This window comes from Chroicocephalus ridibundus, chromosome 4 (assembly GCF_963924245.1).
Source record: "Chroicocephalus ridibundus chromosome 4, bChrRid1.1, whole genome shotgun sequence".
NCBI lineage: Eukaryota > Metazoa > Chordata > Aves > Charadriiformes > Laridae > Chroicocephalus > Chroicocephalus ridibundus.
This window is the reverse complement of record NC_086287.1, coordinates 53471696-53694186: the sequence shown is the minus strand read 5'-3', so window position 1 is coordinate 53694186 and position 222491 is coordinate 53471696. Positions and strand designations below refer to the sequence as shown.

Genomic DNA, 222491 nt, shown 5'->3' with positions numbered 1-222491 from the left:
GTGTCCAGCTTTTCATCGAGCAAAACCCCCAAGTCCTTCTCCTCAGCGCTGCCCTCAACCCCCTGCATTGATGCCAGGGGTTGCCCTGGCCCAGGTGCAGGATCCTGCACTTGGCCTTGTTGAACCTCATGAGGTTCCCACAGACCCACTTCTCCAGCCTGTCCAGGTCCCTCTGGATGGGATCCCGTCCCTCAGGCGTGTCAACCGCACGCTCAGCTTGGTATCATTGGCAAATTTGCTGAGGGTGCACCCGATCCCACTGCCCACGTCATTGATGAAGATATTAAACAGTACTGGTCCCAGTACAGACCCCAAAGGACACCACTTGTCAAATATTATCACACATCTCAACGGACCTGCGATCCAAGCAGAAGAATCGGAAAGCCCTGAGGGTGAGTAAAAGGTGTAGGGGCTGGGTTTATAGTTGCCTTCCCAGTCCCGTTTGCAGATGTCCTTGCAGGCGTTGTGTCATTGTGTGCGTGTGCAGGGGCTGGGTACGCATCCTTTTGCTGTTTTGTCTACAGGTGAAGGTCCTGCTGCAGGTGTGTGAGCCAGCGGGGCACACAGCCGGCCCGTGGCGGTGGCTGCTGCCCCTCTCCAGCCTTCCTCTGATAATAAGAGCCAGCAAGAACTGTTTTTCCAAGTGTGTGTGTTTTTTCTCTAATGAAAAATGGCTTGTTCCAAACAAGAGATTCCCAGGGAAATAGCTGATTGGGGATTGCACGAACACATTCTTTGTTAATTGGTAGTTGCCAAAACCAATCTGTATATTCATGAAGCTGTTTGCTGCATTGCTGACTTTTTCCAGTGAAAAAAACCCAAAACCTGCAGAAAGAAGATAAACAATGACAACATTGGGTTTTTTTTCCATAGGTTTATTTCCTAAGGAAACGACTCTCTGCGATCACACTGCCTGGCTGTGAGCCTCTGTCTGTCAGCTGGCCTCCTCCTAATGCCCCTGACTCTGCCAGCCACGCCATGGGTCTGCGAAAACAGGGGAGAGGCGAGAGATCGTATTAAAAACCCCCAAGAAAAGCATGTGTGGAGCCATTCTGAGGCCGCAGGAAACTCTCATAAGCGAAGAAGATTGTATGTGCCCCGATAGAGGGGACGAGCTGGATGTGCCAGACACCCCGCTGGGTGGCTGCCCTGTGAGGGTTCCCTGGGCTGACCGAAGCCCGAGGTCGCCCTGTGCAGGGCTCGCTCTAATTCAGTGACAAGCCGCCGACGGGCCGTGAGGCACCGATCCATGCAGAGTAGCGCAGACAGCCCAGCTTGGGCTTGTTTTAATCAATGTCTTTTGGAAGGACAAACCCAAAGGCATTCTCTGCTTGCTCTGCTGGTGAAGCCACCCGTGAGCGGTCATTGCTGCTGTGCCGGAGCCCACCGGCATCTGCGCTTGGGTTGAGGGGCTGGGGCCAGGCACGAAAATCTCCTTTACTTTGGGGCATGTCTCATCCTCCACCTGTGCAGCCCCTGGTGCATATGGGGGTTATAAGCGCTTTAAGGTTGGACCTTAATGGATTTAGTGCACAAGGACGTTGACTCTTAGCTTACCCCAGGCTTGCAGCGACGCGCACGATGACTTTCCCCCTTTTATCCCCAACGGTGATGCTCTCCCAAGGGCTGAGGAGCAGGATAGCCCCAGCCTGCAAGGAAAGGGTTTGGGTCTGAGCCAGCAGCAGGGAGCCAGCAGAGATGATGGTGGCATTTCCCAGTGGAAACGTTTCCCCCAGTCAGTCCCTTCTTAATGGTAACTGCTGGGCACCCTGTGCTCCACTGTATTGACAACCAAATGCCTGTATGTGAGCACACTGCATCATTAGCCCGCATATATGCTAAGATATATGCACACATAGAAGTTTAACCAGTGGGTTATATACACACAGAACCGCATGGTGTTGGCAACACAAATTTTGCACCTGCCAGGCACAGTGGGTTCTTTTTGATTTACTCCAAGTCTCTTCGACTTCTGTCTTTTCTAGGTCTGATTTCCTGCAGATTTACCCCATATCTAACACAAGGCTTATTGCCTGCAGAAACCTGCTGAAGGAGACAAAAGAGGGATGCAAAACCAGGCACTGGCTGAACTTTGCAATTAGAGGAGAAGAGAAGCTGCTGGGGAGGGAAGGGGGTGCTGTGACTGCAGAGGGGGCTTTGGGTCAGAGCATCCAAATCTGAACCCAAAGAAAAGATGGTAAACGTTGAGCATCTCTTCCCAGAGTGTTGGGAATGTGCTACGCTCTCTGTCCGTCAAAAGGCTTCTTAGCATCCAGATGGTGGGGCAAAATCTCCCCACGCTCCTTGTAGGAATAGGCTGAGTTACAGTTCTGGTGTCCCTGCTTTTACCATCGATGCAGGAAGAGGAGACACAAACCCTCCTGGCAGATTCGCCATGACGGCTAAGCTGTACCTGCCTGCGTCACCTCTTGGATGCTCCAGCACTGCCTTCGCGTACGGAGCTATGAGGCTTCCCCACAGCATCGAGCCTGGCTCCTGCCTGCAGGGGAAGGGCAGTGGCATGGGTGTGGGAGATGGGGGAGTTCAGTGTGGCTCACAGGCTGGTTAGTCCTTCAGGGGGACACCCCAAGGACAGGTGTGAGACAGCTCCGTGTCTTGGAAGGAGTTGGTGGACCCTGGTGCTACCTTCAGCCAATGCCTACAATTTCATTCCTGGGCTGAAAGGCCACATTCAGCAGAGCCTTGATGTCCAGGCAGGAATATCCATGGGCAGGTGTTGGCAAGTGTATTTTGACCAAATCCATGCCCAGATGAAGTTACTCTGACACTAAAATGTTGCCAGAGACCTAAGCAACTGCTGGCATTGCCCAGCTGCTGATGCAGCTTCAACACAGGGGTCTGTGGAGGGAGACGGATGGAGTTGAACAGCAGTTCTTGAGTGTCCCTTTCCAAAAATATCCCCAGAAAGGTCCTGGGTCTTGCACATTGTACAAGAAGAGAAATGTTAACCTCTGTCTTAAGGTGAGCATTCAGGAGTGGAGGCTTACCCACCCTTCTTGGAGGTTTCTAGAGGCTCCTGGCAAAGTATTTATATCTGTTTGATGGATAATGAAGGCACTAGAGGGAAAGCAATACAAGTTTTGCTACAAATTCGGTGCTCGGGGGCCAAACCTGACTCCTGGGGAAGGATGCCAGGTCCAGCCTAGTGTGACAAGCTCCGTTGCACGAGTCTTTTCAGCTCTTGCTCGCAGGATCCTCATCGTGAAGCCCATGGGTTTGGCAGGAAATAAATCTCCAGTTATGGGTCAGAAAGGGACCTGTGCGGTGCCTGGCAAGGCTGTCCAGGCACTACTACTGGTGGGATGTGAGCAAGCGTCACCCGGACCAGCAGCAGTTCACCCAAGCAAGATAAATTTTCCAAATCTTACATAAAAAAATGACTGGAAGGCTAAACTGCAGTCATTGAAGTTCTTCACTAATGAATTCATTTCATCTGAAGCAGAGGAAATGGAACTGAATGAGAAAAAGGCTGATGTTAACAGAGGTTCACTGCGCTTCAGTTTTAAGCTTTTTTTTTTCTTTAATGGAGAACAAATAGGTAATGTGGTAAAAAAAAAAAAAGGAGAAAAGAAAATCCCAGCAAAAATTGTGACCTTATTCATCTAAAAGGATATTCAGAAATAAATCAAGAATTTCTGCAGGAAAATTAAAACAGCTGCTATTACACGAGCAAAGTCTAGGTGATGAAATCATTTGCCAGCATCAGGCTGTAGTTTGACCTGGGATTTTTCAGTCAAAATATTTAAATCACTGGGTTTAATCATACTTTATATTAGGAAGCTGAAAGTCCTTATTTTAAATAATTGATTGACCAGCTATTTTTTCATTTTTAGCTATTTTCCCAAGGTTCATTCTTACTGGTCAATATGCCCTTTAGAGCTTATTGATTTGCCTCTGGAGATGGTCTGCCCATGGAATTGTGCTTTTTTCTTACCATAACTTATGCGCACTTATTTAAGCAATTTCAGGGCTTCTGATATATTTTCTTCAGATTATTTACATTTTGCATTTTTAATATTAAAAAATAGCAAATAACATCCTTCCAATTCACGGGCTGATTGGTTTTGCATTGCACTCGGGTCTGGTTAAATCTCACTTGGATACAGACTGAAATTCAACTGAAATACCCAGAAATTGGATTTTTATTGTAAGAGCAGAGGTGGGGCCGCTGCAAGCGGGAGCTGTGCAAACATTTGGGACTGGTTTGCGGTGACAAACCCTTACCTGTGGACCCAAGGGGCTGTGAGGTTTTGTTTTGTAAGACTAAATAACACGCAAACAACCTTGGTCCCTGCATCCCGGGGGAGATGGGAGCTGCTGCCACTTTAGCACGGTTGGGCATGAAGAGCTAACTAGAGAGCAGATCGATATTATATTTGAGGTGCAACCGTGGCCAAGGAGACCTACATAAAAAAGACTCTCATCTTGGGATTAAAATGACAAGGAGGGAGGTAGTAAAATGCATCATTGAGTCAGGGCTGGAATGAAAGCTGCGCTGTGCGTTAGTGCTGGGTATGTGAAAGTTATTTATGGGCAAGAGGGTGTCAGGTCTCTGGCTCCTCTGGACCGTGCCTGTAGGTGGATTGCATCAAAAACGGTGGTGGAGGTTTGTCGGGGTGTTTTGTTCTTGCTATAAGTGACAGAAGAGTTTCCAAAACTATAATCTCTTACAGAATCTGGCCAAGGGGGGTGTTGCGCACCCCTTTGTCAGAGACCTGCCCCCGGCTGCGGTGTCTCCTCCCTGATGGCTCTGCCTCCGCTTGCCAGCCCAGGGCCAGCGTTAGCAGTTGGGTCTGCTCACCCCCATCTCATAAGGCCTTCACTGCTGCTAGAGTAGCCATCTGTTTGGCCGCGTCTTTATGGAGGCCGTGTCTTTATGGAAGACACTCTTCTTCATAAGAGACAAGAGAAGCTCTGCTGATGGATTTCTCCCCTGATATCTGGTGCTGCTGAGCATCCCTGTCGGATTGGGAAGCGCCTGTCCCGTCAAGCGCAACAGATCACACAAAGCAGCCCTTGATGGAAATACAGCTGCAGTATTTGACACTGGGCTCAGCAAAGGCTAAATAGGTGCCCAGGGGACCTCGTCCCATGGGTGCTGGGTCCATGCATCTCTGAGCATGGGAAGGCAACGATGTTGGAAGCAGCCAGTAGCTGCTTGCAGTGTCTGTTGCTCACCAAACTACCTGCTCCGTTTTATCAACTGTGTGTCAGTGCAGGACAAAAGCACTTTTTAACCTGCGGTGCCAAAAGTAATTGTTTATAATGTCAAATGAACCCAGAGGATGATATTTAATCTCCTCCACAGGGGGTAATGTACTTAGGTGCTAAATGAGTTCCTGGATGTGGCTGCTTTACAGCTCTAGGGTGCCATTACATGAGAAAAAATTACAGGGCTGACACATCGGTGTGCTTTCATGTCAGATGTTCCGCTATGCTGATGAATGAGCTGTGCTCCCCACGGAACTCCGGAGCGATGCACCGACTACCTGATCTCTGCACAGGGACCGTTGGGCTGAGCTCATGGGGCAGAGCTGCTCCTCCAGGATGGTGGAGACACAGCAGGGGCTGGGGCTGGTCCTGAAGGGTGGGCAACAGAGAGAGGAAAAGGTGCTGGTGTGGCTGTCGGCACAAAGATCAGTGGTGCTGGATCTGCAGGCACAGAGAGAGACGAGCACAAGACAAATTCTGGGAAGTGCGGGCACATGCTGGTGCTATGGAGAGGCTCAGTCTCTGCCGGGGAGTAGGGGACTGAGACAGGAGGACCAGTAACGCAGGAGGCTGGAGGGGACATACAGGATCAGCCCAGGAAGCTGAGGGCACCCAGCATCTCAGCAGCCAACCAAAAGGTGGAAAGATCATGTCAAAAATGATGAACTCCAATGAATACTGTGGCTGGGGGGCAAATGCTCTTTCCATAGGCAGTTGAAAAAGATAAGGAAGCTGATTAAAACCCAACCTCTTGCTTCACCTGAGTGGAAGCAGAAAGCTGGATCCATCTATGGTGATGCCCTGGGAGGAGCATCACCTTCACCATTCCTGTAACCTTCATAAAATCGCCAGTGAAATGTTGGTGAGGCCTTTGAGTGGAGTAAGGCTGTGGGACCTGGCAGTGGCCCTGGTGCCACGTGGATGGAGACTGGCTCATGCGTGGAGACCACATCTTAGTGGCACAGAAGCTGCTGTGTGTCTAACTTCTCCAGATGGTTTGACAAAATAACAACTCTGGGATGTGTAGGGGTGACTTTGCATGTCTAGCTCTAAGTCAAAGGTGACTTTTATAATTTGCAATTGAATTTGTCTTCTGTTAAAAAAAAAAGGCCAATAGATATCACCCAAGTCCATCCTTATTTCCAGCAAAGCAGGGGTGAGGGCAGTGAATTGTTAAGGGCTCAATAGGAGTGGGTGAGCCGGTGAACACATGCTAGAGAAGATATTCCTCTAAAATTGAAACCGAAGAATGTGGTTTAATGGCATTAAAAATAAAAGGCTAATAAAGGGATTTGCCTGCATGCAAGCTGTGCAGCATCTATTAAAAATGAGTATTTAATTGGATATTTGTTTTGCAGTCGGCCTACTGTGTTCAAAAATACATGCTAGTGCCCTGAAACATTTAAATGATCACACCTGGGTGTAGGAAGGAGATGAGGCAGCGGGAACACTAAGCCTAAGGGTTTTTTTCGATGGCAGAGTACAGACTTTGAAGAGACAGGAAACAAGAAAAAACATCTTATTATTTAACAATTACTTATAACAAACCAAAGTGCTCTGAACCAGGCTGGGGCTTACAGTGCTGGGTAACGTCCACAGGCACGCGATGGCTCAGACCACCTAAAGTGTAAAGTGAAATCTTCATACGTGCCATGATTTTGGAAATTTGAATGGGTCAAGCATTATTAGAGCCTGAGAATCTACATAGACACTCTCTTCTAGATACCCAAGTCCGACAGAAATCTGGAGCTAAAAGCTTAAGAGTGAATTGCCTGCGAGCTCCACTGCCTTGGCAAACCTCAAGCCTTTACACTGGTGCTCACAGAACTGCACGTGGGAAAGCCACAGTTTGGGAATTTTCTGCATAAGAGGAACCTCATCTGACACTACGGAAATAAAATGTTAGTGCTCTCTTATGGACTAAACATTTGATCTGAAGAACGGTGAAGCTGGAGGAAGGGCTTGTGCTTGCCCTTGAGGTGGCACTTGTATGGCCACTGCTTGTAAGACAAACTTGAAGCAATATATGTAATTTTGGATGTAGTCAACAGTAAATAAATATCTAAGTCATCCAGAATTGGTACAGTGGAGAAAGGGAGTTGTGCAGTAGACAGCCTAGATTTTACAAGTGAACCTGAGAACTGGAAATACTGCCTGATCCCACTGATTGATTAAAGTCTGCATCCAGCAAAACCCAGGACATTGTAATGGAGCTGGCAGCGCTTTAGGCAGTGAAGGGAACATTTGCGTGACCATGTAACTACAAGGGGCACTACAAGTGTGACACGCATGAAGCCCTAGACAACATAGCAGAGTGCTATTGTGCAACCACGTAAGTGCTTGGTGGAGCTAATGCTAGGGTTGGGTCAAGCCAGCTTGCACCCAAATTAATTTTATTTTGATTTAATAGATGGAAAGGACGTGTCCTTGATAGTACAAGTGCCTGACAGTGAATTGCTCCATGGCTGAGCATCCTGGCAGGTCTTGCGCTTCATGGGAGGAGGGAAAGACATTTCGGGGTGGAGATTTGGCCAAGGGTTGTCTCTGCTGTTAGGACAGCAGCATGGTGTGATGGACCAAGCCCTGGCTGGGATGCTGGTCACTCAAGTTCGCATGCCACAAGGTTGCTGGGTGATCCACTAGCAAGTTAATTTCATCAGCCTTGGTTTCCCCTGTTTAAGAGGGCAAATGGCTCCACTGAAATGCGCATGGCCATCTGCTGATGACAGTCACTGTTGCAGGGACAGGTGTTTTTCCTAAGTGAAAATGCAGTGTCAGAAGACAAAATGGTTTTCTCTGCAGTTTGATTCTTTCTCTCTGATATATTGAAGTGTCCAACGAACAAATTGAGCACAGATTAGTTTTTCTTTTGCCTAAAGCTAATAACCGGCTCATCACGGAGAGCGCGAGGTGCAGAAAGCATCACCTTCAGTCCCACACCTTCCGTACAGCGCTTCCTCCTCTGGAAGGAACTAAAAGAAATAGATGAGACCTGGGCACAGCAGAGCCGGCGATAATTTCTCCAAGTCCCTTTGCCCATCTGGCTCCACTCTGCAGATCATTTAGCGTGAAGAAAGCAATTTTTTTGCCTTTGATACTGAAAGCAGCGAGGAGGGTAATTGGAGCCTGGAAGGTGCGGTAGCTATCAAGCAATCTCAGCCCTCGCAGACCTCTGATGTACTGTAAAACTCAAAGGGGAGTTACAATTACTACCCATTGCCCTGGACAATGATTTATCTTGTAGCCACATGAAAGCAAAATCTCTCTTATCTGTTTTTTACCCCCTCCTGTACCTGATCAGGATGTGTCATATCTCAGATTAAAGTGACTTTCTTTTCGCATGCTGCAAGGAAAACCCGTGTGTGACATTCGATTATTCTGCCCTTTAAAATAATAGCCCTGATGAGAAGGGAGTTGTTGCAGTGCTGGTGTCCTGAGAAATTGGATGCTGAAGTGGAAACCTGGAATGCCTAATAAAGGACCACAAAGCAAACGGTTTAATGGATTTTTTTAAAGCTCCTTTCAAGGGGGGATGATGATTCAGTAGCTGAGGGCTGACCAGGGACACGGGAGATGAAGTTTCGGTTCTTGGTGTTGCTGCAGATGCAATGGGAAAATGAGACGTTCAATAAAGGAGAACAAACTCAGTAGCCTGGGTGGTGGTGGCTTGAGTTGCAGTAAAGCCCTGGGAGCAACCACCCATGGAGAGAGCTGCACGCGTGACAGCTTCATGATCAAATGCTCCTACCTGTGGTGTATGGCATTTGGGACACCAGAGTTCGGGAACTATCACAAGAGCTCAGAGCCCTTCACCATCCCCTCCTGATCCTTACAGCCCAATGTGCGCCCCGATCAGTGACTGGCACTTAAGGTGAGATCTTGGGAGGCCTGATGGATGAAATGAGCCAAATGGGGAGCTTCTGCCTTGGTCTGGGATCGGTTTTATTGTGGCTCAGATGCCTCCTCAAAAAGCTGGCCCCCGAATTGCTGCTTGGGAGCAGGCAGCAGTCCCCACTGCATGTCATCTCTGAGCCATAATAGCGTTAATCCTCTGGAAATAGCTGAGATGTTCTAAACTTGACATTTTCCATTCTTTTCATAAAATATAATAGCACATCACAGGCGTAAGTTGCATGAGAACCCTCCTGGCAAGCGGCAGTTCCACTGATGGGGAGGATCGTGCTTGTGATGTCTCTGTCTGATGCTCCCCTCCAACTCCTCTCTACTAACAGATGCTTTTCAAGGGAAAAAGGGAGGCCATATATAACCCAAACTCCCACCGCTTCAAGGCAAGCAAGACCCCTTTCTTTGCTCAGCAGCGTGTTGGAAGTGCAAGTCACAGACTTACCGAGTCTCACATACGGAGCAAGGAGAGCAGATCTGCCTCTCACTTCTCCACCTGGCTCTTTGGCAGGTCCTGACTGAGCATCCCTGCTCTGTTGCAGATGTGGCCAATCTGGGATCCACCGTGGTGTTGAGGTAGTGGGGAGGTGGTGTCCACAGGACCACTTAATGAAACGGCTTTGGGTGGTATTCTCCAGGATGTCTCATGCGGGAGGAGAAACTGGAGAGGTCTTGGCTGAATTTAGGGGAAAACCATCTAGATCTGGGTGGTTAAATCAGTGGATAAATCCAGCAGAATAAGTGGATGAACTGAACCACAGTTGGCTCAGCTCCACCATTTGGTTGCAGCCCATCAGCTGCCACCCATTTTGGACCCTTTTGCTGGTAACCAGCACCCAACAGGGAGACACCCCTGAAATCGAGTCCTTTGCCCAGCATGTGGAAGCTGAAGTCAGTCGATTGATTTCCATCTGCCCTCAAAAGCCTTCTTGGGCTCACAACTACAGAGAGACAAACTGCTCAGGCCAGCGTCTGCTGCAGCTGTTGGCCTTCCACTGAAGAAAGATGGGAGCTTTGGTCATGTTGATATGTTCAAGTGACAATCATAACAAGAAAGTGATGGTCTCTGCTTGAGAGATGCTTGAAACTGTGGGATGTAGTGGAGGGAAATGTCCCAGGAGAAAGGAAGTGGGTTGTCCCGGTCTGGGCTAGCGCATTGGACATATTAATTAGAAGGTTATGTCCCCCTCTTAGGTAGGAGAAAAAAATGTGAGTTTTTTCTCACAAAAAAATGAGTTTCTTTGAGCAATTTTTGCCTCCAAATAGTTTCATTGAAGAGGGCTGTATGGAAGAACTTTGTTCAGAGACTGGGATAAAAATCCTGTTCCCTTAACTCCTTACATGCATAGATCAACATTGTGTGTCCAGCTGTACCCCACCTCTCCTGTCTCCTGCAACCGCTACTACATGTGCCAGGGCATTTTCTGCTTTTGCCTCAGCCCCCTCCCTACTCCCGGACCCGGATGGTAGATAAACAGATGAGCCCTAAGTTTGGACTTCCCAGTGCTCACCCCGCACCCCTCCCTCCCCAAATTGTCTTTTCTTCTCTACAGTGTGATGCGATGATAGCACACAAGAGACTCAGCTGTGGACCTGGACACCTTTAGTGTTATCGAGGCCACGAGTGCTGGATCCTGGCATGTTTTAGGGCACGGAAAACAGCCCAGTTCTGAATATAGATCAGAAAATGCTGCTGAGGAGCTGGGGGCAGCTTGTCTCGATCAGCGATGCTCTGTTGCTCTCCTGTAGAGGCTCTCATTTGGGATAGGGACACTGCAGTAGGATGTCACCAAATGCTGTTGTGGCTCAGGGCAACCACAGCCCCTGTTCACACTGTCCTTGCAGCACATCTGTCCATTTGTGGTGGCTCTTGGTGAGGCTGGAGCCTGAATCATTACTTTAATGGTTTATTTAAAAGCACTGAGCAAAAAAAAAACAATAAAAAAGAGTGCAATTGCAATAGCCTGCTATTATATAGACATATAGACAAAAATAGGTATATAACTGCCTGTAAAGAACATGGTGTCCACCAGTAGGTTTAAAGTCTATAGATCAAATGCTGCTGTGACCTACTCTGCTCTGACAGCTGAACGTTTCCCTGAGAGCATGCACATTAATTTTTAAAAATAAATATGGTTGTGCCCTCTCTGAAGGCAGCTGGATTTTTGCCATTTGTTTTGACAGAAGTAAGATGTTTGCTGCCCATAACTCCTTGTAGAAAGTGTGTAATCCATGAGGTGCGATGTGGATGGTAGGGGTGATGTGCTGGGCAGAAGTGGGTCTAGCACTGGCCTGAGCCTGAGCCGGAGCTGTGTGTTGCCTGCGGTGTGTGTGGGACAAAGGATAATTTCCACATTAGCTGTTTGTCTCCACGGTCTGTGAATCTGATGCCATTTATCCAGCAGTCCTGGGCTCTCCTCCATAATTCCCAAGTGCTGGGCTGTCACTGGTGTCCCCTCTGACTCCCCTGAGCATCACAGCTGCAGCTGGGGGAGATGCTGACGGCAACCCAGCCAGAAGCAGGCATGAATTTACAGTGGGGCCATCCTCTCCTGCCCATTCCCACCTCCCAAGAGACCACTTGCAGCAGTGGCAGCGCACAGCCTTTTCCCATCCCCTCAGGTGGTTTCCATGTCTGGCTACGAAAAGTCAAATGGACACCAGCTGATGGCTGCTTTGGTACCCTCCAGCACGCATATCTAGCTGCATCTTGGACCCAATCCCGGAGGCATTGTCTTTTAGAAAAAAAAAACAAAAACAACAAACCAAAATTCACCACAACTAAGGCTTCTTGATACTTTCACACCTTATTATCAGCACAGCTTCATCAGCTGTGATGGAGCTGACACAATTCACACTAGCAAAGCTCCAGCTGGGTATTATTGTCCCAGCTGCCTTATGGGCAGGTTGTTGTGCCTTTGTGCCAGTAAGTCCATTACCCTCTGAGCCCTCCCTTTGCTTTCAGCTGGGCTATTTGTGCAGGAAGGTTGTGCCTAGGGTAGGTTAGAGGAGTAGAGATCAGTCCATATACAGGTTTCCTCTACCACGATGGTGAAAGCTTCCTACGGAAAACAGTCTCAACAGGGGTTGGTTATGGAAGAGGATGTTTGCAGAAGGCTTCCTGGCTAACACCACCAGTGCTTGGTTCTTCCATGAAGAAGAGTTATAGCTGAATGCTGCTTTGCAAAAGCCCTGTTGTTGGCAGAGAACACGGAGGTGCTGCATGTTGTGTGTTGTGTGTACAAACACAACGCTCCTCTGGGTCCATTCTGTGGCAGAGGTGGCATCCTGTGGTATCAGGGTGAATGAGGCTGCACTGCCCAACTTGGGCAATAACCACACATGGGTGATGGCCATGCCTTGAGCTATAGTGCAGCTCTGCTGATAAACTCAGGAGAGGATCAACTTCTAATTTAATTTTGAGCTTGTGCTCGCTCCTGTCATGAGCTCAAGTTCTTCCAGCAAACACAAGAGCAAGAAACATCTCCGAGAAGACACTGAAACCAGCTGAAGTTCTCGACTGATCACAGGACTGCAGGAGCCGCTGCTCTCAGGAGCCTCCCAAGTATCAGGAGAGTCACCACGATACCCCGAGCAGCACCTCAGGCTTTCTCTGAAGCCAGTAAGTAGCAATGTTCATGACTTTATTTAGATGTATCTATGAAACACCTTTGTGCCAAAGAGGATTCATGCAGCTTTCCATAACTTTCTGGGAATTTTTGGCCAGCTTCTAGAGGATACGTGGGAGAAATATTGAAGGCAGCAATTGTTGGGCTATGGAAAGACTTTCTGGCTTGGTAGTAAACAACTTTTTTTTAATGAGAAGCTTTCCTCCTTCCTTTGGATTTTCTTTTTAGTATAGGACTGAGAATTTTGCACTGGGCACGTGCAAATTTGCCAGCAATGAACAATGAAAAGAGCCGTAATAAGTGAGAGGGCAAGTAGCTCCTTCTGTATTTACTCCCCAGGCTGCTGGCACTGCTCTGCAGTGAAATGAATAATTCACTGAACATCTAGTCCAGTTCCTAACCTGAGAGGTTGTTGGTGGTAGCTGGTGATATGTTACTGGGGTAGCCGTGGCGTGGCAGCACTGCTAAATATTGCAGAGGGCACTCCATCAATGAAGCTGCAGCTCTGCATCAAAAATTAATATCCTTCTCCTCAGCTGTCAAGATCCATGCATGCATGTGCTGGCACAGTGATTTAATAAAACAGCTAGCTTAACTAGGCGTATTTAGGGGATGATCCAAGGCCTATTTGAATCAGTGTAAGCTCCTCTCTTGCGTGCACACCAATCATCTCTGCTAGCACTTCCAAGTGGCTGTTGGCTCAAGTGTTTATGACCGGCAGTAAGAGGAGGGTCATTTCTAAATTTCTGTAGCTGCGTACAGCGCTCAGTTAATGCAGAATGTCTCACGTGTGAGGCCCAGGGGCTCCTTGGTGATTAAGATACTATTTATATTAAACATTAAAGGCTGCTCTGCTTAAAGATTTTACCTAAGCTGCACTCTGCAGAACAGTCCCAGGTGACAAACTTCTTCACTCGGTGTAAGCAGACTCTGCATTATCAGCCATCCTCTTGCCTTTACTGTTCATGGCAAAAGTGCCGATCCACCCTGCCTGCCCCTTTGAATAAGTGCTGCTTAGGGTGGCAGAAAAACAAAGTTGTTTCCCTGTTTTCTGAAGTTAATAATATCTTTCATAGAGACCTTCCTTGGTTGTGATCAAACCCCTAGTGAACGTCTCCATGCCCATCACTGTGGTGGCCAGCTTGGGATCAAGGAGGGTCTGTCATGCCTGGGAATGCCTCAGTACACCTTGGTCCAGGTTTTATATCATCTGCAGAGCTTACGGGGTCTGGTTTCTCCCAAAGACAGAGGAGCATCTCCAACACTGCCAGTTAAAAAGTCTCCGTTGGAGCAACGCAAATGGACACAATGGACCCTCCACCGCTGTGCGTTTGGATGAGGGAATTATCCAGCTAAGAAACAAGCCATCAGCCAACCTGAGAGAACTGAGTTTGTAGATTTTTTTTTTTTTTTCCCCTTGCCTTGGATCTATTGCTACCTCTTGGATTCAGTGTTGATGGAGATGGCAGGAGGAAAGCAGGGGGAGGTGGGGTGAGAGGAAGATGGGGTTTGATTTTGCTAAGGGATATAAGCTCATGCCCCTTTGAACTGTATAAATGGAGAGAGAAAGTAAAAGGTTTAGCTCAAGCGCTAAGAGTGATCCAACAGGACAGTTCAAGTGAATAAGGACTACTCTGGGCTGTCCTGGAGGATGCTCTGCATTACCTCAGGTGGAGACATGTCCTGTGGATTGTAAACATACTTCTTATTCAAGATCCATACCTTCCCCTATTGCTCTCACCACTAGTCTGTGCAGTGCTCCTGGTGCTGGAAGTACTTGCTGGAGGGTCACCCATAGCAGCCCTTCCCCCTGTGTTCCCTGGTTTGGGGCATGAGCAGCCCCTGGTCTGTGTGGGTGGAATTAAAGTTTTGTTTTGCACAGAGAGCTCAGTCAGCATGTGTGTTTTCCAAGGGCATGGAGACTAGAAACATTTGGCTCTTCTCTCTAGAAAAGCAACTGGTGCACACTTTCTCCCTAAATAAGGATTAATAATAATGGTTAGTGGGCTCTAGAGATTTATTTTGTTTCTGGATGATTGCCGAATAGACCTAGAGAGGAAACTGGGGAGAGGTGGATCTTTGATCAATATTTACAAAGAAAATGCAGTGCTGGAATCAAAACACCTTAAGCAAACACTTTAGCTCCAGCTCCTCAAATTCTCATCACACAGTCCTCAAAGGTTACCCTGTCTGCTCGGTGATTAACAGCTCCTCTCTGTAATTGCCTTGGGTGGAGACTGTCTGAGTTTAAAATGCTCCTACTGTGGGAATTTTCACTTTAGTGCTTTCCCTGATTTATGAATGGAGATGGGTACAAAAAGAAGTCCAACCCATCTCTCTCGGACCGCAGCTGCCTTGCAGGGTTGGTGTGTGGCAGGGGCTCATTCTGGCCCTCGTCAGCCCTGCCCTGGGCATAGTGAGAGGCTGCTGCATCCTTGTCCTCAAAATCCCCTCTCATTCCATGTCTGACAAATCACCGGTCCCTGCGGCGGAGACAGAGCTTGCGGTGAGAACCTGGGAAGCTGCCAGGGAGATGGCAGTGTTGGCCTCGGCATACTAGTCCATAACAAGAGTTGTTGCTTGTCCACCTTTCATGGGAAACAATGATCTGTTTCCAAGAGCTGTATGTGACAGTCCTTGCCCATCCTCGCTGCATCCATCAGCACCAACTTCCATCCAGCTGGAGGTGGCATTCATTTTTGTTGGGCAGGCTGACAGCAACAGCTTTTCAGACAGGGCTTGCACCAAGTGTTTCACTGCCTGGTATCTTAAACAAGTGCTCCTCTGCTTTCAAGTGCATGCGCTTGCTTTCTGCAGTTTTGATGGTCCTGGGTCATAACATGTCTCCCCACCCTTGTATGAATTCCTGGGAACTACAGTTTCTCCAGGTTTCTTTGGGGCAAGGGAGCCAGCAGACACCTGGGCTACACAGCCCAGGAGAGCTTTGGAAGTACAAGGGGATCTTATGAATGGTCACCAGTGTTTCAGTATCTTTTGGAAACTTGAAATTTCCACTTAAAGACACTTCTGACTACCTGGGATAATGTGATCTTGAACAGAAAGATGGAGAGAATTATATTTTCCAGAGTACCTTATTGAAAAAATCAATTTAGCCAGGGCTGTGGACGGTTGGGCTGGCAGGAGTACCAGAGTACTCATGCACCAGCACTCTCGTCAGTGTTGAGCTTCATCCAAGGTGAGAGAACCTCGTGGCTGTGAGGGCAGTTAAATTAGTTGAACTGTATTTTGAGGTTGCCTTGAAGTCGCGGTCGTGGTTGGAGGTGTGTTGGGAGCAGGGTCCTGCTTGCGGGGTCGAGAGAGGGTGTGTTTTTTCTGTCCCCGTGGTGGAGAAGGGAGGCTGTGAAGAGTGACAAGCTGCTGAGTGAATGTGTTGTAATTTCAAATCACCGCTCCAGAGCCTAAATTTGATTATTGTAGTAAGACAGAGCAGGCAGCAATTTTTTACACAGGATTGTTTTCTGTAAGCTGCAACAATATTCTTGATGATTTTTTTTTCTTTAGAATGTTTGGAGACACAGTCTTCTCTTGTGTTGGGATTTTACCATAATAACTTCATCAGGTTTGTAGCATTACTCATGGTTACTTTAGGTTAGCTAAAAGGAGAGTTGGCTGCAGCACTACCAACACGATTCCATTAGGTGTCCAGTCAATTCATAATGGAAAGTAATGTCATTATCCACATTTTTATAGATGGAGAAACAGAGTCACATCTTGGTGAAAATCTTGTGGCAGAGGTGGAAATATTCCACCAAGATCAAGAATATCAAAATGATAGACTGGTGTGAAGTAGTATTTCTGTATTGAAATTCAAGGAGCCATAGCAGTTAAAATCAGTCAAAGAACAGCTTTATTCCTACAGTAACTGGAACAGACATAAAATTGCAAACAGGTTTTTAGAAACATTGTCCGGGGGTGGTTACGTGCTGTGATGATTGATGGATTGAATTCTTAATACTCCCTTTGGGTTTACTATAAGCTGCTCACACTTATTATAGATCTACTATATTTAATTTTGTTACTGAGTTAATTGTATTTTCCCTAAAAGCTCCAGCAGCCTGCTGTGTATTACTGTGTCTTTGCCAATGAACTGCTCCACTTATTGGCTAATAACTGACTGTAAGAATTTTCTTTATTAATGCAGTCTCCTTAAATGTTTCTGATAACATGGTCCACATAAGTATTCTTCTGGCTTCTCTTTCAGTTTGCTTTACTCTGAGCATAGCAATATTTTGAGTTACTTAAAGGTTTAGTGCCCCTTCGTCATATTTACTATCTGTATCTGAACTGTAAATATAAAAATTACTAGTTTGCGAAAGCCACTGTAATTGCTCCCAAATCTCCCTCAGTGCAAGTGAATCTTGAAACAAAGGCTTAGACAGATTGGCTTTGTTGAACTGTGCTCTGTAGTGTAATAAGTGTGAGACTTCTTTAATTTTATTTTTTGTAATTTTTATTTTTAGGCCTCTATCAGACTGTCAGCAATGCTTTTTTCGACGTTTCAGATTGTCTAAGCATTTTATTCACAACCTCAATGTACAGTTTATACTGATCGCTCCTGATACGTACTGTGTGTTGTTCGTGGACGTAGTTTGATATGATGAAGGTGTAGCTACTCTGCTCCCTGGCACCGCAAAGAATGCCCAATTGCTGGGTAAGAAGGGAGTGTTGGGGTCCCATTTGAGGGGTCCCGCCTGTTGCCTTAAGTACCTCATTCGACTATGACTAATGGATTTGGTGCAGGTTCATTTCCTTGTGCTAGTAGAAATTTTTATGTTGATTGCAGAGAGACTCACAAACTCCCTCCCTGCACTTTGCTATAATATAGCTCTTTCTTTTCTTATTAGTCATGTTTTCCATCATTCTCCAAACGGTGCTGGGATGTTTTCTTTCATTTAAGCGCTAAATTCTTTAACTCTGCACAGACAGCTTCTGTGGTGGGTTTCATTTGGCAGAGTCACTGCTGGGGAGGCAAGAGGAGCAATAAACTAGTGCTGGCCACCCTCTATATGGAATTACTCTTCCCTTCTCTTAAAATAAGTGGTTGTCATTTTTATGTCTATTCACAAACAATTTCTAGATAAAGTCTTATTGTAGTTCAGATCAGAAACACACCAAGATTGGGATCCAGTAAACATTTACTTATTTGTACATTAGAACTCCAAGAGAAGAGACTGGCCAAGAGTCATGTCACTGTCCTGGTGGTCAGGATGCTCTGCTTTGGACTCAGGAGATGGAAGCTTAAGTCTCCACGTCACATCAGGGAGATGATTTCCATGTCCAAGCCGAATTAACTATCCTCTTCCCTAATTTTGGTATGGAGTTTATTCTCTGTTGGGAGCAACAGATTTATCCCAGGCAACGAAAGGTCATGTCTTAATATCCTACATGGATTGTGGTTTGTCTTTGACTGGACCAGTTGCTTAATCCTGTTAATTCAGCCTCTTCTTTCCCTTTTCTGACTGGTGGAAGTCCTTTGATCTGTCCATACATGATGTGTACTGCAAAAGCATTAAGTGAAGCTTGCTCAGATCATGGATGCAGCCTTATGATATTAGGCTAATCAGGGTGGGCAAAGCACTGAACTAATGTCTCTGTCCTGCTTCCAAGACCCAACCTCGCTCAGTCTCTGCACAGCCTCACACGCACATCTGGTTCTGAGCATCCTGTCTCTCAGCATCAGTTCTCCCTATGCACTGTGTGGTGACCCTTGGAGCTCTGCACCATAAGGAGGATTTTGTGTGGTGGCAGCATGGCTAGGAGTGAGGTACTGATGAGTCTTTGAGGATCCAGCCCCCATGCTCAGTCCAGGGAGCTGCTGGAGCAGAGGCAAGGCTCACTGGCTGTTTGTAGCAAAGAAAACTGTCTGGTTGTGTCACGTTCTCTGGCACGATCCTGTGATCTTCCCTCTTCTTGTCACGCCACCTTTCAGGTAAGAAGCGCGGCCTCAGATCTGTGCCTTGCTGTCTGAACATCGCCTGATGCAGACAAAACAGAGAGCAGCTACTGCCGGCAGCATGACAAGGAAGCTTTGATCACTCAGACAAAATCAGGGTTAAAATGGAGCTCAAAGGCCCCTTCTCCGCCCCTTGCGCAGAGGTACTGTCTCCACCAGGGCTGTGTCTGTCTAATAGTTGAGGCTGTTGTGCCTTTGGCTGCTGGTTTTGATCGCCTTATGCTGCCGTTCGTCCACCGCTAGCGAGGCACATCCTGTGGCCAGCAGACCGGAACTGACAGTCTCTGGCTGCTGATGTTCACGCTGCTTTGTGGATCGGCTGCTGGGAGCCTCGGTGGTGGTTGGCACAAGCAAACTTCTTCTTGGGCAGTACGAAACGTCAGCTAGACAAGGATCCTCACTGGAGCTGGCCTGGAGATCCAGTGGTCTTTCCTGCCTTTGCATCCCTTGTTCATGTAGCATCACCCTTTGCTGCCCAGGCTGCTGGAGTAGAAATCTTACTCCTTGTAGATCTGAAATGAAAACCTATAGTGAATAGAAATCATTCTCTGCCCATGCTGCTGGCAATCTCTGCCTTCTAATGGCCCAAACTAAGTACTTCTGAGTAGAGTGTCTGTCTCCCTTTATTGTAGGATTGAGCTCTGAATGGAGGGTTCAACAATTATGGGATATGTCTAGTTAAAAAATATTGGACATGTTTACAGAGGAAGTCTTCTATTTTTTTTTTTTTAAAGGTAGCTAGCAGTGATACTCTGTACTTGTATCACCTGTAACACATTGGGGATCAGGCTGGAGGGAGTATTTGCCTACAAGGAAAGCTGATTAACCCTTGCGGTGCCATGCTTCAGACCATTTGAAAGGATCTGCAGACCTACAAGCTATTTATGCAGAAGAATACACTTTTAAGGGATTTTATTAAACTAAGGCTTTTTTTTCCCTATGGTGGGAGTAACTGTCTGTTTGGAGAAGTCACTTTGGTGTTCCCCATCAGGAGAGACCTCAGGGAGACAGGGTATCATCCGAAGAACATGCATGAGCTCTGGCAGCCTCTGAGGCTGAAGGTGGAAATGGCTGGGAGAAGTTCTCTGGCCTCTGCCATGCACTGTAACTGCGTCTTTGTTTTTCAGCAGAGGAAGCCTGAGGCAAGAGGAGTTGAAATTTGGCCTAAAGTCACGCTGGCAGGTGGATGTTTCCCCTGAGTCGCAAGCTGTGGAAATTACTGTGTTGCTTTCAGAGATTTTTTTGTTTGGAAAGCCTTTTTTTGTTTAATCTTCCTTCGAGTGCCTGTTAGGATAGGATCTTAAAAGGCAAGCATCTATTAAGGGTGTCATCAAAGCTCCTTCTCTTCAGGGTGGTAGAAATGCAGAGCAAGTGCAAATGGTAAATAAAGGCTCTTTATACACTAATGAGGTGGTAAAATGTTAGGTGACATTCAAAGGTAGTAAAGTATGGAGGAATATATTGTTACAAAACATTTGTCAGGACGAGCTCTAAGTTAGCTGCTACCATCCAGAAAAGAGATCTTCAAACTGTGGCAACTTCTTTGAAAACCCTTTCGGACTCAGCAGTGCTCAAAAGGGAAAACAGCATGGGGAGGATTATTAGGCAGGAATAACTAACAAATCAGAAATTATCAGTTGGCTCTTTCTGCAGATCCACAGTGTGTCTGCAGTTACATTGCCTGTGGTGCTGCTCCCCCAGCTCAAAGAGGACAGGCAGAGCTAGAGAAAGGCACGGTGAAGGATGTCAGAGGTGGCCAAAGATATGGAACAACTTCCGTATGAGGAAAAGTGAAATAAATAAGACTCTTCAGCTTGGAACAGAGATTAACAGGGAGAGAATAAGATGGAGGCTTGTGAAAGCAGAAGTAGCATGGAGAAGATTTAAGGGAGCAGTTGAACATTGTTTCTCATGATGAAGAGACTAACAAGTGGTCAAGTGGGAGACTTTTAAGTAAGAAAACAAATTTCCTTTCACGATATACATTTTAATGTAAGGAACTTGTTGAGGAGTTCTTAAGAGATGAATTTTTTTATAGAAAAGCCTACAGAGGTTCAAAAAAGCCAGGGAAGAAAAGCCCTTTCAGATGCATCTCAGCAATCCCAGGGAAAAATGGCCACCTGTCTGAGGCATTTGGACTAAGACAGGACAAAGCACCCTCTGGAACTGGTTAACTTTCTCCGTTGATTACAGGAGGAATGTAAAGGTTCTGTTTAGGCTAGATGTGTATGTTTTGGACAGCTAAAGGAAGGTGTGATAATTCTTCTCACCCTCTCTGACAAGTTCTCCTTGGAACTGACTTGCACAAGACCTGTAGGAAGCGAAGTTCTTTCAGGTACAAGGTGATGAGCCCAACTTGTGATCAAGTCAGCAAAAAGCTGACTTCTCTGGCTCAATGCTGGAAAAGCACAGGGACAGCAGTTGGTGTCCTGAAAAGAGGCAGACCCAGAAGGGAATGGAGCAAAACAGGGTGGCTCAGGGTGGAGAAGGGGCAGGAGAAGAGACTGTCCAGACCTTTGGTACACAACTGGCAAGACCTCAGCACACAACCAGCATCAATCACGGCTTAAGCTGAAAGGGAACCATAAGTGCTGAAAGCCATGAGTGTTCCCTGCGCTGCGATAACAATTCTGCGTATTACAGATTCAACTGGGTTTGGCTTGATGGTTCTGTAATCTCTTAAATTGAATTTTTGAGGCTATTTTCCAAAGTGGTTGCTTCTGTTGGTGCCTTGTTTGTTTGGGTTTGTTTTGGTTTGTGGTTTTTTTTTTTTAACAGTCATGATGTGTCTTCGTCTGTAGCATATCACTTTGCCTCTGGTTTTCCTCCTGTATCTCACCAAGCAATGCTGTTGCAGAGCGAATGCTCTCTCAGGTGAACAGGACAGTACGCGCACTAAGCAGCGGGCTGCAATTCTGGTAAGGACATTGAGACTTGCTCCAAGAAAAAAAACTTTCTTAGTGTTTCATTACCAAGCATGCCATGGCAAAGCAACCAAAGAACGAGGAGGACTGATGGGCAAGTTTCTTACCCCACGTTTTCCCATGTGGTTAGTGATTATCAGTGATGTATTTAGTGAGGTCCACTCAGATGTGCGCTGGGCCTGATTTGGAGGTGTATTGAGCTCTCCAAGCTACAAGTGAAGCCACTGGGAGCTGTGCTTTGGACATATAAAGTGCTAAAATGCAGTTAAATATCTGGAAAAAAGGTGCCTTTGTTTCTGCACCTACTTCCCTGCGTGTAAAATGAGGGCAGTGAGGCATTTGACATTAGCCATGTGTTGTGAAGATGAAGGCAAAAAAGTTACTTTTGCACTTTGCAAAACTCCCAGTTTCTCCTGTGATGAGTGTCCCAGAAAAGTCCCACAGGGAATTATTCATGCTCTATTCAGTGCAGAGGTTTGGTGCTGTGCAGAAAATAGGGGCTCAGCTCTCAGACTAATGACTGTGGAAAAATAGTGACTTGGTGTCTTGTCCCCACTGTGCCAGCACCTCCAGGTGGTAAGAGACTTGCAGGAAAAAAAACATGCAGTCATTTCATGGAATATGGGCTTGAGTCCAGGGGGATAAGTAAAGCTAGCTCTGAGGTTGTGCTACATATTAAGCCCTAGAGAGGGGAGCAGGGATGTGTGTGGCAGGAAGAATGGGAATGGCTTGTTCTCCAAGCCAAGGGGTAAGGAGAGGATGAGGAGGAAGAGCCATCCTTTGAACTAGGCATAAATAATAAGCTTTCGGAAGTGGGGCAGCTGTACGGGGAAGGGGGGCTTGCCAGAACCATTTCATAACAGCCAGTTTGGTATGGGGCATGATTTTAACAGGCGGTTAAAACCCATCCAGAACAGTCCCAATGGCACAGACAACCTTTAGTCTGGCATTTCCGAACTTTTTAGTGCTTGACTTTGTAGCATTAACGTTAATGGTCTCTGCTTTCCCTGTAATAAATTGAGAGGTAGCAACAGAAGTTTCAGATACACATGACATCTCCTTGAAATGGAAACATATGATTTATACCACAGTCAAGTAGCTAGCACGGAGGTAATCTATTATAAACAAAAGAAAATGACCGGAAGGCCTTATTCTTCACACCAAATGCTTGGAAATTGTTATTACTGCTCTAAAACTCAATAGCACAATAGTCACAGCCCTGGGATTAGTAAATTTACTTATTTTAGAGGTTGTCCTAGAAAATACGTCAGTTCCATGTTACACTTCAAACAGAAACCTGGCTGTGACGGGAGGTTTCCTGCCCTGTAGCGTGACTTCTGACAAATACCATTGGGCTATCATATATTAAAAAATATAAAATAAAAAGCCCTTCTTCTACACAGCTAGTGCTCTGTGGCACCCTTTCAAGTAGATCTCAGTGCCATCCCAAGTACCATTTTTATCATTGAAAACTGATGCTGCCAGCAGTGTTTGATATGAATTGAGCATTTCTTCTTTTTGAGGAAAGAAAAATACTGGGTTCTCTTAAAGTGAAAGATTCGAGTAGTGCAAGAGGGAGCAGCAGAAAGTTGATCACCACCAGATATTGAAAACATTGTTCATGGCAAGTTGTGGTACTTTGGAAAACCAGAAAAAAATACTACAATTTAAAAAGAATATATTTAGCTAAAGACATTGACAGCTGGCTCTGTTTCTGATGAAAGATTTAATAATTTATGTGATGAATAACAAATAGTTTTGATCTTACCTGGGTCAGTATTTCAATATGAGAGCTTGTTCTGGATGCAGAATATGTTGGTCTCTGCTGATATTTGACAAGCCCCGTTAGATACACAAGCCAAACACTGATCATGTAAACACTGAAGACCATATAGACTGTATTGAAATTACTTCAATGCGATATGTGGGATTGGTAAAGGAAGAACCATATTGCCATTTTCCTTCTGGCCCTATAGGTCACATTCAATTACATCTTGCATAATAAAAAAGAAGTAACTAGAATTAGAACGGGGTATTGTGATAAAGAGGACAAAGGAAATTATTTTTTAATAACACAGCATGTAGGATTGATTCCCTGGTGCTCTGGGGTTGGATGGACTCTCTGTTGTGGGAATCTTTTTAGGTACAGAGATACTACAGGTAGAGCTGGTTGTCCAACCCAGGAGGAAGACTTGGCTGCAATAACCTCTAGAGATGATGTTTCAGGTGCAGCTTTCCATGGTTTTATAACCCCTGGGGCTCCTGAGGATGGGAGTAATCCTCTGGCACACTGGTATCTGGAGATGCACATCTGGTGCAGGTCTCTGGAGAAGTCATCCCCGTTTGTGTTTAGTGGTAACAGGCAACATAACATACCTCACTTTCTACCTGATTGTAAACAGATGTGTGGCATTTGTAAAACATGGGATAAGTGCCTTATTATAAATAAGAATATCAGACTGAAAAGATTGTCAGTGCTTGTTAGCAGTCTGGAAAGCTCCTTAAACACAATGTCAATAAGAAGGAGAGAACGAGATGTGTACATTGGGATCCTACCTCTAATGGCTGAAGCATTAAAATGGAACAAGCAGCAGGGTAGGTGATTTTGAAGGAAGAGATGTACGTGTAAACTTTGAAATGCTTATGGAAACAGCAAAACATACCAGCAGAAAAGTTTGGGTAGCAGCAGGTCTCTCTATGGGCACAAAAATAAATCTCCAAATAGCAGAGCTCAAGCAGAAAGTTCAGAGGCAGCCATAAAACAGGCAGTGCCACCTGGGAACAACCTGGATTCAATTAGAAAACTGTTTGCGAAAGAGATTTGCTGTCCCTCCCAAGCTTTCTCCTTGGATGTAGTGCTTGATCTCCAAAGAGGAGAGCCGGGTCAGGTGTTGGAAAACAGAGGACTTGAACAGCTTTGCCTTTGATACAAAGTGATGGCTGAAAAATTGTACCAGTAGAGGGAGTGGGACACCAGGTTTCTTTTTCCTACATGTGTATCTAATCCGAGGAGACTCCGGAGAGAAAGCAGATGTTAAAAACCAGACTTCGCCCACTGATCCTTTAGGGAAAGTGTTAGTTAATGTAAGTTTTCTCCCATGGCTATGAAGCAGCTGCAGAGGCAGAAAAATAAAGTCTCCGAATATGCATTGCAGCAAATATGGAAAAAGCTCACAATGTTTTTAGGGTACTGGCCAGACCCTTCCAGGTTTCCTTTATGTCCTGTCACGAGAGATCCTAAATTTGTGGCATATGACAGGAACAGGAGTGAGTGCTCTGGGTAATGGGGCCGCAATATGCGATGAGACCTGGATAGGAGGCTGGGTCAAGTTCATTGTGTTCTTTGGGGGAAGGTGACTGGGCTCCTTTGGCAGGCTCTTTGGATGTGATGTGGTGCTGCTGCAGGGACTACATATGCAGCACCAGCAGCAGATCACAAGTCCTATGTGTCCACTTGTGGGGCAGAAGAGAGTTCACAGTGCTGGGCTACAAACGTGGCAGGTAGGAGCCGAAAGAGCAGTGTGTGTGGAGCTCCAGCCAGATCTTTCGTATGATAAAGGTGCAAAAACATGACAAGCATGACTGAAGGAAATCCAGGGAATCTGAATTCGTTAGGTCCTTCTGGAGAGGGATCAGGGATGTCAATGCTGCTTGGCGATATGACAAAATCAGCATGCTGAGACTGGGCAGCGAAGAACAATTGCAATCTGTTTGACTTAGCCTAGCATGGTAAACAGATGGAAAGAAAAGGATAAAGATCAAACTCGCCTTCACAGACAGTTCACGCCATAAAAACCTCATTCCCAAAAGCAAAAAGGCTCAGCTTGCAGTGGTACTCCTCCAAAGGGTGATGTACCCAGCCTCCTGAGGCTAGCAGGGAAAGCAGAGCATAGCTAAAGGTACTGTCCCGAGCCTGGGAGGCTTCGCTTTCTCCACGTAATTTATCTTTCTGATGGGCCAGCATGTTTTCAAGGGAGATATGGAAACACACACGCGCACTTACTCGCTAATCTGAGTGCTTGCTGTTGGCCTCTGTTGAGTTGTGCTGCCCTATACCCTCCCAGGTGCAATTCAGGTAATTCAGAGCATGCAGTCAGCAAATCCATCAGCCCTGGGACAATGCGACAGCCTGCTCTTCTGCCTCCTGGAGGTATACGTGACTCAGGATGAAACATGCCTTTAGAAGCATCAGGATGACTTTTTTTTTTTTCCCCCTCAAGTCAAGTCACACAATTATTTAGTGGTGAATCCAAGGGCTTGATTCACGCAAAACTTCAGAGCCATTTAGGATGTGCTATGAAAAACTTCATGGCTTCTAGCTGCCAGTGCAGAAACATACCACCTCCTTAGACCCTCTGCTATACCTGCCAGTGCTCTGCAGATTTCTCAGATGCCCCATGGCATCTTAAAGGACACCAGATGTTATTGATGCTCAGGTTAATGAACTGAGCCCTGACTCACCTTAAGAAGTGGAGAGGACTCACATTAAGAAGCCTTCTGGAGTGAAAGTGTAACCTGATAAGGAGCCTGGGCACAAAGGGTCCTTGGCAAGTAGCTGTGAGCTCTTCTCTAGAGAGCTGGGACTGGAGAGTCCTAGGGGCACACACACGGTTGTATCGTCCATCTGCCCATTCCTGAGCAGGAGGTGATCAGTGAGGCCACTCTACTCTTGAGGCACCAGGTACAGATTCAGTCTAGGACAACAGAAGGAGCTGATCCTCCATCCTTCTATAGCATATAGATCTGAAGGACCTGTGAAGGCCAGGGGACAAGACTAATGTTATTGTTGAGGTGAAGTCACACTGCTTGTTTTAATCTCCCTGCTTTTGGGATTGAGTCCAGAGAGGAGATCACTTTCTCCAGCAGCACAAGATATGTCAAAAGGAAGGAGGTTAGAGGAGGAGATATTTCTTTTCGGCTTAACTGGCAAGAGTGCAGAGTAGCCTAAAGGAATTGATTTGATGTAGGCAGGGAGAAGTGTGGGAAGGAAAAGCTGAGGACAGACAGGAGAGCTGTTGCTCAGGTAATACCTTATGTATCACTGGGAGTTTTAAGGGGTTATAGAACTGATCTGAAGACACCAAAATCTTTACAGATAATCAGGCCTCATTCCATCAGCATCTTTTCTGTGCATACAGAGAGCAAATCTCTGCCACAAGGAGGTAGTAGAATTTTTTGAGTTTTTCACGCCACTTCTCATGCACTTTTACCTCCTGAAAACACCGTCTGGGAAACTTCATAGGTGCAGATGTATTGAAAGAGTCAGGACTTTGTTGTCCACAAGAAAGCTACTTTAGAAAACTGCCCGGTGTTGCAGATTTCTTGTGTGTATTACACAGTGTTGCTCATTGTGGGTCCTGCTGTGCTTCCTGCTGATGTCAAAAGCAGTGGAAATACTGGCATATACGATGGCGGGGCAGAGGAGGTTTATGACACTGCATCATGAGCTCAGTATTGTCCTGGCCACCAGCCATCCAAACACTTCCATGTCAGTGCATCAGCCTGTTGGCTTTTGAGTTACACCAGCTTCCAAATCCAGGGACAAGGGAGAAGAACACAAAATCTTACCAGATGCTCAAGAAATCAGTGCTGATTCCCAACTCTCAGTGTAGAGCTCCAATTCCTCCTTGCCTCCCAAATGCTGAAGACTGCTCAGAGATCAAATCTTGGTTTGAATGGGAATGGCAGGTGTTAGCAGGAAAGTTGCTCCTTGGAAATGCCATCATAGATTTATTCTAAAAAGTACCTTGTCTCCTGTACAAATAAAGATTTCCTTTCTCCATCCCTACCACCGCGGTCAGACTGGAATCTGAAGGTCCAGCCAGGCTTTGTCCACCCCAATTCTCACTGCTCCCAAGAAAGGTCTTCTGCTGGTCTACGCGGTCATGGCTCTACTGAAAACAGCATGAGAACCTAGTTGTGGCCATTCATCAATTGAAGACTTTGCTGATGAAGTGGGAGTTGAAAAAGTAGAGCAATGGGTATAAACCAGTCCATCAGCTGCTGTAAATGAGCATAACTCTAGCCGTCAAAGAAGGAAGGCAAAAGGCATGGTCTGTACTTTGCAAAAACAGGTCTCAGCCCATCTTAAGTGACAGAGAACACAGTAGCCATGTGCTACTTGCACTTGTATGGACTTTTCTAACCATCTTTTTTTTTTTTTTTTTTTGCCATTGAGAATGAGCAGAGGTCCCTTGGATGACCCTTAGGGAGCAAACACCTGCAACAACCGGTTGCAATTTGGACAGAGGCTTTTCTCTGTTTCCCCTCTCTTTGAAACAGGCATCAATAAATTGGCAGTGCTACTGCTAAATAAATGTTTCCAGGAAATGTTTGAGAGCATGGGCTCAGAGGAATAACTACCTCCCTTTGCTATTTGGAAACAAAAATGATGTGTGCCCTGAAAGCTCCTTTTTTGCTAGCTTTAGTTAGAATAAATGTACAGAGCTGGGGGCTTGCATTTTTACACATCTTGGGGGCAAATGCTAACTACCCCTCCATCTCCCTAGTGCCTGAAGTGGATCAGAGCACGCACGTATTTGTACAAATTGCTTTGTAGCATGGGGACTGTTTAAAGCTGCGCTGCTGTCTGGACTAGAGGTGCACAGTGAGAAAAAGTGCGCACAAATAATTCCTTCAGGCTCCTCTCACCCCCTGTCCTGCTGCAGGCTCGTAGCGCGGGTGAGCTCTAAGGGCTGTTCCCCTTCCAGGAGTGAAAACCACAGCTTGGTTTGGGATCAGGAAGGCATTTTTTTGTAGCTCAGATGGTCACTGTTCCAGCCTCCGCATAGACACATTTCACTTGCTGGCGTCCTTCTCTTTCAAAATTTCTTTCTTTCTACCTTTTCTTCCCCATTCATTCACATTTCTCTTCCTTGTTCTTCAACTTTCCTTTTGTTATTTTTCTGGCAGCTTTCTCCCCCATCCGTAATACCATCTTTGTGTCTTAGTTTCAGAAACAATTAGTTGTTTCTTGTTCTGTCTCCCTTCAGTGAAATCAACTGGCATTAAAAAAAGCTGCCTAGCTCATTGCCAAATCAAAACCTTTTAATATCTGGTGATGCTCTGAAATATTTTGGAACTGGACTTCAAATTGTGTTCCAAGCTGGAATCTCCCCAGTTTTCAAACAGAGGGGAAAAGCTCTTAAAACCAAGCTGCCGGCTTCAGGCATCTTTACACTAAATGGTTTCCTATTGTCATTGAGTCCTTTTTGACCTTGATGTCAATGGAGAGACTAGTCCATCCTTCATCCCTGGTGTGTGTGAGGCAAAGTGCGCAGGAACTGGCTATGCTCCAGTGACTTCCATGGGTACCACCAAAGAGGACAATTAGAAGAACTTTAAATGCTGCAGACTTTCTTTTCCATATCTATGGGTCCAGCTTCTTCATGTTCATGCTCGTTTTACACCAGCATGAGTTGTCTGAGAGCTGGGCCCATACCATGCAAAATAATTTTATCCAAATGACATGAGAGAAGTTCTATTTGCAGCGCCTTTTTAAAAGATTCTTGCTAAGTTGCAGTCCAAGTGACACACTCCTGTTAAAAAAACCAAATAGTATATTGAAATGAAAACAGTTAATTTGGAATGATCAACTTGTAATTAATTTTTCACTTAAAAGAGTCACTTGGCATTAAACATTCCTCGCTGTGGCAGGTTTTTTTTCTTTTTTCACATGTTCACAGGCTCAAAAGTAAGCTGCGTTCAGAAAGAAACAGGCACAGACAGACCAAAGCTGCCTTTTTTTTTTTTTTTTTTTTTTTCTTTTAACAGCTCACTACTGATAACAGTTTAGGTCAGAACCTCCTCAAAGAGATGAGGTGGCAGGATTGGCAGTAACTGCCAAGGATCTCTGCTCCTGGACAGAGATCACCCCTTGCTCTTGTCTCAGGTGGACTAGGGAGGCACATGGAGGAGGATGAAGTAGTGAAGGAGCAGGACAGGGAACTGGCACGGGAAACAGGAGAACTGGGTTGTAATCCTCTAAGCTTGTGGTGTATCTGCTTTGGGATCTCAGGCAATCACTTCAGCTCTAAGCATTTTCATTCTTCCTCTTGCCCTGTATCTTTCTGTAAAACCCTCGGGCCGTTTGTCAAACATGGGGACCTATTGAGTTAGCAGCGTTTGGTCTTTAGGGTGCCTTGAAACATAAATAAGGAACTGAAAAAGAAGAAGTCATGCCTCTTACCTCATGGAGAAAGAATCAGGGCCGATGTGGTGAGAAACAGGCAGGTAAGGAAAGGTCTGTTCTTCAGTGTCTACTCATGTGAGGATACTCGCCGGTTCATGACAGCACCATCCAGTGGGATTTGAAAGGCAGCTGTGAAATACACCCAGACTCTTGTTCATTTCTATTTGAGGCTGTCTGGGAAAGCTGTGAGCAGCAAAAAAAGACACTGGGACTGTCTGTCTGCAGAATCAGCAAGATGATCAGGAGACATTTACGTTGTTCTCTCACTCTGGAAGTTATTTTTGACAACATATGGCCTGGAGTTAAACATGTTTGTTTTTTTAAAAAACTGTGGCCAAATTCTGTGGCCATTAAAGGTGTGAGTCTCTTTCTTTCCCTAAAGAAAGATACCCATTTGTAGAGTCTGGGGGAAATTCAACTTTTACAACAAGCTCCAGGTTAAATGGATGCTTTTGAAGCTCTTTTCTGGATCAACCCTTAGATTTTTAGTCACAGAGTGGTAAATATACAAATTTATCTGCAAAATCACTTTAGCATATTTATGCAACCAGTGACTTTGATGGGCCTCTTAACTTAAAAAGAGGAAACAAATAAGTCCCTATGTGCCCCTAATCACGTAACTGTCTTTTTCTTGGTAATAAATGATAGTTCATACATCTTACTCAGCTAGGCTTCCTCTGCACTCCTTTAACCATAACTTCCAAAAAGCCTAATCGCAGAAAAAGCAATCTGCTTGATTTTTTTCTGAAAAGAAAAATTGTCAGCATAGTAAGAATTCAGCAACAATACGAAGCTGCAATTCATTAGAAGCTTTCAAAGAGACAGAGGGTAGCACTGTGCATCTATTGCACAGAGTGATGTTGGAAGGGAACCACAGTCAGGAGCAATTTCAAGAATGGCTTTGCTTATATTATTATCTCGTGATGTTTAAACATGCACAGCATGTCCTTGAAAGCCTAGGGATAAAAGGAAGAGAGGAGATGAAAAATTAAGCTAGAACTAAGGTGTTTGGAAAGAATTTGAAGCTTAGCGTTGTTTCTGGGCATATTAGTTTAACCTTCAAATGAACCAGTCATTTCTTTCCTTCTCTGCAAAGTAACACTTTTAAGTCCCGAAATTTGACTTTGAAGCCGAGATCAATGCTGGTAATGTTCTCATAACACCAACTCCCACTGGAGGTGAAATTGGGAAGTGGGGGACTTGTGGTGTATTCAGAGATTCCACACAACACACCAGGCAAGTGATTTTTGCATCAACTGTGCTTCCCTAACTAGGACAGAGAATTTTAATCTTGCAGAAGGGGTTGGAGCCTTACCAGCTCCTACTGACCCAGCACCTCTCAAAGCCAACTAATACGTGGTCTGGCTCTCAGCCACTTCTGTCCCATGGTCTGTGAGATCCTGGAGGGGTGCAGGCTGTTTATAGCACTCCACAGATCAGAAGTAAAGAGAAAATGTCTGCTGTCAGTCGGTGTAAATTCACCATGCAGGAGTATGCGCTTCTGTTGGACAAATATATAAAAAAAAAATCTATAAATTGAAAAACATGAAAAGTCACAAATCTTGTTTCGTAGCTAGCCTAAAAGGGGATGAAGAAGTTGTGAAATGAGCTATGCCTTGAATTCCTGAGTTCTAGGTGGTTGATTTATCACTGGTTTGTAACTACCATTAGTGTTACCTAGCAGTGTGGCAGGAGACAAGAAATCAAGATCAAAAGAGTATTTAATATCTTAAGTGCATTTATTATATCTGCATTCACACACATGAAAACGTTGATCTTCAAAGCACCATACAAACACTAACCAGCTAATGATTCCCCACGCAAAGCCACAGCAATGGCTATTTTTAATACATCTGTTATTTGTTTGTGCTCATAAAAGGCTGTTTTGTGCCATCAGCTGATTTAGCCAAGTGCGGAAGGGAGAAGAATGAATGTGAACAGAGGAGGAAGCAAAGGAAATGAAATGCCTCGACCAGATTCCCCCGTGCACCAGTTAATGGCACTGGCTAGACCGAAAAGGAGTAGGTGACAATAAGGTATGACAGAGCCACAAAACAATGAAAGGGCTGGGAAAGAAGTGAGTTGATCACTAGGTAGAAACACAGCTTGGAGGAAAAAAGGCTAATGATCTCAGTCTAGCAGACAGAAGCATAACAAGGACCAGCAGCAGGAAAAGTCAAGGAATTCAAAGCCTGATTGTTACCAATGAGTTACAAAGCTAAACAGTGAATTTCTCACCTCTTTTTTTCACATGCAGGCAAGGATTTAGATGACATACTATGGATAGATCCTAGAGCGGGTGTCCAACCTGCCTGGGTGGCAGAGGGCAGTTATCCCTTCTCTTCCTCTGAGGTTTCCCGGAGCACTGGACGGCACAGCTGCCAGCGCTGAGGTGATGTGCCTCGGAGTGACACACAGAGAGCGCCACGGGCTCCTCTGGAGGGACATTCCCGCCTCAGAGTCCTCTGAGGCCAAATTTGGCCTCTATCCTTTCTCTGTGGCAGCCCCTGAGGGGACAGGTCTGTGGTTCGCAGGTACAACTTCAGGAGTTCAAGGCCAGGCTGGACGGGGCTTTGAGCAACCTGTTCTAGTGGGAGGTGTCCCTGCCCAGGGCAGGGGGTGTTGGAACGAGATGATCTTCCAGGTCCCTTCCGACCCCAACCATTCTGTGGTTCTACGACACCTCCCTCGCCCTGGTCAAGCCCCCAGTGCGTGTGGAAGCGCTGACTGTCGCACAAGCCAGAGTAATCCCCTCAACTCTACACACAACCCCGTCCCTTGGGGCGGTCACCACCGTGGGGAGGATTTGAGGGGGACAGTACGAGGGTGACACCGGACCTGCCGCGCTTAGATGAGACCCTTCAGCCCGCCGGGGCGCGGGGCCGGCCCTCACCGCCTCTTCCCGCCTCAGGTGCGGCCCACGGGGGCCAACCCGCTCTCCCCATCTCCTCTTGCCTTTTGAATGAGGGTCCAGCCCGCCATCCCCAGCCTTTAAATAACGATTTTAAGTGCCACCCCCACTTCCATCGTCCCCCTCCCCGCCGCCTCCCGCCCGGGGCTGGGCGGGGAGCGGGGGGGAGAGGCCGGGCTGGGCGCCGGCCGCCGCCGCGCTGCGGAGCCCGTCCTGCACCAGGCGGCGGAGTCAGAGCGAGCGCCCCAGAGCCACCGCCAGCTGCGGCGGCCGTGCCCGCACCGCCTTCCTCCTCCTCATCATCCCTCCTTCTCCTGCTCCTGCCAGCCCGGCTCGGCTCGGCTCCCTCCGGCTCGGCGTCCCGCCCGGCCGCCCCGCGCCCGGCTCCCGCCCTCTATGGATGGGAAGGCAGCACCCAACGGCGTGGCCACCATCGAGGACAGGATCTTGCGGATCACGGGCTACTATGGATACTACCCGGGCTACTCCAGCCAGAAAAGTAAGGCGTCTCTCCCGGCCCTTGGAGTGTGTGTGTGTGTGTGTGTGGGAGGTGGGGGCAGAGCCCTCAGGGGGCCCATGCCCCCGCCCCCCCTCCCCCCAAATGCCCTCCCCCCCCCCGGGGGGTGCGTGTGGGGGGCTGAGGGCGGCTGGCTGCCCCCTGAGGAGAGTCCCGGGGGCCAGGGAAGCCCTTGGTTCGGTGGCCGGGGCGGGGATGGGCGAGTGGCCTGGGGAAGCCATTGGCTCGGTAGCCGGCGGGGGGTGTGTGGTGTGGGCGAGTGGAGGAACGTGGCCGCAGAGGCGGCGGGGGGTGGGGGGGCGGACACGGTGTTTCGCCGCTCAACTTCGGCCCCCGCCGCGGCTCCATCCTGCAGCCAGCGCTCGGCGAAGGGTGCGGGGACCCTTTCACTGTCGTTTTTGAGGTTTATTTGTTTTTATTTCCATTTCCTTCCCCCCACCTCGCCCCGCGGCGTGGGGAGGGGGATGCTCACCGGGTGCTCCGCGCCGCCCCGGGAAAGTTTCGGTCCCGGCGGGTCGCCCCCTGGGGCGGCCGCCTCGGCGGGAGGCTCCTGGGCCATTCATCTTCCTCCACAAAACTAATCAGATTTTTCCAGAAAAATGGGGAGTCACCGAGGGGTATTCCTTCATGCCATTTTAGTACGAGACACTTGTGGTTTAGGGGTTTGCTGCTGGTTTGGATGTGGGTTTTTTATTATTTTTTTTTCATTTTTTTTCTTCCTTAAAAGAAGCAGCTGAAATTAAAGCAGTTGGTCCTCGGCGAAATTCACTATTTCTGCTTCTTTTGAAGTTTTTAATTAGGAGCAGCGGGTTTCCAGCAGCTGGGAGAACGGTAGCGGGTTCCTCTGAAATTGTGGCTGTCCCAGTGCTCTGTAGAGCTATTTAATGGGGAAAGTTGGGCTAATGAAAGAAATGATTCATTTTTACCACCGAGGAAATGGATGCATTAGGGTTTTATTGTCTAATAGTTACTTTGCAGTTTGCAAAAGCTACGAGATGCCACAGTTTAAAAAAACAAAAGGGGGGGGGTGGAGGCAAAGGGGGGGGAAGGGAAAGGCAAAACCACACAACCTTTAGGTGAGCATTAAGAAGCAGACTTTCTTCCGTGTTTTTAAACTCCCCTTGGTATCAAAGGAGGTGAACTGCTTTCCAGAGCAGACAGTGCAGTGCTGTCCAGCTCTAATACAGCAATAAACCAAAACACAATTAATAAACTACTAATATCAGATAAGCATGTCTGGGAGCTTTTTTGTGACAGAGGGAGGAAAGCCATCCATTGAAACCACTTAAAAAAAAAAAAAAATTCCTTTGTATAATGATCAGCTGAAAAAGCAAATGGTCAAGCCCAGTGGTTTTATTCTGCTGTTACTGGTAGGGTGCTAACAGCGTGGCAGGTGTTATGCTCATTTGGTGAGGTCAGTTGGTTTGTCTGTAGTCAGAGGAGTTGGGAAGAAGCTGGAAGCAATCTGGAGGAACGGGTGCATGACAGTCTAGGGGCTATTTAAGTCTGAGCCAGGTGGGACCTGTGTCCCAAATTCTGCAGTGGCTCCAGAGGATCTCTACAGCGTGATTTGCCAGAGAAGGCTGAGGATACTGGCTCAATACTTTGCCGCGAGCTTGCTTCAGTGGCAGAATGCAATTTTTCAGTCTGCAGCAACCCTCCCACTCTCTATCGAAATGCAGACCTGAGTTCAGTGTTGGCAATGCAAGTGGCTTTGCGCGGGTGCATCAGGGAGGCCAGGAGAGGACTGCCCGGACAAAGAACAGCCTTCTTAGTCCGGGACCAGGTTCTGCAGGTGCTACAGATTGCATCTGCTTAAAATTAGGTAAAGCATGCTGGGAGAGGCCAAGGCTTTCAAAAGTGATGACTCTTGGGATTTTATTGCAAATCTCCTAGGATTTTGTACCTTTGATGACTGGGTGCTGAGGCAAAACAAAAGTGGTTAGTATCTCAGGTTTTGCTGTTTGAAGAAAATATGCAAAATTTGTGGTCATCACACTTAAAGAAGAAAACTCGAAGTGCATAAATCAGAGGTATACCAATATTTAAATGCCCTTGGGTAAATGAAAAGCCTATACCCCTTCTAAGCTATGAATGCATTTTAAAGCAGTCTTATAAGTTTTGGAACCGTCATCATAATTTTTAGAATGCTTTCACTTGGCTGATGACTACCTTATCCTCGTGGCTGTGTGTTTTGGGTTTATGAAGTGCTTTAACGTGTTAGGATTTTCATGAAGATGTTCTGCCCGTACCTGGGGGAAAAAGTAGGCATCCTTTGAGGATGTTGAACGTACAGCCTCTTGACACTGACGCAGTGAGAATCACTCTTGGAGGTCCTGGCTTGGTGTTCTGACTCCGTTCCTATGTCTAGGCTGAAGTGTCACTTTCAAGTGTTGCTTTGAAATGCTGTTGATGGTTCTCTTGGCTAATTGTTCAGTACAGCTACAGCACTGTCAAAATGTAAACACTCAAGGTGGGAAGTTTGTACAACTATTTTTTAAATACTTGGTATCTCAGTTTAATTTGGTGAGGTCATGATTTTTGTCACCGCTATCCATATACTGTCTTAGTGCAACTGAGCAAGCCGGTGCCTTTTGCTGCAGAGCAGCGTGCTGGTGGCATGCGATGTGCTCAGAATTTCAGCTGGGTTGTGTCCCTACCCTCCCCAGTGGCAGAATGAGCCATTGTCCTGTCTTGTGCCTGAACCCGTGGCATGTATAATCATCTGCTTACGCTGTCACCTTGCTCCTGCCTGGGTCTGAAGGGTGCCCAAGGAAAAAGGCAACTTGAGGATGAGCTGTTGTCCCCAGGATGACTTTGTGCTCTCTGCTTCTTCAGTACCCCTTGCGTCTGATCAGAGAGCTGGCCAGGCACCATGTGGGGATGTTGTTTGGAAGATGACAGCCTGCTGGTAGTCACCACCTTCCTTGAGGCTCCTCTTTGTCCCCAGCCTGCTGTGCCCAGCTGTGGACAGGGAGATTTCTCTTGATGAGGAAATGTGAAGGCAGGGGGTGGGTGGCTGCTGTTCTGCTTGCTACTGGGGGAGTCCTGGAAAATGACCAAAAAGGCCCAAGGCTCTGTGAATTGTGCTGGTGATTTATATCCCTCCCTCAGTGGATTGGCATGTTCAATAGGACATCATGCCTAGGTTTCTGTACGTGAAGGCTAAAGACTTCATGATGAAATCTAATGTCAGAGGAAGGTAGTATTCAAGAGTGGTTATTACAAAGAACTGCATTTTTTTCTAGTGACTTTTTCTTCATCTCTATATTTGTGTGCACTAACCTACTTCAGACTTGGGAGTGTGCATATGATGATTCTTTTGTTAATTTTAGTCAGGCACTTTTATCATTTTATTTATCCTTAAAAAAAGCTGTTAGAGAAAGAAAATACTTTTTTTATTTCTCCAAGTGATCTGATTAAGCAGAAGCATATATTTTGGTCTCGTATTTGCATCCATGTATATTGCAAAAAAACCCTGCGATATCCTGCATAATAAATCACAGGAACTGGAGGAAGATATGACTTCCCTCCCCCACTCCCCCCACACCCCTAGACCTGTTCTCAGATGAAAAGGATTCTCCTGATCCCAGTCATCCTCTACCTTTGGATGCATGGCTTGCTCCCTCAATTCCTGAATTTAAAATGTACAGAGTATATATGAGGTCTCTGGCTTTTGTGGGAAGGAAGGAGGGGGAATTTCTTCAAAGTTACTCTGTGATTTCCCAGGGCATGGTGCTGGTGTAGATCTGATGCTCCAGCCCTTGACCTGGGGCTGCAGATGGTGTTCCCATGTTTGTGACCCCTTGGCTTCACGTTTTCATCTATGCGTTTTCATTTGGTCTGATCCAGCTTTTCCATCTACGCAAACAGTGGAAAACCCTGTTCCCTCTCCTGATCTTTGCCATAACTTCTCATTCTTCTCTGACTTTTTTGCTGGTGATACAGTCGTGTTTAGTGTCTCCAGTCTTAAAGAGTCTGTATGGGTTTTGTTTTTTGTTTTTTTTTTTTTTTTCTTTCTTTCTTTCTTTTTTGACTCTTTCCAACTGCCACCCCATCTGCCTTTCATCTCAGTACTGAAAGCTTTTTTTACTTTCACACTGCAAAGTTCCTCTCTGTCAAGTCTGTCCTGACACCTTTTCTCTGCCTTCCACTGAATTAAAACTGTTCCAGCTGTTTCTGATCTCTAATCTTCATCAGCTTCACCAAGTCAAGCAGTTTCTGCCTGTGTAATGTCTGGTTGGCTGGAGCTCTTTTCACCATCTACAAAGTTTTATGTCTTGTCCTGGCCCTCAGCATCACAGATCTGTGTCTTTGTAATGCTGTTTTCTCAGGCACAGATGAACCCAAGATAACTGTGCTGAAAATGCAGTGGCTGCACTTGTTTTCCTAGCTCTTCAACATGGGCCGTCACCTTTTCTTTTTCATCATGCATGGAGACCTTCTCTTAATATGTAAAGCTTATTTCTACCCTTCTGGCGTGTCTCATTCAGATGTGGAGGGTTTCATTCCCACCGCAGAAAGCTGTGAATGACAACCTTTGTAGACTTCTAAACATTTGTACTGTGTCCCACGCTGCTTCAAGCTCCCCTTCTCCTCTCCTCCAGACCTGCCTTGAAACCCTGGAGCTGCGTAAGCTCCTAGAAGCAGAGGGTGGTGTCTCGTGTCTCTGCACCAGTGGGGCCATCAGCTGTGATACTTGGCACACGGTGGGATACTGGGCGACCGCCCCTCTGGTGCAGCTGCATGGTCAGACCTGTCTGCTGGGGAGCTGGAAAGCCCTTACAGCAGTGTGACCTTAGTGATGAAATGCTGAACCTGTCCTTAATGTTCGCACAGTCGCTGTAGATAATAAGCTTTGTGTTTTTTCTCTTCCCCAGAACAGCTCAAGCGAGGTTTTGTGGTTTAATTTGGTGAGTTAAGCCTCAAGTTAGCAATGAACTTAAGCATGTGCTTAAGTCTGAACTTGCACTAAGCCACTGGGCTTTGACAATGTGTTTAAAGTTAAGTCCATGCTTAATTGCTTTGCTTAATAAGCCTGGGATTACAGGCAATGCTGAGCCAGCATCAGTGGCTTGGCAGTTCGGCTCTCTGAGCAGAGTAAAAGGTTGTGGAGGGGAAATCTAACTCTGAAACACCGGAGGGAATTTTCTTCTGGTTATTGCAGCAGCTGTGCCAGTAGCTCTGCTGCAGTACGAATCACATGGCGAACGCAGATCGTCTCCGTGCTCACTGAACACCCAGCCCTCCTGGTGGCTTGTCACTTCCAGCGAGAGGAGCAAAGTCTCAGTCTCTTTGCTGGAGGCACCCAGCTGCTTCTTCAGTGGTTCACAGAGCCCTCGGCTTCTCTGCCCAGAGCACACACTACAGGGGAGACTGGGAAAGGAGCAGTCAAGGAGAGGTGCTTTGAAATTTTTGGTGGATGAAGCTGGTTTCATTGAGCTGTGTTTGAGGTGATGGTGGCTGAATCGGCCTCTGTGTGAGCTGAAGTCTTGGGGCTGCTTCAGCTTGTACCCGTTGTGGCCGCTGCCCCTGTGCTACCCAATAGTGTTTGGGTTGCAAGGACTCCAGGTGCAGGCCTGGGCTGGAATCAGCTTTATTGCAAAGCCCTCCCTTTCCCTACTGGACAGGGATTTTCCATAGGAGAGTTATTCCTGACCCTTCTTTTAGGGAGGGTGTGCTGCAGCAATGGCTGGATTGCAAACTGTAGATTTAACAGTCTTTTCCCCCACCAGCTCTTGGGGCACAAGTGGATACCACAGCATAGGATGCAGTCCTGTTGTAGTTGCTTCTCCTCACAAGCTTGTCTCTCTGTTCAGGCAAAAAAAATAAATAAATGTATGGCTGTGTATCAGCACTGGTAGCAATAACTTATGAAGTAATTTCTTTCAGCAAAACAGATTTTATAAAAACTCCTTTGCCCACTAATTTTGGCAAGATTGGGTATGTATTCTTTAATGCAGTAGGGCCAGGCTTTGTGCAGATTTCTGTTTGTGCTGGAAGGGACAGTATGGCAGCTGGAGTGTGGAGTCCCCTTCACTTGGGGACTCAAAGCACTTTGGAGGGTGAGGGGTCTCCTTAGATGGCAGGAGAGGGAACTGGGTCAGTCCTTGGCCTTTCCTCAGGGACTGATTTGGTCTCTTTGGGTCAAATCCCTGGGGAGCTGAGCCATGAAACTGTGGTACCTGAGTGTGCCATGGCATATGGGCACAGTTCTGAACAACTGTGGGCAGGAGGGATGAACATAAATCATCAAGGACACCATGGGGAGCAGGGTGATGGGGAGCATACCCTTGCAAGAAGGGATTGACAGAGCTTGGCTCATGTAGACCAGCCAAGATGGGTACATGGCTGCTGCTCCAGATACATCTTGGGAGGATGAAGAGGGAGATGTAGGAAAGAAGAGTTATTTAAGCCAAAACGGCATGTTGGCACACAGACAAATGGGTATGAACAGGCCATGAATAAATTAAGGTTGGAAATTAGCAGAAGGCTGAAATTAATGGCCAAAAAGTCTCTCCCAGTTTTATGTATCTAAATAAGAATTATTTCCCAAGCTTTAAAGATGCCTTGTAAAGATGTTTGCCAAGATGTTGAGAAAAATTACTCCTATTTGGCAGGGGGAAATTGAGACAGTGAGGTGGGGGGGAGGGATGTTAATTTTCCAGAGATAGTGCAGAACAAGCCATAATGTTTGGTGGAGTAATCTCTTTCTCTGCTGGTGACTGCACAGCATGTCTTGCGCTGAACCTGTCCTGTGCTAAGGTTGTTGGAGGTGCTTTCAATAACTTGGTGGCTTTCTACATGTGCTTTCAGTTCTGCTTTCTTGTGCTCTTTTTCTCCCGCCCTTCTTGCAGAAAGGCTTCCTCACTTTCCAGGCAATGGTTGGGATGTGTCTTGTCCTCCCGGGTGGCTCGGCTCTCCGGCTGCCTGCTGCTTCGCCTCACTTGCTCCGACTCACCTGAGGTGGCCTTGAGCTCACTCATCTTGGTGTCATCATGGCAGCACGGAGCTGCATGCCACCTTCTCCTCTTGTTTTACTTAAGAGACCTGCTGCTGCATGTAGCTCATTAAGAAATGACCTGGGTAAGCCATGAGCTCCCGGTGCCCACAGAAGAGTTATCCCTCATTTTGACTGCCCTTCCAGCACTCTTTCCCTTACGCTGTCGTCTTCATCCACGCGGGCAGGCAGCTGCATATCTGGTCTTGGTTAAATGTTGTAAAATAATATTCCAAAGTGACAGATGGTTCTGAGCAAACTTTTATCCTTCCAATTCCTTTTTTTATTAGTGGTTTTAAAAGTTTGCGATTATTTCTTCTGCACATTTGGAAATTGATTGGCCTTTGCTTGGCTACCTGCATGGGAATTCACCTGTGAAAGTGAATTTGCAGCTTGCTGTTTGTTCAACAACTGGTGTCAGGAATTTTTCACACAAACTTGCTGCTGGATGATCGCAGTAATGAATAATGAAAATGCCTGCAAAAAAAGTCACTGTCTCATTGTGGCAAAGGTGCAAATAGGGTGGGGGTGGTGGAAAGTGAAGTACTTAACTGGCTGGTTAAATTATTCACCAAAAGTAAGTGGACCAGCACTACTTAGTGAGACTGAAAATCTTTTTTCTTGCATTAAGGTGCAGTGGGGCTCCCAGTTGGCCCTAGGAATTTGGGCTGGCCCTCCGCAGAATGGCAGATTTCACTGCAGGAAGATGGAATTTGTAATATTATGCCTAGCTAATACCCAGAGTATGGCTTCCACAGCGATGGCAGAGCTGTAAGTGAGAGCATCCCAGGCACTTGGAGTGGCAACAGTGAATTTATTCAAACACATGCACTGTGTGTTCAAGACACAGCCTCTCAGTGTATCTGCCACAGAAAGAAGACATTTTTGTTATTACTTTAAAACCATATGGATTCTTACTAGACTTCCCCTGCAAATACTCTTGGTAAAATGGATTTGCTCTTTCCTGCATTCGGCTGGGCTGACCTGGATGAGGGGTGGCAGGGCAAGGGAGTGAGAAAGGTGTTTCTGCTGTCCTTTTGTAGAGGCAAAGAAGAGGAAACTGATTTGCTCCTGTTCTGGTTTCCTTATTAGCTAAGGCAGGGGAGCAGGATTCAGATCTAGGGTGGAACATGGTGTTTCCTGATGTTTCTTCCAATCTTAAAGCTGTTCTTGTCTCAAAGCTGTCCAGTCTATTTGTCTGATGCAAGAAGAGCTCCCATGTCTGCTTTGAGTATCATTTAAGTTTACAGTTACGTTTTTGGGAAGGAGGAAGGGAGCGGCAAGCACGAGCATGCTGTTCATGGGTCAATGTGACTCCACCAAACCCACTGCTAGACCACTCAGACCTGGTAGAGATCTCTCCATCCAGAGTGAGAAAGAAACTGTAGCTTGGTGCCAACCTGGTGACTATTCCAGTTTTATTTCTTCTGTTTCGGGCATTTTGGGCTTGCATTGTGACTGGGAAGTGGCTGTTTGTGGCACTGAAGCAGTACTGCTTGAGCAATTGCCTGCTGAAGCAGTATACAGTACAGCTCTCTCTCTTCCTGCAGAGGCTTAGTGTTCTGGGGGATGTTTTTGATGAGGGCTAACACACACCTGTATTATTAATGGGATAGCTGGAGATGCTGTGCACCTCGCTAAAGAATAGTTTCCTATCGGAGACTGATTTTTCATATGATTCATAGGAACACAACTGTGTGAGTCCATTCTAGCTAATGGGCATCATATACCTGAATGTCTAAGGACAATATTGAAACCACATGCTGCTGTGCCCATGTGAGGTAAGCGTGAAACAGGGCTGGAACACGTTCTTTATCATAGGGCTCTGAGACAGAAACGCGATTGCATTAGTTTGCACAGTGCAATTTATATTTGGCATCTTGAAGTAAGGTGGAATAGTTGTTACAGTGCAGTTGATAGTGCAGTAGTTATGTCCCTTTTCTTTTATACGTCTAAATCCTGGGACTTCTTAATCCTTTCTTAGACAAAGCTTGCCATGTGGAGTTTGCAGCCCTGGAATTGTGTGGGTGCAGATTGGGGTTTTTCTCTGCAGTGCCAGAAATAACCTGTTGTGTGATACGTTACAGGGGCTAGAATTTGTAGCAGCTTGTGTGCAAGTGGGATGATTCGCAGTGCTCCAGCAGAGGAAATCCTTCGATGCTGACAGCATGCATGGTAGGAAGGTGGACTCTTCTTGGTGTTTCTTTACTGCAATTTGGACTTCTACCTGAGGAGGATTGGTTCTACATGTGAGAAAGCACTTAATTCTCAGTACTCAGTGAGGCTGCTAACACAAAGAGTGGGTGGAAAATGATTGAACTTAGTATTTACTGGGAAGATGGAAAAGAAGAACACATCTGATGAAATTTCCTAATTTTCTGTCAATTACTGCTTCTTTCCAGGGTGGGAAAGTGGGGGGAAAAATTGAGGAATTAGATAAGAAGAAAACTTTAAATGTTTTGAGAACATTTCTTCTGAGGAAAAAAAATTCAGACTGGTGAAGTGTCTCGAATATCACTAAAAAAATGACACTTTTCACATGCACTGAAGAAAGAACCTTGAAAGAAGGAACAAAAGACATTTTTCAGCTGAAAAACATAGTTTAGCTGTTGTTGGTGTTCTCAGCCATATGTGTCCTTTCGAGGTGATTCATCCAGTACAAGGCCTGCCTTCTGTCGTTCTTGGGGGACCCTTTGGCAATGGGCATGGGTTTATCTGTTGTTGCACGCCGCAAAGCTTGATGCTTGCAGGGAGCATTGGACTGACATCAGTGTGCAGTTAAGTGCACAACTGTGGTCTGACCTAGTGTCTTCACGGAGGCATGGGTCCAGGAATATGCCATCTGCTCTCAGATGCAGCCCTCACTGGTTGTTAGGAGGGCTGACTTTTGAGGCTGAGGTTCTACTTCACCTGTAGATGCACTGCGGCAGGCGAAAGCAGTGAAGAAGCTGCTTAGCTGGGTTTTCCGATGCATCCTGTTTGTTTCCACACATTCAGTGGTGGAAAGGAGGTTAATTTGATCAAATTAGAGCAACTCTATTTCTAGCTAGGGTCTGTGCGGTGTCTTTGTGCACATCTGCTTTGAAGTGAATTCAGGGCAACTGTTTTGAGCATCCTCCTGAAGACAGGCATCCTCGGCTATGGGCTTAGAGAAGTCAGCTAGAAGGAATGATATCTGTACGTGGGCAGACTCTTGTGAACTCGCTTAAACTTAGGTATTCACACTGTGCACAGATGCAGCAGTAGCTCTTCTGAGAGCCAAAGTTTCTAAGGCGGACACCTGGAAATACCACTCTGGTGAGTGTGTATCTGTCAGTTAGCTGCAGTGCTCTCAAATTTTGTGTGCATAACTTTTAGAGGCACTTCTTTGAAAATGTGCCTCTTAATTATTATTGGTGTAAAACATTTATACAGTGTAGTGAAGTTTCATAGCATTTTGTGGAGATAAGATATTCCTTACAGTTTACTACTTTAAGGAGGCAAACAAAATGGGAGCTCTTGTATTTATCCTGTGTAGGGGAATGGAGGGTAGAAGAAATCCAGCACTAGCACTGTGCACTTCATTAACAGATGTTGGTTTTGGTCTTTTATTTTAGCTGGGGTCTCAAGACTTGCCATACAAATAATAGTAAGGGACAGACAGACCTCAGTTGCCTGGGTTCAGATTTACTTTAATTCCACAGTTGCTCGCAGATGTGGGATGTTCACAACTGAGGATGTTTTTGACTTAGTTGTGTGCAAAAGTTGAGTTCCTTCTTTAGGATTTTCTGATGAACACAGCTCTGGAGAACAGCATCAAGATTCCGATCATTTCCTCTGCTTTTGTTTTTTTTTCCCCATACGGTGAAGTGGTCCTAATGATGTGTTACCTGGCAAAAGATCACCTTAGAGAAGGACAATCCTCTGGTGGTTTAATGACTGTTGGCTTTCATATCCTCCCTGTGGGTGATGGCTGGTGTGTAGCTGGGTAAAACAAGTCATCCCGTTTTGTTCATGTTGCCCAAGTTTTTCTGTTTCTCTACTTGGGACTGTGGACAGGTATTGTAGTTTAGAGCAGCCTGAATTGCCAGATATCCTTTATGCACATGAAGAGAAGATTCATAGGTCTTCACGTGAGGGTTACGGTCGTTATCTCCTGTCACATTCAGGTATTCAGAAGCAGGTCTCTCTGGAAGCCAGCTGGAATAACACAGTGCAGTTTGAAGCGGGTATGTAGATGCTGGATCTTCTGCTGCATTTCCCTGTGTATTTCAGTGGCTTAAGCCATTCTCCTTGGTCCTGACTTCCCCTTGTCATCCTGTCAGCCTCCCTTCTCTGCCTGTGTCTGTGGCATCGGTCTGGGCTTGTTGAATGGAAGGTCTGAAAGGAAATATATTTGGTGCTTTGGATGTGCAGAGCCTTTTTTTTTTTTTTTTTTTAATAGACTATGAACAAAAATTGTGTCTGTGTATTCCCAAACTGAAGAATATGTGGTTGCTGTTCCCAGCCTCCCTCTGAGAGCAGGCTTTGACATCATTCATACTCTATAATTTATGGTATTTTTGTAGCAGTCTGTTAAGGTCTGGAAGAGAGTAAAAGGGATGATTTAGAAAGGAAAGAATAGCCCTGTGCTTTGTGGTAGGTCTGTGGGTGAGCAGATTCCTGCTCTTTGGAGTTGCTACTGGGTCTCTCTTTTATCATGGAGTCTTTTTTTTTAAAGATGATGATGTTTTGCCTAATGTAAGCACTTGCTCCTTGTCAAACACATCCTCATGTGCCCTGTTAGGGTTTTGCACCTCATTCCTGGGTGTTTTAAAAGCAGATTACAGAACGTCTTGTAACTCATCATCTGTTGATTTTTTTAACCTGGTTTCTTAAGGAAACAAGGCTTATGTGAACATCATAGCTCTGTCCCTACTCCCTCCCCCTGTAACTTTTGAATCTATTGGCTGAATCCAAGCAAACTTATCAAGGAGTCAGCGTGAAAGGCATGGAGCCCTGCTGGACCTTATAAAAACAGGTGTCCAGCTAGAAGAAGGGGGCCCTCTTTGTTCTCCTGCAGTGGGAAAGGTGTAGAATTAGCTCACTCCTGAAGATGAGATGTCCTGCATAAAATATTCGGGGTCTTATCAAAGATGCATCTAGCTAACATCCAGCTTCAGACAGTGGTCAGCAGGAGATGTGCAGAAAAGAGTATAATGCAGGTTCCTGGTGTGCTTCCATCCTTCGTTGATCTGTGCTTTGGGAAGTTCTTGGGGTATGTATATTTTAGTAGCTTTTAATGGATATTTCTTCCATGAATTTGTCTAATTGCTTTTCAGACACCAGAGAATCTGGCCAGAAGATGCAATTCTGTAGGAAAGTGGCTTTGTCCATTTTGCTGCCATAGATTTGCTTGTCTCTGTTGCTGCTAGTTCTTTGGATATGGTTCTTCAGCTGAGGAACAAGGGTAACTCCCATGAAGTTTTGAAATCAGTCCCCCACCCCCGCAATGTACGTGGAGACAGAGGAGGAGGAAAAAACCAAAGCATTGGCCTGTTCGGTGTGAATAAGCATCCTGTGAAAGCTAACACATCTTTTATTTCATAATTCCTTGCAGCACACAGATAAGATACTAGCCTGGGAGGAGGGACATTAGCTTTATACTGTTTGGCTACTTCTTCAGGCTGCACTGGTGTGCCAGGAGTATCACAGAGTACACCTGCCTTTGTTTGGGACTTTGAGAGGGTGTAGTAAAAACAATAAAATGTTTCTACAGGACAGTTTCAGGTTTTGGTCTGAGAGTCAATGAATAAAAGATTAATTTCCAGAACCACAGCTATTGGTAAAGGTCTGTAGAACATCGCAGACCATGGTTGTGAGCCCTTTGCAGCTTTAAAAAATGGAGAGGATGTAGTTGTTTTATTATGGCTACAGAAAATGTTATAAAATATTCATGATGATCATGTCTTCTTATTTGAAATAATAAATCCAAGGTTAATTTTGTACTTGCAGAAAACTGGTGGCTGACTACTGGGTCTCTATTTCTTTGCTGATGTAATGTAGAGATAATACTTAATATTTTATCTACTTTGCAAGGATGTTATTAGGCTCACAAATATGTCATGGCACCCAGAGAAGGAAAAGTAAGCTTCCCTCTCTCTTGCAAGTTAGTGAGAGAGAGGATACTGCAGTCATTTCAGACATCTTGGCTCCTTAAGAGCCCAGGGAAAGAAAACGTTGCTGCACAAGAGGACTCATATAAACATAAAAGTTTGTCTGTTAGCAAATTTAATACTCAGTGTAACTATTAGCTTTAAAAAAGGCAATAAAGAAATGCCACAAGTTCTGTTAGTTTATTTTAAATGTTAAGTTCCTAGAAATTATCTTTGTCACCCGTGCCATCCATTGCATTGCCAGTTATGACATTTCTGACCTGTGTTGAAAATTAGAATTTGACTTTGTGGTGACCGCACTGAACAAGGAAAAATGCCCCAGGGTTTTATTAATAGGATTTAAAGCAACCTTCCTGTGGTTGCATTTTATTATTCTGTTGTATGTGTTTTTTTGTTATTTATTTTTTTTCCCGAAGAAAAGAATGCTAGTTTTAAATATTGCCGTGTAGCGACATGAAGCCTTTTTAGTCACTGCTGCTGCACAAAGTATTGTAAAGTCTGACATCCCTTTGAAGAACTGTTCTTAGCCACTGCTGCTATTTTTATTTTTGAGTTGTTCTCCGCTAGAATTTTTTTTTTATTTTGTCCTTGCGTGCCCTGAATTTTTGAAACACTTTCAGATCAGCTTACAAGAAATCAGTTGAGCACTTTCCTCCTTCTGTTGTTGCCCCATTCTTATTAACTTTTAGCGGCCTGTGCTTAGAAAATCTCATTGAAGGATAGGTTTTTGTTTTTGTTTTTCTTTTTCCCTTGAACGCAAAACATAGTCTTTAGAGAAATATCTGCCAGAAGCACTGACCTACAAAATCTATTAGGCTCTCCCCACTGGTGTGAAACTCATTTATGTAATGCTGCTGGATTGGAGGACTCAGCTCTGCTTTGGAGGTAAAATACAAAGTTCAGTCTTGCTTTCATAAGCGTAAGTGTAAAGAAGTGGCTGATAATGAGGTAGTGTTTGCAAACCTACGGAAGGTAGTTTATGAAGATGTCTCCTGTTTTTACCTTACAGGTTTGCAGAGATTCCTTGAGGGCAGAGAGCATTTCATCAGGTTTAATGTAGATGTGCTGGCAGCCAGGTACTCCCTGCTGGCTCTTGACCTGTGGGAGCGTGGTAGGAGAAACCAGGCTGAGAGCCCACCTAAGAGAGCTCTGAGAAGAGAGATGCTGAAAGTTATCAGCGAAACTATAGTTATCCCATTGCTGTGCTGTTTAAACACAAACTGTGTAACGGGGGCAGTTGGGGGCTACATGCGTGGAATTTTCACTGTGCTGCTCGCAGTCCTTGGAGTGATGGGAGAGGGCTGGGTTGGGATGTGTGATGGTGGGAACTGGGATGGGACTGTTGCAGCTGGACGGCAAATTACAGCTGACTTTCTCTGCTCCGGCAGAGGCTGCAGACAAGCCTAGATAGCTTGAGAAAAGGATAATCCCAAGGCATTTTTTTAAAATCAGTTCAGCATCCTTCATTTTCCTCTGCTAAGATTAGATACTGGAGCAGAGTCTGTGGTGGAGTCCTAGGGGTCCTGTGATGGCTGGAGAGCTACAGCACTGGCAATTAATGAATTTGCTTTGTTGGCAGAGCCAAAGGCTCTAGAGCGATTGGCTTTATCTTCTTGCCATGTACATTTAGTCTTTGGGTAGACCTGAACTTGCTCTGCTGATGTTGTGAGCCATGAATGTCGCGCAACTCCCAGTTAGAAACTGTGGTGCCGTGGCAGTTCTGTGCTGTGCCAGCTCTAATAAGCCCCGTTGTGTGTGGTGGGCTCAGAATGGGACCGCAACTTGCTGATGTCTACCTGTAAAAGACTATGGGGATGTAGGCAAAATTTAAGTACTGCTCTGAGAGTGTATGATACAGAAAGAAGAGTTTAAGGAGCAGATGAGTCAGCATTTACTGGTTTCTTCGTTGAATTTTGTAGATGTGTCCTTTTTACTAGCCGGAAGGAAAAAGTTGTAGGTTAATTGTGATCATATGTAACTTGTCAGTTGTAGTGTGGCAGAGAGGGGTGTCGAGAACAAGGGAAGTCATTTGCAGGGCATGTCCGAGAGAGAAATGTTTCTTCCCTCCATTTCTGAACAGAGTAATAATTCAGTCTAAGGACAGTCAGGTTGATTAGTCTTATTACAAAGACAGAAATATAAACATGTGATTGGAAGCACATCACTAGATGACTGTTTAGATTTTTAAAAATTATTTTGTGGTCTCTTGATTATTACAGACATAATTAGCAACTTACATATTCTTTATAAATGTGCCCTTAATGTGAAGTGTAGCTCAGTATCAGAAGCTTAGCTCTTTGCCCTCTGAAAGATCTTCCAGTGGTGGAGATGCAAAGGCATCTGTCTGCTACATCACAGCATAAAAGTGCACGAAGGAGGGGAAATAAACTGTTGTGTGTTTGCAGTGGATTAGATGAGAAGGGCAGATTTGAACTTGTGCTTGGCATTAATGTGTGAGATGAGCAGAGAAGAAAGTTGTGAGTTTTCCTTTCAGTCAATTTTGGGGATTTTGACCGTGATGACAGTTTGCTCAAACTTTATGCCCTGTTGGATGAGTGAAGTTAACGCACAGCAGTGCCTATAATCTTTACTACATAAGGTTATGAGGTGGCTAATACCATATTCAGCTGCTTTTCAATGCTTGGTTTGAGTGAGCAAGGAGCTGCTGAGAGCTGGATTAATTGGGAATGCAGCCTTTGGTGCAAACCTGGACCAAGGCTGACCTTGGCCTCTCTGGATTGGTGGAAGGATGCCTTAATCCTTCTGCCACAGCACCTATTCTTACAGCTGTGCATGCCCCCATTGGATTTTTGGGGAAAAGTTTTCTAGTTCCCTTTGATTTATTTGAAAGTCATCACCTTCATCTTTTTGAAGAGAGATCTGAAAGCTGTGAATCCCTTCAGTGCCATCCCCCAGGGAGCGCTGGCATTTCTGAAGTGGGCTGGGGGATGTGTCCCAGACACATTAATAAAGCTCCACATCATGAACTATCGGAAGGAGCTAACAGAATATATTATGCCTGCTCTTTCTCTGACCTTCCATAATTGCCTCTGATTATTCTATTACAGCAGAACATTTTAAAGTAATTGTGGAGATAGGATGCAAGTGTAAAACCATAAAGGTGGTCCTAAAACTTTACAAAATCATGGACAGGCATCCAAATTGTGAGTCAGGCTGCTACGATCTTCATTCTCAAGTGGGATGTTACCCAGGCTGAATAATTTGTTCTTCAAATGAAGTTACATGGTGAAGACTGGCAGAACCTGACATGGTCTTTGATACTTTTGCCATTGATCCAGATTCCAGAGTCAGGGGCAGGTTTTGACCGATTACAATGTTTGGGGTTTGGCAATTTTTAAAGATTTTTTTTTTTTGGTGAGCTTTGAGGGTTGAGCAGCGGTCATCTAATAAGAGGATCACAGAACTGTAAGAGGTATGGAGAAATAACTCATGTCTCAATGGGCAGGGTCACCTATATCGTTCTTAATGGATAATTGTATAATCCATTCTTAAAACACCAATGGTGGAGGTTGCCCATCCTTCCAGGCAGTCTGTTCTAGGGCTTCACTTGCTGTTATTCCTCATGGCTAAATCTTTCCTGGTGTAGTTCAGACCCAACACTTGTCCTAGTCACCTTGTGACTAGTCTCTTCCTCTGCAGCAATATCCTATAGATCTCAGGACCGTTTTTCTTGTTTTCATTCATCTTTACTAAACACACAAAATTCTTCCACACATTCTGTATAGTTGACTTTCTAGAAACTTGCCCATCTTCTTTCTCTTTGGGACTCTATCCAGTGAGCCTGCACCTTTCTTAAAATCCGGTTCCTCAAACTGGACACAGGTCTTCAGTTGGGGTCTTGCCAGTGCAGCCTTGCAGAGAAGAATTATTCCACGTCCTTAGAGTACAAGGGATTATTCATCTCACTTCTGTGTCTGATTTTTTGGCAACAGTATAACGAGTGACGCAGCTTCAGCTTGGAATTTCCTCTAAGCTCCCAGTCCTCTTCTAGAAAACTACAGCTATTCCCTGGACTGTGTCTGTACAGTTGATTCTCCACTTAGGTGGGAATAACCTTTCATTTTTGCAAAGAATTCTTTTTCCAGGAGACTTCTCCAGGTTATTAAAATCATTCTAGTTCTTCCTCCAATGTACTTGCAGTCTTCCTGTTTAATATAATTTTAGACATAATGATTAAGTTCCGTATTATGAAAATAACAAATGTTAAAAGGACCTTCGCTTAGCATCCTTCTGTTTGACAGTGAGCCACTGATAGCAACCCCAGGTTTGGCTCTTGAGCACTTTTCCACCCAGTGAAGTCGTTTCCCTGTCTTGTGCTGGGCAGTATCGGCAGCTGTACTGGCGTCAAGATCCTGTCCTTCGCTACTCACAAACGCGTTATTCTGTCATAGAAAGAAATGACATTAATCTGATGGGATTTAGTCTTGATGAACCTCTGACTGTCATTTTCCGGGTTTTCTTACGTGTAGCCTCTTCGATTATTTGATCTGGTATTTTTATGGGAATGGAGGACACAGGCTGCCTATTATATCCAGCTGCTAATATTTCTTTTTTACTCATGTTTGTGCTTTTCCACTCTTTAAGAATTTCTTTTGCCTACTGAGAGCTGTCAAAGGTCCTTGCAACATTTCTAAACTAAGTTCCCAGAACTGAGGCCAGTGCTTTTTTTTTCTGGATATACCAGACCAAATAGTTGATATGAAATGCATCCCTCTAAATACCGAAGTTCCAGGCAGACCTTGGTTCAGTGCCACCTCATTACTCTTCAGAATTTACTGTTCCACAGAACAGTGCCTGCTGAGGCATGTTTAAGATACAGTATTTTATTACTCTATTAAGAACTTAAAATTTATATGTTAAGATGAAATTCTAATTTTCCCCTATGTTTATGAGATGATCAAGGCCAGAGCTGGGCAAACAACGAGGCAAAATTTTTGGCAAAGTTATCAACGACTTTGAAATGAACTTTGTAACTTACCTTGTGATCTTTCTCTCTAGTATTTTGCCAGCATTTTGCAAGTGAAGTCATCGCAGTATATTGTTCACAGATGGTGACATCGTTAGATGTGGTATATGACAAGCAAAGATTCAGGTACTGTTTAGAGTTAGATTTAAGTGCTTTGCAGACATCACCCTGACCTTTGCGCAGGTGAAAAATTCACCTACATAACAAATTGAAGGAGGCCAAATGAATAGTGAAGCTGAAACTGATTAAATACCAGAAGAAATGTGTTTAATGGTCCGAATAACCTAATATGTCATAGGAGTGTTTAGGAGATTGTTTGAGATTATCCAATCTGGGACACCTAACCTACTGCCTTTTGACCTGTGGCCTTGGGAAGAATATCCATTAAAATAATAAATGGGTCCATTGGCCAAACATCTCCCACTTCATCACTGCATGAAAAGGCTGTTGAGTTGGACCAAGAGTTGCAGCTGTATCCATGGGGAAGCCTGAAGGATAAAGGGGCTGGAATTCAAAACTAACATCTAGCCCATGGCTGAAAAATCTGAATAATCTTTAAGTAGGCTGTAAAGGACTTCTTCTGAACAGGGAGCAGTGATTGGGGTAAGGTTAGAGCAGGCTGCACAGTGTATAGTTGTTCGAGCCTTGGGTAGGAGAATCTCCTTTCCAGCCCTAGCTCACTAGAAGTGGTCTCTGGTAGGAAGTGTCTCCCTACAGCCACCCAGGGAAAGGGCACAACAAGCTAAACTCTTCATCACTTGCCACATAGCAAGCCCTAGCTGGATAGGTTGTGATTACATTGGTTTCTGGAAATTCCTGACAATAATTTTTTGAGCTCGTAAACATCACCGTGTCTCTTGTTAGTGTGACTCTCACTAATATTTAAAAGATTATTTTTTTTTTCCTAGTGCATTGTGTGTCTCCTGTGAAGAGTTGTACTCCTGGTGGCCTAACTTTGGTTTAAGCATCAAAGTCCTCATACAACTTTAAGGGGGATGACAACTCATCTGTCTTAAAACTACTGTTCCTGTCTCTTTGGAGACTGTAGCAGTGTGTGGTGTATGTGACAGTTTTTGTTCAAAATGTCAGCCTTCTTTAAAATAATTTTAAAAGCTAGAAAGCTGTCTTTTTAGAGCTAAGAGCTTGGTGTAGTTGCGAGGCTCCTGGAACTGGCATCTGAGAAAGACTTCTGTACAGCTGGACTCTTAATCCAGCGTGGCAGATCACAAAATCTTCCATGCTTCCACCAGAAGTCCATTTACCATGGGATCCTCATGTGGCAGAGCCAGGAGGAGGTGCTGTAGGAAAAGAAACAGGACATGAATAAAGTGACCATTCTCTGTCATCCCCTCCCAACATTGAGCCATCAGTCACTTTCAGAACCAAAACTTTGAACTTTTTTGCTCTTGGCCCCTATGGCAACCTCTGGCAATGAGTGCACCAATCTCATTTTGCATTGTGTGGGGAACCTGCCTTAAGTCAGCTGCCCACTGACTGTCTTCTCCAGAACCATGGAGTTTTCGCGTTAGCTTGAGGCCTGAAGCTTGAATTTTACATGTCGGTGACAAACCCTTTGTGACCTTCCTGTTGGCCGGAGCTGGTGGTCACAGAGCTTTCATGGAATGGAGAAGCTAATGAAAAACAATCTTGCCCTCTGTTAGATGACTAGAGAGAGGTATTGATTTGCTGGCAGAGTTGTTTGTGGGTTGGTTATTCAGTTGTAATTAGGGTTCTAGAGCTGGAGTCCTGACTTGGGCAAAACCATTGCAATTAATGGGAATGTTGCCTTGAGTCAGGGCTGCAGAAGTCAGCCCTTGGTCTTGTTTTCCCGTTACAGCATTTTGATTCTCATTTAAATCTGCTTGCAAATAGACTGTACTTACTGGTGCATAAAGTGAGTTAATTTTGATGTCGGCTTGTACTGATTTGCAGGTACTCATCTATCAGCACTATGCCTGTAATTGTTTCTTTTGCCTTCTTCAGTGATAATTTCTGCAGATCCTAACTTGCAAACTGGGGGAGCAGATCACTTGGGATATGTTGGGGTTTTGTTTGTTGCTTTGTGGAGTATGTTTGTTTGAGTTTTTTGTAGAAAAGCAAACATCTGACTAATAATCTTAAATGCTATATATGCTTTCAAAGTGAAAGCAGCACTGTTAATTTAGTGATCACAGGAAGACAGGGCTGTTGTGTGAAATTGGAGAAGATTGTATCGTTGTTGTTTTCTTTTATCTGGAAAAGCAAGAAAGCCTACTCTATTAGTTTTTTCTAGAGCAGCAATATGTTCTTATCTTAAACATGCCATGTAACATTAATAATTAATCACAAGGATTAAAAATAGAAATAAATATAGGGTAGTAATCTTGCATCTAGATGAATCCTCTCACTGTTTAAAAAAAAATACGGCATTATACCAGTATATACCTTGTGTGAGTGAGATCAAAATTAGATCACTGAATATTTAGGTGTTCTGTCTGTGTTTGACAATTCTTACGTTTTGGTGCTGTTCAGAAGACTGCTGGAGTCTATTTATAGCACAGATTTTGAGCGTCTGACACATAAGCTCCTGTGGACAGTCAGGGTAGTTTTTAAATGCAGAATACACAGAGTTTGCTCAAGTTGAAAATGCTTTTTTAATACTTCCTTCTTAAGCTGTCACCTTCCCCTCCAAGATATGAAATGTGGCCATTTGTGAGCTTGGGTTCAGTCTCAACTAACTGCTTAGGAATAACTCCTTTACAGCACAGGTGTTTATTTCAGGTCTACACTGATGTAACCAGGATCGGGGTCCTGCCCAGCCCCTTGGGTGCCCAAATACTACAGCAACAGAGAGCAGTTTTAGAGCACTTCGCGGTAACTTGGAATTGAAATTGCCTTTGGACAAAAGTATAGTCTGGTATCCGTACAGTCTTGTTTTTTCTTTTGTTACTGTTCTGTTTAAGAAGAGCATAATCAAATCAAATTGGTGTGTTTGTTTGCTGGGAGGGTTTTGAGTGACTCAAATGTAACACAGAAGTTAGACTACTTCTTGCAATTCTTTTGGACTTACAGATGAACCTCCTGGAGGGGCTGTAAGAAAATACTGTGCACTCTTCCACCTCTGTAGATGGCTATTAATGATTTTACTCCACTCATTAATCTGCCATACATTGAAGAAAACATGATAAATAGATAAATATATAAAATATCTATATTTTCTCCTCTGTGGGATTTCCCTGCTAGTCCGTCAAGGTCTAGTTTTCCCAAATCTAATGCATCTGAACTTCCAACTGTGTCTGGTTGGAAGGCATGCGGGAGAAGAGGTTTTGGTAGCCCCTGAAATGAACAAGTAGTGGAGCCTCCTAGATGTCACTGATCCTCTGAGATCTCTGAATTTTTGTGAGGGCAGCTGTACCTTGGAACACTTCTCAAGGAATTATCTTCTCTCTAGTATTTTGGCTCCAGAGGTCATCTTCCTGTGTGTGCTTTGTGGTCTGCTGAGATGAAACATGAAAGCAAAAGTTTCAAATACCTTTATTGTAAACTCTGATCAGCCTTTACCACTTTTGATGCTTACCTGCTGCAGGTATCCATCAGAGAAAAGCAATCCTACCAGGACTGGAAATTTCCTGGCAGAAATTCAAGCTGAGAAGGACTTCCAAAGTCACTGGGTTTCACCCAGCAGTATCACAGGCAACCATGTTTATGTAATTCTTCCTTTGGAGGCATTCTGCTCGCTGTGAATCATGAGTTTTGGTTGTCTGCTACCACCAGTAGCATCCGTAGATTTCAGGGACATTTGAAACAGGGAGCTGCTTGTCTGGTCAGACTCTCTCAACTGAGTTTGCCTGGCAGCTGGATCAGCTGGCTCTGTGTATGTGTTTCGAAAGCTGTGTGACTGACATGTTTTTAAGGCCAGAAGGGACAGTTAAGGTTGCCTGATCTGACCTCCTTTTTTTTTTTATTACATTATATACATTATTATATAGTCTAACATTTAATATATAACCCAAGACATATATGTAATATAATATTAATGCATGTGTCTTAAAACCTTGGTATATCAGTCAGTTAACTTTTCTTTTAAGCTATGAGAAAGCCTTGGAGAGCCAGTGTGTTCTCTGGCTGTAGCTGGACACAGAGTCTCTGGATCTTTGCAAGGCAACATGAAGATTTATGCCTCAAGCTTGCTGTGAACTCAGGACACCGTGCTTAGCTCCCGGCCTCCTGTGTTTGGACACAGATTGATCAGTTCCTGCTTAGGGGAAGGTCATTTCAAGCTCAAAGCGAATATTTATAGATATCAATCAATGAAAAAGGGTGTGCAATTATTTTTAGTCATGTAAGCACATGCAAACTGTTTTATAGTGTACAGGCTTTCTAGCACCTTATCCTTGGTGTGTGTTCTAGCTCAAACTCATGTCAGTGGAGCTTGCCCGTAAGTTACCTGCTTTTAGCAATTAGATTTGACCATAATTATGTGTTCTATTTGGTGGGCTGTAGCTCTCAATGAAGTTTTGATTTTTCATATTCTAGAAATAAAAAGGGACCATCCTTGATCAGGAAATCTGGTTACCTTTATCAGTGTAATTCAAGAATAACAGGAAGATCTTTCCACCTGTTTTACCCCAGCGGAAACCCACAGACTTTACTGGAATTGTTGGGAGATTTATCCTGGTGCAATTGAGAAAATCTGGCCTCTGTGTGTTTGTTTTTTTCCTGAACACACCTTATGTGTTTAAGTCAATTCATCATATCCAGAGCATGAAATCATTAAAACAGATAGAAATGCAAAATCCTAGAAAACCATGCAGGTTGGTTGATTTTCATTTGTAATTTCTTTGATCTTGACCAATACAAGTTCTTCTGTCATCCTCAGTTACTTCAGCTTTTCTTGCCCTTAATCCTCTCTAGTGTTTGTAGGAGGGATGTTTGTGTATGTGTGGTGCTGGATGCTCAGCAGGTGTGGAACTGAACTCAGAATCGTGATGGACAGCTGGCCATGGGAATGTAAAATCTGTCTATTGGGTTTTTATTCTAATGTCTGATCACAATGAAAGAAAAAAAAAAAGACAACAAAACTGAGGAGGATTTCTGAAGTTTTTCTCTGGCTGTTCTCTCTTTGATCAGTATAAAACCAGGCTTGTAGGAGAATTTCATCATGTATTTTTGCCTGTTTTTCATACTGCATCACACATCCATCCAGGATAACAATAATGTAAGGATAACTCCAAGTATCCAACTGTTTGTTTGTAGTAGAAATTATTGTGAAATACTAAATTAATTAGTTCTTAATGTGGATGAGACTGATTTGTATAAACACTTGGAATGAAAGGACAGAATGATGACAAAAAAATTAAATTATTATAATAAAATTAAAAAATAAGACTAAAAATGCTTTATAATTTGCAACACAGCAAGCTTTGTCTGGCAATGCTAATTTGAATTGTTTAGGAGTTTTTATAAAGAGGACTGCCTTTACTTCATGCTGTCTGATAAGAAGTTTTGGTCTTTTATATGTTTCAACTTGTATGTTTGCCAAGCACTCTTACTACTTCAATCAATTTAAATTTGCAAGACTGATGATCCTGACTGAAGCCATTGGCACATCATGTGATCCTGGAAGCTAAAAATACCATTCTCTATGGGGCTTACTTATTTCATGCTTCAAAGCCTAAGAAATGTTCGTTTTAAGAGAAGAAAAGAAGAAAAAGGGAAGTTTGCACTTTGTGCGATACCAATAACTTTTTGAAGGAAAAATACCTGGTGCGTTTCATGGAGTTTTGGGAATGTTTTGTTGTTGCAGTAATGAATTGTTATTTGTTTTATAGAAGTGCCTGAAGACGTCAGTTGGAATCAGGGGCTCATCCTGCCACACACACACAGAGTGGGAGACTTGCATCTCCTTATGAAAGAACATCCCATCTATTGGGGCACCAGAGGGTGAGACTAGGAAGGAGGATGGGGCACAGTCACAAACCTGTCGTCAGCTTAATCCATGCTGCCAAACCTTGAATCTTCGTTAACTAGATGGTGTTCCCCTGACCCAGGTGTGATGGCTGAAAGATAGCTGCGAGAATTGCACTGAGTCTGCCCTGAACTGTGACTTTTCATTTTTGAGGATTAGGGTTGGGGTTACCCATGCGTGTGTGCAGGTGAATAGTAGTGGGATGCTTCAATTTTGACTGATGAAGTCTTTTGCCGCAGTGGCTCTGTGCTTGCCTTCCTGATCGTGATACATAACGCTACCGAGAACCTGAAAATCTGCCCTTTGTTGCTCAGCACTCATTCAAAGCTAAAGAACCTGAAGAAACTCAGCGCTTCGCGACCTTGTTCTCTCTGACCGGCGTTGCATTGGAATTAACCTTTACAGCCGCTACAAACTACAGTCTTGTCTTTTGAGAACCTCTAAAATTGTCTCTTGCGTCTTACTGCCCCAGCTGGAGGTGAAAGTAACAGTGAACCCTAGTAGCCGGTTTGAAAGGGTGTTGGAAAGGTGATAGAGGCAAACTAAACTCTTCACCATAATACAAACGATACGATAAGGGACAATGTCTTCCCAGTTGCAGCTTGGGAGGTTCATTTTGGGGATTGTCACTAGAGGGTAGTGCCCTACTGGTGGGCTTTCCCAGGGAATGGCAGAAACTCCATCAAGATGCAGCTTGATAAAGCCATGGCTGACCTGATCTCATATTGGTACCACTTTGAGTAGGAGGTTGGTGGGAAGGGACCTTTGAATGTCTCCAACATTTCTATGTCTGTGTTGCTGAGCAGCTGCTTCATATAAATAACTGATTAACGGGCAGTGTTTAATTAGTGCCTAGCACTGTAGGTTTCCAGCAGTATCACTGCTGTTGTTGAAAGACAGTGTGTTTGTCTTGTGTGTGTGTGGTTTTTTTCTAATTTTCACCTGCTTCTTTCCGCAAAGGGAATTGGGCAGCAAGGCAAAAGAAATGCTACTGTATCAAAATTATATTCTGTAGTCTTAGCTTTTAGCTTTGCACCTGACTTTGTGGGAGCATGTACTTGTATCCAGAATAGCAGGATTCAGAATGAAGCACTTTTTCCTCTGTTTCTCCTTCAAGTTTGGAGAGCTGAGCTTGACTACATTCTTCATACTTGGAGTACTTTTTTTACTTGTTTTAGTCCTTATTCCACAAGTATTTGTGCCCCATCCCGAGACCAGAAGTTTGAGGTATGATGGGCTGTCTTCAGCGCCTTAGATCTAACATTTCAGGGTTGTGTGATGTGGGAAAGGCGGTGTGATAGAAGCACTGCTTTTGATTTGCTTGTATGCCTTAACAGTGCTAAATGCCCATGGGTATTAAATTGGAGCTCCATACTAGTGTCATAAAGTCTGTAGTCCTTGGTGGGAAGAGTTGCCAGCTTGCTGTTGTATCTGCCCTCTGCTGTGACTGAAGCAGTATGTAAAACCTGGACTTTTTTGCCCCTCACAACCAACCACAAGAAACTTTTTGTAGCGTCTGATGGGCATTTCCATTTTGTCATTCCGGGCTGTTTTGCGACACCGAAGTGTTAACTTAGTTCTGATAGAGCCAGGAGAATTTAAAGATGATGCGATAAAGATGAGAAAGTCAGAGGTAAAGTCTGATGTAAGGATCTAGAGGGTTACTTAGAGAATTACCTTGTATAGTGAAGCATTTGACTCAGCATGATTGTCCTGGCAGGGACTTAATATAATTTGCAAGTGGTAAGAGTCCTCTAATGGGATGAACAAACACTCGAAGGAAGAACAAATTAAAATTTGCACTTCAGGCATGAGCAGGTGTTCTCAGTCCTGCTCCCTTTTCTTTTAGAGGCTTCTCTGTGCAAACAGCATCTCAGGGTTGCTGGAAAATCTGGAGATAGTTTGCTCTTTGTATGTAAATGTATTCTTTTCCTACAAACAGCATGACAATGAAAAAGGAAAAAGTAATTTTTTTAGATGGCCTGCGGAAAATCTTCCTTGCAAAGTCTAATAAGGATCAAATTAGAGCAAATAAGATTTGATTAGCTCCAGAAAGGCCAACTTCATAGGACTAATATCCCTGTTTTGGTTTGTTTTTTTTTTTTTTTCCCTTGAACTACTTAGTCATCAGCCAACGGTAGGATTGCTTTCATCTGCTGGAGGCAGGAAACAAATAAACTGATGTACTGAGCAATATACCGTCATCATTCCTTCAAACTCCTCTCTTTGGTGTGGAGCAAAAGAAGTTAAAACCTTCTAACATTTGTTTAGGTATGGCCCTTGGTGATGAAGAGTCTCACTACGATAGGCGCAAACTGTGCTAATTGAATCAAACATCCATCCTCCAGTGAAGCTTGTTCGCTTCCCATCTAACCACTTGTCAAGTCTGTACTTTTAAGCTAAATATAAGTCTGAGCGTGCTCAAGAGACCATGTCTGCTGCCACTACGGGTAATGTGCAAGGTGGCGTGAGGAGGCAGCTATTGTGTGATCTCCAGTGGTGGAACTGGAATGTACCTTGTTTGGGTGCATCCTTCAAGGCCAGTGTTCTTTAAGTTGACCACCAGTTGTTCCAGGAATCCTAGGATAACTCCTAGGAAGGGTTTTAGATCAGCTGAAGAAAGAACTATGAGCACTTGGAAACTTCCACAGCAAGAGATTGTGCTTTTAGAGTTAGAGATGTGTGTGGTGTTGTGTGGGTTATTTTTTGTTTGTTTATTACTTTAAAAATTTGTTGGGTACCTTTGATAATTATCTGTCTCTTGGAAATCCTGTGTAGGATGAAACTGGACAAAGGTGAGTACATGGATTTTTAACTATTTTTGCTCAGCTCTTTGGCAGAGCTTTGGCTTAGTTTATCAGTAAAAGAAGATTTTCCTGTCTTCCTGTATTCTATTATTATTTTGTCTGTAAGAAGTCTTTGATGGAGAGAGGGAGGTATTGAGTGAAAGCAAGCCATTCCTAATTCTAGCAGCAGAGCCGGCTCCTTCCTCTATAACCGAGACACAGCAACTGGATAAGAGAACTTGATATAAATACAGGGGCTGATTTAACATTCTGGCAATTTGAAGCAGACAAAGTTCATATTAAATGTACTTTGTCCCCTAAAAGATCAGCTTGGTGAGACATGCCCTTCAGGGATAAGTTCCTCTAATCATAAATAAAACATGCACTTTCCAAGGAAGGCAGAGGAAGGAAACAGAACTGAAAGATTCGGCAGTAAATTAAGACTATTGCTTTAGTTTTCTGTGGTGCTTTTCTCCTTAACAGTATTGCTGTCAATTTTGATTGATGCAGGTAAAGGTTCTGTTTTGATCTCCTCCCAACTAACTTCCTTGAATTTTCCTTTATACTGGTATGAAATGATTTGGAGTATATTAAGAAGATTTTTTTTTTTTCTCTTTCACCTGCTAGTATTTAATGACACTTTTGTAAGGGTGCAAGAAAGAAAATTCAAATTTGGGATCAGATTGTCTGCTAGTTATGGTAACTTCTGTTGCACCATATTACTGCAGGTTCTGGATTTCTGGCTCTCAGGCATCTTTATTATAGAGTAAAAAATACGTGAAGCAGGGATCAATGCCTTACACAATCAATCAGTCTTCCTCGGTGAGGTTCTTATGCTTTTGCTGGAATGCTAACAAAATATTTGTTTATCAAAGATGAAGTCTTGCTTTCTTTAGGAAGATTCTTTAACTGCTGGATGCAGATAATCTCCAGTAGACTGTAGACCAGGTGCTAAGATCAATACAAACCTTTGTGATTTGCCCAGCTAAGCTGGTAAAAACCAGGCACATTTTCTAGAAAATAACTGAATTTGGAGGAGTTACTCTTGCCTTGCAATTAAATGAAATAAAATGCATTATAAAAGCATTGCTGTTGCTTGGGTGGGAACTTCATGGCTGTGTTCTGAAGAGGCTGACTCAGAACTGCAGTAACGTACGCTGATCCAAGGACAACACCTCCCTCAATGAGTTTGGTTTGGTATTGAGCATTTGAGAAATGGAAAAAAGAGACCAGCAGCGGTGATCAGTGGTTATAAATACTCCCTTGTGGTGTGGAATTTATTTCAGAGAGACTGCTTTCCTGAGACCTGTGGCACTGTTCTGCCTGACTGGTGATAACCAGCTGCTTCCTCTGATGTGGCCAGATGTCCACTCAGCAGATGATGCTTGTCATGAGGATCTGCACTGATTTTCAGGATGGTAGGAATGTTTTGGCTGGTGGTGCTTTGAAGTGAAGACCAGCGTAACTTTTTGCTTCCGTGTTCGCCTTTCTGTTGATAATACAAATCTGAGCTAGTTATTGCCGTGGTGTATGGCACAACATCTGAACTTCACACCTGGATGATAGGAACATGCTTCTGGTGGGTAGCAGTTGTGCAGGTAAAAAAAGCAAGTTCCCCTTACTCTGTTCCATGGAGTCTGGCAGAATTTGCCTATCGGTGCCAGCAGAGGATTGCTCCCAAGACCTCAGTCCTCAAACTGCATAGGCATTCAAGTTGATGGGAACTTCCCAGTCTGTGCTTCTCATTTTTTGGACCTCTTCTTTCCAAGGAAATATACAGCAGCATCAAGACTTTTGCAGAGTTGCATGTCTAAATCATAGATGCCTTGTGAAATGGATTGCTTAATGGAATGAACACTGCTATAATCCTAAGTAATCACCAATATGCTGGCATCTCAGGGGAGGGAAAAAAAAGAATCCGTGAAATCATTTTTTTATTAAAACAGTAATGAAGTAGATTGCCTGGTGTGTGCATCGCTGGATTAGTCACATTGGGTTGGAGCAGAAGCCATTATTTTTGACTGAACTGTTTTCATTTTAACGAACAGCAACATTATATCCATGTTTGATTATTTGGAGGTGTAGTAATGGGGCAGGTGGGAGCACAATCCTTGTTTTACTTGTAAGAAGGTTGTTGGTTTTTTTTTTCTGATACTTTATATCTCCGTCTTGTTGACACAACACAATAGCACAATAATCCAAGGTCTTCATGGAACATTTAGTAATTTTGATCCTTAGATAATTCCACTAAATGTTTTGCTGAAGCATGGATAATTTTGCAGGGGGTAACAGTGTCTTCTGGTGATCCATTCAGCAGGCTTTGCTCTGGTCCTGCCACTGTATGACTTGTAGTTTCCTGGTTTTGATTGATAGTAAAATAAATGCATTTTGCCTGGGATACTATTTATTGCATGATGAGGCTGCTGCCTTCAGTGGAGTGTGGGGTGTGCTGGTTTTAATGGACTGAAGGACTCTGGTGCACTCGGAAATGTCTCAGGTGACTTTAGGACCTTTCCCATGCTCACCAGCATAGTTGAGTCATTTGTACCTTTTATCTTCTGTGCCAGCTCAGTCTCTGGTACACTTTCCTGCAGTGGTTACTCCTGTCCAGGTAACTCCTGTCCCAGGAAAACCTTGGGGTTTTCCTAGAGCAAGTCAGAGCATCTCGACTTGAGGCTGACACCAACTTTTTAGCCCTTACCTACCCCTGCATTGAGGAGAGAAGAGCACAGGGTCCAGACAGCAACTTGCACAATTCAAATCATAGAATAGTTTAGGTTGGAAGAGACCTTAAAGATCATCTAATTCCAACCTCCCTGCCCTGGGCAGGGACATGTCCCACTAGACCAGATTGCTCAAAGCCCCGTCCAGCCTGGCTTTAAACACCTCCAGGGATGGGGCAGGTGAGAGCGTAATCACCAAGGTTCTGCCTGTGGGAGGGGTTTGGCGTTTGCTGCCTTAGTTATCTAAATACTACAACAGAGTCATCCCAAGGGAATTTAGAAACGATTGTGCTCTTGCTAGGCTGCTTATTCCTAAACCAGAATTCTTCTGCTGATCTTGTGAATGAAATAATTCAGTTCCAGGTTTTGGATCTTTTGCTGTGTTTGGAAGACTTGGCACATCAGCCACAGGATTACAGCTCCTGTTGTTGCTGTGCAGAATAAGTATATTCCCATTGTATCACATTAGGGCAGGTAGAGAGTGGGGAAGAGGAGTCAGAGAGCTAAGGCAGTCTAAACTCAACTTCCCAATTTACTTTATTCTGCTGTCACATTGCTGAAGTATCCTCATTCTGCTCGTGTGACTCTTGCTCAGTAGGATTAGCAGGGAAGAGTTAAGGTTATGCTACGGCACAAAACTGCACATCCATCACAAGTTTGGATTTGCAGTCTTACTCAGAAGTTTCTGTGCTTTCTTTGTAGCTCATCCTAAAATGAATGAATGCATAGTTTCAAGTTTCACCTGAAACTGAAGAATGTGTTCTATTTAGATTAGTTGATCGTAGGGATCACATCGTACTTTTAGGTGGCAAAAACGTTAAAACTTGACTGTCCTCTACTTAAACTTTGATTTGTTTTTTTTTTTTGCCTGAGTGCTCACATAAGAAAGACCACACAGCCTGAGCCAAGTGCAAATTATTACTTTTTTTTTTTTTCTTTTGTTATTGGTGCGCTTTCCTTAGTGCAATAGCAATCAGAAGCTGGCTCTACTTGTTTGTTATCCATCACTATTTAGAGGCATTGGTTTGCCACTGGAAGGTGTCCATATTCTTGACTGAATGCTACTACTTTGCCTCCCTTTCCAGCCTGTATCGGGCATGCTTTTTATCGATTTGTTCTGGGCAGCAAGCAATGCAGTGTGAAGAGCAGCCAACTGAGGCAGGAGAGATCTTGGGTATAAGCAGTAGCTTTATCACATAACACCCAGCTGGGAATTTTCCAGCTGACAGATGCCAGAAGATGGCAATTTGTTAGAGGGATGGCATTCTTCTGGGAATGCTTCATCTGAACTGACAAATGAGGAACAGCTTTCAGGTCAAAGAAGAAATTCTGATCAAAAGGAATAACCAGTACCCTAGCGCTAGGACTGTGCTGCTGGAGCATGAGGCTCCAAAACTCGCCATTTTCAGGAGTTTTCAACAAGGATATATGCAAAATCCTACCTCTGCAATGGAGCAGCCTGCTGCGTTGGTGCAGGCTGGGTCGATAGTAGCTCATCAGGGCAGGACCTGGGGTTCCTGGGGGGCAACACATTGAACATGAGTCAGTATATGCTGTTGTGGTGTTGAAAGCTAAAAGCATACTGGGCGGCTTCTGCTAGAGTGCCACCAGCAAGCTGAGGGAAGTGATTAATTCCTTCATCTTGGTACTGGTGGGGACGCATATGGACTGCTCTGTTCTGCACCCTCCACACCCTGGTTTGAGAGAGGTTGGAGATTGCCAGATGGGAGAAAATGCAGTGAAGGCCACCAAGGTCGTCAGGGGGCCAGGGCACAACGTGTGGTTGTGGTCTCCAGTTAGTTAAAGGTGTGCTGTATAGAAGATAGAGTCAGACTCTTTTCAAAGCTGCACAGAAGGACAGTAGGTAATAACGGATGTGTGTTGCTACAAGGAAAATTCAACTGGATGTCAAGGGTGGGGGGAAATCCACCATGAGAGCAAGTAAGCGCTGAAATAGGGGTCAGTTGGGGAATCTCCATCCTTGGACACATTCAAAACTTGACTGCGTGAGACCCTGGGCAACCTGACCCAACTGTGATGTGAGGTCCTGGCCTGAGCAGAAGGTTGGGCAAGCACATGGAGGTCCCCTCCAGACTCAGTTACTCTGTCATTGTAATTTAAATATTGGTCTTCCAAGTCCTCCTGAGGGCTTGTGGGGGGAGCAGGGGGAGCCTGCTTTTTTACTCTAGTGACCAAACAGACTGTCGAGGAAGAGATGAGGCCCTTCTCTGGGCTGCTGGAGTGCAGGACAGGCTCCTTGCTTCCAAAAACCAGGGCTCCTCTCCCTGTTTTGTCATGATAAATGTTGTAGGCTCTCACCTTTCTCTCTGTGAGAAAAAGCCTTAATATGAAAATCTTAAGGTCTGTTTTCTGGGCAGCTTTTGTGTTTCCAGGATGCCCTGTAGACTCTGACATCAGCCTTGTCTATGGAGGAGAGGAGAGACCTGGGTAGTAGGTAGGGAAGGGTGATGAACTGATAACCGTGGGCCCTATGCGTGCAGATGGCCTGTGCCCAGAGGAAAAATGTGGCTGTGATTCCTCGCCTGCTGAACCACATACTCTCTGTGCCATGCAGTCATCACCTGGACAGCTTGTAGGGGAAGGGAGAAACGTCATCATAAAGATGTATGCTGCTCTGAGACATTCTGCAAGTCAATGTGAATAAACATGGTGCTCACGCTGGGCCTGAAGTTGGAAGAAGTCTTTCCACCAAGTGTTTCGATGTGCAAAAGTATAGTCATCTGGAGGAAATGGAGTGTACGTCCCAGCTTGGCAGCCTTTGCAAGGCTTGTCTTCAGCAAAAGCTGTGATCTTTCGCTTGTTCAGCAAGTGAGAATCACATCCCAGCTTTTGGGGAGTAAAATTTAAACTGTTTGGGTCAGTCGTCTAGAGCTGGTATCATAATTTCTGTGTCATGTCAAGGTCACTCCAGTGCCTTTCTGAAAGCAGATGGGCGTTGACCTCTGTGATCACAAGTATGTGATATGTCCTCAAAGGTGGAAAGCAATGGGTTTTGTTCAGTACAGGACAGAGAGGGCTGGGGTCATATATGATGCCTGTCTTCAAAACGTTAAAAGGAAGGGAATGAGCTGTTCTCCATGGTCCTTGAAGGCAAGGACAAGGAGGTATTTGGGTTGAGACTGCAACAAGAGATGTTTAGCTTACACTCCAGGAAGGATGGGGCAGTGCTCAGAGGTGCAAGGATGGATCTCCGAGTGGTGGTTTTCCAGACCAGTCTAGGCAAACCTCTGTTTGGTTATGTCTTTGACCTGGAGAGGATAAAGTGGGACCCAACCACCTTCCTATACATGCTTTGGTTGTTTTACATATGTTGGAGCAGAATACGTTGACAGCAGTGACTGCTCTGCTACTACTACACATTGGTAGTCTTCCCTAAAATCCATGGAGCGGATTTACCTGCTTGAAGGAATCCTTGTTTCGGAGGCCTAAAGAAGTTAGAGAGGGATGTCTGAGTGCTCTTGCCTTCATGGCATGAAGGACAAGGTGGTAGTGAGCAGGAGGCAGGGCCACAACCACCCCTTCTGTATCATCCCTTCTCCAGGTTTGCAGCCGTCCAGGTGAAGACAGCATGGCTCCTGCTGTCCTCCAGAAAGCCTGTGTTGGGCACACGGCCACCCATCACAAGACAGCTTGACAGCTCCTGAGGCTGTGTGGTTGTGAAAAATGTGGACGGCAGAACAAGCTGTTCTGCTTCGGGTCTCTGAAGTGGATTTGTGATGTCGGCACAAAAGCCAGCTCTGTCCTGAAATCAATCTGCCGCTTCACAGAAAGTGAAGGTGCCAGGGCTGCTTTCTGCCATAGGGATGTTCAAGATGGGGGCGTTCACTGTCTGCCCTGGGCAGAGGTTGATCCAGGTCACCTTTGTAGCTAGAAGGTATTGTCCCTTCTCCTGCTGATGGACTCCAGTTGCAGTGTTCCTTCAATAATTTTGGTTTCCTGTCTGAGGAGTTTCCTTTCTAATAATTTTTTTCCCTACAGTGTTTGTGCCACCTCCTCTGCCTGACGCGTTTTGGGGTAAAGTCAGGAGAAGCTTTTTTTTCCTGTTTCTGTTGCTGTCCATGCTGGTACTGTAAGGAGCCCAAGGGATGAGAGAAAATGAGATAGCATATAAAAAACGCACCTTTATGTAATGTATCTCACTTTCCCATTCTGGGTGGAGATCACTAGTGTGCCTGATTTGAGGGGGAGAGGTTATCTATGTTCTGCTCACTGATGCTCTCTTCCCTTTCCCTTTACTCTGTATTTTCAGCACATTCCCAATAGAGTGATGCTGATTTGTCTTGTGGCACTCAGCACCACTTTACTGCAGTCATCTAACATGTAAATCCCACAAATGAAACATGTCAGCAGGAAGCAAAACCAGCCAATACTTTCGTTTGGAAACTGTGCTGTTTTCTTCCTTTAACCCCCAAGACTTAACCTGCTTAACCAACCTGATCTCTTTCTATGACCATGTGACCTGCCTTCTGGACACGGGGAAGGCTGTGGATGTTGTCTATCTGGACTTTGGTAAGGCCTTTGACACCGTCTCCCACAGCATTCTCCTGGAGAAGCTGGCGAGTCATGGCATAGACAAGGGTACTCTTCACTGGGTAAAAGACTGGCTGGATGGCCGTGCCCAGAGAGTTGTGATTAATGGGGTGAAATCCTCTTGGCGGCTGGTCACCAGTGGTGTCCCTCAGGGCTCAGTTTTGGGGCCAGTTTTGTTTAATATCTTTATCAATGATCTGGATTGAGTGCACCCTCAGTAAGTTTGCAGACGACACCAAACTAGGTGGGAGTGTTGATCTGCTTGAGGGTAGGAAGGCCCTACGGAGGGACCTGGACAGGCTGGATCGATGGGCCAAGGCCAATTGTATGAAGTTTAATAAGGCCAAGTGCCGGGTCCTGCATTTCGGTCACAACAACCCCAAGCAACGCTACAGGCTTGGGGAAGAGTGGCTGGAAAGCTGCCCAGCAGAAAAGGACTTTGCAAGCCCAGTTCAACTTGGGTTAGAAAGGCATGCAGTGAAAATTCATAAAGAATGCAGCCCTTTGGGGCAAGTTATAAATTAATGTCTTACAAATTCCTGCCTTAACTGTGAAATCAGTGCGGTTGTTCCATAATTTAAAGGTAATAAAATTAAGTAGGTTTATAAAGATGCATCTGTGTAGTACAGACCTTGCTTACAGTGTAGCAGGCAATGGAGGGTCTTTGTGGAGCCTCTTTGGCTCCGAATTCACCGTTAGCATACATCATATATGAAGGAACATGACAATTTCTCTGGTCATTCAATCCTTCCAGCCCAGCCTTGTGTGTCTGAAAGTGGCTGCGATTGGATTCATCAAAGCAGCATGCAAGGAATGCCATGATAATTGCTACCTCAAAGGAAGGAGGTTTCTCTCAGCCTCCCCTGCTGGTTAGGGGCTGGTTTGCATTATGGTGCATCAGCCTCTACAAGGAACCCCATGTATTTACACCATCTTTGATCTCTCACATTGATCTCAGTTTAAATCAGCACTGTTTGGAAGGAAGAGGCTTCCTTTAAAAAAAAAAAAAAATTAAAAAAAATTATGCTCTTTGACTTTGAGTTGTTTGGTGATGGGGGCATAGACTAACAGGCCAAAAAAAAAAAAAAAAAGTTGTAGTAGTAGTAGACTTGACAAATCAGTTTGTCAGCATGTGGAGTGGCTTTATGGCTCCGAATAAGGAAAGGCAGCTCTCTGAATCGCTGTCAGGTTGCTGGAATAGAGTACCTACTTAGGTGGGCAAAATAGCTCATTGTAATGCTTGAATAGACTGTTATTTAAAGGCTTGTGAGTCTCGTTCTATATACGGCAACATTTCAAGGGGTAAAAAGACTACATTTATATTGCTATTTTATTAAAACTTATGCTGGCGCAGCAGTACTGGAGCTCCAGTGGAAGCTGAGTTGGCTCTTTCATTCAAAGTCATGATTCTGCCTGCTCATAACTTAGTAAAAAAATTACCTGTGGAGATGAGGTTTCTTGTTCCTGATCTCAGCCTGCCAGGGTGTTTGTTCTTTTTAAATGCTTCATAACCACTCTCTGCTGTTGTGGGTTTTTAAGTGATGGTGCTGGAAGAAGGTGTTTTCCTGGCTAGGCTTCCCTTAACATTTAGGGTTTGATGCTTTATTATTTTTATTATTTTACTCAGCTAATTCTCTGCTATGACAGAGACTGGGGACGTGGCTTCAACTCTTCCTGTAGGAAAGAGGGGAGCTCCTGGACCACTCTTCATCCTCAGTTAATTAGCTCCCCCCTTGTAGATCTAATGGGGAAAGGCTGAAGTCATCTCTGTTAGCACTTGGGCCCATGGCAGTCACTTGTCCCTTTGCCTTTGTGCTGGCGTCCCCTGCAATGTGCAAGGCTCATACCAAAATAGGAGTTTGTTTCTCATTTGTCCCATGCTGCTAATAAAAAGCAAAAATAATAATAATAAAAAGCCATATAGTTGGAAATAAAGATGACCTCTTTTTACTTAAACACGATGGAGTCCAGATTGAATTGCACCTGATGCGTGCTTGTTTGCCATTAATGATCTCTGTTCTTGTAGCCTCTTTGCTCAGGGGATGGTGTATTTTGAGTTTATTGTTGCAAGTGCCTCATTGAGGAACTTTTGTTACAGTATTTTGGCTATATTGTTTTGTTAGCTGGGAAGAAATTTCTGGTGTTTTGGGTTTTGTCTGGGTTTTTTTTTGGGGAGGCAAGGGGGGCACGGGGAGAAGGAGAGTGTTCCCCTTGAGAACTTATTTCTATTTTTCCTTGTTCTTATCTGTTCAGACAAACTGAGCCCCACACCCATTCGCTGAGATGCCTTCTTTGTACATGCTGGGGTGGTCTGTACACAGCAGCCTTGGCCCAGGCGACGTCAGGTGTCCTCAGAGACAGGAGCCAGCTGTCTCCACCGTTCTTTTGATGTTGGAGCCTGGCAAATCCCTGGTAGGGTGGCTTTGAACCCCCATTGAAATTCTGGCCCAGTGACACTTTGAAAACTCTGCCACAAGCGTTTGTGTGTGGAAATGCTGTAGCCTTGGAGGCTTCCTGACTTCTGGTCCCAGAGCAAAGTTGTTCCACCAGAGGATCTGGTAAAGAGATGTCCATCATGGCTGTTGATGCTTCAGCAGAAGTTGCTTTCCTGTCCCATGACTTCCCCATCCTTGTCCTATATAATATTCCTTGCCAGACAGTTGCACCCTGCCTTCTTGAAGGCCCTCTTGTAGTTCCATCTGTGTAAATCCTCCTCTGTTTTGCATCTTAAAGTCCCCTTTACAGCCATGTGTGCCTGATGTGCTTCACCTCAGAAGTGAGACATGGGTGAGCAATCCACAAATCTGAAGTTCCTCAGGAGCCTGAAGGATGATGTCCTTTGCATCGGAGGAGTGGACCAGCTGCTGGTCAGTGGTGGATGGGACATAGGACTTGCATGGGGTGCAGATATCTTGGAAGCTCTTGAAAGATGAAGTCAGGAAAAGAGATGCTTCAGTTCTGCTTTTCTTTAGGAGCTATAATGTAGCTGTCCTCATTTCTTTTTTTTTGCTTGTGACTTTGTCATCCCGGTTACGGTCAAAAAGAGAAACTAAAATGAGCAACTTGTTCTCTTTTTTTCTTTTTTTTTTTTTTTTTCCCTCCATAGTTGATAAACTTATCAACAGGATTGTGACCCGTGACTAGTTGTCTGGCTTCTTTCACTTGTTCTGTTCTTGCTTAATGAGCAGAGAGTCTCTTTCAGGGTGCTTTTATGACACTGATTGCTTAGCTGGAAGCAGGTTGGTGGGGCTGGTGCATCGTGCTCACAGCACTTTTGTGTCTGTGCTTTTGCCTGTATTGCTGCAGTGTTGTCATGCTCTACAGTGTTTGTTTTTTATTATTTGATTAAGAATGTGTCAAAGCGGTTATGTTTGGATTTTCTGTCTTGTCTGAGTTGTTCATGCGAGGTCTCATTTAGTTTTTGATGGTGCTATTGTAGCAGTGGACTCTGTTCCCTTCCCACCTCCATTATTCAGTTTATTCTGAGCTTGCAGATGATTTCACTGAGGGCAGAGTTTAGGTCTCTGTTCCAATTTTTGTCGTGATTATTTCAATGATAATCAGGGAGCCAAGATAAGACAGGTAGAACCATAGACATCAACTTGAGGTTTTTTTAATTGCTCGCATCTCTGCAGCGAAGAAGCCAGTGGAAAGATGCTGTGAAGTGATACAAATACAAAGCAGATGCTCCTTGGTCTGGACTGGTTCCAGATGTGTGTCTTTATGAGAAATATGCTCCTTGGATCTCACTGGCATCTGGGAGGTGGGTGCTGGTGGTTCCACAGAGGGACAGTGTCTCCGCTGGTGACAGGCCCAAAAAAGGCACTGCCAATGAGCAGCTCCTTCTGTCAGTCACCCAGCTCGTTCTATAATGCTAATGAAGTACATGGCTTTACCCGAGGCCTGTCTGTTTTGATGACTAAGCCGTTACAAGTATGAGGCAGAGAAATGCTGAGAAATTTTCTGCTTTGGAAGGGAATATTGTTGCTTGGTTGATTTGAAAGCCAATTTATGGCATCAGGTCAAAGGCAGTTGCTTCTGCTGCTTCACAATTAGAAGACTTATTTATTGATGGATGGCTGAGGTAAAGGAGTGAAAAATCTTGATTTGCTTTTCCTCCCAGAAGAGTTGGCTTGCTATCGAAGTGGTCATTTCTCTTCTCCTCTGATTAGGTCCTTGTTTATCTCGGGAGTGTGATGATACCAGTAATCATTGTGGCTGTTTTGATGCTGTGGAGATACCATCTATCAAAACTGGCCTCTGCTACTTCAGTGACTCATTGTCCTTCTGGGATGTTCTGAGGATGTGCCATGGAGCAAGCTCTGTGGTCCTGCAAAAGTCACCTCTGCAGTCCTTGTCCCATACAATATGCACCTCAGATGGATGAAGTAATTTGCCCAAGGCTACCCAGGCAATGTGGGGTAGGGCAGGGATTCAGACTTGTCTCTTAACACCTTTTGGATCATTCTTCCTTCTGCTAGCAGAGCCTGCTGTGACTGAAATGTAAGAATTCATGCGGGAAACATGACTCTTTCTTGTACTTTCTGCCCCTCTTTGAGGTGGTGGTATCATGTAATCCTATGAAATTCTCTGTTTGGGTTACTTGAAGAAGGAGCTTCAGCATGGCTGCAGGTCATTGCTCTCCACTTTCCCCTTTTTGGGTGTTTCCCAGCCCCCCCAGTAAATACAGGCCCAGTGTGTTGGTCATCACAATGCCAACTACTTGTTTATGCCAGTCGTGGTCTCTGTGTGCTGCCATTCAGAGTAAGACTCTTGTCTTCAGTCTTCCTGGCATAGTCTCAGCCTGGTGACCCCATGATGCATCTTGGAGCTGGTCACACACTGCCTTGCCGTAAATCCTTTGGAAACAGCGGAGCTGACGGTCAGGCAGGAGGGAGGAACGCACCTCTTGGCTGCACTCAGCTTGGGACAGTGCCATTGTCATCTCATCGTCTCTATGACTGAAGTTTTATGGCCAAAAAAAATAATTTAAAATCCTTGAATAAAAAAACCAAACAACCAAACATAAAGAAACCGCTTGAGTATCTGGGGAAAGTGGCTGGGGGTGGGTTGAGCTTTTTGTCTATGGAAATGTGCAAGTAGCTGTTCTGTGCTCCTTTCCCCTTCCTCTTATTCAAATAAGATAACACTGCCCTGTCTCAGCTGAATATTTTTAGTGCTCGCATGCTTGCACCCTGCCAGGCGAAGGACTTCTGCGGTTAACTAACAAGATAAAGCTGCCAGCCTCAGTGTTCAGCAAACGACCTCAGTTCTTAATCTTCTTCACTGAAAATAACAGGTTACTGTATGAAACATTGGAGAGAAAATGCATCTGAGAAACTGCACAGTGTTTTCAATAAATCCAGGCTTCAGGTGGATGAAAAATGTTTTAAGGATTTCTTTTTCGTTGCTGTATTTTAGCGTGATCTCTTGGGACACGGTTGAGGTTGTGTGTTGGTGTGGTTCTCTTTGTTCTCACTCAGTAACTTTTGAACCCATTGCCCTGTTTGAAGCAAGCTGGATGCAGATCTTGGGGCTATTTGATCTTACAAATTAGTCTGATTGAAATAATAATTAATGATTTGTATTAAGGTCCTATAAATTCCAGGAGTAATTAGTATTGGATGTCAGAGAACTGATATAAGAGGCCAGTGTGGAGTGGGAAATCCTTAAGGGCCAGGCTTTGCTGGCTCTGCTGTTGTGGATTTGCTTATTTCCATGCTAGACAGAGCCAAGGGGACTCGAGCATGTCCAGCAGTGACTGGAAGTCAAAAGGCAAAAAAAAAAATACCAAGGGAGGTTTTCAAATGAATTTTAGTTTTGTGTTACTTCTTTTATTTTTTTTTTCCCCATCTGCACCAGATTTTTTTTTCTTTCCCCTACCTCCAAATGAGGCCATATCCTCCTATTTCCTAGATTCTGACAAAACTGAAAGAAAGGTAATTTTTCATGTAATTCCACCTTGCATCTGTGACTAGCACATGCTGCGTGTTATTTCGCATGAGATTTCTGTGCAGTTGTTGATGATGAGGCTGAACTGATAAAACTAAGTCCCCAGTTTGGTTGCCAATTAAACAACAAAGACTTGGCCAAACTTCCCAAAACTAGCTTAGCCAGCAGCTCCGTTAGCTGAATCCCTTTGATTTTTTTTCTATGGATTTCAGATATCTTTCCCTTGCAACGGGCCAGTCTGGGGCTGTAGACAGAGGCAAATTGCTTTTTCTCACATGCGTTCACATCCATGAGGTGGTGGGGTGGAGGCATCTTTCAGACAACATGCAGAGATGCCTAAACAGCCGCTGTGCCTAAACAGCCCCCAAAATGGGGGTTAGGGGGAGGAAATGGGGATTTGTGAGGAGACCTTTGAAAAGGCTGTGATTAGTTGTGTTGGAGCTGCTGACCAGATTTGAGCCCTTTAGAGGAAGCAGATAGCTGTGGAGCATTGTCCCGAAAGAAAGATTGGGTTTTTTGAACAGCTATAGCTCATCCTGAGGTAGAAAAATCCTGCAAGGTGAGCCGCCCTGCTGCAGTACCCGCCCCAGCTTGCACCGTATCTAGGTAATGAGAACTTATGTTACACCAACTTACAGCCTCAGCGATATGTCCACTATGCTTCACTTGTCCTCTTCTCCTTCCTATGATCCTTGCCTAACAGGAACTTGTGACCATAGTGATAATTATATGTCTCTCTCTATACGTCTTCATATTCTGCTCCTTGAAGTGTCTGAAAGCTTCCTCTTTGATGTGATTCTGCTCACCAGAATACATTATACTTTTCCAAAACAAGTACTGTGCTTGTTATAATTACTGCAGAAGTGCTGAGAGTTTTCAAGTGCTTTTCATCATCCCCAAATGTGGAAATAGATGACTTGGCACTTTCTTTTTACTGCCAGCTGCTAAGGAGGCCAGTTCTGGATTAGTAGAGCACAGGCAATTCCACTGCAAAATAAATGTCTGTGGTGGTTGTACAGCACTTGTATAGTTTTAAGGACCATGACTATGTAATGTGGAGGTTGTGGTTTCTCTCCTGCCTTGTGGAGAGACTGGTTTTTTTTCTCCTTTGACTTGGTTTCTAATTGCAATCAGTTCTGAAGAGCAGGTGCTGGCACTGGGTCCCAGTGTCTGGTAGAAGAAATGGTCTTTCATGCTGTCAGTCATAGAATCATAGAAGAGTTTGGGTTGGAAGGGACTGTTAAATGTCTAGTCCAACTCCCATGCCATGAGAAGGGACATCTTCAGCTAGATCAGGTTGCTCAGAGCCCCGTCCGACCTGGCCTTGAATGTTGTCAGGGATGGGTCATCAGCCACCTCTCTGGGCAACCTGGGCCAGTGTTTCAGTACTCTCATTGTAAAAAAATTTCTTCCTTTTATCTAGTCTTGAATCTCCCCTCTTTTAGTTTAAAACCGTTACCCCTTGTCCTATCACAACAGGTCCTGCTAAAAAGTCTGTCATCTGACTTGAGGCAGCTATAAGGAAACTTCAGGGGTGGTTGGGGGTCTTCATCTTTCCTGCAGTGGGAAGCATCAATAGAAAACTTCAGCTAGCCCTTGGCCAAGGGGCAGCATTTGGATTATTAATTGTTTGATGGACAAAGCTAACCCTTTGGTGGGGTGGGACCTGTGTGCTAGGTGCTATACAAACAAAGGGCAGGCCGATGCTGTGTTACTAAGACTCTGACTCCTTGTCACAGTACAACGCTTGTCATCTTCATTGTGGAGGAATTCCCAGATTCTTATAGCAGGTATTTGCTTATTAATAATTTTCATACCAGTTAGAAACTTAACACCATTAATGATCTGTCCTGGAGATTTTAAACTGGGGTACACATCATCTAAGCTAAGCAGTGTAACCAAGAAGGCAAATCTGCCCCAAGAGGTCTCCCCCTACCAAGTGTTTGAACTAGACTTTTTCTTCATTTTTTTAAAAAAAGGCTTGGTTTTCAAAATGGTACTCAAATTAGCCTGTGACAATCTACGGATAAAAATCCAGAATGTAGCTTCTCTCTTCAACTTCTAAGAAAAGCATTGAGAGCTACTTGCGAAAAATCAGTATTTCAAATTAAATCCCCAGTGAGAATTCTCAAGAGGATACAGCTCCCCAGACAGTTTAATTCAATTTGTTGTCCTTAGAAAGAAAGCATACAACCTATTAATTTAGGGAATGGGACATAGGCTTTGCTGAGCTGCACAAACATATTATGAACACAACAAAGCCAGAAAATTCTTTGCATGCAATTTAAACAATAAAATTTCACTAAACCTTTAATAAGCTAATTAATCACTAAGGAAGACTAATACTCTGAAACTTCTCCATCCAGATTTGTTCTTTGCAGTGAGCCACTTTACCTGAAGACATTTGTGGTCTCCTGGAGAAACTTCCCCTTCTGGTTAATGCTACTTTTTAAAAATAACCCTGGCCCTTAGTAGCTGGAAGTGCTCAATTGTCAGATTTAATGACAATATATCAATTTGGCTAATGAAAGACAGTACCTCTCCCTAAAAGCAAGCTTTGCTTGCAGGAGATTTGCAACTTACTGAAAAATGGACTTATCTCAAATAAGGAATGTTGCCGAATGTGGTTGATATTGCTTGCTGCTTTGGGATTCTCCAGGGGACAGAAAATCCTGTTTTACTTGTCAGCTTCAACTTCTTTCCTGAGACTAATGAATATTTTTACTACAAGACCGGTGATGTTGCATCCGTTACGTCGGTCCCATTCCCTCCTCTCGTTACCCTGCTGCCAGATCGAGGCCAATTCTGACACATGCCTCCAAGGTTTAGGGCAGGGAAACCGCTTCCTCCAAAGCCCATTTCACAAGGCTAGTGCCTTTTGCAAGGTGTTTCATTGTTCTGTCTGTAGCATAGTTACATTTTTCCCTGTACCTTTGGCTTTACCAGGAATTATGGTAATCTCTAGTTACTGTCTACAGTGTTTTATTCCTAAGGAGGCCCTGTGACTGCAGAGGCATCTTGCCTCATGAGGATTTTGTGTCTTCAAGGTATTTTAATGAGTTACCGATACTTTCTTGCCCTCCTTTATAAGCAGATAAGATGCATATGTGGATCAAGCATTTTTTAAATTTATTTTTTTATCCTCTTCAGATGTGTTTTATGCGTTCAAGATTGCATGTGTCCAGGGGGATGCAAATAGCTTTCGAAGACCTGCTTGTGAACAGGAGAACAGTTCAGCCTTGGATTGCTGAGGGCTTCTTATTCTGGGAGTTCCAGAGTTGAATGTGGTGCTCCAGGTGGGGTCTCTCAAGAGCAGAGTAGAAGGGCAGAATCACTTCCCTCGACCTGCTGGCCACGCTTTTTCTCCTCCCAGCTGGGAAGCAAGAGGTGGTACTTCTGCCTTCCAGGATAGTACACAGTATCCCCATCATGTGGTGTAAACATCACTTAGTGCCTCAGAGATGGCTTTTTGGTGACCTGGGTAACTCAAACGGAGGAAACGGCGCTCTCAAACCTCCCTGGGCTGTTTGTCGTGCTGCCTCTGCTGCTCCATCCCTTTGGAGGGGCAATCTGACCTTGTCTCTCAAACAGCTCTCTGCTTGGCCTTGGCACTGTTTTAATCCCGATCGGTTCAGTGATCCAGTTAATGAAACAGGCCCACAAGTGTGGTGCAGCTGAAGGGAGGGAGCAGTTGGAAGGGAGAGCGTGGCATAAATAAATGCAAGGGAAGGGAAGGGATGGAAACATTTGAAACTATAGCTTTTCTGTCTAAACCAGCACCTTGTCAAACTGTCCCCAGGGCATGAGTCAGATCTCTGCAGCCTGGCTGGGCTGGATGTGGAAAACAGATCCATAGTGTCCCAGTGCGGGCACCGCTGCGGCAAGCCAAGAACTCAGCTGAGCTAAGCATCCCAGCAATGACTGTGGTAGCACCAGTCACAACAGCTCTCGGATGTTCACAGCAGGTAGTTTGGTTTATATATAATTTATCTTGTTTGCAGGCAGGGAGCTTGCTGCCCTGTCAGCTGCAGCAGGGAACGGCTCCATGCTGGGAGTTTCAAACACTGGTTTTGAATGCTCTGAAGGCTCCTCTTCTGCCTTGAATCCAAAACTAGTTTCTTGACTCTTTGGGTCTGACTTGTGGTTCGCAAAACTTGTCACATCTGAACAAAGTAGGGTTAAAGTGGTCCAGAGAATTTAATCTGAAGAAAAGTGCAACACTGTGTTTTAAGGGTGTGGGTAATGGTGCCAAATACGAAGTGCTGCAGAACTGATCCTGTTGTCTTTCAGTGTTTCTTCTCAGAAGATGTACACACAGGTGTGATAAACAGGAGTGGCTTCAGTGTGTGTGCTGATTTGTCTGCATTTAAACGTGTAGTTCAGTGTTTGTTGTCCTGTTCTCTGCTGCCCTGGTGAGTCTGGGACTCGTGTGGCCTGAAATGCCTTGTACATCACTTCAGCGATGCAGGACCCATTGCCTTCTTGCTGCGGGAATGTGCACTAATTCCATGCCCAGTGTATGAGATGTGGCATCTCTAAAAAAAGTAATGCAGCTCCCCTAATGCTAAACATTTTGCAGTGTCTGTGGGTTGTACAGAGATACTGGATAAGGTGAAAATAATGTGTATTTAGAGTAGTTTGACCTTCTGTTGTTGCCTGTCTTCCTCCTAGGAAGTCCAGCTGCAAATGCCCAAATGGTACCCACTGGTGCTTGCCAGCCAAGTACTTTTTGAATAACGTGGAAAGTGTCTGCTTACTCCTGAATCCCCAAATAAAACCAGCAGGGATGAGTAAAAAACACTGCTGAAAATTCATATAGGCTTTACTGGACTTTCCAGTACACCCTACACTCTTCAATTATTGCTTACAGAATTTTACCACTTACTAGAAATGCCTTGGTCGTGTGGGCTAAAAACCCACAAGACTACAAGGGCACAGGGTATAAGTGCAGTCTTTCAGCATCTCTCTGCTCCTGGGAGATGGTTGTGCTGATCCGAGCCAGCTTCTACAAGGTGTCTCTACTGATCACGGGCTGTTCAGCAGGGCAGAGTCCCAGCTTAATCAAATAATCTTCGGTATATCTAGTATGATTGTCTATATCTGACTATTTATAGCTGGATAGCATGTGTGTCAGGCACGTGTTCCAGACTGTGTCTGAGAGTATGTTGGATAATAGATTTACAACTGAGGGGAAGAAGCATGGCGAAGGCCACAGAATTTAGATGGCTCTCTGCTGCTGCTCTGGTTCATGTTCATGTTTCTTAAGGATGTTGTAGAAATGCAGGGGTGCTGCTGCAGCAGCGGTGATAGCTGTCTCTGGGGGCTTAATGTATTTACTTACAGGATGACCCTGTCTGTGATTTGTACCCTTGACTGGAAGTGAGAAATGGGCTAGCAGGCATTTCAACAGATACATATATTGCTGTACCTGATTTGGGGGAAGATTTCTGCAGAGAGACAGTGAATGCACCTGGTACATGAGCCTATATAGGATATGGGGGATACCAGGTGGATGTGTATGTTGCAGACAGACAGACATACCTGCCTGGTTTGTAATCCTCTATCACTTGCAATCTTGACATCAATATGATGTGTCTTCAATTTAGCAACACAAAAATGAAGCGGAATTAAAGCAGAAAGCCCTGAATGAGGTTCTGCTTTGTGTGAGCAGAAAGAACGGATCTTCCAATGGGATGGCTTTAAAGGCAAAGAATTGTAAAGATTGTAAAAAATCTCCAGTTTGTTCCTGCCTTCAGCTATACAGCTGTGAGGCTTGGAGTGATGCCTCCTGCCTGCAAACTCTGAGTTTTCTTGCTTAATGCAAACCTGGCAAAAATATTAGCAGGTGATAAATTACCATCTTTATTTGTCATCTCAATCAGGACAGCTCATCTTTATAAACAGATGTGGACAACTGGTGAGACTGCAGGCAAATGCTTGAGTGCTCATTGCATCTGAGTTAAAAGAGGCAAGATCTGCCTACGAAGAAGGAATAAATGATATATGGACTAATTGTTCCCCCAGTGCTTTGTGTTTTTCTCAGTCAGAGGTGGAAAACCTCCGCTGCAGCTTGTGTATGACCACTTGAGCTCCTTCAGCTTGAAATGACAGGGAAAGAGCTTCACAAGGTGATTCAGGGAAGGTAATAGTTTTTCCAGAATTTCATGGAGAGATGAAACGGTGGTGGAAGTGGAAGCAGGGTTTCTGCACTTGTGTAGAAAAGGGATAAATCTGTGGGAGAACAAGGCATCATCTGTTCTGTTGGTTTGAGAACAGCTTGTTTTTTCAGAGATCTGTCCCTTCACATGGGAGAGCTTTGTCAACAACAACAACAAAAAAGTTAAAACTTCCTGCATAACCTACAATTCCCACTGGTCCCAAATAAAGTGAGATGTAAGCACCTCCCTGACTTTAAATAGCACATGGGTAATCAGTCCTCAGAGTCTGGTGGTAGCATCAGTAACACTGATTGGATTCCGGGAATTAAACAAAAGAACCAAATCTGTGCTGCTTTCATCTGCATTTGAGTGGCTGAGGAAAAAATCAATACTTGTTAGCTCAATAGGGACAATATTGTCAGTGCTGGAAGTTATTTTCTATTCTTGATTTAGAGCTTGCAAATAAGTCTGTTCAGCCCAGCCTTTGCAGAGGAGACAAAGGATGATTTGGGGGTTAAGACTGAAAATGGGCCTGAGGTTTTGTTCTAGTTCTCTGCTGTTCCACAAGCTCCTTGTGTGACTTTGGGAGTATCCTTGAGATTTCTGTAAAGTTTAGGCAACGTTTTGCCTTTTTATGTGCTGCACTAACTTAGATGGGGAATGATTTTGGGCTGGTAGTCTCTGTTTACGACCAAGTTCAACTAAGTCTACTTTTGTTTCCGTGGACTTGGATCTTTCTCAGTTTTGGTTTGATGATGGTATCTCATCCTTCAATGACTGGAGCTGCTACAAGAGCTTCCTACTATCTGCTCCCACTGGTTAGGCTGGGAAATCAGAGGAGCTGCTAAATCTCTTTGACTCTGGCAGGTCATGGCCAAGAGGCCCTGGCTGGTCCCTTCTGTAACTTTTCAATATAAACTCAAACAACTCTGCTGGCAGCCAGGAAAGGTCCCTCTATGGTTTCTCTGTGCCAGCTATAATCTGCACCACCTTAACTGGCTGAACACTTTTCAGTGATTTATAATTAATAGAGACCCTTTCAAGGGTTTGTGGCTTTTTCTTTTTTTACTAGTCCTGCCTATGCTGACAGTGACCTTATCTGCATTTAACTTTGCCTTCTGGATTCTTGAAGAGAAGTGTCGATTTAAGCAGTCCAAAAGAAAGATTAAGCCATAATTTTAGCTAATCATCATGCAAAGGAATCTGCCTGCTCTTCCTATCTTGTGTTTGAGAAATTCTGTTATACTACAGCATTATCTCCAAGGAAGGATTTGAGTTGATGATGTTAGCAGCCCACCTTACGCTAATTTTTATTTCTTATTTGCACGTGGTAAGTCTGCTGTCAGCAAAGTAGCATTTTCTTCTTGAAAAAAGTCCTGTCACTTGTTGTGCTGCGCCATGAAAGCATTTTGCAGTTTTCTCTCTGAGGAGTTTAACTATAAGTGTTTGTGGCTTGGTGATTATTTCCACTTTGAACCCAACATACACCTGAGCCAGAGTTGTTGCTAGGAGGTTTACGGGAACTTTACAGTTGCAGTATTCCCCATAGACTTCTTGCAGTGTATCTGATAGAGCTGTGAGGTCTCTAATCACCAGTCAGTTCTTTGAGACGTGCCTTTGGGCCTTCAATTTGTCCCTTCTTACAAAGCTTCCTGACAAAATAATTCTCTTCAAAGACACTGAGACCCTTAGTCCAAAGCCACTTGAGGTCTTAGAGCTCTCAAAAGCCTTCAAAACTGTGGCATTTCAGGCAGTCTGCTACCTGCAGAATAATCTCACGTTATTTCCCAAAAGAGAGTCACAGCTCATCTCCTCTGAGACCTCATTAGAAGATGCAAAGATCATCCTCTATGCACTTAATGGCTTGGCCCTGTACCCTGACAGCAAGAGGGTCCCTGCCAGCTGTCACTCGTCTTTTTGTCCTGCCCTTCGCTCTGGCAGATCTGCAGAGAGCTCTTAGGCCTGCCAGGGATGCTGGAACCAGGGTAGCCTTGGAGTACAAGGTGGTGTCAGGACAAACTCCTTTGTCCACACTTCACAGCTTTCTCTCATGAGAGATGAAGCTGCGTTTCAACTGACTGTCCCCCAGGGCAGGATGTGGCTTTCATCAGGAGACAACATCCTTACGTCTTCCAGCTGGGGTGGTGTGAAACTCCTCAAGCTGTCCTGTCACGGACTGGGAGAATCTGGTTGAACTTTGAGCCAGGTAGCTCTGATGCAAGAACGTTTTGTGCTCAGCAAGGGAGGTGATCTCTGGCTGTCATGTAATGCTTTGTAATGTGGAGCAGTGCTGACAGTTGGATGTTGCTTTGTCCCTGTGGACCGAGATCAGGAGGGATGAGAAGAGTGCAAGAGCCTCACAAAAAGCTCCTTGATTTTTATTAGAAAGATGCTGCATCACAAGATTGCTCGCACCTTCTGGACCAGGACCCAACAAACCCTTTCTCAGAACTTACTGCCCTTATGGAGGAGGGAGGCTGAAAAAGTTGTCTTGCTTTACATCTTTGGAGGAATGGTGGCTTCAGGGCCATTGTGAAACCTGTGCGGTGCAGTGTATCGTTGTAGCAAATCCTCTTCTTGAAGGATTCTCTCTGATATCTTCTCTGGGGTGTACAAAAACTACCTGTAGCGTCACCCCTATAAGGGATATATTGCACCATATACAGGGCAGTGGCAGATCTGTGTTTTGAGGCTTGACGGGATTGCGGTTTGCTGTGCTGTGCTGCGTGGCTTTGAAGAGCATACAGGTACGGTAACTTGTCCTGAAAAACTCTCTGGCCCTGTTGGCTCCAAGATGTTCTGCCTCTGATCTTCACAGGCAAAACTTCTGTGCAAATGCAATTATCTCTGCTGGAGCTCTTGTTTTTCGAGCTTAATTCCCCTCCTCAGAGCTTTTCCTCCTTTCTAGTTTCCCTCTTTTATTCTGTATTCTTCTTCCATGCCGACTTCCACTGGTTCTCACTTGCCTTTAGTGATGTTTTTGTGATATCTCTGCTTTCCTGCCCTTGTCTCTTTTGGTATCTCCTTCCTTCCTTACCAAGTACTATGTGTCCTTTGTGCTAGCTTTTGCGATCGTTTCCTGACTACGTCCACAGTCATTGAGGTGGGGTTTGTAAACCTGTCTTTTCTTTAAAGTCAGTTCTGGGCCTGAAATTGTATATTTAAAACCCTCTGGTTTTAAAAATCATTACAAGAAAGCCTAGGAGCATCTGTTTGGCTTTTACAGACACAATGTCAGCAAACTGCTGGGTTAGCCAAAATGATGTGGTTGTTAAATCACTGTGATGGTTTTCATTGTCAGATTGAAGTTCTACCACTCGACCCTAAAAATAAAGTGCTTTCAATTCTGCATGTGCCGGCAAACCGTCACTTTTTGTTAAATGGATTGATTAAATGTTCTGCTTAAGTGTGCTTGGTGAAGTAAGTGCTATCAAAACTGGATCATCTTCTCTGCTGAAACATCCTTCTCATTCCTAAGGCTTCTTTTAAGAAATCAGAGGGCCTATTTAAACTCAGTCTTGAGCATTCAAAATTGGCTGAATTTTGCCAAATTTGATCCTTTTCATGAAAGAGTCCCTTGCTACCCAGTGTGCATAAATTTGGCAGTGGCTAAAACAAAGTGGCATCAGGTACGCAGTGGAGCCTGTGGGGCAAGTTTACACTCTGTCCTTGAAAGTTTGTGATTCCTCCTGACACCAATATAGTCCTATTTGTAAGTGAAGCAAAAATTCAGCAGTTGTTTCCACATTGGCTAGGCAGCCTGGCAGTCAGAGAGATCACTTTTACTTGGGTGTCATGAAGGCTGCCAACTTCCCCGGCAGCTTAAGCTGCTGCAAACTTCCATTTTAATTGTTTTTACAGAAACTGCACTCTTGAATTTAAACCTGTCTTCACGCAAAGGTGGATGGAGGTGCGGGCAATCACTAGCTGCACCGCTGCTGATGGGAATGGGTTCCACTGTATCCAGTCAAGGTGGGCAATTACAGCAGTGTCAATGGAATAACTCCTTTAACAGGTCATTGATGCTGATAAACCTACCTGGTCCAAAAAAAATACATTTTGAAGTCATAGCTCAAGCCTTCACTTCTTTTAGCCCTGTCTTGAAGCTTTGACTGGTATCTTAACACTCTAACAGAACCAGTTTCTAGGAAGTGTGTTATAGCCTTCCTCATTTTTTTGCTACTTTTGGTAAAACAGATGGATTTCAGTGTCTCCTTGGTACAGCATTTGCTCTAGATTCCCACAGTGTCCACAGACACTTTCAAAGAAGAATTGTGATCTCACTCATCTGTCCAACCCCCAGCGAACAGATGAGTGTGATCAGAACACATTGGACAACTTGCACAGCCCCTATGAAGAGCCCCTTGGCCCTTGACTTATCCTTGGAGCAGCATTTCAGACATTTCAGAGGTGTACAACTTCCGATGAAGCAGCCAAGTCAACTGCATGTACACAGCTTTACATAGTTTTATAGCTAAATATGCTGAGATGATTTTTATAAGCTGTGCTTTTTTTGAAGATGGACATACCTATTGTTTAACAGCAGATTTGCAAACAGACTTGATTGTCATGTTGGCTTCTGAGCGAAAGGTGCGTGTTTCAAACTGAAGGGCTTTGGAGAAGTTCCTGCTCTATCTGTATCCAGATAACTTAGGCTGCGTTTGGGCCCCTCACTACAGGAAAGACATGGAGATTATGGAGTGATTCCAGAGCAGGGCAACAAAGCTGGTGAGGGGTCTAGAGAACAAGTCTTACAAGGAGCGGCTGAAGGAGCCTGGGGTTGTTAGTGTGGAGAAAAGGAGGCTGAGGGGAGACCTTCTCGCTCTCTGCAGCTACCTGAAAGGAGGGTGTAGCCAGGTGGGGGTCAGTCTCTTCTCCCAAGCAGCAAGTGATAGGACAAGAGGAAATGGCGTCAAGTTGCACCAGGGGAGGTTTAGGATGGATATTAGGAAAAATTTCTACACTGAAAGGGTTTTTGAGCATTGGAACAGGCTGCCCAGGGAAGTGGTTGAGTCACCATCCCTGGAGGTATTTAAAAGATGCGTAGATGTGGTGCTTAGTAGCATGGTTTAGTGATGGTTTTTGCCAGAGTTATGTTGATGGTTGATCTTGATGATCTGAAAGGTCCCTTCCAACCTAGAGGATTCTATGATTCTGTGATGTGATGTGCTGTGCTGTGCTAGTTTGCGTTACTGATTCAATGGGTCTTGTGGTCTTTATCAATTTAAGTGGAACTTGGGCCATCTTTGGCTTTACTTGCTCTGTTTAGCAAAAGAACAGAAATGCCCAGGTGCATCTTTGCTGTGCCAGCTGAGGACCTTCTGGTCCCATTGGACTTTCCTACAGTCCTTGCCGCAGCTAGAATGGGGGGAGCTGCTTGGGGAAGTCCTTTGCTTTGACAGATAAGTGATAGCTCCAGGCATCATCAACTGCCCACAGCTCCCAAACGCATTCCTTGCAAAGCAGTAGGAGAGTGCTGGAGGACTGGGAGGTACCTGAATCTCCTGCCCTGTTATTTCACTAATGCTCAGGGAGGTCAGTAGCTCGCCTTCCCCTTTCACAGTTTGTGTAGAGAATTAGATTGCAGGTTGTGTTTTCAGGTGGCTTCATCCAAGTGTGCTATATTGTTTCCCTCTTTGCAGATCGAATTACTCTTTCTTTTTGAAAATTGAAACGCTGCACAGTGTGCTGCTTGGGTAGGACCTGCAGGGAGTGGACATGTATGTTGAGCTGGTGGGTACTCTTTAAAGTGCCACTCCAGGTCACATAAATTAGAGCAGCCATTTAACTGCTATGAATTGCTCTGGCTTAGGTCAGGCTGAGATCAACTATGATTAGAGAATTGTAGAGCTGAGAACAACTTCCTAATTTATATTGAGAAGATTCTTCTGGAAGCAAAATTTGACTTGATATTTTTAATGAATTCTTGAGACAAAAATGTCTAGGTGAGGGCTCGTTTCCTAACAGTTTGTATTAAATCTGTTGTTGATGTTCTAGAGCTTAAATGTGCTTACAGCTTCTTTAAATGAAAGAAAGAATAGTCTCAGGATATTTTAAAGATAGGTTGAATATTGGCTATGATATCACAGCAGTAAACACATCAAACTGTTGGCTATTGGAATCATTTATAGCCTGTGTATGCAGAGGCTTTGTACATCACTGGGCGTTGTGCCTGACAACTGCAAGGATGTTAATTATTATGCCATAATTCATCCGTTGAAGTATCTTGCAGCACTGTTATTAAGCCAAATTCTGAGGCCTTTGCTAGGTCATTAAGCAAAAAGTAAGTAAAGACTAATTTACTCTGTTATTAATCAATGAAATAAATATATTCTGAAGTCCTGTTTTAAAAAGCAATGTACTGCTTGGGTGAAAAGTGAATAAATTAAGTTAAAATGTGTAAAAAGAAGAATAGTTTAAATAATTTCAGTTTAAATAATTTTGGAAAATAATTTTTATTTCTGCAGAGCCATATGAGCCCAGACCAGCTCCTAATTTGAGGAGCTACTAGGGTCACCAGAAACAATGAAGAATGTGCTGGAATTTTACCCCGTGAAGTAGGTCCTGTTGATCTGTGATCTGTTCCCTTCCTCCTGTCTTGTGGCTCTGCTGTAGTATGCAGCTGGGGACCATCCTTACTGTCCCAGTGTAGGCAAGGCATCGGTTTTTCAAATCTCCCCATGCTTAGGTTGGGCTTACGAGCTTTGTGATCTTCTTGGCCTTGGTTTCAAGGCCCTCAAGTTCATGACTTACCTTGGGTAAGACCCTGACCTCAAAAAATGAGCTGTGCAAGGGTTGGTCTTGGCCCTCTGGAGATGATTTGGTCCCAGGTATGTGAGTGACCTTGTTGTCAGCGGTCACTGAGTCACTTCTCAAAGCCTAGGATTTGTTTATCCTGAGCTGCCTCTGCTCTCTCTGGTGCTCAGGTTAGTTTCTTCTTCCTTGGCCTGTGACTGACCAGGGACAGGCTGGTTTTCAGGCATGATTTTCCAGACCACTCCTGTGGCAGCAGCATGGTGTGACCCTTCAGCAGGAGCCAAGTCCTTCCTACTGGAAGCACTGGTCAGCTCCCAGTTTAGCTCCCCAGACCTCATACCCAACTCCTGAACCAAACCCAGCTCTGGCCACTGGGCTCCCCTGCGTGTCCCGTTGCTGCTGCCAGCAATGTTTTCAGTGGCCAGGGCCATCTCTAGATTTGAAAGCCTTTTGGAAGTGCCAACTCAATGGCTTCCCACAGGGACAGCGGATCAAATCTGGGAGCCTATAGGCTGAATGGCCTGTGGGGTTTCCATTTTTTTTTTTTTTCTTACCTGCTTTTGCATCAGTATCTGACAGGTTTAAATTCCACAGTACTGAAAAGTTACAGCAAATATTTACTCTGATTTCAGTTGTGGTAGCACCTGAGAGACTGTCTCTGAAATGTGAAGCCTGTTGTGCTGAAGCACTGTTCATAATATGCTTGAATTTGAGACAGATCTTGCCCCAGGAGCATCCAATTCCAAGCGGACGAGGAAGTTGCAGAGAGGTGAATATATGAGGACAAAGTCATGAAGGTGTCTGTAGCGGAGGTGGATATTAAACAAAATCCTCACAAACTTCCTTCCACTGCAGACCACGGTACCTTTTGTAAACAGGCTGCCATCTCACCAGTCTGGGCTGAGAGGGATACGTTTTGTAGGCACATCATGTCTGCTATCGCCCCACCAAATGAAGGGAAGTTGGAGAACATTTTTGTTGCTTTCTTTTGTTATGTTACATCAGGATGGAAGTTGCTAGGATCATTAGAATGAACTTTTCGCCATATTTCAAAACCAATCACTTGTTTTGACGTTTGCAATCTGGCTCTTTGCTTGTGTTTTTCCGGTGGTTGTGTCGAAACGAGCAGCCTGCGTTCTCTCATTCTGTTTACGTGACTTGAAATGAGAAGTGCAGGCATCTATTAAATTCCCATTGAGAGATGAGCGCTGAAAAGTGAGCTAGGTGAGATTTCATGCGTCTTTCCTAATATTTATTGTTCAGTGATTTAAAGCGTATAAAGTAATCAAGTTTGTTGTGTGAGAAACGCATTCCAGACTGTTCCTATTACCATGGGACAGCCGAGGAGGGAAGCACTAGCAGGTAAGCAGAGAACTGCAGGAGAGGTGGACCAGGCGACTGCCGATGGCTGGCTGGTGCTGGAGGCAGTTTCTCTTCTACGCAAGTGTCTGTTTTTGGCTCATGCATATTATGGCACAGATAATTACCAGACGATAACGTGGCTTTTATTTGAAGCCAGCTCTTTCTGCTGACTCTGGGTGGAAAGCCAGGGTATTTGGGTTGTGGGCTTATGTGTGTGATCCACCTTCAGTGTCATAGAATTGTAGAATCTTCATGGTTGGAAGGGACCTTTGAGATCATCGAGTCCAACCATACACACTCAAAAAAACCCCTACAATCTCTGCCTCTAGAGCATGCCCTGAAGTGCCAAATCTACACGTTTCTTAAATACCTCTAGGGATGGTTGACGCAACCACCTCCCTGGGCAGGCTGTTCCAGTGCCTGACCACTCTTTCAGTAAAGTCATTCTTCCTAATATCCCATCTAAACCTCCCCTGCTGCAACTTCAGACCATTTCCTCTGGTCCTGTCATTATTCACCTGGGAGAAGAGGCCAACACCCACCTCTCTCCAGCCTCCTTTCAGGTAGTTGTAGAGGGCAATGAGGTCTCCCCTCAGCCTCCTCTTCTCCAAGCTAAACATGCCCAGCTCCCTCAGCCTCTCCTCATATGACTTGGGAATATCACAGGGAAAAGGGGCCCAGTTCTGCTCTGGGTTTTATGTAAGGCTGAATCCTGCAATTAGCGTGGCCAGCCTGTCGCTATTGAGCCACGTGTGGCTTAAGAACAATACAATGGGGTGCCTTTGTGCAGCCAACAGTGGATCTACACTGAAGGAGGTGCTATGGGATGAAGGAGGAGGTAAGACATCATTGCCCAGGGCCATAACAGCAAGACCAGCCCAACACCACCCTGTAGTATGGTGGGGAGCAATGAGCCTTTGGGGAGCTGCTGACCTCTCCTTGTGAGCCCTGTTTGGAGGTCACCTTGTCTTTTGCTCTCTGTAGAATGTAGTTGGTGGGTCTCAGCTAAATGAAAGTTCAGGGTATGCTGCCTGCAACGCTCGTCTCCCTGTGGTAAATCATTGCTGTTTAATTCCAGTGGAGTTGTTTTCTGTTGGCTTTACAAAGTTATGTATGGGATTGTTGAATGCCATCATCTATAGGGAGGCATTGTACAAGGCAATCTGACCAGTCAAGCAGGTGCTTTTTGCAAAACCTAGAGTTTTTCTGGGGGCTGCAAAAGATCCTTTTTAGCTCTGGGGAGCACAGAAGGCTGGGACGGTGCTGACTCCTTTGCTCGAGCTCCTTGTGCGAAAGGCAGGGGAGATTTGTGCTGCAGACGGTCGCTCTGAGGCTGTCAGCTGTCTGAGGGTGTTTTGATGTGCTCTCAGGGTACCTCGTCTGCCACTCCGTGGCTGTTTTGTGACAGCAGAGATGCACCAAGAAGCCAGAGCTGGGGTCAGAGTCTGCGTGGGGGCTCTGCACTGCAGCTTACGAGTTGTCGCTATTTATCTCTTCGGAGTTGCTGTCGGAGACCAGAACAAGCTTTATCTGTGGTATGGACAAGAAGGCATGCCAGATTAGACCTGCAACTTGTCTTCAGATGGGTTCAGCTTCAGGTTTGTCGGAGAAAGATGCGTGGACACTAGTCACCAGATGCATTGTATTTTGTCCATCATGAAAAAATAAGCTGCGTGAGACTGGGGAATACATGTGAAGGAGCATAGTACTATGGTGCAGAAAGGTCATGTTCTGCCAGTGTGAGTGGCACGTGGGAAGAAAAAAAAAACAACAGTACAGAACATGGTTAACCTTGGTCACAAATTATGTGCCTAGAGCTGAAATCGATTGCTGTTACAGTTCTGCAGGTGGAGAGAGATATAGGGAAACTGTATGAATAAGAAAATCCAGTTGCAGCAGCTGCTGTTGTGCCATTCGTGTCTTCTCCGGCTCAGATGGAAAGTAAGTGAGATATACCCAGGGCCAGCCTTGGTGGATCCCTGTGTGTGTTCCTGTTCCCCTCTGCCTCCTTTATACCTGTCCAAGGGCTGCTCTAAGGCTCACTGCCCTGGAGTGGTGCAGCTACTCTATCTTTGTTCTTTTTAGCTCCTTTCTTTGCCGCTGCCTCAGATGTAACTTATGTGCCTGCCTTTGTAAGGGCTCTGCTGACCTATCCGTGTCCTGTCTGCGATCTCCTGGCTGTCTTTGCTCTGCAGCGCTTCTCTTCATTGCCTGTTTAAGGCAACTTCTCGCAAAGTACCTTCACGCTTTCACCTCTGCTGCTCTTTGCATGAGGGAGGTATCCTCTAAGCAGCCACATCCTTTCTGCGCGTTTCTCAGATCTCTGCTTAAAAATCTCACCTCCTGTTGTGCCTCCGAACCCCCACAGCAAGTCCTGTAACCCATCACCTCAAACTTGTGGGACTGTTTCTCAGGACTGACCAGATGCTGTGCTCCGTGTCTCTGTTATTACTGCCTGTGGGAACAGAAGCCCTAAGCTGGGCTACTTGCACAGCAAGCAGTTGCATTAAAAAGAAGTCAGTTTTCCTATTTTCAGTCTATGTCAGCAGAAGTGACCTGAAACTCCTCCTTTTCATCAGGCACCCCGGGGAAACCTTGCTATGAAATACTTTTTCTCCCTTGAGGCAAACCGCTTTGAATCAGAAGGAGAAAGCGTTTCCAGTTAGGGGTTTTTTTTGACTGTGGCTACCACAGTGGGGTGCTGGCTTGTCAGACAGATAAATGTAATATGTGGTCATACAGTCTGTCTAACCTGCCCTTGCTTTGGAGTTTGGACTTCATCCAGAGCAGGACAGAAGTCCTGTCCTGGGATGCTGCTCAACTGTAATGTGCGTGAAAGGTGTTGAAGCAGAGACTTGGTGGGTTGTAATGGTGGGTACAGACCCAAATGGGATTCATGGCCATAATGAAGAAGCCCACCCACCCACCCGCCCTAAAAAAAACCCAAACAATCCCCCCCCAATATTTTCGTTAACAGACTAGAAGGTCTTGTTATCCTTGAGAAGGGAAGTTATCAAAGTGAAGCTGTAGTCTTTTCCTACTGGATGCACAAAGCCAATGGATGTACAACACAGTGACACCCAAGTGGGGCTAAGCCAGGTCTAAGTCATGCTAAACACAGTCTCGCACATCTCTGCAGCTGCCATCGCCACTGCGTACAAGATCCTGAGCATGCTGGCTCTTGTTTCTAGGGTAATCACCCTAAAATCTTCTTGCTTATTTAATGTGCTAGAGTAAATATTATGGTAGATCATACAGCAAGGGGAGGAGCGGCAGCTGATGCCGTGACGCCTCAGCCTGCTTTTGATATGCTTGGTTGTTCTTCCACAGGAATAAAAGCAGGTGAAAAAGATATCAAAAGCACTTGAAATATTCCATGTTTGTTGTGCTCAGATACCTCATCGGAGTCTCTGGAACTGGAAAATAGATGCTAAAGTCAAAGCAGTCAGAGTCTGGTAGTATTTTCCTCCCGCGAAGGGCTCTGGTAGGTGCCCTTGGATTCCTGGCAGAATGTGGTTTGAGGTGTCTAACTCGAGGCAACACAGACGTTGAAAATCTTGGCATCACATTCTGACAGGGAGGAACCTTTGACAAATGAAGAAAGGGAGGGGGAAAAGAGAGGAGGAAGACTGGGAAATGAGTTCTGACTCTGCAAAGTGGAATGTAGCCTGGACGTAGCTATTGTGGGATTCCTCCAGCTCCGCTCCTGCCAATCTCCTCTCCCTGACCTGCCGAGCTGAGCCGTCCAGCTCCATTCCTTTCCCAAACGCTTCTAGCTGGGTGATCCTCCTCTCTCTGCCCCTTCTCCCTCAAAGCAGTTGAAACCTTAATTCCTCGTGCACTTCCCTGTCAGCTGTTGTTCATGTCAACTCGCAATATCTGCAAATAGCAAAAAAATGAAGCCCTCCCTTCTGGTTAGCTTCCCACAGTCCCTGCTGTCTGGCATGAAGAGTCAAAACCATGTATGTATGATGTACAGGGAGGCTGCTCAGACCATCGGATCAACGCGGAAGGTACTAGCTGTTACTGAGTTAAGCACTGAAACGAATAAACAAGGGGGTTTGAATATACACCCCCCGAGTTGTAGTGCTCTTTCTCACTGAAGCACTGATCCATGAGGTTTTGAGTCGAGCACAAAAGGTAAGTTGATTTAAAAATGCATCCAGTTCTGGCTGCAGGCATCTGGTAGGCCTGGGGTGGAACGAGGGAACAGCTTTCAGAGGTTTGTGCTGCTTCATCCTGCCCTGGCTGTGGTGCCCACCGCTGTAGGTCTCTGGAGGGGGATGGATGAGTGGTGTCCTTAGCCCTCTGCAGTTGGTACATGGGCCTGGGGCACAGACGGGTCCCGTTTGGTCACAGGAGTGGAAGGCACTCATTATGGCTTTGCAGAGAGCAGAGGACTGGACGTGGGCAACAGTTTTCAAACAGCCTGGTGATTTTTGTGTGGTACACTTTAAAGGCTATTCCTTTTTCAGAGCTAAGGTCCTACTATCTTCTGAAAATCAGGCCCATTTCAGCTTTCACAATGCACAGATCCCAAACCAGCTGTGTTTTTTATCAAATCCTGGCTTGGGAAATGTCCCTTGAGACATTTGTAAAAGGTTCTTGCTTGCAAGGCTACCTACTGATGTGCTCCTAATTAATATAATCACATTATTGCAATGTTGCCTCCAGTATAAAGGATTTTATTTTATTTTTCCTAATATGAGGTGTTTGTATTTGGATTTTCTTTAGAATTGCATGTTGTGATTAGAGTTTCTGGAGCGTGTGCGGCCTCTTGCTTTAACAAAGGGTGCATGAATAAGGGAGAGGCAGTTTGTCTCTCTTCCCTCCCATGGGGCGCACTGGAGAGCAGTGCTGAGGATCAGGTTGGTTTTACTTCAAGCCTTTACAGTGTTCACTTGGCTGTCACTCTAGTTGTCTTGATCTTCTGGCAATTTTAAGTTTCACACTGCCCTTTAAACTGTAAGTATCTTTTTGGGACTGACTAGTTGGGGGAGAGGGGGAGTTGGTGTGATTTGTTGTTTTCTTTGGTTTTGGCATTTTTTTTTTGTTTTTGTTTTTTTTTTTCTAAATTTGAGCCATTAGAGCAGGAGGAGGAAGAGGACAGGCTTGGGATGAACACCTACAAATACTTAAAGGGTGGGTGTCAGGAGGATGGGGCCAGGCTCTTTTCAGTGGTGCCCCGTGACAGGACAAGAGGTAATGGGCACAAACTTGAGCATCGGAAGTTCCACCTAAACATGAGGAGGAACTTCTTTACTTTGAGGGTGGCAGAGCCCTGGCACAGGCTGCCCAGAGAGGTGGTGGAGTCTCCGTCTCTGGAGACATTCAAAACCCACCTGGACGCATTCCTGTGCAGCCCGCTCTGGGTGACCCTGCTCTGGCAGGGGGGTTGGACTAGATGATCTCCAGAGGTCCCTTCCAACCCTATGGTTCTATGACTCTATGAAGTTACTGGGCAGCAGCTGAGGTCTCAGTTCAGTTCTGGGTTTGACCTATCTTCATCCTTGAAAAGGATGCCAGGACTCCAATGTGCAACCGTACTTGGTACCTCTGCTGGTGAGAATAAAGTGCATGGGTATCTTTGGGGGTGCATGAAGCTTGATTTCCTGACTATGTCACATCCCTCCCACTCCCAAAGTTTCTTGAAAAACAGAATCTAAAGAGGAGTTATGTTTTGTCTGGGAGTGTACTATCTGCTGCAGTACATTGGCTGGCAGAAAAAAGGATATTTGGGATCAGGTTCTAAACCCAGCAAGGTGAATACTCGAACTGCCATTGATTTCAGTGGGGTGGAGTTTTATGAATTTTTTTTTTTTTTTTTTTTTTGCATAGAAACAATACCTAAATGACTGAAAATATCCTGGACTGGAGTCTCCTTCTCCATTCTCTGGTAGCTGCTCTTTGTGATACCTGTTCAAAAGCATGTGAAGCATCACACTTTCCTAATCTGGCACCATTTCATACACTCCTGATGCAAGCTTTGCATAGAGATGAGTGACACAAATGAATCCAGAAGCTGGAAGACTTTTGAGCCAGGTCCCTGAGGCAGAGAAGGTCAGGATTGCCAGAGGAGATGGCTTTTAGAAGGCTTGAAGCAGCGGTGCTGCTTACTCCAGAAAACTGGAAGGAAAACAGTACAAACTTTGGTTCCCCAAATGCTGGCAAAATCTGCAAGAAACTGTTCATGTTGACTTTTGGTAAGATCATCTAAGAGCAGTGGTAAACAGTGGGCCAGTACACACATTAGTTGACTGATGAGTGCGGTTAACATCATTCAGTAGCTGTATTTTCGAAGATCAGGTCTATGATGCTTTATAACTTTATTGGTACCTTGATCTCTGTAAACCTCCCGACATTGAGTTCCTTCACAAGGGACTGAGCTGTGGTGATGCTGGGCTGTTTTTCTGACTGTCTCTGCTGGTGGATCTCAGAGCAGTTCTCAGGGTTTAGTTGTCTGATTGTTTTTTTTTTCCTACACGCATATGAGGCAGATAAATAGCATATGCTCATCTGCCAGCTCAGTCATCCCAATTCACAGGCGGACTCAAGGTCTCACGTAGGCTGCTTACAACAGATACCTAATTTAGGGAATGTGACTATCGGAGTGTCCGTGCTTAAGACAACAAGGAGTAGTTTGAACCATTTACTCCGCAGGGATCTGGTTTCCTACGTGGAGAGAGGAGCGGTCAGTGCCTTCAACAGCTGAGCTCAGCTCAGTCCTTGCATCGCAGTGACCTCTCTGATGCTGACTGCCATCGCAAGGAGTCTTTCCATAACCGGGTATCTGTGTCAGTGCAGCGGCACCACAGGTCCCTTCAAACCTTAATGATGAAAGGCAGAGCGAAGCACCACCCTCCGGTAATAAGCAGAGCGCAGCACTTTGATGTTTTCCTTGAAGAAGTCAAACGGGGAGTTGCATTGCCTCGTGGGATTTATTTGCTAAACACACGTATCTTATCATGGGCTTGGAGAGGGGGGATGTCGGAGACTATCAGGGCAGTCTAACAGCTTTGTGCGAATCGTGCTGGCAAGGAAATATGGCTTCTCTGGGAGCTGGCTGTTCATGAAAAGGGGAGTCTTTATGCTTTTAACTGGATGCACAAAAACGAGGATTCCCTTCCAGACCTGATCCCAAAGAGGTTGTCTGGAGGAGCCCATCTCCCTCCATGGCCAATGAAGAGGGGGTGTCCCAGCAGGATGGTGTGAGCTGCCCTGTGCCGGGCAGTGCTGGTGGAGGGAGGGACACAGCTTGACTGCGCTTCCCCTGGCGGCCGCTGTGGGACTGTCGAGAGGTGTTTGGATGGGCATAGCCAGATGGCAAAGAGATTAATGGGGAACCTCACAACCCTTCTTCTTTCAAATACTAATGATTCTCCCTATTTCTAACCAGAGCAGACTAAGCACTGCCTGTAGGGCTGTGTTATGTGCAGGAAAATCCATCTTCGAGTTGTGTAAATCTTGCTCAGTATGTGTCCCTCCCTCATCAGTTAATTTGCAGGGAAATACCTTTTAGGATGAGGTCAGCTACATTTGTCAAACTTCAATAGCATATTTGCTTATGCACAGGCAGCAGTTCCCCTCCTGGATTTTGGCCTCAAAACCCGCGGTGTGACCATTGCACGCATCTGTTTCACTGCTACTGGCAGCACAGCTGAAATTCTCTCCCTTGCTGCTGTCAGGGGAACAGCTACAGCCTGCCTGTGGCCACATGTGAGAGAATTAGCTCTAATCTGATGCACCCTCAGGAGCTCGGAACGTGGAAGGACGTTGGAGCAGACAGTAAAGCTTGAAAAACTTGCAGACTCTCCTGGACTGTGGTGGTCAACTTGCATTCATTGTGGTGGCCACTGGGAACAGGACAAGAAGTAAAAGGCTTAAGCTGCAGTCAGCTGGTGTTACGTTATCTCTTCAGGGCGGTGAATCTCTCGAGCAGATTGTGGAGTTGTTACTGAAGGGTTTAAGTAGCAGGTCAGGCACACGTCATCCTCCTGCAAGGCTGGGTGGATCCTTCACTCTGCTAGAGAAATGGATCGAGTGACCTCTGGAGGTGCCGTGTTAGTCCTGTTTTGTGTGATTCAAAGCTGTAGCTTTGAAGAATAATTTATTTCTTTTTGGCCAATTGCATGACATTATATTGCAGGCATTGCCCTCAAGACTCCTTCCAGGCTTGATCTGGTTCTGGGCTGCAGCAGGGACAAATTATAGGAGAGAAGAATTGCAAAGGTGGTTCAGCTGCTGAGCTCCATACCCTCTCAGCATTGGTGGCCACCACTAGATATGTCTGGGGTAAAGCAGAGGCAAGGTAGAGTGTGTTTCCCGTCACTTTTATGGTGATTTGTGAGAGCTGAGATTGCGTCTTGAAGCATGAAGTGTGATGTCTGTCAAACTAATATCACTATTGAAAAATTCATATTAGGGAGGGTTATGCTCATTTACTTTGGAGTTTTGGGCAAACATCCAAACTCAGTGGTCCAGATTTAACTGCCGTATAGATTTGCTCAAACCATCACACTAAGCACCTGCCAAGGGCTGGCGCTCAGCCTTCGGCGAATCTGGTCTAGGTGAGTTGTAGTGTTGGTGTTCTGCCCTTTGGGTGCAAATCCAGTGTCGCTGGCACATTCCGGATCACACAGTCTGCATCTCTGTACAGCCTCAGAGCCAGGTGATTTCCACGCAGTATTTTCAGTGGGTAAGTGACCACTGAAAAATCCTAAATCTGGAAGTAACCAAACTTGGACTTTAATTTTCAAAGTTGGCTAAATACTGAAGGGAATTTTAACATGGCTTATGAGTAATTAGCACTAGCTGTTGGTTTACAGCAGTTCTCTTGCTAAGACTAAGCACTACGCAAAAAAAGTAAAATAAAAATCACAGTTTAAAATTTCCTCAAGGGAAAAGAAAAGGTAAATAATTACCTAATCTCCTGAGATTCTGGTAAAGTCAGAATCCTCCATTGAAATGACTGAGAAAAAAACCCAGCCTCCCTCTAAGTCAATTTAGGATTTTAATTGTAGCAAAAACTGGGGAATTCACTTAAAGTTCCCAGAGCAAATTGTGGCTGTGTCTCCCTGGTTACACTCATCTCCTTTCATGATTATACATTTTTAAAGGCAGTGACCCAAAATGCTGCATGTGTACCCAGAATGTTCCAAGGAAAGTACAGTTTAAAGGTAAAATTTCATATAAAAGCTAGAAGTCATATCTAGCTTTCCTGGAGGAGTGACCATGTTTTGCCATTTTATAGTATTTTTCCGAGCGTGCATCACTTTCTTCTGTTGTGCTACTGCATAGGGATGAGATAAGTATGTACTTGAAGGGAGAGAGCCAGAGCTGCTGTTGCAGGTTTACATTTTCACTTCTTGATGCTGTACAGTTCAAGGTCTTGATTTTGCTTTCACTGAAAACTCTGTCTTCTGTGATAGATTTCCTCTTAAAGCAACACAAAAGTATGTCATGAGAAGATTGTACTGCTATGTATGCTGATTATCATAAAGAAAATACTGAACAGATTATACTTAGACTCTCTAAAGAAATTCACCTCCAGGCTGAATGCCAATGTGAGAAATACTGGCTTGAAAGGGAGCAGTTTTGGAAGGTGATAAACCTCTGGAAATAAGATGAAATTTCTAAATGCTCCAGAACTATAACAAACAGCTTATGGTAATCAAGAGTTGGCAAGAATAATCCCTGTTTGAGAAGAGCTTCTAGAGGATGGAACAAAATAAAGTCACTTAATATGAGTTGAAAGTCTAGCCTCATTAGTGAAGTAATTTTTTTCAGTCAGAGACTGGCCCATCTCTGCGCGGGGGGAAGAATGAAGGAGAGACTTGTCTGTGTGAAGGCAGGAGATGCACCCAAGGATTATGTTTCCCATAGACTCAAATCTTCTTTTAGGAGTTCCCCGTCTTAGCAGTAGTGCTCAGATGGGGTAGGTCCCTGTGCCCTATGTGTATGTCCACTGACTTGCCTATAGCTGCTCAGGTGCTGCGCCCTGGGAAGGGTCTGCCTTGGAGGAGGTCTGCGCAGGGTTTGGTTTGGTAGCTTCTCTCCCCAGTTGGCCTGAGGTGTCTGGGGCCAACTGGTAGGTTGACATTCAGGACTTGTGCCTGAATGAGGGGCTAGTCTGGGCCAGCCAGTGCCTTGGTTATTCTGGGAGGACAGAGTGATTGGGAGATGTCTTGTGGGTTGGAGGGAGAGGGAGGAATAGATAGTAGGAGACAAGCAATAAAGCAGACACCGAAAGGAGACCACAGCCAGGCTGAAAGCAATGAAGGGGATAAGCTCAAAGGGAGATCAGCAAATGAAGCTGGCTACACCCGTGCTCCTGCCATGTGCCCTACCCTATCATCCCAGATGTGCTCTCTGTTGGCAGTGTTGTGGGGACCCACCAGAGTCTCTCCCCACAGGGCATTGATCCACATGGAGGCATGCAGACCTGGCATCCCAGCTTGATCTGGTGATACTGCAAGGAGGCTCTTCCTACTTCCGCTCATTGCTGCCTCTGTGACATGCTGCAGAGCACCTCCTGCGGTGAGGACAACTATTTGCAGAGCATTGATGGGAGCAGCAATGTCCTGTCCTGCACCTCCATGTCTTCCTTCATTGGCTTTGAGGGCACAGTGTCCTAGAAGTGACCGGCTCCTGATACAGCAGAGATCAAAGGCAGAAACCTACTGTTGGCTTGCCAGCTACTGTTTCTTTTAAATGTATTTGGCATGGTGATCCCTTCTTGTTCTGTGATGGGGTCACCTTGAAAAATAGTTCCTCCTGCAGGGTTCATTACCTGCACAGCCACGTGATTCAATTAGGTTCGTTTGGTGACTAATATCTGGTAACATCCATCAGAGTCCAGCTGCTTAGTGGAGAACAGCACAGCGTATAAATCTCTTTTCCTTCTGTGGCTGCCTTTCAACAACAAGCTAATTCCATTTAATACATAATGGTAACACTTAATTGGTGGTATGAAGTGAGAGGAAATGGGCAAAAATGGATACAAATGCATCTTGGCTCCGATTCAGCTGGTCCTTCACTTCCTCTGGATCTGAAGAGGAATATTAGAAAGAGACAGTGTGTGAAAAGGCTCATCGGGAGAGTGCCAGTGAAAATATACTGTCATAATGTAGCTGTGGTCAGGCAATCTGGCAGCTCTCTACGGCAAAAAGCAGGATGCTTAGCACATTTCCCTTCAAATAAGGGTGTTTTGGGGCATCTTTCTGTATTGGATTTCTTTATCTCTGAATTAGTTCCTAAGTCTTAAATTCTTAAATTATTATTTGTTTTAAATTGTTCTTTTCTTTGGATTAATGAATAATTTAGACTCATGAAATGTAAGAAACACTATTCTCCCAGATTGGCTTCAAATGTACTTTGAAACCTCAAAGCAAAACACTTCATCAGGTGCAGAATTGCAGCAGTATGTCACTGCAGGCTTCTCTTGTCTTCCTGTGAATATGCCCCGATACAGCGTCTGCCACAGAGCATGCTGCGGGGAGCTGACTTCATCCGCTCGCCTGGCTCCGTTCGTCTCTGCCTTGAGATACTGATCTATGACCTTGCAGCCTGGAAAGTGTCCTGTGCAATCAGGAGGCATGAAAAATAAAGAGACTGCAGCTTGAGCCGGAGGCACTGCGGGTTTCCAGTGAATTTACAGTGCAAGTGGGGGGTGAGTTTGTGCTCGGAGGTGAGGTGTCCAGATGCAAAAGGTGTCCAGAGTTCATAGGTGCGAGTACCAGCAATGCTTTAGTGACACAAGAGGGAGCTGTGGACTCTCCTGAGATACAGCAGGGTTCACCTAGCCACAAAGGCACATGTGAATGGGCAGGAGAAGAAATCTCAGAGCACAGCAGCCTCTGGAAAGACAGACCAGGCATCTGTTGTGCTTGTGTTTTTCGTCTGACTTAACTACTAGTTAACCCTAAATGATCTGGAGAGAGACCTGGAAGGGAAGACTTCCTCCTTGGGGAAAACAGAGGTGAAAAATAAGAGATGGTTGTTTCTGAATCTGGTGCCATTGTGGACATGTGGGTGAGATCTGGGGAATTACATTTGCTATCCAAATGTTAAGCTCTATTGCTTATCAATACCTGGTTGTAATTCCACTTGATAAATGGTCAATGCCTTTTAAATTTCATTGTGTGAAGTTTTTTTCCTACCTTTCCCTTAAAAAGGAAAGGATGGCCTTGAGTGCAGATGCTAGTCTTGGACACAGGAGTCCAAAGTCTGTCTCCCTGTTCATCCATGTAATCTACACTGTGAGCTGTGTGAGGTTGTTTGCTCAGGCCTTGGCCTGGAAATGAGACTTTGGGGGAATATAGGATGTGAAACTTAGGAAGGGATTCCTCCAAACCTTTGCGTAGTTCCATAAGCATCAGTTTCGCCAGCAGAGCTGTCTAGAGGCTTCACATGTGCTGCTGGATGAGTCCAGGGCTATCACCACTGCTTGGTACTCTGTGGTCTCTCGTGCAGGGCCAGCCAGCATCTTCAGAGTGGGCAGAGACCTGCCCGCTCATCTCACGGCAGCGTGCTCTACACACAGCACAACGCTTTGCTTCAAAATCATGCTGGTGCAGAGAAGCCGAATACACACATGCGTTGTAGCATAGGAATTAGAGCACTTCCCAAGACATTGAGGTGCTGGAGTGAGTCTAGAGAAGGGCAACGAAGCTGATGAGGGGTCTGGAGAACAAGTCTTCTGAGGAGCGGCTGAGGGAGCTGGGGGTGTTCAGCTTGGAGAGAAAGAGGCTGAGGGGAGACCTTCTCGCTCTCTACAACTACGTGAAAGGAGGGTGTAGCCAGGGGAGGTCAGTCTCTTCTCCCAAGTAACAGGCGATAGGACAAGAGGAAATGGTGTCATATTGCGTCAGGGGAGGTTTAGGATGGATATTAGGAAAGATTTCTTCACTGAAAGGGTTGTCAAACATTGGAACAGGCTGCCCAGGGAAGTGGTGGAATAGTCATCCCTGGAGGTATTTAAAAGACGTGTAGACCACTGACGTGGTTTAGAGGTGGTTTTGGCAGTGTTAGGTTGATGGTTGGACTTGATCTGAAAGGTCCCTTCCAACCTAGACAGTTCTATGATTCTATGTAAGAGTCATTGTCTCAATGGCTTCCTCTGAGCTGACTGCTTAAGATGTGACAGACTTTGAGCATTATGAAGATACCTACTTATCTGTGTTTAATTCTTCTTCCTTTTTAAGCCCTAGTTTTGAAAAAAAAAAAAAAAAAAAAAAAAGAAATAAGTTAGTTCTGCTAGACCTTGTAGGCTTTTTGGCATCTGATTATGGATGGGCAAGGGAGGATGGCAGATCTCCAGTTTCTGCCTGACCTTCTGGATAATGGCATTGCTCAAGTTATCAGGTGATCTCTGGCTCTGAGCACCATCAGCATCCCCTGACCACTGGTCTGTTTGCTCCCCTGTGTGTTGGGCTGTGCCTCTTCTCAAATATTCAGTGTATTTTTGCTTGAAGAAAATCAGTGCTTTCCCTCCCCCTCTCTCCTTTAAAGCTTTTTAAACACCTCTTGCATTTTTGTCCTTGTTCTTGCCTTTCACCCCAGTTCCTGGGTAGATACTACGTGCTATACTTGATACAGTCGGAGCTATAAATAAGAAGCGGTTTGTTGGAAAGTAAAATTAGCAGGCCAGATTTTCAAACGCGCTTCTAAATCTGTGCCTAGCCACCTCAGAGTGTACATGTCCTCGTTTTCTGAGGTGCTGAATCTTGTTGTTATCCTTGATTTCAATGGGAATTTGTGATGCTCAGGACTCCTGGAAATCAGGTCATTTTTATATTTGGGTCCTGAGCATGGATGGAAGATTCTGATCTCCACCACTGTGTTGTCGGTGGAGAAACTAAGTCATGGAAAGGTTGGAAGCTTGCCCCAGGTCAGTCCCTTACCTAGCAGCGGAGCAAAGGGGGGATTTTGGGGGGAGACACCTTTTCCATATATAAGGGATAATATGAGATTCTCAAGGAGTGACCGTAGACTCGCTTACATCCCTGTGGTGACACATTGCAAATCCTTGAATTCACATCCATCATTTCACTTTGGCTTTTGTGAAATGTGGTTGTAGGCATTTGTCAAAAGCTGGAACCGTTACCCTGATCTGAACACTGCCGAAAGGGGTTTGTCTGCGGATCTGCTGCAGGAATGCTGCTGGTGAGTTATGGCTCTAGGTTAACCACAGAACTTTGTCTCTTTGTAATTATCCTAATGTGGTGCCAGCTCTGTTCTCTTGGAGCCACTGGAAGCGTTGCTGTCCACGGGAGTACAACAGGGATTCAGTCAGGAGACTGAGTGAGAATTTTTTTAAAGAAAATAAAATCTGGAAATTTTATGGATACTCCATATCCACAGGCATATGGAAAAATACAGCTGTGGGTGTATCATGGCAGATCTTGGGTTAGTCCTCAGATTGAATTAGATTACCCAGCTGAGTGTATAGCACTGAGTACCACACTAATGGGCACAACTGGAAACGACCACAGATAGATTTCCTGGTCTTTTGATTTTTGACACTCAAAGGACTGATGAAGATCAGAACAGGAATGGCAGGTTGTGCTCGTGAAAATATATTCTGCTGGGGTGCTGCTTGCTGAATAATGATGTTTGTGTTTTAATTTAAGAGAGTGTAACGCTGATGTTACCCCTGTGATTTAGCTATTTGAGATCACAGTTTCCAGCCAATATTCTGCTAGTGCAAAGGAAAATACTTTTGGGGTGCAGATTATCATACAGATTGTTTCCTGTATCAGGGAGCTGGTACCCTGCTGTAAAACAACCCAAATACACCTGTTACTGCTGGGGAAAATACCAGCTATGTATCTTTCTTTCCTGGGGTGGAGACATTCGCTAATGCCATCTGAACCACTGCTGTTGTCCTGGTTGGAGGCACAGGGAGCCAGCATGTGCCACGCTCTGGCTCCTGGGGCTGCCCCTGTGACCAGTGCAGCTGCCATGTCTTAAAGCTAAAACAGATTAAGTTGATGCTGGGGACACTACCCGGTGCTTCCCAGCCTGTTCTTGAGCTCTGCTATATACTCAGCACACGCCACTGAGAACCAAAGGAGGTACTGCTTAGCAGCCCTGCGTCTGCCCCAGCCTTCACGCTTACAAGGCCTGCTGACCCAGGCAGGTGTTGGGAAATGGGCAGAGAAACAATTAATCTTTTCTTCTTTATGAAGATATATAAACACGGTAGGAAGATCATAAAGGAAGCAGACCCCATGGCCACTTCACCTATGACGCAGAAGTTCATGCAAGAGAGCATCATCAAGGGAGATGATGCATTTGTTCTGCTGGAGTCTCCTTGCTCCGAGACAAATTGGGAAAACAGGGCCTCTGCATGTGGGAGAAATGGCCAAATCTCACTGGAGTGTAGACATTGCATTTGTCTTTTAATTTGCTTTGTGCTTTAGAAAAGAACCCAAGTGTTGATTGCCTGCAAGCAGAATAAGAGGGAGCTGCAGCTGGAGCAACAAAGGGAAGGCATGACAGAAGAGGGGCTAGTTTGATAGATGCTTGTTGACACTGCAAAGAGAGATAGTTGCTTCACCTGCCACCAGGAAAATAGTTTTGGGCTTTTGACTGTGTTTTTGGCAGCTGTGCTTAGCACAGCTTTTGTAATTAAATTGAGCCTCTGGTTAGGAAGGCACAGACGGAAGATGATAAAAGCTGCAGAGGATGTGGTTGCTGGATTCCTCATTTCTACAGCTACGTAACTCAGGGCTCTGCTCTACAAAACCAAAACAGAGGTAAAGTATCAAGCAGAAAGGCGTTTGCATGCAGAGCATCCAGAAGAGGTTTTCTTTGTTAGCTCAAGAGCCTCCAACTTCTCCCTCCAAAGCCTCCTGTGTGCTCGTACACCGAGATGAGCATTTGGCATCCCGCTCCACCGCTTGGAGCTTTGCTGGAGGAAGAGCAGCTGCTTCAGTCTATGTTTTCCATGCCCTCTCCCAACACAGCTTTTCCCTCTTCGGGAAGAGTATTTAAATAGCTACTTTAAACAAGCAGGGATTACAGGAGGAGAAGGTTAAAGCTGAATTTGACTTATGTGACTTCCGAAAGCTTCACCTTGGAGAGCTGGTCTCCTGTCAGTGCTGTGTGAAGCCACAGCACCAGTGGCTTCAAGCTTGCTCACAGGCAGCCGCCTTCCTCCCTCCTCATTGCCTCCTTGCTTCTCCTGGGCTGCTGCCCTCCAACCTGCCCTCTGCCTTGATCTCAATAGCCATCTTCTCAATCCTCCCCATGCCCAGTGCCTTCCCAGAGCTGCCTCCACGCCACATCACTTCCTCCGTTGCCAGCCCCTACCTGCTGCATCCTTCTGCCTGAAAGGAGGTTGTAGCAAGGTGGGGGTTGGTCTCTTCTCCCAAGTAACAAGTGATGGGACAAGAAGAAATGGCCCCAAGTGTGCCAGGGGAGGTTTAGACTGGATATTAGGAAAAAATTCTACGCCAAAAGGGTTTCCAAGCATTGGAACAGGCTGCCCAGGGAAGTGGTGGAATCGTCAGCCCTGGAGGTATTTAAAAGTCAGGTAGATGTGGTGCTCAGGGACATGGTTTAGTGGTGGTTTTGGCAGTGTTATGTTGATGATTGGACTTGATGATCTTAAAGGCCCCTTCCAACCTAGACAATTCTATGATTCTGGGGTCCTTCATGGTGGTACCTGGTCTGGTGGGTATCGGGGGCTCCTGAGCCTGGAGCTCAGTAGCTTGTGCTTCTCTGAAAAGAATGAGAACTAAGTTTCAGGATCAGTTTACAAACTTAGGCTGTGATGCCACAGGGCTGGTCTAGTGTCATTTCTGGCCTGTGCATGCTCAGCCATTTGTTCCTGTCTTGTATTTCAGCTACTCACTCACCCCAACAAAACCATCATGAGGTCATTTGGGGACCAGGTTGAAACTAACTTTCCTTTTCCCCATGTCAAAGCCCGGCTCAGCACCACTCCACAGCTCTGAGGATACTTGAGCCAGGCAGGGACATCTCAGCTGCCCAGGCTTATGCCAGCAGCACTTGGGAGTCATCTACAGCATAAGCCAAGCCCCGGGGCTGACTGGCACTGCTGCCTGAATGGGCTGGGCTGGAACCCTGGGCCTGTTCCTTGCTCTACGACAGGCAGAGCGGTTGTGTGAGCCAGTACATCCCTCTGCCCCGGCCGGTCATGGGAGAGGTCCGGCATCCCTCCAGCAATGTCAGGGGATGGCTTGCCCGGGCTGCTGGCTGGTGTCCTTGCATGTCAGCTGGTCTCACAGTGCTGCAATGACAGCACAGAGCCTACATGTATATGTGCATGCACGTGTGTGTATATTTATATATATGTGTAGCTATACACATAGCCTCTGTATATAGACCCACAATGGCATAGGCATGCTCACAGGTCAAAGAAAATGAGACCAAAACTTCATTAGCTAGAGCACAAATCCACATCACTTTGAAGACCAACTTGCTAATGTGTATAAAATCCCTGTCTCAGGTGGGCTGTCCTGTGCCTCTCTTCTTTTACACTGTTTTTATTGCTTTTGGCATTCAGGAGATTCGTATTAAACACCCAGAATCCCACAATGGAAGGAGCAGGGGGCAGGGGAATATATCTAAAAGAGAAAGGAGAAATAAAAGAATGAGTGGATTGAAACCCTCTGCAACCTCCTTTTGAAGTATTTGGTTAGGTTAATGCTGAGTTTTTCTTCTGTTACAAACCCCAGGAAAATAATAGCTGGAGAAGCTTCCCTGAAGTAGGGTTCCTCAGAGCAGGGAAAGCCATCCTGGGTGGCACATGGCAGAGTAAAACTGGTTCAAAATACCAGTTGTGGGACAATTCCTGAGGGGAAAGGCTGCTGTTCAAATGAGAACACGACACGAGAGAGGTTGGGCTCTCCCACTTGTGATGGAGCTCGAGCAGTACAGGGGGACGCGTGGCTCCCCAGGGTAAGTTCATGAGATACTTTGCATCATTAGAGCAGTTTGCGTGCCCAGTAAATGTAGATCTGAACTGCCACAGCAGTGCGAGCCTGCAAGCTGGAGAGGCCTGGCTGAGCATAACGCACGGAAACCTGTTTTTCTTTCTCTCTTTTTTTTTTTTTTTTTTCTTCAGACTCTTGAAGTTTTGGTGGAGAGAGGAAAAAAGGTTCTTCGTCTGACTGAGCTCTCCCAGGAAACCGCATGTGTACTAAGCTCTTGCAGAGTGAGGCCTACAGGCATTTTATGTGCATGAAAAACTAATGCAAAGGGGTTTTTTTGCTGCCAAGACGTGTCTGTAAGAAGCAGAAGAGTCTGTGTGCCCTGCCAGAGCCTCTGCATTGTTACGCTGCATTCCTGGAGCACTGCTCCCAAAGGACCCCTTCTGCCAGATCCCAACATCCAGCTGCAAAGGGCCCCTATGGAGAAGCCAGCAGCACACCCGAGGGAAGCACACCACACCTAGCAGTGAGGTTTTTTTCTTCTCTCCCTTATCTGGATGGGTTCATCCCTAGCCTGAGGCTTGGGAAGCTTGCCACAGAGCGCCCCACAGTGTACCTCCATTTTGTGGCTTTTTGAATCTCTTGCTGAGGAGGGTGGTTTCTTTTCGAGGCCGCATTTCCTCACCGATGCTCTGCTGCCTGGTTTTGGACTCTTGCATTTTTAATCCCCTGAAGTTTATCTGTTTAGTCACAGGTGTGCTAGGCCAGCCTTGTTTTATAGTGCCAGTTCACAGAGGTCCGAGCCACTGTCTCTGCTGGAGGCTGAGCCCAGGAGAGCTGGTGGGACGTGCCAGGGAGATTGAGCCCGCAGAGCCCATGAGTGCCAGCAAGTGCACCCACTTTCTGAGAGACTGGACATGGCAGCTGTGTGTTAAGGCCAGCTGGTGGCTGTTCTTGCTGTATGTCGTCCACCAGGAACCTTACAGTGTAAGCTTAAGAGCCAGGATTAATCATGGTTCCTCTATTCCCTCTACAGCACTTACTGGGAGGAGACCTTTTGTATGCTGGTCCAGTGGGCAGGATGTGGTGCCTGTCTAGAAATATGGCTGGGGCAAAACGTTTGCAAGAGAGTCATCAGGGAGAAAAAAAAAAGGTCTAAGAAAACCCCCATCTTTTCATTGATGTGGATTCCAGTTGCTGAAAGATTTTGGAAAAGTGGGGCAACTCCTCTTCAGGTATTTAACGTGAATGTTGAGGTGTTAGAAATAAGCCTCTGAGTGGGTTCCTGTGTCCCATGGGCTGTGGAAAGCTGTGCTCCTCTCTGCTGAGTCTCTCAAGGACCATGCACTTGACCTGCTCTGACCAGACCTGCCTGTTCTACCCACTAATGAGCCATGCTGACACACAGTTATTGTAAGCAGAGGCTTATCTTGGCCTTGAAGGTGCCAGTAAGGGATATAAGGGAATGCTTGGGTGCCAGATTAATTGTTTCAGGGACTGAGTGCTGATAGCCCAGCGCGTTCCCTAATGAGGAGATGGGCTCTCCAATAACTTAATAGAATCCTGTTGCGGGCTCTGATTTACCTCTGACAAGTTAAACCAGCACCAGATCAATGCTGTGCTCTGTTGCAGTAAATAGGCTTGATTTTAAGTATTGAGTAAGAATTTATTTCAGATTAAGGGCAGATTTTTAAAGGGTAGAGCTCGCTGGTTTTACAAGTAAAGAGCAAATCAAGTCTGTGGATGGCTGCTGGCCCCCGCTGGTCCAGATCTCGGCTCCTGCAAAGCAGGAGCTGGTGAAAGCAGGGGTATGTCTCTTCCCTGGGAACTGGAAGGTGGCAGAGATCTAGCGCAGTTTCACTTTGAACCACCTTGTTTTGAACCAGCAGTCGCTTTTGTAAGTGGAGTGAGGACCTGAGGAGATTACTCACAAAAAAAAAATAACACCTATTTCCACCAGGTAAATAGGGTTTGCATGGGGCTGGGCCCCAGGACCTGCTGCTGTGGTGGTGTGTCTGCTTCCCTGGCCCGTGATGGGGATGTGTGTGGGGCGGATGAGCTGTTGAAGTATCTCTGAAAGAGGTTCATTGTGCATGGGGCTGCCGGTTCCCCTCTGGGAAAGAGACCCTTCACGTAGTCATAAAACCACATTACTAAAAGGTATCATCATCCTAAAGAAATGCAAAGCTGTTTGCTCTAGGAAGAGCCTGATTCACTTTTACTAACTTTTTTCTGGTGCATACACACTTAGCTTTTCTTGTATGTCGAGAACAATGTCTGTGTCCCTCTTCTTACTTTGGAAAACCACCCCGAGTTGTGAGACAATGGCTGAGTCCTGCCACCGCTTGTCACACTGAGCACAATCCCACAGGACAGTCCAGGGTCTGGAGTAACTGACCCAGTGAGAGTATTAGAAACCAGACTAATTATGGTGAATACACAGCTTCGACATTTTCATTGTGTCACGATTGTTTAATCCTTCTTTAATCCCCTAATGCTGCTCAGTAGACTTTTCTTGTGTTATCTTCATTGTCTTGCTAATAAGATGCTGCACGTAACAGAGATTTACACTGAAAAGTATTAGGAAGGATTATATGAAGATTAGACAAGAAGTACTCACAAAAGGTTGGAGATTTCTTAGTACCAAAATTTTTAATTTCTATAATGCAAGGATTTGACTTTTTTTAAAAGAATTTGTAACGGATTTCTGCTAGAAAATTCAAAAAGTTGCTACTGTTCAAAAGAATTCTCTTGAACTTCACCACTGGTTATTTTTCAGACTAGTACCAGCTGAATTTGTCACCTGTTTTGTTTTTTTTTTTTTTTTTAAATTTGGACCCAAATTCTGGGGGGGGGCAGGGGGAGAAGAGGGGAGATTAAAGTCATGTGGGATCTCTCTTCTGTTGGACCAAGTGTGCATGAGCATCCTCTATGGTACCCGCAGCTGATGAGTGCAGATGGACTTGGGCGCTCAGCAGGGATCACTGACTTCAGAGGAGCTCTGCGGGTGCTGGAAGATGTTTTGTGCTGAGCCTTTACAACAGTTACTTAACTGCTAAGTCCAAGGACTGTCTGTGGTGGAACAAGGCTGATGTCTTGCAGCTGAGATTTTGGACTGCTATTTCATCATCAGTAAATTAATGTAGCTGGAATTTTGCAGAAGCAAAGCCACCCTGGCATCAGATCAGCACTTAAAATGGAAAATAAAAATGTGTTTTAATAAAATAGCAAAACCCAAGGAGTGGTAAATTTTATGACTAACTACCAAAGCTACTAGAAATTGATCTTACTCTGTAGGGCCTTGAACCAGAGTCACCCATTGAATCAGGACTTGGTCACGTTCTCCCTCAAAAGCTACAACACTGTGTGTTCAATGCCAGCTCCTGAAGCCAAGCTGGGACACAGCGGCTCGTTCATGTTCCTTCCTTGTGCAGCCCTGATGCTCTGCTGCACGAGTCTTTCACAAGGCTTCACATCTGCCTTGGGAATCCTCTAAAATCCAGTGTCTGGTGTGGGTGTCAAACAGGAGTCAAACGGAGACACAGAAGCCTGAATAATAAGCAATGCTTGCTGGCAGCAGGCTTGCTTTCCTTTCTAACGTTTCATGCCTGTCCTTAACAGTGGTCCTGGGTTGCCTGTGGTATACAGGTTGGAAAACACCACTGGCAATGATTTGGATGCAGTGGCGGGATGCTTATTTGGGAATTCTGCAGAGCATCCTACTTCTGACACCCATTCTGAGCTCCCAGTATGTTTCCTTCACTCTAGTTTTTATTATTAGCTCAGCTAATAATAGCTAGTTTTTATTACTAGTGCCTTTTTATTATTAGCTCAGCATTGCTTGATGAATATAGGTTGAGTGAATGAATGGGACGAGCTAAATGAAATGTAAGGGCTTTACTGTCAGGAGGGCTTAAGTATCCAAATGTAGTCGCATTGAAGGATTGGTATTCCTGAGTATGTCTGGCACCTTCTGGAGATCTGTTCTTCGTTGTCAGGTAAAAATATTTATGACAATCATTTTATGATAGAAAGTGGACCTACTCTGTCCTCATGCTTGGAGGCAGTCAACTCCACTTCGTCCATGCTGGACAGCCTGATGTGGAAACCCTCCTACAGTGGGAATTTTCTACCTGGCATCATCTCATTTAGTGATTCGCTGTTCTACTTGTTTAACAGTTGGCCTATTGTCCCACTGAACTTTCCATTAATGCAATTAAAATCTCTTGCTCCTGGCCCTGTCAGCACAGACATGCATAATTCATCTTTTCTTTTGTGCAGGAATCTTTTATGCACATGAAGACAACTTGCTGTCTCCCCTCTGTCTAATTTAAGTTGTTTGACCCCAGTTCTTTCCATCTTCACACGTGGCCTGTGGGTTTTTTTTTTAGACCTCTGATCACTTTAGTCCTTTTTCAGATCTTTTCTGAAGCTGCAGCTCTGGGAATTCTGCACCCACCCTTTAAAATTAGAGGGGCTGTGAAAAGTAATGCAGCACCACTAGCATGATAACAAACATCTCGTGCTATAATTTGTCCTAAAAATTGGTTATGTTCCTTCATCCAAGGAATTTGGTCGTACCATCTGGGGTGGCAGGGGTTGCAGTGTTGGGTGGTGGAAGCTCCTACTTCTAGCATAGAACCTGCCTGGACAGGAACATGCTGGTGACTACATTTTGGGACTAGCCAGCCCTGGATTTCTAGCCTGCTCTGCTATTCTGATTATGGTATTGAAAAAAAAAGGTCCTAAGCCATCCTAATTAACTGCAGGCTACCCAAAAGACAGCAAAGATGAGAAGTGATTTACTGTCTCGCTGACATGCTCTACAGTCATGATGACAAACACAAAATGGAAGTTTTCGCAACTCAAATGCTCTCTTGTGGTAAAGAAGACACACTTCATAACCGCAAAACCAGAAAATGGAGGCAGCTTATTTCACTCATGGCAGCTTTGTTAATAAAACATTGGAAAGGCAAATAATTATCTGACATGCAATTGCGTCTAAGCTGTTTTCCTCGGGAAAAAAAACAATGTTAAGTCTTGGGCATCTGATTTTGTTATTCTGTCTGGGAAGTCTGTATTGGATATTTGAAATTGATACCAGATTTATTCTTTGTTGTTGAGTAGACTGTATGTCGGTTATCTGCTTGTGCTGTGTTTTACTTCCAGTGAGTTTCAGAGTGGACAGGCTGAAGTAAGAACCTTTCTCTCAAACTCTTAAACTCGGCTGGAGCTTGAAATTCAGGTGACTTTTGATGGGGAAGGCCCAGACTCTGGGTAGCTGAAGGTTATGTTACCCAGGTAGTTTTTAAAAGCTCATGGCATGACCTTGTTGCCTTACCATTTGGCCAGCACTGCTTCTCATATGAGCTGATGGTTCCACCTCAGGCAGGTCAGCTGTGTCGTAGGGAGCCTGATGAGCTCTGGTTTCTCAAGCGAGGTCTGTGCATGCTACAGATGAGATTTCTGTGCATTCCCCATGAGGTTCTTGCTCTTCACTGTGCCTGGCTGTTGGTAAAGCCCCTAAACTGAAATTTGTGATGGAGTAATAAACATGTTTTGTTGATTCAGGATTAGGACAGCAGGTTCCAGTCAACCTAGCAGAGGCTCTGAGGCCAGTAACACTATGTGCACCGTGCAGCTGAAGTAAAATTCCTCTTGAGTCCTTTTTGGTATTTCTTTGAGCAGCTTTTTTTTTATTCTTCTGATAGTTCTGTAAATATGAATTTACAGAATAATTCATTTTAGGGAGATGGTTTAGTGGTGGTTTTGGCAGTGTTAGGTTGATGGCTGGACTCGATGATCTTATAGGCCCCTTCCAACCTAGACAATTCTATGATTCGATGAGTGAGTTTCTAATGTTGGAGGTAACTTTTAATATTTTTATCAAAGTGAAATCAATGTATTTTTTTCTTATAATGTCAAAATATTGAAGATGTGTCTAAGTTGATATATTTGCTGTTCCCATAAATGTCGAATGGCTTTTATTAAAATTGAAGAACAGCTCTCCGTGCCCACAATTCATATTTTTTCCTTATATCTTTAATTGCATTAGAAGATTAATATTTCTTACTATATGATGTTTTCATGTTACAACAGAATAAAAACCCTAAGAAGCTTCATCGCCAGCTCTGGAGACATTAGCGAGTATCTCCAGATCATTGCAGGTGGGCGGTTTATATTTCAAAAGTCGTATGATTAAGGAAAACTTGAGGTTAGTTTTAACTGAAATTTTTAATCCCTGTGCTTCCCAGGAAAAGCTTGGAAACGCTAGCTGTCAGGTCTATAAAATCATATAGCGAATAACAAGCTTTCCAAAAGCAGTGCGATAGAAGATGTCAGTGGACTACTTCTGGTGGGGAGGCGTGCCGGTATTGGGGCAACCATCAGATACTTTGGGTTTATAGAAAGCAACATATTGTGATGATGTGTAGCATCTTACCCACTCGGTAGCATCAAAACCATTAGGAACTGTTCAGGTCCATGCAGGATCAAGTCTCTGGTAGCCAAGACACAATTGGCTGTCAGTGACCCCAGTGTTTCTGAACTGGTTTCGCAGTGGTGTGGGAGCCATCAGCAAGTCAAGCAGTCAGCAGCAGCTCCTTGGGGTCCGGTGGGACGCAGGGGACTGAAAAGGTCTTCACTTGTGGCAGCAGGGAGAAGCTTTCCTGTCCTGGACAGCAGCTGAGAACTGCAGCAAACCTTCATGTCATTGTCTTTGCGTGGATGCTTAGTTGGTGCTGGTGACCTTATTTCTGGAACTTGCCCGCTTAGGAAGCCTGAAAATAGATCACATTGCATTTTTCTGTTAGAAAAACAGCGTGTGTATTAAAGAGCGAATTCCTGGTCTGATCTACTGAAAATAGCAACGCATGTTAACATGAACTAGAGATCAGTATATAAACATCCAGCCCCCAAGGGAATTAAAATCTCTTCAGATTTAGTAGGTATTTCTTGCAGTTATTAGGTGAGATTTTAGCAGGCAGTGAGTATTTGCAGAATACCAGAAAACCTGGATAAAATTCAGTTTCTGCCTCAGTGAACAAAACGTATGAGACTTTAGTATGCCTCCAATATGAATATTCTCAAACAAATCATACCTGGTTATTAGTGAGTTTATGGTTATGGCAGTCTTTCCATCACAAGCCAAGTGATGGCTGGGAGCAGCAGCACCTGGGTGGAAATGCCACTAAGAATTATTTGCCTGGTTTTGGCTCTTTGGACAGAAGATCTGGAGAAGACAGACAAGAACTCGCTAATGATGATATGGTGTTTTTTATGCCATCCATCGGTAAGGCATGGAGAACACAATTGCTGTAAACAAGTGAGTGGGACCCTCTAAGCACTTAAATACTCTGCATTGGGGCTGCCCTGCACCGCGCAGCCCTCCTCCTGCAGGTCTATGAGTCCGGCCTTCACCACCTGATTAAGGGCTTATGGATGCTGTTAATTTACCCTTGGGGAATGGTTAGTTGCCATCTCTATGTGTGTTTGGTGATGTAGCCACTGGGTGTGTGGGCACAGAGGGTTGTCGCTCCTGCAGAGAGCACAGAGGGTGTGCAGTTGGTGGGCCTGCAGGACTGTGACCTGCCTGGTAGATGTTACTGGCATGCTTATCAGAGCAGAGTTGATATTCTGGATTGAGGAGCAGGGATGTCCAACTGTATTTAAGCCAGTGAGAGTTTTGTCCAAGTTAAGACAGAGTAAGGAATTCAGGAGTCTTTTTTTCTTCAAGCCTTGGAAGTTGTTTTGGATTGAGTTTGCCATTTGAATCGAGTAACGTTTGCTCTGTGCTTCTGGTTTTGCTAGAAGCAAGGTAAAAGTTCAAACTAAAGCCTTGACTTGACTGTACCTAAAAATCCCTTTTGGAGTATACATCTGTTTTGATTTCAGTTTGACTGTTTTTCTCTTCTGCGTCTTGCATCTAATTTATATTCCAATAGGATAAAATGAACTTGATAATGGCCTTTTAGCTTGTCATCTTAAAACACATGCTCAGCCTGGAAGAGACAATAAAAGTCATGTTTATGAGAGTCTTATAGCCTAGTGGTGGGGGATGGACTGACCTGTCAGCTGCAGGGATGTCTGCAAAGTGGATTTCATACAGACCTTATAACTAGCAGTGTTCAAAGACGACAGTTTTGGATCTGAACACTGTTCCAAAATCAACTACAGTCAGATAAAGTCCTTTCCTTTCTTTATCAGGCATTCACACAAAGTGTTTCCCATTGGGAGCATCTGCCCTAACTAGGGTGTCTACAAGCCAGGTGACCAGGTGTGAGCAAGTCACCTCACCACCATCGGTCAGGGGGAAGAAGCGCGTGCCTTCACGGAGTTACTAATCTGAGTTCATAATAGACATCCAAGAGAGACCAGGCAAGTTGTCTTCTAGGGTTATCCGTTTCCCACCACTCATCTCTTTTGGTCTACCTGGTTCAGTATTTGGTGTCCAAAGTCAAATGGGATGAATCCCATTATCAATGTGGAAATTCAGTGTTTCATGTACTTGTGCAGCCTTTTTCCTTTAGCTGAGATGATTCTGTCTCCCTGGGGCCTGAGCACACTTGCCATCTTCTCTGCATCAGATATGCTGTCACTCCGTGTCAGGATTATATTAATATTGTAATTTTGGCTATTAATTGTTTTCCATAGGGGAAAAAACGCTCCCCAAACTGAACCTGATGTAGCTCAATTTGTTCATTGATAAGGACTACATACACCATAACCAACTAGCAACACAAGACGGTGTAGTGCCCTTCATGGGGACCTTTTCCTATATATCTTACCACGAGGTAAACCTCCAAATGATTTTATTCTCTCTTGCCAGTTTTTTCAGCAGAAACTGGATACATCTGTGACTGGAGCGCATTTTTTTGCAAGCAAACATCCGTTTGTGTGGGGTTGACGCTTTAGGTGAACCGGTGGTTACCTGGAGTTCAGCTACACCTTTTGATGTAGGTTGCAGCTTCAGTAAAGAAGAGTAAATAGCCTTTACTTTTGCAGTAGGTCCTTTAAATACGCATGAGCTAACTGCTGCGAACAGAGATGGTGTAAGCCAAGAGCACTACGTTATGTTTTGATGGTATTGGTCCCTTTCTGCTGTGAGCGTGCAGTACTTGTTAGTAGTGGCTGTGATTCAGCACTCTCGAATTCTGACTGCGCTTCCAGGTCTGGTTTGCTGCCTGGTTAGTGAGTCAGCAGCCTCGCCGCTTCCCCCTGCCCTCGTCTGGATTAAATTTTACTGAGCTGGGGGACGGGGACTCGTGCCATGCCTGCACAAGGAGGGCGGTCGGAAGCCATCTGGATGCTGTTCAGAGACCTCCGACTGCGGGGACTCTTGGCCAGGAAGGAGGAATCTCTCCTCATTTGATGATCATCTTTTACAGTAAAACCAGTGCAAGGGAATGGATACTTCATCTGGCTTGAGAGCTTTGGTTAGTGTCTTAACAGTGTTTGCCTTCACTAGGAACAGATATGGAAGCTTTGAGCCTGCAGCCTGGGCTATCGTTTACACTGTGTAATTTACACTGCTATAATTCATACTGCATGTTTCCTTGACAAATAGGGACTCCCTGAGTGATAATAATTGGATATGTAGATTGATTATGTGGAGCACTGAGATTTGTTAATTCCAGACTGCTGATCCAGCACATCCACTAGTGGCTGACGGTGGTCTGGGGCTCGGCGTCAGAGTTGTGAGCCAGGTGCCAGGTATCACACAGTTTCCACTCCCTGCAAGTAAAAGAAAACTTTTAACATATTGCAGACTGAAAGTGCAGAACTTGAGTCAAGCAACAACGTACGAAGATCTGTTTTAAAGGTACCTGGTAACTAGTTTACTCTTTAATTTTTAGGGGAAAAAACCCCCTTATTTTCCCACAGTGGTGCCTTGCATAAACATGAGGTGAGTAAGATGGCACAGAACCACAGATTTCATGTTGACTTGCCATCTGTGGAGTAGTTACCAAGCCATCCTGGTAAATTTGGACATCACACTCCACTTGCGGATGGATTTGTGTCTGATGTAGCTCAGGAGAGAGGGACAGAGCTTGCTTCTCTCACTTCTGCTCCCTATTAATTCTTTTCTTCAGCACGCTTAGCGTGGAGATCGAGAGTACACAGGAAGGATCAGAGGACTCTGTATGAACAGCATCTCATGCAGGAATGCAATCAGCTATTCATAGTAGGAGCAGAAACAGATGGCCAAAGCTCTTGCTTCTGTAGCCAGAGAAACCGATGCTTTTCAAGCTATAATCTTTGATGGGGGTTATAGGTACTAATCACACATATTTTTAAAACAGTTTTGTATCTGCTTCTTTTATCTTTTAACTGTTGTATGAAGTGGAGGTTGCTGGGGTAGATACTTGAAAGAGTGCTTTGTGGGTTTGAATACGGCTTCTGAGTTACAGTGTTAAACTAATGGCTGATTTTTTCCTTTGAAAAAAATGCAGCAACTTTTAGATGCAATCACGTTCTGCCGTTAAGGTTGAAATTGTCTGAAAGAAACGTCTCGGATTGCTTGACATTGTCTCATGCGTTTCATCCTTACCATTGTTAAGGTTCGTTAATGATTCCATTATAAGCTCCTATTTGCAGAAATGGTTTTCTAAAAACAATCTCTCTGTTATGTTGTTTATATTATAGGAATGCTCAAGGACTAGACAAGTATTAATAGATAGCCTTGCGATTGTGGAGCCACCAATTACTTGACTGGTGATTACTCTATCACAAAGTCTGCTGACTCTCAGCACTTCAGAGGGGAAAATAAAATTCCTTCTGCAAATTGGGAAGATAATTTTCTTTGGAATAGTGGCTCTTACACAGTGCTGGAAATCCTCTGCATGCAGATAAGCAGTAAAAGCCAGTTAGCTTTATGCGATGGCAGTGTGATGCTTTGGAAAAGGCTGTCACTGTGGAGAGCCTTATCAGTCACAGGGGTTATAATGAAGATCCTAAAGGAGAGCTCCAAGCCTTCCAGGAGAGGACGTGCGGGGTGGAAAATCAGGCAGCTGTAACTATTTTTTTTTCCCTGTACTTCCTCTGGAGTGTGTCCCAGGTACTTGACACTGAGGTGGGATGGCCTTGGGAGAGGGTGTGATAAGGTTCTCTCTCCTTTCTCTTTCCCTTCCATACGGTTAACCACTGTCTCCTCCTTACTGTGTCATTAATAATGAAGAGTGCAGGCCAGTCTGTCTCCCAAATTGGAATAAGAGAGCGGCATTAAAGGGGTGTGCAGGGCAAGGTTGTGCATTTAAGATAATGTCCTATGCTGCTGGCTTGCTTGCCCCAAAGACCTAAGGGGTCCTTTCCTACCCCTTCTGGGTATGGTGGAGTCATGGGCTGCCTCATCCATTAGGATGCCATAGCTCAGTTCTCCCCGTGTGCCAGGCTCCTCTGTGGCTGCATCCGGAGGATGATCCGTCCGGGACTCTGCTTCCTCCCCTCTGCTTCTCCGTATGTCCTGGCTCTTTACGGTGGGTGAAGGGAATGATCCTTGCACACATACCCCCAGCGCGGTGCTTGTTACTGTGTAAAACACGTCAGATCCCTGCAGGCTGCTTTAGGAACCCCAGCTCCTGACATTCCAGGTCAGTGGTTCTTGATCCTTTTCGAATCACTTTATGGCCTTCCTTACAGTTGATAACTTCTTCCTGTTTGGTGGCAGAGTAGGGGATGGAGGACCAAGCCCCAGGCCAGGAATCCCCACTCTCAGTTGCTATCAAAGGCACAAAGACTATAGGTGAAAGGTGTATATATATACTTGTGGTCTTTAAAAATTTGACGGCTTTGCTAGCAGATTCTGGTAGAGTTAAGCTGCCTTTCCGTCCTTTCCCTTTGTATTTCCTGTAGGACCTATAGCAAAAACCTTGAATATCAATGGTAGAGCTTTCTACTTACAAATTCTTGGGTGAGACTGGGTGGTAGTTCTGTTGGTGAAGAGCTCTGAAGCCAGGGCTCTTACGAGGTGTTGGTAACCAGCTCCTGGTAGAGCAGGCTCCCAGCACAGTGCTGGGTTACACAAGTGGATGGCGTTTTCTAAGAGCTGCAAAAATTGTGCGGGCTGGCACTGGTTTGCTCAATGAAACTTTCTCAGTGCTCCAAGTGAACAACTTCCAATAGCATGAATAATAATAATGAAAAAAAAAAGGAGTAGAAGAGAGAGAAGATGGATGTGAAACAGGGGAAAAAAGTGTCCCAGCTGCCTCAAGGGAAGTGAGGAAGAAATGTAGACCAACCGTGGCCTATATATATATGTCTCCTGGTTGTGACAATTTTTGTAGGGCATTAAAAGAGAAGAGACTCCTGCAATTCCATTGCTTCGTTATCAGATTCAGAGCCGGATGTCACCGGCACTTTTGCCTAAGGCATTCCTGATTTAGCGGCTCTATAAGAGTTACATTATTCAAAGTTTATTTAAAATAATTACTGTAATCATCCATATATTGTCACAGTGTAAGGAACCAGAAAATTGCATTGCATAATTCCCTTGCAGTTATCTGAGAAATCTCCCGTCTGCTTCGCTAACACAGCACAGATATTTGATGAAATGCTTGCTTTCATGCAAAGGGGCTGCTGCGCTTTCAAGTTTACCAAGCGCGATAGCTAATATATTTATATTTTATCTGCTGCGCTTAACAATTGAATGAAAGAAAAGTGTTAGCAGAGGTCAAGCATTGTTTGAATGTGTTGCAAATGGTTTCCCAGGGAAACAGCAAATCAGTACTCGTAGCCTCCTGCAGCATCTCCAGAACAACATCTAGCCACCAGCCATAGCCGAGTGTTTACTATAGTACTTGGGGACCAAAAGCGATGCAGACTAAAGACGAAGTGAGCGTGTGAGTAGGAAAGCAATTTCAAAGGATGAAGAAACATTCAGCAAGAGTGGCACCATTACCGTCTTACAATGTTTCTGAATTAAATTCGCCTGTGCCGGACGGTAAAAGCTTTTTTTTTTCCTGTATATCTAACCCTACGCAGAAATTTACTTTGCATGCTCCTCCTGCTCGGTTCCATGCAAAGTAACGTCAGTGTGCGTGTGTGTGTGTGTGTATTTTAAAATAAATAGCATTTTTAGCACTTTAATATCATATAGGATAAGTGCAGTTAAATTTCTATTGTTTGTATTCCACTGCAGTGTGAATGGTTTCTGATAAAGAAACTGATGTTGAAATGTGAACAACCGACAAAGTTGTTGTACTTCAATTTGGGCTTTTAAAATGATGTGAAATTAGGACCATATAATGTTATTGAATTTTCTGTAGTATTTTAATACTGTGCTCTAGATTAATCTTTTTTGCTTTAAAGACAGAGGCACCAAGTTTTTTCTGTGCTTGCTGTCCCTCAGCTTGAGATAGCAATTGTTCCCTTAAACTGCTTTTCCCCCCCTTATTTTCAGAAGCATCAGCTCTAAAGCAATTCCTTAATTCAAAAATCACAGGATGGAAATTGTGAAATCTGTTGTGTGCTCTCGATCGGACGTGACAGCCTTGTTACTGGCAGAGTGCACACCAACTTCACATCACACTTTTGTGCCAACTGTAAGTGTGGTGATGTTGTCCAGCGTGAGATACGACTGCCCTGATAGCTGTGATGCAGATGGAAAGCTCGGTGTACTGAAAATATACAGCGGGTATATGTGGCGTATAAAGCAAAGGTCAAAAGAAAAGCTTTTCTAAAAAGACTTCTAATGTTCAGGTTCAAGTTTTTGTTTTCAATGTCTGTAAAAATCTCAGGCTTTAACTGCTGCAAGTTTATTATATTCAGTTTTTGAAGAGCTGAGCGGTACTTTACAAAGTTGCTTGTTCTGCCAAAAATGAACTCTTTTTCTCCCACCAAGTGTGGTACGTTGTTAAGAACACACGAGCCGTAAAATTGTGAGGTGTGTGCTGTCTTTGGTCTGAGCTTCGTTATGCTGACCAACAATGAAAATGAGATTCCTTTTGGGGAGTTAAATTCAGCGCTGCCTCCAGAATCAAAACAAAGCAAGAGACACGGTCCAGCGCTTGTCAGCAGAGCGTGACTTCCAGTTCTTCAATCTACCTGGCTCGGACTGGCTTAAATTACAAATGGGGCTGGGTTTTGATACTGCAGGCAATAGTTTGTGTCATTTTTTCTTGGCAGTATATCTGTGTGATATTGAGTATTCTGCAGGCTTGGTAGTTACCTGGTGTTTCTTTCTTGAGGGAAAAAGTGCCTTAAAGTTGAAGGAGCTGATGAGACCCAGCTGCTTATGTCGGTCTGTTGCTGTTGCACAGCACCAGATTTTAGGATGTGTGAAATTGTAATTCGTACGCCCGCCTGCTTTTCAAGGAGCAGCGCTGCGGCCGGGTGAGCTGGTTCGCTGTGCTGGGTAACGGGGTGATTTGCTGCTCTTTATTCCCTGAGAGCACCCAGCACAGACTGGGCTCGTGTCACGCCAGGCGGTGAATGCAGAGGACTGAAGACTGTCCCTACCTTGTCGGGTGTAAGACCACTCACAAGCTGTGGTTGCCTCCAATTTAACCAGTCCAACTGCTGTCAGGTGCCTCTGTTCAGTCCAGTCTTAACCTTCTCCCCAAGCTGGGCTGCAACAGCCTTGTCAAATGCTGCACCGCCTGTTTCCTCAGGGAGGGAAAATCCAGTCGTCGTAGGAAGAAAGGGCAATAGACTGGAAGTGACTACGTGACAGCGCTTGTCATATCCGACAGGCTGAAAATGGAAAGGTTCTTGCTAGGGATGAAGCTGGCCAAGCTGAACTAATACCGGACCCATACATTAAACGTGAGCAGCCAGTTTTACAGATCAGGAAAGATTTTCGCAGGGATTCCCAAAGAATCCTAATGGGGCAGGGCAGCCAGCTTCCCAAGAGCACTGCGCCTTTCCTTCCCAGGCATGGGGAGGGCAGGTGGAAGAGATGCCACAGGAACTTGGGCTCTGGAGCTGTGTGCTGGGAGGAGAGCAGGGCAGCAGTGCACTCTATGTTGGCAGTTTTTAGGCAGCCGAGGTTTTTGGCTTCCTAGATATCTTCTGGTAGAACCACAGAAACTGCTGACTCCAGGCAAGAAGACTCCTTCAGCAGTAAAGAGGCACCCAGATACTGGTTAGAAAATGCTGTGAACATGGAAAGAAACACAGCAGAGAGCTGCCAAGACAGGTTGGCGCGTGGGCTGAGCAGTTCTGGACGATGTGAGGTGTTTATGGAGCTGGGATCCACAACCACCAAATACTTTTGAGAACACGTCTTCATCTGGGTCTGACCAGCCCTCGCTCCCCAACACGGCATCAGCTACAGCGAGAAGATGATATGTATGTGAGTGCCTGAGCCAGGTGCATTCTGTGGACTCTGCGTGGAGGAGACTTATCCCAAATGTGCCGTCATGGAAAGGCAGGGGTGAGACCCAGTGGAGCTCTGACCCCAAGGGCAGTGAAGAAAAAACAGTTGGAAGTATCTCAAGGGGTTACAAAATGCAACATGACAGTGATAAATGCTCACTTTTGCCCCAGCTGCTTACCTGTAGAATGTTTTTTAACCCACCCTTCCTCAAATGTGCTTAATTAGGCTCTAAGTCAGGCAAGAAAATTAACGCATGTACTGCCATGGATTGAGCCTGAGAAAGTTAGATTTGGATTCATCCGGATGCATCTAAATGTGAGCCTCGGTAAGTACTAAGAAAGTTGTCAGAGCTTCCTGGAGTCAGCAGGAGAGCCAGACACCTCTGAGAGGTGATTCATCTCCCAAGATTGGTATCTGAGGGAGCTGGAATGAATGACTCTCTGGAGGCACCCATCAAACAGGAGAGGCAATAGTTTGTGGAGGAGATAAATACAAGCAGTTTGATATTGAGTTGTGTCAGTGTGCTGACTGCTTTTACGCTCGGATCTTAGGAGACCCATGAACCAGCCTGGATTTATTGCAGTGTTTCTTGACAGTAGAAGGTGTATCAGAATTATTTAATAATGAGATGCATATGAGTGATTTCTGGAGTGTCCTGGGTCTAAACTCCTTTCACAACTTTATGTCAAAGCAGCCTCATGGCTTTCACTGAAGCTACTCTTGATTTACTACAGCGAAAGTAAAAACAAGAATTTAACTCAGAATGTCTGTTTCTTCTTGGAAATGTCACTGAATTTTGGCAATGACAAGATTCCCTTTCAAAGGATTTTTTTGTAGAGATTCATAACCTTTTATTTTGGAGTAAAGTGTATAAATTGTGAAACTATTGGAGGCGCGTCTGGTATAATTTATTACGAAGTTTGTAACAGAGGTTTTCTTTAATGGGATGGTGTGCAGCTTTGAATCAAATGATTTGTGTTTATCTGCTGCTCAGTCAGTGCTGAGGTGGTGAAAAGCTGGTCTGATCCCAGGCCAATGAATCCTGTGATTGGCTTGAGTTGCTGGGAGGTCAAGCGTATCTGGGGAAAAGAACATCGTGTAGATCTGTTGCAGTGAAGGATAGTGTTCAAGGCCAGGCTGGATGGGGCTTTGAACAACCTGGTCTAGTGGGAGGTGTCCCTGCCCAGGGCAGGGGGGGTGGAACTGGATGATCTTCAAGGTCCCTTCCAACCTAAACCATTCTATGATCCCTCTGAATGTGTGTTTAAGGGACTCATTCAGAAGATATTATTGAGGTGATCTCATCGGGAATGTTTATGTTAGCAAAACTTCAAAATAAAGTCCTTGCTCTGGAGCTGCAATAAGGGGACAAAGGCTTGTACATCCCTTTGGGGTTGCTCCTTCAGACACTTATGCGTTGGCTTCATCTGAATAAAAACATCTGACGGTCCAGCTCCCTCCTCCTCATGGAGTAGTCTGATTTGGAAGTACCCCTGTCGTCCTCCTTGGAGGCTGAGCCAAAGCCAACTAAAATCAGTTGGTCTTCCCAGGAACTGCAGCCGGGATTGGATCAGTCCCCATGATCTGGAGTCGTTTGCTGGCACAGGTTTAGCTTGGCTGGACACGGAGGTGCAGACATACTTCTACAGGTCCATGGCCTTATTGTTCGGCTGTCTGGATCTTAAATCAGGAGAAGTTAGCACCTTGGGAATTAGGATTTGGGGCTTGCTGCCCAGGGAAGCGGTTGAATCACCATCCCTGGAGGTATTTAAAAGACGGGTAGACGTAGTGCTTAGAGACGTGGTTTAGTGATGTTTTTTGTCAATATTAGGTTGATGGTTGGACTTGATGATCTGAAAGGTCCTTTCCAACCTAGGCAATTCTATGATTCTATGACTAGGTCCCAACACTGTTACCATCACAAAGCCAAGGAGATACAGGGCTGGACGGTGACTTCAGGAAATTACCTGTGTCATCCCTCCTCTAGGGCAGTCTCAGATACACCTTGACCATCCCTGATGGGTATGTCTGTCATTTGTCTCAGCTGTGAGACCAATTTTCAGGCACTTAATGATCACTGTAGTCAGAGCTTTCCTTCTCCCTGGATGTGATGTGGGATGTGAAGATGGTCTTTCCCCAGAGTTGGGTGGTGCACCAGGGAGATGGCGGCACTGCCATTGCTGTGTTGGTTCCGATCCAGAGTGCAGAGTGTTGGCAGGGGTCAGAGGAGTGGGAGGTGGGAAGCTACGTGGGGGAGATTTGGTACCTAAGAGGATTTTTTTGACTGTCTAACCTGGATTTCCTCCCCTGACAGTTAGGCTGGAACTGCTCATCTGGAAGGGTAATGAGGTGCAAGGGTGTAGAGTGACACATCCCTTGATCAGGCACTAAGTTAGTTATAGGATGTGAAATTTAAGTTATTTTCTTCCTCTGCTGCCTCTTTGTTCACTTTATAGCAAGGATAGGAGGGCACGTGGAAGTTGTTGAGATTTCTAATTGCGAGTGAAGTTGCTGTTTGCTGATTTGGAGTGAACAGCTATGTACAGACACTGAAGGGATAATTGGCAGAAATTGCTGATGGATGTCACTGTTAAACTACAACAAAAATATCTGCTTTTTTGCTTTCTGCTCTTGACAATAGTTAATCATAGTACAAGAGAAATGCTGTATACCATCACTGAGTCATTTGTTTTTCATTAAAATCTGAAAATCTTGTTTTCCCCTAGGAAAAAAAAAAATAAATTGTTGTAACCTTCTCATCCCCTTCAAACATAAAAACTTCTAGAACAAGAAAATAGTAAACGAATAAGGCGTTACTCCGAGTTGACATACATGCATAACTCTAATACACAGAGACCATTGCAGTGTCTTGGAAGGACGTGTTTAAATGGAGAACATCGTCTCTAAAGGTCTGAGACGTGGTGAAATGATTTTTCTTCACTGAACAAGAGATTCTTCTTCCTCAAACTTGTGGAGCGCACTGTCTGCGAAGACAGCCTCCCTAATGTTTGTTTGCTCGGTTTTAGTAAATGTAATTACGGCTTTATGTCCTGAGTCAAACTGCTAGTTCTGAACTCATTAAAAGTTGGGGAGAGTTTTCCCTTGAATTTTAACTTCCCGTTTCAGCTATTATCTTCAGGTACTTTAGTGTATGCCCAAAACAGCTTTGCTGATTGTACTGAGTTGCTGTGGGTTTACACCAGCATAAGGAAGGGCAGGATTTGATTTTACAGGCAGTCCCTTTGGCTGAAATAAAATAAGCTATGGGCCTAGCTCGCCATTGGGTTGATGGTGTCGGATAGCCCAGGCCCCAGTTGTGTGCTAACAGTAGCAAACAATCCAATTAAAGCCATGGCTAATCCAACCTAATGAGGTTTTATTGTAAAATGGACAGAATAAGCTCTCTTCACCTCTACCAATAGCAGTGCAACTCGGTCCCCTTTCCTATAGGGCCATGTGCATCCCATATTTCCCCGGCCACGAAATTCGCATCATCTTCTCCTTACTGCGCGGCATTAAGACCAGGATTTCGTTGCAAAAGTCTCTAGCCCTCACCATCGTGAACCGACTGTTACCAACTTAAGCGTGTTCACAGGCTGCTGGAAACAATAGGCTTGTGATGTGTGAGAGAGTCCGTCATCGCCACGGATGCTCTCTCTAACAGGTAACAGTGTAAAGGAAATGTTGTCAATTCTTTCACCGGGGCCCAATTTAGCAGGAACATTCAATTGACGTACTTTCCACATAACACCAGACTGGCTTCTACCTCCATCCATCTGTCAAAACCCAGCAATTGTTTCTGCGGCAGTGGCATGAAGACATCATTTTGTCAATGCAAAAGCAATGACGTATTAGGAGCTGAGATTTTGAGGACACAGTAAAATAAGCATACTTTAATACAGCATGAGTAACAGGTAGATTGTAGGTGCCTTGACTGACCTTTTTGGAAAAGCTGGTCTCTCTCCTGACTCCAGTGGTAGCCACAGGTGACCACTGCTCAGCAGGGCTTTGGGAACATAATATGAAAAAACTGTCCAGGTCATTTACATCACCTGTTTAACCATTGATTTAGTTCTGTGATCAAAAAAAAGACTATGTATTTTAACACGTAGCAGCAAGCCAGATGTTGCTGTCTGTAAATAAGCCAACACTTCGTGTCGGTAATCCAGTGTCACCAATGCACATATGGCTTTCAGAAGGGAATTCAGTTACCTGTTTGAGAGGTTCTAAATTTCCATCAGGGCAGTTGGTTAAAAAAGAAAGGAAAAAGAAAAAAAGACGATTCTGTGATGACCTGGCCATAAAAATTACTTTCAGGGCTGCATTTTTATGTTGCATTGATTATTTTACCCGCAGCCCATTTGATCCATTTTCAGTAACAACTTTGAGACCAGAAGACTTGTCTCAGATGAAATGGCATGGGGGTTTTTTTGTATTCCAAGCACTGCACTGCTGTCACATGCTAAATATATCACATACATGAAGATAATCTGAAAAGAATTGTTCATGAACCTCAAAGCATAATCCCTTCTCTCCAAGCCCCCTGCAAAATAACAACTTGATTTTTGAACCAAGGTGAGGATGTATTTTCTCACTGTGTCAGCTGCATATGGAAATCTGTATATGAATAAAAGGTGCCAAGTCATGTATCGCATCTTTCAGAGGGTCAAGGAGCAAGGGAGCTGTGCATAGGTTATGGATGGATGGTGAAAATGGTTGTTAGGACAAGGCATGTGCTGCTCGTTCCTGATTTGAATGGACACGGTGGCAGCAGCCACTGTGGTCACCTCCTCCCGCAGCCGGGACTCAGAATGGTGTTCAGGAATGTGAAAAGGCAGGGACTTCAGTGATATTAATCATGTCATTTAGGGTAGTCACAAGCATGATTACCTTGCTAAATTGAACTACACTGGGATAAATATATAATAATTAATGCAAGACAAGGACAGACTTTGTTAAAAACATGTGGAAAGTGAGGGTTTCCCCTTGCTGGTTTCCCTTTGGTCTCCATGTGCGTAGAAATGGCCTTACCTCTTATGCTATAAAGCATTGACATTTGCAGGGCAACAAAAAAGATTTGCTGAAACAGAATAATGGAAAATGGGAAAGAGTATGGGCTTTTTTTTATCCAATAACGAAAAGTCATCCAGATGGATTTGACTCATTAAAATGTGCTTGATACAATCATGTGTGGTCCTTTCCAGTTCTCCATTTCCTCCTTTGTCAATCCCATGGGCTGAGTGTTGCTTTGACACTCGATTATAACCTCCAAGTAATGAAAGAACACTTCTAGCAGCAAGATCTGGCAGTCTGGTAAGGTTATTTTTTTCCTGTTATTGTTTTCCCAATCTCTTCAGTAGCATTCCCTTAGAATATCAAATAATGCCCAAAATGTAGATTCATTCGCAGCCTGTGATTAATCTCTGCTAAAGCCACAAACTGTGTTCATGCTCAACGTTGAGTGTGTCAGTCTACAGAAACTGGATGAGGCTTCTGTACACAGCGAGTTACAGATATCTGTGCAACCTCTTACATCGATTATTCAGGTTAAAAGAAGGTCAGGTAAAAAGTCCTACCCAGTGTTAACATCTCTGCTCAGGATGGTTGTCCAAACTAAGGTCGGACGGGGCTCTAAGCAACCTGTTGTGGTTGAAGATGGCCCTGCTCATTGCAGAAGGGTTGGACTACATGATATTTAAAGGTCCTTCCAACCCAAACCATTCTGCGATTCTCTGTATAGTCATAGGGAGATGTAGATAGTCCCAGGGCATATTTTTTCTCATCCTAAGATTGACATCTAAAATAAGTCAAATGAATCCAACCCAAGCACTGTCACTCCTTTGCTCTGGAGGAGGTGTATTATAGAATCTTGTTAGTACATAGTTGCTTCTCCTTTTGCACGTGGCAAGTTGTGGCAGCACCCTGCTGTTGTCCTGTCTGGAGAGGACATGCTCTCACTGCCCAAGACCATGAGGTCCCCATAAGCGTGTGAGATTTATGAAGGTATACTGAAGTTCAATGGAAAATGCTGCTCTTGATCCCTCTAAATGTGGAGGGTCATAGTGGATCTCTCCTTGATAGCTGGTAATTGCTGCGTGAGACAAAGAACCAGAGTTAGATGAGTTCTGCCTTCTCTTCCTCTCATGTGGGGTAACTTTGCACACATGCGAGGTTTCATTGCTGTACTATATAAATGGTGATTTGTTGTCCTTGCTGCTGATACCAGCTTTGGATAAGGTAGCCCAGCATATATCTGTTCACCTTCCCTGTCCAAGTATATCCTTAAAATATCTTCAGATTCAGTAGCATTAGATGGCCCAGGCTTTCTAGCTGTAACAATGAAATATTGATAAATTGCCGTGCTATCCGATCACTTTCAAGCATAAGGGAAAAAGAATTCAGTAAATCAAGCAGTGACTTTAGATTAAATGCAATCTTGTGAATTGCAGATTTGGTCTCAACTACTGAATTTCTCAACATACAGGAAAAGATTGATGCTGCTTTGTTGTACCAGATATAAATAACTCAGAGCTCTCTCTGCATATGAGGAAAAATAGGTTTCCTTGAAATTTTGGTTGTGGATCATCTGCTAGGCTTCTGCTGAGTGTAATGTGATTCTTGATCTTGTCCCCAAATTATATCTGAATTGAGATGTGGCATGTGTCTTTCAACTTAATGAAATCTCTTTAAATGATGCATATCAAAGTGAGGAGTGATTTGGGTCGAGGCATCTTAATGGCTGATTCTCTCAGGACAGGCAGTCAACAAACGCTTTCTGAAAATAAAGCTTCTTTAAGTTGGGGACCTGAAAATTTTTAAGTACCTTTTTGATTTAGCCCCGAAAGTACTGATTGTCTTAATTTCATGGAGGCTGGAACTAACTCTCAGCTGTCAAAGGTGTTCTGCTGCTTCTGGTCAGGTGAATGGCCCAGGGCTGCCATTTCTAATGAACTTTTCAACCTCAGAGTCAGTTGTGAGATGTTTACAAAGTAGGTAATGTTATCCTTGTTTGTTACCAGTAGGAGGAGTAAGGCTTGGAGTTATGAAAGGAGTAGAACAAAGTCGTGGGGGGAGTTGCATGGTTAGATCATGATTTTCTCCATTAGTAAGAAAATATATGAAGGTGAACAGCTTTTTAAAGGTCTGAAAATAGCCAGTAGGCTCTAAAAAGCTCTGTAGAGAGTTGTGCTTATTGAAAAATGAAGAGGGATGATACTGTACTTAGGCATCATATAGGTCTTAATCCTTCAAAGTCGACTTTTGTGGGTCTGCTGTCATGGACTGTGGCTTCTATACTGCATCGACTGGATTTGTAGAACTATGTGGGAAGGTGGGAACTGGACTTGGGCATCCTCCTTGTGTCAGAGTTCTCTCATACTGAACAGCGGAGAAAGGACAGAGCATCTTTGAGAAGGATCATCTCTAGGGGTTTAGCTGCTGGTTCAATCACTTGCCTACATGGTGGGTAAAAACTGGCCTTGGAGGCTCTAAATAGTCTGAGAGAGGATTTTTCTGTATAATCCCATATTCTATACATGTCTTCCTTTGCGATCTTTGTAGTTAGACCTGGTGAATCAAGCATAGCTCATAGTTCGTTGAAGGTTATACGAACCCTCTGAACTTCCTCTGGTAAAAGAATGTTGACTTGAAGTACATAGTTTCTTGAATCTTTAATACAGTCCTTGCTTTAGAGTATACTTTTCTGTTGTTGTTTGGCATGGAGTTATTTGCACAATGTGTACTGGAATGGCTCATGTTGAAACAAAGAATGTTGCCCTCTGAGATGTCTTGCCGTATTTGTTGCACATTTGGCACCTTACACATAAGGTTTGTGTCTATTTTTGTATTCTTTACAATGTGAAATAGGTGTGATTGATTGTCAAATTAAATCCTTCCAAGTCATGGCAAGGTCAGTCAAGGCCAAGTCAAGGCTGCTCTGGGTATATGCGTCTTCCATAAGGTTAGGGAAGATGATCGGCTGACGTAGCATCAGCAAAACAAGCGGTGGGGGATCTCAACTGACCACGAACTCATATTTATACTAACCAAAATGGCCTGACATCTTGACTTTCTGAGAAGAGGACTCTCTTGTGCTGCTTGTGTGTTGACCTCTTACACAGCCACCCTTCAATAAATTTGGGAGTACGTGCAAGATCACCAGACGCACTCTGCCAGATTCCAGCACTGCGATCTTTGCTGTTGTTTTCTGGTTCTTAATCCAGTCCTTCAAGCTCTTACTTTTAAATGCAGTGCCCTTCTCACAGGCAAACTTTTCATCTGGTGCCACTGCTATTTCTGGGACCTGGGTCTTGCCTGCTGCCTTGTGCCTTGTCTACAGCCTCTGCGTGAAATGCAGCATCTCGGTGTTGTCTGCACCCAGCAGAAGAAGAAAAAGCAACTTCTCTGAAGACGTGGAGATTCTAATTTGGTGCACACAGAGGCTTAAAACTGGCATCTTTAATGGTTTAGCAGAAGTCTTCCTCCAAAAGACCTGTCAGTGGCCGCGACTTCATTCCATACAAGAGTCTCAAGGATCATTCTGGAGGATGGAGAGGGGACGCTCTCCTCTGGAGACACTGTCACCGCTGACCCTGGGAGGCAGTGGTTCCTCAGCCCTCCTTTCCACCCTGAGGGAGAATGGTGACCTCTCCTTTTGCCTGATTCAGTGTCAGTGCTCAGGAAGGGGCCCACGTGAGTACAAAATTCCTTTGCCTGTTCAGACCCTATGGATGGAGCCATGGGGCTAAGAATTTACTGCAGCGCAGGGTTCTCATTTCTTCAGGGGAGCGACTGGTTTTCATGCAGCACCTTTTTTTCTGTAAGGGGGGAAAGAGTTAAGTATTTATTTACTTACTGATTTACTTTATTCTGATGAGAGCTGAAACCTTGATTTTCGCAGTGTGCTTCCTTTCTCCCGCTGAATCGTTTGTATGCATTTCACTGACAGAGTGTTTGAAAGCCCTGCTTTCCTCCAGGGGAGTTTACAGCCAAACTGATGCAAACTCTTTCTTCTCAGGTGCCTCACGATCATCTGTCATCCAATGCAAGCCAGGAGGCAACTGCCCCAGCAGACACAGAGGCATGACTAGGCAGCTCTCCCCTCTATCTGTTGCTGAAGATTCTGCTGCTCCCATTCTTGAGCTGCAGAATCGAAGTCCCTTGGGAATCTGTCGGCACAGCAGAGTCGAGAGGCAGAGCAGATCAGGTAGGCATAACAGCCGCATTCCCGGCGTCACGGCATGCCTGAGAGAGGCCTCTTTCGTCTGTCTTTTCAAAGATGGTGCAGAGTCCGAGCATGTTGACGTTGGTTTATGGTGCTGCGAACAGCAAAGCCACGTGAAAGTCCTTCCTGTACCTGTGTGCAAACTGGGGTTAGGTGGGAAGGAAGCAAGGATGGGAGGAAAAAGCCTGGACCTCAGTAGGTACGTGTAATGTGTTAGATAGCTGAGAAATCGTAAGGCCAGTAGGCACAGAAGATCTTGAAAGGATGATTAATGTTAGCACACAGGTTAGTTTTTACAAAGTGATTATGTTTCCTCAGCTTCAGCCTGGCCAGAGGCCAGGACCCTTAAGAGCCAGCCATGTTCCTTCTCAAAGACAATGACAATCTCAGCTCATACTATGGACGGTCTGATGAAGAGGAAGAGAAGGAGCAACAGGTGGAAGGATATCTAGGGAAGACCACCACAGGTCAGATCATCGATCAGCCGCACATCAGGGCTTCCGTCAGGAATGTGTCACCCACTTTACTGCAGAAGTTTAGCTCAAATGAACCTGTAGGTATGGTGAGCGCAGACATCTTCACCGTGATGTCCATCCATCACCAGCAGGGATGGGATGGGAGCCATTACAATATGAGGCCACAGGCCTTTGAGTCTGCTGAATTGTGCTGTTGAGGAGGAGAGAGCCTTTAAAAGACTGAAATAATTTAACTGCCCAAGTTCTTTGGAAGACTGTCTGTATAGATACTGTGAGCAAAAAGGGGAGGAAGAACAGGTTGGATCTCCCTTGTGCACTGGAACTGTGGGAGATGAACCTTCCGTTTCATCACTTCATCACTGATGGCAGCAAGAGCCAACCATTTTATTCTTGTGTTGGAAAATGGAGGGATCTCGTACTTCAGGAGTACTCTCTTGATGGAAACCCTCAGAAAAATATTGGAGGTGATTATTGCTACAAGGAGTGGATGATACAGCATTTTGCTGTAAAGATCATACCTAAGATACCAAAAAACCGATTTATTCTCATTTTTGCAGATATCAGGCTGAAATAACTCTGTGCATGCTGGCACTAGGGTACATCCAAAATCAGAAACCATCTTCTCTAAGAGGGGACTTTAGTCCCCTTGAGAAGAGAGTAGTGCCTTGACATCATACTCTTCTAAACATTCATTTTCCATTTTTTAATTTCCATTTTTATCCTAATCTTCCCCTTCTCATCAGTGAGGTCTAAGTAGGACTGACCTGACGAGTAGGTAAACAAATACAAAGAATATTATTTTCGAGGGTGTAGTTGCTAAGTAGTCAAAACAGTTCAGAAGAAAAGCTGTAGATTTTGGTTTTCCTCATCTCACTCTTCTCAAAAATGAAAGCAAAAAGTTTTTCTGTTATGACAGAGACATCACAAGCAAGCATTATATTGTAGACAAAAGGACTATGTAGGGATATTTCTGCTTGCTGCCTTTCAACACAGTTTGCCATTGATCAGTGTCATCTCCATGTGTCATCTGCAGTGGCATCTGCATTCTTTCCCTGTTGTTTCATCCTTGTTGAGTTCTCAGATCGTTTCTGTGCTCTTGGCAGGGTAAGTGTGTTGGTTTGTTTCAGACCAAGCAAAGTGCAGACACTAAGGATTTCTACTACCTCGCTAATTGTAAAATGCTATCTACCAACTACTTTGGCTGAGCCATTTGTTTTCTCCTCGTTAGCATATCAATCGATATCCGAACACAAGTGCTACTTTCTAGCTCAGTCCAGCCCCAGCTTCATGTCTTGGCAATTCTGAAACCTATTTAGTATGAATCGTGTGGCTACTCGCCACATGTCTTTGAGTTCAAGCTCTGTCGTTATTTTAAAAGATATTTCTTACCTTGTCCTTTTGATTCTTTGGCCAAGATCTAGGTGTGCGCATCCCATGTAATTTGAAAGCAACCGTTAAGCTACTACGTCACTTTGGCTGGGGATCCATCTCAATTTCACTTGAATGTAAATATCTAGTCTAGGGCGAAGTAAGTGCCTCCAGTGGGTTTAGATACATACGAGGATGAAATCAGCTGCCTTCTCATCATGCCTGTCCATTATCATTAAATACAAAGGGGCCCTAGACAACGTATTTAGTCTGAATACACAATTATTTGCTAACTACATTACATGGGATAAATCCTACCCATTAATCACTTACAAAAACTCCCCGCTGTACATTTAATCGGGCTAAAACGTACATAGGTCTTTAAATCCAAGGTAGGACTTGCAACAAGTGTTGATTTCTGTGCCTTTCCCTAACATTCAAACCTGTGTCTATAAAATACAAGTCAAATGCTAATGGGAGTGTCATGCATAGTAACAGAAGTTTGCATATTTGTTTGGTAATTGAGAAATAGAAAGCACGGATAAAGTTGCTTTAGTCTTCTATCGTTGTGTGATTATTTTAACTGTTAGCTGAAGAAAGACTAATTGCCTGGTAGTTTTGCTTAGCAGGAAAACCCGCAAGTGGATGTTACATAATATGTTCTTTTTAAGCCATTCTAACTTGCAAATAAACTGTAATTTACCTTTTAATAGAAGATGTCAGTCATTATTAGCACCATAAAAATATCTGTTTTTCTCTCGGCAGCCAAAGAGAATGCTAAAACGATGCTTGCCTTTTCAGAGCTGTGTCTGATTATCCTCTGCGTGTTTTTAATAAACCTGTAATTTTATTTAAATTCTTAATCCACAACTAAACAATGGAGCCACTGAATACTGATTACTTTTAGGAAAAATAGTACAGTATACACTTAAATTACAAAAAGCTCCATGTCCTGGTTAGCAGAATTCTTGATTGCAAATGCGCTCCCTGCTACGATGAATCGTTTTTTAGATGTATTGTTGGTCTAACGTAATAACTTGGAACCTCTGTTTGACATTTCTTTATGGCTGTAGCAGAAACAGTAATAAAAAAGGAAATTCAAACCCGAGTCTGAAAGGGTACCTTTTTCACATTTAAGTTGAATGTAGGACAGCGTATGTGCTCTCACCGCAATGGATCTATAGCTCCTCTTAACATCAACAATTATATTGTTTCATATAGTATATCATATCATGTGTTGATGTGAGCGATAATTGATAGTAATAGCTAAGAATAGCTGCAGGTCATGATTTTCAGAAGGAATTCCCGATTCTTCTGTCAGACTGATGTGCTATGGTCTGATGGGGTAAATGGCTGGAGCTCTTTGCTGCCACATGAGCTCATGGAGCAACAGCGTTAGTGCTCCTCAGCATCCAACGCAGCAGTTCCAGACGTCGTTTTCAGCTGGGATCTGTGAAATCAAAATAAGGTTCGTGGGTGGCATCTCTGGCAGACGTGTCTGGAGAGCAAGTCACCACTCAGATTAAATTCTCTGCACTTCCGTTAGGAAATCTGCAGTGGTCTGCAGGTTAGACCTGAAAAGTACTGTATTAAAAAAGGGGAACCACAACTTTCTGATTCCTCCTTGCATATGTGTAGAGGTTTATTTCTAGGCATGCCAAGCTTCAGGTTTGTCCAGTTTGCTTTTTTAACTTCAAAAACATAAATACACTAACTTGGCTGAAAAAAGCCTTTCTCCACTTGGGTATATAAAACCACCAAAGTGTTTCTTCTTCCCCTCCTAGCTAGTAAATAAAAAAGTTACTCTTGAGTCAAAATCTTGAATAATAAGAATTTGTTCTGGCTTCAGATGTACAGGCTCAGATAGCTTTTGTGTTACACACAAGCACAGTAATTGACTTTATAATGTAGTTGGTTCCGGAGGATGTAGCTTTATTCTAGAGATTTGGCTGAGAGAAGGAAAGAAGGGCTGATAAAGCAAACAGTGGCAACAGCTTAACCGTAACGCTGTTACCTCAGGCCTCGGTATTGTGTTTGCATTTTGTGCCTCTCCCCTTGAAATGACAGAGACGGTGTTACTGAAGTATTTCTGTGCAGGATTTCAGTGGTTGTGGGACATGGAGGAATTACAGGGAGAAGGCAAGGGATGGTTTGTGTCTGGATCAGAAGGGGAGATTTTGCCAGGAATTGTTTTGAATGCATTCATAATGTGTGCAACTCTTCTCTTTTTCTATTTTTATTTTTTTTTCCAGGAGAAGAAGGAACACAAACGCACACAGAGAGCAGCAGCCAAGAAGCTGAAGGACAGACACGATGCCAGTCCTGCACATCCACATTTCTCAAGCTTATCTGGAGATTTCTGATCATTTTGTCCGTCTCTTCTTCCTGGGTCGGGACCACGCAGTTTGTCAAAATCACGTATGAGACCTTTGACTGTCCTTTTTTCATGACTTGGTTCTCAACAAACTGGAACATTATGGTTTTTCCCATTTATTATTCTGGGCACCTTGCAACTGCGCAGGAAAAGCAGTCTCCAATCAAAAAGTTCAGGTAGGCTTTATCATGGCAATATCCCTTTAAACATCCTGATTTCTGTGGACTGAGATCACTGCTCTTCTCAGTTTGACCCCTGGTGTCAGAAGGCAGAATAAAGGTCACGCTGCAGAAAATCTCATTCATAAATAGCTTACAGAAGGCTAACAGATAAGCGGTATGTGCTTGAATAAATGGATAATTGATTGTTAGAACGTTTTTTTACTCAGTTGAAAAGGTCAATAATTTGCTTATAATCTTGCTATTGTATTATTTAACATCTCTCTATTTTGTGTTCTTGTCTGGATCAGGCCATTAATTAATCTGTTCTGGTCCATTTATGATAGAACAGTAGCATAAAGTGCAACCAAAACAACTCATAGTTGAGAAGAAAGATGCTCAAAGCTGAGGAGATGGTTTCCATGGGGAAGACCATGGCTTACTCTCTATGCTCAGTAAGTATAGCAGGATGAAAACTGCCCTTTCCTCCTCCTGCTGGATCATGGCATGGAGGAGGAGCATCCTAGTAGCCTTCTCTACTCTCTTTTGTGTGAGGTAGGAATTAAAGCAAGTTGCAGACTCTTGGCTCTCACACCCCTCTAGCTCTGAGGGATAAGTTGGCACGGCTGAGTGTCTGTCATCCTGAGGAAATGATGGGAAGGCTTCGTCCCATCTTCCGTCAGGCTCCACATGGAAATGCCCCTTCCTCTGTGTTGTGAGAGCCAGGGGAAGACATGCCGCAGACTCCAGCCTTTGCTTGTGCAACACGGCTGCATGTTGTAGTTGAACTCTCCACCTCAAGTGCAAAGGAGTCTGTAATACTAACTATAACATTAGTCTGCAGGGGTGGAAATTTATAAATCTCACTTCAGTAGCCACTGTGACAACACAGAAATACAAAGTGAGAGGGGAACCCAAACCCAGCATCATCCAGTCCAACCACCAGCACTGCAGCAGGACCAAGCTGGCTTAGCTTCACCCTAGCCAGTTCTTAAGAAAGCCGTATCTAACCTGTCCTCAGGGCCTGGAAGTACCACCACCTTCTGGGACAATTCATTTCACAGTTCCTCCTCCATTTCCGTTCATTCTACCGATCCAACAGCGACATAGAAGCAGCTTGAAAAGACGGAACTAACTTCAGCTTGCCAAGTGATAGCACATCTTGCCCATGGAGGGAGGAAATTCACAGGGTAATTTTGAGCGGGGCCCCAATTCTGTTACTCCAGTGCAGACTTGCTTTGAAAACAATCTTACTGACTTCAGCAGAAATGTCTGTTCTGCAAGTTATTAACCAGCGTGTGGCCCATACCTTGTTCGCGCTGACAGAGGGTTCAGCACGGCTGTCGCCGAGCACACAGAGAATTCCATTTGTGACTGTCAGGCTGGAACGTAGCAGGGCCAAATTCTTTCCTCGGCTGCTTTTGCCAGCATCTGTAATTTTGGCCCTAAATTATCATTTCTGTCAAATCAGCATGACTGCAATTGAACAGTTGCACTTAATTAACTGCTTCTCTGAAAACCCTAGTGCTTTGTACATTAATGATGCCTTCATTCAGCTTCTTGCTGGAGTATTTGTAAGAACATTAACAGTGTCAGCTTGGCTTCTGGGTATGGGGTAAAGTAATAACAAATGCACAGCAGATAAGGAAGAAGGTGAGAGTAAATATCCCTGCAGATAGATCCTCTGCAGTTAGCTCGTTGATTATATATCCATGAGAGCAAAATTTTGGGCAATGCATAATATCAGTATGCTTAAATAATTGATGGATTTCCCAAGCTGTTAGGAGTTCAGCTTTTAAAGTTGAGGACACATGCTTACAGGCCCAGAGGAATTTCTGCACACATGGAGATGTGAAGTAGGTTTGGGAATGTGTGGAAACAGGAGACCAGTGTTAGAGCTGATGGGCATCTTCCCAGAGTATTACCTATCCCAGATATGTCAGGAACTCCCATCCCAGGGAGGAGGTAACTGCTGGCGAGTACTGGCTTTATCATGGGGACCAACTACTTGGTCTGTGCCACGTTATGATTTGAGTGTGGGAATGGACATCTCTTCAGGACGAGTGCTTGTTTTTCTGATGACTTAAAGAATTAAAAAGCATAATCTGTAGTTTTTAAATTACACAGAATCACAGAATGATAGGGGTTGGAAGGGCCTGCTGGAGATCATCTAGCCCAACCCCCCTGCCAGAGCAGGTTCGTTGAGAGCAGGTACAGTCGGAGAGTTATAGACAGATTTAGTTCAGAAAGGATCTTTGGAGGTCATTTGACCCAGCCCCCTACCCAGAACAGGGTTATTTTCAAAGCTAGATCAATTGTTTGTGTAATTGTTTGGTTTGTGTTCTTGGTGTTGTTCCTGCTACAGGGCTTTTTATTACATTTGGTAAGATTTCTTGTTGCTTCGTTTGCTGGTTTTATTTCTGTGGAGTAGCTAATTCTTGTCAGTAAAGCCCGTCCTGTAGCAACTCCAGGCCTACCTCAGAGTCCAGAGGTGATTTGTCTTTGTGTTTCTAGACAATGTAGTTACTCACTCAGCGCTTTAAAGACAGATGACATTTTGTCCAGAGGATATATTCCCGGTGGATCAGAACAAACAGTGTCTATGATATCCTGGCAGAGATCACTGATCATGCGAATGACTTGCAGAGTGCTGCCCCAGGCTGGCAAAGCTGTATGGAGCCAATGTTAATTCAGTAAATACCACTTGGAAGGGTAGTAGTTTCAGTCTTCAACTTTATGAAAGTTTTATAATCCTTGAGATTGTAAATTGTGTATTTCATGCTTTACCTTAGAAATTAAATTTTGTTGTCTTAGAAACGAACTCAAGGTTATTACCTCCCTGCTGCATTTCAGCAAAGTGTCTTGGTTGTCTTGAAGCAGAACACGCAGCTCTTGGTATCCTCTCAGTGTTGTAGATTGTTCTCATATGAGGTCCCACGTAAAGAGATTGAAACTCCACGTGTTAGTGATGAATAAAATGACCTGAAGCTCAGTAAGCTCGGCGATAGGAAATCTAACGCTGCGGGTGTTTACCACAGCAGAAGACACTCCACAGCCTTGACATAGGATCCTAATAGAGTTATAATTTGCAATAGGTGGATAATATATTCAATGTCAATAAATTTTGCCTCCCCATCCGCTGTCTTGGCTTCTCAAGGACAGCAGTGCGACATTCAACAGCTTTCTGCCAGAACAAATCCACTAGGTAATAGCCGAAGTTGTGCAGCCTTGAGGCACTAGCTGGAAGAATGTAGGAAGGTGCAGGTTTAATGAAAGACGAACATGTTGGGAAGAGTTGGTTTTTTAACAAGGAGGATAACAAGATGTGAGCGTCACTTGAAGTAAAAACAGAGTCGTAAGTCGCTGATACTTGCTGTCATCTGTCACCTGCAAGTTTGTCACCTACGAATCTCTCCATCTGTGTTGCAGCAGGAGCTCAGCCCAGCTTCCCCAGCCACTTCTGGAGTAGCACTGCAAACCTAGATCTTCACTGCAGGCGCCTTTTCAGAGGAGAGATGAGGATCTCTGTTGCCTGAAGCTGCTGCTACCACATGGCTCAGTGGTAGGGAGGGGGACCAGCAGCACAAAACAGGGCTTTTCTTGGGCCATTCCTTGTTGGGGGACAGCATTCCCTTGGTGCTGCCCCCTGAGCCAGTCACTGCTTGTGTGAAAGGCTCACGCACAATTCCCTTCCCTTTTGTTCCAGCTCTTGAGCTGACAAATGCAGCTGGCCAGGCTCTTTCTTAATGTTCAGATGAGCAGCAAAATGTGATCTCGATGATCACTCTTGGAAAACAATTCCCCAGTTGCTCAGCCGCCATCACTCTGTTTGGTGTCTGTCTCCTGAAATGGAGCTGGAAGATATTTTATTGCAGCAGATGCCATCATTTAGATAGAAGGACCAAATGACACAGTGACAACTTGTGCTCACCAAAGGTCCTGCGGTGCTTTTTGCTGCCATAATGTCACTGGTGGCCTTGCCAAGTTTTAATCCGGGTGATGTAATTACATTCGCCGTGTTCACGTTACCCCAGGTAGCGTCTGTTAGCTCTGTTTTTTTTCTGTAAGCTGTTTCAAAACCAGCTGCTGCATTACACTCCAGGGGCTGCTGTGCGTCAGGGGCGAATAAACCCATTCTTCTGCAGGGGCTGGCATCAGAATAACGAAGAGGCGACGCGAGCTCTTTAGTGGGTGCCAGAGGCAGAGCTACATGACTGCCCGAGGTGCTGTAATTCCTGAGAGCATGGCACACGGCCCAGAGCTGATGGCTGAGGGCTACCTGCAAATAAAAAGAGCTATTTATGTTAGAGGGCAGGTTTTAAATAGACTTCTTGTGCACTTGGAAATAATTTGTGTCATAGTTTCAGGGTCAGCTGCCCTTAGATGTGTCTCTGCCTTTATGTCAACAGCCTACCGATATTATCTGTATGGGGAGGAATCCATGGAGCCGTCTCTCCTGAGCCGGGGGTTTTAATCACTGTCATGTCGTGATGACTCCTGCAAGTTTAATTTTAGTTGCATGCCAAAGAGGCTGAGTTAACCACTGAGCAACCAGCCCTCACAAAGCCCGAGGCAATCTACTGTAGCCATGACTGGGAAAATAAAGTGTTCTTCCTCTCTCCTCACTCGCTGAGCATTATTCATGGAGTTCCCCTAGGCACGGAGGTGAATTCCTTGTCTCGCTCAGCACAACCCTGTCACAAGCCTTTGCTGTTTATTTTTAATTGAGAGGTGAGGAACTGCTGGCTCCTGTTTTGTCTGGTCATTGTATGCTACTGTGTGTAATGGATGCTCTTCCATCTGCTTAAACAGGCCATTGCCTGGGGGCCTGTGAAGTGTTTCCAGATTCCTTTTCCTAGCTGTGAGTCTGTGCTCATCCCACAGCCTCTGGGAACTCAGAGATAAGTGACATTTGCCACGTTGTCACAACTGCCTCTCCCAAATAGTTGACCAGCCCACAGAGACCAACCCAGAATAATATAATAATCACTGAGGCTTCCTCCTTCCGAGGATTCACAGTCAGGGTGCTTCAGACTCCGTCCTCCTGACTCTGCTCTGAGTTTGTCTGTGTGCAGACGTCCCAGAGACCTGCAGGACAACAAAACCTGATCCATTCTGGCATCCCCCTCCCCACCCTTTTTTGGCTTTGGAAGCCACCACCCCACCCCCCCCCATGGATGGAGGAGCAGAAACCCCGGGCTTATTCCCAGCATCTCCCTGGCAGTGGGGGGGCGTGACAGATGACAGGGGTATAATTTCCCGTGGCACATTTGTAGAAGAGCTTTTCCTGCCACCTTGCAGAGTCCATCAGAGTGATGTGCTTGGGTGGTTTTGCTGTTGTACGCTCTCAGCATAGCGCTGGGGTACTTTACTGTGCCCTGCATTGCTGGGAGCAGCCCAGGCACCTTCCTCTCTTGTTTTAACACAGCACAAGCTTGTTTCCTCTAAGGCAGATCCTGACAGCTTCTGAGACAGGTTGGATTTACAACCATGTAACGATCCAATTGTGCATGAAAACCCACGGCAGAATTCCCACTGGGTTGGAGAGAGCCGGCTCCATACAGGTCTGTGGTTCACGATGCAGATCTGTTCTTACATCCTTGGGCATCCTGGCTCTGGTGTCGTGTAATGGTGACACAGCCATGGTGCAGTTTATTTGCTTTGCTGAGTATTTGCTTTGCATCTCAGACAAATGATACACACGACTAGCTATTCTCTTTCTATGTGTAATGTTTCTGATCTGATCTTTGGAGAAGAAGTTGACTTCTGAGAACACTGAGGTCAGCTAGGGTGAAGGAGATAATTAGCAGATCCGCCTGCCTGAGTGTTAACTTGTTGGACACCCTGGCACAGAGTTTGAGAAAGGAATTTATTATTGCCAGAAGTGACTGCTTTGTACCCTGTGTCATTTTAGTGGCAGCAGGGAATGAATGGTTATTAAGTAGAATCATCAAATCATTTAGGTTAAGATGTGGCTGATCTCATGTATTACATAGACGCTATTATTCTACTTTCCTCAAAACGAGAGCGATGGTTTCCATTCCTAATAGTAAAAAACTGCAATATTTTTAACAGCAGAATTCCCCAGAATTACTAAAAATGGTTTAGGAGACCTGAAAATGATTCTGTCTTTAAAGGCAAAGCCAAATCAGAATAATTATTACACCACACCTCCCCGCAAATAACAAATATTTTTGACTTCTCATTGCAGTGCAATCTTTGAAGTTACTAATTAGTTCTACGTAATTAGTGTTTTAGCAGTCTTCCGAACACAGCCTCGTGGCATTTAGATGAGTCCCTTAATGTTGCCTCCTAAGGATGCATTGCAGATCGATGGTGCCTTGGTTCGCTCCGTTGGTGTTTCGGTTGTGTGAAGCATTCATTCGTGGGACCTCTCATGTTTTAAACAGATGTGTCAGAGAGCCCGCCGCCTCAAGAAATGAAGCACACTGGGAATATCTCGAGGAATACCTTTAAGCAAGAATGCAGACAGTGGAGTTGCTAAAAAATATCCTTCCCAATTTGGGAAAGGTAGGAATGTTTCAGGAGAGGTGCAGTGATGTGCCTTGAACCAAGCTGTGTGCCGGAGTACTCGGTCTCCCCTTAGTCTGTGCAGGGACTGCTTGCACAGGGGGGCTGGCCCCAAAAGCAGAGTCTCCTGAGCCGACCCTTCCCTTTCCTGAAACCCTAAGAAGCAAACAGCTCACTTAACTTGCGTGTGACGCAATGTTTGGGAAGCTAGAGATTTTGTTTGCAATTTAATCCATAAGGAAATGTCTCTAAGCGAACACAACTTTTCACCATTTATTAAAATAAAGCTGTTAACTACCCTTCCCTCCCCTTTCCTTCCTTTTCTTACACTCTTGTTTGACTGGCTCCGTCCCACTGGCTGGTGCCTCACTTTCCCACCATGGTGACGTGTCCGTGACTTTTGAGTGTCTTTAGGCAATTCTTAAAGCTTACTTGGCCATACTTGAGAATATATTTTAGTAAGAATAAAAACAGGTTTTGGAGCAAAGCAAGAAAAAAATTGTCAACCTACGGAGAAAAAATTGCAGTTATAATCCCCCTGTTCCTGGCCTTGAAGGCAGAGTCTGAGAACTGTCAGTGCATTATAAATAACCTTCATTTCTGTGTGTGAGTCCCTGGGATTATTGTTGCGTAGAGTGTGATTATTCCAGGTAAGTTACTTCTTTTCTATTTGCGAAATTGCTGTTTTAAGAAGACTGTAGGTTATTTTTCTCTATGTGAATTAAACAATAGGTTCCTGTGGGTGTGCGGAGTAGTTAGGAAAAGCACTTAATTGAATGTGATAAAAGTCTAATGAATGTTTGTTGTGCTGGAGTGAATGCTAAGGAAAATCCTAACTGAGTTTTAAATTCTTTGCTTTTCACAGGGAATGCAGTCGGATTTTTGGTGAAGATGGTCTGACGCTGAAACTCTTTCTTAAAAGGACTGCTCCCTTTTCTATTCTGTGGACTTTGACTAACTACCTGTATTTACTGGCTTTAAAGAAGCTGACAGCCACAGACGTCTCTGCCCTATTCTGTTGTAACAAAGCTTTTGTCTTCTTGCTTTCTTGGATTGTGCTGAAAGACAGGTTCATGGGAGCACGGGTAATGACATGCCTGATTTTCAACTCTCTCTTGTTTTCACAATTGCCCTTAAATCCATAAGCTATTGTGCTGCCATAGTACTGCCGCATTATGGTATGTATATACCATGAAACCGTTTCTCATTTAATTTTATGATGCAACCCTAAGCCTGACGATCACTTAGAGATCTCAGGCTCCAGAGGTAATAGGATGTGGGAATTTCAAGAAGCTATTACAGCTAAGTATAATTTGATGAATTTGAACAGGAGGACTTCCAGTTCATATAACCCTATTCTGTCTTGGGTTACAGTGCTGAAGTACAGTCAATTAATTTTATTTTAAACATAGTGATGAATGCTTACGTTCTAACCAACGCAATTTTATTACTCATTTGGATAGATAGCCGTTTTCAATATGTAATGCATTTTTCTTATGCCACCCTATTTTACATACACATAAATGCATACACATGTGCATGTGATAAATACCGATTGAAAGGGACAGCAACCGTTTTGCACAAAGGTGGGTTTTGGACGAAGGTGGATTTTGCACTAAAGTGTTAAAGGACTCACTGGCAGTAATATGGACCCTGAAAAAAAAACCCAAACAAAAAAAAGAACTCCGGCAAAATAATGTGTGGCTGGATCTGGCGGAAAGCAAGCATGTTTCCTGTAATTTCACATACACAAATCTCCTAATATGCAGCAATTTAACTGTTGACTTTATACCTTGGCTAAGGAATAGCTAGGCCTTCTGCCAGTTCTGCTGATGCAGATTTCTCTCTTGAAATGGCTCAAGGCCTAATGGTCATGTTGGGTACAATCCTGATTAAACTATGAAGAGCCTTGAACTTCATTAGGAACTGGCTGGGGCCAGGTGTGGTGCCTGTGACCAGAAGGGACCACCAACAACTGGGTCTAAGTTCCATGGAAAGCGTGATCGATCAGGACAGTCATCTGAGTGGGTTTGTTTTTAAAAAAAGAAATGAGGGCAGCAGCTTTTTTTGATTAATAATGTGAGAGAAGGGTTCATAAATTAAAGGAAAAGGCATTCTGTTTCCCAGGCATCTGATCTCACTTTTGGAGCAGACGCCAACACACTGAAGAGAGCACTGTGCTTGGGCTCCGGGAATGGAAGAGGAGATTGTTTGAAGTAAAACAGTTCCCCTGATTTCCTGGTGAGACAGGGTTGGCTGGGCAATTAGTAATGGCACGGGGCCTTGGCACCTCAAGACATATGTGCCATCATGCAAGTGAGTTCTTGGGTAGGGATGTGCCAGGAGGGTTTTGTTGGGCTGCCTCAGTGGAGGGTCTGCCCAGACCAGGCAAAGTCGAGGAGGTGCACCCAGCACCACAGACCTCAGCCATAGTGCCCTTGAAGGTAAGGACACGGACATTTCATCTTGCAGTGCTAAAGCCAGACACCTGTATATCTATTTCAGAGGATCATAGAACCATAGAATGGTTTAGGTTGGAAGGGAGCTTAAAGACCATCTAGTTCCAGCCCCCCTGCCCTGGGCAGGGACACCTCCCACCAGACCAGGTTGCCCCAAGCCCTGTCCAGCCTGGCCTTGAACGTCTCCAGGTATGGGGCAGCCACAGCTTCTCTGGGCAACCTGGGCCAGTGCCTCACCATCCTCAGTGAAAAATTTCTTCCTAATATCTAGTCTAAATTTCATATACTATTTATTTATAATTTCAATTTACCCTTTAAAATAGAGAAGCATCAGGTGAATGTGACCTGCCCTCAGGCTGCTGATGACTAACTTAAAGAATAAGCAGGGTTTGAAATCCTTGGTTCTTCTCTACACAAATTAACAGGAACGGTAACTTCCCTCCTCTGCCCCTTGATCATCTCAGTTTCCAGTTGAAAAAATAGGAAATTTTGTACCCTTTAAGCTAATGTTTGTCTCAAAGCAGCGTCTTTCTAGAAGAGCAAGCATAGCTCTTGTATTTTCCTAACCTACTCTCTTAAAGAAATCTAGATGAGAAATACTAAAGCTATTTTCAGTTCTTAGTTATTTTTCACTGACTAAAATAATAAAAAAAAACATTGCTATAAATATGCATTAGTATTAATGTTGTAAACACCGTGAGGTTTGCATAAGAAAAACCTGGCAGAAGAAGCGAACAGCAAATCCTGCACATGAAAGAAGACTGGTTTTGCTGCTAACTGGCAGGTTCTAGATGCCCGGTGCTGGAAAGGTAATTAGCAGTGTTTTCCAGCAGCCCTCCTGCCAGAATAACACTTAATGATGTTAATAACCACGCAGGAGAGTGTTTGAGAACTAAAAATACGACAAAGCAGCGCGGACCCAGCCTTTTGTGCTTTGAATGCCTCTGCTGCTTTCACCCCCCAGCCTCTCAGGGAACACGTGTAATTAGGTTATTTGGACAGTAAGGGGATGAAAAGAAATAAGAGCTTAATCACATACTCTGAGCCAGTGTTTTTGCGAAAGCACTCGGCAGCCAGGAGCACAGCCAGTTTTTCGAAAGGAGCTCAGCTCCTGGAAGCTCTTTTGGAGCTCCAGAGACGCCGGGCATGTCTGCGGTGCATCGGAGATGGGGATGCAGCTGACGGCGATGCACTGAGACAGCTTTCATCTACCTGGGCTTGAAAACCAGCAGCCGACGAGGCTCTGTGGCAGATTTCCAGCATTGCCAGCTCCCTGCCCACCTGGTCTCATAGCAGATGGTCTCCAAAGTGTTTCCAAGCAGCCCGATGGCTCTCCGGTCCCCCACCGCTCTGGCACACCCTGGAAAGCATCCGCCAGCCGGGCTGGGGGGCTGGATTTTCAGATGGGCTGTCTAAAGACAAACCTGTCTTGATGGCCATCTTATGGTACAGCGTAACCTTGCCCATGGAAGTGTTGACTAGCCGTAGAAGTCCTTCTGGGGGCTCCATGCAGAGACCTGCTACCCTGGCTACATTTAAGCTACCCGCTGTGTGCGTTCTGCAGTGAGAGCCGCATGCCCTCAGTGGTGATGCTGTAGCGTGGGAAGGAGCTTGCACCCAACCCAAGAGAGAAAAACACCAGCTGGAGAAAGAGTATTCGTATGAGAAGTGCTTATACAGCAATAACTGTATAGCTATTTACCTGCAAAAGTAGTGCAGGTAGACCTTAGGTGCCTTGAAGTGCCTACTGCCCTGCACAAGGAAACATAGCACAATCCCTCTCTGCACCGTAATCTTTGCTTGTACGTTTCTGAATTTCTCAGAAATTAATAACGTATCCATGTTACACCAGGACTTAAGGAATTTCAGACAGCTTTGGCTCAGAGCAATCAAAAACATTTCGAAGACTTCACGTGTTTGAGTAGTTCCGTTGTTTGCGTTGCTTAGATTTAGCCACACGCTTAAATGTTTGCATGTTTGAGCCCTTGGTTGTATTTCATCTGTGAAGTTGAATTAATGCTTATCAGGTAGGTACAGAGTGGTTTGGGGACATTTTTCCCCCAAAAAAAGTTGACTTTAGCCTGGAGACAGCTTTCTTTACTGTAGCACCTCATTTTCTGCTGTGCTTCATGTGGGGAAAAAATGTTCCTGAGTAGAATGTTGGTTGGCCTTGCTCTCTTCCAGGGGGGAGAAAAAGAGGCAGGCTAATTTCATTCCTTACCTAGGAGGCTCCAAGAGAAAGTTACTACCCTCTTCCATTAATTAAAAGCCTTGTTTAACGAGCTGTCAGCTACAACAACCAGCTTTGCTTCGCTGTGACCTTGCTGCTTCTTGCCAGCTTCCAGAAGCCTGCAGGATGTGCTCTTGGGTCTCTGAAGCAAACACCGCAATTGCTAGGCAGAGGTCATCTGTGCTGATGCAGTGGTGTATAATTTGCAGGGAGAGCTTTGAACATGAAACTTAAATAATGTTCTCGCTGTTTTCCAGTGTCAGGTCTTATTTATCTAATGTCTCATGAGATGGTGCTCCATATGTGTCCATCATTTTAGTTGTTTCAGGGGGAAAAAAGTGCTTGGCTTTCTAAACATTTGATTAAATTAGGAAACTGGCTCTCTAAATCTGTTGTGGTCAGACTGGGAAGACGTTTTTCCCAAGAGGAAGTATCTGCTCTTGGGGATGATGGATCTACTCATTTCCACTAATACAAGGACAGGACTCACTTGCTGGATCTGAGGGATGAGTGCACCAAGAGTTAAATCTCGATCCTTTCCCTTGGAAGGTGGCAATAACTACATTGGACTTTTCTGTTTTGCCTTATGGGAGACATTGCTTGAAATATTACAGCTGAAATATTCCAGCTGACAGCTGGAATGCTACATCTGAATTTACATGCGAGGCAAGACGCACAGTGCAGCGTGAGATGAAACCAGCCCGGCAGTGGAGCGGGGTGAGCGGGGATCTGGAAACTGATAGGAGGGGGCCATGCCGATGGCTGGAAGGTCCTGGGTGCAATTCTGTGTGGCTTCAAGGCTGGACTTTTGTGGTATTTGTATCTTAGTATAAACTGTAAAGAGAGCAGCAGTATTGCACAATTATATTGCTAACGAACTAGTCACTAAACCAAAGGTTGGAGGGAGAAGCTCTGTAGGGACCATTTCTGATGAACGGGACTGAAACTCAGTTCTTCTAAGAGAATTGAACTTTGTTTTCCTCGCAGGTCCTCGGGGAGATGTAAGCTCAGGGATCAAAATAAGCATTGCTCCCTCTTGGGTGATGGTATGGGCGTCCTGTGACAGATGTGCCCTGACGTTTCAGCAGGGCAAACAGCGGAGGGTGGGGTCTTGGGTGAAGGCCAGGTTCCCATTTAGGCACTGGAAAATGCAGTGTGCTCCCCTGCCCTCCTCAGCAGCTCGCTGGTGAGAGCCTGAAGCCCAGAGACAGCACTTTAATTCCACGTCCCTCCTCTGGATGAAGAGACTCAAGCCCTTCTCCCAGAACGGCCCAGCTGCTGGGATGTGTTATTCTGGGAAGGAATAAAATTCTTGCTAAAGCCCTTCCAGGTCTCATCAAACCTTGCGTTACACCCAAGTGACTGTGAGTCCAGCCCTTGTTAAGTTGGGGGATCTAGATCTCAAGTGCCACTTCATGGTGAATTTGGAGGCATCAACGGTATCGTCAGGTTTAGGTGGCAGCGAGGCAGCTTTGGTGAACTGTATGTTGGAGCTTGGATGTTTTAAATAGGAGTAAGGTGGGATATAGCCATGCATTGTGGTTTGTGACAGCAATGCGAGGGGGTACCCATGTGCCCCAGTGACTGGTAAAATAGGGCTAACAGTGAGAGGGAAGTACTTAAAGCTGCACCCAGGAGATGAGTTCCTCAGCGAAAATGTTGGCCTAGATACCTGTGGGATTTAGGAGCACTAACATTTTGACCTGTAGTCTCGGAGATTGGCTCCACCCTGGGAGTTGATCCTTGGTTGATCCCTGTGTGTGGACACGTTTACTTATGTCAGGCATGTGTCCCGGTCCCTTGGAACATGGTTTTGCTCTACTGACCGTCTCTGTTGAAAACGTTTTGTGGGATTTTTGTGGTTATTGCCTTAGTCTGGCTCACATCTGCTTGGGATGAGTATCAGTGGGGTTTCTGGGACTCCTGGTTAAACTGCATGAGATCTGAAAGTCAGGCTTCACTGCAGAAGGGCACGTGATTTGATTAAGATGCTTTTAAGGTCTGTGGTGTGAAGTTTCTTACTTTGTAAGAATGGGGAGAGCCTGCCTTGCCTATCTGCTGAGCAGTTGTGTGATTTAATGGATACCTGGGAATAGAAAAGAAGGTCTGAACCTTAAGCGTTGCTGCTGATTCTGTAACAGCCAGCTTTGGGTATCTGCATTTATGCATCTTCTGCTCTACACCCAGCTCTAGTGAGCTGTTCTACATGAACAGCCTTTTTATAATGAGAAAATGTTTTAAAAAACAACTCTATAAAACCCCCTATCTTTCAGAAGCGGGGCTGTGATTTTCCACAGATCTGAGGAAACGCGTTTTCCTCTGCAGTCCATGGAAGCTAGGTATTCAGTGTCTTTGAAATTCAGACTCCATATTGACCTGCTGAGGGCAATTAGGTAGCGATGGGGAGTTTTTCAAAGAATAAAACATTTCGGGATCCCTACCACTTCCTTAAGGTCTTTGGAGTCAAGACCCAGGATTTTAGGTACGGGGTAGTTAATTATTTCTGTTCTTTTTCTTTGAAGCTCCTTAGAAGCTCTGTCTGGAATTTTCAAATTAGTCCAAAAAATGAAGCACAAAGGTAAAGGCTTCATAAAGACATTTGGTCATGTCTGTCCAAGAAAGCTGGCAGGGCTGTTAGGAAATACCATGCACCAGCCTGGAAGGGCTCCCAGTGGTACACTGGTATTCCATAATACAGGAGTCATTCTCCTGGAGTGATGTCCAGGAAGGCTTGTCATCTAAATAAATGTTTGTGTTTCAAGTCAAATTGATGGCTTTGCTCAATATTTGTCTTCTTGTATAGTAGAGCATAATGTCTTAAAATGTCTTCATCTTGGAGTCATTATCTCCAAAGTGGATGTTTAGCTTATAAAACACTTAATGATGGATGTTCTGTCAGTAGGTCCCAGGAGAATTTGCAATGCTATAGATCCGTATCGCTATCAGTCCATACACTTTCGTTATGTTTTACATCTCTCCCATCCGTACATAATTTTCCCTATTTAAGGGAAAGCAAGAAAGCTTCAAGTCAGAGAAAGCAGCTAGTGACACTCATTAAAACCCCACACAGCGATAATCTCTTTCCATGTAATGAAATTGCGCCGAGCTTTACATTGCTTTGTTTTGTCTGTGCAGATAGTTGCAGCAATAATGGCAATCACAGGAATCGTAATGATGGCATATGCAGATGGTTTCCAGGGTGATTCAATTATCGGGGTAGCATATGCCGTTGGATCAGCCTCTACATCTGCATTGTATAAGGTAGGTCATAACTGTTTATTAGTATTCTTAGATTCTTTAACATTGGATGTTAAAAATGCACGAGTACAAAGCGAATCACTAGAAAATAGATGCTTTATTTTATTCATCCCTCCTGCATCATTCATATTGTGACCACGCGATGTCACAGTGTCAGGAAATCTGCTCTGAGGGTAATTAGTTGTTAGCTGCCAAATATTCAGAATGACTTTGCTTTATGAGCCTTTAATGAAATCTCCGTTACTCAGCTGCGAGGAGTTTCAGATCATGTTTTAATCACTTCCTGCCGCCGCAGTTTCTCGACACCCTTTCGAAGGGGGCTGGCATCTGCGGCAGGGAGGAGGAGAGCCTGAGTCTGCGGCGTCTCCTGCGTATTCTGCCCTCATGCCGGGCTCCAAGCCCTTGCGTGTGCCTGGTGCGGGCGGTGCGTTAGGGACACTCAGGTCTTGCCCCCCCTGCTTGAAAGCGGTGGCTGCTCTTGAAGGCGAGGGATGAAGAAGGCAGGGACATGCCTGAGTGAGGAACAGGTTGGGCTGTATTTCTAGGTGTATTTCTAGAATCATAGAATCGTTTTGGTTGGAAGAGACCTTCAGGGTCATCAAGTACAACCAGATAGCTGGGATTTAGCATAGAGAAGTCTTTGCCTTAATTTACATCTACGTCAAGATCTGTGGTTAGCTGCCTTTTAGGGAAAAACTTTACAAACACAGAATCATAGAATTGTCTAGGTTGGGAGGGACCTTTAAGATCATTGAGTCCAACTGTCACCCTAGTACTGCTAAGTCCACCACTAAACCAAACCATGTCCCTCAACACCACCCGTTTTTTAAATACCTCCAGGGATGGTGACTCCACCGCTTCCCTGGGCAGCCTGTTCCAATGTTTGATAACCCTTTCAGTGAAGAAATTTTTCTTAATATCCATCCTAAACCTCCCCTAGCGCAACTTGAGGCCGTTTCCTCTTGTCCTATCGCCTGTTACTTGGGAGAGGAGTCCAAACCCCGGTGGCTACATCCTCCTTTCATGTAGTTGTAGAGAGCGATAAGGTCTTCCATCAGCCTTCTTTTCTCCAGGCTGAACAATCCCATTTCCTCTGAGCTGTCACTCGTAGAACTTGTTCTCTAGACCCCCTGTTGTCAGCTGGGGGAGGCTGAAGTGTGTGTAAACAGAAGCAGAAGTTTGTATTTAGTTGCAGTGGGATGAGAAGTTGCCTCCCAGCTTTAGACATAGGTTGTCTCGCTGATAAATGTGTTGTGGCCATTCGCAAATCACTCAAAGTGCATTGATTTAGACTCGGGCAGGACAAATCCTCCACGAGGCTCAGGCTACCTGTGAGCCTGAAGCGAGTCCTTCCAGGCTCGGCTTTCCTCTCGTGGCAGGTTTATGCCATGGATGCCACTGGGCTCCTAACAGTGCCAAGTACAGCCCAAATCCTCTAACTTCTGTTGCTTGAACGGCGTTGTCTTCGGGTTCTTAGTTACACTCGCTCCTCCTGGCATTTTGCGTTAAGCTTTGTTGTACAGACACAACCATCCATGGTGTAATAACACGGTACCCCGCTTCTGGGCTGAAACACAGGAAATGGCAGAAATCAGACCAAGACGGCCCTTGCAAAAGTTGCTGGAGGACTTTGCTTTCCATCGCAGGCACGAAGTCTAAAACCCTCTTCTCTTCTCTCCTTTGCAGGTTTTGTTCAAAATGTTTCTTGGAAGTGCAAACTTTGGGGAAGCGGCTCATTTTGTTTCTACCCTGGGCTTCTTCAATTTAATTTTCATCTCTGTTACCCCGATCATACTGTATTTTACAAAAGTGGAGTACTGGTCCCCCTTCTCTGCTGTGCCGTGGGGTTACCTGTGTGGAGTGGCCGGCCTCTGGTTAGGTATGTGATAAAAAAATTTACTCGTTTTTCTAGCTTTTTTCCCCTCCCTGCCCACCCCAGTACAAAATTACCCATGCACAAATGATTCCCCCCTTAAGCAGCACAGCTCTCTCACAGATTAAATCTGACCCCAGTGCAAAGAGGTATTCCTCGAGAACCGATGCATCTTTTTCGTAAGAAACCTTAATACTAATATTAATAGCAGAAAATAAACGTGAAGCAGTCTTACTAATTGTCCACTTTTCATCGTGACATTCCTACCGTAGTTTCATTGATATTTCCCTGTCTCTGGCACAGCTTTATTGCTGTACATCCAATTTCAAAGGGCGGCGTGTGTCCCTCATCAATTCCTGGCATGTTCTGGGCGGGGGGTGAACACTGACATGGGGACCCACAGCGATGGGGCACCTTCCTGTGGGTGCTGCGGGGCTCAGGGCAGAGCTCACACAGCTTTGTAGCCTGCAAAGGCTGGTGCTGGTCCATGGCCTGTGGTCCTCACCTCCCCTCCACAAGGCTCCCTCTTTCAGAGCCACGATTGCCAGCCTCTAGCCAGGCAGAAGAGCTGTTGGATTCAGCCCAGGGGCGTTTTCATTTCCAGATATATAGCAACATCCTTTCCTTTAATAAAGTCTCTATTATTTTGTAATTGAAGAGGTTTTTTTGTCACTGCTACAAGTATATTAAATGGAAACAAAGAGGATGTCGTTGCCTGGTACGTAGCCCATCCACAGCCGTCCTGAGGCATGGAGGGGCTGACAGCTGAGGTGCCAAACCACCTTGAAACTGCTCTAACCAGAACTGCAGCTGCTCTGCCAGCACCTAAGCAACGAAAAGTAGGGCTAGTTTATCACCCAGCGATCTACCCAAGCATATAAAACCCAAATCCAAGCTTTTATCTTGCAGAGCAGACAAGCTTGCTCTTTTTCACATGGGGGACTCACCAGCAGGACTGGGTGCTGGGTGCTCAGGGGGACCCTGGGGTCCTGCCACAGCGCCCAGCACCAGCCCCTGGCAGCGAGAGCTGGAGGAACACCCTAGGGAAGAGTGTGAAAGGGAAGTTTTTGCAGTTTGCTTTTGATCTCTCAAGGAAATTGGAGCTGGCTGGGAATCATAGAATGGTTTGGGTTGGAAGGGAACTTAAAGACCATCTAGTTCCACCCCCCTGCCATGGGCAGGGACACCTCTCACTAGACCAGGTTGCTCAAAGCCCCATCCAGCCTGGCCTTGAACACCTCCAGGGATGGGGCAGCCACAGCTTCCCTGGGCGACCTGGGCCAGTGCCTCACCACCCTCGCAGTAAACAATTTCTTCCTAATATCTAATCCAGATCTCCTCTCTTTCAGTTTAAAAAACCGTTACCCCTTGTCTTATCACTACACTCCCTGACAAGGAGTCCCTCCCCAGCTTTTCTGTTGCCCCTTTAGGGACTGGAAGGCTGCTATAAGGTTTCCCCAGAGCTGCCATGAGAAAAAAAACAACCAAACAAAAAAACCTACCCATAAGTTAAAGGTGTTCAACATTTGTACCTCTGTCAGCTTTCATTTTGCCTTCAACACAGCAGCAAGACCATGGCCTCACTCCAATCTCCTTAGTTCACAGTTAATATCATCAGCTAATTGTAGTGTCCTTTAGAGTATGTGTTCCTGCTGCTGTCACCTTTGGGGTGTGGTCCTGCTAGAGGGCTGTGGGGCCTTTCATCAGTGACGTGTCCTACCAAGAGAAGGACAGCACAGCCTCAGCCCAGGGGGGAACCCAGGGTCACCATCTTTCTGGTAGGAGGAGAAGTGATGGCTTATGGCAGCAAAACTAGGTTGTTGGTATCTGATTACAGCTGAGAAATACAAGCGTGAGTGATAACCTTGGTACTACAGTTTGTGAAAGGCCGTACAGCCCTCCCTCTTCTCCCCTGCAGAACTTCCCCTCATTTCGCACTCATATATTAAAAAAAAAAAAAAAAAAAAAAATCAATCACTCTGTGACAACTACATAATTGCAGTGTGCATACTGAGCACGGATCATACTTGTAGGGTCAAGGTGGAGGAGAAAAGGCTCACTCCAGTGTTTTTCCACATAATCACGTATTATTTTCTCTGTTTTTCCCTAGCTTTCAATATTCTGGTTAACGTCGGCGTCGTGCTTACGTACCCCATTCTGATCTCTATTGGCACAGTGCTCAGTGTCCCTGGAAATGCAGGTACAAGTACCCTGGTTGTTGGTGGCAGAATAAGCACATGAGCATGCAGACAGCAGAAGCAGTTTATTGTCTAGTCAAAATCTGTTGTCAGGTATTTCAGAAGCAGTTCAGTCTTCATCTTCCATGGAAGCTGCTGGTGATGGTGGGTGTTTCAGTTGGTGAAAGTCTGGTTTTTTTTGTCTTGGCTCCTTTCTCTGTGAGCGATGGGATGTGTCCAGAGGGCAGGCTGGTTGCTGCTGAGATGTAGTAGGGTCAGCGTGCTGCTGCTGCAGTGACTTGCCATGCGGCAGCAGGGCAGGGTGGAAGGTTACTCCAGAGTCCTGTCTTCTTGAGTAGCCTCTGTCTCTGCTCTTCCAGTCTCCTCCACCACCCTCTTAGCCTCGCCACTCCAGGTATCTGAGCATGTTTTCAAAGAAACATCTATTTTTAGGGGAATGCAGGTCGGAGCTGCCAAACGGTACCTGTAAGAGGCTGCTGAAGGGCTCAGGTGTGCGCTTGTTGCTGGTTGTGGGGCTGGGAGGCTGGGCCTGGAGGCATCAACTTCAGCTTTCTGACCTGCATCACTGGTCCATGCAGCCCACAGAAACATTATGCTGATGCATCCTGCTGTAGATAAAGAGTTACCATAAAGTACCTTCCCCTCTCAGAGCAGAAATGGAAACCTTGAGGCTTAGACCAGCCCTACAACGCTTCCTCAGAGCCTGCATGAAGGCGGAGAGGAGATGTGGCGCTTCCAGTACTGCGCTCTCAGGTCAAAGCTGTTCTCTGAAGTCAAGGAGGTGATCACTAGAGAATTGAGAGCGACGTGGCCAGTGTCACAGCCAGAGTGCAGCACACAGGTTACGGAGATGTGCCAGGCTGCTCCGATGCTGTAGATCGTCCTGCCACAGTTTTGACGGCACTGTTGTTTCTTCTTCACAGCTGTGGATCTATTGAAGCACAAAATGATCTTCAGCGTAGTGAGGTTGGGAGCCACCATCATCATTTGCATCGGGTTTCTGCTGATGCTGCTCCCTGAGGAATGGGATGAAATAACCCTGAGGTTCATCAACAGCTTGAAAGAGAAGAAAAGTGAGGATCATGCCGATGACATCACAGACTCCAGCGTACACACGAGAAGCAGAAGTAGAGCTAATGGGACAGTGTCCATACCACTAGCTTAGGGCTGGTGAACTTTAATTGCACGCAGGTGTATATTCTGTGAATATAGCTTAAATCTCCTCACTACTTGTATGCTTAAAACCAACATTTACTCTGAACTGGAGATGGACTGTAAGATAAGAGAAATACATCTATAATAAATGTTTACATTTATACACTTATCAAGGAACGGGTGTAAATAACTACAATAAAATGTTTTGTAATAAAAAACATCTAAGCTTGTGTCTTACTGAACTGGTGGGTTTAAAATATGGATCAAGTCTACAATGTTTATCTCCTTTTGCTGGCAAAAGTAGAACCATTCTCAAGGATACAAATCTTGGATATTTCCAGCTAAATCTCAAAATTGGACATGTTGACTTACCTTTCAGTGAGGTAGTAGTTTTGGAAAGCCATTTCGAACCTCTCCTGGCATTTTTGAGAGTTCATTTCTGGCGGAAGCTGCTGTTCATGTTGTTACTAGGCATTATTATCAGAATAAATACCCTGTGATGTGCAAAACATTAATTTTTCATTAAGTTAGGTTATTGTGAAATACGTGATGAAAACTACTTTGCACATAACCTGGACACGCTACAGGGCTGTTAGCCCGGAGCTGCGGCATCTTCTCTCCACTAAATATTGTGTAGCCAGCGGAAGTCCATGGCTCAGTACAGATGTCCTAACCCATGTGACACCCGGGGCGTCATCAGGGATGATGGTACGGGAGACACCTCACCTCCCAGTCAGGTTGGAAAAGAGAAGTCTGTTGCTGAACATAGGAGAACAGCGTGTTTAAGTGAGCTGTTGCCAGGTAAAACAGTTTAAACCAGTTTTGCTAGGTTGTTGATTGGTGGCATTTCTACCTGCCCTGGTCACCCACGCTGAGCAGTTGAGCTGATGTTGATCAGACCCTCGCCTCCAGGACTGCTGCTTCACAGCTTGTCCCAGCCTTTGTTGGTGAACTGACCCAACTCATGACACCCATGGTCTGCTCCAGACAGTGTCCACATAGCTGCAAACGTCCTATAAACCTGAAAGCACCCATAGCTTTGCCCCCGTGAAAGATAACCAGCTCCATGGTAGCCCTGCATCCCTCCCAGGGCCACCCTGAGCTGTTCTTTCCAGCATCAGCTTTCTGGCAGCAGCCCTGGATTCTAGGTGCCTTTAGTAAAGCCAAAAATAGCCTTATTTATCTCTTTTTCTCTCAGAAAAGCTGCACTCCCAGCTGACCAATGAGCTTCTCATGAGAGCTTGAACACCCTGGTTTGCCAGCATCCCTGGGAAATGTCAGTTCCTATTTTCTAGAGCTTTGGGCCAAACAAATATTTTTCTTAACCTCTGCTGTGGAAAAGCCTTTCAAAAGCCAAAAAAAAACCAACCAGCCGACCCCGTTCCTTCCCTAAGCCTGTTGCTGCGTAAATTCGGCTGGCTGTTTTCTTTTACAGCGTTCCTTTGAGTGACCACGCGAGATTACTTTTATTTGAGAGCACTTGATAGGCAGACGTATATTTTTTTTATTCCTTTTAAGGAAAGATAAAAACAATGGAGAAATATCACAGATTTCTGAGCTCTACTGGCCTGCCCACTGTTTGTGAGTTTGATAGGCAGCTAGTAGGGGTATTTCTGATGGTATTTCTGCCAGGAAAAAAAAATATTAGAGAAAGGAAGTGTTTGTTATTAATAACACCAGTTATATGGTAGCAACAACTGTGTGTATTATTAAAATAACAGCAAGAGCACACCCAGTGCAAAGCTGTGATTTATACGGAGGCTGATTGCAAGCTCACCTGTCTCCGAACACGTCCTGGCTGGTGAGTCTTAATGAACCTCTGGAACTGCCCTGTTTCACGGGGTGGTCCCATGGGAGCCCCACGGCTCGGGGCTGCCCCGGGGACATGGCTGGTCCCAGCAGCAGAGGTGGCAGTGATGGGGCCGGGGGGTGGCGGGCAGGCAGCGCATCCCCGTGGCTATCGGGGCTTAATACTGCTGCAAACAAAGCAATTCAAGTAATTAATAACAAAAGCACCTTTTTATTTGACTCTCTTCTATTTGATTTTTTTTTTGTTATTTTTTAACGTTCATGCCTAAACTGTTCCTTGCAACCAGCAGAGCTAACAAAATACTTGTATATATTAAAATATATTTTAAAATATATTAAAAAACCCCCGCCAAACTTGGTCTCTTTCATCCCATGTGGCTGCAGAATTGGGGCTGTAGAAAGCAAGCCAAACACTCATCCCCTTTGGGCCAAAGCCAGAGGTGTAAGGTTTGAGTACACACACGGTCTTTTAAAAGTCTCTTCTAGCACTGGAGAAGATGGGCTCGGCTCTTGGTCTGCTGCTTTCGAAAGGAGCTAGACACAAAACAAAGTCAAAAAAAGGGAATTACGTCGAACAGGAGCTAGTGATGGGACGGTTCGGCTGAGAGCAGATAGCACGTGGCAGCTTGGGCACCACCCCAAGTGGATTTTGGAGCTGATATATTCATTTACGTTACTAGATAGTTTTAGAGATGTGTTTCACTGAAACTTCAGCTCCTGCCAAACTGAGCACATAGGAAAAACAAACGTTTCCTTTTAGCATGCGTTGAGGAGTACATTTTGTCAAGCAGCCGCATGGCAGCATCTTCAGGCCCAGGACTGGATCCTTCAAGAAACCCTGTTGAGCATTCAGCAGGGAAAATCATGTGAAATCCCTGCGTTTGAGTCACTTTTCCCCTACTTGAGCCATGTCATAGCCAGGGGCACGTGCCAGCCTGTCACTCTCTATGAGCATGTCCCATCCCCGGGGACCAGGGATCACCCTTGCGTTTCTACGGGGAGAAAAGACGCGTAGCTCCACCACCTTCCTCCTCACATCAGGCTTGACAGACACCGTCCGACCCAACCCAAACTTTCTGTTTGGAGAGAGCATCCCCCATCTTACGTACAGGGAAGAGCGCCAAGGCGTGACCCGAGGCTGCAGAAGGCTTTCCCCTCTCTCTGCCACCGCTTCGCTCCCCGCAGCCCCTGCTATGGGGGGACAGGAGGGATTTGGTCCTGCATCCTTCCCACCATCAGCTCCGGGCAATGTCCACCACCGTAGCCGCAAGTGCCCCAGATCCCCAGAGGCAAGCAGGCACCTGCTGCCCCCGGTTGCATTGTGCCCAGATGTTTTCCAGGGGGGTGCTCATCCCACTCAGCGACTCCTTAAGGCCCCTCCTTTGCCTGCTGCCCAGCCTGCAGTTCATCTTCCTTATTAAGCGAGGAAGGTAATTGTTTTCCCTGGAGTGCAGCTCAGCCTTTCAGCCAGAGAAAACCCATTAAACCCACGAAATCAGACAATAAATGGAGGCTATTTTGCACGACCGCACCAACGATCCATCAGAGGAAGGCAGACCAATAATCACGCTTGTCAAGCAGCTGATCAGATGTGGTTACTTCTGCCGCCGCGGGCGTCTCCGATGAGCCCTTGTACCGTCTCCAGCAACGTGAGGGTTTCGTTTCAGCCGCACCACCTCGCTTGCACCCCAAGGAAAATGCCAGTTTTGATCCGGCAGCTGCGTTATCAGATTCTCCTTCACGCCAGGACCCGGCTCTCTGGAAGAAAAACAAAACGTGCTGCGAATAACCTGCCTCGAGCATCTCCCTCTCCGGAGGGCTCAGCGACCTGGTGCCACCGACTATGTCATCTCAGCACCGCTGGTATCCTCAGCCTCTGCTGGGAAAAGATGAACATCCTCCATTAATCCAGGTGACAGGCAGCAGAGGGAGGAACGAGCTGTATTTCTTGACTTTACAGATGTGTAATAGCAGGATCTATTAGTCGCACCGGCGTGTATCCCAGCCACTGAAACCATGCTGGATCATTTTCCTCTCTTCGCTGCTCCGTTTGTTCGCGCTATGGCTAGCTAACCGCACTGCAAGCATAGTGAACAGCAGCAAGTCTATGCACAGAGTCACACTCTATTCACATCCTTCTTTCTGCTTTAACCACCAGAGATTTGCATAAAATCCAGGCAGTATTTTGGCAAAAATCCATGCCACCCACTTTCCATCTCCTCCCGTGCCCGTGTTTTTTTCTAATTTAAAACTCGTTTTCAAGTAGAAGTGTTAAGGCAGAGGCAATCTGCTGTTGGGGCTGGATGTCAGGCTGGTGCCCTGGGCTGAATCCTCCCCTTGGTTTTCCTTTACTCCATGTGCAGGTGAGTAACACACTCTGCTCCTCCATGGGAAAACGCTCTGCCCCAAGTCACGGCACTGCCCTACCCTTGAGCTTTTCCCGGCATCTTCCTTAAAACAAGGGCACCAGAGCGCTCAGGGGGTCGATGATTTCATTTTGCCTACAATAAATTTGCTGGAAAAATCAAATTCTGGCAAAATCAGTATCACTTGCAGGCTCCAGCTGAATTTCATGGACGGTCTCAGGCGATAAATGAAACGGGAAAAAGGTATAAAGAGCTTCCAGCTCTCCTGGGAGGGACCATGTGCTGTCCCTAAGGGCAACATACAGGACCAAAGCTCCTTCCAGACCCATGTTTCTACAGCACAGTGTTTGTGAATCGAACTGAACCTTAAATACAGATAAAAGACTGTGTTAAATAGCCCCCCAGTTAAAGCAAAGGATGAGTTTCTCATTACCAGGAGGGCAGTGATGAAGCTCGGACGTACCTCAAGCCATCCTTTCCTGCCAAGGCACCATCGGCTGGTGTTAAAGGCCGATGTAAGGATTAACACAGGATTACTTGGGCTGTAGCAGGGGCTGACACTGCTTGCTCTCAAGCCGAGCAGGTTGACATGATGCCGATAGCCATGATCTCCACCACCGCACGTGCACATCTCACCCAGCAACCCCCCAGCATCCCCACAACACCCTGCACAGCCACCGCCCAGGGAGCCCAGGTAAAAGTGCGAAGGGGTAATTTTGGCAGAGCAGTTGCAAGTAACACTATTTGGGAGCCTCTTCCAGTACCATTGGGCCCTTCTGGGATCCAGTTCAACCCCAAACTTGGTCTTGCTTTGCCCCAGCAATTGCAGGAAGGGCATCATTCTGCAGCCTGCCTTCCTCCCCCCACCCCGAGCCCACACCACTGCTCTTTGCTTTAGAAAGTAAAGGCACATGGAGATCAAAGAGCAGTTCCAAAGTACACCAATGCTGAGATTTTAGGGATTTGCTGGGAGATATTGGTCATTAAGTGATGCAGCATCAAGGTGCCGGGCAGTGCTGTCAGGCTAACACCCCCGGGCACGTATACCACAGAGCTGTACTGCAGCAGGGGAGCTGGGACCAGTGCTCATGAACCAGCCAGAAGGATACCTTTAAATGCAAAGATGAGCATCTCTTCACCCAGAAGTGAAGTGCTTGGAGCAATATCAGCCTCGGGTACGTCTGTCCCTTTGCAATCCCCTTCCCTAAATCACTGTACGCCAGGCCGTGGTGCCATCCTGCACAGCAGGCGGGGAAACCCATATGGCTTGGAAAGAAATCTGGCCAAAAGAGAGGGTTTGGTGGCATGAGGATGCTGCGAGGACCCCAACAGGGCCAGGGCCACAGCATCACACCCAGGTGAAGCACCCAGATACAGCACGATGGGCGCTAGCTTTAACATCCACGTGGGTTTTCCACTGCTCTGACACATCCGTCCTTGCATTTATGTCACAATTTTCCTGAGCTGCTTAACAGGAATGACCTGTTCTCAGCAGGGGAGGGGGAAAAAAAAAAGGAAAAATAGATACTAAGCACTGAGAAATTCAGGAGGGAAGCAGGGTGTTGAGTTCATATTTTCATTTGAAAAGAAGAAGAGAAAAAAACCAAAAACCAACAACAGGCTAAGCTACTCTGCTCCCTCATGCCCCGCATGACCTGTCGTAAAGCAAAGTCACAAGAGATGTTGGTGCTTTGTGGCTGAAAACATGAACCAGTTGGGTTGTTCCAGGGATGAATAGTTTTTTCTGGGAGGTGCGACCCCTGGTTGGTGGCATTTTGCAGCTCGAAACCTCCCCATTTCCACCAAGAGGGAGTTGAGAGCGTTATCCATGGATCTACTGGCCACGAGTGCTGGACGCTTGGCTCTGCCGTGACCCTCATTTCCCCGTGCAACCCTCCTTCCAGCACTCCTCTCCCAAGGAAAAAGCCGACAGAGGACTCCAAACCTATACAGGATCACTCCAGCAATCCCAGTGGGATGAGCTGCTGCTAAATGAACCCCGGCTCTGGTGCTGTTTTAGGGTCTCCCTCACACTCTTGGTGTTTGCTGGTTTCCACGTGTTTCGCAGCGGAGCCCGCGGGTGCTCCGACCCCATCTTGCAACCCTATTCCTGCCACAAAACCTGCCCTGCAGTACTAATCTTGCTGCATAAATAATCCTCCCTACATATTTTCCAAACACTCCACCTTGGAAATGAATGGCTCCCTACAGCTCCGAGGAAACTGTGCCCTCTGAACATCCCCATACACCTTGGAAGGGGATGGAGAAGTGCAGATCCTTCCCTTATGCACCAATCCTGCTGCGTTTGGCCCAAATCCTTCAGCAATTCCAAAACTGCAGAATTTCACCCACTTTGGCCAACATTTTCAGCTGGGTTTGAGCTAAAGCTGCATTTTTTCCAGCAGTGCCACCAGCCGGCAGGAGCAAGGGTGGAGGACACTCTCTGGCCAGCCCCGGTCCCCGGGCTGCTTCTCCCACACTTTAACCCTTCTGGTGCTCTGAGAATTGAATTTCCTCCCCAAACCTGAAGATTTAGCAAAAGAACTGCTTGTAAAAATTCCTCCAGCTCAGCCAACGGCTAGCTGAGGTGGTGCCACCTGTTTGAATATCACTTGTAGGTAAAAAATAAAGCTTCCCAGGGCTTGGCGCTGGCTTCCCGAGCTACTTTCCACTTCTCTGTCAGCAGCAGCCACCTCTCGTCCCTGAGGGGGAATGGACGGGGATAGGTCAATGTTTAACCGAGCCAGGAAGGACGTGTGGGCACGTCCGTGGGAGCCAGCCCTGGCCTCGGCAGGGACCATCCCTGGGCCCCGCAGTCGCTCACAAAGATCCCTCCATATTCGCAGAGGACTGTGTACGAGGGTTTTTTTTTTTCCTTCTCCTTTCAAAGCCATTGCTCAGCAAAATGGGCCTGAGCTCTTCCAAGGCACACCCCAAGGTGACCAAGGTGGCACCCATGCGTGCCAGGGAGGACCTGCCTGCCCTCGCCACCCCGTACCGGCTCCCTGGCGTGCTGGGACAGCCCACCCTGCACCCACCAGCTGCGGCGGAGTGGGGAAAACCCACCTTCCACCAGCAACTTCCACCTCTCCGGGAGACCTGGTACGGGAGAGCCTCTGCAGGTAAGGGGGGGGGGGGTCATCACCGAATTGTGGCCAAGCGCAGGGCAGAGAACCAGGGGGCATCAGCTGGGGCTGGGGGTCTGCTCACCTCAGTGCGGGGTAGGTGTAGGTGCCATTCTGTATCAGTAGCTGTTTGCCAGTTCCAGGACATTTTAGCTCTGGAAAAACTCATTTTTCCCCCCACGATGTGTTTTGGAAAAGCATCTCAGTCACCAGAGCCCAGCTGCCAGGCTCCTTACTCCAACCACTCATCCCCCTGGGAACGTCCCCACTCCCCTACATTGACCTGGCACACCGTGACACCAGCCTGTGCCTGAGCAAGCCCTTCTACAGCCGCCCCATAACTCTGGGTCCTGCTCACCTTATGCCATTGGGCATATTGATGTCATTAGCTTAATTAGAATTAGATTTCTGGGTAATGCGCTCAGCAGGTAAAACTCAGCATTAAAATAAATTATAGCCATGTCTCACACAGGGCTAATTTCATAAGACAAGAGGCAGAGGAAGGCAAATAGTGTAGCTGTGCGTGTTTTCCTACAAGCGGCACACAGCCCCTCCCAGCAGGGTTTAGACCCCATCCGTACCCAAACCCTTCCCGGAGGCATGGGAGGAGGATTGTGCCCATCTGAAAGTGGATGCAGAGCTCTGTGCAACGGGCTGGGTGGTGACAAACGGTTGCCCAGGGCCACCCGAGGAGAGTGCAGGGAGAAACCCTCACCAACCCCAACGCGGTTTGAGAAAGGGCAACGCAGAGGAAGGAGGATCTGCAGCCCCGGCACCCTCCTCACGTCTTTTCCACTTCCAAAAGCGAATTCCTGACACACACCGAGCAGTGTTAAGCACAGCTGCTTCACCAGGGTCTGGATATTTCCTTCAGGATCACCCACCAAGAGGCATTAGGAGAGGGTGAAAGCAAATAAACCCACGATAGCATTGATGTTCCTGGAGACAGAGGCCCTGGGGTGAATACAGAGCAGGTCTGGCTGTTCAACAAGGGGTTTCAAGTACTTCATGACAGCAAGAACAACCAAATATTCCTGTTCTGGAAAACTATCATCACTGGGTATTTAACAAGCACTCGTAAAACACGTGTACTTTTATAAAAAAACCCAAAACTTTAAAGCCCCCTCAATAAATGTCATTTTCTATTACTTTTCATTTTCAGAAATAAAAAGAGTATGCTCAAGAGTACTTGAGAGATGTATTAGCTTGAACGTCTGTCTAAATAAGCAAAGACTCCGAGAGAATAGGTTTTATTTGGTTTGTCAGGGTTCATCTTGGCTTGTGTGAAATCCCGCTTCCTCCAGCGGGGAGAATCTGCTGCTACTAAAGTAAAAGGGTAAAAAAAAAAAAATAATAAAAGTCATGAGAATGACTCCAGCTTGAGCCTGGTGCTCCCTCGGTGGTGGCTGTGTGGTGGGACAATGGTCCCACCCCACCAGGGACTGTCCCTGCTCTGGAACTGAGCAGGTTTGGGGACAGCGAGCACTTGGCTCCTAGTTCTGTATCTCTAGGGGATAAGGGCAAACCTTCTACAACACATGTGCATGGCTAGAGAGAGAATAATTTAAATATATTAAAAAAAAAATAACCTCATAAGGGAGAAATAACTTCCCCAAAGCCATACGCCTTGCCAGAACAAGCTCCTCCCAAGGCCAAGCCCCAGTTCCTTGCCTGTGCTGGGTCCCACATTTCCAGCACCGTGAGTCACCTCCTTACATTTTACTTCGCTTTCAGAAATTCTTTATGCACTAGTTTGTCCTGCAGATTGAGGAGGCAATAACTTAATATAAACCACCCCCCTTTTGCTGTTACAAGCTGCTGTTTCAGCTCATGCTCTCTGGCAGCTGGAGCCTGTCTCTGGAGGAGCTGCCTGCGCTGGAAATTTTCACTTCAGGCATCCATTCCTGCATGTGCTCAGCGGTTAATCATTGCCGGTGCTCAGCAGAGCCCAGCAATCATTTATCCGATGGAGTCACCATTTCCTCCCATATCCCAACACCCTCCATCACCTTCTCTCTCTCTTCTCCCAGAGCCCTGCCTCGGCAATCTTCCATGGGGCTCATTTAAAGGGACCACTGAAGTCCCCCATAAGGTTTATTATTATAATAATTATTTTATTTTTTCTTTTTAATATAGCTATTAAATTTGGCATCAATGATAATGTAATTCCTGCCCTTTATCCTCAACTCACCTCCCTTGTGGCCACCGCAGGGCTCCCACCACATGGGAGCAGGAGTTGCTCAGCAACACCTCATTCAACTCCACACAGAAGATGGCATTTAAACACCTCATGGAAGTTTTTTGGGAGAATAGGTGGGATAGAGAAACTCTTTTGTAAAATAAGTGCTTACTGCACATGCGAGTATTTATTTGTGCAAGAAAAAAAAAAAAAGGCAGCGGTGTCCACCCAAGAGCACCAGCACAGAATGGCCCCGAGCCCAGATCACATTCAGGCCTCAGTGAAATCACTGCTTTAATAACTAACAGGCAATCGCTGGTGTGTAGAACATTATTTCGGGCTGATTTCCAAAGACTACGAGGGCCTGTGATCGTACCGCTTGACTGCCCATAACCCTCTGACTTCTGAAGCCACTGGCTGGCTGTAGCCCAGCTCTGCCAAGGTCAGTAAAAGCATCAGAGATATTTCTCAGTTCCACCAAAAAATAAGAATAATAAAGTCTCAGGGACTGAGCAGCAAGAAGAGGTCCAAGCTGCTGCTTGCTTCCCGTTTTAAAAGCTCAGGGTGGCCACAGGAGACACGGAGGGTGGTTATTGCCACATATGAGATGTTGTAGACAGAAGTAGGAGAGGTACATGGCAGACAGCTGTTAGAAACCACAGGTACATCCTCACTTCATTACTGCAGCTAATAGAATATCTTATACCATGTGTTAGTGGGACATGCCAACCAAAAAAACAAGGGCAGAGAACTATTGCCGAGTGCAGACTAGCAGTTGATGATCACCCAAAAGTAACTTCACCCATTTCTTCTTTGATTTTTAAGGACCCCTTTCTTTCAACACCGTGCCAGAAAAGGGAGAAACCAGCATCATTAAACAGCATCCACCTCGCAGACCTCAAGTAAGACGAGTTTGAAAAGCTCCCTATGAGTTGCTCTGATTGACCCATTGACAGGGGCTTTCTTGGGGACATGGGCACGTCTCACTGCACCACGGTGGGGGAAACAGATATCCTGCAGCAATGCGAGTAGGAGGTCCCATCTCTAGATGATCATCCCGAGATGAGGTTTATCACCACCCCAAGTTTGATACCTGGGGCAGAGCAGGTATGTTGGCCGCAGAGAGGTTGGTTTTGGTTCATTAGCACAAGGGAGATGACTTCATCTTCTAAGAAGAGCAAAAGAGGAGCCTCCTGCCTGACTCCATGGGTCGTGCCTCATTGGCAAGCCCTCATGTGCGATGGAGACACCCAATGAGGACACATGTCTCAGTGCTGGCCATGATGACCCACTTCCCTTTGTGGTGTCTGGGTTCCTGCAACCAAATCGTGGTGCTCCCGTGGGGATAACGTGGCCAAGACAGAGCCCTTTGCAGAAGGGATCCAACTTGCATCACGTGTGGGCTGGTTTTGGCTCTTCGGGACAAATATCCCACCAAGGTTGGCATCGGGGCAGAGACACAGGTAAAGCAGACAGACGTGCTTTGCTACAGGGGCCGGTGAAAGTGCAGAGCAGTTATTTTAGTTGTCAATAATTGCTCTGCATGCCGTGCACCTGTACGTACCTTCACCTTCTCCCCTCAATAGCGCTGTATAGACATGTGCACACACACGTCTGTATATCTAGAGATATATATATATAAAAGAATGTCTTTCACAAACAAGCACAGAACACCCTTGTTCACTCCTCCACGACCTTCCTTTCCCCTTCCTGCACTTCCCAGATCCCTTCCCTCCAAGCCCTGAAGCCCATGACTCTGCCTGAGCTGGCAATCAGGTTTTTCCCCCAACGCAAGAGTTATGACAACATAACTGAAGCGCCAAAAATAGATTTATATCCATACAATTTACTGCAAAGAAGGAAAGAAAACACTGCTAGTGTACCATACTGCATGAGGGCTAGAGTTGCTATTTCATTTAAAAAAAAAAAAAAGATAAAGCGACAACAAGCCCTCCACATGCATTTTCTGTGCTGGTATTTTTATGCACCGATGCTTTTATACAATACAAAACCTGGGGGAGGCTCAGGCCATCACGTGCTCCCAGGGCTAAGCTGGAGCTGCATTACCGGGGCTGTACAATTCTTGCCGTGAATCCGGTTATTTAAAACCGAAGCCCAACCCCAGAGAAGCCCACTGCATGCTGTGCATTTCCCTTGCTTCCCCACACCCTCCCAAACCAGCCAGCAACATCTTCCAACTTCCCCTCTTTTACCTGCTTGCTATTTAAGATGCAAAGCTGTCAGTGTTTGGCCGAGATGGAGTTCACCCTCCTTCCCTACGTGTCCCCAGATGGTCAGGGATGCTGGGGAACACCAGGCTCAGCCCTGCTCCAGATGCCCCGGAGCTGCAGCTCCCCTACTTTGCTCCTCAGATCTTTCTCCTTCTGAGCCCCGGGCTGAGGCTTTCAGCTGCATTTCTGCTCTGCTGCTTGGCCCAGGTCTGGGAGCTCCAAAACCAAGAGCAAACAGGGCTCAGAAAAATAAAGTCAGACAGAGAAAGAGGACAACTTGGGCAGACCCCTCCAACCACAGGTGCAGCAGGGTGTCCTGCTCAAGGAAGGCCTCAGCTGCTGGAAATACACACCCCTCCCCTGTGCTCTCATTTACGCAGGTCTTTTAATTAGCAATCAAGGGTCAATGTTGTACCTGCTGCTGAGACCCTTCTAAGAGAGTCCAGCTGCATGGGGCACATCAGCAGCCTAATTAGGTGGCTGGAGGGAGTCCTCAGGGGTTGGTAGCTGGGGACAAACAGAGGCAAACATATTTCTTGGCTGTTTCACCCATGAAAGAGATGTATTTGCCCCAATTGGCCACATGCTTCTCTGTAGCACTCCTGCAGGTGCTGGGTCATCCCACCACTGGGTGCAGCTTGGACGAGCTACCACTGGTTATCTTCCTTCCCTTGTAATTAAAACCCTTGGGTGAACATCTCACCTCCCTGTGCTGCTCTGAGACCCCCCTGTTCCTCCCTGAGAGCATCTCCACTCTCCCAAAATTCGGTGACAAGCCCTCTGCACGTGTCCCACAACGGCAAACCTGCTGAAGCAGGGCTGCTTTGTTCAAGCCTTCCTTGCTGTGATTAAGGTCTTTTAAATATAATAAAGAACAGAGGAGCCACCAGACGGGTCAGTTAAAACCCAGGCGGTGGCTCTGGCCAAGACTGGTGGCTTCAGAGAGCACAGATGGCGACCAACAATTGAACAATGTGTCCCCGGCTTGGTGGGACAGTGAGGCAGCAGCACCTGGAATGAGCCCAGCTACGGCCGGTGAACTGTCATGTGGAATTGCAGCCTCATTTAAAAATCTCCTGCCAGCGTGTAATTTTTAGTCATTGATCTTATTTCCATTACAGCTGTATGTATGTATTATTAAACCACTGATAATAGTCGTTGCAGGACAGCACCGTTGATCCTACCCTGTGCTCCTGCCGTTGCTGTGGAGGAGCGTAAACAGCACCAGCAAAAGCCCTTTTCCCTGCGGGAATATTTTCAAAGACTGTGGAGCAGGATGATGTGGCCTTCTCAAGGACTTTTAGAGGATTTTGGTCAGGGAGTATTTCCAGAGGCAAATCCCTTGAGGGTCACAGAGATGAAAGAGTCAATTTTCCAGCCTGGGGCACAACTTCAGCCGAAAGCCTGAAACTTGGCTTCTCTGCCGGGTGCAGCGAGATGAGCCCATAGATGCCAGAGTTTATCTGCCTTCAGCCACCCGGCGCTGGCTGCCTTGGTGGCATCTAGGAGTGATGCACAGCCCGGACCGCAGTTTGTGGTGTCACATGCTGCCATCTAGTGCCATTTTTTAAGCTTCCTATTCAGTTTTGTGGGCTTTTTTGGTGCTGCAAGACACGTGAACTTGGTGTTAGGAGCTGATGGAGGATGTCTCCTTTACATGATGCCGCTGACTTTTTTCCTCCTGTGTTACTGCATTGACCTAAAGGACGCTCCAAAATTACAGCCCAGGCTCGGGCAGCAGTTCAGTGCAGACAGCCAGAGGCATGTCACCATTTAGAGGACACTCTCGTTCATACTCAAGATGTTAATGATGTCCCACCTAAAGTGTAAGTCAGGTCTTACTGGTGAAGTCCTTGATGATTCTCCCCTTCATTTTTATGGAAGCCATACTTAGCTCCCATCCTAGAAAGGGACACTAGCGATATCAAGCCGTGAAATGACCCAGTAGTTTGGATGATTTTAGGAGGCAACTTAGCTCCTTAAGATAAAAAAACTATGCTCAGAGCAGTCTATAAAGCAAGTCTCTGCCCACTTCCATTAGCCACCAGGAAAGGCACTTTGTACCACGCACAGCTCTGCAGAGAAACATCTTACTTAGGCCAATGTAAAAGAAAGAGACTGGTTGGACTGAGGGAACCATGCTCTGGGTCTCAGATAACTGGGATCTACCCTTGGATGACCTGCTAGGAGACTTTATTAGGATACATCTCCAAGATTCAGCTTTGACATGAAGCTATCTGGGCTAGGGGTTGTCTTCACTCTGGTCTTGGCTGGAGCCTTGGGCACTGTGGAGGCTCAAAAAGAAATACCTACAGGGACAAAACCAGTTTCTAACTGGGGTTTTGCTGCTTTGACTCCAATGTAGGAGATTCCCCCAGTTTTGTCCACTCCCAAAGGACCGTAAGAAATGTTAATCTCCCTGAGCATCTGCTAGAGATGCCAATCTCCTTCCTGCATCCCAAGCAGCTGGCCCAGAATTGGAGCTGGAAAAACATCAGGGTAGTTTTGTATCAAGTTTTATGATGGTGTGGAATGAGGAATGCTGAATATTACAAATATCGGACTTGCAGAGGCTTGAACCTGCTGGCCCTCCACAAGCAATCACTCCTGCAGAGCCCTGGAGTCAGCAAGAGGTGGCTGCAAGCCCAAAAACGAAGGTAAGTGCCTGGGTTGAGCCTTGTGCATGGGTCCCTGCTAGCTGCAGGCTCCTTTCCCTCACGGTTTGGCCACCTCAAAGAGTCAAAGAGCAGAAGCTGTTTTACACCAGCTGCTCTCCCATCCCTGGCTAAGCCCAGGAACCAGGCGAAACACCGGGTGGAAGGATATTAAAGAAGAGGAAAGTTTTTGAATCTCCAGCATGACGGTTCCCTGGATGAGGCAGCCAGGCTGAGCCAGGACCTTAAATATCTTTGAGGCTAAAGGTTTGAGGACCACTTTTTTAAGTGTCTGAGCAACTTGAACACCCATCACCATCAACATCCCCTGCAGCCCCAAACATGCAAAAGTGGTTCCTCCCTTCGGATCATGAACTTATCTTGGGCAGCCGACTCAGAGCGGTATCACCTCGGGGCGCAGAAGCATGTATACATTGTTTTAATCAAGATTTTTTTCCATCATGCCCCAGAGCTGCAAGATAAACTGCAAGCACAGTGGAAATCTGTGATAAATTTCTGCAATTTGGCTACGCAGGGAGATGCTCGCTGCCTTTATCCGGGGAGCGCCCGAGGGGCTGGGCCTGGGTTTGCGAGCTGGTGGCTGTTTCCTTCTCTTTCAGAAAGCGCAGGTGTATTTATTTATGTTTTTAAACACCTCATAGGCTCTGGAGAAGAGGGGGCAAAGCCTGAGACACCTCCCTGGCAGGCGGCAGCACTTGCACAAGCTGCAGATGCTGGACTTGACCCGCAGGCGCCGAGAGGTAACACTGAGATGTATTTGGGGAGAGGTTGGGGCTTCCCCTCTTGGACGGGGGTCTGCCCATCCCCGATGTCTCTCCTGTGGACCAGGAACTTTAAAGCCTCTTGCTGGGAGGGTGAAAGGAAGCTTTCCTGGTGGTTTAGGTACAGGTGAAGTGGGGGAGCATCCTTGAGGTCCCCATGGTCAGTAATTCTGATTTTTCCAAAGCTTTGCCCTCATTTGGCCGTGGCTCATGAAGAAACTAAAATTCTCTGTCTGGGGCATGTTCCATCATGTACCCAGTTTGGCAAATACCATTTTCCTGGGTTAAACCGCTTGACTGCATAATTATTTTCAGCGCCAACCCCCTAACGATATGCTGCGTCGAGCTATTAGAACGCGTTTGCTCCTCTGCTGCTTGTGTTGACAACTTGTTTGCAAACCCAGGCAGAGCTGAAGCGAAATCTCCACAGGGAGGCAAAAATTAATAAACAAAAAATCAAGGAATTCAGCCCAAAGAAAGTCCTTGACACACTCCAGAGAGGCGACAGCGCTGAAAGCCAAGACCTCGTCCCTGCTGAGCACAATCAGCGTTTTCATGGAGACAACTGTGGTAAGTAGAATAATTTTCCAAGGAGATGTAAAACTCACCAGCATCTTAAATGCCATCCAAGAAGTTTCCCTATGGAAGCTGCTTCCACTCCTCCATCTCCTGCCATGACACGGTGCAAGTTCCGAGCCTGAGGGGGGAAAGCAGTGAGATGTGGTCGTAAGGCAAAGCATTGGGTCTCTGGCCTGCTTCTGTGATAGCATCCAAACAGACCTGAGTAGATGTGATTTAAGAGCCATGGAACAGCCATAGGGCACGAACCCAAAGTCCTTGTGTCCAAGCCCCTGCAGGAGCAGGTTCCCACTGGTAGAAGAGTCTCACCTTGTCCCACATGTCCCTTGCATGGCAAACGGAGTGCGAGGATGGAGGGTGTCCCCAGGGCCCCATCCTCAGAGAAGCAGGGAGCCCATTGGGCAAATGCGCCCCAGAAGGTGAGTGTATAGACCACGGCACAGGTCTATAAATGGTCTGGAAGCAACCTCTGAACCTCCTCCAACATGATGGCCAAAGGGATGAAGTAACAAAAAAATGGAAAACAACTGCCTCAAGGTCAACCCTTACACCAGGTTTTGCCCCCTGCCCTCTGCCCCCGCACTGGACACCTCCTGCCCGAGCCTGGGGTGGGTTCAGGTGCACATGGATGAAGGGTTGAAGGAGGGAACCCATGTACATTTTGGGGTGTTGAACCTTGCAGTAAGTCTTCTCTGGCGGAGCAGCCTTAGGCAGGTTGGGAAGCTGGAACCTGCCTCAACAGGAGAGGTGCTGCTGAACAGGTTGAAGGGTAACCGCAATACTCCCTGCTGGGGAGGCCCAGGAAAGAGATGGAGAACGGGCTGCTGGAGCAACAGCTGCCAGAGATCTGCTCCCTGCTTCAGCCTTGCGTGATCCACCACGGTGTTGCATTCACATGCATGGTGTAGCCTATGGACTCCTGCCCATCCTTAAATGACCGTGGGGTAAACACTGCAATCACTGAGGTTACTCACTTTTTAGGTTGCGTTTCATATGGAAACCACTTCCCACTGCCCACAGCCAGGCAATCTCCACTGCAGATTTGCAGCTCTCTGGGTGATGTGCAATTAAGGTGAGATGTTCCTGGTTAGACGATTTCCAGCCACGGCTCTGTGTTAACTTTCAAAGTCTGATGTGAAAAAGCATCAGGTGAAATTCATTTAACGGTGGCGACAGATCTCGGCCTCTCTTGGGCATGTCGTCCTGCTGCAGCCCACGCCGTAGCACGGAGGGAGCGTGGCACGGTCTGTGTGACAGTGATGCCACCAAACACCGAGCAGGGGCTTTTCATTTTAAAAGACGTGTAGATGTGGCACTTAGGGACACGGTTCTGTCGTGGACTTGGCAGTGTTAGGTTTGCAGTTGGACTTGGTGATCTTAAAGGTCTTTTCCAACCTAAACGGTTCTATGATTCTATTCTGTGGTTCCCCCGCATGCCTCGAGGGTGGGCGAGCAGCAGGAATGGATGCAGCATAAATCTGGAGGGCTGACCAGTGGTGCTTTGGATTTGGCCATGATGTTGATCTAAGGTTCAGGGCACTGGCTGATGCAGGCTGGAGGAGCAGCTGAGAGGTTTGGAGGTGCCAGGGCACACAAGGTGACGTTACTGTCCCCAGCAAAGTGGAAATGGAAGTGAATCTCAGCCGACACTTCGTACTGACATCCCCGTCGCAAGCGGTCTGTTCTGCTTTGCTTGCACATGACAACCTTCAGCACAGGCTGGAAATGTACCACCAAGGGTAAAAATGCTTAAATCGGTGAAAAACTTGTCTGCCAGTGAACTTTCATCAGGAGAAAGGGGAACAAACTGGGCTGCTCCTATTCCCTTGTGGTTCTTTGCCTCAGCTCTCTTCTGCTCAGGGATAAAACCATACTGCCTCTTGCAAGACTCTAATTTCACCAAATATACTCCTGAATATATTATACCTGGCCCTGCCCAGCCCCAAGCACGGGGTCTGGTCTTGCAGGGATCTCTCAGGAGCTTCTTTACATGCCTCCAGCCATCCATAGCTATTTCCAGCTAAACCCTGTTGGACTGGACATGCAGCTCCACAAAATTATGATTTTTTTTTTTTTTTTCTCTTTTCTCTCCTCAAGGAAACACGTGGGGTGGAGGACTCTCCAGGCAGCACGATGGGGCTGAACTCTCTCCAGGCAGGAGCAGGAAGGTGGACCTGTGGTTCTGCAGGGAGCCGCGGACGAGGGATCTGTTCTGGGACACCTCCAGCACAGGCTCCGAGGAGTGGGAAAGGGAGGAGAAGACTTACCGCAAACCTACGCTTGTGAGAACCAAGACGGAGAGAGTTTCACTCTTTGATGACTTCTTTGATAAGGATTTCTAGTTGCATGGCTTGGGGTGAGAGGGACGTGCTGAAGAAACAAGGCACAGCTCTGGTGGGGTTGAACCCCCCCCCCCCCACGATGGATGGGGTGAGGCTGGAGACACCATGTTCGCAGTAAGTGGCATTTCTGGGAGTACGGGCTGGTGGAAAGGACACCTGGAAGTGAGGAGATCACTGATGCGGAGTGAATAATGACTGCCTGGGTTATGTGGCTGAATCAAAATATCTGGGAAAAAAAATGGCTTGGACGAAGCAACAATGAAGTGGGGATAGAGGGAGGAGGAGAAGGCTGGCAAAAAAGCCAAGCAGAAGCTGGAAAATATTCTGAGTTAACCCCAAATATTAAGTTCCAACTGAAATGAAATGTTTTTCTTGCTTTTGGGCTACTCAATCTTTCTGTTTAGCTTGTTTTTAACTTTATCTCCTTTCCTAAACCATAAAACCCTAGTTCAAACTGCAAGGTAAAATGACTCATTTAGGAATTCTTTAAAATAGATAATCTGTCATTTCTAAAATCCCTTTTTGACCTTTTTTTGGAATTCCCTCTCCTTCCCTGTCCTGAACACGGTAATACATATACTTTCTTCAGTACTAACCCCCAATTTTACGGATAGTCTTCTGGAAAAGCTGTCTTTTGTTCACTTGTTTTCTCTGTTCAGGGTTCAGCGCTGCACAGAGAGTGGTGGGAACTGAGGGATCTCCAGCACCTCCTGCAGACACATACCCCAGTGCTGCCGGTCAAGGCTGCTGCATCCACTGAGAATTTGAACAAAAACTGCCCTGTTGTAACCTGAAAATTGTTATATCAAAGAGATCCTTGCAGTTTCCATCTCTCCTAAAAGGTATTTTTTTTTTTTCATAAAATTATCTGCTTTTTCCTTATAAAATCATTTGCTATCTGAGAGAGAACTTCACCCAGTTCTCCTGTCTCCTATCTGGTTGTCTGTGTGGGTCCGTAAAGGCCACCACAGTAAAGGTGCATCATCTTTGAGAACACAGTAAGTCATTCAAGCACATATATAAAAAGATTCCCTGGGATTTCAGTTACACATCTTATAGTTATTTTATTGTGACACACTGGGTATGTGGGGGACCGGTGCTATGCAAGGAAAGGAGAGAGCCCACCACCAGCCCTGACCCTGGGAAAAGGACCTACCTGCTTCCCAGCGTCAATTTTACCTCCGTTTGAAGTTGCAGAGCTGATGAAAGGCATTAACTCTTCCTCATACCCCCTGCTGGTCTCCTTGGGTTGCTTTCCACTTGCTCTTCCCAAAGCCTACCAGAGGGGAATATATCTTCAAGTCAGCTCATTGGCACAGGACAGAGACTCCAGGAGTAACAAATATCATAATCATCACAGTGACTTTCATTTCCTTCATCTGGAAATCTTACCTGCTTATTTTTCAAGGCAGGATGTCCAAAACAACTTGATTTGGAGTCAGTTTGCAATTTTCCAGGACAGCACAGGGTTTGGGTAGCTCAGGACAGATGAAGCACATCCTGCATCACTACCTCGAACGTCCACGACCTCCCACAAAGCTGTTTGGGATGCGTCTGCGCTGCAACCTCAGCTTCCTGGATTACATAGCCAGAAAAAGAGCAGAAGACACATTTTGACTTGTATTTAGGGGAATTAGACACCCATGGCTGACTCAGTTTCAATGGTATTTAGCTATTAGGCTCTCTCAAGCTTTATTGGAAATCCCAGACAGAGCAGGAGCTGGAAATCACAGCCAAAGTCCCAAATCAAAGCTGGAGCCTCCAGCACAGCTGCCCAGCACTGAGCTTCTCTGTCCTGATTTCACCTCTCTCTCTTTCTGACATCACTAAATGTATGGCTCATTACAGCGTGTCTACAGGCTCCATGGAGAAAACTGCCCGTTGGAGAGGGCCCACATGCCGTCTGCGATTTCACTGAAAAGCCAAAAACACAAACCCCAACACAGAGAAGGAGGAAGAAGAGAACAGATTTTAATGAGAAAGGAGAGCTGCTCATGGCTAACGAGTCCATGTCTGGGGTCTGTGTGTTTTAAAAATGCCCCTGAGAACTTTGCAGATAAACACGGTCATCGTGTGCGAGCTGGAAGTATCGTGAGAGCTTTGAATTTGACGTTGAGGGTATGCTGAAAAGGTCAATGATCTAATGGTCTGGAACAATTAATCTGGCACTTGTCTATACACCTGTCTGTCCTCTTAATGATGTGACACATCTCCCTTCTGTGTTCCCATCTGTCAACAATTAAGCTATAATTGGTGGAAATGCAATTTATCTCAGATAGAGCTGATTAGTTTTCCAATAATCGTGTTGCCAGCACTGGGGAAGAGCACTGCCCACGGAGAAGAGCGGTTGGATCAGTCGATCCATATCACCGACTGTGCAGAGAAGAGACTCTGAGCATTAATTTATCATTTTACAGCGTGCAAAATTTGCTCTTATGGAAGCGAAAAAACCAGCAAACCCGCTTTCTGCTTCTGGTGCTCAAAATTGTTTGACTGTGCTGCTCTCGATTGTATTAATTCATCGTAACCTGTGGAGAGGCAGACGGCAACTCATCCTCTTATGGTTTCCAACACCCTTCCAGAGGCTGGAAATGAAAATGTTTCCTCTATTACTAAAGGCGAAATTTAGGCTTTTCTACAAATTACAGAAGACGGGAAAACAAACCCACAATATGTGTGCTGCAGCTCAGCACGGAAGACTTTACAGAGCTGTTTTGCTCTGAATGGCTCCCGATTCCAAATGCTGGGTATTAGCTCATCCTTTGAAGGCTGAGTCATTACAGCCAACGATGGAGAGGGTGAAACTTGCCACTCCACATAACCGAGCACGCACAGCTTCAGTCCACGTCACGCACCACAGAACCCAGTGTCCCCTCGCCTTCACCCCAGCGTGCCTCCCCGGGGATGGGAGGCGGGACCACGGCCGCATCCCGGCTGGCAGGCAGGGATGCAGGATGGGTCCTAAAGGACAACGATGAGGAAACCTGCACGGGGCTTGATTTTGGTGGTGCGGAGCAATGCATAGTCAGAGGAGGAAGAGCCAAGAGGGGAGATTTCAGGGCAGGGGAGTAGAGCGGGACTTCTCTGACCTAATTCTGACTACCTAAGGGCTGTGAAGCTGATATAAAACAGTCACCTACTCTGTTCATAGCTGAGAGCTATCTCCAGGGGGTGATGTTTCCCTGGAGGTCTCTCCTGGGATGGGGCAGTTACCTGCTAGCTAAAAGGGTGTTTCTGTATCCCACACCAGCCACCCAGCTATGAGGCAAGGCTGGACCCATCCTATGGGTTAAACATGTCCCCTCATAAGAGCTGTGCTGAGGCAGAGGGTGCTCAGCCCAGATGCAGCACCTTCAGAGAATTCACACTGCCAGTTTTCACCAAAATGATGGAGAAGGGAGGTTTTATGCCATTAATGATGTGGCTGCGGGTGTCAGCAAATGGCACAGCACCAAAGAAAGGGGAGACGTGGGCCAGATACATCCCTGCCCCCAAGCACAAGGACATTTGATCTTCCCGGCGGAGTAGTTACAGGATGTTTTTGTTGGTGGTATGAACATGGACAGAGTAACCCAAGTTCCTCCAGCTCAGGATTAGCTGAACCGGTTTTGCCGAAATGTTAAAACAAAATGATAATGCTCGGCCTGAAGCAGACGAGTCACCACCAGTGGGTGGTGGGGAGCTGGCGGGGGGAGGAGTCACCACCAGTGGTTAACGTCTGGCAAAATCATCAGCAATTAAAAGTACAACTTACAAGAGGAAATGTTGACAAACCTTACCTCTGTGTTTAAAAAAGCAGAAAGGTATTTCAGTGACCTTGCAGCCAGGGTTGCTGTGATATCCTTGTTATTGTTCCTAAGCAGAAAAATGCTTTACTTACACTTAGTAAAGAGAGGTGTTAAGTAAATAAAGTTGAACAAAGCCACACTGTAACTGGATCTCATTGAGCTGTCTGGATTAACGTGATTTTCTGACCTTCCTGGGCTCTGTCCCACCTGGTGCTCAGAGTATTCGGCCTCCTCAGGAATGCAAGTTTTCAGCATCGTAGAGCATCCTCCCTTCCCCAGCACGTGCACTCATTCAAAGGCAGAAAAAACCCCACCATCAAAGGCACGGGGATATATCCACTAACCCTATTAAAGCCTTCATCTGCCATGTCTCACTGGAAGGTGTGTGACAGGCAACTGGGATAGCTTCAATCTGCTTACACAAAGCCGCGGGAGAAAAGCACCCAAGAACATCGACTGGAGCAGCTCCGTTTCAGACTGTACACAAAGATTAAAGTATTATCATCGGCTTGAAAAATATCAACCCTGGCACATTTTGGTTTGTCTAACTAGGTATCCTCAACCTGTGCTGCGACAGCACAGCCCTAAACCTGTTGTTCTCCAATGCTGGGAACAGTGATTAAGCCCTTATGGTTTCCACCTTTCTTCAAATAGTTCCCGAGCAAGGTCAGGAGATGGCACAAGGGTCCCCTGATGAAATAAGAGGAGAGAGACGCAGCTCCTGTTTCTCTCCTGAGCCTCTTTACCTGCTCCCTGTATGAGATGTTGCCCTTTCTGGGATGTCCTCTCCCTCCCAGTAGTGCTGGTGCAGGGATCCAGGGGGAAACACGATCCACCTCCACCCATGGGACAGAGCTGCCCACAGATACCTCCCGCTCCTGCAGGAGTAGGAAAAATATTTCTTGCTTAGCACAAGGGTTGTAGCTTTTTGCCACCTACTGACATGTTGTGGGAACGGCTCATCCTGTGAATTCCTGCAGAAAGGCTTAATTGCGCGCTGGCTCTGGCTGATAGTGCATCCAGCATCCGCTGAGCCGTCCGCAAAAATAAAAGCGAGAGTAAATACGGCACTTGGCACGCAGAGAGGAGACCAATATGTATTTGATCCTTGCTATAGTTCCCTCCTTGCCCTATCCTTTGAGCTCTTCTTGCTTCATCCTTCCACATGAAAAGAGAAAAATCGGGGAGAAATCAGAGAATTCATGGGAGAAATCAGGCGTCTTGCTTGTAAATCAAAGCCTCGGCTTTTTCTTCTTCTGTCTTTCCCCACTTCATCTATTTTTTTTTCCCCCTTCATCTCCCCCTAAAGTCTGTGCCTGGCTTTGGCCTTTGCCCAAGGGGCCTTCTTTCTTCCATAGCTCCACTGAGGGCTTCTGCTCAGAGGAGAGAAGGTCTCTGCAGGACCCCACGCATTGCTTAAGCTTCGTTTAAATCCTATTTTGGAGGCTTAAGCAATGCCCAAAGCTAACAGCGCTAACTCATTGCTCGGGGTGGACTTCAGCCTTCGGGAGGGAGCCGAGGGCACGCATTCGTGTCTCCTGCCAGAGATGCTGAATGAGGTGCCGTCTCTGCAGCCGCAGTTCTGAGGCGGCTCTCGTCCCCTTGTGGAGTTTCAGTGAAGCTCCGCTGGGGCATCCTTCATCCGCTCGGAGCTTCTCCCATCCTGGGCCATGCAGCTTTCCTTCTCCTTCGCCTCCGTCAGCAGCCAGCTTTGCCAACGCACACCCTCAGTGATGGGGGAGAGCAAAACCCTGTTGGGTTGCTGATCCAGCCTCAAATTTCCCCGTTCCCCCTAGGACACAGCAGATACCCGTGCTGGCATCAGCTGGTGGTCCTGGCAGACGGCAAACGACCCGTTTAATCAAACCAGGCTTTATGCAGCAAACGATTTAACATCCAAAATTACTTTATTAACTTGGTACTCAATTAAAATGCCGGACGACGACTGTTCTGGGTGAAAAGAGGAGCAAGAAAGTGCCAGTTTTGCTGTCACCCCTTGCAGAAACACACCTTTCATTAAATGCTGCGGACCAAGGACTTGCCTCTTGCTAGTAATCGCTTGATGCCAGTTACAATCGCCACCCGAAAGCCATCAGCGTGGCTCACGGCTCATGTCTGCACCGCAAAAGAAGACTAAGCTTAAAAGCCAGGCGGCCCTTCTATTTAACACACAAATCACCTCCTTCAGTTTAGCCGAGCTGACCCAAAAATACAGCTTTTTGCCACACAAAGCCTCCCTTGTGAGGCTTGCTGGAGCTGATTTTTCTTGCAGTGCTCCTCTGTCTTGAGAAAAAGCTACCGAAGCTTCATTTCACTCCGTGGCGCTATACAGGGACTGAGAGCCCATTACTGCTACAGCGTGATGGGGACTGATAAAATAACACACTTAAATTTTTTTTTTATAAGGTCAGATGAAGAATTAGCATATAGCACTGACACGGTTCTGGATGTATTTCCAAACTTGATACTTAAAGAAATAGATATTATTATGAGCAAAATCAGTTTTGTTCAAACTGTGTTTGTAGGTCTTTGCAAAATGTATTTTTAAAATTGCACTTTTCCGTAAGAACTGGCCACTCTTGAAAAAAAAACCAAAACCAAAACCAAAACAAGCTGAAGAGCAGGATTTTGGTTTGGGTTTGTTTTTTCTCTGGTTTTGATTTATTGAAATCCCACTTTTCAGCCACAACAAGTTATTGTCGCTATTTTTGTAAAGCTAATTAGTAACACTGATCTAGCTAGATGTTACTAAAAATAATCACAAAAATGCAGAAGAAAGTATTGTGCTCAAGCTAGAGCAGAAAAAAACCCAGGATCTTCGATCTCTAAAACCAATTTTTGCAGTAACCCTTGCTTTCAACCTTTATTTTGAATGTTCTTATTCCCAAGGCTCTCCGGGTCTGCTTCGCTGTTGCGAGCAGAAGGACTGGAAGTGGCCATAAAGCAAAAAAAAAAAGATTAAAATCTTCCTGCAGACCCTAAATCTTTTTTTTTTTTTTCTGAAGGATTACCTGCTGAAAACAAATTGCCTGGGCCCCTTTTGAAGCCGAGGGCGAGGAGCTGGGAACAGCCCATTGCTGCTCTGGGTTTTGGTAACCGCTTCCTTCATCCTTTGGGCATGTTACTTCGCTCTGCCCTCATTTTTTCTCTTTTCTCCTCCCTCCGATCTTTCAGAAGAAGATGATACTTAATTAACTACCTGCAGGGATCTTCTGCAGCTCAGTTAATGTGTGGAAATTGTTTTGAAGGCAGACAGCCTTGCACAGTTTCTAGGGATGAGGGGTTCCTCTCTTACCGACTCTTTCTTACACCCACATGCTGCTCTTGGCCCCGGGAGCCCAGTCCGACCTGCTCACGGTGGGGACCGGTCCCGCCTGGGCATCGACTCTTGCACTATGACCAGTGGAGCACTTTTTCCGTGCTTAAGCAACCAGATTTCCCATCGAGCTCCAACACACAGGGATGGCTCCAGGCACAGATGAAATAAGCCATCGCCCAGAGAAAGAGCGTGAGGAGGAGGGTAAAGCCACTGTCGTCCTGGAGACTTGGACAGTCTGGTGGCTGCAGCTCAAAAACCGGGGTACACGGGGCTGGAGGCAGCTCCAGCTTCTGCTTTGCCAGCCAGGTGCTCACTGCTCTGACTTATTTTCCGAACTCTGCCCTGTTTTTTTTCCTTTCCACCTTCCCGTGGCAAGAGCTCCTGTCTGAGCTCTTTGTCCTTGGCGTAGCAAACGTGAGGTTTTCCTCCACCGCAACTGCCGATGGCTGGGAAAACAGCTGGGAGTGCAAATCCAGTGAGGCTGGAGGCAAAGGAGAGTGGCTCTGCAGAGCTTAAGGAAGCGCTTCAATCTCTTTGGGGTTTTACTCCAAGGCAGCGATACCGAGATCCTGTTCCATCAGTTCCCTTCTCACAACTTCTATCCCTCTTAAAGACCTCACGACGGCAAAGGCTCGGTGAAGGTGTGCACCAGCTTGTGTCAATGGGAGGTCGCCAACGACGTGCAAGAGCAGGAATGAGCTTTATGGCCCCATGGGAACACCTGGCTGTAAAGGTTGATGATGGTCCTGGTGGGTATGGTGGTCCGTGAAGGTGATAGGGGGCTCCCCTTCAAGTAAAGCGGAAGAGCGTATGAATTCACAGCTGTAGGATCAGATGTTTGGTCTCCTCTCCATAGGACTGTGGCCTCTGCAGAAAGGTGTCACTTCTGGCCAGAGGATGGGAAGGACCTGGGACATGGCCAGTGCGATGCATCTTCACTCACTGTGGGAAAACAGATCAGCTGTACGTAACGCAAGGTTAGCCACTGGTTTTGCTCTTTTGATGCAATGCGCTGATGAGTTTTCTGATGCAAGTGTTTAAATTATAGGAGCCCGGTCTTCACCTGCGTAAAAAGGAGAAAAATAATTACAAAACACTAAAAATTGAAAAAACCTACTATTATTAAAAAACCAAGGAGGACTGCTAAGTATCTGTCTGGGTTGGAATTAGGCAGCTGCAGAGATGGAAAAGGCTTTTGTATATAGTCAAGAAAAGTCACGTAAGTGGTTATGACATGGAGATAGTTAAAACGAATGAGGTCTTACCTCTTCGTTTCCCAGCTTTCAAGTGCTTGGATTTTGTAACTGATGTTCTAGTTAAGCACAATAAGACCTGCCTTTGTGCTCACACCAGGAATTGGAGAGGGGCGCCAAGATCTGGAGCAGGGAGTGAACTCATGCTAACAAAAACCTCCAAAGAAAATCATTATTCTTAACCCAGATGTGTTCTGATTCAGGCCCCTGAGAGAAAATAGCACCCCCCTATGGCAACCCTGCCTATTTGTTTTGCTTGTTTTTATAGAATGAAGTCCTTTGCCTTTGGGGTTCATGGGACTGATGGTCATTAAGGGCTGGTTTTGAAACTCTGGTGTTTTTGCAAAGGAAGTTTCACAAAATCGAGGCAGAGGGCATTATAAAATTTGGCTCAATGTACCGAAGTGCTTCTATTCAGACGGTCATAAGAAAAATAATGAAATGCTTTTAGGGCAACGTTTTCCCTGAAGTTACTTCCCTTCAGTGGCGGATTTTGCCAACCGTATGCAGATTACCCTATTAGACAACACCGGTGAGTCAGGTAGAAAGTCTTACCCTGTTCGCCTCCAGGACTTCCACTTCCACTCCTGCGGGGATGCCTCCAGCCACCGCCACCAGCTCCCCGGGCCCATGGCTATCATCTTCCAGCCATTCCCTAATGGCCCGCTTTGATGTTCAAGTGCAACACGATTCAGCGGTGCTGGTTTCGTGGATTAGCATACAAATCACGCCCAGAGACTGGATGCTTCCTGCGCTTAATCATCCACTTGGTGCATCTCAAAGCGCCCAGGAAAGATGACTTTTTAAAAAAGACAAAAAGATCCCAGACAGCAAATTAAAACAAACCACCACCCCTAAACACATGAACGACATCTTCTCAGCTTTTCTGCTGATGCTTTTTTCACAGCACAGAAAGCATCACCACCTTTAGGTGGTCGTGAGAAGAAAGATTTTACTTTGGCGACCAGATAAATAAATGCACGTGAACCTCCTAACCTTGAGGAGAAATGTCCTTGTTTTCAGATGAGAGCCAGTAATCCAACACCTGGAGAAGCAAGTGCCTTACCCACACAATTAAAGCCTGCTAACATGAAACCCAGCCATTTCTCCCAGATAGAGATCTTGGGTTAAATGCGCTGGAAGATCAGGAGAGCAGAGCTTGGTTTGAAAGAACCACGTGGGCTTTTTCCCCATCCCCTGAGGTGACATTATCTTGAGCTGTTCAGCTTCTGCCCAGGTTCCCAACCCGCAACACCTTCCTGCTGCAGCGATATATTGCCTAAAGGCTTAAGAGTTGTAGCTCCTCGGTCATTTACAGCCAACATATTTCTCCCCATGGTGTTTTTTCAGAGATGTATGTGGACATCTGCTCAAGTTCCCTTCAGGGGCCTCTTGAGGGACTTGAGCATCCTTTGGGACTGAAGCAGACGAAGAAAAGCTGTGGCCTTTGCGAAGGCACTGAGCAGGGAGCCCTGAGCATCCGTCTCCCTGCAATGCTTCAGAGCAGATGAAGCTGGCTCAGGGGGATGCAGCCCACACCTCTACAGTGGCTCTTCCTACCTGAAGGAGAAAGGTCTTTTGCACAAATTTTCATTTTTTTTTTCCATTTCAGTGACTAGCCAGAACCAGACAATAACCCCGAAAGCATTCTCAAGAAATAAAAAGCTTTACTAAAAGAAAACAAGTGTGTTTTCAATTGGAAAAGGAGGTTTTATAATTTTGTGTTCCCTTGTTAAAGCTTAATCTTATTTACCAAGAAGGATTTGGCCGGTGTGATTAATTCCCTACTCTTAAACACGAAAACATTTATCTGCCTGCTTAAACCATCCCAGGGGAGGCTCAGCTCTGCAACAGGTCAGAGCACCCAGAGCATGCCCGCAGGAGAAGGATGTGGTCCTTCTCTGGCCACGTGCACGTTGGGGCAGGGGATGTGGCGGACACAAAACTTGGGGGCAACTTCTTGAGAAGTCCCTCTGCTTTCCTGCCCCTCTGGGAGAGTCCTCGCTGCTGCATCGTGCTGGGGGAAGAAAGGCTGATCAGAGGTGGAAACCCAGAGGCTCAAGGGCAGGAATTTTTGTACGTAGAGGAGACAGACACAAGAGCAGGGTTTAACCTGGGTTTAGAATCTGGGTTATTTTATAACTGAGTTGGAAGCTACTCAATGGGAACACACCCAGAGAGGGCAGTCAGCGCTGCCAGCATTCAGCCGAGACCTGAACTCTCTTTGGAGGGAGTTACTCGTGACGGCTGAGCTGCTCTCTCGGTCCATCACAGCCAATATCATAGAACCATAGAATAGTTTGGGTCGGAAGGGACCTTTAAAGGCCATCTAGTCCAACCCCCCCTGCAATGAGCAGGGACATCTTCAACTAGACCAGGTTGCTCAGGAGGTCCATGGATATATAGAAGTCCACCTCTCCCTTTCTCCACTCCCAGCTTTTCCTCTGCTAGTGGAACCTTTCCAGGAGCTGGTTCAGCTCACTGACCCTGCAGAAACACATCACAAGATGCATATCCTTGACAAAGGATGCAATCTTTTTGGAGGAGGACGCACCTGGTCTGCAGTCAAGACGGCTTTTTCGCCCTATTTAGGGTCTGGTGGCCTGTTCTGCACCAGAGTTCACACTTCTACTGTCAAGTAAGAATCTTTTTAACCAGGTTGGGTTTAACCCTAGTGTATAGACCACATGGAAATATGGGACTTACGTGTCCTTGCTCTCCATCCTCTGCTCTGCAGTACCGCTTTATCCATCGGCACAGCCTTGCCTACCTGCTTTTCCTCTTATTTCCTATCAAACACCAAGCAGAGAGATTAGACCTGTGTATCCCAACTTTCTCTTGCTTCATTTTTATGTAAAGCTCTTATCAATCTGGCCAGCAAGCCCAAAACGCTGCTCCTGCAGATTATTCGCCTAACACATAGGAGCTGGATGGTGCAGACAGCGGCGGAGCAGACTCCCAGTGGGATCCAGACGCACTGTAGATACTCCAGATCTTCGGAAAGCAGCCTGGTAATACTCGTTGAACTAGATAAAGAGCGGTGTGGGGCACAGCCGTGGGAGCCAGCAGACTGTAAAGCAGTTGGAAGCTTTACAGAGCCTTTCAGGAGGGGAAAAAAAATCTTGAACTGCGGTAAATTTTGCCTTTAAAAGGTGCCCAGATGTTAACACAGAGCAAAAACTGGCTGCTCTGAATGAAATGTTTCTCTCAGAAAGAGAAATCCTTCATACGGCGTCTGTATCCTGAGATTTTTGAGTGACCACCACTAATTCAGAGCAAGGACGTGGGGAAGTCTGAACTTCCCCAGCACCGTGTCCAGATGCTTACAGCCAAAGTGATGACGGTATCAGAGAACCAGACAAGCCTACATCAACCAAATTAAACAAGCGAGCCCATGATAAAAAACAGTCTGAAGATTCCCTCGTACATCTGCATTAAGCTGAGCAGTCAGAGACCCGCGAACGCGCGGTGCCGTGTCTGAGAACGGCAACTTTCCCTTAGCCTCTAAATTAAAAAAAAAAAGGTAATAATTTTCTATTCATTTCTAAGCGAGTTGGGCTGGTCTCTGGAAAAGTGGGCTGTGAGCATCACGCATTGCCTGAGGTCTAGGAGAGGTGGATTTAGCTTTTGTTCACTGCTTAAATCCATGTGTGCACGGGGCTAAGCTGGCCGTATCTGCATTCAGGTAGCCAGTTTTGGGGAGCAATTCAGCTTGCCAAACGTACTAGGGAACTAGATTTCCGAAGATCCCATTAAGAGGATCTGCACATTGATGTATGCCTGAGACACACATGGTGAAAACAACCCACCAAACTCTCCTTTCTATTCACCTTCACGCACTTTTTCACGCTGCCTTTTGAAACCAGCCCCATTCCCTGTACCTGCTTCAACGCCTCCATCTCCTGGGTCTGCAGGCACCTCGGTGAATCCTCTTGTTGGACAACAGCAAAGAAACGGGAAAAACGGCCAAAATACCCATGAGTGCGACTGGGGCTGTAGTTTCATGGCCAGGGGCACCTTCTGCTCTCGGTGCTGGGTAAGGGGGAGCAGCGTCCCAGGGCAGGGTGACAGCCAGGATGGCTGCGGTGGGCAGCAGGGCTGTAGGAGTGCTAATTAAAGCTCTTGTCTGTTCCAAAAAGGTTTCTGAGAGCTGCCAGGGCTGAGACAGCTTCTGATGGAGCTGCTATTTCAGGTGACCACTAAAGGACGGTTTGCTTTATTACTGTTTTGTCAGCTATGACTTACTGCAGTTTCACCATTTTTTCCCTAACGTCCTAATTTTAAAGAAAAACTTGGTTTCTGTTGGGTGAAGCGAGGCAGTCCAATGCTCGAGCCATGTCCGAGTCACAGGAGTCAGAGGCCCCATCCCGTGTTGGGACCAGCTTTAAGGATTAGTCCCCGTGGCTGCACAAAGTCCCGGCAAAAACCGCTTTGGCACAAGTCCATGAGATCAGGCCCCTGTAATAACTAAGCGCCGACAAAGGGTAACTCCCAAACCAAGTTCTTGCTTTCTGTTTTTTCATGCATTTCCCCCACCGACGTACAATCCGGCATTTCGAGCAGGCTAATGCCAGTTGAAGTCATTCTTTCTTCTACAGAGAGAGAAGAAAAGGGCGGAAGATGAAAATTGCGGGTTTCCCGAGGATACACACCCACGGTGAATCCCAGGCCTCCCGTCTGTACGAGACTCAGACTATCCCCAGACTCCAAGGGATGATGACCGCACCCACCATTGAAGAGGCAGCACTTCTGTTTTCCAGAATTTGCGTCTCGGAGGATGCCAGTGCACCCAGACTCTCCTGCCTCAGTTTCCCCTTTTTCTCCCTGGCTGGGGAGCACAGCTTTTTCCCAACCTGCCCTAAAAACCAGTGTCTGATGCTGACTGCATCCAAGTGGATGGATGTACTGTGCTCTTCACTCCTGGGTGAGGTGGCTCTGCCTCATCTGGAGGAACACTGTCCCCCTGCAGTGCCAGCAAGAGCTCCCAAAAGCACCGTAAGCCCCCAGGGGATGCTTTAGAAGCACCTCAATATAAAATAACCCCAGCAACAGCGCTCGACGTTTGTTGCACACTAACAGAAGAGAGTTTTGGGGTTGGATACGATTGAAAGAAACCTCAAAAAAAAATCGTATTTGAATTTCAAGGATGAGAAATTTGCAGCTTAAAGAAATTTAAATCTCCCTGGAGACTATTTACCAAAGAAAGCTTACTTTCAGCAAAGCATTCTTTCAAGGTTAGAACAGGTTGAAAACTAAAAGTTTGCAAAACTCAAACAGGAGCGGAAGAGGGCTGAAGTTGGCAAAAGATCTTTAAAAAGATGTTTTTAAAATGTTTTTTCCAAACCTTTGATTTTTATTGCCATGCTTGTAAGTACTTACTAAGCTCTTTAGCTGGCTAGTGAAAACCAGGAGAAACCACTTCCAGGATCTGCGAAAGAAAAAAGGTTCTCTCTGTAGGTTTTAAAATGGTTTTGTTGGTTTTTTTGTTTTTCGTTTTTTTTTTTTTAAAAAAAAAAAGATTTTGACGCTGGAAAAGTTTTCAGAGCACGCTTCTTCCGAAGGACTTTCCAAGAATGCATAGTTTACTGTAAAACAATCTCACAGAGAACTACAGAATTCCTGCCGAGAGGTAGAAAAGCGCTTTCTACACAGACGGAGTCAAAATATTGACATTTTGTATTTCAATAAATGTATTTTTGGCATCTTTTGATAAAGTAAGGAGTGTGTACACTGAGATTGTATAGCAGTCTCTTAACTCTGCCCAGTGCAAGGCAGCGCCATGTAGATGCCTTCTACATATTCCGTTTGTCAGCTTACACACGGAACTGTTCCGGCGATCCTTGGTTCCTTGACAGCCCAGCCAGCATTAGCTTTTCAATTTTCACTTCAATAAAACAAAAAAAACAACCTCCAAGGAGAAGACTTTCTCTTTTTAATCAGAGCCAGCCCCGTTTTCTGTAATGAAGAACTACTCTTCCAGCCCCATGAGAGCCATTTTTTTGAATGTCACTTTCAGATAGCGAGATAAAAATCTCTGCAATTTGCAGGAAAGGATTCTGACTGCCATTTGCGGCTTGAACCACTTCCCAATTTATTTACTTCTTGGAGGCTGTTTACATTTTCAGACAGCCCAGCTCACTCATCCCAAACGCACTCAGTTTAGAGCTGCAAAAATCCACTCTGTGCCAGCCCCGAGAGAGACTTCGAACCTGAGGCAGCCTAAAGGCTCCTGGATCAAGTTATCTGGGGAAAAAAAATGAGGAAAAATAAATAAATCCCATTTTCTGGTGAATTGTATCACTGAAGGGCAGCATTAGCCACGGACGGTGCAAGCCCTTAATTAGGCAAAGGCAGCTTTGCACACCTGAAACTGCCATTTATTGCCTGGAAAACCGCAGGACCCTCGGACCCGCTTGTCGCTGCGTGGAGAAGGGAGACGAGGAAGAAGGACATCCTTAATTTGGCTGAAGAGCAGCTGGTTTTCTTCTTAATATAATTAGCTCCTCCAGCAAGCCCTTATGCTCCGAGTCAATGAGGTTGAAGCGCACTTAGCGCAATTCAGAAGTGACACATCAACCACTTCCATCAAACGCAGCGAACTCGTAGGGCTCATTTGTTTGTTCTTTCCAATATTAAAGGCTAATTTTGATTTAGACTAAGAGCCTTTTCCAGTGCAACCATCCCCGGGGAGGCAGCCGTGGCAACACGAGAGTATTCAATTAGCTGTCTGCTCTAAATTACTGCTGGAAAGGAGTGTGTTCACGCGGACAGAACGTGTATTTTCAAAGGCCTATCTGGAACAGGGTTGCACGGCTAACAGTTTTCACCCTCCTCCTTTATAATATCAATAATAACTTTAGCTTTGCATAACGTGCAAAGCTGCTCACTCACCTGCTTTTTCAACCTGCATCTTTATTGGTATTTCACCGCCTGCTGCTCCCTTTTTTTTTTGTTTGTATCTTATTACAGACAGAAACAAGAAAGTAGGAACCAATTACTATTAAGCTGCCATGTCACGTATTTAGTCACTCTTTATCAGCTTCTCCCTCTCTTCCAGCACCTGGAAAGACGTCTTCGCTTCAGCAGAAATGATTTTTCCTGCTTTTGCATCTTTTTTTTTTTTTGGAAGAAAACCCAAAAACTCAAGGCATTAGCTGGTGCAAAAAATAGGAAAAGAAGGTCTATCAGAAAAGTTCAAGAAACATTTTTGACAATTTTTTTTTGTTGTTCTTTGGGGTCGGGATTTTGATGCTTGGAGAATGTCATAGGTCCCGGGTAGAAGTTGTGCTCGATGCAGAGGTGGAATTTAAATCTGTGTCTCCCACCTGGAGATTACGTGTTCTGGCCACCTAATGGTTAAAAATTCAGGGAATCAGTCTCCATCCATGCTTAAAAGAGAGTCAAATACTGAGATTTAACAAAGTCTGAACCTGAGAGGGTTTGCATGTGTGTCCCAGGGACCTTGAAATTTCTGAAACTGCCTTACTAAAACTTTTCAGTACGTTTCTTGTTTCTACTCAGGTTTTTTAAAGCCAGGAAGGTCTTTCATTTCCCACTCAATCACCTAAAACTAAGGAATCGTCAACTTAAGGGCAACACAATCATATATGGCAAAAGCACGCGGTGCCCTGCCCTGGAGCTTTGGCAGGGGACTGTGCAGCCCCCCCACAAATCACACATCGGATTTCACCTTTCTCCTATCTTATGCACTGGAAGAAAGATCAGTAGGGATCGCTGGCAGCGAGACAGAGGGGACGTTTCTTTTATTTAGCCCTGTTTTCTAAATGATAACAGACGTTGAGTGAAGGGAGGAATTCAGCAGTGGATCGCACCAAATACGATCCCAGCAAGGCGCAAGAACTGATTTAACAAAGCACGTTTTAAAGAAATCCAAGGTCGGAAAGCACTTAGTTTGTAACAGGGCATTGCGCTTTTCTCTCTGATTGTGCAAGAAGAAAGACCCCTGACCTGGTAAGAAAATGTATAGAAAACTCTCGATTATCCCCAGAGCAGCTTTCCTGGCACCATATTAGAGCGAAGGAATATTACAGAACAAAAGCGCCACTTGTCCTACAGAGACACAGACCCAGTGTCTACAAATCTTGAGGTTTTTCAGCCTCTAATGCCTGGAAAGATGGGAAGCAGAGCCTGCGAGCCAGCCAGTTCCCTGCCCTGTGGTAGCATCGCTCTGTCCTACACTGGTACCCCGGCTCAGACCAAGACCATCCAGTCCAGTCTCTCATGTCCAGTACTGGTCATAAAATGGGAATACAGGAGCAGTTGCCACAAAGAGATGTCTCGGGAAAAGGATGGGGCAAGCACACGTTGCGGGTGACGCTTTGCCCAGTGGTCTCCCAGCTGGTGAGGCTGTCCAGCTCTGGAAGCTCCCTGAGAAGCTTCATAGGGTTTGCCTACTCAGCACCTCTCACCAGATCCCTCTTCACAAGTCTTTGTTCGGTCTCTCCTCGAATCCACAGAAATCGCGGGCATCCACAATCTCCTTTGAAGAGGGCTCACGCATTGCAGGGGGACTGTCCTCCTGTGGAGGACATCGACTTCAGAAGATCAATATCTATTCTAAACTCTTTTGAATTTCACTCTTTCCTCACCTTGCCCTTGAGCCTTATAGTGAAGAGCAACGATCAAGAGTAGTCACAGCCCTGTCTTCCCCACAGGGAGTCAGAGAGCAATGGAAGGAGAAAAACCTCAGATTCGTTACCAGAAACCTTTCTGCAGACCTAGAGGCTTTTCTCTTTTCCCTGTACGACTCATAGCTCGGGATCCCTCTGCACTTTATATTTAAAGAAATCACTGATTTTTTAAAAGCGTGCATCGGTGGGCAACACATAAAACACTCATTCCCCAAAATATTTCCTAACCAGTCTTGCATAGTCTGTGAGAAAAATACTCATAATTTCACATTAAAAGAAATGCTAGGCCTCTCCAAATCTATTTTAGCCCATGCATACTAAGTAGATACACTAGGGCTATAAATACATTGCAGTGCAAGACAAGGAAAAATAATTTAACCCTTGTCTTGCACAGAATTCAATACTTGGAGGATTTTGAGGAGTAAAAAAAAAAAAAAAAAAAAAAAAATCAGCAGAGCTGTTTGTCACTGGTTTACATCCGTGTAAAAAGCTACACGCAACACTCAGCATCCAGTTCCTGAAGTTGGAAAGAAATTTCCATTTATGTCCCACTACTGGGACAAATGGAAAGAAGCATAAGAAGTGGTAAAATGTCCGTGAAGCCTTAAATCATAACGAACCCTAGCAATAAGACCACGTAGCTGTAAGGAATCAAAAAAGCAGGTGGAAAAAAAAAAAAAAAGACTGGGAGCTGCTGGCAGGCCACCAGCAATTTCCAGCAGAAGTTGGTTCCAAGTCTCAGTCACCCGCACACCTCTTCACAAACACACGGCCAGACACGCACCACACTTGCCGGCAAATTCTCAGAAAGTTTTAGGAGCCTAAATGTTAATCGTAGAGGGCATGAAGCACAAAGGGTTTTCAAAATATCCACAGGCTCCCCCGCACCCTTTGAAGAGAGAGAGTTCTCAGCTTTGCAAGGGCTGCGAGCAGTTCTCAACTCTTGCTTATTACAACCGAAATAATAAAAAAAGCAACACCCCACCCCTTATTCCCCAGGAAAGTCCGTAATGACTACATTAGTCATAACTTAATAGACATAAAAAAGGATCTGTTTTAGTTCAGCTACAAAACTGAAGTTTGTATAAATGTCATTCAAGATGCTTCTAACAGAGGCGTGGAAATGAGAAGTCACATAGCAATAAACAATTCTCTTGTAAAACCTTTTCCACCATTTCTCTCTCAAGAATAAGCGTGTATTCGTATTTGGTAGACGAAGCAAAACAATCATTAGAACATTTCCATTCAAAAGGAAATGGATAAACAACTTAACCATTTATTTGACTGCATTGTATTTAGACAGCTTGTACATTTCATAACCCCACTGTTTTTGTTCTCATCAAAAAGGATAAAGGGACAGAAGAATATAATCCACTCAAAACAGCAGTCCAGTATTTTGAGATACACTTGGTATTTTCATAGATGCCCACCTGATACCTGACCTCCAATATAGGTTGTAATGTTTATACAAGACCTGAAAATTCTTTTTAACATAGCACTCAGTTTTAGCAATGTCTTGCAGTGCCCTGAAAAATAGTTTGCGACGTACTATGTAACGCCAATTACATTATGCCTACTTCTCTTGACAGTGATGAAGCTGATCATTTCTTTAAAAAAAAAATAAAATATAATGCAAACATCCATACCGACATGTCAGCCAACAGCAACACCTGGGCAAATCCAAACATAAAAGCGAGAGACTCTGCCGTTAGATTTGTCAATGCAAAAGGTAAGGGGGGAGAGGACTGTGTTTTAGCAACAGACATGAGAAATAACCAACTGTTCATTGCTAGATTTCTTTTGAAAACCTTACTTTCCTCTCTTTGTAAATTGGGAACTTCCCACTTGATACCCGCATCCCAAGCAACACAGAGAACAAATCTGTTTCTTTTAATCCGACCCAACACATACAGCTTCAGTATCTTCCATAGGGAACTGCGTGTTACACAGCAGCAATATCAGAACCTTTTGGGCAGCGTGCTCTTTTAAAAGAAACGTGCACCTATTTTGCGCAGTATTTTCAAACCGTGCATGGCGACAATTAATTCCTTCTTACAATAGACAAACAGAATTGTATTTGAAGTTTGCTCAGAAGCGATCTTTTTGGCAGTGCCTTCGTGAAAAGCGATTTCGGCTAACTTCTAAGTTGCATTTTGAATCTGAAGACACCCACGGCTTAAATATTAACCAATAGAAAACTGGCCTGTCTGGCTTTTCAGTTTTTAAACATCAGCAGACACACAAGATGGCCTAGTTTGCAGTTTGCGATACAAGTCCGACAGCTGTTAACAAGGTACGAAGCCTCCCTCATCCCTCTCCTTAGTTCAAGCGAGCCAGAGCAGTCACTGCGTCCTGGACCACTGGGACACAGCCGAGAGAACGTTACCAACGTTTAAGTCTTAACTATGAGCGAAACCTCCTGAAAAACTGCCCAGAAAAAGCGGCAAACCTGAGGGACCGGGATAAGGTGAACCAAAGGTTTAGGCATGTCACGAGGCTGAACTCCACCATGTTCTGCAAATAACAGACTCCGGCACTATTTTAAATATGAGTTTTCTTTACCGAGGGGAACAAACCCCCTCAAAAGCACAAATAGTGTTTACAAGCAGAAAACTCAGAAGGGCCAATTTCCATTAAAAATCTTTATTTTCAAATACAACTCATAATTTGTACATGGTAAGAAATGTCCATCACCATGTGCGATTGGTCTGTGCAAAATAAGGCTTTCCTTTAAATCCAGTTTTCCTGCACAGGGCTCTTTTCCAAATGTTACTGGAGGTAGGGGTTTTGTTGGTTTTGTTTTCAAATGTACAGTAATTAGCAAAAAACCACCCATGACTCAAACCAAACCCTAAAAAAAAAAAAAAAAAAAAAAAAAAAAGTGTAGTAAGGCAAATCTGAAGAGTACGCTCAACTACAGAAGAGCGGATTCGCTGAGAGTTCATCCTTTTCATTGATTATGTAGGTTCTTCCACAAGTCAACTAATACCTTCTTTTTTTTTTAATTATTCCCCAAAGCGAAAAAAACCCAACTGATTCATAGAACTGGGCTATATAATCACACTGAACAAGAAAGCCTAGATGCTGTAATTACTGAAAAAAATTGATGGGTATTTGTAAAATTTATGTAAGCCCAATTAAAGAAATGAAAAATAAAAAAAATAAAAATAAAAGAGAAAACCAGAGCAAGAGCGAATGCAAGAAAGAGAGAAAGAGAGAGAGAGAGAGAGAAGTCCTTCCCCGCTGCTTCGATTTTGGGGGGAAAAAAATCCCCCAATAACTTAGCTCATGTAAGTTTAGAGAAAATGAGAGCAGCTAAAAATGGATACAATACACCTTGAAATTTATTTCCAAGACCAAGAATCAAAGATTGAAGCATTTTAGAACACTGAAGCAAAGCAATCTGAATCTGAAAAAAAATTGTTCCGACTATCTTAAAATAGCTGTTTTTCAGAGCTTCTAGCAATAATTTTGATTAAATAAAATCATACCAATTTACATTAATTTTCTATATCTTCTTTTAAAAGTCCCTCACTCTTTTAACGAAAAAAGTGCATCCAAAACCAGCAGAGATTTACTGGTGACATCAGGTTCTCTTTTAGCAGCTACTCAAGGTTTTCAAAATAGCTTACACTTCTTGCTATAAGAAAAGAAGGGCCTTCCAAACCCTCGTTTGGGAGAAGTATCCAAATTATAAAAATCTGAAATAATTTATTATCAAATCCAGAATTTAAATAAAAGCAGAAATTTTCTTGCAAAGACAATTGAAGAAAGTAAAAGAATAAAAGCATGCACTCCAAACTTAGAGGTGAAGACAAATATACTTATCTATACAGGCACTGGCAGACGCAATTTAATTGTTACTGTTACTCATTGTAACACACACCCCACCCTACAATACATTTTTTCATTCACTAATCACTGAGGTACCAATATTTAAGAATGGAAAATTCAATATTGAAAAATAAAACCTAAAATTGAAGCCTTTTTCCAGAAAACTATGGCAATTTTTTGTATGAAATGTTAGTATACTTATAGAATTTTACAATCTACATTGGCTTTTTTCTGGAACCAAAAGTCGCGTTCCACATACAGGTTCTTTGATAAAATGTTCACTGTGTATGCAATACAGTCAGTAGACTTGCAAATGAATGAACATATCTTGGCTATCAACTGGCACATCTCGCTGGTACCAAAAGAACTCGAAGTTTGAAACGATCGGTTTTAATTCTGAACAAATGCGCCATGCCAAAGTGCAACAAATAATGTGCGACACTCAATGAGACACTGACAGAAAGAGCTGCATGGAAATTACTAAGTCCACCTGCAAAGCAATTTTGTACAAATTGCATTGCATGCAAAGGACAACTCTGCGCTGTTGGGACGTCAGTTGCTTGATGTGACGGTTTCTTTTAACGCAGCCATAGTTTAAGACGCAGTGCATCAACTCCATTTAAATAGTATCTGAAGAGCCTCTTGTCTCGCACAAAACCAAGGTTTTCATAAAGTTTCAAAGCAGACTTATTTGTGATTTCTGTTTCCAATACAACCTTTAAGGAAAGAAAAAAGAAAAAAAAAGATATTAGAAAGCAGTTGCAACTACAGGACTACTGAACAAATTCCAAAGTTTTTATTTAAAGGTAGACTTATTAGCAATGAGTGGAATTATTTTTTTTCCTGTCCCCACTTATTCTAGCAACCTCTCTACATTCCCACATTAAAAAAAGAAAAAGGCAGTTAATCAAAAATTGCAATTGTAAACACCTTTAATTCATATCAAGATTTTAGTTTTTTGCTCTAAATAGTATTTCAACTCATTACCTAATAGCTACGGCAAAAAACAACCAAAAAAAAATATCCAAACAACCTCTGCCTCCCAACATTTCCCCCCCCCCCCCAAAAAAAAAACCCCACCAAACCCACCAAAACCCAAGCTACCAAACAGGTTAGGGGCCAAAACATACTTTGAATTTTGAATGAGCAACTGAACTTTTGCATGTCACAAGAACTTGGCACACAAGCTTTTGTTTAGTCATTTAATATCTTTGACCTCTAATTCGGCAGATTTAGCCCTAGATACACGCTTCAGCATTCTACGACTAGCTGTCAGACCCAACGCTTGCGACGAATATTTGTGCTCAATGCAAGTATCTCAAGCTCAAATCAGAGTACATGCCAGGAAGAAAGAGCAGTTTTTTCTATCTTTTTCCCCACTCAGTTGCAGAAAGACCTGTCAGAAACCACTCAGACCAAACCCAAGTGTAAGAGTAGTCCAAATTAAGCCAAGACTCAGAATTGTCCCATAAATCTCAAGTACAGGCAAAAAACTTCTTGTTATTGCCAGTGTAGCTTTAAATATAAAACTGCTGAAGTATGTCCCTCTGAATTGTTTTTCCCTCTTCTCCCCAAACGCACTGAGCAGAGCTCTGGCACACCTGGTGAGCCATGCACTCACACCAAATCATAAAAACTTGTTTTACCTCTTTAACTATTGTCCAACTCAATTATTTAAGGATTCTGCTATTAAGGATGGATCATGGGTGCACAAGAACACAGGCTGAACTGAAAAGCTGACTAGACTACATACAGTCCCATGACAATGTACATTCACATATGAAACAAGAGCTGATGGACGCTGTAGAAAAGAGCATATAATGAAAATACAGCCTAAGCAATCTCTGCAGCAAACCACTGATCACTGCCACTGTTAAGTCCACTAATGGCTATTTCTAACCAGCATTTGATACCCCACTCTGCGTAGTTAGAGCTATACACATAAAACTCCCTTAGTCCAAAAATAGTCATCTACCCCACCTCAAAACCTAGGACTCCCTTTCTCCTCCAATAAAAAGCAGGAAAATTGTTTAACAATCCCCTACCCCCCCAAAACTAGGAGCAAAAATCTTAGCCTGTACCTGTAGAGCAGTTTAAGTTAATCTACTTTGCGGACTCTGTGGCCTGACTGCCTACAGCACTTCCATTCTCCCTCCCTTCGTCTGCCAGCTTGCTGGGCTTCTTGCTGAGCTACTTCAAAAAGCAACCTGGTAGAAAAACTTCCCTTTTTCTCACAATCAGGTTTGTTTTCTGCAGGCTGAGGAGTGGCTAAGCCAACATAAAAGAGGGAGGCAGCCAGCGGTTAGACTGTTCTCCTTCAATAAGATTTTAAGATCCATTTAATGTATATATTTGACCATTAGTCAAGTTTCAAGCCACTCTGACCACATTCCAATGGATAATTCTCCCTGTGCTTCTCAACATAAGCATGTGTGAAAGAACAGTAAATCTGGAGCTAACAACCCAAGTAACAACATACACTGGGGGAAAATAAGACCTTGAAGTAGTTAATTTTCCAAAAAGTAATAAAGAGTCACACATTAAAATGTTAATAGTCAGAGTTCTTAAACTGCAGCAGGACAGTCTGTTGTACCTGCACTCTTAACACAAGCTAATTCAATTCTTAAGTCTTATGGCAAGAATTAGAGATTGAATTTCTCTTGCTGGTACTCCACAGAATATTACTATCAATTCTTGTGACTTGACTGATTATTCTTAACACCCTTAACCCATTAAAATGGATATCTATTAATTTATAACAAGTTATGGAAGCAAAATAGTTTTCCTGAAGAGTGCTATTTTCTACACAATTATGCACATTGTACAACTTCTTAATTCAAATTAAAACAAACGATTACACCAAAGAAGAAATCTGACCTGTGTAAATCCACAGTACGGAGACTATTATTTGAACTTTAGCTACAAATGGCATTCACTCTCATAAAAGTTTAGTAACCTGGCAGAGTGATATAACAAGTCTGTATTCAACTGCAAGCTCGCACACCTCGCAATGCTGAAAGACTTCCAACGCTGCAGATCATTGAATTTAAGGGAGTGGTTAAATGTTGAAATTCAGGTTTGTTGGAATCCCACTACCTGAGTGAATGCTCATCTTGAAAGCAAATGCAAGAGATCTGCTCTGGTATTTCTAAGGAAGACTCATCACAGTGAAAAGTAATTCCCTGATCTCAACACACTGCGTTGATCTCCAAGGGCTAAAGACACGTTTCTATTACCTAATAAGGAAACACAGTCATCATTAGCTTTGTTTTTTGAAGGATTCATCTCTTCCTGTGTGAGATTTTCAATCAAGCTTGAAACCTTCAATCACCACATTTATTTCTGGTCTCATAGGGTCTTATTTTGCTGTACACATATGCCTGTTAAATCCTCTAATAACACAATCGCATCCTCCCCTGGAGACCAGCAAAGGTTTGATTGGATTTAACAGTATTTTTTCTGCACAAGTTGCAGCTTTCTGAAAGCTGTTACTTTCTCTTATGTCTTAGATTTCATAAACCTAACATTTTATCTCCACTGGCTAATTTTAACTGGGTTTAGAAGCAAGAAATCTTCTACAGTGAGAGCGGAGTGCAGCGTTTCTTGTTATTACGTTTTCCTACCTAGAATTTATTCCTAAACTGAAATAAAACGGAGAGGTCAGTCTTCTTCAGTTCAAACTTTGAATAAACTCAAGTCTAGGAACCAAGTAATAGAATTAATACAGCCAAACCAAATAAGCAAATGAAGAAAGCATTCTGTCAGCACTCACAGGAGAGGTTGCTATTCTTCCTCGTAAGTCTGGCATATCATCTGACTCAAGTTATGGGTACTTGCCCAGTGTCCTTAATCAGTTTAAGTGCCTTAACTTTTAAAGAAAGGCAGCACTTAATAGCTTAGATGATTTGTAGATTAAGAAAAAGCTAAGATTTCAATAGTTTGATAATTTCAAATAGGATTATATAAAAATATACATTTAATTTTTCCAAGTGTGGGACTGAAATAAAGCGACATACCTACTGGTGTGGTCAAAAAAACCCACTTTAAATCATCCTAAAATTTCAATGGAAATTCTCATGCGAAGTTGCAACTCCTTTTCAAATTCTACACTTTGCTTAAAAAAAAGCTCTTAAAGTCCCACTTACTAGAGTCTTATTTTGATTAGTTACCAAGTATGTGATACATTATTTCAGTAATATGAAGTGAATGAATCACATGCAGATTACTTACAGTCATTTCTTACAGATGGATAACCTACATATGAATGAACAACTCCTCCTTTCTAACTGTGATTAAAGGGATGTAACAGTTCCACGTGACAGTCTTAAGCAGTACAATTTTTGAAAATTGCTTGTCAGTAAAAACTAAGCAAATGTACGAAAACAGTAACTTGCTGGAGTTTGGAGTTAGCACATACTTTCCCTTTTTACGCTGGAAGAAAAAATCTCTTCAAAACTTTGGAGATGGGAGCAAAACTATTCACCTTCAGCAGATTTATTTCCATAGCTCACATTTTCTATGCAACCAACCCATAAAGTTATTCTAAATCATTGTGACCTATTGGAAACTCAAGCCGCTATAATCTTGAAAACCTTCAGTTCACTACCCCAAATATTAGAATCCATTAATATCAAATGTCTGAGAAAGTCACCCAGGGTTAAAAAAAAAAAAAAAAAAAAAAAAAAAAAAATAAATCAAAGATCCCTCAAGTTTTGTAATGTTACATCCAGACACTCGAGCTCAAGGCATGCTGTTAGGTACTTTCTTCAGGCTTGAAGGTTATTTCTAGTTCAACCACCCACCCCCAACATCAGATCATTCCCTGGTTTCTATTCTAATATAGGCCATGGCCAACTCCATGGCCACTCTCCTCCCCTCCGCATGGATTCCATCCCAGCCAATTCACTTCTGCACTTACCCCACAGCTTCCTCAAGCCAGGAAACAATCCTTGGCTGGAAGGATATTGCCTCGCAGCTTTGAAGTGTGGCATATAGCCTAAACTACCTCTTAGGCAGCTGGCTGACCATACAAGCTTGCACTGAAAATCACTTCCATAGGCCTGGCTTAGTTGATTCCCAGTAAATTAGCTTACAGGAAAAAAAGTGACCTTAATCACTAAAATATTGCGGCATACTTTGAAACACTCACACATCACTAGTGATTTTTCAAGATTTTCATCTATGGTGCTGTATGAAACCTTTATTTTTCAGGATTTGGACTTCTGAGGTATCAACAACAATCTACAGTACTTTGAAAAGTAACACACCGAACAAAATATTTATCAGATTACGTATCACAAGTTATTAAAATTAAGTACGTTTACCAGATCTATTCCATAATTAGATTGAAGGGAAGAGTTACCAAGCAGCCTTCAGAAATTTTTCATGACACCCACAGCTCCATGTTCATGATTTTAATCCTATTCCAAGCAAGTTTCAGAAAATAGCTTATTTTGGAATCATAGTTCATCTTTTATCAAGTAGCAGCATCTTTTTATTTGCATCATGCTTCTGATTTTATTAAGGGATGTAGAAAAATATCTTAAGAGCAGCAGAGATAAGCAAACTATTTACACACCTCACAAAGACAAATTACTGTGATGCACTACTTTGATCAACTCTAGGCATCAATTAGAAAACCAGAAGCTGTTCTCCCAACAACTTTTGTAAAAACTGGTGAGGACAGGTGCCTTGGCTGTGGCAGACAGAGCTTGTAATGGGTGGCTAGTTGGATTTTTCAGATTCTGGTCATGACTGAAAACTCAGCAATTCACCATGTGGTACAAGTAACCAATGTCATTATTTTCTGCCCTGTGTATCTGGAGGAAGCCTACACTTGGTGGCAAAGAAAAGAAGAAAACATGAAAACACTGACTATTTGGCTGTAGATAACCTGTATGTGAAAAAGAACAACATAAATGTAATAAATCAGTGTGGGTATGCCTCTGCTGGCCAGTGTAGAAAGTCAGAAATATACTCTGCTTGCGCTCTGCGTTGCCCAAGCATTGTGAGCTCCCATTTCAAAATTCTGTGCCAGCACAAGACTCAGCTGATGCAAAAGCCCCCAAGAAGCAGGGCATAATTAGTTCAGAATGATCATCCCACAAACACGGTTACACAGTTTCCAAACTGGATCTGAAACATGCCTGCACCCGTCCAGCACACACTCCAAGGAGCTTGAACTGTAGTACATTCGATTAAAGAGGGACACCAATAGCCTGAAAAATACCCTGTACACTTAGTATAAAGCATTTATACAGCACCATAGATTAAAATCTGCGACTAAGACTCAATAGGTCTTACTGCAGACTAGCTTGCAATCCTTTATCACATATATTTAATTTTTACAAAGATAAAAAAAATAGTAAGAAGGACTCTTGGGCTAATATTACAGTAGTAGAAAAAAAAAGAAACACAGGAGAGATGATTACACGTATACCTGTTAGGTAGTCCAATTTAGAAATGAAGTTACGTGAGTAGTAGTACACATACACTCATAAATCACATGGTAACTGTTGCAACTCTGGTAGTTTGAGTAGAAATAGCCAGTTCTGCTACTGACACTAACAACAGTAGGCAATTCACTTCAATTCTCTGCATCTCAATTGTCCAACTGCAATGTGAACAGTGTGATACCATTCCTCAATTATTTTTAATTTTTTTTTAAATCTTGAATACTATAGCAATGGCAAATGAATTCAAGAACACTGTGGAAAGCAATGAAAAAAACAAACAAAGAAACAAACAACTTTTCTTGATTAGTTCAATGTAGCAAGTAGGAAAACGGATTAGAGCAAAGCATATTACATATGGTAATAGAAGCAACAAGCCAAAACACAGAACTTGAAGAATCACAGAACTATCAGATTGCACTACACTGCCTGAGTACAACATAAATTATAGAGGGAAAAAAAAAAAGACACCAATAAGCAGAGCCATGAGGGTATCTGACGGGAAGAACAGACATCTCAAACAATGAACGAAGTCAGAACACATGCAAGGATGCTGCAAGAGGTGTAACACAAGTGGAAAAATAAACAGAGTATGTGCCAGAAGTCCTGTGACACAAATTGTAGTTTTGGATAACAAAACTTCACTACACCGCAGGAGGGCAATTGAGGGAGCAGCTGAAAGGCGATAACAGGCGATCAAAGGATCATTAACTATGACACACTGAAATGACACAGTGTTCACATGTCAGGAACAAGCTAACAATTGCATTGTAGCAAGCGGCTGAAAGTTAAAGGGACAGATAACCGGATTAAGGACAATGGACACGGGGAGAATTCCTCACAGGTTAGACATGGCACATGAACAGTTGCTTTATATATATTTATATAAGTATAAAAGTAGGGACTGAGATCTGGTAAAAGGAAAGACTGATAACACATAGGCCAGAGACAGTTTAACAGTCATTCAGTCACTTTCCTTCCAAGTTTTCGTTGACATGCTAAATCATGAGTTCTGTTAGCGCTACAATATAGCTATGCACTGTCAGAATAGCCTGACAACCATATTCTGCAATACCACAGTATGTACTGTTCCAGTATCTCTGTGCTTCTGAAAGGATGGAAGAATTACATATAATGTGCAAGTTACACCGGTCAGCAGAACCTTAAACTAGAGTCTTTGGAGGAAAACATGCCTGTGATCAAAGGCTGGGGCAGCTTTGCAAAGTAAAACAAAACTTGAAACACTGAACTTAAGCCCTTATGACAAATTTAGAAAATCCTTCTCCTATTTGTGCCATACATTTTTCTGAGGTTATTTTTCACTTTATTATAAAAGGAATAGCTTCTTACCAACCTACTCCCCACCTAAAAAAAGTCCTGTAGAACAAAAACCTGTGAAATGAATCCACATATAGGAGAATGCAAACCATTTACATTATGAAAGTTTTTGATTATAAAATCTTACCTCGTCACAATCTCCTTCAACCATAGCATAAATAGCTTTCTTAACCAAGTTTGTACCTGAAATATAGATTTCAGTAAGCGTCATAGAGTTGCAATGCAAAAGAAGCTCATTTATATATGACTAACATGTGTGCTACCTATGTGACATTTCACCTGGGGAAAGCAGGGAGGAAAGAAAGAAAGAACAAGAAGTTGCAGTCAAGTTGCACTCTCAAGTTTAAACATTAAAATAATCCACAAAGTTATCCAGAGACTCAGCTTGAGCGCAAGATTCTTTAACACACGGACATTAGAAACAGGCTTCTATGTTTAACACAGTGTTATACATAGACCCTCCAAGATGTGATTCATTCCTTTTTGTTGCATTTAAAGTCAAAATCTGCTGGCATGTACTTGAAGGACATTTATCTTCCAAGGGAATTTCCTCTTACTAAAACAAATACTTCTATTAGTAACAGAACTTAGGACACTATTTTTCCTGTCGCTCACTCCCATTTGGATTTGCTAGTATCTAATAATATGGTTGAAGCCCAGCCCTTCCCCTCAGTCAAGCATTAATTTAACTCTTTATCATTATATTTCATCTATTTCACAACAGTTCTACAAATGTAATATCCCTACCTGTCTGTAGAATTGGGGTGAAATTGAAAGTTGATTTCAAAGTTATTAGTGGAAAAAACTGCTGTTCAATGAAATTGCATAAATCTCACTTCCATAAGAAGGCTAAGGAAAAGGAAAAAAAACCCCAAGGAATCTAGAGAATGTTTTAAAGTATTCTCAAAACTTTAATCAATTAAGATTTTTATTGAACGTACGATAAAACCGTACTACATTTAAAACAGATCTTCAGATTAACAGCATACTTTGAGAAACAGCAAGGTGGCAAATGTAGGAAGTAAGCAAGGCTTTAAATATAAATTCTATTTATATAATTCTAACATAATGAACTGACTAAAGCGAGGGAAAAATATTGCAGAGGTCTTCATAATAACACCATTAGTTCATATTTACTTATGAATCCAAGCACCTGCAATTAAATTATGGCAGGCTCCTTCATGACTCAGCTAAAAGGAAAGGAGAGACAGTGATTTCTCAGTATCCTCTTCCCTCTGCTCCACTAGAGAAACCAACAATGGCTTTTGAATTGCACTGAAGGGGAAAAAAAAAAAATCTGCACATGCTTGAATAGCCATGATAATACACAGTGCTTCAAGTTTTTTGGAGGGGTTGTTTGAGTTTTTTTGGTTTGTTGTTTTGTTTTAAGAGGAAAACAAACACAATGGTACCATTCTGCAACGTATCATCGTATTTTTCCATTGCAAGTAATTTTCTGTCTTTAATCACAAAAGTATGAGCTGTTCAGAGTGAATGAGCGGTGATGCACATTTCTAGGCTTTCAAGCTGACGTCTATGTTTTAAGTTAAAAATATATTACAAAATGTAATTTCACAATAACCAACAGACACACACACAAAAAAATAAGTTCCATAAGAACAGATCTTTAATTAAGCCAACTAGGGTAACTAGTGTTAGAATGAAAACCCCTTCACTGAGGCAAAACTGATCAACAAGGGAGGGGAAACTCCCTGCCAAGAGTGATTTCTTTTATCGTGTAACTTCCCAACAAAATGGATCTCCGTTTCAGCCATTCAATTAGTCATACACAACTATTTTTCTTCAGTTATTAATAAAATAATGAGCTACACACATTCTCCCCAAGGGGCAATATATGCATAATTGATAGGGGAAGGCCAGGGGATAAGTCCACTGAAAAAAGATAGACTGAACATAACATAAAAAAAACAGCGATGAGGGCACGTATAAAACTGCAAAGCAATTCCCACTGTTGTTATTTGACCGCAGTAATAGGCAGTGGTAAGGGGCTGCTGACTGCCTTTCTTTTTAGCTTTATCGTATCCCAGATGTAAATCTCATGGGGCATTTCAGGCTACTTTAACAAAATAAAAAAAAGCCGCTGGGGAGCTCGCGTGGTCGAGTAAGTCAGGGATGACAGACAAACCACCACATCTAGAAATTCAGTTCTGCTTCAATCTTTATGACAGCTACAGTTATCCCAACTACAGGATTTAAGTAAGAAATAACAAAAAAGGCTATTCTTACCAATTCCTTTTCTTCTGTATTTGGAATCCACTGCTAACATGGCTATATAACCTCTGCGGAACATCTTTTTGTGCATATCCAGCTTGCAGACGATGGCACCTACACACTCCTCACCTACCATGGCCTTAAAGACAAACATACACGTATGCATTCTCAGTTCATGATCCACAGCGCTACCAAAAGTAGTAAACCAGTTCATTTTAAGTGAAACAGCCACATAAAATTTGTTTGCATAAAGATATATATATATATAAATAAAAATTCAATAGATTTTAAAAAGGTCTCCAAAAGTATAAATAAGATTAAAAGGATTCTTATTTTTTTTATTACATTCAAATAAAGTTACAGTCAATTAACAACCAATGAACTGTCCTGGAGAGCACCACAGTATTATTCCACGAAATCTACAGGCAAGAACACATGTCATAGAAGAGGGGGGGGGAAGACCAGGTTAATGCATAAATCACCCTTTTACATGGGCTGCCACAGAGGAAAAGAAGAGTCCGTTCCTGTTTTATAGCAATCTTTACGTACAAGGGCTGTGGTAGATAATATGCTTATTTTTTTGTCTGGTTTTAATGTCAAGGCCACAATGGATCAGTGAAAAATGTTGCTGCGTTCAATCTTTAAAAACTGTCATTTTCAGTCATATGACACCCAAAGAACAAACAAAAAAGCACACAGTTAATTTCACACATTTTAACTTGAGAGATTTCATTTGTTAAGAGCTATGCACTGACAGTTAATCCCAATGGTATTGTCACAAAAAGTGTGGTCAGGGAGATATAGTTATTCTGAAATATTAAGTAAAAAAAAAAAAAGCTAAAGAGAAAGAAAAGAATGCAACTCCTCCCCAAACACTTATCAAACTACTTGCATAACCACTGTGTTCACCAAAATTTTACCATGAAATATATTAGAGAAAGACTCTAAGAAAAACTAAGTCATATGGTAACCGAAGGATTAGGCAGCATGAGAGATTAATGACATTATAACCTGCAGCAGTAAAGCTGAATAATGCTGCAGAGTAGGACAGCATCCAAGGGGAGAATGAATTACTATTCATTCAGGAAAGATTGACAGAGATAAAAAAGAAACTTGTAATTGTACATATGGGTGTCTAAGTGGATCCACAGCCTTTGATAGACCTGTATCTGCGGGGGAGAACTAGCCTTCAGCTCAAGTGCAGCAACTAAACTGGGACTACAGCACATGATTGGCACAAGCATGTGCTAGCACAAGCACTTCTGGATAATCCAAGTTTACAACAGCAAGACACGTCAAACAAAAAGGACTTGCCAAAGCCAGCGCTGCCAGGCCTCAGTGCAGCCCACCTGTGAAGCCACTGCTTGCTTCTCCAAAGCCTATGGTATACATTCTATAGCCTCCAACTGCCTGAACCTTTTTGTATACAGCTTGTAGGCTAAGACTCTACGGGCAGAAGATTTACTTATTCAGATCATATTGCAGGCAAAGACCCACAGCTTTTTCATCCCAAGAAGAATAACGTCTTCTATCATCTCTACCTGGATGCTGGGTTATTAACCAAGACGGCTGTCAACCAGGAGCTATATCAAAGGTGAAATGAAGCAGCCCAAGATGTATGAGCTGCAGCTCCAAAGCTCTACAAGGCAGCATGATCCTAACACCATTTCTAATACAGTTTGAGCTCATCAGGCAAATATAATTATCGCTATGTTTTTATTTGGCAGGAAAACACATTGTTAGCAGGATCCAAGAACAACCCTGAACAATCTAAACAAGTGGTTTTTAAAACAAAAAACTGTATTTCAGTCCATTTAGATCATGCTACACAGCCTCCAAGTAGTCTTTCATTTGGTGTAAAACACAGTTTATTCCATAGAAAAGAAAAGCTCTACTTAATACTAAAACTATGTATGCAAAGTGTCAGCTCAAGGCAAGTTTTGTATCTTGGCTCAGACCTGAGAAAACCAGGGAGTTAAATAAAGAGTATCATCAGACAGGCTGTTCATAACATTGCTATAATTATGCAGAGTACCTAGATGTAATCTTATACCTCACTAAAAAAAAAACCAAAAAGCACACCACAAACTAGCATGTTATAGTTATGCTTTGCCCTGAAGTGAACACGTGCAAATTGTGGATCGTAACAGTCATACGGAGAATTTTTAAGATATAGTTTTTTTTACACGCTTCAAGAGTAGTGACATTCTAGACGTTGCATATCCGAGTTCCTTCTTGTTCACGGCACTTTTCAGAAAAGCTGTGTTCATGAATCATATATTTAAAACACTAAATGAACAGCAAGGAATTTTGCTTCAGTGATCAAAGAAACAAATACCCACTGGTTTTACCACTGTTGCCAGAGAGCTGAATAAAGTATGACTTTGTTACCAGTTCCCCAAACACTGAAATCTATTTCTCTGTCTTCAGGCAGGTAAGTCTGCCAGTTCACCTATGGTTGTTCCACTTACAGAGGGAATGTTGCATTTCCACCTCAGTTTGAGTTTTTTTGTTGCCTTTCCTCTCCTTTCTCCTCTCCAACCTTACCTAAAGCTGGAAATGAATCTACAATGTGATGTAAAACTTAAATTTAATTTCCTGGAGAAGGTTAAACTGTGTAAATAAATTAAAAAAAAAAAAAAGAAAAAAAAGAAATAGGGAGAGTGGGGAGGAGAGAGAAAAGTAGCTGCCACACAACACCATTTATAAAAGACAATCATGGGCCAAATTTTCTTTTCAGGTATATGAGAGTACTTCTAAACATAAAAGTTTCTACAAGGAGAATTCAGCCCAAGTTACTATTACATATTATAAACCCCACTGAGTACCATACGATTTACTTCAGTCGTAAGTCATTAGCAGGATTAACATACATGAATTCAAATCCAATATTTGCATCAACTTTATTCTTACGAATAAGTTTAAATGTTTAAAACACACTAGATTTTAATATCTTCGTATCACAACCATGCATTACTAGAAGAGTTAGCATAGAAATGTCTGTAAATCAGCAAGAACATTACTTTTCACAAAATTAAACAATAGGCATTAATTTCATTAGCAAAGATGGCATTAAGCCTGTCAGCCACAGTCTGAGTATGCATTTCATACCCAGATCCTGGGACATTTATTCCCATTTAAAGAAGATTAAAAACACCAGCTAGCCCCTGAAAGAGAAATATTTTGCGATTCAAATGCAGTAGAACCTGTGCCACTGCAACACAAGCTTTCCTTTCGCACATGCACCAAAATCCATCCCAAAGTATCAGAGAAAGAGCTCTCTATGAATCCTTTGGCTTCCATTTAGCGATCATGTTACTGAACGCCATTAGAGGATACATTTAGGCTAATGGTTTTAACCTAAAGTCTGGCAGTTGAGTCAGAGCTCTTCACGATACTGGGCAAGTCACTAAATCGCTCTGTTTCCACTCTGTGAAACTGGACACAAGTAATTCCCTCCTGTGCACGGGCATTGCCAGAATAACTACACGAGCTGTCATTACATACCCAGATGGTGCAATGACTGAAGTTTTCACAAAGCCTCTGACAGGGAGAAATAGCGCAGCAAGCCTGTATCTGAAACCACCATCATACCCAAGAGGAAACTGGAATAGAGTTTGCAAACTGGGAATGGATGTTATAAAATTTCTTCCTGTGTCTGCCATGAGGCTAGGGAGGCTTCCCAGACAGCTTCCTAACTTTTCTGGTTCTTTTATGTCCCAAGTTTTCCACAACCGAAAAACAGGGGCAATGCCTCGCAAATCTTAATTTCAACATGAAGTACGCTTAGACTCTTGAATAAAATACAATTAAAAAAAAAAAAAAAAAGGCAAAGCATTAGCACAAAACAAGATCTTAACTGCAGTCATTTAGGATTTACAACACATCTAAAACCACTTACATGTAATTAATAGGTTATTTTTAAACTTGTGAAAGTTTAAATTATAAATGCTACTATAGCTAGTGGCAAAGTTAAGAACCCAATAAAAGCACAGATTTCCCAGATTTTTCTTAAAAGGCAGCAGAGTGGTGCAGTATTGTGAATTACAGGAGAGGTTACAACACTCAGCCAGAACTCTGCTTTTATTGCATCCTGTCTTATCCAAACTTTGGCAGAGAGCAAGGTTTCCTAAGATCACCTCTCCCACACTAAAGTATTTTGAAAACAATTTTCTGAAATATTTAATGTATCAGTTCTAAATGGAACTTTTAGAACTTTAACACTGCTAAGACTAGAAGCCGCAAAAACACTTTAAAAGGAAGCTACAACTTTGAAAATGCATTTACAATGCACACGGGGAAAAACCTGTAGCGATGCTTAAAAATGTTTTGCGTGAAACAAAAGATACCCCTATCCTCTGTCATTTTTTTGACAGAGGAGTGGTTATCGTAGATAATTTGAAGAGAAATTGGGCTGACAGAGCTCCTGGGAATAAGTAAGAACAAAGCATTTACAGGGCATTCACACCTAGCACACAATGTGAACCTGCTCTTCCAAAGCCAGGTGACACCTGAGTGCAAGCAGACAGTTGCAGTTTATGGAGTAGAAGGTTATTACCTTGCAACAGCTCAGTCAGATAATGCTGCACATCAGAACTGACCACCAGGTATTCCCAACTTGTTACCTCTAAAGTCAGGAAGACAGCTGCACCGATGAATTTGACATTAAAGTGAAGAGGTTTTGAAGATTTCTAATATCTCCAGGTCCTTTTAAAGTGGAATATGAACTTATTTTTTGAGTGTACAGTTAGGAATACAGCAAAACCATGCTAGTGATTAGTTAGGATTGCTCCTATGCCTTCCCTCCAACTGCGCATTCTCACCTCTTTCCATGCACCAACGCCAGTGCCTGTGACATCCTATTATGAATATGTTTGAAGCCTTAAATGAACAGAAACCTGACCCTAAAACATATACACACACTTAGAAATATATGGTGGAAGGGCTATCTTAACTTCCCAAATCAGAGAAACGCAAGGGTTGGCACAAGCCAGGAAGAGGCAGTTGAGCAGAAAGGAAGAGCAAGCAGCCCTTTTGGTTGCACCAGCCGTTAGAGCAACGGTGCGCCTTGGGAAGGCCAAGCCCAAACTCAGCAAGTTTCAAACCCATGAGATAATCATCATCAGGAATAACGTTAATATTGCCCCCAGAAAACAGCTCTGCATTGTCAGGTATCCAAAATGCTAGATAGCAAAGTTATGATCTTTAAGATGGTTTACTGAATAAATATCAGCGAGGGACAATTGCTGATCATTTATGGAAAATACACAGCCCAACTTAAAATTTAAATGATGTATTTTCCCCTCACATGTTGAGAAAGGGAAAGCAGCCCGTGATAGTCCAATGAAGACAGGTGAGTTTGCATTGGAAGATTTTTAAAAAATGGTGACATTGAAGTTCAGTAAAGGAATTGATTGAACCCCTACAGATATTTTTTTCAAATACAATCAAACTGCAGCCTAACCCCTCTCCCTAAAACCAATCAAAACCAAAACAAAACCTGGAAGCAGAGGATGTGAGGCCACAAGGCATTAAAGACAAATGATTCTGTGAGATCAAGCACTATGCTTCTGTTCACCATCCTGACACTGTTCTTGCTAATTGGAATATGCAGTCCCTGACTGAAGATAAATATTTTACAGACACTTATGAGACAGAAGTAGTTCAGGAATCCATTAACTGCAGGAACAAATTAAATTTTATAGAACAGAAAGTCTTCAAGACAACCTCTAAAAAACAATCTTAAAAATACTAAAACCAGTCACAAAAAACACCCATCAAATTTGACTCAACATATTGCAAGAGCTTCAAATTATTAAGTAGGTCAGAATTTGCTAACAGCTTTAGACATTCATAGCCACATATTCTTCTCTACAGTTTTATGTACTTTACGTTGTTCCACCCTTCCAAAAAATGACAAATTGTGTAGAATTACACAGAGTTCAAGTAAAGTTTTGTTGATTCTTCAAGGCTATGAAAAGAAGAAGATGTCGCTATAAAATAAGCTTAAGACACTTTATTTTCCATGAGTGATAGCTTACTCTTTGAATGCACTTGTTAAAAATAAATATTAGAAATCTTCTGGTTTAGTGCTCCATCAAACAACTTGCCATTGCTCTCTTCCTAACAAAATAAGTCTAAGCAGACACACAGATGCATTGTGATCTAATAGTATCCAATATTGCCTTGGCATTACCAGCAATCACTTGATGCTGAAAATATGGACATTTGTAGTGCAGAAGCATTTCTTTTCACCATGAGTTAAATCAGTCACATATATAACTCAGTGCTTGAAAAATACCATTCTGCTCTGATCAGCGTCCTTATAATGGCAAACATGACTTTGCATCAAACAGTGTTTTCAAATATTTTTGTATTTCTGTTTTTACCCAGAAGGTAACGCTTTGCTCAACTTCACATAATCCTACTGTATTCCCTCTTCAGGGTTTTAAGAGGCACGGTTCTAAAAATCCTCCCATAAATCATATAAATCCCGCTATAAATTATACCAGACCCTAAACCAAGAACATTCAGGAAGTTTAAGGCCAGATGGAGCCCATTAGCCTCACCTCCTGTACTCATATCTTATTAAAATTTTACAGAGATCCTCCAGAATTGAAGGGTGTCTTGGCTCTGGCTAAACCATACCTTTCAGAGAGGGCACCAGCCTTGATTAAAACATCAAGAGAGAAGAATTCATCATTTACCTTAGCAAGGAAGTGCCATACACTCCCATAAACGTTCTGTTTTGCAGACGTAACTTTTCCTATGAGTAAATCAAACACAGCTAAACTCCCACTATGCACGTATACCCCTCAGGCCAACTTACACTCAGTTTCATACACCTGTGGACAGATTAGCATCCTAAAAGCATGCTTTTCAACTGACACACAAGTTATTCCATAAGAAATGCTAAACATGTTGAAAGACTGGGTGACAGCTAAATCAGTCTTTTCAACAGTGCAGTAGGAAGAATATAAAACTAAATACATCGTTAATACAGTAAGACAATCTAAGCAGCATGAGAATTTCTGCATGCTGTATACACTACCACACCTGTAAGAAGCAATACAGTTGTACTTGTCTTTTTAAAAGCTAGTAGCTCAAAAAGTCTACAAAACCTTTAACAGCGTCTCTCCATGTATGACTTAACATTTATATGCTAGCCATGCTGAAGTCTGTTTTAAAACCATTGTGCAAGAATTACTAAGCACTCATAAGACACTAGTGGGCTAAGTACTTTTTAAAATACAAACCGAGGAACTGAGACAGAATCATAAAATGTGCTACCAAAGGTCACAAAAGTCAGTGTCAAAACCAAGATTAGAAGCCTTGAATTCCTGGATCCAAGCCCTGTGCTCAAACCCCACCATTAAAACATCTACTAACGAATGTAGGAACTTCAGTCCTATGCTTTACTTATACATGCACAGGTCACAGGGGGACTTCATTAGGAAGACAGGGACTTCCAAAAAAGCTTGGCTAATAAAAAGATTATTAGAAGTATTTCCACAAACGTCAATCCTTTAATCCTCTCCCCACCAGCCCCAAACCACTCCCAATTTCTGCCCTCCCTGCCCCCTCTGGCACTTACCAAAAAGCAAAGTTGTGGCCAGTTGTGGATAAAATACCTATATGTGTAAATGGAGTAGGGTTCAGACAGATCTTTGGTGATCAGTCTCATGATATCGGGCATCTGCAGCTCTGATTCATATCGGACGTATCGTATCGTTAGGTCCTCCTCGGGCTGAGAGTCCGTTCCCGAGCCTTTCAAACTGCAAGCTGCTGTTAAGGACCTGGAGAGTAGCAGCAGGGACTCCTCCTCCTCCCCTCCTTCATCCCCCTCCTCCTGCTCTTCCTCCTCCAAGCCAGTCCCTCCTGCCAGTCCATTGCGGGCTGCAGTCTTAGCAGCAGTTGTAGTTGTGGCAGCAGGCTGGCTCCTGTCCCCTGTTGCTGCTGCTGGGGGAGAAGGAGGAGGAGAGGGTGCAGTCCTTCCCTGGGGAGGGAGGTGGTTGGTAAGGGGGGATGAGCACGGTGCTGTGGTTGGGGGCGATGACTGCTGCTGCTGTCCGGAGCCCATTGTTTTGCTGGCTCGCTTGTTCTCCAGCCCCTCGGGGGCTGCCCCTGCCTCCGAGCTGAGGATCTTGCTCTTGAGGGAGGCCCGCAGGTGCCGCAGCTCGGGGCTGATGAGGCCGTTGAGCTGGTGGTTGTGGTGCGGGGGATGGTGGTGGTGATGGTGGAGGCGGTGCTGCTGCGGCCCCCCCTTGCCGCCGTCGCTGCCTCCTCCTCCTCGCTGCTGCCGCTCCCGTCCGCCCGCGGGTCCCTCCTCTTCCTCCTCCTCTTCGGCCTCCTCGTCCTGGGCCCCGGTGCAGGCGGCGGCGGCAGCAGAGGAGGTGGAAGAGGAGGAGGAGGAAGCAGCCCCCCCTCCTCCTCCTCCTCCGGGGAAGGGGGAGAGCGTGTCCCCCTGCGGGGAGAGGACGCTGCTAGGCCCCGGCGGTACCTCGGCCATATCCTACGGGAGAGACCGACACAAACCCACCGAGGAGGAGGGCGTCAGACGAGACGGGGGCGAGGGGAGGGAGGCGACGGCCTCACGGGCCGCGGCCGGGGTTGGAGTGGGGGGGCGCGAACAAAGGCAGAGACGGTGCCCGGGCCCCGCCTCGCCGCCCCGCCGCCGCCTCTTCCTGATGTCCCGCTCCCCCCGCCGCCGCCGCCGGGGCCCTTCCCCGGTCCCTTGCGGGCCCCGGGCGGCCACTCGCCGCGGCCTCCCCGCCCGCCGCCGCGGCCACTCACCCCCGCGTCTCCTCAGCGCCGCGGCTCCCACTCTCCGCTCATCCAGCGGCCGCCAAGCGCGGCCGCCGCTGCCGTAACCCGCCGCCAAGTTTCCTGTCAGCCGTTACGACACTTCCTCCCTTGGCGGCGGGGCCTAGCGACGGCGGGGGCGGGACGGGGAGCGATGGCGGGGCCCGGCCTCTCTCACGCTGCCGGCCGGGTCCCGCCGCCCGTAACCCGGTGGCTTTGCCCCACAGGGTCCTGCCGTCCCCGCTGGCTAGCCGGGGGAGCTCGGGGTTGCTGTGGGGGTCACGGCTTGCCCGAGTGCGAACGGCACTGGGGTCAGGCTGCGGCCTGCGCGCCCCGGCGGCCCTAGGCCGGTGTCCCGATGTGGATCCTCTGGCGACGGCACCCTCAAACGTGTCCTTTTGCTGCCTCCCCTGCGCTTACACCCTGGGAGACGCTTACATGAGTGTTGGCACTTTGTTCTGTTTGGTCAGCCCAAAGCCGACTGCGCACAGGCGCAGCCTACAAGGACGCTGCCAGCGGTGTTGAGTCTAGGGACAGGCACCAGCAGTGTTTTGGTGAGACTGTTCCAGATCAGGGAAGAGTGCAGGGAGTTGTGGCTTCTGCTTCCCAAAGTAGCGTGAGGGACATAATTCCTTGTCTGGATAGGCAAAGGCAGGCCTTGGACCACTGATAACAGTGGAAACTCGTCAAGGCTGAAAGAAGTCTCAAGCGATCCAGTTTCTCCACTGCTGTTCTGCATTAAAGAATCCCCGTTTTAAGAACACGCTACTAGATCTCATAGCAACAAACAAGTCCTTCAAATCTGAGGCTTCCATTAACATACACAGCTGCTCAGAGTGCAGAGAAGTAGTGATTTCTTCCTTTTCTCACATGAAAGCTTCGCAGGGCTGTTGTAAGACTTGCTCATTTTAATTTGCTACAGTTATTTTTCAAGGAAGTGACAGGTCTGGACTTAAAAGGAGAACAACAACTACTGTACGTGTCCGAACAGGGTTCTTTAATTAGGAAGAAAATAGATGGGTTACAGGCTTCCATTTATGAATCGCTGGGTTCTGAAGTAAAGTAGGAAAAGAGTAAAATACCTGTTTGAGTGAATTATAAACCTTTTATTCAAAATAATTAATGTCAGAAATACTTAACTTTCTGAGAATGAACTGCGTTCTCTGTATTCTTTTATTTATTCTTTTCCAAGACTCCATTCAGAATGATTAATGCATATTATCTCTATTTATGTTGGCTTTATGTGTCCTGCAGTTGCTCTGTGTAGACACTTCTGCCTGCTCTACAAAGGTGTTCACATACATAATTTTTTTGAAGGGTTTAATGGGGTTTTGTGTGTATTTTCAGGCACCAAAGGACCTTTGTGGGCCTGATCGGAACTGCTCTGGCACATCAGCAGTGCTGTCAAGTTCACTGTCCTCGGGTAGTTTAAACAGAAAGAACAAACAAATGTCTTGTCAGTGTAGGGATGGCCCACCTCCCTGGGCAGCCTATTCCAGTGTCTGACCACTCTTTCTGTGAAGAATTTTTTCCTAATGTCCAGCCTAAACCTACCCTGCTGCAGCTTGAACCCCTTCCCTCTTGTTCTATCGCTAATTACCTGTGAGAAGAGACCAGCACCAACCTCTCTACAGTGTCCTTTCAAGTAGTTGTAGAGAGTGGTGGAGTCTCCCCTCAGCCTCCTCTTCCTCAAACTAAACAGTCCCAGCTCCTTCAATCGCTCCTCAAGGAGGAATCGTCCTAAAGGAGATTTCTAAAGCAGGTCAGGTGAATTGTGCTTTGGAGATGCCATCATCCCATTAAATAAAGAGAATTCAGCATAACCTGTTCAACTCAGACGGATACCCCCACTGTCACTCTCCGAAGTTATATGGAAGGTGTCCTATGGCCGCTGTTGAGATGTTCTAGGTCTGAGTGCCTAGTGTGGCTCTTAGATGTCTTATTTCTTGTCTTTATTATGACAACAGCTGCTTTTTAAATGGGTGTTCTGAAGTGGCACCTTTTTCTTAACAGCTTTAAGAGCATTTTATTCCTTAGGTTTCTTCTCATTGTTTTTTTGAACCTCCAGCAGCCCTGAGCACCCTCATGCTGTTGCAAACCACACCTTCTGAAGTAGAGATGGGGCTTGAACACAAGCCTCATTGTTTCTAGTTCTTTGTTCAGTAACTCTGTGACCTTGAGGGTTTCTCTGGCTAATTTATTTGTTAAGAAAACAGCACACGCTTATGAAACTCTTCCTGTATTGTTGTTATCTATGAAAAGAAAGGGAGCTGTTGATGGGCTTCCTCTTTCTCTCCTAAGTATTTAAGACAAGTACCTACACATTGATTTAGCTTCACAGTTGCTCTACGTTAGATCTGAACTCAGGGAAACCTTGGTGGAAAATGGGCATCTAAACATGCCGTGTTCCCTGCCATAATAAAGGTCACATCCCAGCTGCACCAGAAATAAGGACGTTGGAGACAGAATATTGACTTGTACTTAATCTGGGCAATAAACTGTAGGAGCAGGTCAATGCCTAACAAAGAGGCATTCTTTTTTTTTTTTTCTCAAAGAAGAGGAAGTAGTTTGACATAAGCGCTTGACATGGAAGTAGAATTCCTTCCAACTAAAATGTTCACCATTGTCCTTTACTTACCAACAATAATTCTTTTAAAAAGTTACCCAGCATATAACAGTGACCGTGTTACTTGAACTCAGTAAATCAATAGTAAAATTATGTCTCTTTTTCCTTTCCGCTTGCCCAAATCAAAAATAAATGACCTATTTTGGAATCTTGATTTTTCAGGTAGGCAAGTAAAAGTTTTTCATGGGCCTTGTCAGTGTTACGGCCCTGTGGGCGTCCCCCTTCCTGGGGGTTTGCCCATTTGGGCTCTGGGACAGCTTTGAGGTAGTGCAGTCGATGGCTGACCAGCACGACCATGCCTGCTTCACCTCGCACTTGCCCCATCGCTGTGGACTTCTCTGGCCACCTGGACTCTCAGATGAACCTGATCACTGTCAGCAAAGCATCTCTGCTTGCTTTGCTTGGGTACTGTTGGGCTGTGGCTTTGTCGGTGAGGCCACCCTGCTGTCCTCACCTTTTCCACCCAGCCCACCTTGCTGTCGCGCCCCGTCCCTGACTTCCTTTCAGGAGCAGTGTCCAGCATTGCTGTTCCTTGACAGCTGGGTGTAAGAGCATGCCTGCAGCTCGCGATGGAGAGCAGGGAACCCTGTGCTAATTTCCTTGTCATCTTTGTGATGCTTTAAGGATCAAGAGAGGGTATGAACAAGTGCCCAGGGTGTGCAGGTTTGTGAAGCCAGCTGAAGCAGGGCTGCTGCTAAATACCCGCATCTTTAGTACTTTGGGTGCTGTACTGGTGCGCTCGTACCAGGGTATGTCAGCAAGAGCTGAACTAGCATCTCCCCAGGGCTGCGTCGGCAACTCTGGCTGAGCTATGATCTCTTCGGAGCCCAACCATGAACTGAACTGTGTGGGCAAAGATGCTGCCATTCAACTAAAGCAGCTTGGCTTTCGTCCTCTGCATACACAAACACAAGATGATGGCAATGATGTACAAGCAAGTCTGAAATTTCCGCACTGAACTCTGCATTTAGAGAGGAAATGCAACGTGTGCTGGCAGAGGTGGAAATACCAGGTCTGCCCAAGTTCCTGAAGCAGCAAATATAGAATAATATGAAAATTATACAAGGGTATAGGCACAGGAAAAGAGGAAATCAATAAAACCAAAATGTATTTGTATGTATCAAATAGTGGTGTTCAGTCCCTACTGAGGAAATTGGCTATTTAATGGTAGGATTCGTGCTCAGAGAGGGAATCTTCCATGTAAAATGGTCAGTCTGGAAAAACTGTGGTTTAGAAAGTGTTGTAACAAAAGAAATCACAAGAGGGTAGTGTTGTACAGCACTCCAGCCTCTCTGCAATTCCCACAGCAGTGACCCTGTGCCATAAACCCAGTTTATTTTTCCTGAGGAAGATACAAAAGTCACTGCCTGCGTCTCTTCTGACAGCAGTCCCTGGGATGATGACATTTTTCTCTGTGTGCTACAAGGACTTGTAGCGTCAGGATCAATACAACAGCAGAATTGCCATCTCCACCTTTGTACCTACATTGAAGCCAAGTGTGAAATGAATGAGAGAGGTTTGACAGGTTAAAAAAAAAAAAGAAAAAAGAAAAAAGCAGAGATCTGGTAAGGATAAGTCAATCACGACAATATTTATTCCATTTCTTGGTCATACTTTTTTTTTCCTCTGCCATAGGTGAAATCATGGGACTCCTTGATGACTAAAGCTGACTTCTCTTACCCATGCTTACTCTCAATGGCAGGAAAAAATTGTGGCTCAGCAGGAGGAGTAAAAGGTATGTTGGTAACCTCATTCAAGAATGCTCCTTCTAATAAGGAGCTCTGGAGTTTTTCAGGAAGAGTTTCGTTCTGTCTTTGCTGCCCTGCCTCCCCTCACTTCTCCCCATCTCATGGGGCACAGCAGCTCTCACTGGTATTGGAAGAAACGATGGACAGAGCAGAAGGAATCTCCCTGCCTTTCTGTTGCACCCGGGCGTGATGTATGCTTAGAAACCCAGTGAAAATGTGTTTAAGTGCAGAGATGCTTATTCAGAGATGATTTCATAGGAAAGAATTGATTCCACTAGGCCTGGCATCTGGCCTGTGAAGCTAATGGGGAATGATTAATTTAAAAGATGCGCTGCACTGTGAATAGCTGGAAACAGCTCTTCTCTTTTCCAAACCCTTTACGGAAAAGGGGCAGAGAAGGAAGGGTTTGGGTGGGAAGCTGCGAATGTCATGGGTGAGAAAGCTCAGAGTATGACTGCAGAGCTAAAGTCGGTAGCTAGGATCTCAGCTGGTGCATATAGACCCAACTCCACTGAAAACAGCCGCTGGCACAGAAGGGAAAGTGCAGTGAGAATTAAGCATGTTTGGCTTTCTCATCCGGTTGGTTGCTCGTTCCATCATTGTTTGGTACTCTCAGTATTGCACAAGGAGATGTTTTCACTTGAGCAAGGCAATATGTTGATCTTGCACGAACTGCTCACCCACATGCTCCGACCCATCCTACTTTATTGTGTGAAAGGAGCGCACTGCCAGGAAATTCAGGCGTACTTTCTTGCAGTAACACCCATCAACTGTTTTAGGCTCATTTTGACCATTTCAGTTGGGTTTGGTTTACAGCTATCAAGCAAAAAGTAAATGAAGTTACAATGTGTAAAACAATTATGTGACTGTATCCTGTATCGGTATCAGTGAGCTTGCTGAAAGCTTTACAATAGGCACCATATTCACTATTTACCATATCAATGTATATTGCGCACCTCTGGAATTAGAGAAATAATCTAATTATCTCAAGGTTTAATAATCTCACAGCACTTTCCCTTCTCAAACTCCGTGAGCTTCCATTGAAGCAAATGAGAAATCTCTTATTTACTTCATCAGGAACAGAGACAGACCAAAATTGTAGTCTTTTGTAAAACCCACCAATAACCTACCTAAAACTCTTTAAAATAGGATTTAGCGTATTTGGTCATTAAAGTATGATAATCTTTTCAGAAGGTCCTCTGCTAGTTGCTGGTTTTCTTTTGCTGATAGACTCCTGATGGTATGAAATACTTGGTGGAGTAAGTACCTTTTAAAAACTGTGGAGGATGTAGAAGGTGGGGATGGAAATGTATTAAAAAAGGGGAGGATTGGAAAGAGGAGTTAGGGAATTATAGACACATCAGCTTATCTTCAGTTTCCTAAAATGTCCTGGAACAAATAATCAAACAATTTGTAATCATTTAAGAGAAAACAAGGAGATTAGTGACAGTCAACATGGATTTGTCAAGAACAAATCATGTCAAACCAGTCTCATTTCCTTACATGGCAGGGTAACAGGCTTTGAGACAGAGGAGAAACAGTTCAAGCCATAAGTCTTGACATTAGTTAGACTTTTGAAGGGACAGTCTCATAAGTGAGCCAGGGAAATGTGGTATATATGAAGTTATAAAGGGCTGAGTGCAAAGTGGTTCAGAGAATAATTCTCAGTGTTTCACAGGTAAAGTCCAAGAGACATTGTGTGAGAGCTGGAATTTTATTCAATGTTTTCAATGGACTGGAATGGATATTCTTTGTATTTGAAGGCAAAGACGTGCAAGGATGGACTGCAAAAACAGGGCCAGGGTTGCAAAGGATCTTGAGAAATCAGAAATACAGTCTGAAAAAGGGAGGACACTTTGATAAGGATGATCACAAGATGCTCGGCTTAGGAAAGAACAAACCGCTACACAAATACAGGCTGGAGAAGAACTGGAGAACAGCTGGAGTTCTTTGGAAAAGAGCACGAAGAGGAACTCTTTCTCTCCCCTTAGCTGTCAGGAAGCACCAGCTGGAGCCCAGCTTTGGGCTTTGCTCCAATGGTGGGGGCTACTGCAGAAGTGTGCAGTGGCACACAGCCATGAGCAGAGACCTGTGATGGAAAAGCATGCATGCTGGGGTTCTTCAGCTTGAGAAAGGGTCGACTAACACAGGACACCATCATCTTTTCTTCATGCCTGTGGTGGACAGGACAAGAAGTACCAACCGAGGGAATTCTGAAAAATATGTTGATGGTGCGGACAGTGAAGTCTTGCAATACGCTCTTGGAGAAGGTTATCATGGAAAGCTTTTATGAACAAAAAGTGTATGGCTGATCCTGCCTTGTTACACAGGAATAGATTAGAGAAGGTTCTTGAGGTCTTTTTGTCCTCTGCTTTTCTTAAAATTACAGCAATATAATAATCTTTTATTGTCAAAAGTGGATTTTACATCACAGGCACGTGTGTCAAATGGGAAGCTAGCGCCATATCACTCATTATATTAACTTCACTGGCAGGGCACCGAGAACAGAACTAGCAAAGTATTTTGTGACTGCTAATGTAATTATATTAAAAGTTACATTACACTGAGTATTAAACAAATATTTCAGTCTAAAGTGGTGTATGAAACTGTTGCTTGTTTCTCTTACATGACACTACAGGGGCAAATTTCCCCTTCAAGGGGACTCCCTGAGGAAGCAGAGAGGGAGAATGGCTGGCCTGGGAAGTGACACTCCTGCTTGCTTCACACCACGCCGCGGCAATGCTCGGCTTGTCACTCTCTTTTCATCATGGCATAGATATTTAAGATAACTAGAAACAGAAACTCCAAAATGCTGCAGGGAATTAGGCAACTTAAAACATCATCCTTCTGAAAATTTATTACTGTGCATGCATAAACCCATTTTTTTTTTCACTTAAGCCCAGTACATCCAGTACTTGTACTTGATTTGGGACTATTCATGACCTTAAGCTTAAATGTGGGCTGGAGTATATTGCTGGCTGGGATCTCGTAGTTTTGCCTTGATTTTTCTCCCATTCGTGCTGAATCAAATCCTGATGCCACTGAACAATAACGCAGCTCTGATTTCCCCGGGGCAAGAATTCAACTTGTACTGCCTATTCTACACTGACGCTTAGCGGGCTCATGTGGGGCCAGAGATAGGCACTGGTGTTTTGCTTTTAGCGAGGAAATAGAAGTTTCCACGTTCCTTTCTGAGGCAGAAAAGTGCTTCCTGCAGTGCTCAGAATAGTTCAGGGTTTTTTTTTTAATGCTTTCAAAAAATCCTCCGAGTGAGCCTGGGCAGTATCTCCTGCACCACCTGCTACTGATACTCTGGAAATCAGGAGCGGCTGGAGGAGGATGGCTGGAGTAAAAGTTGCCTGGGAATCTCGCCTTTACACTTGTTTTGGTGAACCAAAACTCAGATTTAGCTGAATGCTCAATCTTGTTTTGCTGTATATTTTCCATGAGAAGAAAATAACAGGACCCTTTGATGCTCTGAATGCTTTTACTCTCTTCTTGCACTGATGCCTGTTGCGACTCTGGACAAAACTGTTATAAATTACGGTCTTGATCTAAAAGTTGTGCATTGGCAAAAACCCGACTGCTACAGCCTTTGCAACGAACAGACGACATTTAACGGTAAAGCTGACAACATGGCAGTGGACTTGTACAGAGGAAACCTCTTTCTTCACTACGTGACTTCTTGTTTTATTCTCTTTCCTGCTTTTATTTCTCCCCTCTTTTAAAATGGGGATAGAAGCTTCTATGTTATTCAAGGTATTTTGAACATAAATTCCACATTGCCTAAGCACCAAATGAGCACTGCTAGCCAAAACTAAAGCTGTGGGCATTTCAGGGGCCGCAGACCCTGAAAATGTGATGGGGACACGTGAAGGGAGAACGTTACTCATTTTGGCCCATGCTAATAATCAATTTCGCCCCATGTTTGTGTAGAAAACCTTCATCTATTGCTCTTCACTACAGTGTATGTTTCGCACTGTAATTCAGCGGAAGACTAAGTAGCCAAAAGTCTGACTGGAAAGATGTTTAAACAAAAAGCTTTAGGACAGAGGGTGTTCTGTTGATCCTTGGCTTCCTGGATGATCTCTGGATACCAGCACAGATTAACCGTCTAGCACAGCTAACATGATGCTTCTTCCCAGAACATCAGAGCTATGAAAGACGTGCATGGTGAGGCCAAAGGGCATCTGGAAAGCCGTGAAGCTGAACTTTGTGTGTTGGGTTGGCTCAGGAGGCAGGAGGTGGGGCTGAGGCATGGTTGGATGGAGAGCTGCTGCTGGTTAGAGGTCACGCTCAGTGTGTAAGCTGTGTACAAGTTTGTCAGGATCCTTCATCAAAAGCAAGGTCTCCAGAAATCCCATGCAAACCTCAAAATCCAAGTACGCAATAATTCTGCACGGGAAGAGAACATGCCTTTGAAGAAATGGTTAGAAGACAGCCTTATTCAAGAGGTAGAGATCTCCTAAATCACTCTAAAACCTCTTTTGTAATTACAACCGGGAATACAGATTTGGATCTGATTTGGCCTAGGCATCATTTTCACATTTTCAGTCAATGGCTATTGCGCTCTGCGGATGTACATAATGGTGGCAGCACCTCTTGCTCCTTGGCATAGCAGGAGGTAACCACACAGCAGCACAAGGGGTAATTTATCCTGCAATATAACCTACTTACTGGGAAGCCCATTATCAAAGCCTTGTTAGATCCATTGGGAGAGTGTAGGGCAGAGCTTTGCAGGCAACGGCGTGGTGGCAAGGTGGTGGGACTGCTTCAGTCCCAGTGATTTGGTACTCACTGCCGGGTTGACCGGAGGGAGCCTTCAGGAGGGATCATGCTGACATCCTGGGAGCTGCAGGGGGAGCCCTTCCTCCCTCTGCCCCACCACTCTGCAAGGAGGATTATGGATGGATATTTAGAGAGGCCCTTTTCATCTGAGGCTGGAAAACAGAGCTTCCTGCAAAAAAATCCTCATTGGGGTTTATCCTGTGGCATGTGCCAAAAAAAGGCGGAGTTTGCAGGAACTATCCTCATGAGGCTTCAGTGCATGTTCTGCATCCAGCATAAGTACTGAAGCTGGGATACGACATGAGATAAGTGTTGCCCATGCCTATGTGATAACCCGACTCACGCTACGAGGTAGCAGTCGGTCTGGCTTAAGCCACATGTTGGCTATTATTTGGCACAAAGACACGTGAGAGTATTTTGCTGCAGCTACGCAGAAGTTCTCCAATACTGTGTCTGCCGGCTCACAGCCCATCCGAGCTCACCCCAGCTGCCGTGCTGAAGGATCCTTGATTATTGCCTAATTTGAGCCTGGGGAATCAGCCATAACGAGTAGGTGGTTGAATGAATCATGCCTCACTTTCTCCCTTCCCCAACACAGCAATTCGCTCACATTTGTTCATTACTCAGACTTGTTTGCCAAATAATTTATGCACATAATTTCGGGTCGGTAATTCATTCATATGCAGCCTGGGTGAGTATTTAGCAATTGAAATGAGAAAGCCAAGATGTTTTGTTTGGGCTCACAAGTTTTTGTTTCTTGATTAAACTCTCAAAATTGTGTTGTAGGGGTGAGGGAATGCTCGTGTCGGTGAATTCAAAATGTAATTTCTGTATTTATCCTCTAATACACACATATATTCACGATGTCTTCAGTTGCTAGTAAACATATTGATTGCAAAGTCTGTGAAAAGAGAACACAAAGGGAGCCTCAATTAAAGTAATTATTTAAAACAATAAAACATATGAAAAACCAACCTGTTGTATGATCTTTTAATTCTGCGTGAAACAAAAAAAAAGAATACACTGAAATCTGGCCAAAAAGTAAAGTGATAAAATGAGTACTGGATGTTTTCCAGCATCCTCTGAAACATTCAGGGTAGAAAATGTCAAACTTGCTGAATTTGAATATTATAAAGAGGAAAAATAAGCATCAGAAATGTAACTAAAAAATCTTACGCACACAGGGATGCTTACCAGAGGAATGGAAAGTGATAAATGTGACACCAGATTTTAACCTTGTTATGTCGTGATGTAAATCTGTGACTTGCCCCACCTTGAGTACCTCAGTTCTTCTTCCTCTACAGATATAGAAGGGAGTATATATGTGTGTGTGTATATATATTTTTTTTTAATATGTATGTATAGGGGGATGGCAAAAGGCTATAGATAAAGTAGAATTGTGAATGACAACAGTTTCCCTGGGTTCAAGAGGCCAGAGAG

At 44.9% G+C, this 222491-nt stretch overlaps 3 protein-coding genes across 14 annotated transcripts; 2 read left to right on the top strand and 1 right to left on the bottom strand.

The window, feature by feature from the left end:
• The first annotated feature begins 32916 nt into the window (after positions 1-32916).
• SLC35F4 (solute carrier family 35 member F4) lies at positions 32917-154349 on the top strand. 3 transcript variants are annotated; one of them, XM_063332853.1, is made up of 8 exons: positions 32917-33263; positions 129867-130055; positions 134170-134467; positions 141846-142065; positions 148805-148930; positions 150614-150806; positions 152911-153000; positions 153922-154349. In XM_063332853.1, the coding sequence occupies exons 1-8, from the start codon at positions 33161-33163 to the stop codon at positions 154161-154163; spliced, it is 1461 nt and encodes a 486-aa protein (XP_063188923.1). In that variant the 5' UTR covers positions 32917-33160; the 3' UTR covers positions 154164-154349. The 3 variants fall into 3 exon arrangements, with proteins under 3 accessions (XP_063188923.1, XP_063188925.1, XP_063188924.1); XM_063332854.1 differs by lacking the exon at positions 32917-33263 and adding an exon at positions 118392-118474; XM_063332855.1 differs by lacking the exon at positions 129867-130055.
• Positions 154350-161114: 6765 nt separating this feature from the next.
• Positions 161115-182205, top strand: CCDC198 (coiled-coil domain containing 198). Of its 9 annotated transcripts, none has more exons than XM_063333715.1 (8): positions 161115-161450; positions 164458-164534; positions 168434-168520; positions 169180-169278; positions 169704-169869; positions 171976-172334; positions 172880-173062; positions 179014-182205. In XM_063333715.1, exons 1-6 carry the CDS (start codon positions 161234-161236, stop codon positions 172218-172220), a joined length of 891 nt encoding a protein of 296 aa, XP_063189785.1. In that variant the 5' UTR covers positions 161115-161233; the 3' UTR covers positions 172221-172334; positions 172880-173062; positions 179014-182205. The 9 variants fall into 9 exon arrangements, with proteins under 9 accessions (XP_063189785.1, XP_063189784.1, XP_063189780.1 ...); XM_063333714.1 differs by having other exon boundaries at positions 171976-173062; positions 180184-180304; positions 181151-182205; XM_063333710.1 differs by having other exon boundaries at positions 171976-173062; positions 179014-179100; positions 180184-182205.
• Positions 182206-190493: 8288 nt separating this feature from the next.
• Positions 190494-211978, bottom strand: NAA30 (N-alpha-acetyltransferase 30, NatC catalytic subunit). Of its 2 annotated transcripts, XM_063333132.1 has the most exons (5): positions 211881-211978; positions 210682-211599; positions 203103-203226; positions 200983-201038; positions 190494-193781 (listed from the first exon to the last, which is right to left on the bottom strand). In XM_063333132.1, exons 2-5 carry the CDS (start codon positions 211594-211596, stop codon positions 193644-193646), a joined length of 1233 nt encoding a protein of 410 aa, XP_063189202.1. In that variant the 5' UTR covers positions 211597-211599; positions 211881-211978; the 3' UTR covers positions 190494-193643. The 2 variants fall into 2 exon arrangements, with proteins under 2 accessions (XP_063189202.1, XP_063189204.1); XM_063333134.1 differs by lacking the exons at positions 200983-201038; positions 203103-203226; positions 211881-211978 and having other exon boundaries at positions 210682-211874.
• Between the last annotated feature and the right edge of the window lie 10513 nt (positions 211979-222491).

What these genes read in the sequence shown, in the direction of transcription:
- SLC35F4 (XM_063332853.1), top strand. Translation starts at nt 33,161, where the DNA reads ATGGATGGGAAGGCAGCACCCAACGGCGTGGCCACCATCGAGGACAGG. An exon ending in GGGCTACTCCAGCCAGAAAA is followed by an intron (nt 33,264 to 129,866) that starts GTAAGGCGTCTC and finishes CTTTCTTCTCAG; the next exon opens with GTGCCTCACGATCATCTGTC. An exon ending in TCTCCAATCAAAAAGTTCAG is followed by an intron (nt 134,468 to 141,845) that starts GTAGGCTTTATC and finishes TGCTTTTCACAG; the next exon opens with GGAATGCAGTCGGATTTTTG.
- CCDC198 (XM_063333715.1), top strand. Translation starts at nt 161,234, where the DNA reads ATGGGCCTGAGCTCTTCCAAGGCACACCCCAAGGTGACCAAGGTGGCA. An exon ending in ATCCACCTCGCAGACCTCAA is followed by an intron (nt 164,535 to 168,433) that starts GTAAGACGAGTT and finishes TCGGACTTGCAG; the next exon opens with AGGCTTGAACCTGCTGGCCC. An exon ending in TTTTCATGGAGACAACTGTG is followed by an intron (nt 169,870 to 171,975) that starts GTAAGTAGAATA and finishes TCTCTCCTCAAG; the next exon opens with GAAACACGTGGGGTGGAGGA.
- NAA30 (XM_063333132.1), bottom strand. Translation starts at nt 211,596, where the DNA reads ATGGCCGAGGTACCGCCGGGGCCTAGCAGCGTCCTCTCCCCGCAGGGG. An exon ending in ATACAGAAGAAAAGGAATTG is followed by an intron (nt 201,039 to 203,102) that starts GTAAGAATAGCC and finishes TCTATATTTCAG; the next exon opens with GTACAAACTTGGTTAAGAAA. An exon ending in TTGAAGGAGATTGTGACGAG is followed by an intron (nt 193,782 to 200,982) that starts GTAAGATTTTAT and finishes CTTTCCTTAAAG; the next exon opens with GTTGTATTGGAAACAGAAAT.